Here is a 243,793-nt window from a genome sequence, read left to right on the forward strand (position 1 = left end):
CTTTCCTAAGTTCGTTCTCTACATTCACTTGCAAACCTGCCATGTGCATTTCCAATGTATCTCACTGTCTGTTGTCATGCCCAAAAAATTAAGTGAAGCTACTTCTTCCAGTCCTTTTTCATCTAAGCACATCCACATGTTATTCTTTTTGTTTATTTTTGAAGACCATGTACATAGTTTTTTTTTCAGATTAATAATTAACACATTTTCAGGGAGCCATTGTGCCGTACTACTGACTGATAATGTATTTTGCTCAAGTGCCACCAATGACCAACTTGTTGGAAACATCTCATCTGAGTGTAGTTTCAGCTATCTGAGACTGCAGACGTGTGTGCAAGTTGTGCTTGCATGAGTGTGTGTGTGCATGTGTGTATAATTGTGTGATTCTTTTTATTGTGCCTATCGCGACTCAACATCTCCACTATATGATGAGTAGCATCTTTCCTTATCTCGTATTGTTACATTGCATCCTGGATGTTCCATTGTCTGAGACAGCTAAATCAGTGGTACTATAGAGGACAGTCGTGACAAATGCAAGATGGTTCAGTTGACTCGGTATGCTGCCCACATGATAACTCCACAATATACTTTTAATTGCTAAAGTGCGCGTCATGTATGACGGCGGCCGAGTTTAGGTTCGTTCTGCGCATCTGACGTCACAAAACACCGTCAGCCAATGAACAGAGAACGACGTTGCCAGAGCTTGACTGCAGTGCAGAGCACGGACGAGTGTCTTCAGTTTTAGAAACCTTCAGTCATAAATAAAGTAATTGAACAAAAGGAATATTTTGACAGCAGACTTTCTTTTATAGAAAGTTTGGAAAAAGCATTCTTTATACAAGTTGCTTCATACTCTATTAATTAACTAAACCAAACAAGTAATAAGCCTCCTAATTCAGGCAATAGCAAGGAAAGGTGTTTGTATCATTCTCACCAACCGCTTTTTCACGATAAAGAACAGCGGTTATTGTTATTTCCTGTTGTACTTCGACGAAACGTGAGTAATTCATAGTCTTACCAACAGTGTTTGTCGAGATTTTGCGTGATATTTTTAAAGTCCTCTGGGAGAAGCATTGAATGACGAGCTGCGTTAGCGTAATGGTTAAAGTGTATGGCTACTAAGCGAAAGATTCTGAGTTTGATGCTTAATATTTTCTTTATTTAAAAACAATATCGAAGTGTCTTACTTCATGAATTTTATTCGTTTGAATGTAATTTTTTGAAATTTCTAGTGGCAACAAAAATGGACCATATGTAAAGTATACGCTATGGACTTTTACCTCTGCAAACTCTCCAAAATTTCGTGCGATGGTTTACTGCATCTAATGCTGCACAATAACTGCTTTGAATATCGAAACAAAATTAAGTCATTTGTGGGTAGAAAGGTATCAGTCAAGAAGATGTAAAATCAAATTTTTGGGCCAAATAGTTTTGATGAAATTGAATGTCAAAGCAGTCGGAACATCATCTGTCTGCACACGAGAGCAATGCAATGATGACAAAATCGCGGAATGCGGGGAGCACGTCTCTGTAGCAGCGAAAAGGTTAATGCGGCCGTGGTGGCTTTACTTCATAAACTGCGCACTCTCCCCTAAACGTAAGTTTGCGAACTATACTGTACTATGGCGCTGCTGCTCTTGACGTGTACAACTGGCAACACAGCAATCTCCCGTGTCTGGGTGGGCATGCACGAGCCGCCAAGATAAAAGAATTCAACTATAGTACACCAGGAATTTGACACAGTTTGCAGTGTCCAATTTTTTGCCTGTATTGCCTATTACACTAATACAGCATGATGATTGTTTTCTACAGAGAGAGACTGTTTTTGTTTTAGTATAGTTTTTATTTTTGACCATGTGCTTACTTCCCTAAATGTTTGCTCAATATAATAGATTAAGTCTTTACCAGTTTGACACCAGACTATTGCTGTTGAGTCATCTGCTTAGGGGATGACATCAAACTGATCCTTGCATGTCATATTAGTATAATACAAAAATACTGGTAGCCCTAATATGGAACTTTATGGAAGGCCATATTGTCTGTGTTTCCAGCCATAGATGAATTTCTCCTCATTGTTATTAAGAGGTACTCATTGCTGTCTATTTTCCATGTAATGTGACAGCCATCTAAGAGATTTTCCTTGAAAATCATAGCTTGTCACTTTTTGGAGAAGGGAGTCACAGTTTGCAGGATTGAAAGCTTTGGTAAGGACAGATAAGATGGCTGATACACAGTACTGATAGTGTAAAATAATACTGTGGGATGAATTGTAATTTTCTATCTGATCACATGCAGATCTTTATGGAAAAAAAAGTTGCTTATAATGAGATAGGTCTATAGTTCCCCATTTCCCCATTCCATCTCTTATTCCTATTTTATGAACAGCATGTTTTAATCAATCTGGAAAATGTTCATCAAAAGACTTATTGTATATGAAGGAGACTGGATGTGGAGTACCATGATTGACCATTTTAATTGTGGGAACCTCATCCCAACCCACTGATTTAAAATGTTTAGTGACATAACATCAGAGATAGAAACATGGGAAAATTTAAAGACTGAGCAATTTCTCTGCCATTGTAGGATATCTACTTGCTGGTGAATAGCCACTGATTTTATTGCGATTTATGTAAAGGTCAGTGAGGGATTTGAATACGGCACTGGATTCTTACTTATCATTAGTTTCATGGGGCATTTTCACTCCATTTCACTGCCAATATCACCACTTGTGAAGACGAAATAGGTTTTGGCTTGTTTTTAGTTTTTGTAATGAATCTATGATTTGCAGCACATCTTGTCAATTTAACTATTTTTTAAAACGTGATTACACATATAAAAAATTCCATGATTTGATTAGCATTTGCCTCCATATTCAGTTTCCTCATCTTAATTCATTTTGCAACCCATGATCTACTTTCATGAAAATCAGTCGATACTGGCACATAATGGAAGCATTTTACTACATCTGCACCCATACTCTGTAAACCACAATCAAGTACATGACAGAGGGTGCATCCCATTGTAGCAGTAACTAGGATTTCTTCCTGTTCATTTCATACAAGGAGTGCGAGGAGAATTATTGTTTGAATGCCTCTGTGCATGGAGTAAGTACGGTAATCTTGACCTCATGACCCCATGTGAGCGATACTAGTGCGTTGTAGTATATTCCTAGATCATCATTTAATGCCTGTTCTTGGATCTTTGTTAGAAGGCTTTCTCAGCATAGTTAAAATACTTACATGTTCAAGAGTCTGCCAGTTCAGCTTCTTCAGCATATCTGTGATGCTCTCCCACAGGTCAAACAAACTTGTGACCATTCATGCTGCCCTTCTCTGTATATGTCCAATATCCCCTGTCAGTCCCACCTGGTATGGGTCCCACACAGTTGGGCAATATTCTACGTAGAATGGGTTTGTGCAAGTGGTTTTTACCATATCTCGGGCGTAGACTGATTGCACTTTCCCAGTATTCTACCACTAAACTGAAAGTTGCCACCTGCTTTTCCCATAACTGAGCCTGTCTGACCATTTTGTTAGTCATATCTTTACAAAGGGTACAACCCAGGTACATGTATGAGTTGACCAATTCCAACTGTGACTCATTGATACTCTAGTCACAGGATAATTCACTTTTTCATCATGTGAATTGTACAGTTTTCTGTTTCTGAACATCAGAAGCAAGTTGCCAACGTTTGTACCACTTTGAAATCTTATCAAGATCTGGCTGAATATTTATGCAGCCTGTTCCAGAGAGTACTTTTTTTTTACCTGCATCATCTGCAACAAGTGTGAGGTTACTGTCAATATTGTCTGCAATGTGATTATTTCCAATGTGAACAGCAAGTGTCCCAATATGCTTCCCTGGGGTCATCTAAAGTTACTTCTATATGTAACAATGACTCTATCCGAGAAAACATGCTGTGTCCTCATTACCAAAACGCCCTCAATCCAGTCACAAATTTCACTTGGTACCCCACATGACTGCACTTCTGACAATTAGTGTAGGTGCAGAACTGAGTCAAATGCTTTTCAGAAATCAAGAAATACTGCATCCACCTGACCGCCTTGATCAAAAGCTTTCAGTATGTTATGTGAGAAAAGTGTGAACTGGGTTTCACTTGATTGATGTTTTTGGACTCAATGTCAAAAATATGTTATGGTACTTTCATGGGTTGCTTCTACTACCCTTGCTGTAGACGGCTGTGACATGTGCTTTTTTCCAAGAACTGGACACACTTCTTTTGTTCAACGGATATATTATAGATTATAGTTAGAAGTGGAGCTAAGTCAGCTGCAATCTTAGTATTAAATCTAATAGAGTTTCCATCATACACCAACTAGTGCCCTTAAATTGTGCGAGGAGTCCCTTAAAAGTATTTTGTTAGACAAAATTTCTTCCGGTGTAGTTGTCCTAAAGATTATGTGTCTTTTACTCTCCAGTGCCATGCATTCGAAGATTAGGTGTGACACAGATTCTTCACCCTCATCAATTTAGTCATGAGTTTTATCTCTTTCCTGTTCAGTCCCAGGATTACCGAGCTTCTTTTAAAACATGGCTTGGGCATTATTAAATTACCATGTTTTTATTTATGGACCTTGGTCCAATATCTGATGTGATGTTTCCTAAGCCAGTTCCGTTGATCTAATTTAATCATAGCCTTGGTGATTGGCAGGACAGATTCCTGTCCAATGAATGGAGTTGTTGCCCCCTTCCTAGCCAATATGTCAGCTTGTTCAATGCCACAGATCCCTCAGTGGTCAGCAACCCACACTAGGTTTACCCTATTGCTTCCCCCTATCTCCACCAGCGTCCTGTGGCATTCTGCAACAATCCCAGATCTTGTTGCAGGAGCTGCCAATGATTTCAGGACTGCCTGGCTGTCTGAATAGATGTAGATGCTACGGTCCTTGTAGCACCTACGCATATTCTCCTCCACACATGCCCTGATTGCAGTAATTTCAGCTTGGAATACAGGAGCCAGTTTTCCTAGAGAGATGATGCCCTCCAGTCTCGGCTGAACACCGTACACACCTGCCCCAATGCCTTGGTCCGTTTTTGACCCATCAGTGAAACAAACGATGTCCCCCATATGGTGTCAGACTCTTTTTTCCACAATTATTATATTGTAAGGCTTATCGAAGCAGATGGGAGTTATTATACAGTTGGCAGGCATTTCTCCACCCATTACCATATCTACCTCACTCACTATGATAGTGTCTGATTCTGGAGATCCAAATGAGACCCAGTGTTTGCCAGTTTAACCCTGTGTGCCCCAGCTGCTGCCTCCATCTTGACCTGAAGGTGTAGTGGAGGCATGTCCAACATGGCTTCCATTCCAGCAGTTGGTATTCTGCTGATTCTGCCCGTTATGGCTGAGCAGGCCAATCTCTGCACCTTAGCAAGCCCCTTAACTGCAACCCCCTGTTGTACCTTCTTCCACCACACTACAGCCCTGTAGGAAATCCTAGGTCTGACCACTGTGCTGTATACCCAGTGCATACCCCTTTGGCTTAGGCCCCAGCTTTTGCCACAAGCCCTTCTAGTACTCACTAGAATACTTTTTCTCTTGGAGCGAATACTGTTAATGTGAGGGGTCTATGTTAGCTTCTCATGTAAGGTTACCCCTACATATTTCACTATCCCCTTCACAGGTGGTGTTTCACTGAAGAGCTTTAGATTCCAACTGAGTGTTGAATATATCTCTTTATAAATATCACCTCAAAAGTCTTTTAAGGATTAACCCTCAGATCTTGTTTAATGCACAATTTTTGGCAATGCCCAAACTTTCTTGTGCCATATTTCTAACTGTGTCAGTAAATTTGCCAAGTATTACTATGACAAGGTCATCTGCATATCCTTGGCAGAAGCATTGGCTGGAATTTAATTCCACAATGAATTCGTTCACCACTATATTCCACAATGTTGTTGTTGTTGTTGTTGTCTTCAGTCCCTAGACTGGTTTGATGCAGCTCTCCATGCTACTCTATCCTGTGCAAGCTTCTTCATCTCCCAGTACTTACTGCAACCTACATCCTTCTGAATCTGCTTAGTGTATTCATTTCTTGGTCTCCCTCTACGATTTTTACCCTCCACGCTGCACTCTAATTCTAAATTTGTGATCCATTGATGCCTCAGAACATGTCCTATGAACCGGTCCCTTCTTCTTGTCAAGTTGTGCCACAAACTCCTCTTCTCCCCAATTCTATTCAATACCTCCTCATTAGTTATGTGATCTACCCATCTAATCTTCAGCATTCTTCTGTAGCACCACATTTCGAAAGCTTCTATTCTCTTCTTGTCTAAACTATTTATCGTCCACGTTTCCTCCATACAAATACTTTCAGAAACGACCTCCTGGCACTTAAATCTATACTCAATGTTAACAAATTTCTCTTCTTCAGAAACGCTTTCCTTGCCATTGCCAGTCTACATTTTATATCCTCTCTACTTCGACCATCATCAGTTATTTTGCTCCCCAAATAGCAAAATTCCTTTACTACTTTAAGTGTCACATTTCCTAATCTAATTCCCTCAGCATCACCCGACTTAATTTGACTACATTCCATTATCCTCGTTTTGCTTTTGTTGATGTTCATCTTATATCCTCCTTTCAAGACACTGTCCATTCCGTTCAGCTGCTCTTCCAAGTCTTTTGCTGTCTCTGACAGAATTACAATGTCATCGGTGAACCTCAACGGTTTTATGTCTTCCTCATGGACTTTAATACCTACTCCGAATTTTTCTTTTGTTTCCTTTACTGCTTGCTCAATACACAGATTGAATAACATCGAGGATAGGTTACAACCCTGTCTCACTCCCTTCCCAACCTCTGCTTCCCTTTCATGCCCCTCAACTCTTATAACTGCCATTTGGTTTCTGTACAAATTGTAAATAGCCTTTTGCTCCCTGTATTTTACCCCTGCCACCTTCAGAATTTGAAAGAGAGTATTCCAGTCAACATTGTCTAAAGCTTTCTCTAAGTGCACAAATACTATAAATGTAGGTTTGCCTTTCCTTAATCTATTTTCTAATGTAAGTCGTAGGGTCAGTATTGCCTCACGTGTTCCAACATTTCTTCGGAATCCAAACTGATCTTCGCCGAGGTCATCTTCTACCAGTTTTTCCATTCATCTGTAAAGAATTTGTGTTAGTATTTTGCAGCTGTGACTTATTAAACTGATAGTTCGGTAATTTTCACATCTGTGAACACCTGCTTTCTTTGGGATTGGAATTATTATATTCTTCTTGAAGCGTGAGGGAATTTCGCCTGTCTCATACATCTTGCTCACCAGATGGTAGAGTTTTGTCAGGACTGGCTCTCCCAAGGACGTCAGTAGTTCAAACAGAATGTTGTCTACTCCCGGGGCCTTGTTCCGACTCAGGTCTTTCAGTGCTCTGTCAAACTCTTCATGCAGTATTGTATCTCCTCATTTCATCTTCATCTACATCCTCTTCCATTTCCATAATATTGTCCTCAAGTACATCGCCCTTGTATACACCCTCTGTATACTCCTTCCACCTTTCTTCTTTCCCTTCTTTGCTTAGAACTGGGTTTCCATCTGAGCTCTTGATATTCACACAAGTGGCTGCCTTTTCTCCAAAGGTATCTTTAATTTTCCTGTAGGCAGTATATATCTGACCCCTAGTGAGATAAGCCTCTACATCCTTGCATTTGTCCTCTATCCATCCCTGCTTAGCCATTTTGCACTTCCTGTCGATCTCATTTTTGAGACGTTTGTATTCCCTTCTGCCTGCTTCATTTATTGCATTTTTATATTTTCCCCTGTCATCAATTAAATTCAATATTTCTTCTGTTACCCAAGGATTTCTACTAGCCCTCGTCTTTTTACCTACTTCATCTTCTGCTGTCTTCACTACTTCATCCCTCAGAGCTACCCATTCTTCTTCTACTGTATTTCTTTCCCCCATTCCTGTCAATTTTTCCCTTATGCTCTCCCTGAACCTCTGCACAACCTCTGGTTTAGTCAATTTATCCAGGTTCCATCTCCTTAAATTCGCACTTTTTTGCAGTTTCTTCGCTTTTAATCTACAGTTCATAACCAATATATTGTGGTCAGAGTCCACATCTGCTCCTGGAAATGTTTTACAATTTAAAACCTGGTTCCTAAATCTCTGTCTTACCAATATATAATCTATCTGATACCTTCTAGTATCTCCAGGATTCTTCCATGTATACAACCTTCTTTTATGATTCTTGAACCAAGTGTTAGCTATGATTAAGTTATGCTCTCCCTTTTCCTACTCTTGAATTCCAGTCACCTATGACTATTAAATTTTCATCTCCCTTCACTACCTGAATAATTTCTTTTATCTCATTGTACTTTTCATCAGTTTCTTCATCATCTGCAGAGCTAGTTGGCATATAAACTTGTACTACTGTATTAGGCATGGGCTTCATGTCTATCTTGGCATAATAATGCGTTCACTATGCTGTTGGTAGTAGCTTACCCGCACTCCTATTTTTTTTATTCATTATTAAACTTTCTCCTGCATTACCCCTATTTGATTTTGTATATATATCCCTGTATTCACCTGACCAAAAGTCTTGTTCCTCCTGCCACCGAACTTCACTAATTCCCACTATATCTAACTTCACCCTATCCATTTCCCTTTTTAAATTTTCTAACCTACCTGCCCGATTAAGGGATCTGACATTCGATGCTCCAATCCATAGAATGCCAGTTTTCTTTCTCCTAATAACGACGTCCTCTTGAGTAGTCCCCACCCGGAAATCCGAATGGGGGACTATTTTACCTCCAGAAATTTTACCCAAGAGGACGCCATCATCATTTAACCATACAGTAAAGCTGCATGCCCTCGGAAAAAATTACGGTTGTAGTTTCCCATTGCTTTCAGCCGTTCACAGTACCAGCACAGCAAGGCTGTTTTGGTTAGTGTTGCAAGGCCAGATCAGTCAATCATCCAGACTGTTGCCCCTGCAACTACTGAAACAGCTGCTGCCCCTCTTCAGGAACCACACGTTTGTCTGGCCTCTCAACAGATACCCCTCCGTTGTGGTTGCACCTACGGTACAGCCATCTGTATCGCTGTGGCACGCAATCCTCCCCACCAACGGCAAGGTCCATGGTTCATGATTCCACAATAGAGGGGACAAAACTCCTTCTCGGGGGCAACCTCTAGCGTTGTTAATTAGCATATTTTCATTCATCATGGTAGCCTCTACCTTCCTTCCACTAAGTATGGCCCTGGTCCACCTGCATATAGTAGCCCCAGGTCATGCACCTCTGCTGCCCTTACCATGGAATTGAAGGTTGTGGTTCTGAAGGCCCCCTTGATATCCAGGAAGATTTAGAGGGCTATTTCTTGGAATTGAAGTGCTTTCTCCACCTTCCCAATGAGTTGGTGGTGAGCTGTCTCACATTATTTACCTTGTTGATTTGCACACTGGTTTGAATGGAGAGGGGCCCTACTTAGCCTCCTTTCCCCAACACATACATGAACCAGTTTTTCCAATGTTTTGAGAATGAAGGAGGGCAGATTGATTGGTCTCATATCCTTAGCACTTGTATGACCAATTTTCTTTGGTTTTGGAATGAAGAGCACCTTCACTGCCCTCCAAGCACTGGGAATGATTCCTACTGCTAGGCTAACCCTGAATAGCCTGCATAGGACTCATATGAGCTTCTCTCTTGCCTGTTGCAGGAGAGCTGGAAAAAATCCATTTGGGTCAGGTGACTTGAACGGTTGGAATGTTCCCACCACCCATTGGATTTTATTAAAGTTCACACACTCCGTGGCAAATTCCCAGTCCTCTCTTCGAGTGCCTGAGAACCGTTGTCTTTCCAGGATCACATTCTGGACTGTGTTGTCTGGCAGAGCATATTAAGAAAAGTGAGTTTTGAGGAGCAGTTCCAGCATCTCATGTGTTGTCTTTGTATATTTCCCATCCTCCTTCCTCAATGTACCTCCTGGATTGGTTGGTACTCTAGTGAGAATCTTGTGAAGTCTGGCTTGTGCAGCCGTGCTCTCCACTTCCAGGATGCCTCCTTTGCTTGTCTGATTGCAAGATTGTAGTTGACAATGGCCTCATGATATATAGCCCATTTTCCTTTACTTCTCACAATATTAAACAGTATAAGTATCTGTTTTCTTTGCATTTCTAAGTTGTTATTCCACGAAGGCACACTCATATTTGTGCATTTCTTGGTGATTGTGAAGTTGTCCTGATATGAGGTCACTATGGCAGAGGTAACAGTATGTGCTACTTCCTCTGGTTCTACTGGATTCCTTATCAAGGTTTTAATTTCCGATAAGTCTAAATCAAGGTCCCTTCTATATGTATCCCAGTCTGTTTTCCTGTGATTCCTATAGGTCAATGTCTGTCTGATTCCCATTTCATCCTTGAGTTTAATGTATATGTGGTTCAATGAGGATGACTCCAGCAACACATGCCATTGTTTGACATAGCAGCCCATCATCATGGAAGTAAAGGTTTTGTTTCCTGAATGTGGGTTCATTGCCCCTATTCAGGACCTCTAAGTTGTTAGCTAAAAGGAGTTCAAGAAGGTACTCACCTCTACAGTTGGTGTCCTTGTTGCCCCACTAGGTTGTGGGCACTGGTGTCACATCCCACCAGTAGTTGGTCACCTTGCTGATGTCAAGTCTCTACCAGTCCCCTAACCTCCAAGAGAGGAGGAGATCTGTCTTTGTAAGGGAGGTATGATGAGGCCAAAACAATTTCCCTCACGATACCTTCCTCATACTGAAGCATTTTAATGGTCACTAAATCCCTAGAGCAAAATTCCATCATTGGCATGAAAGAAATTCCATTTCTTACATAGATGCTTGTTCTGGAGTTTCTTAGATTTCTAGCATAGACCAGCTTACCTCCAGTGCCACTGAGGCCCGATACACCACCTTACATAAATAGGGTTCTTGTATCAAGGGCCACGTCCACATCCTGCTACCCAGGCAGTGACTCAGGGCAGCAGACGTTCCTTTTACTGTGCTGCAGATTGATTTGCAGCACCTCCAGTCTCCATCTTGCTTCCATCTTTGAGGTCTTTGAGAAGCCTGACAGTGACCTGCGAAAACCCTAAAAACAATTTCAGGTCCTGCTCACGCATCACCTCCTCTACCAGTGTTCATCCTTCCAGTGCAGCCTTCTGGTTGACCAATCTTCTGTCGATACTTTTGTGTTCTGGGCCTCTGTTTTCCCAAATTATGTCTTAGGAGGGACTTCCTTAAGTATCTTTGGTTCCCATATTGGTATCTTTGCAGTCTTAAGAAGCTCCACTGCCATCTTAACCAGCAGCTTCGCATCTTCCCATGGGTACATCATGGGCACTTTGTCCTTAAGCCATTCGACTGTGTGCATCCCCTCACAGACAAAAATGGGGGCTCCACGATCTACACAGACCCTCCTGAAGTTGGGTCCTAGGCCAGCGTCCCCCCCAATCTTTTCAAAGAGGGCCATCTGTACCAATTCCTCCAGCTGTGAAGTGATGGCCACCAGTGGACAGCCTTCCTGTATAACTGCCAACCTAAAAAGCAAGAGTGCAGTACTATAGGTCTGTTTCCTTATTTCTTGCCTCGGTTTTTTCTGGACTCTCTTATCCAGGGAGGAGGGAGTCTTTGCTTCCTCCTTATCCACTGACTACCTGTCTTTGAAGTAGTAGGGGTTTTCTTATCACCTTCAACCTGAGACAGTTTTTTCCTGGGGGTCTTAGGTTCCTTTAATTCACTTCACTTGTCTTTAGGAAGCCATTCTTTCCTCTGTTCCCTGAGTAGTTTCCTCCTCTGAGCCCCAGACAAGCCTTTGATCTGGTCTAGCTTCTCGGTTACAGTTCCTATATCTGGCTCAGCTCTGGACCGTGATTCAGTAATGGGAATGCCTTTCATTGGTACTGACCCCGATGTTTGGATATCTGAGGTCTCAGTTTTCCCCTCAGTTTGTTTTTCTATATTGTCTTGGGAGAGCTAGTCCTGACAAAACTCTACCATCTGGTGAAATACCCTCAGACTTCAAGAAGAATATAATAATTCCAATCCCAAAGAAAGCAGGTGTTGACTGATTTCAAAATTACCAAACTATCAGTTTAATAAGTCACAGCTGCAATATACTAACTCGAATTCTTTACAGACGAATGGGAAAACTAGTAGAAGCCGACCTCGGGGAAGATCAGTTTGGATTCTGTAGAAATTTTGGAACATGTGAGGCAATACTGACATTTACGACTTATCTTAGAAGATAGATTAAGGAAGGGCAAACCAACGTTTCTAGCATTTGCAGACTTAGAGAAAGCTTTTGATAATGTTGACTGGAATACTGTCTTTCAAATTCTGAAGGGGGCAGGGGTAAAATACAGGGAGAGAAAGGCTATTTGCAATTTGTACAGAAACCAGATGGCAGTTATCAGAGTCAGGGGACATGAAAGGGAAGCAGTGGTTGGGAAGGGAGGGAGACAGGGTTGCAGCCTCTCCCCGATGTTATTCAATCTGTATATTGAGCAAGCAGTGAAGGAAACAAAAGAAAAATTCGGAGTAGGTATTAAAATCCATGAAGAAGAAATAAAAACATTCAGGTTCGCCGATGACATAGTAATTCTGTCAGAGACAGCAAAGGACTTGGAAGAGCAGTTGAACGGAATGTGATTGCTCTAAGCTTGTTGACACCAGTGCCTACCAATTTACATTGTATATTACAGCACTGAGGATGGTCACTAAGTGACTGAATTGCAGTTAATAAAACAAAAAAATACGACCAATGCTGTCTGTCCTTCTAAGTATATCCATTATCTGGTCGTGGTGCACAGGACACTCCATGGAGTCGCCAATCAGTGGAATGGACAGTGTCTTGAATGGAGGATATAAGATGAGCGTCAACAAAAGCAAAACGAGGATAATGGAATGTAGTCGAATTAAGTTGAGTGATGCTGCGGGAATTAGATTAGGAAATGAGACACATAAAGTAGTAAATGAGTTTTGCTATTTGGGGAGCAAAATAACTGATGATGGTCGAAGTAGAGAAGATATAAAATGTAGACTGGCAATGGCAAGGAAAGCGTTTCCGAAGAAGAGAAATTTGTTAACATCGAGTATAGAATTAAGTGTCAGGAAATCATTTCTGAAAGTATTTGTATGGAGTGTAGCCATGTATGGAAGTGAAACATGGACGATAACTAGTTTGGACAAGAAGAGAATAGAAGCTTTCGAAATGTGGTGCTACAGAAGATTGCTGAAGATCAGATGTGTAGATTACATAACTAATGAGGAAGTACTGAGAGAGAAGAGAAGTTTGTGGCACAACTTGACTAGAAGAAGGGATCGGTTGGTAGGACATGTTCTGAGACATCAATGGATCACCAATTTAGTATTGGAGGGCAGCGTGAAGGGTAAAAATCGTAGAGGAAGACCAAGAAATGCATACACTAAGGAGATTCAGAAGGATGTAGGCTGCAGTACTGGGAGATGAAGAAGCTTGCACAGTATAGAGTAGTATGGAGAGCTGCATCAAGCCAGTCTCAGGACTGAAGACCACAACAACAACAACATGTTTGTCACTTCTGTGCAACTACTTTCAAATGTAATTCCTCCACTTAGATGGCTAAAATTCTCTCTGATTTAATAGTCTTCTGATGACTGAACTAGTATGCAAGAGCTTCCATACCCAGCAGCTCTATATAAACTGGTAGTCAGTTTATAGCCTGTAAGTTTATTGAGGAAGTTTATATTTTTATTTTTAAGCCACTGTTTCTTTAGACATATCACCTTTACTGATAGTTTCATAGTTTCTAAATGAATCTGCATATCATAAAGCTTGCTAGTCATTACTTCAGACCTACCTTCAATGTTCAAATACATAATAAAATTACCACTCCATACACTGTCAGGTAAAGCATTTTTAAAACTACAAGCAGTTCCATTTGTCTAATGACCGCACACACATGGCTGAAGTTGATAGCTACTGACAACAAAAGCTGTGAATAACACCGTGGTTTCTTGAAATGTTGAGCAACAGGCTCTCATTAGTGATATCAAGGAATGCTGTTACTGCTAGCATATTAGTAACACAGATCTGCAAATGTATGAAGAAAACCTGAATTTTATGCCTGATGTACAAGAGGTGTTTCAGCATATGCAGGCTGCTGGTACGCACTAACTGGAAACAAATATTGCGAGGGGGGGGGGGGGGGGACTGGGCCTTTCCACTAAAAGTGTCTGCTTGTTGTATGTTTTTTTATTAGGAGTAAATTTCTTCTGTCAGGCAATGGTGCCTTCAAAATTTGTTTTTTGTTTAGAAGTCACAAGAGGATATTCTCGTGGAAGCATGTCTGCAAGTGCTTGAAATTAGCTTACAGAAGTACTAGTAAAGTTGCATAAATTTCTCTTCTAGTGTAAACATCTCAGTAAATCTCAGTAACATGATAGTGGACACATGCCTTAAGATGTGCTTTGCTGGAGTAGTTTCCCATGAAAGACAAACCTACTGCCACTGAACTTTTGTTCATCTGAAGCAATATAAGCAGGACAAGGTTAGTTTATTGTATGATTCTAATGAGAGTTACAACTTTTTTGTTTAATTGTAAATTTTGGTTTTGCCAACTAGCCTCTACTCCAGGAAGGAATAAATGGTTTAATTATTTTCAGTATCTAACAAATAACATAATTGATAACTATGCCTTAAGCAGGTGGATATTCTAACCTGCCATAATATAAAATTCAAATTAATGAAGAGATGGGTTTCATCTAAAAATACACTCCTGGAAATGGAAAAAAGAACACATTGACACTGGTGTGTCAGACCCACCATACTTGCTCCGGACACTGCGAGAGGGCTGTACAAGCAATGATCACACGCACGGCACAGCGGACGCACCAGGAATCGCGGTGTTGGCCGTCGAATGGCGCTAGCTGCGCAGCATTTGTGCACCGCCGCCATCAGTGTCAGCCAGTTTGCCGGGGCATACGGAGCTCCATCGCAGTCTTTAACACTGGTAGCATGCCGCGACAGCGTGGACGTGAACCGTATGTGCAGTTGACGGACTTTGAGCGAGGGCGTATAGTGGGCATGCGGGAGGCCGGGTGGACGTACCGCCGAATTGCTCAACACGTGGGGCGTGAGGTCTCCACAGTACATCGATGTTGTCGCCAGTGGTCGGCGGAAGGTGCACGTGCCCGTCGACCTGGGACCGGACCGCAGCGACGCACGGATGCACGCCAAGACCGTAGGATCCTACGCAGTGCCGTAGGGGACCGCACCGCCACTTCCCAGCAAATTAGGGACACTGTTGCTCCTGGGGTATCGGCGAGGACCATTCGCAACCGTCTCCATGAAGCTGGGCTACGGTCCCGCACACCGTTAGGCCGTCTTCCGCTCACGCCCCAACATCGTGCAGCCCGCCTCCAGTGGTGTCGCGACAGGCGTGAATGGAGGGACGAATGGAGACGTGTCGTCTTCAGCGATGAGAGTCGCTTCTGCCTTGGTGCCAATGATGGTCGTATGCGTGTTTGGCGCCGTGCAGGTGAGCGCCACAATCAGGACTGCATACGACTGAGGCACACAGGGCCAACACCTGGCATCATGGTGTGGGGAGCGATCTCCTACACTGGCCGTACACCACTGGTGATCGTCGAGGGGACACTGAATAGTGCACGGTACATCCAAACCGTCATCGAACCCATCGTTCTACCATTCCTAGGCCGGCAAAGGAACTTGCTGTTCCAACAGGACAATGCACGTCCGCATGTATCCCGTGCCACCCAACGTGCTCTAGAAGGTGTAAGTCAACTACCCTGGCCAGCAAGATCTCTGGATCTGTCCCCCATTGAGCATGTTTGGGACTGGATGAAGCGTCGTCTCACGCGGTCTGCACGTCCAGCACGAACGCTGGTCCAACTGAGGCGCCAGGTGGAAATGGCATGGCAAGCCGTTCCACAGGACTACATCCAGCATCTCTACGATCGTCTCCATGGGAGAATAGCAGCCTGCATTGCTGCGAAAGGTGGATATACACTGTACTAGTGCCGACATTGCGCATGCTCTGTTGCCTGTGTCTATGTGCCTGTGGTTCTGTCAGCGTCATCATGTGATGTATCTGACCCCAGGAATGTGTCAATAAAGTTTCCCCTTCCTGGGACAATGAATTCACGGTGTTCTTATTTCAATTTCCAGGAGTGTATATATTTCAAAATTACCAAAAAATAACTTCCACAATATAATTTGTGGTAATTTGATGGCAAGACCAACTTCTGGTAGGTATGTTTTACACCCCCCTCCCCACCCAAAAAAGTTAAATATTTACTTTCCTGTGCTTTAATATCTTTCTGCACTTTGTGTGATGATTCAATAGTATGCCAACTGTCCAACTTATCCAACTTGGGGAAAACACAATGTCAGTAAATGACAGTCTCACCTCTTATATGTAGCTTTCCTTCATTATACATCCTCCTTTCCATAATTCTTCCATCAATAAATACAATGTTTTGAAGATGTTCATCAGCTCCGAATTCTTAGATAATTACGAAAATCATCGCATCCCAGTTGCTTAAGTAGCAGAACGGGGGTGAATTCCTTTTGTTCTTGCATTAGGCGCTTCTTTATCTTGTGGCTGCAGCACCGTCCAGTGCACGAAGGGCTTAACTACGGCACTGCCAACACAAGTAGGGGCAGCTGTACCGTTACGCCGAATTTCGGCAACGGTGCGTGACGCACAGGACCGCACGGGGACAAAAGCAGGCGGACAGTGCGAGCCAGTCGACGCGACGCGACACGCGTCTCTCAGTTCTCCCGCCGCGCACCACGTGCGTCGAGTCAACGTGACTCCGCCGTAAATGCGTACGCTCGGTCGTAAACGCAGTCGCCGTTAAAGTGTCTTTCTCTCCTTCGCGGACGTTACGGCGCCTCCGGTCGCGCCAGGAGCAGAACATTCAGTGACGCGGCCTTTTGTCTCGCTCGGTCCACGCGGTCGAGTGTATACCCTCCGGGATCGGTGATCGAGCTGTGCCACCAGTGCAACACACCTGTACGGACGGACATTAGCGACGAATGGTATTTGTCATTTAGTGTAACGCTAGGAAGAATAAATGTGTTCTGTCCCGAAACTGCTTTAGTTGTTTTTTGTCACCAAGCCTGTCCCTTTTGAAGATGTTCATCAGCTCCGAATTCTTAGATAATTACGAAAATCATCGCATCCCAGTTGCTTAAGTAGCAGAACGGGGGTGAATTCCTTTTGTTCTTGCATTAGGCGCTTTTTTATCTTGCTGCAGCACGGTAGGCACGGTGATAAAGACGGTTCACTGCACGTGAGCGACTGTAAGCGGAGATACCACACGTTCCCGCTTCACTGGTGACCCCGACGTGATCTGAGGCTAAAAAAAAACACGTGGTGACGAACGTTCGTCGGTACGAGAGACGTGGAACCGCGAGTAGGCTTGCACGTATACACCCGCTCCGAACAGTGCTCCGTAGTAATTTTTTTTTAAGTTACTTTTTCTTGTATTGTTTTTGTGCGCGTATGTTTTGATTGCGGACTGCTTAGTGTTATTCTTTTTTCGAGTGTTTCCCTTGTCATGTTATTTTCACTGTGTACTTTCCTCTTGTACGAGGAGTCGAATCTGAACTAAGATGGCGACATTAGACGAGTTGCAAAGGACAGTTGAAGAACTGGTCGCACGCAACACGAGGCTAGAGAGTGAGCTACAAGCACGGACTACACGCGCGGACGCCGCGCAGCCACAGACAGCGCAGGATAATGTTGGGGCACAAATCCCCGCCACACCGACGCCTCCTACGAAACGCCGACGAGGGCTGGACGGGCACTGATCAGGCTGCCTCCCTTTCAGCCACGCGACCCCATAATGTGGTTCAGCCAAGTTGAGGCGGTGTTTATGAGCAACCACGTGACCTGGCGAAATTTGGGCACGTAGTGAGCCAGCTCGACCAGAACTATGCGGCCGAAGTGCGGGATCTAATCACCGCCCTGCCGACGCAGTCAAGCTACAAACGGCTCAAGGAAGAGCTGATCCGGCGGATTTCGTCGTCAGAGGAACAGCGAGTGCACCAACTGCTGCGGCAAGAGGAATGCGGCGATCGGAGGCCCTCACAGTTCCTGCGCCAATTGCGGAGCCTCGCGCTGTCTGATATGGTGCCCTTTTCACTGTTACGCACTATCTGGGTGCGCAGCCTCCCAGCTCAGGTGCAGGCAGTGATAGCTACACAGACGGAGATGCAGCTGGACGCCGTCGCTAATTAGGCCAACAGGGTGCACGACGCGCTGACAATGGCGCCTAGCACCGCGGCTGCAGCAGCTTATGACTCCGTCCCCCCACCTCCGTGGCGGCACGCGCCTCCCACACCCGCGTCGGATGGCGACCTGCACCAGCTAGTGCAAAACTTGACTGCACAGGTGGCAGCTCTCTCCACGCAAGTCGACTGGTTGGCGCGCTCACAGCAAGAGGGCAGCACGCGCCGCAGTGGCAGCAGACCGGGCGACATGCGGCGCGGTTCGCGCAGCCGGCAACGCAGCAACAGCCGCTCCAACGTCACCCCACAGACGTCAGAGCGTGCACAAAGCTGCTACTGCTGGTACCACGCCCGCGTCTGCAACGACGCAACCAAGTGCCGCGCTCCTTGCTTGCATCCAAACGCCAGCTGCGACCGAACCTAGGCGCACCCAACTGCAGTGTGATATTGAAGCATCTGTTTGTTGTGGAAATGGGGGCAGGCATGAGGTACCCCGTCGACACGTGTTCGGACCTCTCGATATTCCCCCGTTCTATGTTACGAGACCACAGGCAGGCCGAGGCACTCTGCCTTACAGTGGCGAACAATTCCGCTATTAAAACTTATGGCACACACAGCTGCAATATAGATCTAGGCCTACGTCGCACGTTCTCGTGAGCTTTTACTGTGGCCGATGTCAATGAGCTGATCCTGGGCGCAGAGTTTTTCGGCCACTACAGGCTGCTAGCCGACATCGCAAATGGCCAGCTCATCGTCGCGACAACGAATTTAAAGATAGCGGGACAGCGCCGGCAGGCTGCATACTACAGTGTTAAACCCGTGAAGTGACCTGGACCTTATGCTGACATCCTTGAATAATTCCCCGACCTCACCCGCCCAGCCGGTGCACCGAGAGACATCAAACATTTGATGGTGCACCACATAATAACCACACCCGCACCCCTCACATCATGTCACCCACGTCGACTCGCGCCTGACAGACTTGCAGCAGCAAAGGCAGAGTTCAAGGCCATGCTGCGGCAAGGCATTGTGCGACCATCAAGCACCCCATGGTCATCGGCGTTGCATTTAGTGCCCAAAAAAGACAATTCGTGGCGCCCGTGTGGAGACTATCGCGCCCTTAATTCGCGAACGGTGCCGGACCGATACCCAGTCCCACACCTTCAAGACTTCAGCTACACCTTGGTGGGCTGCGGGTGTTCAGCAAGATAGACAGCGCAAAGGCGTACACCCAGATTCCGGTGGCGCCCGAAGACATTGAAAAAAAAGCCATCGTAACGCCCTTTGGGCTTTTCGAAAGACTTTCAGTCTTTGGAAGGCTGCCCAGACTTGGCAGCAGTTCCTGGACGGCGTCTTGCGAGGCTTGCCATTTTGTTTCACGTACCTCGACGACATCCTGGTGTATTCCAAGTCATCCGAACTCCACCGCCGCCACTTAACGACCGTCTTTCAGTGCCTGAGTGAAGCCGACATCGTTATTAACCCCGCTAAATGCGAGTTTGGTGTGACAGAAATCGAGTTCCTCGGCCATTTAATTACACCCACCGGATCGACACCGCCGCCGGAGAAAGTGAAAGCAATACTGAACATGCCGCGTCCGCAGACGCACAAAGGATTAGGACGTTACCTCGGCATGTTGAACTTTTATCGTCGACACCTGCCCAATGCTGCAGCCATGCAAGAGCTGCTGACTAAGGCGTTACAAGGTCCCACCTCAAAAGGAAAGATCCTCGTGAATTGAACATACGCAATGAAGCAGAGCTTCACGAACTCAAAGAGGAATCTCGTGGAAGCGACGCTGCTCGTGCACCCGGTACATGATGCGGACTTAGCTGTAGTCGTGGACGCCAGCCAGGCCGCCATCGGCGCAGCATTACAACAGCGCATTGGTGGGAGTTGGCAGCCTCTCAGTTTTTTCTCTAAATAGCTTTCCGATTCGCAACGTGCTTGGAGCGCTTATGACCAACAGTTGCTTGCGGTGTACGCGGCGGTGAAATACTTCCGACCGTCCAGAGAAGCCCAACAATTCGTCATTTTCACCGACCACAAACCCATTACGCACGCGTTCGAGAACAACCACACTAAGTGTTCACTGCGCCAACTCCAGCAGTTAGAGTACGTGTCGCAATTCACGACAGACATCCGACACATTTCGGGGATAGACAATATCGTCGCCGATTGTTTGTTCCGAGCGTGTGCCGTTATTTCACCCCCTGTGATCTTTGAGGATGTGGCCCAAGTACAGGAGAGTGACGAAGAACTGCACCACTTCCGTCATGACACTTCCAGCAGCCTGCAACTGGAGGTGGTGCCTGTCCCCGGCTCCGCACGGAAGATTTGGTGTGATATCTCAACCGGCACGCACCGACCGTTCCTCCCGGAGAAATTCCGGTGCAGTGCCTTCGACCGTGTCCACGGACTGTCACACCCCGGCAGTAACACCACTCGACGCTCGTGGCTGCGCGTTTCGTCTGGCCCGGGCTTCGGAAGGACTGTCGCGAATGGGCGCGCACTTGCACCACATGTCAGCACACCAAAGTCGGGAGGCACACCCACGCACCCGTGGGCACCTTCCCGGATGCGACACGCCGATTTGCGCACGTGCACGTGGACCTCGTCGGCCCGCTTCCTCTCTCACAAGGCAAGTGGTACTTCCTAACTATGGTGGACCGCTTCACTCGCTGGCCGGAAGCAACGCCCGTCGCGGACATCACAGCTGAGACCGTCGCCACCGCATTCATCGACACCTGGGTGGCACGCTTCGGATGTCCCAGTCACGTGACAACTGGCCACAGCCGTCAGTTTGACTGCGCGCTGTTTACGCACGTCGCCAGACTGTGTGGCACCCGGTTACACAGGACAACCAGCTACCATCCGGCGTCGAATGGCATGGTCAAGCGGTTCCACAGTACTCTGAAAGCCGCTCTAACCTGCCACAACACCTCATGGCCAGAGGCGCTCCCACTGGTGCTGCTCAGCCGGCGAGTAACGCCGAAGGAGGAGATCGGCGCGTCACCTGCCGAACTCGTTTACTGGCAATCTCTGACAATCCCGGGCGATTTTGTCGGAGATGTAAGACTCCCACGCGAAGCCGTGGCACCCACTCTGGCGGAACATCTGCACACTCACACAGCCAGCCTCCGAGCACACGCACCGACGCTGCACGGCACCGGGAAGATACTCGTCCACGCCGACCTGCAGCACTGCACGCATGTCATGTTACGTACCGACGCAGTACGGCCACCTCTCCGACTGCCCTACAGTGGACCGCACCGCGTGATCGCCCGAGGAGACAAAACGCTGGTCATCGAGTGCAACGGGAAGCCGTCGACAGTGTCAGTCGACCGCGTCAAACAAGCCTACGTCTTGCCCGCTCCATCAGCCACGCATTTCTTTGACCCGGCAGAAGATCTCATCACGCACGACACTCCCTCTGCCAGCGGTCAGACGGAACCCGCACCCGGAGCCACCGGTGATGCACAGCTGCAGCCTGCTGTCATCGCGCCGCCACGTGCGGCTCCCACCACCACGCCCAGGCAGCTGGCACGGCCGCCCGTACCGCACCCACCACAGGCGCACTGGTCGCCCCCACCGCAGCCGCCAGCAGACTATGTCACGCGCGCCGGCCGCTGCGTCCGATTCAAACGGCCGTGCTGCGTCGCTAGGGCGCCACGACACCCAAACCAGCAATCACGTGCTTGAGCCGCCGAACGCTGTCAGAATCCGGCGCCCACGAGCCGCCGTCTGCTGTAGAGACCCGGCCTCCAGCTGCAAGTGCCTTCGGCCGGTAACTCCAGTCGAGCCCCGGACACCATCTCCTGCGTTCGCCACAGCTCGTGGACCCGTATTCGCGTCGCTTTGCCTCCGCCGCGTCAGGCGTTGAGGCCGGATCGGCATCCGCGCCAGTTTACCGCATTCGCTTCGCCGTCAAGCTCCGGACAGCGCGCTCCACACCGCCCGGCTTGTCCGTAGCAGCTCCCGGACCCGCGTTCGAGTTCCGACGGTACCGCACTCGCGCAAGTGCCTTCGAGACATCATTACCAATGACCTGCAACGCGCGCCTTCACGCGCATTGCTATGAACAGTTGCAGCCAGTGCCTGCTACCACTGTCACTAGCCGACAGCACGAGGACACGCCTGCCTCACGCTCGCCGGTCCGGCGCACTGACGTCACGGGCCGCCGCCCTTCCAACGCCGACCGACCCCCACCAACGCTGGTATCACGCAGCGTGCCAATTTTAAACACACGCGCACCACTGAACGATCGCCGCGTTTTCGAAGCTACGGAGCTCCACTCTCCAAGGGGGGATCTGTTTGGCGGCAGCACCGTCCAACGCACGAACGGCTGAACTACGGCACTGCCGACACAAGTAGGGGCAGCTGTGCCGTTACGCCGAATTTCGGCAACGGTGCGTGGCACGTCGGACCGCACGGGGACAAAAGCAGTGAGAGCTAGTCAACGCGATGCGACACGCGTCTCTCAGTTCTCCCGCTGCGGACCACGTGCATCGAGTCAACGTGACACCACCGTAAATGCGTATGTGCGGTCGTAAACGCAGTCACCGTTCCGCAGTGTGCACCGTACTGTTAAAGTGTCTTTTGCGACTTCGCGGGAGTTACGGTGCCCCCGGTCGCGCCAAGAGCAGAACATTCACTGACGCGGCCTTTTGTCTTGCTCGGTCCACGCGGTCGCGCCATGGCTCATCACTGGAGTGTATACCCTCCGGGGTCGGTGATCGAGCCTTGCCGCCAGTGCAACGCACCTGTATGGATGGACAATAGCGACGAATGTTATTTGTCATTTGTTGTAACGCTAGGAAGAATAAATGTGTCATGTCCCGAAACTGATTTAGTCGTTTTTGTCACCAATCCTCTCCCTTGAGCATAGTGCGTGGGCGCGGCAATATAGCCAGTTCACTGCACGTGAATGACTGTAACCAGAGATACCACACGTTCCCGCTTCAACCCTATACTTCAAGTAACGATTTGCCAGCAAATATACTACTTGATAGGTTTTTCAAAGTATTTGGCACACTTTAATGACTGAATTCCAGCAGAGAAATTCAAAATAGGCCTAACTGGTCGAGTCCTGAGAACTAAAGTCCCAAAAATACAAAATACGTGGCACACAGAACAGCTGACCGCACTGAAAAACCAAGTTATGTTGTTGCAAAATGTTTACTGTAGATTTAAGACTAATCAAGCTAAACTAGCCTATGTAACATGTAGGAATGAATATAAAAAAGCAATCATAGAAGCCAAAAAAGCACACAATCTCAAGAGTATTGAGAAACTCACCAACAAGTGCAAAGCTGCTTGGAAGCTAATAAATAGTGTTGCTAAAGATGAAAGAAATGTTACAATTAATATCTCTCCCCCAAAATTCAATGATTATCTTATTAAATCAGTTGAAGAAGTAGGAAGTAGTATTGCTAAACCCGAAATCAGCTCATCACAACTATCGTCAAAAAATAGACAGTATAGTGTACCCCTTAACTGCTGAAGGATATTTTCCTGATGAGCTTTAACTGTCTAGGGTAGTTCCAGTTTATAAAAAAGGGGGTAAAGGCTCTGCCTCAAGTTACTGGCCAAGTTCCATAGTCCCATCTTTTTCTAAGGTTCTGGAACGCACAATTTATAAACAATTATCTGATTACTTTGATAATATAGGAATTATTAGTGGATCTCAATATGGTTTCAGGAAAAATATGTCTACAATTGACGTGATAAATACTGTTGTAAAATACATCCATCAAGTACTTGAGGATAAAGACTTTGCTCAAGTCACTTTTTGTGACCTAAGCAAAGCCTTTGACTGTGTAGAACATACACTACTATTTGAAAAATTGGAGTTCTATGGTGTTAGAGGTATTAACCTTAAACTATTAAGGTCATTTTTACAGAACCATAAGCAAGCTGTCTGTGTTGGCAAAGAACGTCCGGTGTAGAAAAAGTTAAGGTAGGTGTCCCACAGGGATGTGTACGGGACCCTTTCCTGTTCCTAATAATGATTAATGACCTGCCGACATGTATTAAATCAAAAACTGTGCTATATGCAGATGACACAACTTTTCTGAACAGCAGTAATGACCTCAGTAGCCTTAAGACTTGTGTTACAGAGACAATTGCTCAAGTATCATACTGGTTTAAAGCAAATGGATTTCTGCTTGGTGAAAATAAAACTCGGAAGATAGTATTTAGTCTAAAAGGCATGCTACCATCTGATGCTCCTAGTTATATTAAGTTTTTAGGGGTATATTTGGATGACAAATTATCTTGGGATCAACAAGTCAAATATCTTAGTCGTAAGTTGCCTAGAGTAATCTATCTGTTAAGGCGACTAATGGATTATGACCCAAAAATTATGTTAGAATATCCTATCTCTCATTCTTCCAAAGCTTAATAACCTATGGTATCATTTTATGGGGAAATTCCAGTTGTGTGCGTGACATCATTCTACTGCAGAAGAAAGCTGTTAGGGTTATTACAGGCTCACCATATAAGGGACACTGTAATAATATATACATTGCTACAACACTAGGAAGAATAGATGTATTTATACTGCATTCCACAGACTCTCAAAATCATCGAAAAGTTATGAAGTAATGGGGCACAAATTATTTAATAAACTTCCACTCACTGTGCAAGATTTACCAGAGCGACCATTCAGACAAGCACTGTATGTTAGTTACCCACCCACTCTATGACATAAAGGATTCCATCAATTGTAATATTATACTGTAACAACAAACCGATTACTGTTTTGCAACAGACATTATATAGTATTATAAGTATGACTTTGTGGGATTTCACCAATAGTAATATTACACGGTAATAACAAACTTATTGTTCTTTTGCAACTGAATTATATTGTATTATATGTATGACTTTGTCAATTGTAATAGTATACAGTAATAACAAATCTATTGCTCTTTTTTTTCTTTATTGTATTTCAATTCCACATCGGGAAGTGCTGGCATCAGCAAATGTGCTGCTCTTCAGCCGAAAGACATAGAACATACAGTAGAAGACATTTAAAAATAACATAAAGGAGAAAACATGGTGTACATAGGTATAAAAAAGGGGGTAACGCTATGGAAGACAATAGACAAAAATGGACCACTGTAAAATGGAGATAAAAACCATAAAAAAAGTAGCACACACGAAAAACCACACACTGGGACAATTAAAAGAACACAAGGCAAAGAATGACTGGAGCATAAAAGTATCGACGGATGGCAGAGCAAATAACAATCACTGACAGTAGCACTAAGTACAAAGCAGGCACACAATTAAAAACACACCTCTCAACACACAGGCACTGACGTGGCACATTGATGACGATGATTAAAATGAAGGATATGCCAGGTGCAAGGAGATGAGGGAGAAGGGAAGAAGGGAGGGAGGGGAAGAGAGGGGGAGATGGGTGGGGGCCCACTGAAGAGGGCCAGGGAGGGAGGGAAGTGGGAGGGAAAGAGGCGAGGATGGGGTGCAGGGTCTCTGGGGGGGAAGGAAGAAAATCCGCTCTAGGAGAAGGAGAGGAGAGGAAAAAGGGGCCCTGGGGAGGGGGGGGGGACAAGGCCAGGTTGTATTTGGAAGGAAGGGTAAATGTCATGACATAGTTCATCATCCAGGAGGGGGAGGCGCTGGAAATTGCCCTAATGAAGGAGATGGAGGCTGTGGAGGGGTAGAGAGGGAGGGATACAGCAATAGAGGTGCAGCAATGGGCAGAGAGGAAGGAGGAAACCAGGGGATGGGGGGTGGGATCAAGCCTGTGGACAGTGTAAAGGATGCAGAGGTGTTGGAGGAAAATGAAGAGGTGAGGGAAGGAGATGAGTTCATACAGGAGCGGTGTGGGGGAAGGAAGGTAGACACAGAAGGCAAGGTGGAGTGCATGGGTGCGGAGATCCAGGCAACGCTGGCATAACAGAGCATAGGACAGATGAGGAATTTGTAGGTGTGGAGAATGGTGAAAGGATGCAATCCCCATGTCCAGCCAAATATGAGTTTCAGGAGGTGGAGGTGGGAATGAGCTTTCTGCTGGATGGTCAGGAGGTGAGGGGTCCAGGTGAGGTGATGGTTGAAGGTGAGGCCAAGGCATCTCAGGGTGGGGGTGAGCTGGATAGGACAACCATAAAGGGTGAGGTAGAAATCATGGAGACGGGAGGAGCAGGTGGTGTGGCCTATGATGATTGCCTGTGTTTTGGAGGGGTTGAGACGAAGGAACCACTGGCTACACCAAATGGTGAACTTTTCAAGGTGAGTGTGGAGGGTTCATTGGGACTGTTGAAGGGTAGGATGGAGAGTGAGGAAGGCGGAGTAATCAGTGTACTGGAGAAGGTGGACAGGTGGGGGTGGCTTGGGCATATCCGCAGGGGAGCGGCTATGGATGTTGAGGTCAGCAGCAATCACATATGTGGAAAAGGTGCAGTCAATGTGAGAGATGAAGGAAGAGGAGCAGTGGAGCAGACATAGATGGTGGCACAGGTAATGGTGAGGGAGGGTAAGAAGATGCTGAGGATAAGGTGTTCTGTGGGGTCATTGAGGAGAGGTTGTGACCAGACGGGAATATGCTTAAGGTGGCCAATTTCGACTCCATCCTGTGCACAAGGACCAGGAACGTCAGTGCGGTGGAGGATATAGGGAGAGGTGCGGACAGAATGGTAGGGCTGGAGAAAGGTTTCGTTCAAGACGAAGGTGTCGACTTGATGGTGGGAGAGGGTGCGCATGAGTAGGTATTTGTTGATGCCAAAGGAAGGAATGTTCTGGAAGAGGTTGCAGTACTCGTGCCGCAGCATGACGGAAAGAGAGGGGGGGGGGGGGAAGAGTGAGAACGGAAGAGGCTTAAACTAGGGTGTTGAGGCGGGTGAAGGTGGAGTGGGCTTGGGGTTGGTTGGTTGGTTGGGTTGATTGTGGGAGGAGACCAGACAGCGAGGTCATCGGTCTCATCGGATTAGGAAAGGATGGGGAAGGAAGTCGGCCGTGCCCTTTCAAAGGAACCATCCCAGCATTTGCCTGGAGTGGGCTTGGTTTTTGTAGTAAGTGGCAAGGGTGTTCGGTGGAAAACGGAGCGGGTAGCAAGGGGGATTTGTGGAAGGAGTGGGGGCGCTGAAAAGGGTGAATGTTTCTATTGCTCTTTTTCAACAGGGATTATGTTGTGTTACGAGGGCTATCCACAAAGTACATTACGTTTTGGAATTAAAAATAAATAAAATATTGGAATTTTTTTTTAATTATATACAGATGACAGCCACACTTAAATACTACTTTTCTACATAGTTGCCATTCAAATTAAGGCACTTGTCGTAGCGATGGACCATCTTGGAAATTCCTTCGTCGTAAAATTCGGCCGCCTGCGCCTTCAACCACGTGGTTACCTCTTCTTTTGGGACAGAAAAGGTGTGATTTTTGTGGATTTCCTGGAAAGAGGCACAACAATAAACTCTCGAAGGTATTGCCAAACTCTGCACAAACTCAGAAGAGCAATACAAAACAAGCGCAGGGGAAAGTTGGGCTCAAAGATCTTTCTGATTCATGACAACGCCCGGGCCCACACGGCAAATGCCACTCGTGAAGTTCTCGAATCTTTTAAGTGGGAGTTGTTTCCTCATCTGCCGTACAGTCCCGACCTGGCACCGAGTGACTTCCACTTATTCCCAGCAATGAAGAAGTGGTTGGCTGTGCAGCGTTTTGATGACGACGCACAGCTTCAAGAAGAGGTAACCACGTGGTTGAAGGCGCAGGCGGCCGAATTTTACGACGAAGGAATTTCCAAGCTCGTCCTTCGTTTCGATAAGTGCCTTAATGTAAATGGCAACTATGTTGAAAAGTAGTATTTAAGTGTGGCTTTCATCTGTATATAATAAAAAAAATTTCCAATACTTTATTTATTTTTAATTCTAAAACGTAATGTACTTTGTGGATAGCCCTCTTACAAGTATTACTTTGTAGGATTTTATCAATTGTAATATTACGCTGTAATAACAAACCTATTTTTCTATTGCAACATGAGTTATGTTGTGTTATATGTATGATTTTGTCTGTTGCCTTAATGGCCTAACGACAGTAAAATTATTCTATTCTATGAAGTTTGCGGCTCTTCCTGGCCCGGAAAAGTACTGACTAAACCACAGGACTAGGCATTATCCACCTCGAAATTTGTGAACATACACAACACTTCCTATATTAAACAAGAAACAGTACGACCAATGTAGCTGGAAACGTTATGCGACTCGCTTCCTACCAATTACGAATTTCAGACAGCGACAAGAGTCGAGGGTATCGGCAGGCGGTGAGTCGAGCTGACATCTGTTGGCGACGCCAAGCACCATTGGTGCTTTGTGTATCATTTATTTTATTACAGAATAAGGCGTGTGGAAGCAAAATGGTGTTAACAACAACATTTCCTTCGCTACCTCAATTACTTATTTATGCTTTGTTAAAAGAATAGCTGTAAGCATCCATATTTCTTGATATTTTATGAAGAGAGAACACACAGCGACAAGAGTCGAGGGTATCGCCAGGCGATGAGTCGAGCTGACATCTGTTGGCGACGCCAACCAACACTGGTGCTTTGGGTATTGTTGATTTTATTACACAACAAGATGTGTAGAAGCAAATTGCTGTTAACAACAATATTTCCTTTACTACCTCAGTTACTTAATTCTACTTCGTTAATACAATAGCTATAAGCGTCCATATTTCTTGATATTTTATGAAGAGAATATTTCATACCCAGTAATTCTTGTGGTATATGTACTGCTTATTTTGAGCACCAGCACTAATAGTAAACGTTTGTTTTAAATGGGTTTTAATAGACTGTAAAATTTTTGTAGGACGAGGATCATGTGATCCACGTCATTTATACAGGTAAACAGGATATTAGCGAGTGCATGTAGCATAATAATACTTTGTGATAATGGTCCTGTAAGTTACGAATTTATTGTCTTGTGTTTTAGAACTTAAGAATGAAGTTCCTTTATCAATGTACTAGCTATCCATTCTCCTACATACATGTAACGACCACATCCAATTCATTTCACGCAAAGCCGTAATTACGCCCACCACTCCATTTTGCCCCCTGACCCATGTATATTGTCCTATCCTCCTCAGTAATTCGCAACACGCATGTCCACATAGCTCTCAAACCAACCCTCAGACTTCGAATAGTTCTCTCGCATTGAAACTCACGGGATTGACTCATTGCTAATAGTCCAAACTGCTAATTGCTGTACTTCTAAACATACCATTCGCACAGATTGGCGGTTTGGTTTTGAAAACAGTCATGAGTTTACAGTATAGCATCCCAGTCATCATCTCCAGTTACCATAAATAAAAAAAGCTTTATCCTCTATGACTTCACCCATTTGGCAAATTGTACGTTGCTTTTAATCTTGGTGAACTACATTTCAAGCATACTTTCAAACTTACTACCTTAGGTTCATACCTCGATTTCCATGTTTTTTGTGCTCTCGGTTGCAAACAACAAAGTGGAAAGGAAGGTGCTTGGCATAAAATTATTTCACCGTTTCGTCTCACCGAATGAAACTCGCTGTCAGCCAATGAGCTAATGATGTAAAGTGGTGGTTAAATGAAATGAATTTCTATTTTCACTCCAACTGGTTTGGAGTCAGTCTTCTCTCGCTCCAGTTACGATTACAAGAAGGTAATTTTTATATTATTATTATTATTCACAGACATAGCAGTGCGTCCATTGCGTTTAGTAGTGAAGGCCCGGACGCAAAGAACAGCACAGGAGGTGTAATGGTGGGGACACTCTGCGTAGTGAAAAGGAGTGACGCGAGAGGGCAGCAGTTGCTAACAGTGGCGAGCACCATTCCCCCACGTAGTACGGACAGGTGCTGACAGAGGGCAAGCGCGAGGTGCAGAGCAGACTCATCTCCAAGTCCTGCGAGTTCCTGCTAGTCTGGTCCTCCACTGCACAGCACAACATCCCAACGTACCAGGAGAGAAAAGCAAGCGACTGGACAACGAATGAACGCAATGGTTCTTTGTTGTGTTCCCTCCACGACTGCAAGCATTTAACAGAAATCTGATAGGGATTTTATCCCGTTAATAAATGAAACATGTAAAGGTCTGGAACAACAAGGCGACATTTGAGGGTTGGATTCCCTCACTTCCTGATCGAGGACTCACGCTGCCTGGGCTACACTCAGGCTGTATCTTCGACATGGAAGAGCCCTAACCATGCCTGTTGTGTAGTCACCCGTCTGCACACATTCACTGCTGCCCGCCGTCGCCGCCCAGTGCTCGTCACCGCCCCCCGTTTTAGTTCCTTTTCTACTTCGGTGACTCGTGTCGCCCTTGGGCACTGCCTGCAATCATGGACACCCCAACTACCACCATCATCTACACCTCCCGTTCACCTGCCCCCACTGTAACATCATGGAGTGCTTCCTCTGGGATTCACCCGTCTCATCCACCACCCCTACTCACAGTCTCCTCCCCATCTATCTCCTCCTCATCACTGTATCCCCACCTGTATGTCACTCTTGCTCCTACCCCTGCTCCTGCACCTGCTGCTGCCCCTGCCCCTGCTCCCGCCCCCCCCCCTTCCGCTCCTGTCGCAGGCCGAGACGACTTTCTGTTGTGTCTAGACAAGACAGCCTAGACACAATGAGAGGAAGCCGAAAGGCATGCGCTACGCTCACGCAGATGGGCGTGAGGTCTGAAACAGGATACGTAATGAATGCTATAAAGAAAAGTACGTAGCTTCTGGAATACTTAACTTTAATCCATCCTTTTGGTACATCTGGAGCTTGTGGCGATACAAGTGAGACTCTTTAGATACATGCAATGTTACTAATGGCGCCTTGCTAGGTCGTAGCCATTGACTTAGCTGAAGGCTATTCTAACTATTGGCTCAGCAAAGGAGCGAGGCTTCGTCAGTATAGTCACTAGCTACGTCGTCCGTACAACTGGGGCAAGTGCTATCCTGTATCTCGAGACCTGCCTTGTGGTGGCGCTCGGTCTGCGATCCCTGACAGTGGCGACACGCGGGTCCGACATGTACTAATGGACCGCGGCCGATTTAAAGCTACCACCTAGCAAGTGTGGTGTCTGGCGGTGACACCACACTTTCCCCCCTCCCCCCTGCACACCCACACCCCTACAACTACGCATGCTTCCCTCGCCCGAGTCACTGCCCACCGCGCCACAGTCACCGCCACAGAGCACCCTACCCTCTCACCCGGTGCTACTGCCTCACAGGAGGGCCCTGCCTCACACCACCTCCCCATCCATCCAATACTTCATCCCTCCTCCCAGGCAACACCCGCAAAAAATCTTCCAAACTGCCCAGTGGCGACCTCTCCTCTACGCCCTTATCCAAAAAGCCACTGCCCACCCCACCTCCCTCTGACCCCACCGTGGATACCACCCCACCTCCCTCCTCTCTAGCCCCCTTCATGTATACCTTTGTCCTAGCCAACCCGGATCCAAAATTCCTGGATGCCTGGATGCCCTCACCCTTGAAATCCGGAAGTACATCCCCAGTGCACCCATCACCCAAATTATCCCTCGCAGAGACTCTGTTGTCATCAAGTCTCCCTCTCCCTCTTTCCACACTGATCTTCTCTGGCATCTTCCCTGCATCACCTTAGGGCCCCATGCATCCCTCACCCCATTCCTTACATCCTCCTCTCCTCGTCAGCCCCAACCCCCTCGTCGTCCACTGACCATCACCGCCGTCATCACAAAACTTGGCCCTGTGGTTATGGAGGCTGAGGTGTTGGCAGAACTGAATGCCTACCCCGCCCTCGAAGTCCGTTCGGCCCGCCGTATTTACAACTCCTCTGGCCCTACTTTCCTCATGTGTATATTTATAGAGTCTGCCTCCTCCATCGACCACCTCCTTACACAGGGCACCCTGATTTTCAACCGCCGCCACCCTGTTGACCTGTTCCGTTCCCCTCCTCAATCCTACTGCTGCCAGCGCTGTCTCCTGTACAACGACCACCTCACCCAAAACCGCAAGAACCCCCTTCACCTGCCCTGATTGTAAAGCCTCTCACTTCCTTAAACAGTATCCCAACCTCGCCTCCCCCCCTTCCTGCAACACCTGCAACAAACCTCACCCCACCTATTCCTCCAAATGCAAAGCCAAACCCCCTCCCACCAACCCTGAAATCACTGTCCCCGTTCGCCCCACCAACCCATCCATCCCCCCTAACAATTCCCTCTGCCCTCCCCCTATGGTAGAAGATATCATCTGGTTCCTCACCATCGTCCTGCAGAACATCCACCCCTTCCAGTGACTCCATACTCCAGCAGATTTCCCTTGCTGCCCACTCTCTTTTCCACTTAAACACCTATGCCACCTATTCCCACAACCAGGCCCACTTTACCTCCACCTGCCTCGACACCCTCGTTTAAGCCCCTCTCTCCCCTTCCCACTACCTCATCACTCGCTCCCTCCCTGCAAACAAATACCTCTTCATGAATACCCTCTCCCAGCACCAGGTTGACTCCTTCATCCTTAACGAAACCTTCCTCCAATCCCACCATGTTGTCCGCACCTCTCCCTATCTCCTTCACCATACTGACAATCCCCTTCCCCTAGCCAGAGGTGGGGTTGCTATAGGCCACCTCAAGCATCTCCTGTCCGGCCACAACCCTTCCTCAATGACCTGACCGAACACCTTCTCCTCAGCCTATTTTTTCCCTCCCTTGCCATCACCTGTGCCACTATCTATATCCGCCCCGCAGCTCCTCTCCCCTTTGACTTCATTTCCCATGTTGACCATACCTTATCCACCTATGTGATCGCCGCTGACCTCAACATTCACAGCCATGACCCTGCTACCCTTTGGCGGTGGCATCAGTTCCTTGCCACCCTCCATGGTGACCTTGTTCCTCTCCCACAGCACAGCCATCCTGAAAGCAACTCCACCCCCCCCATGTTATCCTCGCTTCCCCCAACCTCCTTGGTCGCATTGCCATTGATGTCCTCAATCCCGTTGGTAGTGACCATCTCCCTCTCCTTCTCACCATCTCTTCTACCCGTCCCTCCCCTGCAGCCACCCGCCCAGCTGCCCCCCCAAAGTCTGTCCATGACTGCTGCCGTGCCAATTGGGATGCCTACCAGGAATCCATTGCCTTACAGGTCGAAAGCCACCCCCTCACCTTTCACCACGCAGCTGACATCACCCATGCCTCTTCCTTCCTTCAGAAGACCATCACTGACGCTGTGGAGGCTCATGCCCTACCAAACTCATCCACTCTCACTGCCTTATGCTTCCTCCACAGGCCGTCCCTCTTCTGCGTGAATCCCGCAGGCTATACCACTCCTTCCTCCGCACCCGTGACTGGGATACACTCACCTGCCACTGGCAATTACAGCAACACATCCGGAACCTCCTTACAGCAAAGAAACGCCACGACTGGCGCCAGACATGCACATGCCTCAACTCCAACCTCCCTGTCAATTCCCCCAAGTACTGGTCAGCCTTCCACTGCCCTACTGGTAGCCATCCCACACTGCATTACCCCATCCTCCATGATGATTGACCCTTTCCTGACAACCTTAGTAAGGCTAACTATTTAGCTTCCCATCTATCTGAGGTCTTCTCCATTCCTGCATTCCTGACAATCCCCATTTTGATTACTCCCTCATCCCCACTGTCCTTGACCGCACTGACCTGTGTCCCCTCGCTCGCCTCTAGCTTCCAGTACTTGGATCGGTTACCCCCCTCAGACATCAACTCTCCCATCACCACACATGACATCACACTTGTCCTCAGCTACAAATGCAACACCACCCCTGGTAATAATGGCGTCACCTACCACCACCTCAACGAATCCCCCCTCCCATCCTTCTTGGCTGTCCTTGCTACCCTGTACAATGTCCTCCTCTCCACTGGCTTTTACCCCAACCTATGGAAGATATCCCATGTCCTGCTGTTCCCTAAGCCCAATAAATACCCTCTGATACCACTTCCTATCGTCACATCTGCCTCACCTCCATGTTCAGTAAGGTTTTCGAAACTATCCTCTCCCACCATATTCACCGCCACGTTAAACAGCATCACCTCCTTACCCTTCCCCAGTGTGGCTTCTGGTCTACCTTCTCAGCCAACGACCAGCTCCTTAACCTTACCAATCTTCTTTCCCTGCAACTTAACTCCCGTTGCTCTGCTGTCTTTGTTTCCCTTGACCTCCAGAATGCCTACTATCATGTCTGGCATCCCGGGCTCCTCTTCCAACTCCAGACCTACGGTCTCCCTATCAATTTCGTCCATCTCGTTGCTTCCTTCCTCTCCCGTCGTCCCTCCTATGTCACTATCCACAATTCTAACTCCTGTACCTTCTATCCCTCCGCCATCATAACCCAAGGCTCCATTCTTTCCCCTCTCCTCTATCTCCTGTACACTGCTGATATGCCCAAACCTCCCCACATGTTCATCTCCTCCAATTTGCTGATGACACCTCCTTCCTGGTCCTTTATCTTACCCTTCAATGGTCCCAATGTACTCTCTAAACCCACCTTGACCAATTCACAACTTGGTGCAACCAGCGATTCCTCCGTATCAACCCCTCCGAGAACCAGGCAGTCATCATAGGTCACATCACCTGCTCCTTCTGTCTCCATGATTTTTACCTCACCATTTATGGCCGTCGTATCCACCTCACTCCTACCTCAAATACCTTAACCTCACCCTTGACCGCCACCTCATCTGGACTCCCCATCTCCTTACCATCCAACATAAAGCTCACAACAGACTCTGCCTCATAAAACTCCTGTCCAGCTGGACATGGGGACTGCATTCTTCCACCGTCCTTTACACCTACAAATCCTTGATCTGCCCCATCCTCTGTTATGCCAGTGTCACTTGGATTTCTGCCCCTGCCAGCTTCTACAAAGCCCTCCAAATCCTAGAACGCCATGCACTCCTCCTCACCTTCCGTATCCACCTTCCGTATCTGCCTTCCATCCCTCATGCGCATCCTCTTCCCCCACCTTCTCCTTTTCTTGAATACATCTGCACCATGTATATTGTCTGCTGACTTGATCGCCCAAAACCCCCTCGTGTCCCACTTCCTCTCCACCCTCAGCCTGTTGCCGCACCTTTACCATTGTGTCCCACCGTCTCTCCATCTCCATCCACCTCCTTTCCCAATGCAACTTCCCACACCTAACCCCCTCAGATGATGAGCTTCACCCTAACATTTACCCCCTACCAACTCTAATCCCACCTTTGTCCTTCCTCCTCCTCCTCAGGGCTTCCTCTACACCCCCCACCCTTCCTCTGAGCAGTTTTCCCCCACCTACAGCACCTCCCAATCCCGTGCTCCCCTTCTGTGTCTTGCACACCATCCTGCCTTGTCTTCCCTCTTCATCTCCCGCCCTGCCCATCTCCAGCCTCTTGGTGTGCCCCCTGACCCCCTTTTCCTCATCCTCCCACCCCCGCCCCACCTCGCCTCTTTTTCCCTCCTCTCCGACCTCCAGTCCCTCGGCAGGTCCCTACCAGTTGATTTTATTCTTTGTGAGTGTGCCGAGCAGGATTAGCCAAGCAGTCTAAGGCACTGCAATCATGGACTGTGCGGCTGACCCTCATGGAGGTTTGAGTCCTCCCTCGGGTATGGGTGTGTGTTTGTCCTTAGGATAATTTAGATTAAGTAGTGTGTAAGCTTAGGGACTGATGACCTTAGCAGTTAAGTCCCATAAGATTTCACACACATTTGAACATTTTTTTTGTGAGTGTTCTGTCGTTCCAGTGGTCTTATTTTTTTTTTTTAAGCATCTCACGCTGTGTGATTTCTATACTGTGGACAACTTTTAACTTGTGTTTGACTATTGTGATTGTAAGTGCACAACAAATTGCCAGCTGTGTTCTTTTAACTTTATGTCGACTTTTTAACTGTCCCCCAGTGCATTGTTCCCTATTGGTGTATATTTTAACTCCCATCATGTCCATCTAATGTGTCTTTATGTCCACCTTTTATCCCCTTTCTTTGTAAGTGTTCCCCTTTCATGTTTCTCGTAAAACCGTTTGGCTGAAGAGCAGTGGACTGTGCTGCTGCTAGCCCTCCCCTGACTATGGGGCAGAAGGATGCAATTTCAATACAGAAAAAAAAAATGTTATATTTCACAGGCAGATGCGAGAAAAAGATAGTAAAGCAAACTCAACCCCCCCCCCCCCCCCCATACATCACTCTCTTCTCGGAATCGTAATACAAACGCTCCCAATCATGTTCTCCAGGAATGTGAAACTCTTACTGCGCGTAAGAAGCGCGCCACTGTAATAAGTGTTTTTTTTTTCTGTTTCCCTAGCATTTCATTTGATACAGTATGTTATGAATTATGGAAGTATTAACAGAAACTTCCTAATACTTTTGGTGCTAACGAACGAAGCTTTGTTTTTCACCAACAGTCGAATGCTCCAGTGGCCGCCACTGCGACACAGTTAGGTAAAATGTAGTAAAACTATTTTACACTAAACATATGCGGCGAAACACCGATACAAACAACGTCCGCCATTCTGTCACACTCTCCGTCAAGCAAAATTTCTCGGAAAACACTTCAAAAGCTATCTTTGACGAAAACGTCAAATGACTCAGTATACTGTCAAATGTTTGACATACATAGTAAAGATTGACAAATTACTTGATCACATTCGGAAGTCCCAAAAGTTGACACACAGCGTACGATCACTGTGGCCGCCAATAGTATGTGACTCGACTTCGGGTAGTGACGAACTAGAGACGGCGATAGGAGACCGGGTTAAGATGATCGCCATGTTTTCCCGGCAGCGTATAGAGCTGACATCTGTCGGCGACGCCGAGCAACAGGGCAGCACGCATCAGCTGTGTGGATCTCGCAAGAAGAAGTTCAGCAGGAAAATACCGAAAGTAAGAGATATATTCTTATCGATATCAATAATTTAATTTTAGTTGCTTATGATGATTGGATTCAGTTCCATTATCTGTTAACAGCTTGTGAAGAGAATAGTTCACACCCAGCAACGTACTTGCTAATGTGTTCCTTATATAGCGAAAACGAATTGAGGAAGGTCATGCATTCGAGGGTTGGATTCCCTCTCTTCTTCATCGAAGAGTTTCACTGCCTGGGCTACTCTCAGGGTGCGCCTTCGACGTGGAAGATCCTTGCCGTGTCGTCTGTTTGCCGCCGCCGCCGCCGCCGCTTGGTCGCCGCCTTCCGGTCCTTGCCGCCGCCGCCGCCTGCCGGGGCTCGTCGCCCGTCGCCCCCGCCGCCGCCGCCGCCGCCGCCGCCTGCCGGGGCTCGTCGCCCGTCGCCCCCGCCTGGTCGCCGCCTGCCGGGGCTCGCCGCCCCCGCCTGGTCGCCGCCTGCCGGTGCCCGCCGCCGCCGCCGCCGCCTGCCGGTGCCCGCCGCCGCCGCCTGCCGGTGCCCGCCGCCGCCGCCGCCGCCGGTGCCCGCCGCCTGCCGGTGCTCGCCGCCGCCGGTGCCCGCCGCCGCCGCCGCCGCCATCCGGTGCCGCCTGGTCGCCACCATCGCCGCCGTCCTGACCCTGGTCTACGGCCGTCTTCGTCTTCATCCGTCTTCGTCTTTGTCTGTCCCCGGTTTCTGTCCTCTCCTCTTCGTTCTGTTCGTTCTTGTTTCTCTCTCCCGTCATGTCCGCCCCCACCACCACTGTCACTACTACCACCACCGCCATTGTCTATACCTCCCCTTCCGCCGCCTCCACCACTATAACTTGGTGTGCCCAGTCCCACCTCCCTCCTTCCATTCCACCTCTCCTCACTGTCCCTTCACCCTCTATCTTTGTCGCCCCCTCTCCCGCTTCTTCCTCCCGCTCCTCTCGTTCTGATCCCTTCCCCCCACTCCCCCAGCCTGTCACTGCAGCTCCAGCTCGGGTGGTGGCCCGTCGGGCCACTGCCCACGCCCAGCTCTCCCCGTCACCTTCGCCATCACCGCCGCCTCTGCCGCCGTCATCGTCATCGTCGCCTTCACCGTCACCGTCACCATCTCCGGCGCCGACTCCGGCCCCGGGACCTGCCCCTCCCCGCCACATTCCCGTTGTTCCCATCCCCCACACCTCCTCCACCGCCGTCAAGCGCCCCGGTGGCACCCCTGCTTCCTCTGCTTCCAAAAAGGCTGCACCTCGTCCTCCTTCCCCCACCCTTGATGCCATGGAAGTCTCCCCGCCTGTCCCTGCCCCCTCATCCTCCTCCTCTCTCCCTTCCTCCTACCGCTACCTCCTCTCCCGTCCTGATCCCTCTCTCCTTGAAGCCCGGAACCTCACCCTCTTCCTTCGCCAGCATTGTCCTGGTGCCCCCATCTCCCTCCTCACTCCTCGCCGAGATTCTGTTCTCATCTCCTCCCCCAGCCCAACCCTCCATGCTGACATCCTCTCCCGTCTCCCCATCACCCGTTTTGGTCCCAACGCCTCCCTTACCCCTGCTCCTTCTCCATCTCCTACCCGCCAACCCCAACCCCCGCGTCGCCCGCCGACCCTCACCGCCGTGATCACGCGGCTCAGTCCGTCGATCACGGAGGACGAGGTGTTGGCGGAGCTCCAGGCCCATCCCACGCTGGAGGTGCGGGCGGTCCGCCGCATTTTCAACTCGGCCGGCCCCACCCGCCTTATGCGGGTTTTCTCTGAGGACGCCCCCTCCATTGACCGTCTCCTGAAGGAGGGTGCCCTCCTCTTCCACCAGCGGTACAAGGTCGACCCTTCCCGTTCCCCTCCTCAATCCCTGCGCTGCCAGAGGTGTCTGCGCTATAATGCGCACCCCACAGCTGAGTGCCGCGAGGCCCCCACCTGCCCGCATTGTCGGCAGGCGCACTTCCTCCGGCAGTGCCCTAACCTCCAATCCCCTCCCTCCTGTAATACCTGCAATCTCCCTCATCCCACCTACTCCCAAAAGTGTAAAGCCCGACCCCCTCCAACCACTCCTGAACTCACCGTACCTGTCCGTCCTCTGGACGCCCCCACCCCCCCTGGCAATTCCCTTCGTCCCCCACCCACCGCTGAGGACATCATCAGGTTCCTCACCATCGTCCTCCAGAATGTTCATCCCTTTCAGCGCCCTCACACCCTCCAGCAGATCTCCCTTGCTGCCCGTTCCATCTTCCAACTCAAGATGTACGCCACCTACTCCAACAACCAGGCCCATTTCACCTTCTCCCGTCTTGACACCCTCGTTTAAATCCCAGTCATGGCGCGACAGCAACGTATCCTTTTCAACAACATACGCTCCCTTCCTGCCAACAAAAACCTGTTCCTGCACACCCTTGCCACCCACCGCGTGGATGCCTTCCTCCTCAATGAAACCTTCCTGCAACCCCAACACACAGTCCACACTTCGCCCTACCTCCTCCACCGCTCCGATAATCCCCTCCCGATTGCGCGTGGCGGAGTTGCCATTGGTCACCACCGCCAGATCCCCGTTCGGCTCCAACCTCTCCTTCCCGACCCCACCGAACACCTGATCCTTAGTCTCTTCTTCCCCGGCCTTACCGTTACCTGCGCCACCATCTATGTCCGCCCCAACGCTCCTATTCCCTTCGACTTCCTCTCCCACGTCGATCGTACCTTTTCCTCCTACGTGATTGCCGCCGACCTCAACATCCATAGTCGTTCCGCTGCCCAGTTACGGCGATGGCATCGGTTCCTCTCCACCCTTCAAGGTGACCTCGTCCCCATCCCCCGGCATACCCGTCCTGAATCCAACTCCACTCCTGATGTTATCCTCTCCTCCCCCAACCTCCTTGGCCGCATCACGGTGGATGTCCTGGAGCCTATTGGTAGCGACCATCTCCCTGTCCTCCTCACCGTTTCAGACGGTCGTCGCCCTCGCCCCGACCCTCGTACTGACCCTCCCCCTAAGTATGTCCACGACTATTCCCGAGCTGACTGGAATGCCTACCGGGATACCCTTTCCACCCAGGTCGATAGCCACCCTCTCACCTACCACCACCCTGACGATGTCACCCATGCCGCCTCCTTTCTCCAGCGGACCTTGTCTGAGGCCGTGGAGGCCCACGTTCCTACTGTCGCCATCCAACCCCACCGTCCTCCCTTACCCCCACAGGCCGTTCTCCTCCTCCGTGAATCCCGTCGTCTCTACCGTGCCTTCCTCCGCACGCGTGACCCGGACACACTACGACGCCACCGGCAACTCCAGCGACACGTTCGTAATTTGCTCGCGGCTAAGAAACGCCGGGACTGGCGACAGACATGCACCCGTTTAAATGCAACCCTACCAATCAACTCGTCCAAGTTCTGGTCGGCCTTCCGTCGCCTTACCGGAACTAAACCCTCCCCCTATTATCCTCTTCTCCATGATGATCACCCTTTCCCTGACTCCCTTAGTAAGGCCAATCACTTTGCCTCCTACCTCTCCGATGTATTTTCCGTCCCCGATGATCCCCAGTTCGATTACTCCCTCTTCCCAGATGTCCGCGATCGAACTGACACCTCTTCCCCTCCCCTCGCTCCTGGCTTCCAGTACTTGGACAACATTACACACACGGAACTCAATGCCCTTATCACTACACAGGATCTCATTGATACACTCCGCACAAAACGCAACACCGCTCCTGGTCACGATCGTGCCACCTACCGTCACCTTCGTGAAGCTCCTGTCTCTTTCCTCTCCACCCTGGCCAGGCTCTACAATGTAGTCCTGTCCACCGGTTACTACCCCGACCTGTGGAAAACCTCCCGTATCCTCATGTTCCTAAAACCTGGCAAACCGCCGTCCGCCGTCTCCTCCTACCGTCCCATCAGCCTTACCTCGGTCTTCAGCAAGGTCCTAGAATCTATCCTCACCCGCCGCCTCCACCAGCATCTCCGCCAGCACCGCCTCCTTCCCGTCACCCAGTGTGGCTTTCGGCCATCCTTCTCTTCCGACGATCTTCTCCTTCACCTCACTCATCTCCTTTCCGAACAGCTTAATTCCCGTCGCTCCGCCATCTTCCTCTCACTTGACCTCGAACGCGCTTATGACCGCGTCTGGCATTCCGGTCTCCTCTTCAAGCTCCAAACCTTTGCCCCTCCCATTAACTACGTCCGTCTGATCGGTTCCTTTCTCTCCCGCCGTCCTTCCTATGTCACCATCCATAACACCGATTCCTACACCTTTTTCCCCTCCGCCGGTGTGCCCCAAGGCTCCGTCCTCTCCCCCCTTCTGTACCTTTTGTACACGGCGGACATGCCGCCGCCGTCGCCCCCCGTCCACCTCCTCCAGTTTGCCGATGACACCGCCTTCCTCGCCCTTGCCCCCACCCTGCAACGCTCCCAACGCCTTCTCCAATCCCATCTTGACCAGTTCACCGCTTGGTGCAACCAGTGGTTGCTCAAGGTCAATCCCTCCAAAACCCAGGCGATCATTGTAGGCAAAACCACCCCTTCCTTCCGCCTCCTTGATTTCTATCTCACCGTCTATGGCCGTCCTATCGCCCTCACTCCCACCCTTAAGTACCTTGGCGTCACCCTCGACCGTCGCCTCTCCTGGACTCCCCATCTCCAGACAATCCAAGCCAAGGCACGTTCCCGACTCCGTCTCCTCAAGCTCCTTTCCGGCCGCACGTGGGGTCTGGACCCCTCCACAATCCTCCACACCTATAAATCCCTCATCCGCCCTATCCTTTGTTACGCCCATCCAGCCTGGATCTCCGCCCCCCCTACCTTCTATAAATCCCTCCAAATCCTTGAACGCCATGCTCTCCGCCTTGCCTATCACATCCGTCTCCCCTCCCCCACGCGGATCCTGTATGATCTCATCCCCTTCCCCCACCTCCTCCTTTTCCTTGAAAGGATTCGTATCCTGTACACCTCACGTAAACTTGATCCTCCTCACCCGCTCGTTTCCCCACTCCTCTCCCACCCCCGCCCGCTGCCGCGCCTGTATTCGCACGTCCCACCCGGTCTCCATCTCTCCACCCTCCATGCCCTCTCCCAAGGTGGCTTCCGCCGGCTCCCTCTCCCTGATGATGTCCTCGTCCCCTCCATCTACCCCTCCTATCAACTTTGACCCTGCCCCACCCCCCACTTCCCGTGTCCTTTCCTTTCGGCACCCTCCCTCCCTTCTCTTCTCTTCCCTTCTTTTCCCATCTCCCTGTCCCCTCCCTTCCCCCTCTTCCCCCGGGCTTCCTCTCCCCCTTCCTCCCTCCCCCTATCTCCCCTGCCCGTGGCATCTCTGCTCTCCCCTCTCGCTCTCCCACTCCCCTCCCTCCTCCTCCTCTCTTGGCAGGTCCCCGGACTCGCACACGTATAGTGAACATTCGCGCGCCGGAGATCGTCGCCTTTTGTGCTTCGTGTGTGTGACGTCATATAGTGTTTTTGGTGTCCGCCGTCCCACTCCTACGTTCACTTGTGCCGTCGGACTCACCAGTGTTTTGTGCGCCGTGCCAACGTGTTTTCAGTGTTGTTATCGTCACCTGTGAACGACTCCGTGTTTTTTATGTCTCTGTGACCTCTCTCTTTTGCCCGTCACTTTGTTCATTGTCATTCACCATGTTTCATACTCTTGTAAAACGCTATGGCTGAAGAGCGGTGTAGTGTGCCGCTGCCAGCCTACCTGAATTGTACAGGTTTTAAAATAACAATAAAGTAAAAAAAAAAAAAAAAAAATGAGGAAGGTTATTCTTGTTACAACTATTGTGCATAGAGAAATTTTTGTAGGACGCAGACTATGTGATCTGCGTCATAGAAATGGTCAATGTGAAGCGCGTAACTGTAGTTTAGGAAACGTAACAGTTAAGTTTTGTAACCTTATAGGCCTTCACATTACATCATCTTGAGTGTATGTTGCATAAATATGGTCATAAAAACACAATGAGGTGGGAGAGCGTCGCTCATATTGCAGAAGGCATGAAACTTTCACTTAGGCGTCTTGGCAGTTACGTATTGCAGCAAATGCACTGCTTTCGTGTCGTGACTTAGACACTTTCCAATTGGCTGAGGACACTCTTTTGTATGTTCGACGTAACAGATTTTGGCAAACTCGTTTCCCTGTATTCTAGTGCCCAATTTTGATAGGTTTTGTGAGGGATAATTTGTATGTGCTCTAGTAGAGCATATCTTCAGATATAATTTATTGAGATTGCGTTCTGGGAATCGAGGTACTGAATTACCATTTATGAGTGTGTCACTCACTCTTTTCTTACTCGCAGTTAAATTTTACATTGTTTGTCACCCAGAGCAGGATGCAAAGTAACTGATGCATACAGATCAAAAAATTGCCATAACAGATTGGACCATATAGCACAATGGTCAAATATGGCAGTTTTTCATCAAATATTCACAAGTTAACGGGATGCACCTCATAATATGTACATTTGTTAGAACTGAAAAACATGTTAAAACATTTCAAGGTAACTGAAATGCAGAGTTCAGTATGTTTTCTTGAAGTATAAAATCCATACTGAAATTTAAAACAATACATACAGTGAAATGCGTTTGTGGTACTCATATCATGGCAGATCTGGCTCTACACGACTAACCGTTCTTGCCAAATAAGTTTGTATGAGGTACAGGCATATGGAGTTCCCTCAAGTACTCACTACAAGCAGATATATTTTCATTTTCTTAAAACTTCCCCAGGAAATCAGAGATGAAGTTAAGTTGCTGTTGAAATGCAATTTTTATCACAGTACCTGAACGCAAAAACAAAAGTATCAAATTATTTTGTGGATTTGCCTCAGAATTATTTATGATACACAAGTATTATTATGCCTATAGTGTAATAAACAAACATAGCACCTGTACAAAATTAAACACATAAACATATTCATACAAAAAACATATAATTATTCTCAAACACACATATAAATAACATACTCAAAAAAATTAAACTCACTGAATGAAGTGTTTTCTGTGTACAAAAAATTTGAGAAAAATGTTCTTGTAAGATTTTGTGGACTAAACAAAATACAGTCAAATACAAATTCAGTGCACATTGTCCAGAAGAGAACAACATCAATTGAAATTTTACTGTTTCATTTCTGAGTAGGTCTACTGTATCTATTCTGAGTTGTAGTTTAGAAATATCATTTTTGTGTCTGTAATTGGCTGAAGGCTTGCTTGCATCATTAAATTTAGTGTATGTGCAAAACAAAGTACATGCTACCATTTGCACATCATCACTGCCTACACCATATTATGTGCATTATCTGTAGTGTAAGCTACAATTTTATTGGTAATACCCCGAGTTTAAGTCGTATTTTGCAAGTCACAGGAAATGTTGTCAGCTGTATGCTTGTCATGGAATTCAAAACTAGATAACAAATATGAGTTGCAGTTTTCATCAATGAAGTGATCAGTCACAGTGATAATGCAGATGTAGGATGCAGCTTGCACTGCAGATCTTACTTGCACTGGTGTGTTGTCCAAAACCTGAGAGAGTAAACTGCTGGAGAGTATTTTACTACTGGGAGGTACATAGTTTTCGTTTAATAAATAAGTCATTTTTCTAAATTCTACACTCTCAACTACATTAAATGGAAGATTTCTTTAACAACAAGTCTTAAAATCTGTTCGTCTATTTTGGCTCGTTTGGATGAAGTCTTGGTGTAAATCCACTAATCTTTGTTTCTCTACCACACATACCCAGAACTGAATCTTGCACAGATTGTTCATCTTGACGCACAGGCACTGAAATAACAGATTCCTGAACAGTTGCTTTGGTAACTGAACTGGTTTTGAACGGGTGTCACTTAAATTAACTGTTTGATCCTTATGTCTCAAATGTCTGTCCAAGCAACTTTTAAACGACAACACTGCGGAGCACAAGATACATTTAATTTTCTCAGAATTCATCTTCATAAAATAATCCCACACTGGTCTTCGTAATGCCATAGCCAAAGACAGAAGAACCAACATTAACTGAAATGTAGGCGGGAGCAAACTGCAGAAAGAACGGGATCATTATAGAGAATAGGCACATTGACTATAGCATCAAAAATTGCGCCACTAATTCGAATAAATAACAAAATACAAGAGAAAAAATTTCTGTCCCCCAAAGCATTTCCAACCATTACTATAAATCCAACATGCTTCCCAGCCCTTCCCGTTCACCATTACACCGTCAATGATACATCAATCAGATGCTTGCAAGTATATGTACATTCATTTCATGTTCGAGGTGCATTCAAGTTTTAAGGCCTCCGATTTTTTTTTCTAATTAACTACTCACCCGAAATCGATGAAACTGGCGTTACTTCTCGACGTAATCGCCCTGCAGACGTACACATTTTTCACAACGCTGACGCCATGATTCCATGGCAGCGGCGAAGGCTTCTTTAGGACTCTGTTTTGACCACTGGAAAATCGCTGAGGCAATAGCAGCATGGCTGGTGAATGTGCGGCCACGGAGAGTGTCTTTCATTGTTGGAAAAAGCCAAAAGTCACTAGGAGCCAGGTCAGGTGAGTAGGGAGCATGAGGAATCACTTCAAAGTTGTTATCACCAAGAAACTGTTGCGTAATGTTAGCTCGATGTGCGGGTGCGTTGTCTCGGTGAAACAGCACACGCGCAGCCCTTCCCGGACGTTTTTGTTGCAGTGCAGGAAGGAATTTGTTCTTCAAAACATTTTCTTAGGATGCACCTGTTACCGTAGTGCCCTTTGGAACGCAATGGGTAAGGATTACGCCCTCGCTGTCCCAGAACATGGACACCATCATTTTTTCAGCACTGGCGGTTACCCGAAATTTTTTTGGTGGCGATGAATCTGTGTGCTTCCATTGAGCTGACTGGCGCTTTGTTTCTGGATTGAAAAATGGCATCCACGTCTGATCCATTGTCACAACCGACGAAAAGAAAGTCCCATTCGTGCTGTCGTTGCGCGTCAACATTGCTCGGCAACATGCCACACGGGCAGCCGTGTGGTCGTCCGTCAGCATTCGTGGCACCCACCTAGATAACACTTTTCGCATTTTCAGGTCGTCATGCAGGATTGTGTGCACAGATATGTCAACTCTGGAGGCGATCTGTTCAACAGTCATTCAGCAATCCCCCAAAACAATTCTCTCCACTTTCTCGATCATGTCGTCGGACCGGCTTGTGCGAGCCTGAGGTTGTTTCGCTTTGTTGTCACACGATGTTCTGCCTTCATTAAACTGTCGCACCCACGAACGCACTTTCGACACATCCATAACTCCATAACCACATGTCTCCTTCAACTGTCTATGAATTTCAGTTGGTTTCACACCACGCAAATTCAGAAATCGAATGATTGCACGCTGTTCAAGTAAGGAAAACGTCGCCATTTTAAGTATTTAAAACAGTTCTTATTCTCGCCGCTGGCAGTAAAATTCCATCTGCCGTACGGTGCTGCCATCTGTGGGACGTATTGACAATGAATGCGGCCTCATTTTAAAACAATGCGCATGTTTCTATCTCTTTCCAGTCCGGAGAAAAAAAATCGGAGGCCTTAGAACTTGAATGCACCTCGTTTATGTCTAAAAACTGCCACTGTACACCTGTTTTTATTCAGAATGTTGTAGGTTTATTTCCATTTTCTAATATGATTACTGTACATGAATAGACAAGCATACGGTATGAGAGATGTCTAATTTAACTGAATGTTTTTCACACATTTATTATACTCACCAAAAAATGTTTAGCATCACTCCGGCTCCCAGAACTCCTGAAGATAGACATGGACTGTGAATATTGTATACCAGACACAGTCCCTTTGAATGTTCAGAGATGTCACTAAACACGCCTAAAGATGTAAACAACCATGCATGAGCAGTGCCTATTAGACAGATGGCGCCCGACAACCAATCAGTTCCAGTCATTCCAACAGGAAGGAGGCACACGGCTCATGTTGTCTGTAGTTCAACCATGCCTAGATGGTCAATACCGCGGTTCTATCGCCTCCGCATTGTTACTTTGTGCCGGGAAGGGCTCTCAACTAGGGAAGTATCCAGGAGTCTCGGCGTGAACCAAAGCGATGTTATTCGGACATAGAGGAGATACAGAGAGACAGGAACTGTCTATGGCATGCCTCTCTCAGGTCGCCCATGCACTACTACTGCAGTGGATGACCGCTACCTACGGATTATGGCTCAGAGGAACCCTGATAGCAATGCCACCATGTTGAATAATGATTTTTGTGCAGCCACAGGACATCATGTTACGATTCAAACTGTGCACAATAGACTGCATGATGTACAACTTCACTCCCAATGTCCATGGCGAGGTCCATCTTCGCAACAACGACACAATGCAACCTGGCCAGGCCTAACGCCATAGACACATTGTCCAGCGAGTGTAGCAAGGTAGAGGTTATCCAATGTTTTGGGGTGGCATTATGTGGGGCCAACATATGTTGCTGGTGGTCACTGAAGCTGCCGAAATGGCCGTATGATATGTGAATGCCATCCTCTGTCCAATAGTGCAACCATATAGACAGCATATTTGGGAGGCATTCGTCTTCGTGGATGACAATTCACTCCCCCATAGAGCACATCTGGTGAATGACTTCCTTCAGGATAACGACATCGCTCGACTAGAGTGCCCAGAATGTTCTCCAGACATGAACCTTGTCCACCATGCTTGGGATAAATCAAAAAGGGTTGTTTACCCCTATACCGAATCGCCATTGAGGAGTGGTACAATCTGGACCAACAGTGCCTTGGTGAATTTGTGGGTAGTATGCCATGACGAATACAGGCATGCATCAACGCAAGAGGACATGCTAAGGGTGTTAGAGGTATTGCTCCCGCCTTTAGTTCTGTTCGTGTTGGTTCTTCTGTCTTTGGCTATGGCATTATGAAACCCCCTGTGGGATTATTTTATGAAGAGGAATCCTGAGAAAATTTAATGTAACTTGTGCTCGGCAATGTTGTCGTTTAAAAGTAGTTCAACTTCTTTCTTAAACAGACATTTGCGACATAAGTATCCAACATTTAATTTGAGTAAAACTCGTTCAAAACTAGTTTTTATGAATCTGGGCAGTGACGAAGCCATTTCAGTCGTAAGGTAGCTATAATTTAGTACCTTACAAGCACTTTGCCGTGATTTACAACCAGAGTTAGGTATCATTTGATAGGTTGTACATCATATATTTGACTATTTAAAGGAGACTGACATTGTCACGTACACCTTGTAAATAGTTGTCAACTCTTATTGCATGAAAGGTGACGGAGTGTCTTTATTATCAAAATGGCGTAATGAATGATTGCCTATACTAGTAGAGGTTGGAATGCCTGTGGAAATGAAACGGCAGGTGTAACTCGAGCCCTGCGTGGAAAAGCCCGCACAGGTGTGTTGGTGCTGCTTAGCACAGGAAGTAGCCAAGACGGACGGTCGGGGCACCTGAGTGCTGAAGCACAATACAGCGGCGGCTGGTTAGTGTTGTAGAGGGGCTGGAAAGGTAAGCGAATAATACTTCGGAAACTCTGAAAATCTGGGACGCAGCAGAGAGGAACGAGGAAGCGTTACCTCGGAAATCACACAGTCTGGGATATTTCCGAGGATTTTTATTCTGGGAAGCATACCATTGTATGTATTCCTAATTAACGGGAATAGGTATTTCCTCACAAACTTTCCACGCTGGACGACGAAAGACTAAAACATGGTTGGTCGGCGTTCGGAAGAATCTGTAGAGAGGGAGAATATTACGTGGTTTCGAGTATATGATTTGCTTTCTGCAGTTATGAGGGAGGGGAGCCGAGTTTTGCTGGGAAGCCAGTGGTGGAGAGAAAGTGGGTTTCCCGTTTTGAGCACCCATGTTTGACGGTCGCTGAGTATCAGCTTTGTTGGTACAGACGGACTTGCTGTCTTTGCTCTCATGAGATTTTATAATTAGGCAGTTAGGCACTGTACTGTTGCGAACTTATGCGATTCTGGACTTCGCTTCCGAGTAGGGAGTTGTCGTTGAGTACACACGTTCAGTGACTGAGAGCACTTCTTCTGTCTACACTCATGTAGAGACGTTATCTGAATTCCTCCCTTGTGGCTGGGAGTTCGCGTTTCTTGTCTGTAGAACACAGAAAGGAGAAGACAGTATTAGATTATACTAGTCAGAGGACCGCCTTCTGCCGTCCTAGTATTTGAAAGAGCTTTTATTTTGTGACTGGAGTTCTTCCATCGTCGCAGACATGTATGAGAACCATCACTCCGACATACCAGACGCAGTACATACGGTGATATTGCTAACTGCTTCAGCATATTAGGGCTATAAATCTAAACAGCTGTGATCACATAAGTTGTTTTTCCACTGAGGTTCCACACCACTGTAGATCATTTTTGAAAGTATTATCTTGGTACGTAGATGATGTCAGTCATCTCGCGTTATTTATATTAGATCACGTAGCCATAAAAAGGGACAGATTTGGGCAATTTGTTAGGAAATTCATTTGTATCTCTTATGTCCATTGGACATTGATATATAAAGATTTGTAATATATAAAGGGGTTTTAATTTACAATAAATGTATAAGAAGAAACAGCATTTATCATTTTGTAGTTACTACACTCATGCTCATAAATGAAGGATAATGCTGATACATGGTGAAACAATGCTCTGGTGGGTGGTTTGTGGGTTTAAATCACCTCGAGTTATGGCCATGCGGTGCATTTTACCTGCGCTCGTCGCACGGTGGCGCTGGCAGCAGTCCACATGCACAGAGGTGTGTTGGTGCATGTCACAGTATGATGGAGTGAGTAAGTGTGCAGACGTTTTCCGACGTGCTAATGGTGACTGTGTGTTGAAAATAGCTCAAAGAACACATACTGATGACGTTATGAGGGGTAGAATACTAGGGCGACTGGAGGCTGGTCAAACACGGCAGGTCGTAGCACGGGCCCTCTGTGTGCCACAAAGTGTGATCTCAAGATTATGGCAACGATTCCAGCAGACAGGAAACTTGTCCAGGCGCTACAGTACGGGACGTCCACAGTGTACAACACCACAAGAAGACCCACATCTCACCATCAGTGGCCGCAGACGGCCACGGAGTACTGCAGGTAGCCTCGCTCAGGACCTTACCGCAGCCACTGGAACAGTTGTCTCCAGACACACCGTCTACAGATGACTGAATAGACATGGTTTATTCACCCGGAGACCTGCGAACAGCAGAGCCCATAAAGCCTGGTGTCAACAACACAGTACATGGTCATTGAAACAGTGGTCCCAGGTTATGTTCACAGACAAGTCCAGGTATAGTCTGAACAGTGATTCTCGCCGGGTTTTCATCTGGCGTGAACCAGGAACCAAATACCAACCCCTTAATTCCTGCTTGTCTTTGACAGAGGAACTGTAACAGGTCAGGTGTATCAGGACGTCATTTTGCACCAGCATGTCCACCTTTTCAGGGGTGCAGTGGGTCCCACCGTCCTCCTGATGGATGATAACACTCGGCCCCACCGAGCTGCCATCGTGGAGGAGTACCTTGAAAGGGAAGATATCGGGCGAATGGAGTGTCCTGCCTGTACTCCAGACCTAAACCCCACCAAGTACGTCTGGGATGCTCTCGGTCGACGTATCGCTGCACGTCTTCAAACACCTACGACACTTCAGGAGCTCCGACAGGCACTGGTGTAAGAATGGGAGGCTATACCCCAGCAGCTGCTCGACCACCTGATCCAGAGTATGCCAACCCGTTGTGCGGCCTGTGTACGTGTGTATGGTGATCATATCCCATATTGATGTCGGGGTACGTGCACAGAAAACAGTGGCGTTTTGTAGCACATGCGTTTCAGGACATTTTTCTCAACTTATCACCAATACTGTGGACTTACAGATCTGTGTCGTGTGTGTTCCCTATGCGCCTATGCTATTAGCGTCAGTTTTTCGTTCTGCAATTATCCTTCATTTATGAGCATGAGTGTAGTTTCCTTAATTATTCATTTATGTTTATGTTTTAATTTATATGTTAAAGAGCAAAAAGGAGGAGATAACATCACCATTAACAGATCTGCTTCAGGGGGTAGTCAGACAGGGCCAAATCTTCATTTTCGCATTCAGTATTTTCTGTTGCGCACATTCATTTTACACCCGCCTGGAGTAGCATCTTGGATATGGCTTACTCTGCCAGGATCTTTCTTAGAGTTTTCTGATAGTAGTCATAAAGTGGCTTGAAACCACGGAAATTTTCAAAAAAATTTTTCCCATTTATAATGTTTAGGTGTTATTGATTGTGATCAGCCTGCGTATATAGTTTGCAGTGGTAAAGTCACGCAATAACATTAAAAATAATATTTGTGTTGAAACTTCCTGACAGATTAAATCTGTAAGCCGGACCGAGACTCGAACTCGGGACCTTTGCCTTTCGCGGGCAAGTGCTCTACCAACTGAGCTACCCAAGCACGACTCACGCCCCATCCTCACAGTTTTACTTCCGCCAGTTCTGCAAGGTTCGCAGGAGAGCTTCTGTAAAGTCTGGAAGGTAGGAGACGAGGTACTGGCGGAAGTAAAGCTGTGAGTATGGGGCGTGAGTCATGCTTGGGTAGCTCAGTTGGTAGAGCACTTGCCCGCGAAAGGCAAAGGTTCTGAGTTCGAGTCTCGGTCTGGCACACAGTTTTAATCTGCCAGGAAGATTCATATCAGCGCACCCTCCGCTGCAGAGTGGAAATCTCATTCTGGAATGTTTGTGTTTTTTATTGTATTTTTTTCAGAGGCGTTGCGCTTCAGCCGACTGGCTGCAATTTATTGATATTTCTGTTGTCAAATGGTTCAAATGGCTCTAAGCACTATGGGGCTTAACATCTGAGGTCATCAGTCCCCTAGACTTAGAACTACTTAAGCCTAACTAACCTAAGGACATCACACACATCCATGCCCGAGGCAGGATTCGAACCTGTGGCCGTAGCAGCAGCGCGGTTCCGGACTGAAGCGCCTAGAACCGCTCGGCCACAGCGGCCGTCGTTACTGTTGTCATTTGCCATTGTATTTTGTTTGTATTGTAACGATACTGCTCGTCCACGACGCTGCCATTAGTTTAGCTTGTTTGTTATAGATATTTTATGTTACATGCCAATTTCATAATAAATGTGGGTAGAGTAAATTGTGTGTACTTTAAAGAGTGAACCCTTATCAGGAATCACTCCATGATAACTAGGGCGAAAGCGCGCTTAGTGGCACAACAGATCACTAGTTGTAACAATATAGAAATGGCAGATACACGGGGCAATCAAGAAAGCCTATGGGATGAGTAAGCTTTGTTGGCAGCACAATGCACAGGTGAGGAGAGTACTGGTCCAAGGGAACTTTTTAAGGGTGATAGACACAGTTAAGTCTGTGGTGGGTAATCTGATAGCGAAGATGAGGAACAGATACACACTGAGGCTATCGTGAAGATATGTGTCCATAATGTAGGAAGTACTCAACGACGACTCCCTACCCGGAGACGAAGTCCAGAATCCTCTAAGTTTGCAATAGTACAGTGCCGATCTGTCTAACGTTGAACGCGGGACAATCGTGGTAGATCGCCGTCAGTGACATCGACACGAGGCAGTATATCAGGGGCATGCCTTAATGACTTTCTTGAATACTAAGAAATGGGAGGGAAAAGGGCAGAAAATCGCCTAAGAGTAGAGGAAGAGAAAGTCACAGTAGGAGAGAAGAGCTAGGTAACACAGATGTGCTGGACATCCTTGCATACCTAAAAGCAATGAGAAGTGAAATGGGGAATAAAATTCAAGTGAAATAAAAAAGGGGAATGATGAAGGACGCTCTGAAATGGGAAATAAAATTCATAACTTTAGTGCTGAAATGGGTACTAAAATTCAAAACGTTAGTGCCGAAATGGGAAGTAAAATTCAAAACGTTAGTGTCGAAATTCAGTCGATAAAACTTGAAACAAGGGAAGTGAAAAATAAGGTGGTGACGCTCCGAACAAAACTACACTACTGGCCATTAAAATTGCTACACCAAAAAGAAATGCAGATGATAAACGGGTATTCGTTGGACTAATATTTTATACTAGAACTGACATGTGATTACATTTTCACGCAATTTGGCTGCATAGATCCTAAGAAATCAGTACCCAGAACAACCACCTCTGGCCGTAATAACGGCCTTGATACGCTTGGGCATTGAGTCAAACAGAGTTCGGGTGGCGTGTACAGGTACAGCTGCCCATGCAGCTTCAACAAGATACCACATTCATCAAGAGTAGTGACTGGCGTATTGTGACGAGCCAGTTGCTCGGCCACCATTGACCAGACGTTTTCAATTGGTGAGAGATCTGGAGAATGTGCTGGTCAGGGCAGCAGTTGAACATTTTCTGTATCCCGAAAGGCCCGTACAGGACCTGCAACATGCGGTCGTGCATTATCCAGCTGAAATGTAGGGTTTCACAGGGATCGAATGAAGGGTAGAGCCACAGGCCGTAACACATCTGAAATGTAACGTCCACTGTTCAAAATGCCGTCAATGTGAACAAGAGGTGATCGAGACGTGTAACCAATGGCACCCCATACCATCACGCCGGGTGATACGCCAGTATGGCGATGACGGATACACGCTTCCAATTTGCGTTCACCGCGATATCGCCTAACACGGATGCGACCATCGTGATGCTGTAAACAGAACCTGGATTCATCCGAAGAAATGACGTTTTTCCATTCGTGCCCCCAGGTTCGTCGTCGAGTACACCATCGCAGGCGCTCCTGTCTGTGATGCAGCGTCAAGGGTAACCGCAGCCACAGTCTCCGAGCTGATAGTCCGTGCTGCTGCAAACGTCGTCGAACTGTTGGTGCAGATGGTTGTTGTCTTGCAAACGTCCCCATCTGTTGACTCAGGGATCGAGACGTGGCTGCACGATCCGTTACAGCCATGCGGATAAGATGCATCTCATCTCGACTGCTAGTGATACGAGGCCATCAGGATCCAGCACAGCATTCTGTATCAGCCTCCTGAACCCACCGATTCCATATTCTGCTAACAGTCATTGGATCTCGACCAACATGAGCAGCAATGTCGTGATACGATAAACCGCAATCGCGACAGGCTACAATCTGTCCTTTATCAAAGTTGGAAATGTGATGGTCTGCATTTCTCCTCATTACACAAGGCATCATGACAACTTTTCACCAGGCAACGCCAGTCAGCTGCTGTTTGTGTATGAGAAATCGGTTGGAAACTTTCCTCATGTCAGCACGTTGTAGGCGTCGCAACAGGCGCCAACCATGTGTGAATGCTCTGAAAAGCTAATCATTTGCATATCACATCATCTTCTTCCAGTCAGTTAAATTTCGCGTCTGTAGCACGTCATGTTTGTGGTGTAGCAATTTTAATTGCCAGTAGTGTATATAGTTAGCAATTAAGTTATTGCACTGAAGGGATATGTAGATTTATCAATATTTTCTGTGGAATTATCATGTTAAAAGAGGTACTATAGTGCATAAAAGGGCAGGATGTCGAGAGTGAGAAAACTAGGGTATGTTTCTATGTGTAGGCTAAAACTATATGCACAGCAGGCTGAGCATACAATTTGAATGGTGTCTGGCGTTTAAGATGTGCTATCTGTCCATGAAGGAATAAAGTAGAAATGAGAAACGAGTGCAACTGAAAATAAGAAATAAAAAAATAAAAAGTTTTAAAGATGTGTGAATAGGTAAATTTATTACCCAATTGATGAGGAACATGTTATGAGAGAATTTCTGCATTTTGAAAAGATTTTAGAACTACTGCATGAAATTACTGTCTATTTTCCATGTTTAGCAATGGGGCAACAAATGAGTGACTTGCTAGTAGAGGTTTGCGGAGACACGCAGGTGTGTCGTCCAAGTATGATTAGTCTCCATCCAGAGAAACGAGAGTTCACTAGGTGGCCTGCTCCACGTGGCTACATGAGAGCGCACCGTTATTTGTATGTGGAAGTGTTGTATTTATGCTGTTCAGAGAGACGGAAGGGGCTGGAAAGATAAACGGGTAATACTTCGGAAACTCTGAAAATCTTGGACGCAGCAGAGACGGACGAGGAAGCGTTACCTCGGAAATCACGGAGGCTGGGTTATTTCCAAGGATTTTCACTCTGAGAAGCATACCATTGTATGTATTCCTAATTAACGGGGATAGGTATTTCCTTGCAAACTTTCCGCGCTGGACGACAAAAGACTAAAATTGGTTGGTTGGCGTTTGGAAGAATTTGTAGAGACGGAGAATATTCCGTGGTTTCGAGAATATGATTCGCTTTCTGTAGTTACGAGGGAGGGGAGCCAAGCTTTGCTGGGAAGCCAGCGGTGGAGAGAAAGTGGCTCTTCCGTTTTGAGCTTTGTTGGTACAGACGGACTTACAGTCTTTGCTCTCAGGAGACTTTATAATTAGGCTGTTAGGCATTGTACTAATGCAAACTTACAGGATTCTGGACTTCGCCTCCGGGTAGGTAGTTGTCGCTGAGTACACACGTTCAATGATTGAGAGCACTTCTTCTGTCTATGCTCATGTAGAGACGTTATCTGAATTCCGCCCTTGTGGCTGGGAGTTCGCGTTTCTTGTCTGTAGAACACAGAAAGGAGAAGACAGTATTAGATCATACTAGTCAGTGGACCGCCTTCTGCCGTCCTAGTATTTGAAAGAGTTTTTATTTTGTGACTGGAGTTCTTCCATTGTCGCAGACGTGTACAAGAACCATCACTTTGACATACCAGACGCAGTACATACGGTGATTTTGCTAACTGCTTCGGCATATTAGGGCTATAAGGCTAAACAGCTGTGATCACGTAAATTTTATTGCCACTGAGGTTGCACACCATTGTAGATCATCTTTGAAAGTATTGTCTTGGTACACAGATGATGTCAGTCATCTCGCGTTATTTATATTAGATCGCGTAGCCATAAAAAGGAGCAGGTTTGGGTAATTTGTTAGGAAATTCATTTGTATCTCTCATGTCTATTGGACACTGATATACAAACATTTTTAATATATAAAGGGGTTTTAATCTACCACAAATGTATTAGAAAATACAGTATTTATCTTTTTGTAGTTACTAATTCCCTTAATCATTCATTTATGTTTGTGTTGTAATTTATATGTTGAAGAGCTTTAGATTTTGAAAACTATCGTTTATTTAAAGGAAAACCAGGTAAAATCTTAATGAAACAAATGCCATACCTGGGAACAGCATTTCTGGTACATCACTCAATTTTAGATTCAGTTACTAACTTCTACTCAAGTTCTGAGAGACTATCCATTCTTGAGATTAAATGTAAAAACAAAGGATACTCTATAATCAACTGTCATGCACCCATAAACCAGGACAACAAAAATAACCCGGAGAAAGTTGAAGAATTTTGGGAGATACTTGAAATGGAACTGGATAGATGCTCAAAGAAGAACATAAAAATGTTAGTAGGCGATTTTAACGCACAAATAGGAAGGGAGAAAAAATACCATGGAACAGTAGGCCTCTTCCCAGGTCACAAAAGAACTTCAAAAAATGGAGAAAGGCTTATAGAGGTATGTAGGCATTTCAACTTGAAAATAATGACAACACATTTCAAAAAGCTGAGCCGAAAAACTAAAACATGGAGATCACCAAATCCACTTCTCGGAGAATTCCAAATTGACCATGTGGCTATCTCACTTCATCGTCAAGAAGAAATTCAAAACACTAAAGTGCTGAAAAGCCTTGATGTTGATTCAGACCACTATTTGACTACGATTAAATTCAGACCACTCCCATTTCGAAAAGAGAAGAAAACCTTTTACAAAATTCCAAAATATAACACAGAAACTTTAAAAAATGAAGAAATTAAACAACGGTTTCAAAGAGCATTGCACAAAGATAGCGATGGCATATCCACAATAAATAAGGAAGCGGGATGGGAGGAGATCAAAAACGAAATAGTTGAAATAGCAAAAGAAAATTGTCTCGTGAAAAGAGTAAGAAGACATCCATGGTGGGACAATGAATGTGATGAGAACCTGGAGAAGAGACAGAAATTGTGGCAGAAATGGAACTCCACAAAAGATCCTCAAGATCTTGACAATTTTAAAATCCAGAGAAGAGACACAGCTAAGCTTTTCCGTAATAAAAAAAGAAGACAATTTCAGGATAACCTAGAACAGATTGAGGAAGACTTTAAAAGAAATAATTCTAGAGATTTCTGCAAAACTTTTAGAAAACAGCTAACCAAATACCAATCCCCAAATTTATGTTTTAAAGATGAAGAGAACAAGCTAGGTTTGACAAACAAGACTAATTGTGAAATATTAGCAAAATATTTCGAGAATCTACTAAATTGTGAACCACCCAAAGATAAAATGAGTTTTGAAAACCACCGAAATACTAATACCGAGTCAAAACCTCCAGACGCTGAAGAAATAAAACACATAATACACAGTCTAAAAAACAATAAAGCCCCAGGTGAAGACTCCATAGTACCAGAAATCCTAAAAATAATGGATACCAACCTCCCACAAGTTTTGGAACATATGTTTAAGAAGATCTGGGACGAAGAAAGAATTCCTGAAGACTGGCAGTGTGCCCTGATACACCCACTACACAAAAAGGGGGATAAGATGAATGTTAATAATTATAGAGGGATCTCGCTACTACCAGTAGGATACAAAATTTTGTCAAGGAAATTACTTCAAATCGTGGAGCCAGTTCTGGATAAAAAAATAGGTGAATATCAAGCAGGTTTTAGACAAGGTAGATCCTGTGTTGAACAAATATTTAACCTGAAAACACTAATTCGTTACAGAATCTCAAGAGGCCAGAGATTTGCAATAGTATTTGTAGATTTCAAAAAAGCATACGACTCGGTAGATAGAGAAACATTACTGAAAGTATTGGAAGAATTTGCGATCGATAAGAAAACAATTCAAATTATCAAACAGACACTAACAAACAGTAAGGCCAAAGTTAAATTTATGGGTGAAATTTCAAGGAAGTTCGAAATTAAAACAGGTGTTAGACAAGGTGATGGTTTATCCCCAATCCTCTTCAACTGCGTACTGGAAAAGATATTGAGAATATGGAAAGAAAAACTCAAAGGCACCAAGAATGACATCAGAATTGGAACAAAAAAAGAAAAAATAGAAGTGGACTGTTTAGCTTTTGCAGACGATCTGGCAATAGTTACAGAAAACGCAGAAATAGCTCAGAACTACCTGGAGAAACTACAAGAAGTTTCGGCCAGAGCTGGACTGCAGATTTCATTTGAAAAAACCGTGTATATGTCTAATCATAGAAATAACAAGAAAAATCTTATTACTAAATACGGCAATATTAAGAGAGTAGAAAAATTTAAGTATTTAGGTGAAATAATTCAAGTGAATGGTTTAGACAAGAGTGCAAACCAGGCGAGAGCAAGGAAAATGGAATTTGCTTTTCAAAAAACCAAAGACATATATAACAAAAAAAACATTTCGATTCAAGCTAAATTAAGACATTATAAAACTGTCATTAGACCAGAATGCCTGTATGCACCGGAGTGCCTAACTCTTAACAAAAAGGGGGAAATAGAAAACATGGAAAAGAAAGAAAGGAAAATTTTGAGAAAAATATTAGGACCGAGAAAGATTGGAGAAGAGTACAAGCTAAAGAGTAATAAGGAAATATACAAAACTATTGAGAAAGTGAGTGAGGCAATGCGTAAACGCAGACTAACGATTTATGGTCACCTGTCGAGGATGGATGGAAACAGACTAACAAGAAAAGTGTTTGAACATAGTAACAGGAACGAAAAAACCAACAATAAATGGATACAGATGGTGAAAAAGGATTTGGCCTATTTTAATGTCACCCGTGAGTCAATCAGGGACAGGGAAAAGTTTAGACAAATAGTGAACAGAATTAAGTGTTTTCCAGAAGAAACGAAACTAAAGAATAATAACAGGAAATGGTCGGAAGAGCGGAGGAGGAACCACTCGAAAATGATGAGGAAGTATTGGGAAGAGATAAAAAAAGATCAAAAAGCCGGGCAAGTGAATTGTTGAACGTGGTCCAAAGATGGCCGAAATCGAAAGAAGAAGAAGAAGAAGAAGAAGAAGAAGAGCAAGAAGGAGCAGATCTTAAGAACTGCTGCAGGGGGTAGACAGACAGAGCCAAATCTTCATTTTTGCTTTCAGTATTTTCCGTTCTACACATTCATTTTACACCTGCCAGGGGTAGCATCTTGCACAGTTACCACAGCAACTGTTCAGGAATCTGCCATTCCAGTGCTTGTGTGTCAAGATAAACAATCTGTGCAAGATCCAGGTTTGGGTAAGTGTGGTAGACAAACTAAGATTACTCGATTTGTATCAAGATTTCATCCAAACGAGCCAAAATAGACGAACAGATTTTACGATTTGTTGCTAAAGAATATCTTCCATTCAATGTAGTTGAGAGTGTGGAATTTAGAAAAATGACTCGTCTATTAACTGAAAACTATGTTCCTCCCAGTAGAAAATCACTCTCCAACAGTTTACACTCTCAGGTGTTCTTCAACACACTTGTGCAAGGAAGATCTGCAGGGCAAGCTGCATCCTACATCTGCATTATCTCTATGACTGATAACTTCATTGATGAAAACTACAATCTGAAGTCACATTTGTTATCTAGTTTTAAATTCCATGACAACATTTCCAGTGACTTACAAAATGCGACTTCAACTTGGGGTATTACCAATAAAATGGTAGTTTAAACTATGGATAATGCACCTCATATGGTGTAGGCAGTGATGATGTGCAAATGGTACATGTACTTTGTTTTGCACATACACTAAATTTAATTGTGCAAGCAAGGCTTGAACCAATTACTGACACAAGGACAAAAGTGAAGTCAATAGTGGAATTTTTTAAAAGAAGTCCTCAAGCACCTGGGAAGTTGCACAATATTCAGAAGTAAATGGGCTTCCATATTTTAACACCGAAACAAGATTGCCCTACGAGATGGAATTCCTTGCAATCATCAGTGTGGGTTCACAAACAAAACTGTCCAATGAAGACTGGTCAGTTATTGAAAAATCTTGTGAAATACTATCTCCTTTAGAGTAAGTGACAATAGAAATGTAAGCTTATCCTAATAAGCAAAAGTTTACAAAGTCATTTTCTGAGACTGAAAATCTCAGATTACTGCAATGAAGCCATTAATACAGTAACTGCTAAACTTGAGGATGGAATCTGTACCCGCCACAACCAAAAGTTTGCAGATGAATCAATTGCTTGTGAAGCAACATTATTGGGTCCTCGCTTCAGGTAGAAATATTTCCAAAAACTGGGCATTGATTAAAAGAAGCAAAAGAGGCCACAATTAACAAGTGGAGTGCAATACAATAGAAACCCACTCGGTGTTCTACAGACAATCCACCACTAGCCAAACCAGTTGTGGTGAGCACATTCAGTTCTAGCAGTGGCAGCATTTGGCAAGATTTTGACCAAGCTGTATGAGGCTTGATCCAAAGAGTAGACAATCCACGTGCTGCAAGTATAGTCGAGCTTTATAAATATATGAAGATGCCACTGATACACGGATCACAAGATTTATTACTGTGATGGAAAGAAAATCATGTGTTGTTTACTATGTTGTTTCAAATAATGAAATGACATCTTTGTATTATGGCCACCTCTGTTCCAAGTAAGCACATATTTTCAAAGCAGGTTAAACAATAACAGACAGTGAAAAAGTATCGAAAATGATATTTCTAAACTATAACTCAGAACAGATACAGTAGATCTACTCAGAAATGAAACAGTAAAATTTCTGTTGATATTGTTCTCTTCTGGACAATGTGCACTGAATTTGTATCTGAATGTATCTTGTTTACTCCACAAAATCTTACATGTAGCTACCTTACAAGAACATTTTTCTCAAATTTGTTGTCTCAGAAGACACTTACGTTTTTGCTCAGCATTCCATGAGTTTAATTTTTTTGAGTATGTTATTTATTTATGTGTTTGAGAATAATTATCTGATTTGTATATGTTTATGTGTTTAATTTTGTACATGTGCTATGTTTGGTTATTACGCTAGAGGAATCTTGATACTTGTGTATTATAAATGATTCTCAGGCAAATCAACAATATAATTTAATACTTTTGGTTTTGGTGTTCAGATACTGTTATAGAAATTGCATTTCAACAGCAACTTAACTTCATCGCGATTTCCAGTGGAATTTTATAGTAAAATGATAATATATTTGGTTCCTGTGAGTACTTGAGGGAACTCCTTATACCTGTACCTCATACAAACTTCTTTAGCAAGAACAGTAAGTGGTGTAGAGCCAGATATGTCATGATATAAGAACCACAAAGACATTACACTGTATGAATTGTTTTAGATTTTAGTCTGGATTTTATACTTCAATGAAACATACCAAACTCTGCATTTCAGTTACCTTGAAATGTTTAACATGTTTTCCAGTTCCTTTAAGTGTACATATTATGAGCTTTATCGAGGTGACTTGTGAATGTTAGATGAAAATCTGCCATACTTGACCATTGTATTATATGCTCCAGTCTGTTATGGTAATTTTTTGATCAGCCACTTTGCAGTCCTGCTCAGTGTGAGAAAAAATGGAAAATTTAACTGCGAGTAAGAAAAGTGAGAGTGGCACACTCATAAATGCGAATCATTGACAAGGAGTGCTATACTTCAAGGACCACAAGCGGATAGCTGAAGAAAGTTAAATGCTAGTGATTCAGCTTTTGACTTGTGAACTGACTCAAGGTTTCCCCGTAGGTCCATTACATGTCTTTAATATGTTCATTGTGCTGTGACTGTTTGGTCTACATACTCCAACAGACAACATACTTGTTTATCTTCTAACCAATGTCTAGAGTTGTATTGAATAAATCAGAATAGTTGTGAATAAAATGTAGATCACAATTAGAGCACTTGGAAGGTTCTACAGTGGTATGTTTAAAATTAATAAAATATAAGCTTCATAAAAAATATACAAGTTTGTCATCAATTGTATAAATAAAAATATTACTCAAACTGGTTTAGAGCCACAATTATTGTTCTAGTTCTTTTGAACTGACCTCCAAAAATTTCTCCACAATGAAGAAAACTGCTGTGTTCAAGTACTCCCTAAGTTTTCTGGTAATGCTTCCACATACTTCAAACTCTCAGTTAGACTGTTTAATAATAAGCATAATACCTTTGTGAAATCTTTATCAGCAAGTTTGTGTCTTGAAATAATGATCCTAGCAGTTACTTTTTTCCCCTTTGTTTAACATAAACACAGTTTATTTTTAAAAACATGATTTTTCTATATAGGTACACTCAGGAAACTGTTAGTATTCAGAATTCGTTGAGATGATTCCAGCCGGCCCTTGTGACCGAGTGGTTCTAGGCTTTTCAGTCTGGAACTGCGCGACTGCTACAGTCGCAGATTCGAATCCTGCCTGGGGCATGGATGTGTATAATGTCCTTAGGTTAGTTAGGTTTAAGTAGTTCTAAGCTCTAGGGGGCTGATGACCTCAGAGCCATTTGAAATTATTCCTGCAAGAAGTCTGGGTAATATATGTTACTGATTTCTTCTTATGCTTTTATAGCCCGTTTATATATTTGCTGCTCTGGTCCTTATTATTACGCAGTATAATAAATGTGACTGAATTAAGACCACTGGACTGATACCAAAATTTGGTAATTTCCAAGAATGATTGCCTATCGAAGTCGCAGGGTCCAAAGGATACATATCGAGCGTGTGATTGTGAATCGATTATGCGACTCTGTTGGCGGGCGTTATGTTTAATTATTTGCGATGGTCATTTTTATCCGTTTTCCGTCGTTCCCTTAGTTGCTCTAAGTTACATATCTCCGCTAATTAATGGCACAAAGGGAATTGTTCCTGTAGCGTACACATCACATGACGACAACACTGCCGACGAGTAAGGTAAGTCATCTCCTTTGTAATTACAAGTACTTTTGTAACGGTCTTCTTTCGTCTTTTCTGCAGTGACCACCGTAAACACCCATAACGCCCGCCATCATAGTAGCGTGATCGATTTACTGTCACACGCTCAATGTGTATCGTTTGGACCCGCGACTTCGATAGGCTATCATTCTTGGAAATTACCCACAATTTTTTCAGTTTAGTGCCACTTAATTCCAAATTTACAAGAATTGATAATTCCTAGCTGCTGGCAATAGGAAGAACTTCTTAAAGCAAATTATTAGCTATAATTCATGCTGGCAAAATGGTGCAAACAGATAAGTGTCCCTATTGTTGTTACCATCCAGTAGCTAAATAAATGATGGATGAAGTAGTGTATAACTTATGGGCATAATTTCTTAATTCAGTACCTCGATTCCCAGAATGCTACCTCAATAAATTATATCTCATGATATGCCTCTTCAAGATGACAATTCCTGTATCATGTATATGATAAAATGGATGATAATTGAATTGAATTGAATGGTCACTTACAAAACCTATCAAAATTAGGCTCTAGAATACAGGAAAACAAATTCGGCAAAATCTGTTATGTCAAAGATATAAACATCTGTCCGCAGACGATTGGAAAGTATGAAAGTCACATAACACGAAAGCAGCGCATTTGATGCAGGAAATACAAAACTGCCAAGACACCTGACAAAGTTTGGGTCTAGTGCAGCAGGGGATACAACCCGTCGGCTTTGAACAATGACGTCATTCCTTAGTCATAGATCGTAATGTCTTCACTTCGAGGCATAGATAATAAAGCAGTTCTGTGTTCTAATAAGCTTTTGCTGTTATGTTTCAATTTCGTTTTTTTACTGATTGCTTAATAAAGTAGGATCAGTTTATTCTATCTCGTGAGATTTTTTTTTAAAAAGCCAAAAAACACTTATTAGCTACTGAAGGGAGCTACAACACTAAGAAGAATCGCTTCTCGGTTTTTGACAAGATATTGCTTAATAAAGTAGGATCAGTTTATTCTATCTCATGAGATTTTTTTTAAAAAAGCCAAAAAACACTTATTAGGTACTGAAGGGAGCTGCTTAATAAAGTAGGATCAGTTTATTCTATCTCGTGAGATTTTTTTTTTTTTAAGTCAAAAAACACTTATTACGTACTGAAGGGAGCTAGAACATTAAGAACAATCGCTTCTCGGCTTTTGACAAGATATTGCTTAATAAAGTAGGATCAGTTTATTCTATCTCGTGAGATGTTTTTTTTTTTTTTTTAAGTCAAAAAACACTTATGCTTTTGACAAGATCAATGTTTATCTCTCTTGCATTCCTTTGTTTCTCAACATTCTCCTCAGCTCTTTCATCTCTGTAATACATGCTCTCTGGCGACTTGTGACGTCATTGTTCAAAGCCGACGGGTTGTATCCCCTGCTGCACTAGTCCCGTTCTGTCCCATTAGCAGCTTCCAAATTTCATTTCCAGTAATCATATCTGTAAAGGAGTATTGGGACTAGTGCAGCAGGGGATACAACCCGTCGGCTTTGAACAATGATGTCACAAGTTGCCAGAGAGCTTGTATTACAGAGATAAAAGAGCTGAGGAGAATGTTGAGAAACAAAGGAATGCGTGAGAGATAAACATCAATCTTGTCAAAAACATAAGTGTTTTTTGACTTAAAAAAAAAAAAAAAATCTCAGGAGATAGAATAAACTGATCCTACTTTATTAAGCAGCTCCCTTCAGTACCTAATAAGTGTTTTTTGGCTTTTTAAAAAAAAATCTCACGAGATAGAATAAACTGATCCTACTTTATTAAGCAATATCTTGTCAAAAACCGAGAAGCGATTCTTCGTAGTGTTGTAGCTGCCTTCAGTAGCTGATAAGTGTTTTTTGGCTTTTTAAAAAAAAAATCTCACGAGATGGAATAAACTGATCCTACTTTATTAAGCAATAGTGTTTTTTTGGCTTTTTTAAAAAAAAATCTCACGAGATAGAATAAACTGATCCTACTTTATTAAACAATCAGTAAAAAAACGAAATTGAAACATAACAGCAAAAGCTTATTAGAACACAGAACTGCTTTATTATCTATGCCTCGAAGTGAAGACATTACGATCTATGACTAAGGAATGACGTCATTGTTCAAAACCGACGGGTTGTATCCCCTGCTGCACTAGACCCGGAGTATTATACTAGTACACGGTTTCTGTGCTCTGATGTCATTAGAACCAGTTTGCGATGACATGTGATTCCCTTCAATCTGAGGTCTATATCTCGTCATGCAGACATTTTCGTGGAATCAGTATTTGTGTAGCGGTGTGAAAGGAAGGTTCTGTCGCAGTGCCCCTTAAACACAGGAGGTCAGTGAAGTAAAAGCGGTACTTTCGAGAAAGACTTAGTCTGCGTGGAAGATGTTACTGTAGAATGTAAATAAACTCTTGAAATTCGCATAACTAATCAGAACATTGTATTGAATTATACTTTATTAGGCCTCATATTATTTACAAGATGTGGTCAGATATGTGACAAGTCTGTTGAGAAGTATAGTGGGTATTTATGTTACTTCTCTGATAACATTAGTATCTGCCCTTTCAGTATTTAAATGTGTTTTTATTTGTATATCTTTATCTATGCTGCTGTTGGGCTACCAAATGCTATATCATTGTAAAATGAACCTTGGACACACAAACTTACAATTGTGCATTTTGTGCTTAACATGAAACAGTTCAGAATTAGCCTATTTATAGTAGGCCCTATTGAAAGTAAGGTTATTTTTTTGAAGCACCAAAAGTCTTCATACTTTCTATGCCAATTAAGAACTTCAAATTTTATGTAGCATCTCCCTGAACTCCATAACCTTTACATAGATTAACTGAACCTAATGGTAACAGATTTCTGCTTTCTCCCATGATGTAATGATGTGGCGTGTGATGTCATGTGTGCAAACTAGAAGACAACTGCGTCATAACTATATTTTTTGTGTTTATATTTGTGATTTAAACTGTGTTGACAGACCGATCATTAATGTAGCCCAATGTATAGATGTGTTTGGAAAGGTGACACTTTGCCTGAGTGGTGGCAAAATAGTATCAAAGACTTCATTCAGTCCCAGCACACAGCGTATTTTTTCTCACTGTGTAATGTTTCTCTCAACCTGACGATAGCTTTAGCTTTTTTCTTCCACCTACATGTTATAATTGTGGATTTTGCATTTTTATGTAATAAGTTTGGCTTTTTAGCTGCATGTTTTTTTAATGTACATGTAGGTGTAATACAACAATCTCATGGATATACATATGACCAGTGGTATGATATTACATTTTTTCTACTCCTTCCATTATGCTTAAAACTGATTTTTGCATCTGAAAAGTCCAATACCTCATGCTTTGCATCCTAAAAGTATAATACCATATTTTACCATGAGGTGAACAAAAGCAAAGTACTGATCTTTCAGTTAGTGTTCGTGGCAGCAGTTTTGAGGACTTTCATTGGGTAATGTGTTGTAACCAGCTTCAAGGTGTTTACCTTGTATGTGTAACAGTTGGTATATTTGTGTTAATTTCTGTTCAGATTAAGTCACCATAAAATATTAATGAAATTGAAATTAAGCTAGTTTCTGGCAGGCCTATGTGTTAAAAGTCTGTTATATCAAGCATATGTTATCATTCCTTTCTTTCTGCATCTTCAATCACCAGGTCACATAAGTTCAGTGTTTGAAAGATAGTATGAATTTGTGACAGATACGAAACTATGAAGTGCAGATTCCAGACATAGCTTCTGATCAGTGTATTTTTCAAAGGTTGTAAAGCTGCTAAGAGTAGATAAAAAGGAGCCCTCTAGTGAAACTGAAGAGGCAGCAGTGTTTTAAGAGTTGCAGGTTGCTTTCTAATTTACTCAATTATATTTAGAGGGCACAATTATATATAAAGATAGGGAGTATAGAAACAGTCTATTGTTAATACAGTATACATCATTTTTAACAGAGCGTACAACAACAGTTTCTCTGATTTCTGTGTCCTTAGTTGGTTCATTACACATCCCTGAAGACTGTCCTGGATGACATCTGTGGAACATAATGAGTGCATGTATTGTTATAATTTACAAAAAAATTTGTGAATGTGTATCTGTGAAAATCTTATTCAAGAAAAGCAGTTTCAATAATTCTCTTATGTAAAAAAAGATACAGATTCATTGTTTTTGAGTGTGTGTATCTTTTCATGGTCACTGAATGGAAACGGTAGTAGTGGCATTAGTAGAAATAATATTTTTATACCATGGATAGTTGGTTGTAGAAACTCTACACAGTATCTGCTGACACCTTGTGATCTCTTTTCTTTTGTGTGAAATGTGGATACTGTGTTGCTTAAGAAGCATTTATTATAAGTATTTTGTTGTATGAAATGAATGCTGTCATGGTCATACTGTGATTTTAATTCCATCGTCTTTTGGGACATTCTTTCTGCCAGGAAAACTTTTGTTTTTGAGACTGCTGGTTTTGGATACACATCCATATCAGATCTTAAGAGCTCTAGACAGGTTGGTCCTGCTGGAAGGAACAGTGACAGCCATTTAATTAGTTTAGTACATTCCTGAGTGTTCTGTATATCATTATTCTTTAAAATACTAACGGTAGCTTAAAAACCGAAACTTTTAATCTTTTCAACTAAATTAAAATGTGAGCAGGGCTGTCTCTCCTTCCAATTATTTGGAAATTGGGGTCATCAGTCTTCTCAAAATGTCAGTCATCTGTGTTCCTGTTAGTATTAAAAATGCCGTTAGTCCAAACACATGACAAAGTACAGAAGTGTTTCTCTACTTACTGTTTTCAGTTCTGTATGAGAATATTCCTAGTTTAACCACATTTGGCTGTTGAATCAGATTCTACTTAAAAAAAGTCTACAAGACCACCTTGCATTGCATTTGCAAGACTTGAGGCGTATTTCCTGGCAGGGTTAAGCATTCTGTAGCAACAGTCATCTACAAAACTATAGATAAGTGAATCACCTATAAAGACAGGCCTAGACTGAAGTGACAAGTCGTGGGATACCTCCTAATACTGTCAGACCTCATTTTTACGGAAATACGGAAGCGTCCGATCCCACCCGTCTGCTTTGACCCATGACGTCACAAATATGGCGGAAACAAAAACACACACACTTTCCACAAGAAGCCTAATGACACTAACGGGACAAGCACGGGAAATGGGGTGTTTTGGGTGGGGGGCAAACTAAATATAAACAAATTTAGACGCCTTGCGTAGCTACAACGTGTAAGTGAAGACAGCCATGCATGAATACCCACCCACCTCCCCAGGGGTCGTAACCCATGCAACCCATAGAAAATAAAGATGCTTCAGTAGCTGATTAGTGTTTTTTGTCTTTTAAAAAAAAAATCTCACGGGATAGAACGAACAGATCAGAAAGATAAATATAATAAACTAAAACAGAAATTCAAGGAAACAGATCATTAAAATAAGTAATAAGTGTTTTTAAATTTAAAAAAAAATCTCACGAGATAGTACGAACAGATCAGAAAAGTAAATAAAATAAGATAAAACAGAACTGGAGACAGCCACACTCAAACCAAACTCCGCGCCATCATGACGTCACACACGACAACACCCTTACGTCACGGGTCAAAGCCGACGCGTGGGATCGGACGCTTCTGTTGACCCATTTTTACTAATGTAGTGCAGAACCAGGCCTGGCATGGATGCAAGGCATTGGCAGAAATACTGAGCCACACGGCCTCTATAGCCATCCATAACTGCGAAAGTGTTGCCGGTGTAAGATTTTGTGCACAGGCCGACCTCTGAATTATGTCCCATAAATGTTTGATGAGATTCATCACGAGTGATCTGGATGGCCAAATCATTCAATCAAATAGTTCAGAATGTTCTTCAAACCTGTAGCAAACAACTGGGGTCCCAGTGACATGGTGCCTTGTCATCCATAAAAATTCATTCAGTTGAATTGCTTGAAATGGTCTCAAAGTAGCTGAACATAACCATTCCCAGTCAGTGATCAGTTCAGCTGGACCAGAGGGCCCAGCCCATTGCATGTAAAGACAGTGTTATGAAAACACCACCAGCTTGCACTTAGCCTTGTTGACAATCTTCATCAATGGCTTCATGGGGCCTGCGCTGTGCTCAAATCCGACCACCTGCTCTTACCAGCTGAAACTGGGACTTACCTGACCAGGCCACAATTTTCCAGTCGTCTAGGGCCCAACCGATATGGTCAAGAGCCCAGGAGAGGCACTGCAGGTGACACCGTGCTGTTGACATAGGCACTCACATCGGTCACTTGTTGCCATAGCCCACTAATTTCAGATTTCGATGCACTGTCCTAACGGGTATGTTGGTTGTACATCCCACATTGATTGATGCGGTTATTTCACACAGTGTTGCTTGTCTGTTAGCAGTGACAGCTCTACGAAAATACTGCTGCCGTCGGTTGTTAAGTAAAGACTGTCGGCCACTGTGTCGTCCGTGGTGAGAGGTAATGCCTGAAATTTGGTACTCTCGCCACATTCGTGACACTGTGGATCTCGGAATATTGAATTCCCTAACAATTTCTGAAATGGAATTTCCCATGCGTCTAGCTCCAGCAACCATTCTGTATTCAAAGTCTATTAATTCCTTTCATGGGGCCATAATCATGTCGGAAACCTTTTCATAAGAATCACCTGAGTACAAATATCACCTTTGCCAATGCCCTGCCATCTGTATACGTGCATATCACTGTCGCATTGCTCTTGTCACGTCAATGTATAAGGGCTGTCCCAGAAGTACCCAACAAACAAAAGACAGTTTTTATGTAATGCTGAAAACGTATCGTGTGTCTCTGCAATATGAAATGATGTTGCATAAATTTCAGTAAATGACAATTGTGTTGGCACTTTAAGGAGCCATTTACATTTTTTGAACCTTAATGATAAATTATTTTATTTGTTATGCTTACTCTAAATTCATGCTGTGATGACATTCTGGCTGTAGAAAAATATATTTAAATTCAGTTGCCAATTGTTCACAGTAGTGGACTGATCCCCACAACTATTGGTAAAAAACTGAAAGAACACATGTTCAACAATAAAAGAGACAGAGAGAGAGAGAGAGAGAGAGAGAGAGAGAGAGAGAGAGAGAGAGACCTTCCATCTCTGTCAGATGTACCACTAATTGATTAGTTACTCACACATTGTGTGTTTACTCAGTTCATCGGGAATGTATGTCACAAGAACTTATATCTGTTTCCTAAACTGTGAATGAATTTATAGGATATTATTTTTTTCTATTCTGTTTTTATGGTTTTTGTGGAGGTGTTGTTTTTCGATACTAGTTATTTTATCAACCTGCTGTTGATAATGCCTGTTGTTACATTCTTCTCTATATAAGTAATTCCATTATACTTTGTTTTTTGATGTATAACATTCTCCTCCATTACCTTTTACTAATGTTTAAAATGAAATGGTATTCAATAGTGTCATCCAAATGTTGTTAAAAGCATAATTTGGTTTAGAATTATGTTGTGCAATTGTTAATCCAACAACGCTACACGAAAATTTTTGAACTAAATTAGCATTACTTGACTTTGCTGCCATTCTCCACTGTAGGTTTGTCATCAGTTAGGCTTTGTTGTCAACTCTGATTTCACTTGCTTGCTAAAGGACTGTTTAGGTTCTACTTCTGTAACTTGTCAACAAGTTGAACAAAAGTCGCAGTTGTTTGTATCACATTTACTTAGTGTTTAATCAACAAACATGTCTCCCTTCTCTCCAAGAACTGGCAGACTTACATGCTAAGTGACCAACATTAACACTCAGCAAACAACAACTCGCATACAAAATGACTAGCGATGATGGTGTCCCATTGTAACTCATAGATGTTACATTTTTATGGTTTAAATTGAAAGATGTGCTTTATAGTTTGGTTATGTGTTATAACATTTACATTGCAGAAGTTCTTCAAATTACAATCCAATATTTATTTAAAAACTAATAACAGAAGATTTAATTCTTTTCAAGCACAAAAAATTTAATTCTTTTCAAATATTTCTCTCAAATTTAAAGTGAACACATCCTTTCACATTTTGAAGTATTTTCTTCTTCTTCTTCTTCTTCTTCTTCTTCTTATTATTATTATTATCATCATCGTTAATTCCCCATTAAGGAGAGCGTTAAAACACAATCAATATTCACAATGACAATACGGTACATAAATTGGTACATTTCAAATTCATGGCACTTTTTTCTGTCTCTTTCTTTTCTCTTCCCAAAAACCTTTCATAAAATCACTGTGTTTCTTCTTCCTCTCTTCTGTCCACTTCTTTCCTGGTTTCTTCTCTTTTGGTGTTTCTTCGAATTTCTGTTTGTTGATTTTTTTCTCTGTATTTTCCTCTGTTTGATATTTCTTCTGTGGAGATGTTTAGATTTTTGAGGTCTTCCATGGTTTCCTTTACCCAGTTAGTTTTCATCTTATTCATCACCACTATGTTAAAAATCTTCTTGGTCAGCCTATTTTCATTCATCCTATGAATGTGCCCATAGAATTTTGCCCTTCTTTTTCTGATATTGTCTGTAATTGTCTCTGCCTGTTTGTAAAATTCCTTTGTTGGTCTCTTTATCCAGATCCCCCGTCTCTGAACTGGCCCATAGATCTTTCTCAGAATTTTCCTCTCTTGCTTTTCCATTTCCTTGATTTTAGTTCTTCCTCTGATTACTGTTGTTTCTGAGGCATACAAGGCCTCAGGTAAGACTACTGTTTTGTAATGTCTTAATTTGGCATTGACAGAAATATTTTTTTTATTGTAATGGTTCCATGTAAGTCTGTATGCTTTTTGTAGTTTTGTAACCCTTTCTTCATTGGCTGTTGAAGTATTTTCTTATATTATATTTTAATATATTTGTTCCTAATTGAAATAATTTTCTTTAATTTATTCAGTCGATTTGTGAAGTATTTTTGTGTATCGGGTAATCTGCTCGTCAGAGTGTATCAGGTTCTCCAAGTGTCTGTAAGTATCAAATAATCAGATGGTTTGTGGTGTATTGTATGTTTGGGTTTGTGGTGAAAACAGGATCATTGACCAGTTCAATTACAGTTACTGCTTTCATAACAAATGGATAATGGCTAAAACTGGCCATGGTTTTTAAAATTAAGTTAGAAGTTTAATTGGGGCTGTTGTTTTATTCCAAAGAGAAATTAGAGCTCATTCGAAGGCTTACCAACTGCCTCCGCCTCGCACACCATTCAGTTACAGAAAAGGAGGAACTTGTAGCAATACCAAAAGTACACTTGAAGTTAGGTGGCTTGTGGAGCCTGGATGTGGATGCGGAACACTGGTGACAGCAAACATGGACAGTATTCAGTTTTTCCAACTGGTGTATGATGGGATTATAAAAAATTGTGTGCGATAGAACATGTGTCTTCGCCCATTGCTCCAATTACTCATTCCTGTTAACATTTTTTGTCAACAATGTCATTAAACTGTACCAGACAAATTTTAGGCCACTGTCTAAATTAGGTACGTAAATTTCATATTGAACCACAATATTCAAAATTGCATTTCTCATTGACGTTTATCACAGGAAACACCCCCGGAGCGATCCATTTTTTGGACGGCCATCTCCAGAAATCTCAAAAGGAAACATTGTCATAAATATCACAAAGGAAGTACCGTAGAGTCTTAATAAACTATGACCAGTATGTGCAAAGATGTATATGCAGTATCCAGTGACAGTGACGTTTTTACCTTGTTTTCAGATTCCAAAAGACCTGTTAGTAGCTGCAAGATTTACAGAGAGAATCAAGAAAGAACCAGAAGTACAAATTGGGATGGCTCTCGTTGTGAACTATGTAAGTATTCAATTTACACACATTATGTGAAAATGTTCAGTTATTGTGCTTGCATTAAAGTTAAGTGCATAGTATGAAGGCAACACACATTATTTCCAAGTGCACTCAATAGTTTATGTAAAATATTTATCTCCCAGGGCAACAAAATGAGGCGAAAAGTCTGTCTAGCAAATAAATGACAATCTATAATTTGCTGATCACGATATAGCAGAGATGCTGAGTCGCATACAGGCACGACAGAAAGGCTGTTGAAAAGTAAGCTTTCGGCCAACAAGGCCTTCATCGGAAGTAAACATTGGACATGTACACACATGGCCACAGTCTGGTTGTGAGGCCAGATACAATCTGTAATTTCCCATTCACTGTGCACCTAGTAGTTGCTATTGTAATATTCCTCTGTTCATGTGATACTCAGGAAACCAAATGACCAGTAAGTAGAAAGAACCAGATGCATGTTGCAGGATGGTATGCAAACATATGTATCTGCTTCTTTCTGCAACCAATGATAACTCACACTGATATTCAATTCTTGAGTCATCTGGTGAATAGTCTGAGACTACAGTTTTTCTCAGTTTACTTCACCATGACCAGCTGTATAAAGTGAAGTCCTACCCAAGGACCCGAGGGGGGACCCAAAAGTAATCGGAATCGTAATGCTGACATCGTGTAGTTGTAGTAGCAGGTTTCGCCGCCAGAGGGTTATAGTAGGATCTCTGCTGAGTCATTCTGCCACGCGGCGTCACCCAATAGTGAGAAGCGTGGTTTCTTTGGCAGTTCTTTCAGTGTGCGTACAGTGCAGACGCGGCATGAGGAAATGGCTAGTTCTTACGAACGACGTACGGCAGTGAAGTTTTGTTTCTTGCTCGGCAAGCGTGCAGCAGAAACTGTTGCGATAATTCAGACAGCCTACAAAGACCGTGCTCTTAGTAAAATGCAAGTGTACGAATGGTTTTCTCAGTTTAAAAAGGGAGAAATGGTGGTTGAAGATCAGCCCTGTTCCAGTCGACCCTTCAATTGCTTCAAGCAAAGACAATATCGACAAAATCTGTGATCTCATCAGTGAAGATCGGCGCAGGACAATCGACCGACTCGAGAACTTGTCCGGGTTGTCCTGGAGCTCAATTCAGCGCATCTAGACCATCGATTTGGGGATGCAAAGAGTGGCAGCAAAATTCGTGCCGAAGCTTCTTACCGGAGATCAAAGGGATCGTCGCGTTCGAGCCTGTCTCGAAATGTAGGACGCGTTCGAAGATGATCCACATTTTTTCAACAAAATCATTACAGGTGATGAGTCATGGTGCTATGGGTACAACCCAGAAAGCAAACAACAGTCATCACAATGGAAGTCACCTGGCTCACCTTGACCAAAACCAGCTCGACAAGTGAAATCGAATGTGAAAGCGATGTTGATCTGAATTTGTCCCTGAAAACCAGACAGTAAACCAACAATTCTATTTGGAGGTTATGAAACAGCTTCACAGAAGTTTGTTGCGAAAACATCCAGCTTTGTGGGATTCTGGCGTGTGGTTCCTGCATCACGACAACACACCCGCGCACACAGCTCTCAGTGTTCGCCAGTTTTTGGCCTCGACAAAGAGTACTACCTTGACCCATGCTTCCTATTCGCCAGATTTAGCACCCTCGAACTTCTTCCTATTCCCGAGGATGAAGAGAGACTTGCGGATGTGGAAGACGTAAAACGCAATGTCATGAAAGTGCTAGCAGGTATCAAAGAGGACGAATTTAAAAGGTGCTTCGAAAACTGGAATGAACGTTTGGACAATTGTATTAATGCTAATGGAGAGTACTTCGAAGGAGATTAAGGTTGTATTTGAAAACAATAAAGTATATGCTTTCTAGAAAAAAATTCCGGTTATTTTTGGGTCCCCTCTCATACATGATTGATAAGACGATTTGGAGCTTTATGGGCCATGAAACAAAATAAACTTGTTAAGACAAATGATGCTTATGTCACTGATAATGCCAAATCATTGTCCACTAAATTAGGTTTCTGGGAACAAAAGGAGAAAAGAAATGGGGTCATCAAAAACACATTTGTTAGTTTTACTTAGACAGATATTACATACACCACCAGCAGACATCAGTTTTGACAACTCTGCTACTAGAGATATCATTGAAACCAGTTTTACTTCCATAAGTGCTTCTTAACAGATACAAAAGTATGTGACCTTACAAACTCAGTTCTGATAAAATTAAATAAGGTTGATTTCTGTTTGTTCATTTTCTGTGACCTAGCCACAGGAATAAGACTAAATTTGTACTGGGGAAACATTAAATATGGTGTCCAGCTAATTTTGGTTCTTAGCCCTCTCCTCTTTTTGCCATACATAAATGGTTTATCCAGGCATTGCAGACCTCTTCGAAAACTGTTTGTCCTGATGACACAATTAGATTGATAAACGAGCCAAACACACTAATACCGTACCATGGCAGGAGAACAAGGCACCTGGTTTACATCTGGTAAACAGCAAATAGCTTAAAAGGCTCATGTTATACAGTTCGATATAAACAGACATTAATGACAGGTGTCTGAAGTAGTGATGAGGGGGTACAAACTAAATGAAACTCCATGTGTGGGATTCTTAGTCACCTATCCCCCAGGGGCCTCACAGTTCTGTTGTGAGCTCATACGAGGGACGCATGGGTTGCCGAGCTTTTGCAGCGCATTCTTTCTTCCTGGGCTGTATTTCCTTCCCTATGCCCCTCCCTGTACATCATCACTCCTTCCGTGCTGCCCCTCCTTCCTCTTTATTGTTGTTTTTTTATTTATTTATTTATTCATTTATTTATTTATTGTTCCGTGGGACCACATTTAGGAGAAGTCTCCATGGTCATGGAACAAGTCAATACATGAAATTATAACACGATTGTAGAAACAGATAAAATGAAAAATAAGAAACATATTCAGGCGACAAGTCGTTAGTTTAAATAAAGAAAATCAAGAATGTAACACTGGAATTTGCTTAATTTTTTAGCTCTTCCAGGAGCTCCTCGACAGAATAGAAGGAGTGAGCCATGAGGAAACTCTTCAGTTTGGACTTAAAAGTGTTTGGGCTACTGCTAAGATTTTTGAGTTCTTGTGGTAGCTTATTGAAAATGGATGCAGCAGAATACTGCACTCCTTTCTGCACAAGAGTCAAGGAAGTGCATTCCACATGCAGATTTGATTTCTGCCTAGTATTAACTGAGTGAAAGCTGCTAACTCTTGGGAATAAGCTAATATTGCTAACAACAAACAACATTAAAGAAAATACATACTGTGAGGGCAATGTCAAAATTCCCAGACTATTGAATAGGGGTCGACAAGATGTTTTCGAACTTACACCATACATAGCTCGAACAGCCCGTTTTTGAGCCAAAAATACCCTTTTTGAATCAGAAGAATTACCCCAAAAAATAATACCATATGACATAAGCGTATGAAAATATGCGAAGTATACTACTTTTCGTGTTGAAATGTCACTAATTTCAGATACTGTTCTAATGGTAAATAAAGCGGCATTTAGTTTCTGAACAAGATCCTGAACATGGGCTTTCCACAACAGCTTACTATCTATCCGTACGCCTAGGAACTTGAACTGTTCCGTCTCGCTTATAACATGCCCATTCTGTCTGATTAAAATGTCAGTTCTTGTTGAATTGTGGGTTAGAAACTGTAAAAACTGAGTCTTACTGTGATTTAGCATCAAATTATTTTCCACAAGCCACGAACTTATATCATGAACTACATTATTTGATAATGTTTCAATATTACACACAAGATCCTTCACTACCAAGGTAGTGTCATCAGCAAACAGAAATATTTTTGAATCACCTGTAACACTAGAAGGCATATCATTTACATAAATAAGAAACAGCAGTGGTCCCAGAACCGACCCTTGGGGAACGCCCCATTTAACAGTGCCCCATTGGGACTGAACATCATTACCACTCTCAATATTGCGGAGGATTACCTTCTGCTTTCTGTTCTTAAAGTAGGAGGCGAACCAATTGTAAGCTACTCGCCTTACTCCATAATGTTCCAACTTCTGCAGTAATATTTTGTGGTCAACACAGTCAAAAGCCTTCGTTAAATCAAAGAAAACACCTAACGTTCGCAACCTTTTATTTAATCCGTCCAAAACCTCACAGAGAAAAGAGACTATAGCATTTACAGTTGTTAAGCCATTTCTAAAACCAAACTGTACATTTGACAGCAAATTATGTGAATTTAAATGCTGCAGTAACCTTGTATATACAACCCTCTCGATAACTTTAGCAAACACCGATGGCATAGAAATAGGTCTATAATTGTCAACATTATCCCTGTCTCGCTTTTTATAAAGTGGCTTCACTACCGAGTACTTTAATCGGTCAGGAAACCGACCACTCCTAAAGGAAAAGTTACAGATATGGCTAAGTACTGAGCTAACATACGTGGAACAATACTTCAGTATTCTGCTAGATACCCCGTCATATCCATGAGAGTTCTTGGTCTTTAGTGATTTAATTATTAACTCAATCTCCCTCTTGTCAGTATCATGGAGGAGCATTTCAGGTAACAGTCTCGGAACACTTTTTTCTAAGAGCGCTATATGATTCCCTGTTGGGACTAGGTTTCTATTTAGTTCACTTGCTATATTCAGAAAGTGATTATTAAGTACTGTACATATATGCGCCTTATCAGTAACACGGACATCCCCACTACGCACTGATTCTATATTCTCGACCTGTCTCTGCAGACCAGCCACTTCCTTTACGACTGACCATATGGTTTTAATTTTATCCTGAGACTTAGCTATTCTATCTGCATACCACATACTTTTTGCCTTCCTAATAACTTTTTTAAGCACCTTACAATACTGTTTGTAATGGGCTGCTGTATTTAGATTTTGACTGTTTATAACGTTTTGATATAATTGCCACTTTGTTCTACAAGATATTCTTATCCCTTTAGTCAGCCACCCAGGCTGCCTGTTTGTGCTAGTACCCCGTTTTGAACGTTCTAACGGAAAGCAACTTTCAAAGAGCACGAGAAAAGTCTTGAGAAAAGCATTATATTTATCGTCTACTGTATCAGCACTATAAACATCTTGCCACTCTTGTTCCTTGATAAGGTTTACAAAAGTCTGTACAGCAACTGGATCAGGTTTCCTAAAAAGTTGGTAACTATATTTAACATGTGTTGCAGCACAAAAATCTTTTAGACTTAAAATTTGTGCATCATGATCTGAAAGGCCATTCACCTTTTTGCTAACAGAATGCCCTTCTAATAATGACGAATGAACAAAAATATTGTCTATGGTTGTTCTACTGTTCCCCTGCACTCTCGTTGGAAAGAATACGGTTTGCATAAGATTATATGAATTAAGGAGGTACCAGCATCCTTTTCCTTGCACAATCACTTATACAATTAATATTGAAGTCACCACATATAACAAACTTTTTGTATTTCCTATAAAGTGAACCAAGAACCTCCTCTAGCTTTAGCAAAAATGTTGTGAAATCGGAGTCTGAGGATCTATAAACCACAACAGTAAGAAGTTTAGCTCCACTAAATGTAACCACACCTGCACAACATTCAAACACCTTTTCAGTGCAGTACTTTGAAACATCAATTGACCCAAATGGGATACCGTTTTTCACATACATGGCTACTCCCCCACACCGCAAAGAGCTCCTAGAAAAGCTGCCAGCCAACCTGTATCCTGGTAAAGGAAGCCTCTGAATTATCTCCTTATTTAAGAAGTGTTCAGATATACCAATAATTTCAGAGTCAACATCTATAAGCAGTTCACTAACTTTATCTCTAATACCTTGTATATTTTGATGAAATATACTAATTCCCTCATTAATCGGATACCCAAGCTTTGTAGAAAGTGGTTTCTTTGTTAGAGAGACTTCCCTTAAGCAGGAATACTTATCAGCTGACTTCAATCTAAAAAAGGTACAGCTCTGACACCCACAACTACCGGAATTTTCCCATGAGTGATCCCACCACCCCCACCTATGCTGTCACCTATAAGTTTTGCCAACCTCCCCTTCCCATACCTGTTGAGGTGCAGGCCATGTCTAGTGAAACCCGTCCTACTGATAGACTCCACCGACACCACTGAAATGTGACTCATGCCTTCTGTCATCAGCGCACCCCCAAGTCTCATGTTATTACGCCTGACGGCTGTATTAAGATGAGGCCGATTGTGACGCTGAAACAGTTCCACGAAATGCACATTCGTGTTGCCAGTCTTAGTGGCTATCTTTACCAGGTCACCATCTATGTCATACTCCCCATCCATATCAATACTATTACCAGCCCCACCCACAATCACTACCTGATCCTCTTCAGTGAAATCCCTACATAACCCCCCTATGTTAAAAGTCACCTGAGCCAATCTTGCATTAGGCTTCACAATGCTGGTGACCTGGTACTCACTCCCCAAAACTTCCTGCAACTGCTGGCCTACACCTCTACCATGAGAACTACCTAACACCAGAACCTTCTTCTTTCTCTTAGACTTTGCAACTGTCCTAGCCACCGTAACTGCCGAGGTCTGCTGCATACTTCCTACATCTACAGCTACTAGAGATTCCTCTCCACTAGACTCTGACAGTTGGTCATATCTATTACAAACACCAATAGTAAAACTATCTGAAAATCTCCTTCTCCTAGCAGATCTCTTGCCAACAGCCAGCTCCCATTCCCCAACCCTCTTCTCCCTCCTCATCCTATCTAGCTCCACCTGTGCGTTTTTCAACTGCACCTGAAGGGCACAGATCTTACGCTCCTGCTCCTCTATCAACTTACTCTTGCTACATAACCTGCAGTTCCAGGAGAGGATCTCACCAGAATGCCCACTGGCTTCCCCACTGCATTCCCCCCAGCGAAAATACTTCGAACAAGTCTCACACCGCAATCCACTACTCACGAACCTACGGCAAAGCCCACACTTCTCACTCATGGTAAAATTTTACAATTATTGAAACAAGAAAACAACTTTATCTAAGTTCCGCTACTACAATAAGAAGATGTTAAAAACTGACTACAATTATCACAAACTTGCTCTACAAGGGAAATAACTACTATTATTGACAGTATTAATTAACAACAAATGAGAATATAACAAAATACTAACACAGAAAGAAAATCAAACGTCTAATGACAGTAACGAAACTGAAAGCAGTTCGCAAAAATTTCTTCTGAAGTTATTTCACCGGAAAACACCAAGAACACCGATTGAAGACTACTAAAGTTCCTAAATAAACTACTATACACAAACAATTAATTAGTACTTAGCTTTCGATGCACCGCTACAGCTGCAACTGGTCAGCGCGGAATGTAAACACGGGTAAGAGGTTAAGTTGCTCGATATGAAACACTCACAAATATCAGGCCACAACACAAGAAATGCAGAGGTGAATGAAGAAACCACTAATAAGTCACTTATATAGTAAATATTATCACAAAAACAGTTAAAATATATATCTGAAACCTAAAAATAGATGAAAACTTAGAGAGCGATCTCACACGCAGTCACGCACTTATGACGTCAAACCATACTTAAGTTGACCTAACTATTACCCTGGTTTCCTGTATTCCTTGCAGTTTTATTCCTTTCCATCCTTCCTTTCTGGTGTTTCTTGCACCCCTTTGGACTTTGACCTCCACTTCTAAATTTTCTTTCTGTAATGTTATTTCGAGAAGAATCCCTACCTAGTGTCCATGGCATGGATTCCCCTCCCCCTGTCCTTTTGCTCTGCCCCACTAGACCACCAGCATGTGTGGCCAGTCCATGTCATGGGCCCGTTATGTAGGCCTACGCATCTGGCTGACCCCCCTGACAGCACAGGGATGGCACTTCTGAGCTGTTGCCTCCCTGTGGGTTCCTAGGAGTGGTTGATTGTCATTCTGCAGCATTGGAACTTCTGGTGCTGTGGCTGGGTGGTGCTCATGGGAAGAGGCACTGATTGGAGTGCGTGGTATCGAGACAGATGCCAAGTTTGTGAAATGTATTAAGCTTCAAGAAACTGTCCATTCTTCTACGGTCGGGTCTTCGGTTGGTAATGGATCATTTAATGCTCAGGGTGTATACGCCTCGGGACAACCGGGAGATCCGGGAAAATCCCGGGAATTTTTTAGAATTCCAGGAATTTTTCATTGTTTTAGTTTTCAGTTAAATGTTTGTAATTTTGACTGGTAAGAACCGATACTCTAACAAAGTATATTACTGTATCCTGCTACTGCAGAATAATACTTCAACAATAAAACATAAATGACAGAAAAAAACAAAAATAACTTACATTGCAAAGGAAATGCGCCATATACAACGACGACACACAGTGCTCGTGCAAGCGTCTGCCAACAGCAAAATGTGTCAAAGGCTTTAGGAAGACTATGCAATGCTTCATAACAACAAATTGCCTACGATGAGCGTGAAGTCACAACTGTTTACATTAGATTCGTTTTAGAGTTAAGAGCGGGCTCGTGCTTGTGCGCATGCGCAGTTGAGTCATGTTTGAGTTGTAGAGTCTCCCGCTTCTGGCTACAGGAATGTGGCACTTTTAATGTGCACATTTTGGTGTGGTCCACGAAATTCCAATGCTCTTGGAGTACCCTCTGATGTCTTGTTTCTTTTATGACATAATTTATGATGTTTTAATATTGTACACATACGTACATACGGGCTTCCTACATCACGATAGCTGCGCAAGCGCGATGTCGCCTGTTTTCTGCGCTCTCTGGCAACTGCTGAAACGAACCTATTTCTAACAGGTCACGGGAAAATATTGCGAATGGTCGTTTGACAAGCGTTACTTTCAAAGTAAATATCCTTTTACGTAACTATGTGTGAGAATGTACCATGAATTTATTAAATCACAGAGCGTTTGACTCTCATTTAAAAATCAACTCTTTAATGACGAGCCGTTTAGAAGAATTTCAAACCCTGAAGCTCAGACACTTATTTCATCATTAAAAATTTTACTGGCACATTTGTGTGATGTATCTTAAGTGTAACATGTGCAAAAAAGAATATGCGAAAGCTTAGCTTCTCTTGCAGCTTGAGGCCAATATTATATGTGAAAGCTTTTCTTTTCTTGTAGCAACACTATGTATATTAATTTAAACTATTAACTTTCCCTGTTTGTGTGTTCGTGCTACTTAACAGTGATGTTGCTGTTGGCTGACTACATCACGTGTCCTACGCTCTGAATATTTGCCGCCATCAGCTGGCGAGATCACGTGACATGAGCTGTGACTGACTTACAAACGTGCATCGCAATCTCAATTTCAATGATTCAGAAAGTAACATGCGTTGTTTGGTGGAATTCCAATGTATACATTCGTAGCACCAATATACACAGCGTACATTTTGCTGCAAATCAAAGATATTTTCAAAACGTGTCTTTTTTCCCAGAGTTTCATTTTCTAAAGTGCTGGGAAATTCTACGCCCGTGTATAAAACCATAACCATTCAAAGGATTGATTAGGGAAAATATACTGTCACTTAACACGGAAAACGCGTGTTTTCACCAGGGAGAAAATGTATTTTTAACCAGGAAATCCGGGAATTTTTTTTCCTGAATGCTGCATCTTATGACTCTACAGCCTTCCCTTCTGTTGCTTCACCCTGGGAGGACGGCCAGGCTTACCGGCTTGGGGTGAAACGCTTTTCCCGCTACCTAGTCTGCACTAGCACGGATGGGGACACCTTCACCATCAAAGAGCCGTAGTAGTTGTGGAAAATATCAAAGAGAAGTGTGGTGAAGTGGAGTCCCTCAGTAAGGTGCAGTCAGTTTACTGTTGATCCCTTTGTGCTTGTGATCATCTTGGCAGTGTCCTGGTGTCCGTTCCCCTGACCAGTCTTTGAATGTGGTTCAGAGTGCCATTCTTCATAGGGAGCACATCCTTTAAGCTGATGAATTCTGGGGTGTTCATTTAATTTGACATGTACAGGAAGGTCGTAAAACAACTGTACCAATACTGGCTCACGTGAAGCCGTTTGTTCCTCCAGCTGTGCAGTGATTTTGGTGTTTGCATAGCGGGCACATGTTTTCCCGGTGTATGGCGAACCCTCCATGCGGTGAATGTGGACACCCACTCAATGAGCGGAACCCCCAGTGCACCGCCACCCGTGTGTGTTAATTGTCTCGACCATCACTCTCGATGCTCACCAGGTTTCCCATCTTTTAAGAAGTGAAAGAAAATGCAGGAGGGAAGTCTCTTGATGATTTATCTTACACTGAAGCTCGTCAAAAATATGACAGACTTCTCCCTGTGTTGATGACTTCTACCTTTGTTACATTCCTTCCTCCTCCCTCTTCCTTATCCCAGTCCAGCCCCCCTCTCATCTCCCCCTCCCTGCAGTTCCTGCAACCCCCCCCCCCCCCCCCTTAATGCCCTCCGTGTCCCGCCCCTCCTCTCTGGTTCTGGAGAAGTGCGCCCTTTCTTCGGCCCTCGTGAGACCACTCCCCCTCGTGTCTCTCAGGCTGGAGGCCTGCTACTACAAATCGGGCACTGGACACACAGCCTGTGCACCCCAAGGTCACCCTCCCTTTTTCGGTTTTCTTTCAGTAACCTGCTTTCCCTCCCTGTTCTGCTCTCCTTGATCTATAAAAGAGAGGAACAAGGAACTACCGTCGCCTCCCAAAGTTACACTCTCTTACTGTGTTTTACGGGTAAGAGAGTGTCGTTCTCCAGGAATCTCATTTTACTAATGCTCACTCACCAACGTTTCGTTGGTTGCCTGCTTTGTTGGAAACAGGTCAGCTCTTTGAGGGCTTCCACTGGTGTCTGCACATTGGCTTGTGCAGATATTGTCAGGGGAGGGATCCATATCCCTCATTGTACCTCATTGAAAGCTGTTGCCGTCCAGGCCCACTTGGACTATGTTACGATTTGCCATCTCTGTCTCCCCCCTTACAGGGCACCTACATCCACTGCCCTATCTGCCCTCCAGCAATTTCTCCCTCTCCTTCTCCTCCTCCTCCTCCTCAGTGTTCTTAATACCCGTCTCCTGTTGTGGGGCAGTGCTTTTTCACCTATTCGTGCCTCCTCATTGTCCAGTTCTTTGCAGAAAATGGTGTTTCCCCTACTCATTTCAGGGCACTTTCGTTGCTGTTGATCTTTCACTCACTTTCCCTCCGTTCTTTTTTCCTTACACTGGTCGCCACTCTATGACGTCTGTGATAGTGACTACATTTTATTTGCCGAGCAGCGGACTGCAGCAGATTTGCTGGCAGATCTGCAGTCTATTTTGTGCAATGCTCAAATGAATGTGGTTCGGGTTTTAAAGTTCTGTGAATTGTCCCACATTTTTAGCAAGATTTTGAGGAGATATTTTTAATGTGTCAATGGGGTGGCTGGCTCACCCAAATTTTTTCGTAAGTGGTCAGCCAGTCTCATTCCCCTGTTGCTGTTCTTTTAGCTCTTTTGTGGTTTGTTTTCCCTCTTTTACTTTCTTTATTAGCTATCTTGCCTCCTCACTGGTTTTAATGCATGTGAGAATGCCTGTGCGATGGTCATTGTGTGGTCGTTTCGTGTGCATGCGTTTACACATACACACACACACACACACACACACACACACACACACACACACACACACAAATTCCCGTTGATTCTCTTGTTCCTTTCCTTCCTCATGATGATCAGGTAACCCCGCTGGGCATTCCACCATGCTGATCAGCCTTAATATACCTCATAGGTCGGGTCGCCACCTTTTTTTTTTTTTTTTTTTTTTGTCAGGTTGTAATGATGGAGTCGCCCATGATCTGTCCAGCAAGATAATCAACATTGCCGTTTCCCACTTGACAGGCCTCATTTGCCGTTGGCCTGTTCCGAGGTGGAACTCGGCCATTGCCAACGCTATCGGCAATCGTCGTTGTGGCTTGCAACGTCTCGTGCGGCACCTGTCCTCTGCCGGTCTTACTATGTTTAAATGTCTTCGCACTGAAGCCCGTCCCTTAATCAAACAGAGCAAGTGGGTGTGTTGGGAACACTTTCTCTTCTCTAGGTTGTTCTGTCCCTTCATCGCTCGTGTGTGCTACACACCACACCCTCCAAGGTTGTCTGTGGCAGTCATAAATTCCAGACCTTGCCATTCCAGGTCGCCTGTGTACAGATCCATCAGTTTTCGTGGAACACCCTTGACCCATTTTGCAATGGCATCGATGTCGGCCTGGTATCCAGCTGCCTTCCGGACTGAAGCTTTCTACATTTGTTTTACCTCTTGTCAAGCAGAATCCTCCAGCGTACACTTTACTGAATGCGAGCTGCTTCTGGTTTCCTCTTCTTTCCACGATTCAGCTCCTGGCCCTGAATCCATCCATAACCAACTGCTTCAACACCTCAGCCCTTCGCAGTGCCAAAACCACCGCCAGGTGTAGAACCACATTTGGCTCCAAGGCATCTTCCCCTCTCAGTGGAGAGACATTGTTCTGGTTCCAGTCCATAAGCCCGACAAGGATCCGCTTGCCTCGATAGTGACCGACCAGTCAGCCCCTGGCCAGTGCTCCCTGTAATTTACTAGAACAGATGGCGGCTCATCGACTCACTCGTGACTTCGAATCTCAGGACCTTCTGTCTCGTTGTTGGTGTGGCTTTCAGTAGGGACGGTCTCCAATCGATCATCTGCTTCAATTGGAAACCACAGTTCGGCAGGCCTTTTCCCAGCCCCCATCATCTTGTCACAGTTTTTTTTTTTTTTAAAAAAATCCTAATAAGATCTATTACAAAGCTTGCTGCCATCATATCCACGAGTGGGGTCCTCTTTTGATTTTTATTCAGAAGCTCCCGTAACACATGTCATATTCAGAGTTTGGGTTGGCAACTTTTTCTATACAAAGGGAATAGAAAATAATAGTTGTCCTATCACATTTCCCTGGGGCAGTCCTGACGATACTCTTGTCTCTGATAACACTCGCCACCGAGGACAACATACTGGGTTCTATTACGTAAGAAGTCTTCCAGCCACTCACATATCTGGTAATATATTCCTATTCTCATACCTGTGTTAACAGACTGCACTGGGGCGCTGTGCCGAGTGCTTTTCGGAAATTAGGAATATTGAATCTACCTGTTAGCCTCTGTCCGCAGTTTGTAGGGTATCGTGTAGGGAAAAGGAAAACTGAGGTTTACACGAGCAATGCTTTCTAAATCGGTACTGATTTGGGGACAGAAGCTTTTCTGTATCGAGGAAATTTATTATATTCGAAGTTAGACTATTTTCAAGAATTGTGTAGCACACTAACATTAAGGCTGGGTCTGTAATTTTCTGGATCTGTTTTTTTACTTTTCATCTATACAGGAGTCAAATGCATTTCTTTTCTTGTCAGTGGTGACTTTGCACAGGTTGAGAGGCTTGTGATAAATGCAAATTAAGTAAGGGATAGGCACATACAAGACTGGGAGCATGTCTGTCTCTCTCTCTCTCTCTCTCTCTCTCTCTCTCTCTCTCTGTGTGTGTGTGTGTGTGTGTGTGTGTGTGTGTGTGTGTGTGTGTGTGTGTGTGTGTTTCATCTTGTTTTACCCCCTGTTCATTCTGCCACCCAGTGACCACCAGACTTCAAGCTGAGAGATGTTGCAAATATACCTCTATTTCACCCTTTTTTCAGGTTCTCGGAGACCCATCAGCTGTTTCAGAATGTGCCAACAAGATTAAGGAAGAGGCGAAAGGAAAGGGTGAACAGGATAGAGCAGAGGCTACTGTAAGTACTTTTGCTGTACCATGTACTATACTGCAAGGTAGGCCACTCGGTTTTATAAAAGTCGTGCTAAAATGATTCTTCGTTCCTCCACAGCAGTAAAGAAGAAAGAAAAAAAAAAGAAGGGCAAATAGTAAATGTCTGTTCTGTGCCACAGCTTCTAAAGTTGGTAAATTTCTTTTATGAAGATTCTCGTCAGTAAAAAGCATTTATTGCAATTCAGAATCCCTGCAGAGCCGAAAGAAAATGAAAAATATTGCGTGTTAACCACATGACCCACAGATTTTCTGAAAATTTGTTGGGAGGTTTGAAAGCTCCACAAGTAGCAGAGATGACAGCAGAGCTCGTTGTACATTGGCTTTAATTTTTTTCACGACAGTTGCCTCTCGAGTGTACTCTTGTAAATATACTGAGGTGATAAGTCATGGGACCTCCTTTGGCGCAGTGTAGTGCAACAGTTCGATGTGGCATGGACTCGATAAGCCATTGGAAGTCCCCTTCAGAAATATTGAACCGTGATTTTTTATGGCTATCCGTAATTGCGAAGGTGTTGCCACTTCAAGATATTGTGTGTGAACTGACGTCTCGATAATGTCCCATAAATGTTGGATGGTATTCGTGTCGGGCAATGCGGGTGGCCAATTGTTCACTCGAGTTGTCAAGAATGTTCTTCTGACCAGTCGTGAACAATTGTTGCCTGGTGACATGACATTGTTGTTTCGGAACATAAAGCCTGTGAATGGCTGCAACTGGTCTCCAAGTAGGCAACCATAACCGTGTCCAGTCAATGTTCAGTTCAGTTAGACCAGATGGTCCAGTCCATTCCATGTAAACTTAGCCCACACGATTATGGAGCCACCACCGAGTCTGTTGACAATGTGAGTCCATAGCTTCGTGGGCTCTGTGCACACTTGAATCTTACCGTCATCTCTTCCCAACTCAAATTGGAGCTCAACTGACCGAGCCACAACTTTACAATCATCTTAAGGTCCAACCGCTACTGTCACGAGCCCACGACAAGCGCTGCAGGTGATGCTGAGCTGTTAGCAAAGGCACTCACATTGCTCATCAGCTGTCATAGCTTGTTATTGTTGTGGTCTTCAGTCCACAGACTGGTTTGATGCAGCTCTCCATGCTACTCTGTCCTGTGCAAGCTGCTTCATCTCCCAATACGTACTGCAGCCTACATCCTTCTGAATCTGCTTAGTGTATTCATCTCTTGGCCTCCCTCTACGATTTTTACCCTCCACGCTGCCCTCCAATACTAAATTGGTGATCCCTTGATGCCTCTGAACATGTCCTACCAACCAGTCCTTTCTTCTAGTCAAGCTGTGCCATAAATTCCTCTTCTCCCCATTTCTGTTCAGTACCACCTCATTAGTTATATGATCCACCCATCTAATCTTCAGCATTCTTCTGTAGCACTACATTTCAAAAGCTTCTATTCTCTTCTTGTCTAAACTATTTATCGACCATGTTTCACTTCCATACATGGCTACACTCCACACAAATACTTTCAGAAATGACTTCCTGACACTTAAATCTATACTCAATGTTAACTTATTTCCCTTCTTCAGAAACGCTTTCCTTGCCATTGCCAGTATACATTTTATATCCTATCTACTTCAACCATCATCAGGTATTTTGCTCCTCAAATAGCAAAACCCGTTTACTACTTTAAGTGTCTCATTTCCTAATCTAATTCCCTCAGCATCACCCGACTTAATTCTACTACATTCCATTATCCTCATTTTGCTTTTGTTGATGTTCATCTTATATCCTCCTTTCAAGACACTGTCCATTCCGTTCAACTGCTCTTCCCAGTCCTTTGCTGTCTCTGACAGAATTACGATGTCATCGGCGAACCTCAAAGTTTTTATTACTTCTCCATGGATTTTAATTCCTACTCCAAATTTTTCTTTTGTTTCCTTTACTGCTTGCTCAATATACAGATCGAATAACATTGGGGATAGGCTACAACCCTGTCTCACTCCCTTCTCGACCTCTGCTTCCCTTTCATGCCCCTCAACTCTTATCTGCTTTCTGTACAAATTGTAAATAGCCTTTCGCTCCCTGTATTTTACCCCTGCCACCTTCAGAATTTGAAAGAGAATATTCCAGTCAACATTGTCAAAAGCTTTCTCTAAGTCTACAAATGCTAGAAATGTAGGTTTGCCTTTTCTTAATCTAGCTTCTAAGATAAGTCATAGGGTCATTATTGCCTCACGTGTTCCAACATTTCTACGGAATCCAAACTGATCTTCCCCGAGGTTGGCTTCTACCAGTTTTTCCATTCATCTGTAAAGAACTCATGTTAGTATTTTGCAATGCCTAATTTTGGCACACTGTCCTAAAGGACATGTTCGTGATACAATCCACATTGATTTCTGACGTTATGTCAAAGAGTGTTACTTGTCTGTTAGCATTGACAACTCTGTGCAAACACCACTGCTCTTGGTCATTAAATTAAGGCCGTCAACCATTGCATTGTCCACGGTGAGAGACAATGCCTGAAACTTGGTATTCTCAGCACACCCCTGATGCTGTGGAATCAGAATATTTAATTCTGTAACAATTTCTGAAATGGAATGGCCTGTGTGTCTGACTCCAACTATCATTCTGCATTCAAAGTCTGTTAATTCCCATTGTGAAGCCATAACCACATTGGAAACATTTTCACGTGAATTGTCTGAGTGCAAAAGACACTGCCGTTTTATATCTAGTGTTCGCGACACTACCACCATCTTTACGTATGCTTATCACTACCCCATGGCTTTCATCATCTCAGTGTATAAGGGCTTCCCAGAAGTACTTGACAAACAAAACACAAACATTTTGGGGTAAAAACATCTTATTTCTCTACATAGCCCATTTTCAGTGTGGTACCCTTTTTCCAAATGTGTTTAATATCTCAGGACCCCATTTATAGTGAGAATTGTCGAGCACTGCAAAATAACCTTCACCTGCAGGCTCCACCTCTTCAATTTTAGCAAATCTTTCACCACCACGTCATTCCATCAAGTCTGTAAACACAAAATAAACAGAAGAGGCTAAATGTTATGACTAGGTTGCATGAGAAAGTAATCAAAACTTAAACTCATTGTTTTTACCCATCAAGATAATGTATGTGTCAACTGGTGCAGTGTCATGACGAAAAGAAACTTTATTTTTTGCTAGATGTGGCCATTTTTGCTTCATTTCATCACTAAAATGCTGCAATAAGTTCACACATTACTCACAAGTGATTGCTTTTCCTTTTTTAAGATAATCAATTCAAATTATCCTATAGGAATCTAAAAAAAAATGACTGCATGACCTTGCCTGCTGACGGAACTGCTTGTCTTCTTTGGAGTTGATTCTCCATTTTCAGTCCACTGTTTTGACTCTTCCTCTGTACCAGATGCGAAGTGATGAACCCACATTCATAATAAATTATGAATAGACATAAAAATTTGGCTTTATTGCAGCAAAACATTGCCAAACACTCGACTGAGTTCGTGGTGATGCAGTTTTGTTCCATTGTGAGTAGACGTGGCACACAATTTGTGCACAGCTTTCTAATGTCGAAATTTTCAGTCAGTATGTGATGTACATACAGCACTTTTTGAAATGCATATGATGTTTGGTAGTTTGTGCAATTTCAGTCGTGGCTGTTCTACCCAATTTTTGGTGTGGTCACCTCATTTGGTCTACACCTACATCTACATCCATACTCCGCAAGCCAACAGACGGTGTGCGGCGGAGGGTACTTTGAGTACCTCTATCGATTCTCCCTTCTATTCCAGTCTCGTATTGTTTGTGGAAAGAAAGATTGTCGGTATGGCTCTGTGTGGGCTCTAATCTCTCTGATTTTACCCTCATGACCAATATACTGCTTGACTCCTCGGTGAAGGTATGGTCTCGAAACTTCAACAAAAGCCCGTACCGAGCTACTGAGCATCTCTCCTGTAAAGTCTTCCACTGGAGTTTATCTATCATCTCCGTAACGCTTTCGCGATTACCACTGCACTGTTCGTCTTGGCAACTTGTGTGGCCTTGTGTAAACTCTGCCACCAAATATTTTACTGTAGTAAATGAAGGAGCAGATGCCCCCAGTAGAAAATAGCTCAGCTTTAATATTAGTTAGACTAAGACCTTTCAAATGAAGGTAGTGTTATCACATAACAATGACAAGTTCATCCACTTTCCTAAATTTTCTGAGAGCATTCACTATTGAAGGCTGCCACACAAATATTGAACAACAGAGCATTGTTAAGCTTCAAACTTGAGCTTTATAGTGTTGGTAGTTTCCACTGTAGTCATTTGTTTAAAACAATGATCACTATCTATATGTCAGGTTGGGTACTTCTTGGATGGCCCTCGTATTAATCAAGCTGTAATAGCAGATAAACAACGGATAGCTAATACAATAGGGAAACTGGCTGCCTTTTGTCACTGTAGCGACTTTCCTGCTAATTTCTTGATGTTTATTTGTACTTATACTAATTTTGTGGAAACTCTAGCAGATTAATGGCAGTTAATAAAAACATGTTCATTTACTTTACTGGAGAATCATGTACCTCACACCACCTTTCTGAAGTGGCTGTAGAACACATTGTGTGAATGTGTGTCTGGGGCAATGTGACCTTTCGTGTTTGCTTTGATAGGCGTCATCACATATGGTAGATCCTGTTTGGGGATCTACACTTAACTTTACAGTACTCATTGGAAATTAATTTCAAGACAGTGACAGGTATTTTGGCATGAACGTCAGTGAACGTACCTGAAAGCCTGGTAGTGTACAGCGTCCCCCCTCCCCCCCCCCACCTACACCCCCCCCTTCCCCCCCCCCCCCCCAATCCAAATATGAAACTTTGTTAGTTTATTAAAGTATTGTATTCCCAATTTACTTCCTCAGTTGCTACTTCGATTCTGTTTATTTTACAGAAGTGATTACAAATTACTCCTATTTTGCAATTGAAATCTTTGTTTCCTGCAAAAAAAAAAAGTTTAAGGCATTTTCAGTGCACTGCAGAGAAAGTAAATGAAACTGTTATTTGCTGCACTATAAATATAATGTGTAGACTTCTGCAGTAGCACTTTTGGTGACTTTAATATCCACCTTATTTAAAAGTAAATGCTGCAGACTGTGCAGTTTTATGTCACAGAACAGTAATATATTCCCACTAATGCACAACTTAGCAAGGTGGGGTTGTACAGTTCAGTGAGTACTTGTATGACTGTGCCTAAACATGTAGGTTTAACATGTTTGATTAAAAACACTATTATGAAAAGGGTAGTTGCTACTCATCATATGGCGGTGATGCTGAGTCACTGCTAGCCACAATAAAAATACTGTCACATAGCTGCCAGGGACTGTGTGTGTGTGTGTGTGTGTGTGTGTGTAAGAGAGAGAGAGAGAGAGAGAGAGAGAGAGAGAGAGAGAGAGAGAGACATGGGCCTGACCTCTTATTTATGGCTGTCACCATGTCCTCATTTGTGATGGATGGTGATCCAGCAGCATGGTTCTCTCAAGCCCATTCACCTCCCATTTGGATATCTGCTCCGTGTTTATGCAATGGAACTGAAATGGATACTACCGTTGCGTCCCAAAGTTATAATCCCTTACTGTGTTTTAGTTGGTAGCTTGTGTCGTTCTGCAGGAATCTCATTTTACTAATGCTCCATCACAAACGCTTCATTGGCTCCGTGTTTTGTTGGAACCAGGTCAGCCCTTTGAAGGCTTCCAGTGGCGTCTGTACAGATATTGTCAGTACCTGTATCCACCCTCGTACCTCATTGGAAGCAGTTGCCGTCCGGGTCCACTTGGACTCTGCAGTCGAGGTTTGCTATCTCTATCTCCCTCTGGCAGGCCACCTACACCTGTTGCCCTAACTGCCCTACTTCAGCAATTTCCACTCCCTCCCTCCCATCCTTCTTCTTGGGGGATTTTAATGCTCATCGCCCTTTGTTGAACAGAGCTTCAGTGTTTGTTTTTTTTTCGAGTCGGGGCTTCTCGTGACCAATTTCTTGCAAAAAAAAAAAGATCAATGCCTTCTTAATCATGGTTCTTTACTCATTTTAGTGCTGCATACGACACTTTTTTTTTTTTTTTTTGCCACTAATCTTTCACTGACTTTCCTTCCCTTGTTTTATCCTTACACTGGTTGCCACATGATGACCTCTGTGGCAGTGGCTCGTTAATTTTATTTGTTTTATAAACCTAGTATCCAAGTCCCTTCCTCCTCCAGAAACAGCGGGCTGAAGCTTTCCACATATGTTTGGTGCCTTGTCAAGTGGAATACTACAATGCACACTATACTGAATGAATGGAAGCTTCTTCTGGTCCCCTCTTCTTCTCATGATTCAGCTCCTGGGCCTGATCCCATCCATAACTAATTGCTTCAACAGCGCCGAAATCTTCTCCAGGTGCTTACCTTATTTACTTGAATCTAAGCCGCACTTTTTTTCCAGTTTTTGTAATCCAAAAAACCGCCTGCAGGTTAGAATCGAGTGCAAAGTAAGTGAAAGTTCTGAAAAATGTTGGTAGGAGCCGCCACAACTAACTTCTGCCATCGAAAATATGTAGCTCTACACAGGCATGCTTTGCAGACACAAAGATATATACTGGCGCCAAAATCTCTGCGTCAATAAATAAATTTAAAAAAAAGGTAGAAGACGAGCTTTTTTTCTCCGCCCCCAAGTTTCGAACACTGCATTTTCATACATTATCCAACAAAGTAAATAGAAATTCCGTATTGTTCGTCTCCGAATGTAGCAGCCTTTCAAATATTCGCAGCAACAATAATAAATTTCTTTACATAAAAATACCAACAATCCACAAGGCTCTACGATCGTTGCACGAGTTGATACGCTGGGGCCCACTAAGATTTCACGTAGCGGCACCTATTGCTTCATGGAAGTTTGTGAAGTACTTGTTGGTGTTAGTGAACCATAATGAAGTGTTTTCATTATAGTGCCAAATTCAATTTGCGGAACAAAGTTCTAATAGTGCTGCAGGTCTGTGATACTGGATTGATGAGAGAAACGTCAGGCGATGGTGACTGCAGAGAGACAAATTATTTGGATGATCAAGTAGCAGAAAAGCATTTAGTGGGCCAATGTGTGGCCAATATCATACACTAGAACTGATTTTAAATGAATTTAAGGAACAGCATCAGAAATTCCTGCCTGTGAACGCCGAAATTTTAAAAATTTAGGTGCATGAAACTGCTAGAGAGCAAAAAATTGAAAATTTTAAGTCTAGCCGCAGTTGGATTGCAGTGGTAGCGCGCACAAAAGCAAGCCATGGCGCGAGCGGCGACAGGTCGTAAACACTCATTATCAGAATGCGACAAACAGTGCATGACACAGTACAATAATGCATTTTCAGCTTAGAGTGACGTAAACACCTATAACGAAGAGAACGGCACTTATCAGATCATAGCAAAATAAGCAATCAATTTGAACCAGACAAAGCACGTGAAAAAGTAAGGGTACCCATATAAATACGGACGGAACGCCTGACGCATAGCAATGGCTACCTGGTGAAGCTTAAATGCTGAGCTTACAACTCGAACCAAACTACTGTAGCTGTATCTTCATCCATTCATTCTAAATCGTGTCTCATGTTGCAATGGACCAACTTTGTTTCGATTTGGAGGTGCAGTCTAAAACTTTTCTCTCCCCTTGAATTTGGAGTCTCAAATTTCAGGTGCGGCTTAGATTCGGGAAAATTTTTTTCCTTGATTTCGAGTCTCATTTTTCAGGTGCGGCTTAGATTCGAGTGCGGCTTAGATTCGAGTAAATACGGTAACCGTATTTGGCTCCAAGGCATTTTCCCCTCTCAGTAAAGAGACACTGTTGTGGGTCCAGTCCATAAGCCTGGCAAGGATCTGGCGTCCCTTATTAATTTCCGGCCAATCAGTCTGACCAGTGACCCCTCCAAGTTACTAGAATGGATGGTGACCCATTTGCTCAGTTGGGTCCTCTAATCTCGTCACATTTTTATCTCGTTACTGGTGCGGCTTTCAGGAGGGACGATCTCTGATCGATCATCTGGATTAACTGAAAACTGCAGTTCAGCAGGCCTTCTTCCCAGTGCCATCCTCTTGTTGTGGTTTTCTTTGATCATAATGGCTACGACACAGCTCGGCGCCATCACATCCTCCTCAGGCTCCACGAGTAGGAGTATTTAAGGCCCCGTACTGATTTTGTATTCCCAAGTTCGTGTCTCACCAGTCATTCAGAATTCGGGTTTATGACTTTTCTAACAAAGGGAGTAGAAAATAATTGCCATGGGACACTACGTTCTTGTTACATGAAGTGCAAAAGTTTAAATTTTTGTACATCTAAACTAGGTACATGAATAAATATAATGTGGTGATTTGTGCTCCTTCAATCATTTGCATGTGAACCCCATTGTGTGTAGTCATATTGGAGATATGTTGTTTTTCTGTTATTTTCCCACCATTTTCACTGTTTGTTTGCACAGAACAATGTAATTTTATGGAATGACAGAGTTGCTGCCAGTCTCACAAAAGAATACCCCCAGTATGATTTACATTTTTTTGTAAATTTGCTCCCATTGACGTACTGGTAGATTTATTTTTATGTATGTACACTACATAGTTTTCATACAAACTACTTTTCCCACTTCATACCGCTCTTTCTTTGTCAAATTATTGTTGCAGTAGCCTGGGAGCTTATAGTTGAATAAAATTGGATGTTTTTTGACTTCCCACACAAAGCTAACGTCCACAACCTGTTTGTTCATCCTCAGATTAAATCGGTAGAGAACTGCGTTTGAGACCACGATGCAACTCAGTGCTTGGCCATGTGGACACAAGTTTTTGGCAATTCACGGGTAGCACATTTCAAATGATTTACTGTCTAATCACTCTGCAGTCACACCATCTGTAGAGCCCGATTTAGCTAAACGGGAAGTGATTCTAAAAGTAACCATTTACCATTTCGCATTGTCAACAGGTTTCATTTCAATTGCTCCGTTTGCGGAAGGCCTAAGGATGAGCATGAATTCCATGTGTATGCACAAGAGATGTAAACTTCTGTTTGTGGTGCCAAGTTATTGTGATACCAAAACATGAATCATTTTCATCAGGTTACCCTCCATTCAGAGGCTGTTGCACGCAGCGACCATTATTTTGATTTGTAAATAATAGATTTCAGGTATCAGTCGTCCTTTGGAATTTTTATTGGCAGATCTAGATTTCGGCATTGAATTCAATGAACTGTGGACAACAGGCGTTACATGCATTGACCAAAAATGATAATGGCTAGTTTCTAGCCAATAAAAATTCCAAAGGACGACTGATAGCTGAAATCTATTATTTACATATGGATCATTCTCTTTGAGTATTTACTACTTCGGTATGTGGTCCCTTTATGTATATCGACAGGGTGGTCAGAAATAGTCTAAAAAACATGTAGGGATGTTCCAGGAGAGGTTGTGCTGAGAAGTAATTGTTACGAAGGAAATTCAGTATGTTGCACCAGTTCCGAATTATTTAGCATTGCATGCACAAACTCGAGTGATCCGCCAGATGCAATTGGTGTCAGTTGTTCTCATAGCGTAGATGATAGTGTACGAGACTTCTCAGCCTGTGGCTCAGGTTCAATTCATGCTACTGTCCTATGTCCAGTTTTTGTATTGCTCTCCTGTTTGGTTGTAGGAAACCAAACAAAGAACTCGTTTGGCAACTTCATCTCTGGTGGGCTGCTTGAATTTGTGCACACAGTAGCCTGATTGACTCACTTCATTGCTAATTGACTTTGGAGTGGTGTAATGTATAATTTTTTTTCCTTAGGAATTAGTTCTCCGTAAATTATACCCTGCAGCACTCTTATAAGCTTTTCAGACTGTTCTGATAATGCTGTATAATGATGCAGTGGTGGCCTATCGCACCAAAATGTCCTTTATTAGTGAATATGAATCAAGGAATACTTTCATTAACGTATTTCAAGAAGTATTTCGGTAGATATTCATGGTATTTATCACTGAAATCGGAATATTTTCAGAGACCTCAAATGTAATAGGGTGTTGATGCTATTACAAATGTTGCTGAATTCACTGAACACACACAGTTCCTCAAATCTAGCTCCAACTTATTCTCTTGTGAGAGTTAAATTCATTTTTTGTCATTATTGAGTGCGTTTGTTGTTATATGCATAAACGTGATAAAGCTTTTTTCTTCCAGTATGATCTGATGATTTATGTTATTTGTTCTAGGTTGCTCCATTTGCTGAGGATTTTGTTCTTGAGCAGGATCCTCTCAACATTAAGAAAGAGGAGGTATGTGTGTGTCGTGTGGAGAGCCACAGATTATTTGATTTTTGTCAGTAATTTTCTCACCTGTCATGGAGTTCTTCATTTTGTGTATCTGTCGAGGTCTGGGGAACCAGACTGCACAAACTGGATGGTTATATTTAATTACTTTAATTATTTGTCAAGCATATAACTGAAGCACTAAATCTACATTTTTAACTAATTGGTCCCACTTGTACTCGGTGCTAAGTTGAAATTACGTAGTTCACAACATGGACAACTGAAAATTTTCACTAATTTATAATAGTTCAGGAATCATGAGTCCTCACTTGGAGCGAGTACTTACCTCTTCTTAGAAACAAAAGTGCAAAACTGTGCCAGTAGGAAAGTGGAATTTGCAAAAAAAAAAAAATTCCAATACTAACCTAATTACAAATTAACAGCTAATATGAGCTGTTTCAAATCTGAAAAGCTGGTGAATACTTCCAACTGATAATGTATTGTGAAACTAGAAAGGTAATGATTACTGTAACACAATTTCAGACAGATGACAATGCTTTGGGGGGGGGGGGGCGGGGGGGGGGGGGGGGGGGGGATGGTGTCACCAGTACATCAATTTGCAGTCACACAAACGACGATAAAAAGATTCAAAAGATTAGAGAGACTTATCCCCAGCAATATCAACACAATTTCCACAACACGCATTACCAACAGATGGAGGGGACAGGGCCACATTATGCCACAGTCCTTAAAAAAATTTAAAAAACAAAATTCATTAATTGTTATTGATTTAACAGTAACAACATTTTTTAAAGAGGTGCTCATGTGTTAGTAGGATCCAGAACATTTAACTTTCTTGTAGTATACTCATAGCAATGCATACCATGGCACTTTCAGCAATATGTACCACCAAGAGGGGGGGGGGGGGGGGGGGGGAGGGGAGGCAGGTTACTTTATGAACACCACAAAAAATATTTAAAAAAATATATTTTTCATTAATTTTTGTTGACTTTTACTCACAACATACTTTTTTAAAACAGATGTTGATGTGTAAGTAGAGTCCTGAACCTGAAAATATTGAATACTAGCAAACGCATCAATGCTTTGCAATTGCTAAATATGTATGTGAATTGGATATACATCCTAAGCTGTTTCCCCAACTCTCTCTGCACATCTCTGCCTCCCCTCCCCCTCTGGCCATCTCCTCCTCCCACCTTCATTTACATTTCCTCCCCCCCCCCCCCCCCCCCCCCCCCCCCCATCTGTCATCTTGAGCATAATTTATTGTAATTGCAAATGAAACTGCGATTGAAAATTGACATCCCTTAAAATGAATGGTAAAGAAGTTTCGATCATAGACTATGTGATCAAAAAGTATCCAGACACCTGGCTGAAAATGACTTATAAGTTTGTGGTACCCTCCATCAGTAATGCTGGAATTCAGTATGGTGTTGGCCCACCCTTAGTCTTGATGACAGCTTCCACTCTCGCATCCATACATTCAGTCAGGTGCTGGGTTTCTTGGGGAATGGCAGCCCATTCTTCACGAAGTGCTACACTGAGGAGAGGTATCGATGTCAGTCAGTGAGGCCTCGCATGAAGTCGGCATTCCAAAATATTCCAGAGATGTTCTATGGGATTCGGGTCAGGACTTTGTGCAGGCAGTCAAATTACAGCGATGTTATTGTTTTGTAACCTTTCTGCCAAAGGCCATGCATTATGAACAGGTGCTCGATGATTTTGAAAGATGCAGTCACCATCTCCAAATCACTCTTCAGCAGTGGGAAGCAAGAAGGCACGTAGGCCTGTGCTGTGATAGTGCCATGCAAAACAACAAGGGGTGTGCAAGCCCCCTCCATGTAAAATGTGACCACACCATAAAACCACCGCCTCTGTATTTTACTGTTTGCACTTCACATGCTGGCAGATGATTCACTGAGCGTTATCCATACATACACCCTGCTGTCAGATCACCACATTGTGTACCATGATTCGTCACTCCATACAACATTTTTCCAGTGTTCAGGTGCCCAATGTTAATGCTCCGTACACCAAGCAAGGCGTTGTTTGGCATTTACCGGTATGATGTGTGGTTTATGAGCAGCCACTCGACCTACTTGGCAGTGGGTAGCATCACAATGCACCTAACTTGAAAAGCGTATGTTTTTTGGGGGTGTCTGGATACTTTTGATCACATATGAGATGGAATCCAAAATTTTCAGGACTGGTGCTGCCATCAGGAAAGTAGGAGAAGTAGGTCTTTGCACCGCTAGATGGTGAGAGCTGCACATCTGATGAGTCAGTGTGCAGAGTGGCATTCAGCTGGGAGGATGTGTGTTGTGTCCAGAGCGATTTCCATAATACTCTGATGTGTGGCGATTTTAGGATGGGTCTGTGAACAGAACAGCGGACCTTCATCTCCAAGACCCAAAAAAACGAGACAGGTGAAGATCAAAGCGAAGAGCATGATCATTTTTTTCTTTGGTACCAAGGGAATTACACACAAAGAATTCGTCCCACCCAACCAAACAGTGAATTCCGCGTACTACTATGACCTTTTGCGATGGCTCCGTGGAAATGTGCGGTGACGACGGCCCGAACTTTGACGTCAAGGGAATTGGCTGCTGCATCACGACGACGCAACCTGTCACATGTCTTTGCTCACCAGGACCTTTTTGGCAAAAAACAACATGACGTTTGTACTCCACCCACCGTACTCGCCAGATTTGGCACCTTGTGACTTCGCGCTATCCCCAAAATTGAACTCAAGTTGAAAGGCCGTCAGTTCGACACTAGAGAGGATTCGAGTAGCGCTGCAAATGGGTATGATTACAAGGCTTCGGACGATTCAGATTCCGTAGTAGTATTTTAAGCATAGGTCAGTAAGCCAAAATACACTTTTTCTGTAAAACTGATGGCAAAGGTGGGAACAACTGTTGTGTATATGATTTTAGTTCGAAATTTATTTAAGGGGAAAGAATATACATGAAACAGTTTCTCATGGTTTACATGACTTGCAGTCATAGTTAAAACTGACTGCAAGAAAGAAAACGAACTGCAAGTTTTCACAGCACAGCTTTGTTTTTCTTGCAGTTGACTTTAAATGAAAAGCTGTACATTATAACTTAAAAAAAGTATTCAGTGTATGTCACTTCAATGTTTGTTAGTGTATCGTCTACAAATTTAAAGTAAATTGGTTAAGTACTCTTTGAAATATCTGGTAACAGTGTTTCCTCTCTGTGTATTACATATCTATTTATACAGGGTGTTACAAAAAAGTGCGGCCAAACTTTCAGGAAACATTCCTCACACACAAAGAAAGAAAATATGTTATGTGGACATGTGTGCGGAAACGCTTTCTTTCCATGTTAGAGCTCATTTTATTACTTCTCTTCGAATCACATTAATCATGGAATGGAAACACACAGCAACAGAACGTACCAGCGTGACTTCAAACACTTTGTTACAGGAAATGTTCAAAATGTCCTCTGTTAGCGAGGATACATCCATCCACCCTCCGTCGCACTGAATCCCTGATGCATCCGTGGAGAAAGGGGTATTGTATCACAGCCGTCCACAATACGAGCACGAAGAGTATCTACATTTGGTACCGGGGTTGCGTAGACAAGGGCTTTCAAATACCCCCATAAATGAAAGTCAAGATGGTTGAGGTCAGGAGAGCGTGGAGGCCACGGAATTGGTCCGCCTCTACCAATCCATTGGTCACCGAATCTGTTGTTGAGAAGCGTACGAACACTTCGACTGAAATGAAATGTGCAGGAGCTCCATCGTGCACGAACCACATGTTGTGTCGTACTTGTTCTAGCAGCGCAGGTAGAGTGTCCCGTATGAAATCATGATAACGTGCTCCATTGAGCGTAGGTGGAAGAACATATTGACGAAACTAAAATGAGCTCTAATGTGGAAATTAAGCGTTTCCGGACACATGTCCACATAACATCTTTCCTTTATTTGTGTGTGAGGAATGTTTCCTGAAAGTTTGGCCGCGCCTTTTTGTAACACCCTGTATATTATACACATTAAAAATATATTGCCTATGTCTGCCCAAATCTTCATTAGAGCATAGTGTCAAAATCTGAAGTAAATCGAAGACAGAATTTTTTGGAGCATTGTCGATGGAAAAAGCAGTACTTGATTAAACTATAATGAAATTATTTCAATAAAAGCTGTCTTGATTACATACAAATTATTTATTTCATTCGGTGAGACGTCTTCAGTCCTTGGTGACAGCTAGTGGCACGGAGCAGGCTGCTCTGGAGAGAAGTGAAGAACAATGTTTCAGGCCACTATCTCCTGCTGTCACCAAGGAGTGAAGTGATCCTCTAAGATTGGATGCTGAACGGAACAAATAATTTGTATGAGATCAAAACTGCTTTACTGGAATAATTTTCAATCTAAGAACTTTTGAGATTTATGGCAGAACACTTGCCTTTTGTTTATTACATATGTATTCCTACATTATATGTATTAAAAAAAATATAGCCTGTGTCTGCCCAAATGTTTATTAGCGTACTGAGTAAAAAATTTGAAATGAACTGGTCAAGAACTTTTTGAGACTTTGGTAACATCATTTCTTCTCTACATATTATGTATGCAGGGTGTTACAAAATGGTACGGCCAAACTTTCAGGAAACATTCCTCACACACAAATAAAGAAAAGATGTTATGTGGACATGTGTCCGGAAATGCTTAATTTCCATGTTAGAGCTCATTTTAGTTTCATCTGTATGTACTGTACTTCCTCGATTCACCGCCAGTTGGCCCAATTGAAGGAAGGTGTTGTTGACTTCGGTGCTTGTGTTGACATGCGACTCATTGCTTTACAGTACTAGCATCATTTCAGTCGAAGTGTTCATACGCTTCTCAACAACAGATTCGGTGACCGATGGATTGGTAGAGGCGGACCAATTCCATGGCCTCCCCGCTTTCCTGACCTCAACGTTCTTGACTTACTGTTATGGCGGAATTTGAAAGCTCTCGTAGAGACTCTTTGTGCTCGTATTGTGGACGGCTGTGATACAATACGCCATTCTCCAGGGCTGCATCAGGGATTCCATACGACGGAGGGTGGATGCGTGTATCCTCGCTAACGGAGGACATTTTTAACATTTCCTGTAACAAAGTGTTTGCAGTCACGCTCGTACTTTCTGTTGCTGTGTGTTTCCATTCCATGATTAATGTGATTTGAAGAGAAGTAATAAAATGAGCTCTAACATGGAAAGTAAGCATTTCCGCACACATGTCCACATAACATATTTTCTTTTTTTTGTGTGTGAGGAATGTTTCCTGAAAGTTTGCCCGTACCTTTTTGTAACACCCTGTATATTTCTATATTGTATATACTACAAAGATGTATGGTCTATGTCTGTCCGAATGTTCATTAGAATATCATGTAAAAATTTCAAATGTAGTGCTATGTAATTTTAGAGTATTTTGGTCACAATATTAGATGCCATGTTTTATATTACTGTGACCACCACCTATTGTCAGTTTGAGCATGCAATAGCCACTCATAGGCAGCAGGTGGCAGCACTAGCAGTGGAGGACATATAAAGCATGTCGGGGGATGCAGAAAACAGTGCAATCGTTGTTGTAATGTGGCAACCTAGCAATTTATCTGATGTCGAAAAGGGATGACGGTTGTCTTTCAGGCCAAGGGTGCAGGCATTTCCAAAACAGCTAAGAGTGTAAATTGTTTGCATCCGTCGGTGATGAAAGTACTCTGTGCGTGGCAAAATGGCGATATTGAAAACTGGCGCCGAGTAAACCCTGTTGCACCTTAAGCCATAGATGAGGGGTGAAGACAGCTGCGGAGATGCGTATGGGTGAATAAATGTGCAATTGTTGGCGAGCTGACAACTCAGATGAACTGAGGTTCCACCAACAGTGTCTTCTCAGTGACTGTTCATTGAACATGCCCCCCTGCAACAGGCACCTGGTTCTTGCACCCATGCTGACTGCTGTTCATTGGCAATGAAGGCTGGAATTTCCATGTCATTACTGAACTGGGCATCCACTGAGTAATGGCAGGTGGTCTTTCCAGATGAATAGCATTCTATGCTCCATCAGTCAGATGGCAGTTCATGCCTAAGGGGTGAAACATCTTAAAGGAAAATTACTTACTTACTCACTGGTCATACCGGACTCGAGAGTCCATTACCGCAGCAACGTATTTTCGCCATCTGTCCCTGTCTTGGGCTATGTCCTTCCATTCACCTTCAATACCTAGCCTCCTCAAATCGGCCTTCAAATTGTGCTCCCACCCACGCCTCGGTCTCCCCACAGGACGCTTTCCTTCTAGGTGCCCTACCAGTACTCTGCGCGCTGCCCTGCCCTCATCCATTCGAGCTACGTGACCCACCCATCACAGCCGACGTGATTTAGTAATACTGATTATGTCACGGCTCGAATAGAGTTCGTGAACCTCTTCGTTGTGCAGTTTTTGCCACTCTCCGCTAATGTCATCCCCTTTTGCTCCAAAAATTTTCCTCAAAATTTTGTTTTCAAATACTCGAAAGGGCTTTTCATTTTGCACAGTGAGAGACCAAGTCTCACACCCGTACAGCATAACTGGTAGGATAATAGTTTTGTATATTCTAATCTTTAAATTCCTAGACAATATCCATGATGAAAATAATCTATTTAGTGAGAAGTAGCACGCATTTCCCGCCCGTAATCTCTCCTTCAGTTTGGATTCAATCTCATTTCTCGAAGTGATGTCCACGCCTAGATACTTAAATGTGTTCACTTTTTCAAACTGCATGTCTCCAACTCTTAACATTTCCTGATCTACTGCTGCTGGCATTCTAGTAGTAACCAGGTATTTAGTTTTGTCTTCACTTATCCTTAGACCTACATCTTCACTAGACTCGATTAACGCATTCGCATTTGCTGTTACAGATTCTTTTCTATCGCTAATGATGTTTAGATCATCTGCATACCCTGCTATCTTAATATTTCCATTTAGCTCCACACCCTCTGAATTATCTGCTGCCATTCGCACAATATATTCTAGGAGTAAATTAAAAAGTAGCGGAGACAGGGCATCTCCCTGCTTAAATCTGTTCTTTATTACAAATTCTTCTGACACCAATTTCCCCACGCGTACTCTACCTTTTGTGTTTTTCAAACTCGCTTCTATAAGTCTAACATACTTCTTTGGTATTCCAAGTTCCAAAAGAATTCTGTACAATTTTGACTGCAATACTGAATCGTATGCTTTTGTAAAATCTATGAAAAGATTATGAACTGGTTTATTGTATTCCTATTTCTTTTCCAAAATTTGACGCAGGGTGAATATTTGGTCTATAGTTGATCTGTTCCTCCGAAAGCCGGCTTGGTAATCCCCCACAATTTCATCTGCATGTGGTGTAATCCTGCTTAGCAGAATATTTGAGAAATTTTTGGAACATACTGGTAATAGCAATATCCCTCTATAATTACTACAATCCATTTTGTCACCTTTCTTAAAAATTGGGATCAGAATCGACTCCTGCCACTCTTCAGGTATCATCTCTGACTTCCATACTTTAGTTGTCACTTTGTGAACTACTTCCACCAATTTCTGTCCCCCATTTTTAACTAATTCTGCAGTTATGCAATCTGATCCTGTTGCTTTATAGTTTTTCAATTTGTTGATTGCATCTCTTACTTCCTTTAACGTTGGCTCAGGTATCTGGGGTTCTGCTGTATGTATTTCGTACGCCTGCTCATTTCCTGCTTCCTGGTGTACATTTAATTGATGCTCAAAATACGTCCTCCATTTAGTTAATATAGCACTGGGGTCTGTCAGTATTCCCCCAGCATCCCCTGCAAAAATTGGTGGAAGGGTCCAGGCCAGACGAAGAAGCGTTATGGTCTGGAGAATGTTTTTGTGGCAATCCCTGGATGGTCTCATCATTCTCTGGAAGTCACAGTGGATCAACACAAGTATGCCTCTATCCTTGGGGACCGTGTTCATCTCTAGATGCAGTATGTTATCCCTCGGCTTGGTAACATCTATCAGTGGGACAATGTGATGTGTTACGCAGCTCACAGTGTACGTATGTGGTTTGAAGAGCACCAAGATGAGTTTACCATACTTCCCTGGCCAAAAAACTCCCTGGATTGAAACCCAATCAAAAATCTCTGTTCGCGTCATGGATCCGCAACTGAGAAATGTAGCAGAGGTGGCCACTGAGCAAGAGTCAGCTGGCTCCACATCCCTGTTGGTACCTTCCAGAACCTTATTGACTCTCTACTAGCATGTCTTGCAGCAGTCTGCTCCGCAAAAATGGTTATTCAGGCTTTTGGCCGGTAGTCACACTAATGCGATTTGGCAATGTGGTAGTATTACAGTAGATTAATAATTTTTACTTTTTGGATCATCTGACTGCAACTGAATGAAACACAATTTTCGTGCCATACGCGTTTCGCCTTTATTCTCTGCAGGGCATCTTCAGTGACAGGTCGTGTGGACGATTTCCTACATATTACGCTTGTGTTCCACTCTGGGTACCGTTCCTCTTCTTATAAATGCTTCTTGAGGTTTTTTTTTAAGCATCAAAACAAGCATTCAATTCCTAGTGCTGTGAAATGTGTTTCTCTCTGTAATTCATTGTCTGAATGAATGGGAGGGTAGAGTGTCGTTCACCATTTTACTGCCATCCCTTTGTGCTCAGTTGGTGCTTTTTAAGTACAAGGTGAACCCATTCAGAGACTTCACAAATCTGTTCATAATAACTGCACTACCCCCAGCAGATGGTCTTGTCCGCAACTTTCAGGACAACCAGTTTCTCGTCACAAGGGCAAAGAGGTGCCATTCTGTTGGGTTCCTTGTTGTGTAGGAAACAGACGTAGCAATTGAGTGGAGTTTTATCAGTTTATACAATTTATTCTTTCCTTACACAACTTCTTTCAGAGGTTTCCACCCCTCTGAGGTAATTTTTGAAATTTGATCACAAATTATGTAGCTTAATTTTTATTACAAAGTTCAAATATAATCTAGAAATTTTCAGCAGTCTCCCTGTAAGCCCTACTTTTTATATTCTGGTTCATGTAATGTTCATGGGTCAATTCCCATAAACAAGGTCCTTCATAGTACAGTTGTATAAGTTTTTTTCCATGCAGGCATTGGTCCATTCCTTCCTCATACTGTATGCAACTAAAACTTGTTGTCATTTGAAAACCAGATGAAAACTCATGGAATTTCTGAATGTGACTCGTCACAACTGCATGTGCTTACCCAACTACTGAAGAGGAGCCGTCGGTTCTGAGAACTGTAGCAGACAGGCTTGAAGATCATATCTCCATTAATGCAGAGGTGGGGACTGCAAGTGTTTGCAATTGATCGAGAATATCTGTGGCCCGTTGCTAAAGTCCACTAATTTGTGGGCAGCTTATGTCACAGGTCAGGAGGACAGTGGTAGGATGTGATAAGTAGAGTGGCTGGAAATTAGAGAGAACAAACTTGTGACAGTTAAACAAACTGTGTTGCTGTGGCATACTTCTCTCCAGTCACTCAGACAAAATAAAAATACCTGAAAATATTTGTATAGCACACTGCCACTTCAGCCACAATTCCCCCCAATGTCATAAAGAGCCTCTATAATATGACACCTGTGGCAACCGAATATACCATACTTTAAATGAATGTTATTTGAATGCTGATAAATGGCCATTAAATGGTTTTTGGCTGGAGACTCCCTATTTTAACTGATGATCGGAATAGTATAGCACGGGTTTTAAAGTTTTGTGAGGAATCAAAACTCCTTCCTCAGTTGATAAGGAGCATATTTTAACATTTAAGGGCCTGTCTTAACCCTTTAGTGGATGCACCATTTATCATAACATGAGCGGGCACGCGGCCCACTTTGTATGCAGAATCACAGTTTAATAAAACAGCGATAAGATAAACTTAAGTTGTAAGAGCCAAATCACTGCTTAATAAAACAATAATAAAAAAAACTTTCATTATGTCATTCTGTTGCCGCGTATGGGTGTTATCCCGCAGTAAAGAACTACTCAAAAGAATTAAACAGTACAGTTGTGTCAGATCCCTGCCAACCGCTTATTTGATTGCTAATTATCTCGTAGATAACTGCCACTTTGTGTGGGATTGTGCTGCTAGCTCAGAATCTGGGTCATTTTTTTGCATGGACATACATTTTTTTCCCTCCTGTACCCCACTAATTATTTTATATTACTGCTGCTCTCTTGGACATATGATAACACAACTTATCACTGTTAGCTGAAGCAATAATGAAGGAATAGGTACAGGCTCACAGTTGTAAAACAGGGGAATGGTACAAGTGAACGTCTCACTTTATACATATGTGTGCTCACTGGAGGTTCAATGCGTTTGGTGGTCAGTCAGCTGCCTGTCTCAGGTGGTGATTGTTAGTGCTTTTATTCAGTTGTTCTTTATGTCACTGCGCACGCCCATGAGGCCCCCCCCCCCCCTCCCCCAATAACACACACACACACACACACACACACACACACACACACACATTATTCTTTGTTCTAATATACTACACCTGAAAAATTTGAATTTGGTACAGATTTGAATTTTACTTCAAAATGTTAAAATGCAAAATTACCTAGTAAATGCAAATTCGAAGCAAATTATATCCATATGAACAGTTTTACCAGAGAAATTTGGAAATAACTTCATTTTCTGCATATAAATATCAAACTGTAACCAATTCTCTTTTACTGGTACTTCACATCATGTCATGAAGCTCACTTTGCAAAGATAATGTGTGTAAAAACATGTTTGCAAAATAAAAAGTGCATGATGCAACAACGTACCAGTGTACCGTATGCTCTAGTACTCAGTCAGTTGTGGAAGTTTAATGGTTTGTACAAAATACTCAGTCCATAATGCAATGTAGAGCTTTACAACAGAAAAATATGATATTGTCTGTTAGTTAAAGTTAAAATGTTGGTACTGTGCAGACAATTTGACATGGAAGTTTCAGGTGGCTGGTGTTTTGAAGTATGGTTGGGCCAATACTGGGAGAATCTGGGCCCGAACTACCTCATTTATGACACTGCCAGCTTCGGCAAGCAATTCTCCTATAGCTTTTATGGAACGCTTTATGTTGTGCATTGCTCATAGTTGTCTTATTTTGAAATGGGTTTAAAGACTAATAGTGTTCCACCACAGAGTTTGATTATGGCCATCACAACACCAGAAGCGACCGGCACAACTCCAGAAGGTATCAGTGATTCCTGTGACCGAATGTCAGTTTTGCTTTTCCAGAAACATGAAACACATGTGTAGGCTGGCTGTCAAAGTTTTTGCAAAACAAAAAAACAGCTTTTTTAACAGTCTGTTTCTGAGCATTATTTATTTTCAATGTATTGGAAATAACAGCCAGCCAGTTGCAAAATACAAATTTATTAAACCTTGACCATGGTTCCGACGGTTTTAAAACGATCATCTTCAGAAGATATATTACACAGAATCACATATTATCTGTACCCAGTGTGGGAGCCACTGGTGCTGTCATGTACACATGTGTCTCATCCACTTGATCACCGTTTAAGATGGATGATTTAGAAGTAGTAGCTCTCTACTGTGTCGTAAAACTTATTGTCAAATGTGTGGTATTTTAATAAGTTTAAAGACAAAACTCTGTAGTTGACAGTACTACTTTTATAGCATATATTTTAAATGGTGATTAAGTGAGGGAGGGTTGACAAGAGCAAGCTGCAAGAAGGGATAGCTATTGCAAAGAAGGTGGGCCATTAGCTCTCTTTTGAAGTTTGAAATGGTTTTAATTTCTCTAATCTTTTGAGGAAGATTGCTCCAAAGTCAGATTTCTGATACAGAATGTGATTTACAGAGCATAGCAGTGTTGTGTAGTAGTAGTAGTAGTAGTAGTAGTAGTAGTACAGAATTTTGCTTTGTTCAGAATGAGTATTTCTGCTGCATTTTTCAGATAGTGATGTAAGGGTTGAAGATAAATAGGAAGGAGTACAATGACTGAGATTGTGATATAGCTAACACAGGGTATGGTGTTCTCTTCACTTATCAGCATGTAGCACGATAATTGTTTATAGACAGGACTGTTGAAACAGCGTACATAACAAATGTATTGCACACTAGCATTCATCGCCAGTTAAAGCCGACGTTGAGCTCTCATAGGAAAGTCCTTGAAGACTAGGTTGATGGGGATTATAAGTGCCTCTACAAGTTTGTTTTTAAGCTCGACTGCTGTAGTGAATGAAATGATGCTGATACCTTCTTACAGACTGTAGTTGTGTGTTCAGTCCAGTCTAGGTGATGGTCCAGAATCATCCCCAAATTCTTTACAGAAGAAGAAAAGGAGATTTCTGTGCTTTAACAATTTGTCTTCAGACACATAGCATAATAAACTTTCAAAGGTTTGGGTCTAATCACTTACAAACAAACAAAATTTAGACCCAAATTTTGCGTAAATTACTGTGAACTTTGCCAAAAATGGGTACTGAATTTTCAGGTTCCTAGTAATGGAAATATTGTGAGGCTATCTAAATTCTGATGGAGCTGAACTTCTCTTGCTGACAGGTTTCTGTGATGTGAAAATTACGTTATAAACAGCAACATTTCCATTACACAACAACAGCCATGAGACAAACATATTTCAGTTTTCTGGGCATCATAAATGCCATTTTTTTTTAAAAACCAACTTATAGGTCTCCAGAAGAAGTGTGGCCAAAACATTCGTTTCTCCAGAACAGATGTTTACATAATGACTTGGTACGATACTCGGAAAACTTTTATGTCAACTGACTCTGGCCACAGAAGCTTATGCAATTATATTCCTCTGTCTACAGTACAAACACATTCTGGGAATGGTGGTTTTGTCAGTTTGAACAGACATATAGGATCTTCACACTGTGGTATCTTGAAATCAACCTGAAAGATAGTGTGAGAAGCTTACTCAGTTTGAGTACTGCAGTGTATGAAAATGACAGTTGTAAAATTAGTATTACAAGGATAAAAATAAATGTCGTGTAGCTAGGGCCTCCTGTCGGGTAGACGGTTCGCTAGGTGCAAGTCTTTAGATTTGATGCCACTTCAGCGACTTGTGCATCAATGAGGATGAAATGGTGCTGATTAGGACAACACAGCACCCAGTCCCTGAGTGGAGAAAATCTCCAACCCAGCAGGGAATCGAACCTGGGCCCTTAGGATTGACATTTTCGCACTGACCACTCAGCAGCTACCGGCGGCGGACATTACAAGGATAATCCAGAAAGTAACAACTGTTAGGCTTGAATAAATTCGAGAAACATAGTTCATAAACAGAAACTATGTCACTTACCTGTACAAAATGAAAGCTTACTTTATTTCTCTACACAGTCCCTTCCATTATTTAAGCATTTGCTGCATGTGACCATGAACTTTAGACTCCCCATGTTGCAGGTGACTGCACCCAGTCCACTAAGCCAGTTCTCTGCATTCTTCTGCACAATATCAATGTCGTCATTATTCCTACCCAGGAACTACTAGAGTTTGATGAAGTAGCGTCTTACACTATTTTGATCCCCACACAGTTCTTCAAATTATATGTGACTGTGTACAGGTGTCTGGGTCGTGTTTCGTCACACACATATTTTTTGTTTGTTGTTGAGTGGTTCACACCATATCTCATTTGTTACTGTGTCACTATAAACGTTCTTCAGTTGATGCTATATTTTTGCAGAATGCTCGGCAACAACAACAACAACCAGTAAACTAATGGCAGCTGAAGGCATCATGAAATCATAAAAAAAACCACTAATGAACTTCAAGTGTTACTCACACAGCACTGACAAGGGAACGTTAAGGCCTGGCCCTCTTAATCTTTTACAAATTTATAGGATTGGAACCTTGGCATCCGTACATCAGTTTCCTAAAGCAGTACAATAAAATTCTCAAAGAGACTTGAAAAAGTGTCGTTGTTATCAGCAGTAGCTGAATCAATAGTGTAAAAGTCTGGTAATTTTATAGTCACTAGTTCGAATCTCACTAATGTTGAGTAATTATTTTTACTTTTATTTCAGTTGCATATTTGCTAACAAATGAAAATGGGAATTAACTGGTGATGTATCTGGGTATAAATGTGTGGTGATTATTTGTCTTTGTCATGCAGGTCCTATAGCTGTTGCTGCAATCCGCATGTCTGTCGCCAGACATCTTTATATCAGCATTCTTCCTCATCCTCTTCCATTCCTCTTCTCTCCTTTATTTCTTGGATACCGTGTAGCAGCCTATTTCACAGTCTTCCTCACGTTTCTTTCAGGAGGTTGCCATTAACACTCTCAGCACCGTTACAATACTTGTTGATGTCTGCAGAATCCAGGCAATTATAGCTATGTTCAGAAATTTATGCTTTGGAAGTATGGAACATACAAATTCAAAATTAACACTATTTGAAGCCCATTTTGTCTTATTTAATATACAACTATGAATAAAATCCTGTCTGATATAACATGGACAAATTGTATTATTATATGTGACATTGTTTTTATAAAATTAAGAGTGTTATACATTCGTATAAGTAGAGTAAATGAGTTCATAAATACCTAATGATCAGTGATGAATTTTGTATTTACATACAATAGCACTTTTTACATTTATCCAGTATTTTCTTCTGCAATATTTTAAAACAGGTTTCCATACATAACACCATACAGCACTGTTTGCACTGATAACGTGTCGCCTTGCAGGATGCTTTCCCACTTCCTTTCTTTGATTTTGAAGAACAAACATAAAGTACTTGGGAGGCATATTTTTTGCTCGTGGGTGGAAATGTTGCAGGAAATGTGTCTTTGTCAGTCAGCTTACAGGTCCATTTTGGCAATTTGGAGCTGTTGGCAAGATTGGCAATGAAATAAGTTACTGTCACTTTCTTGATCTGAAATGAACAGCATAACCAAAATTTATTTGATACGCCTAGTAGGAGCACAAAAAAAAATTTCTGCCACCATTTTACAATGCTTTACCAGAACACATTGTACTGCAGTTGCCTTTAAAGACACTTGTGTCGTCCAAATCATTTTCACTATCTAGAGCATCAACAGTGTCTCCCAGATTCAGCAAATCGGAGATTTCTTCATTATATAAACCACAGCACACCATTTCTCTCACACAGAATACTAATAATGTACTCTAACTGCAAACAAAAACAGTGATTCATAACGAACAAAATACCACAAAAACAAGATGCAGATTCACATCATCTATCCATGCAACTAACAAATAACAGTGTAAACATCATATATCGATAGTCAGAGGTGCAAAAACAAGAAGCTGCACTTTTTAATCAATAAAATACCCTGGCTCGTAGAAAATACGGGCTTGGCACTTTTGGAAGGGAGTGCAACCCGTGGAATCTACGGACTTGGCTTGACTCTGAGAGCTAAAGAACTCACTTCAGCCATCTGTCTTATCCCATTCTTATAACATGACCTAACCATCCTACCTGACTTTCTTATATTCTGTTAGTAATACTATAATGGTCTACATCCTATCTCTAATTTCCTCACTTCTTCCATGGTTAAATCGGGAAATTCTGTGTGCTCCTCTCAAGTGTTCCATTTCTAAGTGTCCAAGTGTGTCTTTGTTTCTTTTTGTGTGTCTCCAACACTCCCTGTCATAAACTGTTATTGGTACCATGATGGCTGATGATTATGATGATTATGATGATTGGTTTGAGGGGCGCTCAACTGCATGGTCATCAGTGCCCGTACAAAGTCCCAATTTTTACACAGTCCACTTTTTTTACACAGTCTAGTCTACCCACTGTCATGGTTGATGTTGATGATGATGATGATGATGATGATGATGATGATGATGATGATGAAAAAAGGAAAAAGGATGAGAACACAAACACCCAGTCCCTGGGCAGAGAAAATCCCCAACCTGCCCTCCCTTGCTCAATCTGCTGTTGGATATATCTGTTGAATCTTCCATCATGTGATAGATTATTGCATACTGAATCCTAATTTTTTTATAAGTAAGTTTTTATTTTTTATTACTGGTAATATGACAGTAAAGTAGAATTTGATACAGAGGTGCAAAATATCTTATTGTGAAGTGAAAATATATATAACTCAATAATACTGTTCAGTCTCTAGAAACATAAGAAGCAGTTCATGTTCTATTTGATGATTCTCATTTTTGTTCCAGATTTTCATTTATTGTGAATCCAAGCATTTTCATGCATAATCAAAAATAAAAGATGTGATTTTTAATAAAAAATTATGATTTAGTGTATATTATTTCCCATTTTGTTTGTTAACAAATATAGATTTAAATAGAAGTAAAAAAAAGTGGCCACTAATGAGATTAAAACCAGATGCTATACGACTGCTAGAGTCTTACACTACAAACTCAGCTACTGCCAATTATGTTAATTAGTTGGAAATGTTATGTACTTAACCGTAATCAGACATGTTCTAATCTTCAAATAGGATTTTTCGAATCTCTGAGAATTGCGTTGTATTGCTTTAGGAATTTGATAAATTACCTCGAAGAACACTGTCTAGTAACACAGTCAGCGCAAGGTTAGAAAATATTGTTCTTTTCAGACATAATTAGCTCTTTATTCACACGAAGTAAAGAGTGCTATTAACAGAAGATCTCAAATTCATTCCATATTTCTAGATTTACAGAATGCTTTCTCTCACAAGACCTCGGGTCAATTTCCATGCCTGTGGAGTTTCATCTCAATTATTTGTCTGGGTTTGTGATTTCCTCTCAGGAAGGCCACAGTCCCTAGTAATTGATGGAAAGCCATCAAGTAAAACAAGTGATATGTGGTGTTCCTCAAGGAACTGTCAAAACCCATCTGCTGTTCCTAATCGATGATGATGATGATGATGATGATGATGATGATGTCCCACGCTTCTTGACAGAGTGTAGGGGAATGATGCGGGGGATGCGCACTGCCGTACTAGGCAAGTTCCTAATGGAGGTCGTTTGCCATTGCCTTCCTCCGACCATAATGGGGATGAATGATGATAATGAAGATGATACAACAACACCCAGTCATCTTGGGGCAGGTGAAAATCCCTGACCCCACCGGATTCGAACCTGGCTCAGGAAGTGAGAACGCTATCTTGAGACCATGAGTGTGGACTCCTAATTTATATAAATGATTTATGAGACAATATGAGTAGCCTATCATGAAAAGATGAAATCCAATTGCAAAACGGTTTAGACAAGTTATCTGCATGGTGCTAAAAGGGTCAACTGACTCTAAATAACAAAAAGCTTGAGGGCCTGCATGAGAACTAAAAGGAATCCTGTAAATTTCAGTTACACAATAATTCACACAAATGTAAAGGCTGTCAAGTCACTCAAATACCTATGGATTACAATTGCCAACAACTTAAATTAGAATTATCACCTCAGTTCATACAGGTGGCTGGCGGAGGTAATGAAGACTGCTGGCCTTGTCTGTGGGGAGCAATTTGCAGCATAGTTCCCAGAGTTGATCGGGGTCCTTTGGTTTGAAGCAGAGTGGAGAGTCTCAGCCAAAGGATTCATAAACTCTGTGACGGTCTTGGCTGCAGATTTATGGACCTGTATTATCGTGTGGGGATTTGTACGTCTCCCTTTGACAGGTCAGGGGTCCACTACACTAAGGAAGCAGCTAGTCGGATAGCAGAGTACTTGTGGAGTGCCCGAGGGATTTTTGACCAGGCGATAGTTTGAGGTGCTGTCCCAGTCGATTTGCAGCAAGGGAAGTCAAACAGCATTCAGAATAAAGACACTTCGACTGTCACAATTTTATCAGTAAACTGTCGAAGTATTGTTGATAAAGTTCTCGAATTTACTGCCCCCCAGGAAAGTTCTTGCTTTCAAATTATTTTTGGTACTGAGAGCTTGCTGAAACCCAAAGTGGAAAGCTCTGAGATATTTAGCGAGTTGTCGAATATATATCACGAAGACAGATTAGAGAAGGGGGGTGTTTATAGCATTGACCAAAATATTGTCTCTATTGAGGTCAAAGTTGAGTGACAATGAAGTTATCTGCTCATGTATAACAGGTGTAGGTGAAACAAAGTTAATTGTTGGATGTTTCTACTGGCCACTCGATTCTGCTGTAGCAGTTTTGGAGTCATTCAAAGAAAGTCTATTGTCAGTAGCTTGTAAATACTCAGATCATGCAATACTAGTTGGAGGCGAGGATAGACTGGGATGTCTATGGATTCATTGTGAGGAGCACAGAAAGAGAATCGTGCGAAATACTTTTGAACAAGTTTTCTGATAATTGTCTTGAGCAGCTAGCTTGGCAGTCCATACCCAATGGAAATATCTTGGACCTCGTAGCTACAAATAGACCAAACTGTATCGACAATGTCGGTATGGAAACGGGGATTAGCGATCGTGTCATAGAAACTTTATTACGAAAGTTAATTACTCAAGAAGGCTAGGAGAGTGTTTCTGCTAGATAGAGCAGATAAGCCGTTATTAAGATCTTTCTTAGACAGTCAATTGGCATTACTTAGTACCAGTAAGATGGGTGTAGAGGAATTATGTGCAAAGCTTAAGCAGATTTTAAATTATGGTCTGGAGAGTTACATGCTGAGTAAGTGGTTAAAGGATGGAAATGACCCACCACGGTTTAATAATGAAATTCGTAAGATGCTCAGGAAGCCGAAGCTGTTGCACTGTAGGTTCAAAAGGGGGTGCACGAATGATAAGTGAAGGTTAGTGGAGATTCATGTGTCTGTGAAAAGATCTATGCGCGAAGCATATAACAACTGCCACTGTCGCACCTTAGCAAGATATCTGGCAGCGAATGTGAGAAAATTCTGGTATGTAAAATCGCTATGCAGGTCCAAGGCTCCCACTCAGTCCCTTGTCGACCAGTCTGGTATGGCAGTTAATGATAGCAAAACGAAAGCCGAAGTTCAAAATTTCACATTCAGGAAATCGTTATTGCAGGAGAACAGTACAAACATACCGTCGTTTGACCATCAGACTCACTCCTGTATGGATGACGTAGAAATAACCATACCTGGTGTAGAGAACCAACGTAAAGATTTGAAAACAAATAAATCACCAGGTCTGGATGGAATCCAGTTCCATTTTACAAAGAGTACATCACAGCATTGGTCCCTTACCTAGCTTGCATTTATTGTGAATCACTCACCCAGCACAAAGTCCCAAACGACTGGAAAAAAGTGGAGGTGACTCCAGTTTATAAGGAAGTTAAAAAAATGGACCTGCAAAATTGCAGAATCAATATCCCTAACTTGGCGTTTGCTGCAGAATACTTGAATGCATTAGAAGTTTGAATATAATAGACTAAGCAGCCAATGTCCATGTGTCAGCATGGCTTTAGAAAGCATTGCTTGTGCGAAACTCAGCTTGCCCTTCTCTCACATGATATACTTGAGAACTATGGATGAAGCACAACAGGGAGATTCCATATTTCTAGATTTTTGGAAAGCATTTGACACAGTGCCCCGTTGCAGGCTGTTAGCGAAGGTATGAGCATATGGACAAAGTTCACAGATATGTGAGTGGCTCAAATACCTTTTATGTGATAAAACCCAGTACCTTTTCCTTGACAGCAAGTGTACATCAGAGACAAGGATATTGTCGGGGGTGCCCCAGGGAAGTGTGACAGGATCACTGTTGTTCTCTATATGCATAAATGATTTGGCAGACAGGGTGGGCAGCAGTCAGCAGTTGTTTGGTGATGAAACTGTGGTGTACGGTAAGGTGTTGAATGACTGTAGTAAGAGACAAGATGACTTGGACAAAATTTCCATTTGGTGTAATGAATGGCAGCTAACCCTAAATGTGGAAACATGTAAGTTGATGCAGATGAGTAAGAAGAACAAACCTGTGATGTTCAGATACAGTATTACTAGTGCCCAGCTCGACGTAGTCAAGTCGTTTAAATATCTAGGAATAACACTGCAAATTGATATGAGGTGGAACGATTATGTGAAAGCTGTGGTAGGGAAGGCAAATGGTCAACATCAATTTATTAGGAGAGTTTTAGGAAAGGGTTGTTCAGCTGTAAAGGAGACTGCGTATAGGACACTAATGCGACCTATTCTTGAGTACTGCTCAAGTGTTTGGGATCCAAGATATCGAAGCAATTCAGAGGAGGGCTGCTAGAGTTGTTACCGGTAGGTTTGAACAAAACTTAAGTGTTACGGAGAGGCTTCGGGAATTCAAATAGCAATCCCTGGAGGGAAGGCGGCATTCTTTTGGGGGAAACACTATTGAAAATATTTGGAGAATCGCCACTCCAAGCTGACTGCCGAACGATTCTGCTCCCGCCAACATACATTGTGCTTAAGGGCCACGAAGTTAAGATACGAGAAATTAGGGCTGATATGGAGGTGAACAGATGGTCGTTTTTCCCTCGCGTTTTTTGTGACGGGAACAGGAAGAGAACTGACAAGGAGTGGTACAGGGTGTACCCTCCGCCACACACCTTACGTTGGCTTGCCGAGTATGTGTGTAAATGGAGATAATGTTGTGGTGAAGGTAAACAGAGGACTGTTTTATTGACAGAACACTGAGAAGATGTAACAGGTCGACCAGTGAGGCTCCCTACACTACACTTGTCCATCCTCGTCTGGAACATTCCTGCATTGTCTGGAATCAGCACCAGGCAGGATTGAAAGAGGCTCTTCAAAAAGTTCAAAGAAGGGCAGCTCGTTTCATACTATTGCGAAATATGGGAGAGAGAGAGAGTCACGAATATGATATACGGGTTGTTTAAACAAAGGTGATTTTTGTTGCGGCGAGATATTTTCATGAAATTTCAGTTGCCAGCTTTTTGGGCTGAACGTGGAAATATTTTGTTGGTGCCAACCTGCATAGGACAAAATGATGATCATAAGAAAATAAGAGAAATAAAAGCTCTCACAGAAAGATTTAAGTGTTAATTTTCTCTTGAGCTGTTAGAGAGTGGAGCTGCGAGCAATAGTCTGAGGCTGGTTCGATTAACCCTCTGCCAGGCACTTAACCATTTGAGTCTCAACAACAAAAGTTCAATTTCAAAATTTTTCATAAGATTAACCTTTATTATCATAGTAAGCAACAAATACAAGAAGAAATTGACACAAAAAAATCAATATCAAAAGTGCATGCTGCCTCAGTGCTTTCATTTCAGAACCACTCATTAAAGCAGTGCTACTAATTCAACTTTAGGTATTCTTACTTTCAATGTCAATGATGTCCTCAAAATTATCACTATGAAAAAAAAGAGTTACAATCTCCAATTGCACCAAGTGACGTGGCACAGTGGTTAGCACACTGGACTCACATTTAGGACGACAATAGTTCAAACCCGCGTCCAGCCATCCTGATTTGGGTATTCCATGACTTCCCTAAATCACTTCATGCAAATGCTAGAATGATTCCTTGGAAAGTGCACAGTCAACTTCCCTCTCCATCCTTCTCTGATCCGATGGGACAGATGACCTCGCTGTTTGGTCTCTTCCCCCCCCCCCCCCCCCCCCCCCCCCCCAACCATCTTACACTTCTGTAGTACAATCCCCGTGCCATCTGTTGCTGAGAACACTTGTAGTGAGTGACAGCTACAATGCACTATGAAACTTCCTGGTAGATTAAAACTGTGTGCCCGATCGAGACTCGAACTTGGGACCTTTGCCTTTCGTGGGCAAGTGTTCTACCATTCTGGAAATATCCCCCAGGCTGTGGCTAAGCCATGTCTCCGCAATATCCTTTCTTTCAGGAGTGCTAGTTCTGCAAGGTTCGCAGGAGAGCTTCTGTAAAGTTTGGAAGGTAGGAGACAAGATACCAGCAGAAGTAAAGCTGTGAGTACCGGGCGTGAGTCGTGCTTCGGTAGCTCAGATGGTAGAGCACTTGCCCACGAAAGGCAAAGGTCCCGAGTTCGAGTCTCGGTCGGGCACACAGTTTCAATCTGCCAGGAAGTTTCATATCAGCGCACACTCCGCTGCAGAGTGAACATCTCACTCTACAATGCACTACATTCAAAGAAGTATCTCAGTGTATCACTAGATGTCTGTGTGTTGCAGAGCACATTTGGACCGTCAGTTTGGGAAACTATCTCAAATTGACTTGCAAAAACCACCTAAGCTACAGCACATGAGCATTGCTCAAAATATTCAGTTTTTTCTAGCTCTCTTTGTGCAAACTATTAGTCCTGGAAAAAAAATGAAATGGACTTTTTTTGTATGAAATTTAATGTAGTTTGGTTCTGTACTGGGTATGTTGGAAAGAAACATTCAAAAGTAACCTCCAAATGCACCCCAACAATTATGAACTGAAACTGTATTCTGAGTGCTATCCTTATTTCCTTCCACGTTCTTGTACTCTTGTACGCTAGTCCCCATTCCCCCTCCTGTTCAAGAAAAGATAGTGCTCTGCTCCAAGTGTTGCTTAGTCTGATGCTGATGCTGTAATTTTTTTTCAGGATTTGGAGGATACATCATTATCAAATTTGGAAGTTACAAACAGCACTAAACAAGAAGCAGAAGTAACATTTGATGGGGATGGAGCTGAGAATTGTGTAAGTACTCGTTCTGTAACATGATACGCACAGTAGAAAAACTAAGACTTGTTTCCTTCCATCTTGTTGTACACTTGTATACTAGCCTTCCCTTCCCACTCAAGAATATGCACAGAGGTGAGAAAAGTAATGGGATAGCGATATGCTGATATACGGACAGCGGTAGTACCACATACACGAGGTATAAAAGTGCAGTGCATTGGTGTAGCTGTTATTTTTACTCAGATGATTCGTGTGAAAGAGTTTCCGTCACGATTATGGCCTCATGATGGGAATTAAGACTTTCGAGGCAGAATGCTAGTTGAAGCTAGATGCATGGGACATTCCATTTCAGAAATCACTACGGAATTCAATCTTCTTAGATGCACAGCGTCAAAAGTGTGCCGAGAACAAATTTCAGGCATTACCTATCCCTATGGACAACACAGTGTCTGACGGCCTGTGCTTAACAAGCAAGGGCAGTAGGGTTTGCATAGAATGCTAACAGACAAGCAACACGGTGTGAAATAACCACAGCAGTCAATGTGGGACTTACGACGAACACACCTATTAGGATGATGTGGTGAAATTTGGCTTTTATGTGCTGTGGCAACAGACGAACGATGTGAATGCCTATGCTAACAACACGATGTCACCCGCAGTGCCTCTACCGTATTGGCTGGACCCTAGATGACTGGAAAATTGTGGCGTGGTCACACGAGTCTGGATTTCAGTTGGTAAGGGCTTACGGCAGGATTCAAGTGTGGCGCAGACCCTGCGAAGCCACAGACCCGAGTTGTCAACAAGGTACTGGGCAAGCTGGTGGTGGCTCCGTGATGATGTGGGCTGTGTTTATAATGAAATGGACTGCGTCCTCTGGAACTTCACCGGTCGTTTACTGGAAATGGTTATGGTTGTCTATTTGGACACCAGTTGCCAGCCATTCGTTGACTTCATGTTCTCTGACAACAATGGAATTTTTATGGATGACAGTGCGCCATATCAGTGAGCCACAATTGTACATGATTGGTCTGAAAAAAATGGTGGACAATTTGAGCAAATGAAATGGCCACCCAGATCACCTGACATGAATCCCATTGAACATTTATGGGACATACAAGGTGCATTCAAGTTCTAAGGCCTCCGATTTTTTTTCTAATTAACTACTCACCCGAAATCGATGTAACTGGCGTTACTTCTTGACGTAATCGCCCTGCAGACGTACACATTTTTCACAACGCTGACGCCACGATTCCATGGCAGCGGCAAAGGCTTCTTTAGGAGTCTGTTTTGACCACTGGAAAATCGCTGAGGCAATAGCGGCACGGCTGGTGAATGTGCGCCCACGGAGAGTGTCTTTCATTGTTGGAAAAAGCCAAAAGTCACTAGGAGCCAGGTCAGGTGAGTAGGGAGCATGAGGAATCACTTCAAAGTCGTTATCACGAAGAAACTGTTGCGTAACGTTAGCTCCGTGTGCACGTGCAGCCCTTCCCCCTTTGTTGCAGTGAAGGAATGAATTTGTTCTTCAAAACATTTTTGTAGGATGCACCTGTTACCGTAGTGCCCTTTGGAACGCAATGGGTAAGGATTACGCCCTCGCTGTCCCAGAACATGGACACCATCATTTCTTCAGCACTGGCGGTTACCCGAAATTTTTTTGGTGGCGTTGAATCTGTGTGCTTCCATTGAGCTGACTGGCGCTTTGTTTCTGGATTGAAAAATGGCATCCACGTCTCATCCATTGTCACAACCGACGAAAAGAAAGTCCCATTTGTGCTGTCGTTGCGCATCAACATTGCTTGGCAACGTGCCACACGGGCAGCCGTGTGGTCGTCCGTCAGCATTCGTGGCACCCACCTGGATGACACTTTTCGCATTTTCAGGTCGTCGTGCAGGATTGTGTGCACAGAACCCACAGAAATGCCAACTCTGGAGGCGATCTGTTCGACAGTCATTCGGCGATCCCCCAAAACAATTCTCTCCACTTTCTCGATCGTGTCGTCAGACCGGCTTGCGTGAGCCCAAGGTTGTTTCGGTTTGTTGTCACACGATGTTCTGCCTTCATTAAACTGTTGCACCCACGAACGCACTTTCGACACATTCATAACTCCGTCACCACATGTCTCCTTCAACTATCGATGAATTTCAATTGGTTTCACACCACACAAATTCAGAAAACGAATGATTGCACGCTGTTCAAGTAAGGAAAACGTCGCCATTTTAAGTATTTAAAACAGTTCTCATTCTCGCCGCTGGCGGTAAAATTCCATCTGCCGTACAGTGCTGCCATCTCTGGGACGTATTGACAATGAACGCGGCCTTATTTTAAAACAATGTGCATGTTTCTATCTCTTTCTAGTCTGGAGAAAAAAAATCGGAGGCCTTAGAACTTGAATGCACCTCGTAATCAAGATTAATTTTAATTTTAAAAACCAACAGCCTCAGTTGCAAAGTTTACCTAGATGTAGCTAGATTTCAGTTGGGAAAGCCCAACCTTCTTCAGAATAAAAGTAACTAGCGAATATCCATAGTGGACGTCGTCAAGCTAAACTACAAATCCATAAATTATCGTCAGACTGTAAAAACTTATCTGAAACTGCCTCGGCCCCACTTCGCAACTGTGATGCGGCAGCCATGTGTGTGAGTTCCAGTACAGCACCCGTGGCTGCCGCATCGCGGTCGTGAAGTTGGGCCGAGGCAGTTCCAGATAAGTTTTTACAGTCTGACGATAATTTATGGATTTGTAGTTTTAGCTTGACGACGTCCACTATGTACAACCGCTAGTTACTTTTATTCTGAAGAAGGTTGGGTTATCCCGACTGAAACCTAGGTAAATCTAGGTAAACTTTGCAACTGAGGCTGTTGGTTTTTAAAATTAAAATTAATATTTTTACAGTTACTGACAGGGCTGTGAAATGTTGAAAATATTTAACATAATCAAGAGGTCTGTTCATGCACAAAATCCTGCATTTGCAACACATTTGTAATTATGGATGGCTACAGAGCCAGCATAACTCATTGTTTCTGCAGGGGACTTCCAATGAGTTGTTTGGTACATACCATGTCGAATCGCTGCACTGCAATGGCAAAAGGTGGTCCAACATGATATTATTATGTATCCCAAGACTTGTCACTTCAGTGTATAAATAGTGCTCTGCTTCAACTCTTGCTCAGTCTGATGCTCTAATTTTTTGCAGAATTTGGAGGATACATCTACAATACTGGAACATACGAACGACATCAAACAAGAAGCAGAAATAACAATTGACGAGGATGAAGTTCAGGATTATGTAAGTACTTATTCTGTAGCATTATATTTGCAGTAGGAAAACTAAGACTGTATACCACTTATGGTATTCTGACCACTTGCTGTTCTTCTGTGAGGCAGAAGAAATTTAGTAACACAAAAGTTCTAAGAGAATGTATCGCTACATGAATACTCTGCAGTTCACACTTAAGTGCTTGGCAGATGGTTCATTGAGAGGTTTAAATTTTCCCACCTTTGCGTTGCAAATGTTTTGAGTGAAAATGCCCAGTCGATGCGCTGTTGTCTTCATGTCAATTCTACCAACATTGAGAGTTGTTTAGTTCTCGGGATTTTGTAAAATTCCTGGATTCATGTCTCATCGCTGTGCAGCCTATGAAAAGAATTGCGGAAAACTCCCAAATAAATTCCAAAGTACAGTGTGGTTTTAATACCAATATATTTCCAAGACTCAGGTGTCCGAGCCTGGTGAACTTTCCCAGTTACATCCCGTGTACCCAAAGTTGACATCAAACGACACAAAGTTCACAACAATCAACAAACGAGTGAGCCTACAATACATTTGCTCGCGACCCTAGCCAAAAAACGAGTGCCCCAAGGCGCCTGCGTGACCTCTATGAAAATTACAATTTTATGTAAAATCACAATTAAAAGTTAAACCGAATATGAGATATACATTGCTAAAAATTTGCAATCTCAGTGCTGAACAAGGTGAACCTATTTTCAACTTAGTTATGAGTTAATATAACATTTTCTGACCAATTATGTTACAGGTAACAATTACATTTCTAAATTTGTTTATGACAAATCAACTAGTGCCTGAATTTTAGTGCTAACACATACTGGAGATTCAATTAACATGCTTTATTTATATGTTCTATTTAATTTGCTGTAGTAATTTTATAATGATAGGTTTACTGGTACATCCTGACCATGTGCTCTATTTCTTTCGATTAGTTACAGTATTAATTTCACATTTCTATTATGTTTCTCACATAAGAACAATGTTAATCAGCAAAGCATCGTTTTCGAATTATATGTATACTGAAATAGTAGTTATTTTTGTATGTAATTTGGAAACAGATCAATTAGGACTGATGTTTATCTTTAATGCTCTCCGAGGGGTTCTGATAGGTATCAATGAGATACAGTAATATTTCAATACCCCCGAAGAGTTTTGCCTAGCCTGATAGACGAAACTCTTCTCACAGAAATATTAGTGTGACTGATTTGATACAGTACTAGTTGGACAAAATAACACTAACTGCGTATATCTTAAAAGGTACAAAATTGGATCATGAAACTTTACATACAGATAAATTTTCCAAATAGCTACAGACATATACATCAAGAAAACAAGAATTGGAAATATGAGATTACAAAGAAATTTCCAGACTTTTACAAAATCAATATTTACATCAAATTTTCTGAATGAATGTTTTTCTGAAACTATCACTTCTAGAGAGTCCATTAATTTTCCCTCCTTCAAACACTCAAACACAACTAAGCTAACAAATTACAAATTTGATTGAATTAATTACGTTGCACTTTTAAAGTGTCCATATGACATGTTCTAGAGTAATATTATCATATAAAAGACAGAAGAATAAAATTTATCCTAACAGTTTGCAATACCATAAAATATTTTACAAATCTTATCAGACATGAATAATCGAAATTATATTTGTATATTTATATTGTGACAGTATAGAAACTGTTCATTTATATCCAATCCGGGTTGTTGTCACAAGTATCTGAATATATTATGTATAGTCAATATTTCTTGGCTTTGTACATCAAATGAAATAACGTTTCAAAATGTTTACCACACATCCAGAAAGTCAGATCAAATTAACACCGAGAAATAGCTTCAAGGTTTTATAAATTGTGAGAAAATAATTAATACAAAAAAAAAAAAAATCCTGGAAGTGGCAAGATACACTTAAGCAACTGAAAATGTAATTGTGCTATAGTTAGCAACCTTGCAGTAAGGAGGTTCTGTAAAAAAAAAAAAAAAAAAAAAAACGCACCCAGAACCTTGTCACATGGCATCTTATATTTCATTTCGTCAAAATCCTCAGTCTGTCTATTAAAGTTGTCATTTCCTACCCCTCAATACCAAACTAGTCTCCAGATTGTGTCTTGTGAGATGCGACTAATGTAAAATAATAGTTTTTCAATGTGATTTGTGTGCTATGTGTTGTCATAGTTGTTCAAAATAACTCTCAAGCTTAATTTCACATCAGCATTTCCTTCAATCAAAATGTATAAGAGTTCTACTTCATGCGATTCAACTGATTCATTAGTTCCGTTATGTGTGACTGCAGAGTACCATAATCATCATAATTGTCTCAATCAAACGAATCATCAAAACCATTAATAAACGAGGGTTGAATACCACCGAACCACCTCAGCAGCAGCATTGCATATCATATAATCTACACCTATCATCATCGTCATCATCATCATCCAAATACCCCTACGAAAATGCAAGCCAAAACAAAGCATTTTCCACCAATAAACCGTAAACATCAATTCATGTGAATCAGAAACAGGAATGAGTCTGCAACCTCAAATCCTTAATACAGATGCAAATCACATCACTTACCTTATTTCAAGACAATCCTCAACAATTCATAGCAATTTCAACATCTCTCTCGTGTGTACATAACTGAGTGAAACATGTATATAGTATATCGTGGTGGTAATCCCTTCTTAAGGGCATAAAACACTTCAACTCTTTCATAAACCATCTAATGTGTTCTTATATATAGTAACACATTAATTCAGTTGTCAATTGTATAACGGTATAAGAAGCAAAACATAGTAATTCCTTCCTTGTGGATAACATATTTAAGATAAAAAACAGTGAAAAGATGTATATAGTTCTTCTTAACTGCACAAATGTACCATAAAATCTTTAAGTATGTATTAATAAGCTTAGTGTATCTTCACACAATTCACCTTTCATTTCTGGATAAGCTGATATAAATAGAGTATGGTCTGTTGTCTGTAAAGATGTGTAACTGTTCCTCACTAGAAAATAGATATTGGCTGTTCCTGGCAACCCAAGTTCAAATCATAGTCTTCACATATCAGTAATAGTCACAATCGGTAGGATGTAAATGTCAAATTATCAATACATCTGATGATGCAGATTACTCAATCAAAACAAAATGTATCTTATACTACAAATTAAATCACATGAAAATATCTTACATAACAAATACAAGCAAACATATGTATTGTTGGAAGTTTGTGTGTCAGAAAGGTATCGTAGAATGTGGCATCAGTGTTTTCGAGAAGAAAATGCCACATTAGCTGGGGCACCTTGCATAAGCCACACGCTTAGTACACAAAGATTGTGTACCCCCCTGAGGGATTGCAATTATTGCACATAAGGTTTCAACTGAGTGACATTTCTTAAACCAAATAGCTTTTTCTGATTTGGGATAGATAAGTCGGTAGGCGTTTGGATGTGGTTTCTCATAAACTTCAAATGGACCAATGTAAATATCGAAAAATTTCTTGATCTCTCTATTGATTGCCTTGGATTTCTCATAACTTTTGGTTAAGACTAAATCACCTACATTTTACTGTGTAAATTTTCCTTTTGAATCATGTTTAAGCTTTCTCTTGGCACAGTGTGTTTCAATATTTTTCTTTACTATTTCCATTCTCTCGTCCGGTGTTAACTCATTACAGACAGGGAAATTGATCAGTTCATACAAGATGTTTGGTGGGTGTTTGTTAAAATGGACTTCATAAGGTGTAAAGCCAGTTGTTGTACGTTGTAAGGTGTTAAAAACATCTTCAAAATCACATATGTAACTGGAGCAATTTGTATGATCTTTAGAGCAGTAAGTTCTACAAAGCCTGCCTATTTCATGCATATAGCACTCGGTTGGGTTACAAGATGGAGAATAAACAGAAATAAGGACGTGCTTAATGTCTCCATCTTTCATGAAATCTTTCCAAACATTAGATGTAAATTGGCTCCCATTGTCTGGAAGAATGGCTTTTGGTTTTCCAATCTGTGTGAAATAATCATTACAGAAACAGTTTAAAATTATCCTGCTTGTTGCCTTCTTTAGTGGATACAATTTTACTAGTTTAGTGCATAAGTCAACAACTACAAACAAATATGTATTGGCAATTGGCCAAACAAATCAATTCCTATGAGTTCCAGTTTGCCTAAATAACCTTGGTATTTCTGATTTGTGACATTTACTCTTTTGACACCAATCACATTTTTGTATAACCTGTCTTACTCTTCTAAACATACGAGGGTTGCCCAGTAAATAATGCCCCATATTTTTTTTCTCCAGAAGTATTTATTCCACAGCAATCAAATTTACATATGTGAAAGACTGATGTTTTGTCTACTTGCTTTATTTTTCCACATAATCTCCTTCAAGTTCGACGGCCTTTTTCCAGCGAGACACAAGAGCGTGTATTCCCTGCCGGTAAAAATCTTTACTCTGCCTACGGAGCCAGGTTGTCACTTCGTGAATCACTTCTTCGTCATCGGCAAAACGTCTTCCACGAATGAAATTCTTCATTGGCCCAAACAAGTGAAAGTCTGAAGGAGCCAAATCGGGGCTGTAGGGTGGATGGGGTAACACTATCCAACCCAGTTTCGCGATGTGTTCACAAGTCCTCAAACTTGTGTGAGGACGAGCGTTATCATGCTGAATCAAAACATCCTGTGGGTTAACATGACGCCCAAGGCGCCGGAAGCGCTGCTTAAGTTTGTCTAATGTTTTGACATAAGCCTCTGAATTAATGGTACTGCCTTTTGGCATCACATCAATGAGAATTACGCCCTCGCAATCCCAAAACACAGTCATCATGACTTTTCCGGCTGAAGGAACTGTTTTGAATTTTTTCTTCTGTGGAGAATAAGCATGACGCCATTCCATCGATTGTCTTTTTGTTTCGGGCTCAAAATGATGCACCCAAGTTTCATCACCTGTCACAATCCGTGACAAAAAGGCCTCCCCGTCAACGTGAAAGCGTCACAACAAATCGAAAGAAATGTCTTTTCTTTGGGATTTGTGATCGACAGTAAGACACCGAGGAACCCATCTTGCACACACTTTTGAGTATCCAAGCTGATTGATAATCACATCCACACTTCCTTTGCTTACTGACAACTCCAGTGCCAATTGTCGAGTCGTAATGCGTCGATCCCGTCGAATGAGAACATCAGCCCGCTGCAACATGTCAGGCGTGACAGCCGTGGGAGGCCTTCCCGACCGCGGCAAATCTCGGAGCTCCGCAGCACCGCCCTCTGATGCTTTCACCCTCTGTGCCCAGCGACCAACAGTACTCCTATCGACTGCAGATGTTCCATAGACGTTGCACAAGCGTTTATGAATATTGCCCACGGTTTCTTCCTCTGCTACGAGAAATTCAATCACTGCACGTTGTTTCTGACGGATGTCACTTGCAGACGCCATTTTAGAACATTCCTACACCACCGCTCTCTGTCGGAGGAAATTTAAACTTTGCGTACACACGCGGGAAACTTCAGATAACTCACACCTAAAGTGTCACATTTCTAATATTTTTTATTTCGGAGAAAAAAAATATGGGGCATTATTTACTGGGCAACCCTCGTATTATTAAAACAGACATTTTCCTTAAGTTTGTCAGTGCATTTCATGATTCCACAGTGTCCATAGCTGTCATGTGTGTACTTAATTAAAACGTCAACACTTTGTATAGGCCAACAAACCTTCCAGATGTCAGAGTCAGTGTTATGTCTCCTGAATAAAATACCTTTAAAGTTTTGATAATACATGCCAAACTTTTCATAACCCTTTTTGCCAATAAGGCTTTTCACAAGTTTCAAATCATCATCCTGGTTCTGGTATCTCCTAAGCTGACTGCAAATGTTAGTAATTTCCTTTTCACCCTTAATCCCTCTCATGAACATTATTTTAAACACTTTGTTATCCAATAGTTCTTCCTGACCACCCCCCACAGGTAATCTAGACAAAGCATCAGCAATTATATTCTGATCCCCTTTTATATACTGAATGCTATAATCAAATTGTTGCAAAAATATGGCACACCTGGTTAATCTACTATTGAAAAGTTTACAGTCTTGAATATAACATAGTTTTGTGATCTGTGAAAACTATGACTTTATGACTTGCTAGATAGTTCCTGTATTTAGTGAAACCCCATACAATGGCAAGTAATTCCTTCTCAGTCACTGTGTAATTACGTTCATGTTTCTGCAGACCTCGGCTGGCAAAGCTGATTGAAAGATGTTCTATTTTTCCATCAATTTCCTTCTGTTGAAGCAAATGTACACCCAATCTGTAATCTGAACTATCTGTCATTAGGCAAAATGGTAGTGAAAGGTCAGGTCTGTGGAGTAATTGACTGTTATTTAGTTGTTGTTTGATCTCATCGAATGCTGCTCGACATTGATCTGTCCATTCCCTTATGGTGTTCTTTTTTAATAGCTCTCTCAAACACTGTGCGTTTAAAGCTTGGGTGCTGACATACTTATGATAAAAATTACATAGACCATAAAATGACCTCAACTGTTTCTTGTTCTTTGGACATGGAAACTGGACAATTGCAGAAATTATATCACTGTCAGGTAGAATGCCTTATCTGTTAATTATATGGCCTAAAAACTTCAAGTCTGATACTCCAAATTTGCATTTACTTAACTTAAGGGTCATACCGCCTTGCCTGAACTTATTGGCTAATTTGTACAAAGTATCAAGGTGTTCCTCCCAAGTTTTGCTGGTTATTAATATATCATCCACGTAAATAATTAGTTTAGATAGTAGTCCACTTCCAATCACATGATCCAAAGCTTGAATAAACTCAGCTACAGACACATTCAGTCCGAATGGAACAACACAATAATGAAAACATTTACCATTATATAAAAAGGCTGTGTACTGCCTTGAATCCTGTGCTAATGTGATTTGATGAAAACCTGAGGTCAAATCCAGGCTAGAAAAATATTTTGTATCATTGAATTTGTGCAAGAGTTCCTCTATGGATTCAGGATGATCTGTTTCTTTTTCTAAAAACTAATTCAGGTGACGTGAATCCAATACCAGCCTAACACCACCATCCTTTTTTTAAGTACAGACCATCGGGCTGTTATATGGACTGTGACTTCTCTCTATTATTCTCCATTTTTGCATTTTCTGGAGTTCCCTCTCCACTTCTTTCCTTTTACAGATGGGTACCCCATAAGGCTTAATGAAAAAGGGTTTGTGTGGCTTTAACTTCAAATGACATTCATAATCTTTGACCCTACCAGGTTGATCACTAAACATTTTCCCAGAGAAAATTTTCTAATTCCTGCTTTTCAGACTCAGTCAAGTCATTTGCTTCTTTTACCTTTTCTGATATGGTTAGGTAGTAACTACCATCAACCAAATTGTGGTTATTGTGATCCCTATTTTCCTGTTCCTCCATGTAATGGCTACACTCTGGATAAATTATCTCCCTAATATGGTTACTACTGTTTGTACTTGAATTTAACTGGATCCCTACTTTTCCTTGAATACTGGCCTTTGGTTCAGTGAACAGTAATTCAGAATTTTGCCAATCAAAACTCACCTTTGCTTTTAACTATCCAGTCCATCCCTAAAATCATTTGCTCATTGAGGTCTGGAATAACTAAACAACCATGTTCAAAATTAATGTTGCCATCAGAAAATGTAATTAAAGCTTGTTTATTTATTAACTTAATAAACTTGCCAGTGGCACCTTTAAACCATACACCTGTGATGGGAAATTCGATGTAACTTTCAGTGTCTCTTATCCTGTTCCTCAACTTGGCTGAGATACTACTAATGGGACTGCCAGTGTCAAACAAACAAAGTCCTGACCAATTGTTAATGCTTATTTCTACGTAAGGGCTACCTAAGGTAATATTTGGGTCACTATTCACATTCTCTGCCAGCAAATCACTTTCTAATTCAGTTGTATCGATGTTGTTACATACTTCTTTACCACAGGTTTCAATGTCAGAATCGACATAAGATTGAGTGTCGTTATGACTGGAATTAAATACACATGAGATAGATACCTTACTTTACTAGACTTAAAATTGTCTTTCACGGATGGCGCTGATTTGATGACTTCACTTTCCTTATTATTTTCTAAACAAACTTCATTTTCACTGATAATAGATTCCAAAATCTTCTCACCTATCAACTTAGCTTGTTCCTTCTTATTATATTTCAATTCTTTTATCTTGGCGGCTCGCGCATGCCCGCCCAGATGCTGGAGATTGCTGCGTTGCCAGTTGCACATGACACACGCGCCAATAGAAGCAGCGCCATAGTATAGCATAGTTCGCAAGCTTATGTTTAGGGGGGGAGCGCGCAGTTCATGAAGTAAAGCCACCACGGCCGCATTAACCCCTTCGCTGCTACAAAGACGTGCTCCCTGCATTCCGCTCTGTGAGCGATTTTGTCACTGCACTGCTCGCCTGTGCAGACACATTGTGTTCCAACTGCTTTGACACTCTTTATCATTCGATTCCACAAAAACTATTTGCCTCAAAAATTAGATTTTTACCAATCTTCTTGACTGATACCTTCCCCCCATAAATGACTTAATTTTGTTTCGATGTTCAACGCAGTTATTATGCAGCATTAAATATAGTAAACCATTGCACGAAATTTTGAAGAGTTTGCAGAGGTAAAGTCCATAGAGTGTACTTTCCGTATGGTCGATTTTAGTTGCCACAATGTTGAGAATGAAATGTGGACAAGATACCTATATATTTCATTTAATTTAAGTACCACATAAGTGTTGTATGTAATATTGAGAAATATTCCACCTTTCGCGACTGTAACAAAAGTTTTACTTACGCTGGGCATGTTTGGCTTTATTTTAAAGCACTTCAATCAATCAAAAGGAAGTAGACAAAATACATTAAACAAAACTGTGGACTTACAAAAACATTAGGACTTGAATATACCGTCTGTCAGTGAAGTGCTCAGAGCTATGTCAAATATAATTTTGTGTGTGGCACACACAAACAGCATTTATTTGCTAAAACACTGATGAGCCAACAGAAACGTTGAATATTGTGCTACCGTAGCACAAAACTACGAAAGGTGACTTGGCAATGGAGGACACAAAATACAGTCCTCTTATGATGCTTCAAAAGAGAGAAACGCGTCTGGTCTAAATAAGTCGCTTATTACAGTTGCAGAAGAGGGATATGTTTCAATACCATTGGTAAAACTGCGACTGTGGAACAAAAACAAGAAATAGAACATGAATACCATTGTGTATGTGCCATACCTTTCACTGATGGAAGTGCTTTAAAATAAAGCCAAACGCGCCGTGTGTATATAAAACTTTTATTACAGTCGCGAAAGACGGAATATTTCTCAATATTACATACGACACCTATGTGGCACTTAAATTACATGAGATATTGTTATACAGTAAATATTATATGAAATTTAGGTATCTTGTCCACATTTCATTCTCAACATTGTGGCAACTAAAATCGACCATACGGAAAGTATATGCTATGGACTTTTGCCTCTGCAAACTCTTCAAAATTTCATGCAATGGTTTACTACATTTAATGCTGCACATCAAAACAAAATTAAGTCATTTATGGGGGGGAAGGTATCAGGCAAGAAGACGTGTAAAAATCAAATTTTTTGGCCAAATAGTTTCTGTGAAATCGAATGATAAGTGTGTCAAAGCAGTGGGAACACCATGTGTCTGCACAGGCGAGAAGTGCAGTGATGACAAAATCGCGCACAGCGCGGAATGCGGGGAGCACATGTCTGCAGGAGCGAAAAAGTTAATGAAGAGGCAAAGCACTAGAAATTTCATTCAAACGAATAAAATTTGTGAAGTAAGGCACTCCAATATTGTTTTTAAATAAAGAAAATATTAAGCACCACACAAGATTTGAACTCACAACCTTTCACTTGGCAGCCCAACACCTTAACCGTTCCGCTACCTCAGCTCATCGAACAGTGTAACTCCATAATGACTCTAACACTTCACGCAACTACTTATAAACACTGTTGGTATGACTATGAATTACTCACGCTTTGTCGAAGTACAATAGGAAATAAACAATTACCGCTGTTCTTTATTGCGAAAAAGCAGTTCCCGGAATTGAAACAAACACCTTTCCTTGCTATCGCCTGAATTAGGAGTCTTATTGCTTGTTTGGTTTAATTAATTAATAGAATATGAAGCAATTGGTATAAAGAATGCTTTTACCAAACTTTCTGTAAAAGAAAGTCTGCTATCAAGACATTGCTTTTGTTCTATTACTTTATTTATGACTGAAAGTTTCTAAAACTGAAGACACTCGTCCGTGCTCTGCACTGCTGTTGAGACCTGGCAACGTCGTTCTCTGTTCATTGGCTGACTGTGTTTTGTGATGTCAGATGTGCAGAACGAACCTAAACTCGGCCGCCAAGATATATGACGCGCACTTTAGTAGATTTACTTAAGATTTCTTTTATGCAAATTGGTACCAATACATTGTTTGCACTCTTAATATCTTCACATGAACCAATTTCGCATTCAGAGTTACTTTCAGCTGCAACACCATTATCAATAACTTCAACATAAATAATGGCATCTAATTCCTCTTGTGTACATATATCATCAAATACATCATCCTTAACATGACTATCTTTACCAAAATCATCATCAAAATAATCTGTGGGTGATGCCTCTGCATGCACATCTGCCTTAACTACTAAGTGTTCAACATCTGAAGTTACACTACTGAAATCGCTACCTGTTTCATTATCAGAGTCAGGTGTTATTTCCTCATTTTGGCTACCAATTTCTACTAATATAGATACCTCATTGTCCTTACCTTCATCAGAAAACAAGCTAGTGATACCATACATATCATACGTTCTGTCTACATCAGGTGTTAATGTGTCATCAATTAATGCTAAGTCATGTTCATTAAGTTCAAACTGTGGTCCTGCTTGAGTATGTGCATTATTCCATTCACTCAACATGTGATCCCAAAAGTTTTGCTTATAACTAGTATCATCTAAGTAATAGTCCCTATTTACATTACATTTATGATTGCTTTTACGTTTCTGTCTCTTTAATCCCCTATTTGCCTGGTTTGTGCCATAATTATTCACCTCAAATTGACAGGCTCTCAACGAGGAGGTTACCTGTTTCCCTGGTTGGAATTGCTGTTGTGAGGCTGGTAACTGTTTCTCTGTTCTTGATGGTTTTCTTGTCTGTTGTAACTTCTGTTTTGGTTACCACGCCAGTTATTATTTCTGTGTCCATTATATTGTTGTGACCTCCCATTGAGTCTTTCTGAGGTTTTGATTGTACTGTCTGTCGTCATTCTGCCATGCAAGGTCAATTTTGTCTACATAACATAAAAATTCGTCAACATTGTCATCTGGTCCATATACAAGTCCCCACTGAAAACGGTGTGGTAGGCGCCGTTTCAGTGCGTCAATCTGTATCAGTTTGTCCAAGGGTTTGCTCAAATGTGACAATGCCCCTAATTGTTTTTCACAAAATTCTTGCATGCTAATTGCAAGACCTGTGTGATATTTGCTACCGTTAAGAAATTCAGATTTTATTCTTGCCTGTTTGTTTTCCATGGTTTGAGGTTTCCGGGCGTTAAACAGCGTGGTCATCAGCGCCCGGTTTGTTTTCCGACCAAAACTTTGCCAAGAAGTGGCGTTCAAAATTGGCAAAAGATGTATTATTTGTATTAATGTTTTGGTTTGCCCATGTAAGGGCTTCACCATCCAAAAAACATTTCGCAAATTTAACTTTAGCAGAATCTGCCATGTTAGGTTGGAAACTGTCTTTGCACTGATGCACAAAGTCAACTGGATGCAATTTCGCATCACCTGGGTAACATTTTAAACTAACATTGTTACAACTATGCACAAACATCTGGTTTGAATGAAAATTGGACATTATATTATTTTGCAGTTTTGAAACTTCAGAGCTGACTGTTTGCAGTTCTATTGTTACACTTTCTACTTTCTCGTCAATATGAGATATCTTATCAGAAACAACTTCAGAATTTAATTTCAATCTTTCCTCTACCAATTCTTTTTCTGAAACAAACAGTTCCTGCAACATTTTTAACTCGTCTTTTCGGTTCACTAATTCATTTAAAAAGACTACTTCCGTGTTTTTGACACGTTCATTGACTAATTCAATGCTTTTGTTTGTTTCTTTAAATTCGGAGATTGTGAAAGCCTCCAAACAGTCAACTTTGGTTTCTACCCTTTCTATGTCACATGCAACAATTTGTACTTTGTTATTTGTTGCGTTGATTTCTTCTCTCAATGATTTCAAATTTTGGTCCAGCTTTTCTGTGACCTCTTTAATGTTGCTACCTAATTGGTTATTTCGAGTTACCAATTGTTCTAGTTTATTAATCAACAATTGAGATATATGATCGATTAAATTTGGTTGCTGATTTGCTCCCGAAAAACCATGTAAAGGCGAACAACTACTGCTCGCGGAATTTGCTTCACTGTTTAGGTGTACATTTGGAGTTGTAGCATGAAATTGACGGCCTGACCGTGTGGTCATGCCTATTCGATTTAACTGAGTTTCACTCATTTTGATCAAAGTGGCTAAACACTAGATAAAACACTTTCCTGCCTATCAAGTGAAATTGTCACGCGCACACAATGAAACATAAACAGAAAATTGTAGGACACTGTCTGCGACTGAAAAACAATTAAAAGGGGTACTAATCTGATACATAAGATTATGGTTCCTGCCTCTTGTACATGGAATTCTTGAGTCGTCCTCTGCACAGTCTTCCACTTGATCCCAGCTCCTCCACCATGTTGAGATGTTTAAATTTTCCCACCTCCGTGTTGCAAATGTTTTGAGTGAAAATGCCCAGTCGATGCGCTGTTGTCTTCACGTCAATTCTACCAACATTGAGAGTTGTTTAGTTCTCGTGGTTTAGTAAAATTCCTGGATTCATGTCTCGTCGCTGTGCAGCCTATGAAAAGATTTGCGGAAAACTCCCAAATAAATTCCAAAGTACAGTGCAGTTTTAATACCAATATACACTCCTGGAAATGGAAAAAAGAACACATTGACACCGGTGTGTCAGACCCACCATACTTGCTCCGGACACTGCGAGAGGGCTGTACAAGCAATGATCACACGCACGGCACAGCGGACACACCAGGAACCGCGGTGTTGGCCGTCAAATGGCGCTAGCTGCGCAGCATTTGTGCACCGCTGCCGTCAGTGTCAGCCAGTTTTCCGTGGCATACGGAGCTCCATCGCAGTCTTTAACACTGGTAGCATGCCGCGACAGCGTGGACGTGAACCGTATGTGCAGTTGACGGACTTTGAGCGAGGCCGTATAGTGGGCATGCGGGAGGCCGGGTGGACGTACCGCCGAATTGCTCAACACGTGGGGCGTGAGGTCTCCACAGTACATCGATGTTGTCGCCAGTGGTCGGCGGAAGGTGCACGTGCCCGTCGACCTGGGACCGGACCGCAGCGACGCACGGATGCACGCCAAGACCGTAGGATCCTACGCAGTGCCGTAGGGGACCGCACCGCCACTTCCCAGCAAATTAGGGACACTGTTGCTCCTGGGGTATCGGCGAGGACCATTCGCAACCGTCTCCATGAAGCTGGGCTACGGTCCCGCACACCGTTAGGCCGTCTTCCGCTCACGCCCGAACATCGTGCAGCCCGCCTCCAGTGGTGTCGCGACAGGCGTGAATGGAGGGACGAATGGAGACGTGTCGTCTTCAGCAATGAGAGTCGCTTCTGCCTTGGTGCCAATGATGGTCGTATGCGTGTTTGGCACCGTGCAGGTGAGCGCCACAATCAGGACTGCATACGACCGAGGCACACAGGGCCAACACCCGGCATCATGGTGTGGGGAGCGATCTCCTACACTGGCCGTACACCACTGGTGATCGTCGAGGGGACACTGAATAGTGCACGGTACATCCAAACCGTCATCGAACCCATCATTCTACCATTCCTAGACCGGCAAGGGAACTTCCTGTTCCAACAGGACAATGCACGTCCACATGTATCCCGTGCCACCCAACGTGCTCTAGAAGGTGTAAGTCAACTACCCTGGCCAGCAAGATCTTCGGATCTGTCCCCCATTGAGCATGTTTGGGACTGGATGAAGCGTCATCTCACGTGGTCTGCACGTCCAGCACGAACGCTGGTCCAACTGAGGCGCCAGGTGGAAATGGCATGGCAAGCCGTTCCACAGGACTACATCCAGCATCTCTACAATCGTCTCCATGGGAGAATAGCAGCCTGCATTGCTGCGAAAGGTGGATATACACTGTACTAGTGCCGACATTGTGCATGCTCTGTTGTCTGTGTCTATGTGCCTGTGGTTCTGTCAGTGTGATCATGTGATGTATCTGACCCCAGGAATGTGTCAATAAAGTTTCCCCTTCCTGGGACAATGAATTCACGGTGTTCTTATTTCAATTTCCAGGAGTGTATATACAATGAATTTTGTTTTTTGATGAATGGGAAACTCAAAAAGGTTAGCCCACCCCCACGCCACCTCCCCCACCCATACCTTTCAATAAGTGTTCAACATGCTCCCCTTGAGATGCACGGCATATGTCAATGCGGTATTCAGATTGTTCCCACACTGCAGCGAGGATGTCTCGAGTTACAGCTTCCACAGCTGCTGTTATGCGATGTCTCAGTTCGTGCATTGTTCTTCGTAATGGAGGCACATAGTCTTTTACAAATACCCACAAGAAATAATCACATACAGTCAGGTCTGGTGATCTTAGAGGCCAGTAACATAAGTCTGAATCATTTGGCCCAATGTGACTGATCCATTGTTCAGTAATCATTTGATTTTAAAATTCTCACTCTTGCCAATGTGGTGGTACCCCATCCTGTTGTTAAATGAAGTCATTTGAATCAGTCTCCAACTGTGGCAAAAGAAAGTTCCCAAGCATATCAATATATGTGCTTCCTGTGACAGTGTTCTCTGCAAAGAAAAATGGACCATACACCTTTTCCCGTGAAACTGCACAAAACACATAAAATTTTGGAGTGTCCGTCTCATGTTGTAAAACTTCATGTGGTTGTTCTGTACCCCATATTCTCACCTTATGATGGTTCACTATTCCATTTAAATGGAATGTTGGCTTGTCACTAAAAACTTAAGCATGGAAGAGAACCATCTTGCCAAGTACAAAATTACAGAACTCCACACGTTGTTGTTTCTTACCTTCACAAAGAGCTTATAGTAGCTGAATTTTGTATGGTTTCATGTGTAAACTTTGATGCAACACATGCCAGATGGTCAGTGGTGCCATGTTGACTTGTCGAGCTGCACGGCAAACGGATTGTTGCAGACTCCTTGTGAAACTATGGCGGATGCGTTCGATGTCTGTGTCAGGCACTCAGGGTCGGCCCGGCAATTTGCCTTTACACAAACAACCTATTGTGTAATGCTCTGTGCTGTAGGAGGATCCACACCATAGCTAGTACAAAAATCCTGCTGAACAGTTAGTAGTGACCCACGCTGCGCTAAACATAAAACGCTTTCTGTTGTCCTGTTGCCGTATTTACTTGAACTGAAGTGGGCGCACACTGCTACTACGTAGTGGGAACCATGTAAAACTCAAGAGTTTGCTCTTTCCTACAGTACATTGTTCATGCACATATTGCAAATAACATAATAGTTATGATTTTTTTTTAAATCGGATGATTATTTTTGGTTCACCCTGTAGATAGCTTCACCTTTAATCTTAGTGTGAAAATGGACAACTGAGGATAAATGCATTTACTTTGCTCACAAACAGTTAACTTTCTTGAAGAGTATTGCTAGTAGTGAACATACCGCCATACTCGCACAGTACGAGGTGTAAGACGATGAGGTTTTGTTTGCAGTGAGATATAAATCATTACAACATGCAGGTAATTAAAATATAAGCGCTGTGCTGTTTATGAGTGTAAACTAATGTTGGTGTCTGAAGCAGAGTTAACTGCATCGTATGTAAGATGTTAAAGTTTCAAAAACTTAAACCGTAAGGATCCTACCTGGACAGTACAAAGATAAAAAAAATTGTTTCTAATAAAAGTAAAAATTTGTGGCCACATTAACTAGGAAGTATCTTTTCAAACGTTATGTGTGTGGACAGCTATTGCAAATGTAAGTGCATGCAAACTCCCCCCCCCCCCCCCCCCCCCCAAAAAAAAAAAAAAAAAAACGCAATAATTCTGTTTCTAATCGGTGTGGTGAAATTTTGTATTTGTGGTTTGGTTTTCCTATAAAAGAAGTGGCAATTGGCTTTACCAGTAAGTTAAAATATTTTTGCGGGCTGAATTCAGACCAGCAACCTGCGGATATCAATTATTCAATAGTCCATCACTTTACCAACCGAGCTACCAAATGATGTGCAAGGAAGTGGATGTAACAATAATTTTTGCTAAGAATTTAGTGTCATTGAATGACGCTATCCTTCATTATAACAGTGGGAAAATGTATCTCGGAGGAAAATAATGTCAGATTCAGAGTGCAAGGCAGTTTTAATTAAGTAAGGAAATGTGGGCATCGACGTGGTGGCATTTTGCCAGTATAGTGCAGCCACATTTTTTTGCACCTTCTTATTCTTTGGAGCAGTCAAAAACACTTTTTGGAGCAGTCAAAAACACTTTTTGAAGAGATTTTATGGATGTGTGGACATATTTGTACAGTGTGGTACTACATACCGTTTGTAATCTAATTTTTCAAAATGTAAATTACAGAACAAGGCATCACTGAGAGTTAGCTTTGTGACGGTAGGGGCAGTGAGCTAGCCAGTGACATCACAGGCATCACATGACTTGAATGGAGCGTTTTAGTTGCTTTCACACTATTTGAATTTCATTTCCATTTTTGTAAAAGAATACTGAAATTCAAGAGGGGAAAAAAGCATGGTGTGAACATGAAGTGACGCAATAAACCATTTAAGACAATTTCCAGAAATAAGGCAAATACCCAGTTGCTTGCATGTTACAAGGCTGATCGTGACAATTTTTTGTCGAACACAGACATAGGCGATGAAATATAGGTTCATTACTTCAGATCGGAAACAAATCGGCCACCCGTGGACTGGTACCACAGCATGTCTTCTACGAAGAAAATGTTGGTGCAGCCTCAACTGGTGAAGTCCTGGTGACGGTCCTCTGCGTTGCCGCAAAAAAGCAACCAAACGTCTCCATTTCAGTGAGAACACGAGACCTAACACAATCTGCGCACCCATGAGGAACTCGCAAAACTTTCTTTGACTGATTTTCTTCATCCACCCTACAGGCTGGATCTTGCACCTTCAGACTTCCACCTGTTTGAGGCAACGGAGGTTGCACTTCGCAGGAAGCAGTTCGTGGATGATGGGGAGGTTTGGGAGCTTATTGATGTGATAAGTCATTGGCTTCAACGTGGACCAGTAGACTGGTAACGTACAGGCATACAGGCCCTTCCAGTTGGGTCATGTAAGGTCATCGCATTGAATGGACATTATGTTGAAAAATAGGATTTTGTAGCCAAACGAGTGGGAAATAGTATGGTGTATTGGAATCCTGAATAAAACCAACCTATTATCAGAAAAAAAAGTGTGTTCTATTACTTATTGAACACCCCTCATATATGTTCCCCCTGAACTTTAGTTTCCATTATGTAGTTTCATCTTCCAATTTCTTTCAGGTTCTTGAAGACCTGCTACCAGTTTCGGAATGGACTAACAACATTAAAAACGAGCCAGAATTAACAATCGACAAGGATGAAATGAAGAATAATGTAAGTACTCATTCCGTAGCATCTCTTGCACAGTAAGGATCTGAGACTTTATTCTACGTATTATATTCTGACTGTGAACTTCCCCCATGTAAGACTGTGGCTAATGTTAGTGACACAAAAATTCCAAGATAATTAAGTTCACTACATCGGCTAGTAGTCCTGATCCTGCCAGTTATCTTCAAAGACATTAAAGAAAGAAATATTGTTATTCTCCATTGTAGTATATAGTTCCTAATGACTCTCAGGAGAAACACATAGTCAGCAAACTGAGCCACCATCTGAGTCATCAGTTTGAAGACTAACTTTATGCAGCTCTCCATATCTGTCTATCCCATCCTGGTCTTTTCATACAGGGTTATTACAAATGATTGAAGCGATTTCACAGCTCTACAATAACTTTATTATTTGAGATATTTTCACCATGCTTTGCACACACACATACAAAAACACACACAGTTTTTTTAGGCATTCACAAATGTTCGATATGTGCCCCTTTAGTGATTTGGCAGACATCAAGCCGATAATCGAGTTCCTCCCACACTCGGCGCAGCATGTCCCCATCGATGAGTTCGAAAGCATCGTTGATGCGAGCTCGCAATTCTGGCATGTTTCTTGGTAGAGGAGGTTTAAACACTGAATCTTTCACATAAACCCACAGAAAGAAATCCCATGGGGTTAAGTCGGGAGAGCGTGGAGGCCATGACATGAATTGCTGATCGTGATCTCCACCACGACCGATCCATCGGTTTTCCAATCTCCTGTTTAAGAAATGCCGAACATCATGATGGAAGTGTGGTGGAGCACCATCCTGTTGAAAGATGAAGTCGGCGCTGTTGGTCTTCAGTTGTGGCATGAGCCAATTTTCCAACATGTCCAGATACACGTCTCCTGTAACGTTTTTTTCGCAGAAGAAAAAGGGGCCGTAAACTTTAAACCGTGAGATTGCACAAAACACGTTAACTTTTGGTGCATTGCGAATTTGCTGCACGAATGCGTGAGGATTCTCTACCCCCTAGATTCGCACATTGTCTCTGTTCACTTCACCATTAAGAAAAAATGTTGCTTCATCACTGAAAACAAGTTTCGCACCTAACGCATCCTCTTCCACGAGCTGTTGCAACCACGCCGAAAATTCAAAGCATTTGACTTTGTCATCGGGTGTCAGGGCTTGTAGCAATTGTAAACGGTAAGGCTTCTGCTTTAGCCTTTTCCGTAAGATTTTCCAAACCGTCGGCTGTGGTACGTTTAGCTCCCTGCTTGCTTTATTCGTCGACTTCCGCGGGCTACGCGTGAAACTTGCCCGCACGCGTTCAACCGTTTCTTCGCTCACTGCAGGCCGACCCGTTGATTTCCCCTGACAGAGGCATCCAGAAGCTTTAGACTGCGCATACCATCACCGAATGGAGTTAGCAGTTGGTGGATCTTTGTTGAACTTCTTCCTGAAGTGTCGTTGCACTGTTATGACTGACTGATGTGAGTGCATTTCAAGCACGATATACGCTTTCTCGGCTCCTGTCGCCATTTTGTCTCACTGCGCTCTCGAGCGCTCTGGCGGCAGAAACCTGAAGTGCAGCTTCAGCCGAACAAAACTTTGAGTTTTTCTACGTATATGTAGTGTGTCGTGACCATATGTCAATGAATGGAGCTACAGTGAATTTATGAAATCGCTTCAATCATTTGTAATAACCCTGTATTTGCGTAAATCCTGCATCCTATATTCATTAGAACCTGTTTGCTGTAATCAAGATTTGTTGTTTGTTTACAATTTTCCCCCCACACTTTTCTCCATTACCAAATCAATGATACCTTCATGCATAACGGTGTTTTGTATCAACCTATCCCTCTTTTTAGTCAAATCGTGTCAGACAGATGTTTCTGCCAGAGTGGGATTCAGTGCATATTCACTAATTACTGTGTGCACCCATATGCCCTAGCCTCGGCATTATGGTAGAGATGTTGAGTCGCAGATAGGCACAACAAAAAGACTGCCGAAAAGGCCTTCATCATAATTAGAGCACACACACACACACACACACACACACACACACACACACACACACACACACACACACACACAAAACCTCCACTTCAACAGTTGCCATCCATTCCATTCTGAGAAATCCCTTCCATAAAGCCTAGCAAACCGTGGCCTTCACATCTGTAGTAGCGATAAGTCCCTCCTAAAATACACTGAAGGTCTCACTGAGGCCTTCACAGATCAGAATTACCCTCGCAACCTTGTACAGAAACAGATCTCCAGTGCCGTATGTCTCGAGTCACCCACTACCTTCTAAAGTCCCACCATCTGGCGACAGAGGCGCATTCCGCTTGGGGCTCGATACCACCGAGGACTGGAGCAACCGAGTCACATACTCCGGCAAAGTTTCAACTACCTCTCATCGTGTCCTGATATGAGAAATGTCCTATCCACTATCCATCCCACCCCTCCCACTGTGGTATTCCACTTCCCACCGAACCTGCACAATATCCTCCTCTGTTCCTTCATAACCCATACTCCAAACCCATTACCTCATGGCTCATATCCCTGTAATAGACCAAGCGAGGTGGCGCGGTGGTAGCACTCTGGACTCGCATTCGGGAGGGCAACGGTTCAATCCCACATCCAGCCATCCTGATTTAGGTTTTCCGTGATTTCGCTAAATCGCTCCAGGCAAATGCTGGGATGGTTCCTTTGAAAGGGCACGGCTGCCTTCCTTCCCTATGTTTCCCTAATCCGATGAGACCGATGACCTTGTTGTTTGGTCTCTTCCCCCAAACAACACAAGCCAACCCAACCCTGTAATAGACCTAGATGCAAGATCTCTCTCATACATCCTACCACTACAACAACAACCACCACCACCACCACCATCACCACCACCACCATCTACTCCAGTCCACTCACAAGCATCACTTATCTCATCAAAGGCAGAAACCAGACCTGAACTACAAGCTAAGCTGCAAACACTGTGCTGTATTGTTCTTGCACATTATAGCTGTCAAGCTGTCTGTCCACAAGAATGGCCGCCGACAGCCAGTGGCCGAGAAACTGGAACATCCAGTTGTTGAGAAGCTACCCAACACAGCATTCTTCATTTCAATGCCTGCTTCACAGCCTATGCCATCCAGATCCTTTCTACCAACACCAGCTTTTCTGAATTCCACATGTGGGAACTCTCCCTGCAATACATCCTACATTCCCACAACTATCCTGGCCTCAACCTTAGTCATTGGCCTTCATCCACCCATCCCCTTCAGAGTTCCCACTCCAGCACTACACAGCTTTCTATTTCAATTCCAACTATGCACCCCAGTTGCTCGCAGTTTGGTCTCAGCACCAAGATACAGTGGTTTTTATTGTGTGTGTGTGTGTGTGTGTGTGTGTGTGTGTTTTTTGTATAATTCTGAAGAAGGCCATACTTGTTTGACAGTCTTTTTGTTGTGTCTGTCTGCGACTCAGCATCTCCACTATATGGTGAGTAGTGATCTATCCCTTTCATAAAATTATAATCATCCCATACCGGACTTTCAATTATTTAACATTTGGCATTCTTACATAACACAACAATTCAGAAGCTCTATTCTCATGTTATTTGTACTGATTATCATCCTTAAATAATTTCCATATGAGGTTATGCTGAAAAAAAAAAAAAAATACTTTCATAAAGGACTATCCAACATTTAATTTTCTCATGTAAGCTTAACTTAAAATTTCCAGTCTGCATTTCATATCCAATACATTCCTCCTGTCATCAGTTAGTGTACGGGACAAATACCAAATCTCAGCCTCTTCCCTGTTCACACGTGCTAATATACTTTTTCCGACATCTTCACACTTAATTTGGCTGCACTCACAAGGGACCCCTTGAATACGAGGTAATAAGTTCCATCTTTAGTAAAGCTCATTTGATTTTTGTTAACAGTTATGACAGGAAGAATATTAGCTGCTAATGACTCACAATGTGCATCAGGAGGGCAACAGAAAACGAGTGTCCGCAAGGTGCAGTGACCAACCTTCTGTGGGATGTAAAAGGTCTGTTCAAAAAATTCCAGATGCTTACCTCTTACTTATTGTGCTTGGTCTCCTTCAAAATTCTCTCCTCAACTGATACACCGCTTCCAAAACCGTTTCCACTTCCGGAAGGAGCCTTGTTACGCCTCTCGCTGGTTGCACGAAGCGCCATCTATGGATTTTCTTTTATCTCGTCTATCGTTACAAATCTTTGTCCTTTCAACAGGATTTTCAACTTTGGAAATAAAAAAGTCTGTAGGGGCCAGCTCTGGAGGGTCCGGAACATGAGGCAGCACAGTGACTTGGTTTTTTCTGCAACAGTCGCACACCAATGGTGATGAATGTGCAGGTGTGTTATGATGCAAGAGCCATGAATTATGTTGTCACATTTCCGGCAATTTACTTCTCACATTTTCTCACAGGTGTTGCAACATGTTCCAATAGTACCATCGATTAACAGTTTGTCGCTCTGGCCCAAATTCATGATGAACTAATCCTTAAAAGTAAAAAAAACTTATCAGCATGGTTTTGACGTTTGATTCGACTCGACGAGCTTTTTTTAGTCTTGGAGAACCTGTCCCGACCCATGAAGAATATTGAACCTTTGTCTCAACATCCTAACCATAAACCCATGCCTCATCGCCAGTTATGATTCTCTTAAGGAACATCTCATTCTCATTTGTGAGTTCTAAAAATGCTCCACAGATTGTGAGGCGATGGTCCTTCAGGTCTCAACTCATGAGCTGTAGGATGAACTTAGAGGGGGGAGGGGGGGGGGGGGCAACACGATGCATTCAAAGACTCTGTCAGGATTTCATGACATAATCCAACTAAAATGTTACATTCTTCTGCAATCTCTTTGACAGTCAGTCTTAGAATGGCACTCGCAACTTCATTGATGTTCCTGACATGAGCTTCATCGGTAGACATCGAAGGGCACCCTAAACGAAAGTCATGTTTAATTTCTGTCAAGCCACTTTTAAACCATGTGAACCATTAATAAAGGTTTTCTGGAGTTTCACACAAAATTTAATGCAGGCGTGTTGCTCCTTTAACTCTTCCATCTCGAAATTCACAAACTGTACAGCGCAACATTCTACTCGATACAGCACTGAAAAGTAACTACGAGACATACATAAATGAAACTTCTGGTAGTTGCACATTAAACACAGTCATATGCAGGGATGCCAACTGCATTTCACTCCAACACACCATTGGTGCGAAATTACGAATGTTCTGGAGTTTTTTAAACAGATCTTCTATGTGTTACATTTCACGAAATGGTCATCATTGTCATTAGAGAAATGTCTAAAACAAACCATTAACTTGCACCATGAACACTGAATAAAAAACAGGGCACTATAGTGATCACAAAGGTTTGCACCGTCAAAATCGAAGGCGAACTGCCCATGAGTTATGAACCATGCAGGACTTTCAGTTATGTATCCACTCTTAAGGAATGAAAGTAGAATCTTATTGGTGTAATGGTGTGATGAGAACTGATGGAATGCAACCAAATGGCAAACTTAAGGAGCTGCTGCAGATAGTGTGATAATGTTTCATACGTGCCTATGAAACAAACATCGCGGTCTAGAGCGCTGCAGTCATGTACTGTGCGGCTGGTCCCGGCGGAGGTTCGAGTCCTCCCTTGGGCATGGGCGTGTGTGTTTGTCCTTAGGATAATTTAGGTTAAGTAGTGTGTAAGCTTAGGGACTGATGACCTTAGCAGTTAAGTCCCATAATATTTCACACACATTTGAACATTTTGAAACAAACATCCAGAGGCTAAATTTGTCCAGTGGCTCCAAGTGATATGAATTATATAGTCACACACTTTTCAGGAGGGACAGTTTGCTCTAAAGGAATATGATTTTTATACGCAGACCAGGAATCGAGCTATTGGCCAATAGCAGTGCTCATACCATAGCTGTAGTTCTATTATGCCCATTTTTGGACTTTTGCTTGCAGTGAGATAAATATTCCCTATTGCCCTTGCAAGAAGAATCGTAGGGCGTAGAGCACCTCCAGCTTCTTGCAGCCCAACAAATAACTTTCCAGCCAATTTACCATCCAGATTAACAGTCAGCATAATTGTATGTGAATGCATGGAATCATTGATGTTAACTATCTTGATACAATTCCCTTGGTGCCATTAATTTCCAGGGTTCCATTCGTATGCATTCTGTCTTCAAATCCCAGTTTGTTGTAGCTGAAAACAAATTCCATCCTGAATGCTGAGATAAATTTCTCTATCTCATCTACAAATTTTCAGGCCGATTGTTCAGTCTGTTGTGTAACCTCAAGTTGACGCTTTGTTTGAAATTTCATTACCTTACGTCTTCCAATTCTGTAGCACTGTTGGAATTTATGCAACCATCCACTGCTTCCCTCAAATCACTGTTATCTGTGTTGTGCACAACATAGTAGGTCACTATTGTGCTCATTCTGTAAATTGTATTGAGCATTCTTGAAACACGCAAACACCAGTTTTTGTAACAAGTGCGTCCTGCACTCCCTTGAATATCTGCAGTTTTTCTTACGCACTACACAATCGTATTGTGCAGAATTATTCTGCGGCGTGGTAAAAAATACGATTATGAACAAATTGTTTTTTTATAACGCTACGAATGGTCTTCCATGTACGTACTTACGTTTAGTACCTGCTCCATAGACAGTGATTGTCCTTTATTACATTTCACTGGAGACAGGATTTGTGGCTTTGCGTCTGAGAAGGATAATGAATTATATGGCTCGATACCTGTTCCAGTATCGCATACACTTGTTAAGCACATATTGTCGTCATTGTATTCGTTGTGTACATTGTCCACACAGTCGAGCATATACAACACTGCACATTCCACTGACTCATCTTGTAAAAATGCTAATATTCCGTCTGCAATTTCTTTCTCACTCTGCGAAATTCCTTGGGTCTGTTTCTGACAACATTTCAACTTCAGCAACTGTGGTTGTAGATTTAATGCAATGTGTACTTTGTTTATTGTTGCCAGTGCTCTGCTTTGTGTTAACACCACTAGCACTGTTGCACTGTTTTGCGTTACTCGTTGACTTAGCAGTTCAACTGTGCTCCATAACCTCATGGCGTGCTCACCATTGGATACGTCTAGTCCCGCCCCCTGTTGCCATTAGCAGCCAATATTATGGTTGCATGACTGTTAATATGCAGGCCTTTAAATGCTGTGAACATCATTGACCTATTGCGTCCTTGCACACGAGTGGTTCTTTATCAGTTACCCTTGTTTTACTTTAGTTGATGTCCATCTGGTAATCTTTTTTTCAAAACACTATCCATTACTTCTCTCTGAACTTCAGATCCTCTTCTGTTGTTTAATTGGATCCGTTAACTTTTTTGAAGGATCTTGGTCGACCATCATCTTCAGAATGGACTTATAACATTAAAGACGAGACAGAAGCAGCACTTGAAGTGGATCGTGTTGAGGATAATGTAAGTGTTCATTTCTTAGTGTCACATATGAAGTGAATGCAGGTTTATTCATTATTTTGGGATATTAAACTTATGTCAGCATATACATTGGTGATTCAAAAGCCTTGGCCCATAGGACAAAGTCATAATTAGTGGAGATAGCAACAATACAAAGAGAGGAATGCATGCTACAGATCTACTTTAGTTGTAGAAACAAAATGTTACATCATCAGTCACTGATGGCCTCAGAGTTAACAGCACAATGATACTGCCATCCCCGGTGAGATGTGTGCCCATACCTCTAATGCTAAAGGTGTTGAAAGGGACCACCATCCTGCACATGACACATCTGAACATGGCAACAGACACTGTTGGACACGTGGCAGTATCGCTGCTGTTGGCATTTCTGTACAGGCTACTGTGATATTTTCCTCTAGGTCAGTTAATGTTCTTAGAATGTTGGTATACGATGTAGGCTTGAGGTGCTCCCAAAGAGAAAGTCCAGAAGTGTCAGATCTGGCGACCGAGGTGGCTGTTCCACTGGACTCCCATCTACCAATCCAATGCCCAGGAAGAACCTCGTGCAGGAATCAGCTGATGCTTTTGACTAGTGTTGAGGTGCACCATCCTGCTGGAAAAAAACCTACCCCTCTATTAGAGAGGCGGAGCATCCAAATTGCATAGTAATGTTCTCTCAAGATAATGCCTGTAATGTGCAGCATTGAATGTGCTGTTAAGTATGGCACCAATGAGGACTTTGCACCCACACCATGCATTTAATCCTCACACAGTATCAGGTGTGGAGAAACTTATTATGTGTGTGGTGTCTTTTTTGACCTCAAAGGGATTCTAGCAACTATATGGCAATAAAATGTAAAATTTTTTTGCAAGATAGCAATGACTTATTGTGAGCTCATGCACATTGTTGAAATTACAACTCCGTTGTTGCGTGCTATAATTTAACACTTAGGCGCCGACGCCCGGAAAAATACGGGCGTGCGCGACCTGCCCGAAAGTCCGGCGCCCGTAATTTTACAGGCACGTGTTCTCGTTCTTCCCCTCCTTTCCTCTGTGTGTTCTTACGGCTCCCACTTGTCTGGGAGGTGCTGCACGGACTGTAGTTCGAGTATTGGTCACTAGATAGTGCGGGCATGCTGTGGAAGGGTGTGTTTCCCTTTTTATTTGTCGGCTTTTGTGAGCAGCGATTCTTTCCCGCACGGTCTCAGTAGCGTCGACATGGCGAAGCGTGGCTTGACGGACGAAGAAATTGCTCGCGACTTATATCGTGATTTAGAAGAAATTGACGTTGATTTGTCAGAGGAAGATATTGTAGATGACTCTGATGATGTGGACTATATTCCAGTAGTAGTTTCTGGCAGTTCAGGTAAAGAATTCTGACAACAAAACATCTATAATTTTTGTTCAGATTTTCACTGAAAAAACTCTCAGTACATAATTATGATTTTATTTGCAAATACTACTCTTCTGATAGACTCAGAAGAGGAGAGCAGGTGTCCAAGCACTTCAGCAGCAAGTAATCCCGTCGATATTGTGCATGAAGAACGAGTGAGACTAACGGCGAGGGGGGAAGCCGAGACGTGTGCGCCGCACCGATTCTGAGGAAGGTTGGACGACTACTGATCGTGCACCAGATATCGATCTATTCTCAGGACAATTTGAAATATACAGTGTTGTCAATTTAGACCAGAACAGTGCACCTCTAGAATTTTTTTCATATTTCCTGACAGACAGTACGATGAAACATATAAAGGAACAAACTAACCTGTATGCTCAACAATGCATCAGGAAATTATGAAGCACAAATTCCCTTTCACCCACCTGCTCATTATCAAAGTGGAAAGGAGTTACACTTATGGAAATAAGGAAGTTTCTGGCAAAGTGTGGCGAAAAGACACAAGCTACCAGTGTAGTGAATGTAAAGTAGCATTGTGCAAAATGCCGCGCTTCAAATTTTGCCACACAAAGAGCAAAATTGCATCCTAAAATAGTTACAGGAGGTTATTGTAGATAAGACATACTGTATCCATCATAATTACAATTTTTGTGTAAAAAAAAAAAAAAAAAAAAAAAAAGAAGAAAAAGAAAAATCCTGCTAGAAAATAAAGGAATATACCTTTGACCAATTTTTCCTTTTTTCAAAAACAATGTTATAATAAAAACGCTTGTCAAAAGTATGTATTAATTCAAGAGAAAGGTATTATATATGGTTTTAAACAAGAAAGTCTAGGTTTTTCAATAAGAGTAATTTTATTGCTATAACTGAAACCTTGCATGAGTTGTAGTAGTTTAAAATACGTTAAAATCAGCGTCTTTATGGTAGACACCTGCACGCAATGGCTCAGGACCCAAAGTGTTAAGTTGTGTGCAAGTTCTAATAATGTGCTAGCTATGTTTGCAATATGAAAGTGTAGATATTTTATTTTTGTTTTTATGTACACAATTACTCTGCAGTTCACAATTAAGTGCCTGGCAGAGGGTTCATTGACTCACCTTCAGGCTATTTCTGCACTGTTCCACTCTCTAACACCACATGGAAAAAATGAATGCTTAAATCTTTTTGTGAGCGCTCTGATTTCACTTATTTTATTATAATGGTCATTTCTCCTTACGTAGGTGGCTGTCAACAAAATATTTTTGCACTCTGAGGAGGAGATAGGTGATTGAAACTTCATAACAATGTAAAACGACTTTGTTTTAATGATTGCCACCCCAATTCATGTTTCAAATCAGTGGTGCTCTCTCCCCTATTTCACAATAGTATAAGGGCCAATCAAATGAAAGCGGTCACTAGTGCAAAGTAACGGTAATGATTTTATTAACTCAAAAATGTAGTTATACACACTACACTCACTCAAAAAGAGTCACCAAAACTGTTGGCACATTTATCTCATTGAGACACTAGCCGATTGATTTCTTCCTTGAAGAAGCTAGTAGGCTGCTGTCGGATCCAGGCCTGGACCCAATCACACACTTCATCATCCGTTGCGAATCAATGTCCGCAAGTAGGTTGTTTCAAGAGGTCCAAACACATGAGTCACACTGTGAAAGGTCAGGACTTTACGGTGGATGTTCCAGCGCTTCCCACCAAAACTGCTGCAATGTCGTCTCCACTGCATCGGCTGTGTGTGGACAGGCATTATCATGCAGGAGGATAACGTCACTGGACAACATGCCTCGGCTTTTCGACTTCATAGCTCGTCTAAGATTCTGTAAAGTGGCTTGAAAACGCTGGGCATGGATGGTGGTTTCCCGTTCCATGAACTCGACAAGCAGTGGGCCTGTGTGGTCAAAAAAGCACATCATGACCTTAACAGAACTGGTGTCCATGGCCTTTGATTTCTTTGGAGGTGGTGAAGTCACATGTTTCCACTGCTTGATCTGACACCTGCTTTCCGGTTCAAAATGGTGACACCATGTTTCATCACCTGTGACAATACACAACAGAAAACCGTCTTTCTCCTCATGATAATGTTGCAGATGACTCAAAGACAGCTCCATTCGAGTATTGCGCTGTTTGGTGGTCCGTTGGTGAGGAACCCACTGTGCACAGATTTTTCAAAAGTTCAAGTGTTGACACGTTATGGTGTGGGCGGTGCCCACGCTGCAACTATTTCCGGTGTGATAACACGAAGAGCCTGTCCAGGACGAGCATCGTCTTCCAGTGACTCGTGCCTCTCAGGGAATCATTTGCGCCATTCCACAACACTTGAACGACTCAGACTGTACTCACTGTGCACAGCCTTCATCTGTCGATACCTTTCACAGCCTCCAACTCCCTCCGCCACCAAAAATCGAATCGCTCCTCATTGTCCCTGCTTACTCACCTGTATGTTCGATAGTGGACGATAACTGGCGTGGCCACCTTCTCTTCGGGGTGAAACCACACTGGCACTAGGCAACATCAAACAGTGCGTGTGTGTTAGTCTCTCTACCAATAGATTGCGCCAACATACCGGCAGTTACGTGGTGGCTCATTATGAGTGAGGCAAAGGTAGACGCCCCGACCAGGTTTCATTTGAATGAAAATCATATAAAACAAGCTTTAACTTCTTTGAACTTTTTTATTGTCCTCCGTCTATTATATCTGATGCATATCCTACACAGCACAGCAATATTCCATAAGAGGATGCGCAAGTGCAGTAGAGGATATAAAAGTGCAGTGCAGACAGTCTCTTTAGTAGACCTGTTGCATTTTCTCTGTGTTCTGCCCGTAGATCACAGTATTGGTTTTGCTTTACCCACAACATTATCTTAGTGATCATTCCAACTTAAAGGCATTCGTTATTGTAATCCCTAAGTATTTAGTTGAATTTACAGATGTTAGATTTGCATGATTTATCGTGTAATCGAAATTTATCAGATTCCTTTTGGTGCTCACGTGGATGTCTTCACACTTCTCAATATTTAGAGTCAACTGGCACTTTTCGCAATGTACAGAGATCATGTCTAAATCATTTTACAATTTGTTTTGGTCATCTGATGACTTTGTAAGATGGTAAATGATAGCATCATATGCAGAAAATCTAAGAGGGCTACTCAGATTGTCTCCTAATTCGTTTGTGTAGATCGGGAACAGCAGAGGGCCCATAACGCTTCCTTCGGGAACACCAGATATTGCTTCTGTTTTATTTGATGACTTTCTGTCAGTTACTACTAATATGATGTGTATTTTCACATACAAGGAATTGTGTTAGAAATGTACGTCTACTCTCTCTACATCTCATATGATGAACACTCATTACACAACGCTCTTATTCTGGCATGTTCTTTACAGATAGACTTGACACTCATGACTTTGATTCACTTTCCTGTTTTCTGACCTTGGGCAGGAATCGCACCTTATTTGTTTCAGATTTGGAACATCTGCATCCTGATTATCATGTTGCTTGCCCTTTAGAAGATCTTTGAAGCCTGAGGAAATTATTGCTGAATGAAAGTGTTGTGTTCTGCATTTGGGGCACAAAATGTGTGAGGTTTGAGCAGTTCTTTTCCCAGTTCTGAGAGGAATTCTCTTCTTGCATATCATCTAAAAATTTATAGTACAAGACAGAAGTATTTGAGACATGCTGAATCAACTATATCAAAAAACACAGCAAGTGCCCACCTTCTTGTTCCATGTTTCACTGAGCAATGTGTAGACATTGTATCACCCATATCAACTTCTGGCTTTGTCGAATTGTGCAACATTATTATTTCAGGTTTTTTGTGTTCATGCTCACTTACATGAAATGAAATGTTTGTGGAGTAGACAACAAAATAGATGAACACATAAGAAGATAAAACGGTATTCTGTGTACCTTAAAGTGGCCGATAAGGGAGACCTTTGTCTTGATGGCAACATTTCTTTTGGTATCTCTTGTCCTTTGGTCCGAAGAGTTCCTGTAAGTGTCAGTTTCTTAGCAAGAGGTTCCTGAAGTTAAAATCTTCTGGGTTATTAGGCCGCCTCATGTTTCTTCTAAAATGTTCGACGTTTCGACCCCTCTGCTGGGATCTTCCTCAGGATCTTTTGGTGTCCACTACTGCTAGAACACTGTCAGAGACGAGTGTCGCATCCACTTATAAAATTCATATGGCTACCATTGGTGGGCACGTGAAGACAGAGTGTTGAGTACTGCTTGCTTCTGGGCTGGATGGTGGTGCGAAGTGGCATCTAAATACCTGTTAGTGGTAGTCATCTTTCTGTACACTCTGTGACCTAGAGTGTTATCACATCTTCTGTATACCAACACATCAGCGACGACAACAACTTGGAATCAGAGTTGAATTTTTTAAAGGGGACATTGTAGGCAAATGGATATGATAGTTATTCAATCGACAGGGCTTTTAAGCGGAATATTTATACCATTAATAAGAATGACGAGGAACCGCCTTCTCACTCTTGTCAGGTTACTGTTCGTTTCTGGGGTCACTTACCGCATAAGCAGAATTTTAAAGAAAAATGGTATTCAGACATCTTTCTTTAGTCAAAACAAAATAAAAGACTTTTTCCAACGGAAAATGGATGCACCTGATTACCTTCACAATGCAGGCGTCTATCAAGTGTCATGAGGCTGCGGCAAAGTGTATATAGACGAAACGGGAAGAACTGTTAAAGAACGCATTAAGGAACACGAACGGCACATGCAGCTAAAACAAAGTGCAAAATCGGCAGTAGCAGAATATCACTAGAACTGTGGCTCTGACATCAATTTTAATAACGTACACATACTGGCTAAAGAAACCAACATTTATAGAAGAAAGGTCCGAGAAGCGGTAGAAATTTCTAAGAACGCATCTAATTTCAATAGAGGGGACGGCTATAGGCTTCCGGCATCGTGGCTCCCTGCCATCAAGGAAGTAAATACGCGGCTGCGGTGTGTGAGCGGCATAAACAACGCGCTGCGACTCACCTCGGCGGACAATAATATTTTGGGTAAACATTCCCCCCTCTCTTGCTCTGTCCGTTTGGAATCTAGCCACTGATGACGACCAACCAATAGCTGTAGCAGGCATTTCAACCAATAACCTATCTCCACCATAAGTGTGGAATAGTGCCTTTCTATCCAATGACGACGACCGCCAATGGTATCCACAGGAGATGAGCTACCAACGCCCCTTCTCCTGCATTAGCCTATGACTATGGCCCACAAATGGTAGCCATTTGAATTTTAACCAATACTACCACTTCTCCAGTACGAACGACAGAAAATTCCCCCTTTGTAAGTGGACGCGACACTCGTCTCTGACAGTGTTCTAACAGTAGTGGACACCAAAAGATCCTGAGGAAGATCCCAGCAGAGGGGTCGAAACGTCGAACATTTTAGAAGAAACATGACGCGGCCTAATAACCCAGAAGATTTTAACTTCAGTGACAACGGCCACGAAAGCCTGCAGACTTACATAAGAGGTTCCTGTTCCAAATCAAAACGTATGAAAAGATTTAGTGATAATGTTTGTAGCACTTACCCTCAGTTGATCAACTAAATCATTTACCTCTCATTTCCTTTGATTTATTTTCCTTCCTTCAGCAGATTTCCCCATATCTAGTTGTGAATTTATGAGATAACTGGTCTCTCAGTCTACAGTAGCCCACACTTTTATCCCATACGTTCCAAGTTTTGAAGAAATGTACACACAGAGTGGACACTGTCCCCTGAAAGTACACAGGTGCTCATCAGCTGTAATATAAGTCTACATCTACATCTGCATGACTACTCTGCAATTCACATTTAAGTGCTTCGCAGAGGGTTCGTCAAACCACAATCATACTATCTCTCTACCATTCCACTCCCGAACAGCGCGCGGGAAAAACGAACACCTAAACCTTTCTGTTCGAGCTCTGATTTCTCTTATTTTATTTTGATGATCATTCCTACCTATGTAGGTTGGGCTCAACAAAATATTTTTGCATTCGGAAGAGAAAGTTGGTGACTGAAATTTCGTAAATAGATCTCGCCGCGACGAAAAACGTCTTTGCTTTAATGACTTCCATCCCAACTCGCGTATCATATCTGCCACACTCTCTCCCCTATTACGTGATAATACAAAACGAGCTGCCCTTTTTTTGCACCCTTTCGATGTCCTCCGTCAATCCCACCTGGTAAGGATCCCACACCGCGCAGTATGTCCTCCGTCAGTCCCACCTGGTAAGGATCCCACACCGCGCAGCAATATTCTAACAGAGGACGAACGAGTGTAGTGTAAGCTGTCTCTTTAGTGGACTTGTTGCATCTTCTAAGTGTCCTGCCAATGAAACGCAACCTTTGGCTCGCCTTCCCCACAATATTATCTATGTGGTCTTTCCAACTGAAGTTGTTCGTAATTTTAACACCCAGGTACTTAGTTGAATTGACAGCCTTGAGAATTGTACTATTTATCGAGTAATCGAATTCCAACGGATTTCTCTTGGAACTCGTGTGGATCACCTCACACTTTTCGTTATTTAACGTCAACTGCCACCTGCCACCCCATACAGCAATCTTTTCTAAATCGCTTTGCAACTGATACTGGTCTTTGGATGACCTTACTAGATGGTAAATTACAGCATACAGTCCTAGGGATATAAGGCAAAATGTGTGTGTCAATGAACATTTCAGACACAGCCCATATGGGTTCAACTTTTGATCCAGAAGCATCATTTCTTTCTTCTCTTCTAAGTTCATCATCGAACGGAGGCTCGTGTAAATATCAAGAAATCTTGAAAATCATTGTGGCTCGAAAAATGGGCAAACTGCACTAATCTGACCAAAATTCACTCAAAGATTTTCCCATGTGCCTTATGTAGACCAGCTATTGTTAGAAGACCAAAGAATTCCTGTAGTTCTGTAGAGTCAAGCTCAATCCGGTGCTGATGATGTGGGTGCAGAATTTTACTATCTTCTGGTTGATTATTGGTATACGTTGCTATTACACTCAGCATCTGATTGGTGATAAAAAAGTCTGCCTGTAATTGCTGTCTGAGGTGACATGGAATATGTGCAGTTTCACATATTACATTCCTGGAAGCTTTCTTGCACACATTGGGTGATACTGTGTTGGACATTTCTGGGTACATGAGTAGGCCCACAAGTTTCCTGAATACTATTATCATCTTCTTCACATCTGCATCGGCATTGGTCTCATCCCCATTTCCAGAAATTGATTCATTATCACTGTCAGTCTTGTGCATATCTGCTAAAATATGCTCAAACCCGTAGCTCCTTTCAGAGCGTATATCATCCATTGTGTATAAAATATAATACCACCTCTTACTTCAAAGAAATGCAATTCCTAACTGTGAATTTGTTCCAACGATGCATGTGTATGTATTTCTTACAAATTGGTTGCGACAATAGAAATGTTGGTTGGGAAGGTGCATTATTCCAAGTTTTTATTTTCATAAGGAAGTTGAAATATAAGATTGAAAATCACATGTTGTATACATTAGGTATTTTCTGACACCCATTCCAAAATTTTTAAATTATTGTACTACAAACAATGATGTAACGATAAATATTTTGCCCGGACATAATAAAACCTCCATAAAAAGCATAGCTAGAGGATGAAAAGCCTACATCAGTAAGTATCAGGGCACTGCAGTTTGTGGCCAGGAATTCGCTGGCGTCAGCATCAGTACCTTATCTGTGGTGTCATTTAACAATTGAGACAGCTGTGCATGTCATATTTCACTGACACCAGCATCAGCACTCACTTACCTCCAAGGCCATCGCTCCCCCTCCCTTACTCTGTGCTCCAACAATTAGCGTAAAGTGCCCTGCAAGCTAGTGCTGTAGTTTGCAAAATACTTTCATATCTCCAAACCCGTACAGTGCTTTGGTATCTTCTGGGAATCTAGGCATTGAGCACCTGCTCCCAGCACCCCATCACCCGTCGATATTCTGACAGTGTCACACAAGTATCGTTGCCCCAAACACCATGATGACGTAGAGGCAATATAGTGCTCAACAGTACCTCTTATACAGTATAACCCTGCTTTTACGTTCCCAGAATTGACGTTTTCCTGCCGTTTACAACATTTTTTATAAGTCCCTTCAAATTTCCTATGCCCACAATGTTATATTGCATCAACATATTTACAATTTTCCCGCAATTTACACATTACGAAAAAATGTTTGTGGAGAGAAAATTATGCTGGCATAATGTTGGCCATTTAGTAGTGTTTACAAATGTCATGTGTTTAAGTTTCTTGTCATCAGGGCACTTTACTCAGCGGATTTGAACCGGCAAACGTGTAAAAGATGGAACAATTTGAGCCATATCTCCTGCTGCTGCCAAGCTCTGCTTGGTGTGGTGGCTGATGGCTGATGGTAGTAACTAGGTTCATTCGAATGAAGGTGTCGTGACCAATCACAGCCATTTCCAAACTGTCTCTACTGCGCAAATGCAGTTTCGTGATCATTGTGACCATCGTGGCCCCTTTGTCGAACCATATTTAGCGTGTTTCGGCGTATGGCCACTTGGAGCGCTAGTTGATACCATAATTCACTTTTCGTTGCTCAAATATTTTTAGTTTAGACTCTGTGCTGGTTATGAATTTTATTCGTGTGGAGCAAAACATGTTTCAAGAATATTTTCTCGTTGTCAAGTGCAGTATTTACCTATGTATTTTTTGTGATGTTACACACAAAATGTGTGTGTGTGTGTGTGTGTGTGTGTGTGTGTGTGTGTATACATAACTGATGAGGCACAGTACCTGATAACCTCAAAAAGACAACTACTGTGCAAGAGACACAGAATAACATGTATTCAAACACCATACAAAATACTAATTTACGTATTTGTACATGACAATTAGTTAAAATTCTCGAAACATGTCGTGCTAAGCATGAAAAAATACGTAACTAGTGCAGTATTTTATTATTTAAATAATGAATGATGGCTGCAGGCTTTCAAAAACATCAATTATGGCATATGAAATTTTGAAGTCCCTTGAAAAGTGTAAAAGCGGGGTTTCACTGTATTTATCAACTGTCTGAGGCCTCTGCCCTGTAGGGAGTAGCAGAATATGAGACTTCATCAGTACAGAAAAATGATAGTGAAACGTAATCTGCGAAAAAGAAGAAAAAAAGGTCACAACATGGACAAAAGTGTGTGTTTAGTGATTGTGATGGAAGGTCATTGTATAGGATTATAATGAAGAATAGGAGGCTCACAGATGGAAATGTCACTGCAAAACTGAAAGCCACACTTGCGAAACCTGTCAGGACAAAAAATAAATAAATAAAAATAAAATAACAGTGCATGACACAGCACAGTAATGCATTTTCAGCTTAGAGTGACGTAAACACCTATAACAAAGAGAACGGCACTTATCAGATTAAAGAAAAATAAGCAATCAATCCAAACCAGACGAAGCACATGAAAAAGGAAGGGTACCCATATAAATATGGACGGAGCGCCCGACGCATAGCAATGGCTACCTGGCAAAGCTTAACTGCTAAGCTTACCACGCGAACCAAACAACTGTAGCTGTATCGTTATTCATTCGCCCTAAATTGTGTCTCATATTACAATGGGCCAACTTTGTTTCGATTTGGAGGTGCGGCCTAAAACTTTACTCTCCCCTTGAATTTCGAGTCTCAAATTTCAGGTGCGGCTTAGATTCGGGAAAATTTTTTTTTCCTTGATTTCCAGTCTCATTTTTCAGGTGCGGCTTAGATTCGAGTGCTGCTTACATTCGAGTAAATACGGTATGTATAGTTCCTAGAATGACCACAGTCCAAGTTTTCAGCTAAAATTGCAACAAAAGTGCTGAGCCAATTCATGCAATCTTGTTTGCTGACAGCACAGTTTGATGAAAGTGTGTAACAAGTTTGTGAAGAACATCAAGGATGGTGCTAGGATTTTGATGTTGGCGATTGTGTAATGCAAGGTGGACAGGTCATAAGGCCCTACCGTACTGGCATATCTGGTTGTTCTCAGCAAGTGACAGTACTCAGTGGTGTGCCTATCCACTTGATTGTGTGCCACTGGACAACTATGTTTCTAGTGGAGCATCAATACTCGTGGGGCATTTCATTGAACTTTACAATTACTCCCCCCCTCCTCCTCCCACCGCCACCCCAGAGGATGGAGTACCACTATATAGAGATGAATGTACAATGCCCTGGAGGATGTATGTGGTGTTAACAGCTGTCAGGGCTGAAGGTGGCAACATTATTCTCCTTGGTTTTCGCACTTTTAAATTTGCATTCTGTTTCCATAACATGAACATATGCCTTACATTTGAGTAATTCTCATGATCTGGGTTGGAGATGGTATTCTTTGTTTTATGTGCCTTGAATTCTTCAGTCATGGGCTGCCTGCTATAACTAAACTGAATGAGCAAGATTACATTATTGTTTATACACAATGCATCTGTTCTCAAATCCTGAACTGTAGATGTGTCATGGGCAGTGCTGTTCAGCTACATTATGGGAGAGAATCACTTTTTATTAGTGTTCACAATAGTCTGTCCTGTGAGAAAGAATATAAATTATTCTGTGCAACATAATTTTGATTTCTTAACCCAACATGTTCATGACTGTAAAGTTTCTAGCACAAGTTTCATGTACTTGGGGGACATGGTGACATGTAAGAGACTGATGCTGTAGGTGCCTACACTGTTGAGAGTAATAACCTGGAACTGCTAAGTAATTTCTGCTGACAGAGACTAAATTTTTATTACTTTTTCTGTATATTGTCGATAACCAGTGTTGTTGAATAATCAAATTTCTGTGATAGTTTATTATTGTGTGTCTCATAACTTCTTGAATTTATATGGTACAACCATTACTTGTTACAGGACATGGTCTCAACAGAATATGCATCAAATACTACATGGTAAGTTTCACTGTTTATCTATTTATTTATGCTTTTATTGTTTTGTACGAGGTTCTATGTTCTATGTACTGACTTGGCAGAAAATCCTAACAAATTTTGGTCTTATGTCAAAGCGGTAGGTGGTTCAGAACAAAATGTCCAGACACTCTGTGACCAAAATAGTACTGAAACAGAGGATGACAGACTAAAGGCTGAAATACTAAATATCTTTTTCCAAAGCTGTTTCACAGAGGAAGACTGCACTGTAGTTCCTTCTCTAGATTGTCGCACAGATGACAAAATGGTAGATATCGAAATAGACGACAGAGGGATAGAGAAACAATTAAAATCGCTCAAAAGAGGAAAGGCCACTGGACCTGATGGGATACCAGTTCTATTTTACACAGAGTACGCGAAGGAACTTGCCCCCCTTCTTGCAGCTGTGTACCGTAGGTCTCTAGAAGAGCGTAGCATTCCAAAGGATTGGAAAAGGGCACAGGTCATCCCCGTTTTCAAGAAGAGACGTCGAACAGATGTGCAGAACTATAAATCTATATCTCTAACGTCGATCAGTTGTAGCATTTTGGAACACGCATTATGTTCGAGTATAATGACTTTTCTGGAAACTAGAAATCTACTCTGTAGGAATCAGCACAGGTTTCGAAAAAGACTGTCGTGTGAAACCCAGCTCGCGCTATTCGTCCATGAGACTCAGAGGGCCATAGACACGGGTTCCCAGGTAGATGCCGTGTTTCTTGACTTCCGCAAGGCGTTCGATACAGTTCCCCACAGTCATTTAATGAACAAAGTAAGAGCATATGGACTATCAGACCAATTGTGTGATTGGATTGAAGAGTTCCTAGATAACAGAACACAGCATGTCATTCTCAATGGAGAGAAGTCTTCCGAAGTAAGAGTGATTTCAGGTGTGCCGCAGGGGAGTGTCGTAGGACCGTTGCTATTCACAATATGCATAAATAACCTTGTGGATGACATCGGAAGTTCACTGAGGCTTTTTGCTGATGATGCTGTGTTATATCGAGAGGTTGTAACAATGGAAAATTGTACTGAAATGCAGGAGGATCTGCAGCGAATTGACACATTGTGCAGGGAATGTCAATTGAATCTCAACGTAGACAAGTGTAATGTGCTGCGAATACATAGAAAGAAAGATCCCATATCATTTAGCTACAATACAGAAGGTCAGCAACTGGAAGCAGTTACTTTCATAAATTATCTGGAAGTAGGCATTAGGAATGATTTAAAATGGGATGATCATATAAAGTTGATCGTCGGTAAAGCAGATGCCAGACTGTGATTCATTGGAAGAATACTAAGAAAATGCAGTCCGAAAACAAAGGAAGTAGGTTACAGTACGCTTGTTTGCCCACTGCTCGAATACTGCTCAGCAATGTGGGATTCGTACCAGATAGGGTTGATAGAAGAGATAAAGAAGATCCAACGGAGAGCAGCGTGCTTCGTTACAGGATCATTTAGTAATCGCGAAAGCATTACGGGGATGATAGATAAACCCAGTGGAAGGCTCTGCAGGAGAGATGTTCAGTAGCTCGGTACGGGCTTTTGTTGAAGTTTCGAGAACATACCTTCACCGAGGAGTCAAGCAGTATATTGCTCCCTCCTACGTACATCTCGCGAAGAGACCGTGAGGATAAAATCAGAGAGATTAGAGCCCACACAGAGGCATACTGACAATCCTTCTTTCCACGAACAATACGAGACTGGAATAGAAGGGAGAACTGATAGAGGTACTCAAGGTACCCTCCACGACACACCATCAGGTGGCTTGCGGAGTATGGATGTCGATGTAGATGTAGATGTTGATGTTAAGGATCTCGGGCCATCTCTTAAAAGTACCAAGGCATCCTCTTTGGAGGATTTGTTTACAGTAACATTCCATTATACAATGCCAAGATACTCTGCAACCTGCTAATCACAGAAGATGATGGTTGATGGATTGAACATGAGATAGACGGCACTCGTGCCCCTTCGTGTGTGTTCTTCTGCCATAGAAAATCTTCCCATACACCTCCATGCGATACGTGTCACAGACTCTCCTAATTCTTTGTGCGACTGTTTTATCGGAAGATAATTTAAATCACAAATTTCTTCCACGTGATTGGTTTCACAATCAGCAAATCATTTTAGACGAGAGAGTAAGCCAGTGGTAAGCCAATGGAAAACAAATGTCCCCCCCCCCCCCCCTCCCCGCCAAGTATCATGTCTCCACATGCAGAAAATACTACAACTTATTCAATCTTCATGGGCTTTTTGAGAGACTGTAACCATCCGATGTAACTGAATGTATTACAACAAAGAGCTACTGTACCATGTGCTATGTACATCTATGAACAATTATTTTTAAATCAGATGCACCACTTCAGTAATATGCTGCTGAGTACATGGTAAGTACACCAAGTGTCAGTATATAAGAATAGACACTAACAATAATATGTACAGGATAAATTGTTACTCACCACATAGAGGAGTTGAGTTGCAGGTAGGCAATCTGAAAAAGACTGCTAAAATATTAAGCTTTTAGACGAAGTCCTTTTGAAGTAGAAGACTCACACAGGCACAGCTCATACACACTCTGGGTGCTGGAGCCTGCCTGTGGTTGATGTGAGCAGCAAGCTGCTGGGGGTGGATAATGAGGATAAGGAGATTGTATGGGGCTAGAGGTATTCTTTCTATGCACCTGTAATCCTCAGTGTTGCCCCTGGTTCAGACTCATTGCTGACATTTCATGATCTGGATCAAGGATGAGGACACCCTATCCACATTCCCCCCAGAACCTCAACCCCTTCTTCCCCATTCGCTTCACCTGGTCCTCCTCAACCCAACAAACCACCTTCTTCTATGTTGACCTTTTAACATTACTCGAACAGCAGTTCTGGCTAAAATACTTCTCACTACGAGAGATTCATCGTAATATGAGAGTGATGTAGTTTTTGCAGTGAATACTTAGCTTGGAACTGTTGAATATACTCCACCAATAAAGTCCATTAGGGGATGTATATTGCAGATTTGCATGGATTTCAGACATGAAGCAAACTTAGGATGTTAAAAGAATATTTTCCAACATACTGATGAATCCTTTGAACATCAAATGTATTTTCCATAAGCATTAAAAAATATATTCACACAGCAACTGTTAAAGACTTAGGTAATTACATTGACCAAACTACGACTGACGTAAAGTGCTTTGCCCCGTTCAGTATATACCCATTCTTAACAATATATATGTTCTTTGGACTATTGTCTAGAACAATTACATTTACTGATTTATAACGAAAAGTTAATGATTTACAACAAACTGTTAGTAGAAGTTTAACAACAATAAATGATAATTAATTCTGATTACATTTCTAAATATTCTCTCTCTCTCTCTCTCTCTCTCTCTCTCTCTCTCTCTCTCTCTCTCTCCTCTTCTTCTTCTTCTTTTTTCTTTTTTTTAAGTTACAATAACAGTACCTATCTTAAAATCATTAATTATGTCTTGATTTCACATTGGATTTTATTCCTGACATTAACTGAGACACAGTACAAAGTGCCAAAACAGAATTTCAGGGTAAAGTTCTGTTTGATAATTTCGTAGTATTAAATTGACTGAAAGTCAATTGTATTTACATCAGAATGTTCAAGAATCATTTATGAAAAATTTGATTACAAGTGATCTGATTGGTTTCTCATTATTGACATGATACATAAAGTGCACAAGCCACATTAAATGACAGATGACTGATAAATGTTCCGAAAGTCTCTTTTAAGAAGTTGAAATTTATGAATTTTACTAATTAATTATTTGTTTAATAAAAACATTGGTATTTTTCCAAACACTTCTATTGGTATGTAGTAATGCAATCACGAGAATGAAATAATAAATTTTGCTGAAATGTATGATAGGATGTTAATTCACATCATCAGGTTTTCTAACTAATTGTAACTTTCTTTTAGTTACAGTTAAATGACCTGAAATAATGTTAATGATGTTGATTCAGTATATAAGTGCACCATACAGTTTAATTTGCTGATAGAAACTAAGAAAAACCATGCTTTCTAACTTTTGTCCATTACCTATTTAGACTGGATAGTATACAATCTGCTAAACTTTTAGTGTTATCATAGCATTTATTAACCACCCTATAACTAGTCCTATTACAAGCTCAACCCCAAAAATGACCACATCAATACCTCCATCCATATCAAACCTGCCAGCCACCAGCAATACCTCCACTTCGACAGCAGCTACCTGTTCCATACAAAGAAGTGGCTTCTGTACAGCCTAGCCACATCCTGTGGCCATCGCACCTGGACTCTCTTGAAATACACCGATGGTCTTACTGTGAGCCCTTCACAGGCCGTCATTATCCTCCCAACATTGCACGGAAACAGATTTCGTGTTCCGTATCTCTCCAGTCACTTGCCACCTCCTGAAGTACCACTGTCTGGGTATGAAGGAGCATTCCCCTCATGACTCAGTCCTACCCAGGACTGGAGAAACTGAATTGCATTCTCCGCCAGGTTTTCAACTACCTCTCGCCGTGCCCTGAAATCAGGAATGTCCTATACACTATCCTTCCCACAGTGGTGTTCCACTACCGCTGAACATACACTATATCCGTGTCTACATCTACATCTACATTTATACTCCGCAAGCCACCCAACGGTGTGTGGCGGAGGGCACTTTGCGTGCCACTGTCATTACCTCCCTTTTCTGTTCCAGTCGCGTATGGTTCGCGGGAAGAACGACTGTCTGAAAGCCTCCGTGCGCGCTCGAATCTCTCTAATTTTACATTCGTGATCTCCTCGGGAGGTAAAAGTAGGGGGAAGCAATATATTCGATACCTCATCCAGAAACGCACCCTCTTGAAACTTGGCGAGCAAGCTACACCGCGATGCAGAGCGCCTCTCTTGCAGAGTCTGCCACTCGAGTTTTCTAAACATCTCCGTAATGCTATCATGCTTACCAAATAACCCTGTGACGAAACGCGCCGCTCTTCTTTGGATCTTCTCTATCTCCTCCGTCAACCCGATCTGGTACGGATCCCACACTGATGAGCAGTACTTTAGTATAGGTCGAACGAGTGTTTTGTAAGCCACCTCCTTTGTTGATGGACTACATTTTCTAAGGACTCTCCCAATGAATCTCAACCTGGTACCCGCCTTACCGACAATTAATTGTATGTGATCATTCCCCTTCAAATCGTTCCGCACGCATACTCCCAGATATTTTACAGAAGTAACTGCTACCAGTGTTTGTTCCGCTATCATATAATCATACAATAAAGGATCCTTCTTTCTATGTATTCGCAATACATTACATTTGTCTATGTTAAGGGTCAGTTGCCACTCCCTGCACCAAGTGCCTATCCGCTGCAGATCTTCCTGCATTTCGCTACAATTTTCTAATGCTGCAACTTCTCTATATACTACAGCATCATCTGCGAAAAGCCGCATGGAACTTCCGACACTATCTACTAGGTGATTTATATATATATATATATATGGCTTCATCCTTCATTAGCCATTGTCCTTCACCCTCCTGTCCCCTTCCATGTTCACATTCTAGCACTACAGAGCCCTCTATTCCACCAACGCACCCACACTCTTCTTACTTCTTTCCTTTTCTGTTCCTCTGCCCACCCTCCATCTAACTTCAGAACTGCATCTGGGTGCTCTACATCTCCCCACCTTGTCTCTGAAAGCACCCTCAAGCAGCACTATGCCGTACCACACCCATACACTGCTATTGCTTCCCTCACTCCCCACCCCTGTCTCCTTGCCTCCGCCCCCCCTCCCCCCCCCCCCCAAATTTAGGCACTTTAGCTCACAGTGTGGCCTTGGCAGCCAGAGACTGTGGTCGCATGGTCGCGCGCACGTATGTGTGTGTGTGTGTGTGTGTGTGTGTGTGTGTGTGTGTGTGTGTGTGATTTGGATGAAGGCCCTACTTGCCTAGCAGTCATCTTGTCATGCTTATCTGTGAGTAAACATCTTGGTTATATAGTGAGTGACCATCTATCCTTCTCATAATATTGTCATTACTCCATCCTAGATTTTCCATTGTTTAAAAGACAAATAGACAGACAGGTGTGGTGCCTATGCCATATGCTGTGCACGTGGTGTGCAAACTATGTGGACTGGCAGCAATCCAGAGGCCAATAACAGTGAACATAATTAGTCAAGTGACTTTAGAAGCAGAAGTTGAAAAAACAGTGTCTTCAGTGATATGGGTGTGACAAAGGCACAATTGAAAAGTACCAGTTCTCTTGTGGCATTCAGAGCAAGTGACAGTGAACAATTAGATGAAGTTGTGTTTGATGATGTGTGTTCTATAGTTGTCAACATTATTAATGTATATACATAAATATGTTTTGTTAAGTTACCATTACATTTACTTAATTCATGCTTTCAACCAATTCTCCATAAACCTCAGGTACTGTTTGAGATATGGCTTTCTTCAAAATGCAAAATAAATATGTTGCAAAAATATTACAAACAATGCTGAAAATTGTTTGCAATAAACACGTGTTGCAAACTTGAGTGTGCACATCACTTTACACCTCTCCCAATCCCCATTTCATATGTTTGCTAAGGAACAATCAGCGCTATCAAGGTCTGTCTGGTGTAGAGTTCCTTCATCAGTTTCCTGCCCTTCCAGTCTACACCAACATCCCATAAGCTCATCAGGAGCATATTCCACTTTACTATGTCAAAAGCTTTTTCTCAGTTGACTATACTAATATACTTATACTAGTTCCATCATTCTTTGTCCAATCATCCCCAGTATCCAGTAGCAGCTTGTTTCATCCATTCCTGAATCCAGATCGATAACCCCTCATCTTTTCCTCAGTTTTTCTTTCTTTCTTTTTTTCTTTTTTAAATTCTGTGAACATGCGGTCATACAGGGCTTTTGTAATGTGGCGTTTAAAACTGCTGTATAATCTTTGCACTCTTTGGTGTTGTATTTGTATGGTAAGTACAGCAGAAAAGTTTTAACTAGGTCTTTAGCCCAAATGCCCTTGTTGTATATCGCATAGATAAGGTTGATCAGTCTGGATATTGTGGTATCACCCAAGAGCTCCAGCTGGTATTTTATCATAGCCCATTGCTTTCCTCTGTCTGAGATCTTTAATGGCCTTCTCACATCTCAATATCTTTGCTCCACAGTCCATTTCAATTCATGCTCCAATTTCACATGCATATGGTCACCTCGTGTGCCATATAAATCTTAGACATATGCTTTCAATGCCTGTTGATTCTGTTCTATGCATACTGTTGTATTTCAATTTTTTTTTAGTTTTTTTTAATATGTCATTTGCTGACTAGTTTTGTTACTTTGTTAGATATGTTGCTAATTCTGTACATTAACTTGTAATGTATCACCATTTTCCAGTTCTTAGTTTTCCTTGCACCGATTTTTCATCCATTCTTCTCAAACCTGATCATTTGATATTTATTTTATTATTGGGCTTTCTATACTGTTTCTTTCCTTCAGTAGTATGTTCACACTTTAATTTCTTTATTTTAACTAACATAGTTGATGTAATCCATTCTTTAGTATTCTTCCCCATCTTTTTAGCAAAAAGAACACAGCATGTTGTTATCAATGGAGAGACGTCTACAGACGTTAAAGTAACCTCTGGCGTGCCACAGGGGAGTGTTATGGGACCATTGCTTTTCACAATATATATAAATGACATAGTAGATAGTGTTGGGAGTTTCGTGCAGCTTTTCGCGGATGATGCTATAGTATACAGAGAAGTTGCAGCATTAGAAAATTGTAGCGAAATGCAGGAAGATCTGCAGCGGGTAGGCACTTGGTGCAGGGAGTGGCAACTGACCCTTAACATAGACAAATGTAATGTATTGCGAATACATAGAAAGAAGGATCCTTTATTGTATGATTATATGATAGCAGAACAAACACTGGTAGCAGTTACTTCTGTAAAATATCTGGGAGTATGCGTGCGGAACGATTTGAAGTGTAATGATCATATAAAATTAATTGTCGGTAAGGCGGGTACCAGGTTGAGATTCATTGGGAGAGTCCTTAGAAAATGTAGTCCATCAACAAAGGAGGTGGCTTACAAAACACTCGTTCGACCTATACTAAAGTACTGCTCATCAGTGTGGGATCCGTACCAGATCGGGTTGACGGAGGAGATAGAGAAGATCCAAAGAAGAGCGGCGCGTTTCGTCACAGGGTTATTTGGTAAGCATGATAGCATTACGGAGATGTTTAGAAAACTCGAGTGGCAGACTCTGCAAGAGAGGCGCTCTGCATCGCGGTGTAGCTTGCTCGCCAAGTTTCAAGAGGGTGCGTTTCTGGATGAGGTATCGAATATATTGCTTCCCCCTACTTATACCTCCCGAGGAGATCACGAATGTAAAATTAGAGAGATTCGAGCGCGCACGGAGGCTTTCAGACAGTCGTTCTTCCCGCGAACCATACGCGACTGGAACAGAAAAGGGAGGTAATGACAGTGGCACGTAAAGTGCGCTCCGCCACACACCGTTGGGTGGCTTGCGGAGTATAAATGTAGATGTAGATGTACATCTCCATTATCTTCTAAGACTTTCAGAACTGCATTGTTTACTGTATTCCATTCTTCTGGTACATCAGTATTTTCTGCTGAATTTTCTTTTTGTGAGTAACCCTTATATGTGCTTTCATTCTTTGAGTCACTAACATAAAAGTGGTGTGTGTTCGGAGGATGAAGGGAAGGGGAGGGGGGCGGGGGTTTGGCAGAGCAACAGACACTCTTTTCCATGTCCCTTGCTCTGTATGTTCCTTATTTGCATATGGTTTCCTCTTTGTTGCCTTTATTGAACAGTTTTTGTTCCTTTCTCTTTGCAGGTAATGATTTAGTGCAAGTCGTTACATAATTGAAACATATTTGAAACAAGGCTATGAGGCATTCTATTACTATGTCGGGATTTTTGGTTTCCACTACCACATTGTTCGAGTTTACCTTACCAATATTATTTACAGCTGCACTTTCATGTTTTTGTTGTTAATAAGTCAGTCATGTACTGTGGAGATAAACTGACTCAAAATGAGACAGATTTGGAGAAAAAAGCTGATCCAGTAATATCGTCTGCTAAATGACTTGAGCTCAAACAAGCCACTTGTAATCGAGGAGGTATGTTCAGAGTTACTGAAATCTGTGGAAAATGTAGGTAGTAGAAAGTTAAGTAAGTTAGTGGCAGAAAACTATCAAGTGGGTGACTTACTATCAGATTTGTAAAAACCATTATCATGTTAAGCAAAATGTAGACATGAGACAGCATTATTAAACATTGGTCTAACAAGTTATGCTTGTAAATTGCTGAACAAAATAATTTGCAAAAGAATAGATCAAGGTCAGTTTGGCTTCAGGAAAGGAAAATATATCAGAGAATCAATTCTGTCATTGCATTTAGTAATAGAAGGCAGACTGGAGAGGCATCAGGATACCTATGCAGCATTTGTGGACTCAGAATCTGTAATTGTGCCTCCAATGTGAAATAAGATGCTCACATTATATAGAAGTTTTACAGATAAATAATCTACTAATCTATCTAATATTAAAGACTGAAGCTTAAGAAAGGCAAGTTGGTGTCAAGAATCTAATACAGGATTGCAAGTTATCACAATTGTTGTGTATCTTCTGCATGAAAAACGCAGCACTTACATTCCATCTCAGAGCAAAAACGTCATATGTTTCCTCCCCAGTATCCACAATGTTTGTGATCCTTGTGGTAGCACTTAAGTCTTCATTTTTAAATATATTATATGCATTTTGTGCCATTTAAGGGAATGGGATAGATAATAGAAATATTAATCCTTAACTCTGTATTGTAATATATACAGTGTGGCCCATTGATAGTGACCAGGCCAAATATCTCACGAAATAAGCATCAAACGAAAAAACTACAAAGAACTAAACTCATCCAGCTTGAAGGGGGAAACGAGATGGTGCTATGGTTGGCCCGCTAGATGGTGCTGCCATAGGTCAAACGGATATCAACTGCGTTTTTTAATGTAGGAACCCCCATTTTTTTATTACATATGCTAAGTACGTGGTATCACGTAACATTCCACCAGTGCTGATGGTATTTGCTTCGTGATACATTACCTGTATTAAAATGGACTGTTTACCAATTGTGGAAAAGGTCGATATCGTGTTGATGTATGGCTATTGTGATCAAAATGCCCAACGGGCGTGTGCTATGTATGCTATTCAGTATTCTGGACGACATCATCCAAGTATGCGGACCGTTCGCCAGATAGTTAAGTTATTTAAGGAAACAGGAAGTGTTCAGCCACATGTGAAACGTCAACCACAACCTGCAAGAAATGATGATGCCCAAGTAGGTGTTTCAGCTGCTGTCGCAGCTAATCCGCACAGCAGTAGCTGACAAATTGCGCGAGAATCGGGGATGTCAAAAACGTTGGTGTTGAGAATGCTGCATCAACATCGATTGCACCCGCACCATATTTCTACGCACCAGGAACTGCAAGGGGACGACTTTGAATGTCGTGTTCAGTTCTGCCACTGGGCTCAGGAGAAATTACGGGACGATGGCAGATTTTTTGCACGCATTTTATTTAGCGACGAAGCGTCATTCACCAACAGAGGTAACATAAACTGGCATAATATGCACTATTGGGCAACGGAAAATCCACAGTGGCTGCGACAAGTGGAACATCAGTGACCGTGGCTGGTTAATGTATGGTGTGGCATTGTGGGAGGAAGGATAATTGGCCCGCATTTTATCAATGGCAATCTAAATGGTGCAATGTATGCTGATGTCTTTTGTAATGTTCTACCGATGTTATTACAAGATGTTTCACTGCATGACAGAATGGCGATGTACTTCCAACATTATGGATGTCCGGCACATAGCTTGCGTGCAGTTGAAGCGGTATTGAATAGCATATTTCATGACAGGTGGATTGGTCGTCAAAGCATCATACCGTGGCCCGCATGTTCAGCGTATCTGACGTCCCCGGATTTCTCTCTGTGGGGAAAGCTGAAGGATATTTCCTATCGTGATTGACCAACAACGCCTGACAACATGCATCAGCACATTGTCAATGCATGTGCGAACATTACGGAAGGCGAACTACTCGCTGTTGAGAGGAATGTCGTTACACATATTGCCAAATGCATTGAGGTTGACGGAAATCATTTTGAGCATTAATGTGGTATTTACAGGTAATCACGTTGTAACAGCATGCGTTCTCAGAAATTGTAAGTTCACAAAGGTACATGTATCACATCGGAACAACCAAAATAAAATGTTCAAACATACCTACGTTCTGTATTTTAATTTAAAATACCTACCTGTTACCAACTGTTCGTCTAAAATTGTGAGCCGCCATGTTTGTGACTATTACAGCGCCATCTATCACAAAGCGAAGAAAGTGGTCAAACTAAAATATTCATATTTCTTTACGTACTACACGAATATGTAATAAAATATGGGAGTTCCTATTTAAAAAAAAAAACGCAGTTGATATCCGTTTGACCTATGGCAGTGCCATCTAGCGGGCCAACCATATCGCCATCTGGTTTCTCCCTTCAAGCTAGACAAGTTTCGTTCTTCATAGTTTTTTTATTTGACGCTTATTTTGTGAGGTATTTGACCTGGTGACGATCAATGGACCACCGTGTGTTTGTTTAAAAAAAAGTCTTGTTTCCTATGTGCATTTCTTGTACACTTGACGCGTTCCACATCATAACAGCTACTGTACCATGCGATTGATCAATGGAACATGCAATCAACTAACTAACTAGTTGCTGATTATGTATCTAAGTTGCTCCACAGCTGCATACAACTTCCTCCTCTCATACACCCACGAGACCAAATTTGTTCTCTACCTTGAGACTCACATTCGTAATCTACACTGAGGTGACAAAAGTCATGGTATACCTTCTAATATCGTATCAGACCTCCTTTTTCCCAGGACAGAGCATCAACTCGACGTAGCATAGACTCAACAGGTCATTGGAAGTCCCCTGTACGAATATTGAGCCATCTTAAACTGCGAAAATGTTGCCGATGTAACATTTCGTGCACAAACTGACAGTTCCGTTATGTTCCATAAAAGTTTGTTGGGATTCATGTAAGGTGATCTGCATGGCCAAATAATTTGGCTAAATTGTTTGGAATGGTCTTCAAATCAGCTGCAAACAGTTGTGGCACAATGATATGGCACATTGTCATCTGTAAAAATTCTGTCATTGTTTGAGAACATGAGTTCCATGAATGGCTGAAAATGATCTGCAAGTAGCTGAACATAGACATTTCCAGTTAATGATCAGTTCAGCTGGACCAGAGGACCCAGTCCAGTCTATGAAAACACAGCCCACACCATTCTGGAGTCACCACCAACTTGCACAGTGCTTTGTTGACCTCTTAGGTCCATGGCTCTATGGGGTCTGCACCACACTCGAACCGTACCATCATCTGACCAGGCCACGGTTCTCCAGTCATCTAGGGTCCCACGATACGATCACGAGCCCAGGAGAGGCACTACAGGTGACATTGTGATGTTAGCAAAGGCTCTCGCGTCAATCGTCTGCTGCCATAGCTTGTTAAATTATTGTTGTAATGATATATGAAGATAGCATCTGTTCCCCAAAGAACAGTTACCGTTGATGACCGTGCAGCTTTCGCTAGACTGAAATGATAATTAAATGGACACCCTAGCTGCAAAGAGGTGTTGATATACTTCATTTGGGACATGTTGAAAATGTGTGTCCCGACCTGGACTCGAACCCGGGATCTCCTGCTTACATGGCAGACACTCTATCCATCTGAGCCACCGAGGGCACAGAGGATAGTGCGCCGGCAGGGATTTATCCCTTGCACGCTCCCCTCGAGACCCACATTCCCAACATGTCCACACCACTACATTCATAGTGTGCCTAATAGACATTTGCCCATCATGAGGTAATGAGTATGATGGGCAAACATCTATTAGGCACACTATGAATGTAGTGGTGTGGACATGATGGGAATGTGGGTCTCGAGGGGAGCGTGCAAGGGATAAGTTCCTGCAGGCGCACTATCCTCTGTGCCCTCGGTGGCTCGGATGGATAGAGCATCTGCCATGTCAGCAGGAGATCCCGGGTTCGAGTCCCGGTCAGGGCACACATTTTCAACATGTCCCCAATGAAGTATATCAACACCTCTTTGCAGCTAGGGTGTCCATTTAATTATCATTTCACTTTTGTAATGGATACATTCGACATATGTCCCACATTGATTTCTGCGGCTATTTATCGCAATGTTGCTTGTTTGTTAGCACTGACAACTCTATGCAAACACCACTGCTCTGGGTCATTAAGTGAAGGCAGTCGGCCACAGCATTGTCTGTGGTGAGAGGTAATGCCTAAAATTTGGTATTTTCGGCACACTCTTGACGCTGTGAATCTCGTAATATTGAATTCTGTAAATATTTCCGAAATGGAATGTCCCATGCTTCTAGCTCCAACTACCATTCTGCATTCAGAGTCTGATAATTCCTGTCGTTCAGCCATAATCACATTGGAAACCTTTTCAGATGAATCACGTGAACACAAATAACAGCTCCGCCAACGGACTGCCCTTTTATTCCTTGTGTACGTGTTACTTCTGCCAGCTCTATATGTGCATATCACTATTCCTTGACTTTTGTCGCCCCAGTGTATTAAGGTTTCACTGTGTACTGTAGAGCAGATGATAACTACAGCAAATTTTTCCCTTGGGGTAATGTCCACTTGCTTAGTAGCACTTTCTTGCTACAGGAAAACGTGACTAACAACAGGCTTGACGTCTAATGATAACATTCACTACAGAAAGCTTTTTCTATGCTTAAGGCAATGTGCTGCAGCTGTCTGATTGTATGTCAGATGTTTTGGGTTTTCAAGCTGCTTCTTCCATTCTATTTCTCCTCCCACTCTGCGTCTTATGGGTGGCGGTGTGTGTTGCCAGCCGAGGGTAGATCGATACGATATTGCAATGCCTGTGTTATTCTGATTACAATGCAGCATTCCTTTGGACATGAACACATGTTCAAAGGAACAGGCACTGCAGTGACTACAGCTGTTATGAAATACATTAAATGAATGTTGCGTCAGATAATGTTGCACAATATTTCGACGAGACAGCTGCTCATCATCTTCAGGTGCTTACTGATGTGTTGCTGCAATGGCTCGCCAATATATACACTGACTCACTAGAAAAGCACAGACACCAGGGTTAAGGCGATAACGTCATTGTAGACAAAGCATAGAGCACGGTGACATCCAGTGCCCCCTGCCGTACAACGGGCCACGGACTTCTCATTCGTGATGCAGGAAATGTGCAGCTGCAAGTAGCAGCTCAGCACTCGTACGGGCAGAGTGTTGGCGCCCAGTTTAAATGTGTGGACTTCGATTCTCCGACTATGTTGACTCGGATTCATTCAACTGTGACTGATGATACCTTAGTACTGCCAGTGCTGGTTCCCATGCCTTGCTGAGTTGAAATCCCATGTCTCTATTCATCAGGTTGTTGCTTATACGAATATCGACTGCTTCTTTAATTATGGGATCCCCGTACTTGGAAGCAGATGAAGGTTCTTTGTCTCTCCGTAGTTCATGATGTATCCCATGTCAAGACAGTGTTCAGCCACAGCAGACTTTTCTGGCTGACCCAGTCTGGTGTGACGTCAATGTCCAGCACATTTAGTCTTAACAGTGCGATACATGTGACCAATGTATGATTTCCCACACTGTCATGGGATTTTAAATATCCTCGTCTCCTTAGACCTAGGTCGTCTTTAACCCAGCATAGTTTGCAATCGCGCTGGAGGGCGGAAGACACATTTTGTTTGATGATTTTGAACAGCTTGCCAATCTCAAAGGAAACACCACCAACTTAGGGTAGAAAAACCATCCTCTTGGAGTTCTCTGTTTCTTATTGCTGTCCTTGAGATTCAGTGCATGCAAGTTTAAATGCACGATGGGTCTGGTTATCAGAGTACCCATTTTGTACAAATACAGAGTCAAGGTGGCTAAGCTCTGCTGATAGGTTCCCTGCATCTGAGGTAACTCTAACCCCATGAATGAGAGTCTGCAAATGCCACTGCATTGAGATGGGTGATGGCAGCTCACAGCTCGTAGATATAGGTCAGTGAGAGTCAGTTTGCGAAACCCACTGTGAACCGAGGAACCATCTTCTTTCCTGCAGACCAAGACGTCAAGGTCTCCATTTTCCTCCACTTCCATGGTGAAGCAAATGCTAGGATAGAGGGAGATAAGGTGTTCCAGAAATGCAGGAAGCTTTGCTGCTCCATGTGGCCCAACTACAAAAGTGTCGTCCACATATCTCCAGAAACATTTAGCTTTCAACACCGCTGACTGAAGTGCTTTTTCCTCAAAGTCTTCCTTAAGAAGGCTAGCTACTATGGGAGGCAAAGGGCTACCCATGCCAACACTGTCAGTCTGCTCAAAATATTGTTCATTAAATAAAAAGTACGTCGAGATAAGCACGTTTGAATAGATGTAAGACGTCGTCCTACAACTTATTTCCTATAAGTTGTAATGAATCCACCAAGGGTACTCATGTGAACAAAGAGACCACATAGAAACTCATTAAAGTCTCAGTTCGTTCGAGGTGCAAAGTCTTCACTCATTGTATACAATCTTCTGAGTTTTAAATGTGATGTTTGCATTTTCTTACCAGTGGGCTTAGAAGAGAAGCCAGATGTTTTGCCAGGTTTTTATTTATTTATTTATTTATTTATTGTTCCATGGGACCACATTTAGGAGAAGTCTCCATGGTCATGGAACGAGTCAATACATGAAATTATAACACGATTGTAGAAACAGATGAAATGAAATATAAGAAACATATTCAGGCGACAAGTCGTTAGTTTAAATAAAGAAAATCAAGAATGTAACACTGGAATTTGCTTAATTTTTTAGCTCTTCCAGGAGCTCCTCGACAGAATAGAAGGAGTGAGCCATGAGGAAACTCTTCAGTTTAGACTTAAAAGTGTTTGGGCTACTGCTAAGATTTTTGAGTTCTTGTGGTAGCTTATTGAAAATGGATGCAGCAGAATACTGCACTCCTTTCTGCACAAGAGTCAAGGAAGTGCATTCCACATGCAGATTTGATTTCTGCCTAGTATTAACTGAGTGAAAGCTGCTAACTCTTGGGAATAAGCTAATATTGCTAACAACAAACGACATTAAAGAAAATACATACTGTGAGGGCAATGTCAAAATTCCCAGACTATTGAATAGGGGTCGACAAGAGGTTTTCGAACTTACACCATACATAGCTCGAACAGCCCGTTTTTGAGCCAAAAATACCCTTTTTGAATCAGAAGAATTACCCCAAAAAATAATACCATATGACATAAGCGTATGAAAATATGCGAAGTATACTACTTTTCGTGTTGAAATGTCACTTATTTCAGATACTGTTCTAATGGTAAATAAAGCGGCATTTAGTTTCTGAACAAGATCCTGAACATGGGCTTTCCACAACAGCTTACTATTTATCCGTACGCCTAGGAACTTGAACTGTTCCGTCTCGCTTATAACATGCCCATTCTGTCTGATTAAAATGTCAGTTCGTGTTGAATTGTGGGTTAGAAACTGTAAAAACTGAGTCTTACTGTGATTTAGCATCAGATTATTTTCCACAAGCCACGAACTTATATCATGAACTACATTATTTGATAATGTTTCAATATTACACACAAGATCCTTCACTACCAAGGTGGTGTCATCAGCAAACAGAAATATTTTTGAATCACCTGTAATACTAGAAGGCATATCATTTACATAAATAAGAAACAGCAGTGGCCCCAGCACCGACCCTTGGGGAACGCCCCATTTAACAGTGCCCCATTGGGACTGAACATCATTACCACTCTCAATATTGCGGAGGATTACCTTTTGCTTTCTGTTCTTAAAGTAGGAGGCGAACCAATTGTAAGCTACTCCCCTTACTCCATAATGTTCCAACTTCTGCAGTAATATTTTGTGGTCAACACAGTCAAAAGCCTTCGTTAAATCAAAGAAAACACCTAACGTTCGCAACCTTTTATTTAATCCATCCAAAACCTCACAGAGAAAAGAGACTATAGCATTTTCAGTTGTTAAGCCATTTCTAAAACCAAACTGTACATTTGACAGCAAATTATGTGAATTTAAATGCTGCAGTAACCTTGTATATACAACCCTCTCGATAACTTTAGCAAACACTGATGGCATAGAAATAGGTCTATAATTGTCAACATTATCCCTGTCTCCCTTTTTATAAAGTGGCTTCACTACCGAGTACTTTAATCGGTCAGGAAACCGACCACTCCTAAAGGTAAAGTTACAGATATGGCTAAGTACTGAGCTAACATACGTGGAACAATACTTCAGTATTCTGCTAGATACCCCGTCATATCCATGAGAGTTCTTGGTCTTTAGTGATTTAATTATTAACTCAATCTCCCTCTTGTCAGTATCATGGAGGAGCATTTCAGGTAACAGTCTAGGAACACTTTTCTCTAAGAGCGCTATATGATTCCCTGTTGGGACTAGGTTTCTGTTTAGTTCACCTGCTATATTCAGAAAGTGATTATTAAATACTGTACATATATGTGACTTATCAGTAACACGGACATCCCCACTACGCACTGATTCTATATTCTCGACCTGTCTCTGCAGACCAGCCACTTCCTTTACGACTGACCATATGGTTTTAATTTTATCCTGAGACTTAGCTATTCTATCTGCATACCACATACTTTTTGCCTTCCTAATAACTTTTTTAAGTACCTTACAATACTGTTTGTAATGGGCTGCTGCATTTAGATTTTGACTGTTTCTAACGTTTTGATATAATTGCCACTTTGTTCTACAAGATATTCTTATCCCTTTAGTCAGCCACCCAGGCTGCCTGTTTGTGCTAGTACCCTGTTTTGAACGTTCTAACGGAAAGCAACTTTCAAAGAGCATGAGAAAAGTCTTGAGGAAAGCATTATATTTATCGTCTACTGTATCAGCACTATAAACATCTTGCCACTCTTGTTCCTTGATAAGGTTTACAAAAGTCTGTACAGCAACTGGATCAGCTTTCCTAAAAAGTTGGTAACTATATTTAACATGTGTTGCAGCACAAAAATCTTTTAGGTCTATAATTGTCAACATTATCCCTGTCTCCCTTCCAGGTAATATGTTGGGGCTCCTATATTGCTCACGATGGGGCGACCCCCCTGCGGGGGTCCGGGGGTTAGAATAGGCCCGAGGTATTCCTGCCTGTCATAAGAGGTGACTGAAAGGAGTCCCTCCACCTCAAGGGGGTAGTTTGCGCCTGCGTCCGGAGACGGACAGTTCCATGACTTACATTTGTGGTCATTTTGGTTTTTTGCTTATTCTGGTTTCTTCGTTCCTTTGTTTGGTTCCTTTCTTTGTCCTTTTCCCTCTCTCACTGTCTTCCTTTCTTTTTACCTTGCCTTCTCCTCCTTGCCCTCTCCTCCTTGCCCTCTCCTCCTTGCCCTCTCCTCCTTGCCCTCTCCTCCTTGCCCTCTCCTCCTTGCCCTCTCCTCCTTGCCCTCTCCTCCTTGCCCTCTCCTCCTTGCCCTCTTGTCCACCCTATGGTCTGCACCTCGGCATTTGAGACAGTCTGTCCTTTCTCTCCCTCTCTCCCTTTTTTTCCCCTCTTCTTCTTTCCTCCCTGTGTGTGCCTGAAGGCCGACCCATGCGTTCGCACGCATAGCCAGTGACGGGGTAATGCGTAATTCCCCGCCCTGGGTAGACAAGTAAGGCACACACGTACCCCCTGGTAAAGGCCAGGCCCAGGGAGGGGTGGTTGCCTGAGCTGACACCTTCCGACCATGCCGATTGGTCCCTCCGTCCGTTTCTCGAGAGGTGTGACCTGAGGTGTAAACATTCACCTAAGGCGGGAGCGCCCTCTGAAAGGGTCCCCACAAGGAAGGAGCGCACCATCCGAGGCACTGGCAATCATGGGGGATTCCTCCGCAATGGATTTCTCTTCTTCTTCTCTCTCGACTTCTGCCCAAAAACGGAAACTTGACCAGACACCAGTGACAAAAGTACTACCGCCTGCCCCAAAGTTCCTCGTAGTTCCTAGATCTGAGGATGGAAAGGAACGGAAAGGATTTTTCATCTGTCAACCATTTCGTTATTCAGAAGGGTGTAGATGCCATAGCCGGATCTGTCAAGTCTTGTACCAGGATGCGTAACAGTACCTTGTTGTTAGAAACTGAGAGCGCCTTTCAGGCACAAAAACTGCTTCGGGCCACACTCCTGTACACGTTCCCTGTCCGGGTGGAGGCTCACCGCACTTTGAATTCGTCGCATGGTGTGGTATATACTAAATTACTCGACGGATTGACTGACGAGGAGATTCAGTCTTTCCTCACTGAGCAGGGCGTGACGGCTGTCCATACGGTCATGAAGAACGTCAACAATGACCTTGTACCAACCCGGACACTTTTCTTGACCTTTGATAGTGTTCAGCTGCTGTCGTGCATCAAAGCAGGCTACGAGGTTATTTCTGTTCGCCCCTATGTCCCGACACCTACACGCTGCTACCAGTGTCAGCATTTTAATCACACCCGCCAGTCTTGTTCTAATGCGGCTAAATGCGTCACTTGTGGAGGGATGCCCATGAGGGTGACTGTCCACCTCCGTCTCCTCGTTGCGTGAACTGTCAGGGTGACCATGGAGCGTCCTCCCGCGACTGTCCCATCTACAGGGATGAATGCTGTATACAGGAAATTTGGGTCAAAGAGAAAGTGTCCACCTCAGCTGCTCGCAAGCTATTTCCTAGTAGGAAGCCCACACTGCTCCCAGCGGGAAAATACAGTACTGTCCTCGCCTCTCCTCGGACTACCAAGGAGGTGTCGACGCAGACATGCGATCTGACCTTTAGCAGTACGGTCGCCCATTCGGCCAGTGCTGAGATCGCCCGGTCAGCGTCTCCTCTTCCTCCCGTCACCCATAAGACACAAGCACCTTCATCAGCTTCTGCCAAGACTAAGACCCAGAAGTCAGATGCACGGGCCTTCAAGAAGGAACCGTCCCGTGAAGACTTCCTACGTACCTCGAACTCCCAGCCGTCGACCAGTACTGCGACTAAACGACCTTCCAAGGAGGCTCATAGGAAGCAATGTTCTCCTTCTCCGCCACGGCGCGTTTCTTCTCCTGCACCACCCAGCAGTTGCCGCCCCAGGCCGTCATCTGTTTTGCCTGGCCGCTCTGCTGGTAGCCGAACATCTGGCCGTTCGCCAGCGGAGGAAGCTCCCCCTCCTGGCTATCTTAACAAGATGGCCGACGAAGCTATTGAACAAATGGGCAATGACTCTCCGCCTATTGATAGCGGCGGCAGTGCTCGCTCGAAGCCAGGCCCTCAGCGGCCTTCAAGGTGATCCCTTCTTCCTTCTCCTTTTTCTTTTTCTTCTCACGATGGCACTTCTTCATTGGAATATTCGTGGCATTCGCTCCAACTGAGAGGACTTAAAGTTGCTGCTACGCTTGCACTGTCCACTTGTCGTAGCTCTCCAGGAAATGAAGCTACGCCCGTGCGATCAAATTAACTTGGCACACTATGCCTCTGTGCGTTTTGACCTACCCCCTGTGGCAGGTATCTCGGCTCATGGAGAGGTTATGTTGCTGGTCTGGGATGATATATACTATGATCCCATCACATTGCACACCGACCTGCAGGCAGTTGCCGTCCGAATTACTCTCCCCACTTTTCCATTTTCCATTTGTACCGTTTACACTCCATCATTGCCTGCCTTTACTAGGGCAGACATGATGCAAATTACTGCTCAGGTACCTGCACCGTTTTTGTTAACTGGAGGCTTCAATGCCCACCATCCCCTTTGGGGCTCTCCAGCATCCTGCCCGAGGGGCTCCCTGTTAGCAGACCTTTTCAACCAGCTCAATCTTGTCTGCCTCAATACTGGTGCCCTTACTTTTCTTTCGGACTCAACTCACACCTATTCCCATTTAGACCTCTCTATACGTACTACCCAACTTGCATGCCGGTTTCAGTGGTACGCACTTTCTGATACGTATTTGAGCGACCACTTCCCTTGTGTTATCCATCTCCTGCATCATACCCCCTCTCCGTGCTCAACTAGTTGGAACATCTCCAAACCAGACTGGAGGCTCTTCTCTTCCAGGGCGACCTTTCAGTATCAAACCTTCGCAACCTGCGATAGTCAGGTCGCACACCTCACAGAAGTCATTCTCACTGCTGCTGAATATTCCATCCCTCACACTACTTCTTCTCCACGTCTCGTACCAGTCCCCTGGTGGACCGCAGCATGTAGAGACGCTTTACGTGCTCGTCGACGTGCTTTACACACCATTAAACGCCACCCTACAGTGGCGAATTGTATCAATTATAAACGATTACGTGCGCAGTGTCGTTGTGTTATTAAAGAAAGCCAGCTGGGCTGCTTTCACAAACTCCTTCAACAGTTTTACTCCTTCTTCTGTTTCCTGGGGTAGCCTGTGCCGGCTATCTGGCATTAAGGTGCATTCACCAGTTTCTGGCTTGACGGTCGCAAATGACGTCCTTGTGGCCCCTGAGGATGTCTCCAATGCCTTCGGCCGATTTTTCGCAGAGGTTTTGAGCTCTGCTCATTACCACCCTGCCTTCCTCCCCCGCAAACAGGCAGAGGAGGCTAGGCCACCTAACTTCCACTCCTCGAATCGTGAAAGTTATAATGCCCCATTCGCCATGTGGGAACTCGAATATGCACTTGCCCGGTCACGGTCCTCTGATCTGGGGCCTGATTCTATTCATATTCAGATGCTGAAGAACCTTCCTCCTGCGAAAAAGGTTTTCTTCTTCGTACTTATAATCGCATCTGGATTGAGTGAGGGTCATGTTCCCACATGCTGGCGCGAATCTACTGTTGTCCCGATTCCTAAGTCGGGGAAGGACAAGTGCTTGCCTTCCAGTTATCGACCCATTTCCCTTAGCAGCTGTGTCTTTAAGGTGATGGATCGAATGGTTAACTCTCGTTTGGTTTGGCTGCTCGAATCTCGATGCCTACTTACCAATGTACAATGTGGATTTCGTAGGCGCCGCTCTGCTGTTGACCATCTGGTTACCTTGTCGACCTTCTTGCGGAAGCGCCAGACCGTGGCTGTGTTCTTTGATTTGGAGAAGGGTTACGACACCTGTTGGAGGGCGGGCATTCTCTGCACCATGCATACATGGGGCCTTCGCAGTCGCCTCCCTCTTTTTATTCGTGCCTTTTTAATGGATCGACAGTTCAGGGTACGTGTGGGTTCTGTCCTGTCTGACACCTTTTGCCAGGAGAATGGGGTGCCCCAGGGCTCAGTTTTGAGCGTCGCTCTCTTCACCATAGCGATCAATCCAATAATGGATTGCCTCCCAGCTGATGTATCAGGCTCACTTTTCGTGGACGATTTTACCATCTATTGCAGCACGCAGCGTACGTTTCCTGGAGCGCTGTCTTCAGCATTGTCTTGACCATCTTTACTCCTGGAGTGTCGCCAATGGCTTCTGTTTTTCTACCGAGAAGATGGTCTGTATTAACTTCTGGCCCTACAAAGAGTTTCTCCCACCGACTTTACATCTCGGTCCCGTTGCTCTCCCATTCGTGGAGACAACAAAGTTTTTAGGTCTTACATTTGACAGGAAACTTAGCTGGTCTCCACATGTGTCATATTTGGATGCCCGTTGCACCCGTTCTCTAAATGTCCTCTGTGTTCTCAGTGGTACGTCGTGGGGAGCAGATCGAACTGTCCTACTTCGCCTGTATCGGTCGATCATCCGCTCAAAGCTGGATTTTGGGAGCTTTGTATACTCCTCTACACGGCCGCCCATCTTACGCTGCCTCAACTCTATACAGCATCGGGGGTTACGTCTTGCGATCGGAGCGTTCTATACTAGTCCCGTCGAGAGTCTTCATGCTGAAGCTGGTGAATTGCCACTCACCTACCGGTGCGATACACTGCTTTGTCAGTATGCCTGTCGGCTACTGTCAATGCCCGACCACCCGTCTTATCGTTCCTTTTTTGACGATTGTCTCGACCGTCAATACGGGTTGTATGTATCTGCCCTGCTACCCCCTGGAGTTCGCTTTTGTCGCCTCCTTCAGCACCTTGATTTTTCACTCCCTGCAACCTTTCGAGTGGGAGAGAGCCAAATGCCACCTTGGCTCCAGGCTCAGGTTCGTGTTCACCTTGACCTCAGCTCGCTCCCAGAGGAGGTTACCCCAGCTTCAGTATACCACTCCCGGTTTGTTGAACTTTGTTCGAAGTTCATTAATACAATCTTCATATATACAGATGGCTCTAAGACCAATGACGGTGTCGGGTGTTCTTTTATTGTCGGGGCACAAATACTGGCTCCATGGCCATTGTTCGCTCTTCACAGCTGAGCTATTTGCCCTCTACCAGGCTGTTCTTTACATCCGCCGCCACCGACATTCTGCTTGTGTCATCTGCTCTGATTCCATGAGCGCCATCGAGAGCCTCAGTGATCCGTATCCGGTTCACCCTTTCGTGCACCGGATCCAACTCTCTCTTCAGCAGCTGGTGGACGACGGTTCTATGGTTACCTTTATGTGGGTTCCTGGCCATGTCGGTATCCCTAAGAATGAAACTGCATATGCCGCACCCAAAGCTGCGGTCCTCCAGCCTCGGACAGCTTCTTGTTGTGTGCCTTCATCTGATTTTAGCAGGGTCATTTGTCAGCACATTTTATCGCTGTGGCATGCCGATTGGGCTACACTTACTGAAAACAAGCTTCGGGCCTCGAAACCTCTCCCCACGGCTCGGACGACCTCTTCGCGCCCTTCTCGGCGGGAGGAGGTCGTTTTGGCCCGGTTACGAATTGGACACTGCTGGTTCAGCCATCGCTATCTGCTGACGGCTGTGCTGGCGCCATTCTGCCCGTGTGGGCAATTGCTGACAGTATGCCACATTTTAACGTCCTGTCCGAATTTTAATACACTGCGCATTGATCTTGGCCTGCCATGTACTCTGGATGCCATTTTAGTGGAAGACCCAGGAGCAGCTGCTCGCGTTCTTCGTTTCATCCACTTGACAAACCTGTCTCAGGACACTTGATTATGCTGTTTTCTTTTAATCCCTTGCCTGTTAATGCACCTTTTATAGTGTAGTCCTTTTTAGTTGCTGTTTTAACATTGTGCCTCGCAGTGCATTCATGACTTAGTCTGGGCGCTAATGACCACTGTAGTTGGGCGCCCAAAAAAAAAAAAAAAAAAAAAAAAAAAAAAAAAAAAAAAAAAAAAAAAAAAAAAAAAATGGGGCGAAGAGGAACCCCTTCATTATGGATCTTAGGCAGCTCATAAAGTCGTGGTGGAACTGGCGCTTGTACTCTTAACCTCTTTTGAAGATGTTCAGGAAACTGGCTGAGTTTGAGGAGTGCGGACATCTTCCATTGTACTGCGTCAGTTGGATCCTTCTGGAGACTGCGATATGCTGAGTCCTGCCCTTTCTGGCAAAGGTTTAGGTTCCGGAAGCAGGAACTCACTTCCAAATGGTGTGTTACTGGAACTAATTTCTTTCAATACTTTCCCATCACTGTTGCAGCCACACTCCCAAATGTTAACTGATAAACAAAATTCAACTGTACCTGAAACAGCAAACAAAACAGTGGATTGTAATTATAGAATGTTGCTCAAAATTTAACTGGAGCTTTGACTCTGATGTGCTTTCCATCAAAGCTACCAATACAGTTTAGTAGATTCCTAGTTCCCAGTTAGGAATCAGCTTTTTTCTTCCAGGTGTATTAAACTGGTGATGGTAAATATTCAGGCTGCAGGTGTTCCCATTTTTCCTTTGATATTTCACCCACAATTCTTTGACTAGTAGTTTGTCCTCACAAAAAATAAAAGGAAAGCGAGATACTTATTCAGCTCTGTAAACACTTGAAAGGCACCATGTTTGTTCATATCAGTTTGACATTAAAGATATACCCAACATCTTTTAGACTTTTGTTGATTAACGTAAATTGACTTAATCCAGAACATCTTCACTGTCCAAAGAAGACATAACATTGTATTACTAATGCCTGATCACTTATATTATTGTCAAGTCACATGACTACCATTCCATTGCCATGTATCTGACGTGCCACACATCCTGTCTTTTGTCATGCCATGCTGGTATGTGCCTTGAAAGAAAAGTGAGGAACGTAATCCTAGTATACCTCCATGGCCTATGTATGCTAATATTCTATCAGAAAAGTGAAAGAATTCTCTTATTTAGGAAGCAAGTTTACTTGGAATGGCTGATGTGAGAAAGGCACCGGAAATAGGCTTGACACAGGCAAAAAAAGCTGTTTTCAGTGAAAGAGCTCTTTTGATATCAGATATTGATTTGCAAGTGAGGAAATAGTTGCAAAACGTGTACATGTTGACTTCTAAACTATATGGAAGTGACATTGGAGCAGGAGAAACTGACTGCCTTTAAAATGTGGTGCTGTCAGAAAATTTTTAAATATTAAATGGACTAACGTGCGCGTCATATATCTTGGCGGCCGAGTTTAGGTTCGTTCTGCGCATCTGACGTCACAAAACACAGTCAGCCAATGAACAGAAAACGACGTTGCCAGATCTCGACTGCAGTGCAGAGCACAGACGAGTGTCTTCAGTTTTAGAAACGTTCAGGCATAAATAAAGTAATAGAACAAAAGCAATGTCTTGATAGCAGACTTTCTTCTATAGAAAGTTTGGAAAAAGCATTCTTTATACCAATTGCTTCATATTCTATTAATTGATTAAACCAAACAGGCAATAAGACTCCTAATTCAGGCGATAGCAAGGAAAGGTGTTTGTTTCAATCTCACGAACTGCTTTTTCACAAAAAAGAACAGCGGTAATTGTTTATTTCCTACTGTACTTCGACGAAGCGTGAGTAATTCATAGTCATACCAACAGTGTTTATAAGTAGTTGCGTGAAGTGTTAGAGTCATTATGGAGTTACACTGATAGATGAGATGAGGTAGCGGAACGGTTAAGGTGTTGGGCTGCCAAGTGAAAGGTTATGGGTTCAAACCTTGTATGGTGCTTAATATTTTCTTTATTTAAAAACAATATTGGAGTGCCTTACTTCACGAATTTTATTTGTTTGAATGAAATTTTGTAGTGCTTTGCCTCTTCATTAACTTTTTCGCTGCTGCAGACACGTGCTTCCCGCATTCCGCGCTGTGCGCGATTTTGTCATCACTGCACTTCTCGCCTGTGCAGACACATGGTGTTCCCACTGCTTTGACACACTTATCATTCGATTTCACAAAAACTATTTGGCCAAAAAATTTGATTTTTACACCTCGTCTTGACTGATACCTTCCCCCCATAAATGACTTAATTTTGTTTTGATGTGCAGCATTAAATGTAGTAAACCATTGCACGAAATTTTGAAGAGTTTGCAGAGGTAAAAGTCCATAGCGTATACTTTCCGTATGGTCGATTTTAGTTGCCACAATGTTGAGAATGAAATGTGGACAAGATTCCTAAATTTCATATAATATTTACTGTATAACAATATCTCATTTAATTTAAGTACCACATAGGTGTCGTATGTAATATTGAGAAATATTCCGTCTTTCGCGACTGTAATAAAAGTTTTATTTACACAGGGCGCGTTTGGCTTTGTTTTAAAGCACTTCCATCGGTGAAAGGTATGGCACATACACAATGGTATTCATGTTCTATTTCTTGTTTTTGTTCCACAGTCGCAGTTTTACCAATGGTATTGAAACATATCCCTCTTCTGCAACTGTAATAAGCGACTTATTTAGACCAGACGCGTTTCTCTCTTTTGAAGCATCATAAGAGGACTGTATTTTGTGTCCTCCATTGCCAAGTCACCTTTCGTAGTTTTGTGCTACGGTAGCACAATATTCAACGTTTGTGTTGGCTCATCAGTGTTTTAGCAAATAAATGCTGTTTGTGTGTGCCACACACAAAATTATATTTGACATAGCTCTGAGCACTTCACTGACAGACGGTATATTCAAGTCCTAATGTTTTTGTAAGTCCACAGATTTGTTTAATGTATTTTGTCTACTTCCTTTTGATTGATTGAAGTGTTTTAAAATAAAGCCAAACGTGCCCAGTGTAAGTAAAACTTTTGTTACAGTCGTGAAAGGTGGAATATTTCTCAATATTACATACAACACTTATGTGGTACTTAAATTAAATGAAATATATAGGTATCTTGTCCACATTTCATTCTCAACATTGTGGCAACTAAAATCGACCATACGGAAAGTATACTCTATGGACTTTACCTCTGCAAACTCTTCAAAATTTCGTGCAATGGTTTACTATATTTAATGCTGCATAATAACTGCGTTGAACAACGAAACAAAATTAAGTCATTTATGGGGGGAAGGTATCAGTCAAGAAGATTGGTAAAAATCTAATTTTTGAGGCAAATAGTTTTTGTGGAATCAAATGATAAGTGTGTCAAAGCAGTCGGAACACAATGTGTCTGCACAGGCGAGCAGCGCAGTGACAAAATCGCCCACAGCGCGGAATGCAGGGAGGACGTCTTTGTAGCAGCGAAAGGGTTAATGCGGCCGTGGTGGCTTTACTTCATGAACTGCGCGTTCCCCCCCTAAACGTAAGCTTGCGAACTACACTATACTGTGGGGCTGCTTCTCTTGGCCCGTGCGTCGTGCGCAGCTGGCAATGCAGCAATCTCCCGCGTCTAGGCGGGCATGCGCGGGCGCCAAGATAAAAGAATTGAACTATAATAAAGTATGATCTGCAGGAAAAGGAAAAGAATACATGAAGAAAGAAAGATGTCTGTGCAAGGCTCCTAGTAGAAGGAACAGGTCAGTGGAACATGTGCATCCCCCCCCCCCCCCCAAAAAAAAAAAAAAAATATATATATATATATATGATGGTTGCAACAGTTGCATGAGAATGCAGAGATTAGCAGCAGATGTAAAAAGGTAGAGAACAGCTCATAGAATGGTTGGACCAACCTTTGAGGAGAAATTTAGTAGATGAAGTCTCTAGAAGTGAGAGATTGACCCTTTGAGACTGTCTGCATCCCTGTAGAATGTCAAAAATTGACAGGCAAAGACCATGGAAGTGTAGTAGAAATAAGTGTCCTTGTTGCTTTAGGCATGGTGCCCACAGAGATGATGTCACAAGTGATGTGATGAGTGGCATGTCAGATACGTGGTAACGGTGTGGCATGCACTTAATTTGACAGTAATAAAAGTGATTCGGCATTAGTAATGTGTCAACTTTTCTTCTTTAGACGATGAATGTGTTCTGGCATTAGTCAACTTGTTGTTGTTGTTGTTGTTGTTGTTGTTGTTGTTGTGCTGGTGGTCTTCAGTCCAGAGATTGGTTTGATGCAGCTCTCCATGCTACTCTCTCCTGTGCAAGCTTATTCATCTCCCAGTACCTACTACAATCTACATTCTTCTGAATCTGTGTAGTGTATTCATCTCTTGATCTCCCTCCACGATTTTTACCCTCCATGCTGTCCTCCAATACTAAATTGGTGATCCCTTGATGCCTCAGAATATGCCCTACCAACCGATCCCTTCTTCTAGTCAAGTTATGCAACAAATTTCTCTTCTCTCCAATTCTATTCAATACCTCCACGTTAGTTATATGATCTACCCATCTAATCTTCAGCATTCTTCTGTAGCACCACATTTCAAAAGCTTCTATTCTCTTCTTGTCTAAACTATTTATCGTCCACTCTTCACTTCCGTACATGGCTACACTCCATACAAATACTTTCAGAAACGACTTCCTGACACATAAATCTCTACTCAATGTTAACAAATTTCTCTTCTTCTGAAACGTTTTCCTTCCCATTGCCAATTTTATATCCTCTCTACTTCGACTTTCATCAGTTATTTTGCTCCCCAAATAGCAAAACTCATTTACTACTTTAAGCATCTCATTTCCTAATCTAATTCCCTCAGCATCACCCGACTTAATTCGATTACATTCCATTATCCTCGTTTTGCTTTTGTTGATGTTCATCTTATACCCTCCTTTCAAGACACTGTCCATTCTGTTCAGCTGCTCTTCCAGGTCCTTTGCTGTCTCTGGCAGAATTACAATGTCATCGGTGAACCTCAAAGTTTTTATTTGTTCTCCGTGGATTTTAATACCTACTCCGAACTTTTCTTTTGTTTCCTTTATTGCTTGCTCAATATACAGATTGAATAACACTGGGGATATGCTACAACCCTGTCTCACTCCCTTCCCAACCACTGCTTCCCTTTCATGTCCCTCGACTCTTATAACTGCCATCTGGTTTCTGTACAAATTGTAAATAGCCTTTCGCTCTCCGTATTTTACCCCTGACACCTTTAGAATTTGAAAGAGAGTATTCCAATCAACATTGTCAAAAGCTTTCTCTAAGTCTACAAATGCTAGAAACGTAGGTTTGCCTTTCCTTAATCTATTTTCTAAGATAAGTCGTAGATTCAGTATTGCCTCACGTGTTTCAACATTTCTACAGAATCCAAACTGATCTTCCCCGAGGTCGGCTTCTACCAGTTTCTTCATTCCTCTGTAAAGAATTCACTTTAGTATTTTGCAGCCGTGGCTTATTAAACTGATAGTTCGGTAATTTTCACATCTGTGAACACCTGCTTTCTTTGAGATTGGAATTATTATATTCTTCTTGAAGTCTGTGGGTATTTCGCCTGTCTCGTATGTCTTGCTCACTAGATGGTAGAGTTTTGTTAGGCCTGGCTCTCCTAAGGCTGTAAGTAGTTCTAATGGAATGTTGTCTACTCCTGAGGCCTTGTTTCGACTTAGGTCTTTCAGTCCTTTGTCAAACTCTTCACACAGTATCATATCTCCTATTTCATCTTCATCTACATTCTCTTCCATTTCTATAATATTGTCCTCAAGAACGTTGCCCTTGTATAGACCCTCTATATACCCCTTCCACCTTTCTGCTTTCCCTTCTTTGTTTAGAACTGGGTTTCCATCTGAGCTCTTGATATTCATACAAGTGGTTCTCTTTAATTTTCCTATAGGCAGTATCTGTCTTACCCCTAGTGATATGCACCTCTACATCCTTACATTTGTCCTCTAGCCATCCCTGCTTAGCGATTTTGCACTTCCTGTCAATCTCATTTTTGAGACGTTTGTATTCCTTTTTGCCTACTTCATATACTGCATTTTTGTATTTTCTGCTTTCATCAGTTAAATTCAATATCTCTTCTGTTACCAAAGGATTTCTATTAGCTCTCATCTTTTTATTTACTTGATCCTCTGCTGCCTTCACTATTTCATCTCTCAAAGCTACCCATTCTTCTTCTACTGTATTTCTTTCCCCCATTCTTGTCAATTGTTCCCTAACAGTTTCCCTGAAGCTCTCTACAACCTCTGGTTCTTTCAGTTTATCTAGGTCCCATATCCTCAAACTCCCACCTTTTTGCACTTTCTTCAGTTTTAATCTATAGTTCATAACCAATAGATTGTGGTCAGGGCCATATCTGCCCCTGGACATGTCTTACAATTTAAAACCTGGTTCCTGAATCTGTGTCTTACCATTATATAGTCTATCTGAGATCTTCCAGTATCTCCAGGCTTCTTCCATGTATACACACTCCATTCATGATTCTTGAACCAAGTGTTAGCAATGATTAAGTCATGCTCTATGCAAAATTCTACCAGGTGGCTTCCTCTTTCATTCCTTACTCCCATTCCGTATTCACCTACTACGCTTCCTTCTCTTCCTATTTCTACTATCGAGTTCCAGTCACCCATGACTATTAAATTTTCATCTCCCTTTACTATCTGAATAATTTCTTTTATCTCCTCATACATTTCATCAACCTCTTCATCATCTGCGGAGCTAATTGGCATATAAACTTGTACTACTGTGGTAGATGTGGGCATGGTATATATCTTGGCCACAGTAATGCATTCGCTATGCTGTTTGTAGTAGCTTACCCGCATTCCTATTTTCCTATCCATTATTAAACCTACACATGCATTTACCCATATTTGATTTTGTATTTATAATCCTGTTTTTACCTGACCAGAAGTCTTGTTCCTCCAGCCACCGAACTTCACTAATTCCCACTATATCTAACTTTAACCTGTCCATTTCCCTTTTTAAATTTTCTAACCTACCTGCCCGGTTAAGGGACCTGACATTCCATGCTCCAATCCGTAGAATGCCAGTTTTCTTTCTCCTGATAACAATGTCCTCTTGAGTAGTCCCAGCCCGGAGATCCAAATCGGGGACTAATGTACCTTCGGAATATTTTACCCAAGAGGACGCCATCATCATTTAATCATACAGTAAAGCTGCATGCCCTCGGGAAAAATTACGGCCGTAGTTTCCCCTTGCTTTCAGCCGTTTGCAGTACCAGCACAGCAAGGCCGTTTTGGTTAGTGTTAAAAGGCCAGATCAGTCAGTCATCCAGACTGTTGCCCCTGCAACTACTGAAAAGGCTGGTGCCCCTCTTCAGGAACAACAAATTTGTCTGGCTTTTCAACAGATACCCCTCCATTGTGGTTGCACCTACAGTACGGCTATCTGTATTGCTGAGGCACGCAAGCCTCCCCACCAACGGCAAGGTCCATTTATATTTTTTTAAGGACACACTACCATTCGAGGAGTTGTGGCTTAAATGTCATACACAAATGGGGAAATCTGCAGTCCGAATAGTTACCAACACCTGCTCAATAAACCTGGAAGAAAGCAGCTGACTATTATTGGGAACTATGGATTCTACCAAACTTTGTTGGTACCTTTGATGGAAAGCACATCAGAATTCAAGTGCCTGCTAAAACTGGATCTGCATTTCATAATTACAATTCATAGTCTTGTTAGCTGTTTCAGATGCAAATGGATTATTTTTTTCAATTATGATGTGGGTGTATGGCCACAACAGTGATGGGAGAGTATTGAAAGGAAGTTGTTTTGGTAAAGCGCCGTTTTGAGATGCACTCTTGCTTCTGGAACTTTGTTGGAAGAAGACAGCTAATTTCCTTATTTTGCTGCAGATGAAGCTGTTCCTTTCACAGAACATACACCGCCACCATATCTTTGAAAGGTACATATTTAATTCAGATTACACTGACTAATAGTGGTTTGAGAAAAACTAATGAGACAAAGAAATAAATTTATTGGCTCTACTTTCAGCAATATAGAGTAGGTGAAGTATTCTATTTTAATGGATTAAGAGAAAGTGATACATCTAGTTACTTGTTGAAAGTTCATTTGACTTTTTTTTTTTTTTTTTTTTTAATGACAGTTACATTCTAAGAGTTCTATAGTGATGGAAGAATAAATGGTTGTTAGTTGGGTATGAAGAGAATTATGTGGTGGCTCTTTGAGATCTTTGTCTTTTGGCTTGCATCTCGTGAGCGAGTTCCAGAGCCTCTCTGAGTACTTACTCCAACCTACATCCTTCTGAATTTGCTTACTGTGTTCATCTCTTGGTCTCCCTTTACGATTTTTACCCTCCACGCTTCCCTCCAATACTAAATATGTGATCCTTTGATTACTCAGAACATGTCCTACTAACCGATCCCTTCTGCTAGTCGAGCTGTGCCACAAATTCCTCTTCTCCCCAGTTCTATTCAGTACCTCTTCATTAGTTACATGATGTACCCATCTAATATTCAGCGCCGACCAGTGTGGCTGTGCGGTTCTAGGCGCTTCAGTCTGGAACCGTGTGACCGCTGCGATCGCTGGTTCGAATCCTGCCTCAGGCATGGATGTGTGTGGTGTCCTTAGGTTAGTTAGGTTTAAGTAGTTCTAAGTTCTAGGGGACTGATGACCACAGATGTTACGTCCCATAGTGCTCAGAGCCATTTGAACCATTAATATTCTGCATTCTTCTGTAGCACCATATTTCGAAACCTTTTATTCTCTTCTTGTCTAAACTATTTATCGTCCATGTTTCACTTCCATATATGGCTACACTTTCAGAAAAGACTACCTGACACCTACATCTATACTTGATGTTTACAAATTTCTCTTCTTCAGAAACGCTTTCCTTGCCATTGCATTGTTTGTGGACTCATATTTTAATTTACATGTAGGGTTTTTTTTTTTTTTTTTTTTTTTTTTTTTTTCTAAGAATTTCCTTTGGTTCTATTTAGTCTTGATTATCGTAACCATGTGGACAAGTATTATTATTCATTCAAAAGTTTTGCAGGTGCACCTGAAGGTGAACATACAACCTGAAACTAGGTAGTGCTTTCCTTTTTAGAAGTAAATAGTTTTTATAATTGTTATGGATTTTATCATTGATGTACATGGTTTAGCTTCCAATGAATGTAATACTTCCCATATGGTTCCAGCCACATGCGTGAATTGCTCACATCATCATCCTGAATGCAGTGCAGACTGTTCAATCTTCGTAGAGGAAAAAATATATAAAAATCCAGGTCATAATGTATCCCATGCTCTGAGGGGATAAGGATATTTATAAGGCAATCCAGCTGCCTACTTTCATAAACGCATTCACCTCAGCTTTGAAGCAGATTTTGTCAAAGACCAGTGACCGAGCTAGACGGTTAGCACACTGGATTTGCATTCAGGAGGAAGATGATTCAAAGCCTTGTACAGTCATCCACACAGGTTCTGTGATTTCCCTGAATTGCTTAAGGGGGGTAGTACGTCAGATGGGCCGACTTGGAGCAGGAGAGCCACCACAGGACATTTTAATTTGCACTGTCTATACTTTTACAAATAAATTTATAAAACTTTGTCAGCATGACCAGGAAGGATTCAGAATTCACACACATAGCAGTGGAAGTTTGAGAACATAACGAAGTAATTTTTTTTACATGTGTAATTTCATCATTTTTTTCACTTACTAATGGCAGCATTTGTTGCTATAGGTACACTTTTCTTCTTAAGTAAGAGAGATTCTTCTATGAATTTTGCACAGCATACAAACCATACTTAAAGGTGCATGAAACTCTAGGATTTTCCAAATCTATTAAAAACTGTGGTAAAAATTGAGGTAATTAACTATAAAATTTGTGTTTTTCCTAAACATGAAGTTTAAAATATAACAGGTCAATCGTTTTTTCATAAATTAAATAAATTCTAGAGTTTCATACACCTGTAAGTATGGTATGTATGCTGTGCAAAATTCATCGAAGAATCTCTGTAACTTATGAAGAAAAGTGTACCTATAGCAACAAATGCAGCCATTAGTAAGTGAAAAAATAATGAAATTTCGCACATAAAAAAGAAAATTATTTTGTTATGTTTTCGAACTTCCGCTGCGATGAGTGTGAATCCTGAATCCTTCCTGGTGATGCTGACAAAGTTTTATGAACTTATTTGTAAAAGTATAGACACTGGAAATTAAAATGTCGTGTGATGCCTCTCCTGCTCCAAGTCGGCCCGTTTGATGTCCTACCCCCCTTAAGGCAAATGGTTTCTCTGAAAAGTGCACGGTCAATTTCATTGTCCATCTTTTTGCCCTCATAAGTTTCTGCTTCATCTCTAATGAACTTATTGTAGACAGGACCTTATAAACTCTTCAATCTTCCTTCCCTCCCACCCCCACCCCCAGATCTGTGTTAATCCCAGTGATAATTGATGAAAGAACAACAAACTGCACATGCGAAAGTAGCTGCACACCTGTATCACGAACTAAACCATGTAAACATACAACAGAAACAATAGTTATGCATGAAGTGGTGTTGAGAACTACTGTGTGTTCTCGTGGCAGTTTGAAAAGAAGAAACACAAAAATAGGTCAGGTGAAACAGTCTTAAGATGTCTGCCGAGGGGTCAGCAGTGGCACAGTAGAGCAGCTACAAGGCAGTCAGCAGGGTGTCTGGAAAGTAACTGTGTTGAAAGAGATGAACAAATTCTACATTTACAAGGCTAATTTATTGAAATTGAAATCATACATACATCTCGATATATAAAAGGCAATGTCCTGATTGACTCACTCACTCACTCACTCACTCACTCACTCACTCACTGACTTATTGCCCAGACCAAACTATTAAGGATAGAATCTTGAAATTTGCAGAGGGTGTTTATCTTATACTGTAATCATTGTTTAATAAAGGATTTTTCAAAATTCCACTGCCAAGGGGGTGAAATAGGGTGATGAAAGGCTTTTTGAAAATATGTAGCTATTAAGTGAATTTTGTGGCTACACCTAAGAAAGTTGGCATTTAATTTCTTTTCAGAAATGAATACGTGTTTTAAGCATTAATGGAAATTTTACCCCTATGGTGGTGAAATAGTGGGTGAAAATTATTTTGAAAGTAAATCATTATTAAAGAACTACTGAAAGATTTTTGAAGCTAAATCTATGAAAATTGGTGTTTGACTACAGAGTTAAAAATGAAAAAATTTTTTGCAAATTCAACCCCTAATGGGGCGAAATAGAGGACGAAATGTTTTACAAAAAATTTCACTAGGAAAGTGTTTTTAAAGTTGTAGCTATTAAAGTTCTAATTTGGCTTCTCGGTGAGAAAAAGAAAAATAAGAAATTCAGCCACTGACATGGTGAAATAGGGGATGAAAGCTTTTATGGAAATATTTCATTATGCAAGCACTTTTGAAGCTAAATAATTTGAAAATTTGTATATGGCTTCTCCGTTAGAAAGAAGGAAAAATGCATTTCACTCTTTTTGTAAATTCCGCCCCTAAGGGGTGAAAGAAGGCCACCACCCAGCCCAAATTACTAAGGATAGGGCATGAAATTTGGAGACAAGTTGATCTTATACTGTAAGCATTGTTTAAAAAGCGATTGTAGAAAATTCCACTCATAAGGGGGAGAAATAGGGGATGAAAAGTTTTATGAAATTATTTAGTTATGAAACTGTTTTCAAAGCAAAATTTATAAAAATTAGTATTTCACTTATCGGTTAAATATAAAGAAATATGTGTTAGGTGATGACAATTTTTATGGAAATATCACCACAAGAATGCAAAAGGTATGATTAACAGAAACCTTGGAATCCAGCCACTAGAATGTCTTTTTTGTCAGAATTAATTTCGGAAAATACAGTGTTTTTATGGCCTTAATTAGCTTGAAAAGTTTAAGAGGTATAGCACTTTGTGAACAACATAAAAAGCTGAATTGAAGAAGAAGAAGAAGAAGAAAAAATCCATAAGCTAGTTCTTATATAAGAAAGTGGATGCGCACCTTAAAATTCAGTGTAGGTGCCTGTGACATCGACTAATCATCTCTGACACCCACGTATATAATCCACAGTCTTCTGGAGCAAGTAACGTGGGATATTGCTGATAACATCTGGAATCCATGTTTCAGATTTTTCCAATGAGTGAGGTTTCATCAGGTACACCTCACATTTTACCGAGACACATAAAAAGGAGTCACATGATGTAATTCCTGACTTCTTGTCTGCCACTTGTGAGGTCCACATCTTCCCAGCCAATTTCCTGGAAACTTATCAGCCTAGTACACATTTGTAAAGTGAGGTTGTGCATCATCTTGCATAAAAGTAGTGTCTTCGATGTTATCCTGTGCAGATGATGTGGGCCAAACACAGTTTTTGACCATATGCAGGTAGCGTTCCTGTTGTGTTTCACAGGATAAGTGTTCTGCCCGATAATTACAGTTGCGTCATTTGATAAAACCTCCTTCATTGAGTATGGCTTTGTTGCTGCAGAGGATGTTAATAAGCAATTGAAGGCCAATCTTTGCATCGACACACCGTACTCCATCTGCGATCGCAGACTTAGTGTCACCTGTCAGACGTGATAATGCTTCCACGTTTGATAATTCAGTTCTTTAATCGAGATCTGATGTACCACGTACCTCCTGAGTCGTCCTTGACGTGCTGCCCAGCTTGTCGATTTCAAATACCTGCGTGGGAATATTTCCCACAGAGTCGCCACTTTATCGCCAGATCAAGACGTGGATGAATGGCCAGTTTTTCTCGTATCTTTGTCCGAGCCAGTAGTCATTACTTTTCTGTAACAGTTCTTTACTGTGTCTGGACAAATTGTGGAATTCCCTCAATTCACAACACACCACCATCTCTGCAGGAGGACGACGGATTTCCACACTTCATAAAATGCAGCAGTCTGTGTTCACTATTGAACAGTGAAGTGGTCAGCCATCTTTTCAGTTGCTGTGTGCAGATCATCTCAGGGCAACGGTCTGTACTGTAGAAAAGAGGGGGGGAGGACACTAATCAGAGGGGGATGGAACAAATGCCAAGCATGGAGCACAAGTGTGGCCCGGCATCCAAGTGTGTGCAGCTGTATTGGTGCCAGTATGGCAATATGACTTTGGAGCCAGCTGAGATGTGCCCAGGAATTCAAACCTTACTTAATTACCTATATGTACACACCGTTTCCATTGTGATTCCACCTATCCCAAAACTTCGACAGCTACAGTAGAACTCACTTTTTATATTCCCACATTTTACATTTTCCCGCTTTTTACATTCATTTTTGTGGGTCCCAACAGAAGTTGTACTCTCTCGATACAATGCTTTCCCATCATTAACGATTCTTCATTATAACATTTCCCACATTTTAAATTTTCTTTGATGTTATTATGACCTTTAACATTGATTTTTCGTACATATTTATACTAGAAGTTCATCGTGTTCCTATTCAAAGTCAGCCTTGGAACAAAGTAGGAAACATTGTAGATGCAAAGTTATTAATCATTTAGCATAACGTTAGTGCGGTAAGCAAGAGTTTCGTTGTAAGCGTGTTGGGTCACGGGACACCTGTATTAGAGTATGCCAAGACACTGCCTTATCATGATCTGATAATAGTGACTGTAGTAGCAACCTTCCTTCTGCTCACTGAATTGTATTACAGCAGCTTTAATTTAATTTCACAGCTATTTATACAAATAAACTCCACTTTTTATGATGGCTGTCCCTATGATAGGCCTTCATGAATCGTCGTTACTTCCACATGAATTACCTAATCCGTACTAGACACGCAGTGGTACGACCTGATGTCATATGTAAACATTCGTCTTCAAGTTGCCCCTTACTCATGCCTGTTGTTCTCTATTCACAAAGACGGCCAACTTTAGTGTTTTAATCAATATTGTGTTAATATCTTTTTAATTTGCTTTCATGAAAGACTATTGCTTCTGTGTTGTATTTACCATTGGATGTGATCGGAACATTTTGAGGCAGTACATTGGTAGTACGTCAGGTGGTGGTGATACGTTTTATACTTTGCACAGGCCTGCTGTGGAGAGACAAGTAGAGCTAATTGCTATTAAAAAGAAACAAAAACAATTATTTCAGTTTTTTTTAAATAGGCAAACTTTAAATTACTTCAATTTCGTATTTTGAATGGTATAAAGAGAATGACAGTAAGAGTAATTTATTCATTCTCACTTATTGTACTTCCTGTGCTCTCCTGTATTTTACACTTTCCTACATTTTATACTGAAATGTGTAAAATGTGCTTTTACTGTATTTTATAATACCTAGTTACTCTAGAAACAAAAATAGACAAAATAATTTAACTGTATAGATACAAAATTTACTTACCAAGTGGTAGCAGAGCACACACATAGAAGACGGTTGTAATTGGCAAGCTTTCAGAGCCAGTGGCTCCTACAAGCAGAAGGGTTGAAGGGGAAGGAAGAGGGGTGAAGGAAAAGGACTGGAGAGATCTGGGAAAAGGGGTAGATTTCGGGAAAGTCAGCCAGAACCCCGGGCCAGGGGAGACTTACTCCACAGGATGAGAAGGAAAGACTGATTGTTGGGGATTGCATCGGATGAGATTTGAAAACCTGAGAGCTTAAAGATGGGAGACGAGGTAATATGCAGGCAGAGATTACTGCTTGAACATCAAGCACGAGTTAATAAGAGTGAAACGCTAAGTGCATTGTACGTAACATAGGTGGGGGTGGGGTGGTGAAATATAGACAGGTAAGACAATGAAAGATGTTGAAAACTGAAATGGAGTGAAGCAAAGAGTAGTTACTATGAAGAAATTTTGAGATACAAGAAATTAATGTAAATTAAGGCCAGGTGGATGGTGAGAACCAAAGACATGTTGTAGTGCTAGTTCTCACCTGCAGAGTTCTGAGAAACTGGTGTGTGGAGGAAGAATCCAGATGGCGCATGTGATGAAACAGGCACTGAGGTCATGATCGTCGTGGAGAGCATGCTCTGCAACAGGGTATTGTGTGTTGCCAGTGTATACCCTCTGATAATGTGGTGGTAGTTAGGCTGAACAGTATTTACATAATATGTATTGCCAATTGCAGGGTTGGCATAGGTGATGGTAGGAGAGCGGATAGGGCAGTACTTACAGCAGGGACATTCACAGGTGTAGGATCCATAGGATTGGGAGATGGTTGTAGAAGGAGCATAGTGTCTGACAAGAATATTGTGGAGATTGGGAGGGCAACAGAAAGCTATTCTAGGTGTGGTGGGCAAAATTTCCGATGGAATGGGATCTCATTTCAGGGCACGATTTGAGGAAGTCGTGGCCTTGTCGAAGTAGCTGATTAATACATTCAAGATCAGGATAATTGCGAGTGACCAGTGGTGTGTTTCAAAGTTGTTTTTTGGAGGGATCAGCAGTACCAGGATTGGATGTGATGGCCCAGGAAATATGCTTCATAACTAGGCTGCTGGGGTAATCGTGTGCAGTGCAGTTAAGGCTGAGGTGAGAATGGTGGTGTATTGTTGTAAAGAGTCTGCAAGGCAAAGGTCCCGAGTTCAAGTCTCGGTCCGGCACACAGTTTTAATCTGCCAGGAAGTTTCATATCAGCGCACACTCCGCTGCAGAGTGAAAATCTCATTCTGGAAACATCCCCCAGGCTGTGGCTAAGCCATGTCTCCGCAATATCCTTTCTTTGAGGAGTGCTAGTTCTGCAAGGTTCGCAGGAGAGCTTCTGTAAAGTTTGGAAGGTAGGAGACGAGGTACTGGCAGAAGTAAAGCTGTGAGTACCGAGCGTGAGTCGTGCTTGGGTAGCTCAGTTGGTAGAGCACTTGCCAGCGAAAGGCAAAGGTCCTGAGTTCGAGTCTCGGTCCGGCACAGAGCTTTAATCTGCCAGGAAGGTTCGTAAGTACTGTTGTTTGTTGGTATGTTAAACGTGGATGGAAGTGTGTAGCTGACCTTCGGTGAGGACGAGATCGACATAAGGGAAAGTGGCAGGGGATTTGGAATAGGACCTTGTGAAATTTAGTTGGTAGAAGGTATTCAGACATGTCAGGAATCTTTATGTTCGTCTTTTCCCTTTTTGTGTTTCTCTAGCCTTGTCTTTTTCAGCTGGAGATTTTGCTGTATTCCAGAGTGGCCGGCTCATCCCTTTTTATTTTTGGGATCAATCAGCTGAGGCCATTTGCTATATTATTATAATACCTTTCACCATTTTTTTCGCCGGCCGGCATGGCCAAGCGGTTCTAGGCGCGTCAGTTTGGAACCGCGAGACCCCTACGGTCGCAGGTTCGAATCCTGCCTCGGGCATGGACGTGTGTGATGTCATTAGGTTAGTTAGGTTTAAATAGTTCTGAGTTTTCGGGGACTGATGACCTCAGATGTTAAGTCCCATAGTGCTCAGAGCCATTTGAACCATTTGAACCATTTTTTTCCTTTAAGTGCACGCTTTCCCCTTTTGGTTTTCCTCTTTTGTTTTCTCTTTCACTGTGGTTTCCTGTTATTTTATGCCTTTTTACTTTCCCTGACTCCTTTTGAGAATGGTTTTAACCCAGTACCTGTTTGCGTGAGGAAAAATGGCAAGATGACCCTGTGTTTGGTCCCTTCACTCTCCAAACCAACCAACTAAACATAAGTAAGGGTTTGTACAGCTATTGTTTTGTAGAACTGCGGCTGGGTATCTTTCCCGGCTTTACTCTACAAACTTATAACAATGGTTCCACATGTGGAAATAAATTTATTTAATTTTTGGTTGATGTTATGGTTATAAATATAAGTGATGTTGCATCTAGATATTTAGAATGTTTCAATTGCTCCAAGATTTTATTATTGGAGAATATTTTAAATGTTACTGGTCATCTGCCCTGAAATGCCATCACTTTCGTTTTATCTACCGACAATGTTAGGTTGTAATCGGAGGGTATCTGCAGCACCTTACAGACTTTGATCAGGTCATCTCCATTCTCTGTAGTCATAGTTAGGTCATCTGCATGTAAAATTACATTTAGTCTAGTGTCACGATCTAAAAGTACTGTTTTTACACTGCAGAAAGTTACAGTAAAGAGATGAGAGTTCAGTAGGGAAACCTACATCTACATCGACATGGATACTATGCAAATGACACATAAGTGAGTGGCAGAGGGTTCCTTGAACCACCTTCACAATAATTCTTTATTTTTTCAGTGCTGTACAACGTGCAAGCTCTGATTTCCCTTATATTATTATGATGATCATATTTCCCTATGTAGGTTGGCATCAACAAAATATTTTCGCATTCGGAGGGGAAAGTTGGTGATTGAAACTTCCTGATAAGATTCCGCCACAGCAAGAAATGCCTTTGTTTTAATGGCATCCACCCAAAATCCTGTATCATTTCACTTGTACTCTGTCAGTCCTATCTGGTAATGATTCCACACCGTGTACCAGTATTCTAAAAGAGAATGACATTTGTAGTGTAGGCAGTCTTTTTGGTATAACTGTTACATTTTCTAAGTGTCCTGCCAATAAAATGTAGTCTTTGGTTAGCCTTTCCCACAACATTTTCTGTGTGTTCCTTCCAGTGCTCTTTTTATAAAAAAAAGTTTGAGGGTACTCCGACATTGGATATAATGCAGCAAAAATTAGTTATAACTGAAGTATGGGATACCACCTGTCTGCTTTTAGCCATGACATCATCATCATCATCATCATCATCATCATGGTAGCGGGACTGTAGAGACATCTATCAGTAGCTCGGCATTTGAGTGTACGCATACCTGTTTAGCACTGCCGTCGCCCACTATTAGTGGGCGAGGGCAGTACATGCTTGTCCAACTGGCTGCCAGCGATTCAGTTGTCGAGAACGGTTGCCGCAGATTTGAAATGCTTGAAACAGTCAATGACATCACTTTTCCCACCAAAAACTGCAATGGTATCGTTCGTATTGCAATTACCAACACGAAAAAATAAAATAAAAAATTTACGTCCATGAAATAAATCTTTGGCACTCTTCAAAGTCCTCAGTATGGTAAAAAAATTATTTTGTCGAAGAAAAAGTTTAGGGGTACACATCCCCCAGCGTTCCCCCAGAAAAACAGCACTGGTTCCTTCCAATTTAAGTTGTTCATAATTGTAATTCTTGGATGTCTCGCTTTTTTTGGATTTTGAGAAAGCTTTCCATATGTGAATAGAAAAAATGCTGTGGAGTATCATGGCTGAACAAGATTATCCACGTCACCTCATATATGTTGTTAATTCAGTCATTATCAACTTAAAATTAATATTTTGGCTTATTTTATAACTAACATAAGCACTGTCATGTAATACAATTTCATAATGTTAAACCATTTCATTGGATTACACATCAACAGAATGTATCTTTTTGACTCTTTCCACATACCAGTGAACCCTCTCAGTAGCATCTATGGGTTAAAACAAATGTAAATAAATCATTTCAAGCAATGGAAAATCCAATGGAATGTACAATATTATTATGGTGGTTTCAGTTGGCTGAGACAGCAGTTGTGTGTGTGTGGGCGCGCTCGTATATTGACGAACCCAATGGCCGAAAGCTTTAATTGTCAAAGTCTTTTTCTTGTGCCTATCTACGACTCAGCATCTCTGCAATGTAAATAAATAATTTAGATTATCTAGAAGCTTTGCCATTTTAAAATCATTTATTATTGCTCCAGTTCATTTTTGCACATCTAGAAATAAAAACACCTTTCAACAGTGTTATTAACAGAATCTATTCCAAACAGACCTCTACTCTCACAGGATAAAGATAACTGGTATGCTGTGGAAGGTATAAATGTAATCTGGAAATATTGAGCAAGCAGCAGTAAATAAAGAGCAATCACTTATTATAACTTAAAATACAGCAGCCTTTTTTCTCAAATTAGTGGAATTGATCGTTTTTATTATATTATCCTACATAAGCACCAATAAATTGTTAATACAGAGCACAGTGTGCAATTGCATTAGCCCCTTCCCTTTGTTAATGTATATCATTAGAGACTCCTTTCTCTCATAGTACATAGGAATATTATGAATGAGTGAATTAATTAATTCTGGGATGTTTCCTACAAATGTAAGTCTGAAAAAGACACTAGATAAAGGAGAAGAATCTCATCATCCATTGCTACATATAGTTTTATACTCGGTGTTCTGCGTGTGCCAGGCTCGAACTGAAAAGATTCGAAGTGCAGTCCCCAGTCATTTCTAAGATTTTCTGTCACTGAACTATTCCATCATTTTGGGCAGTCATTTGCTAACGTGGAAAATTCCAACCCTCAACATGATGTGGAGTTCACACTGAAATTTCGGTCTTCCTACAGCTGGCTGTAGTTCATTTCAGAGCTAGGGAGAAAATGAATGCCTACCACATGTGATGTGATCCTTTCTCAGGAACCACTCCAGTATTCAAACCAACCTTTCGGTTGAGGTGAGCTGTAATTTTTATTTAGTCCTTGAGTAATGGCTTTTGTCTGTGGTTTCAAATATAAATATACAATGTTGGCACCCAATGTACAACCTAGTGTTTGAATTTTACTACAGTTAACATCTCCAGTTTTCTTGCCACGACTATTATAGCTTTTTGCGGTATATTTACAGTTCAGTGAAGTTAATAAATCTTTTTTTAATGGAAACTTGCATATTGTTTCAAAATATTTTGTGAGTGATGTTAACAATGTATAGCTCATTTTTTGTATGTGCTACATGTTTAATTTTGATTGTGTTTCTTTTGATGCTTCAGGTCCAGCCAGATTATGGAAAAATTCCCCAGCACTTCACGAGGAAATGTTCTTCAAAAACTGATACACGGTAAGCCGGAGACGGACCCGGAGACCTCGACACCCACTCTCAGTTGCGGCATTCGACCCCAACAGATTATCTCAAAAAAGGACAGTGCCATAAATACAGATAAGAACAGATCACCACAAGGTGAACGGTGTGTATTCACCTGCAGTTCGTGTCGGCAGAAGTTTTCATCGAAATACCAGCTCATAAAGCATGTATTCATCCACATTGATGGTGCAGAGCCACCTTCACATGTTTGTAGATGTTGTGGTCACGTGTATAGAACTTGTGTCAGCCTGAGAAGACATTTGAGGGTACAGGAGAATGAATTAAGGCATTCTGCAGGGAAACCTTACAAATGTTATGACTGTGGCAAATCATTTGTTAAACCTAGTTATTTCAAGGCCCACGAACAATTACACTGTAGAGTCAAGTCACGCAAATGTCACATATGTGGCAAATCATTTTCAACTGCTAATTATCTGAAATATCATATTACTGAGCATTCTGGAGTGAAGCCATACAAATGTGAGATCTGTAGCAAATCCTTCTGCACAGCTGGACGCCTAAAGTGCCACAAATTTGTTCATTCTGGGATGAGGCCACATAAATGTGATGTTTGTGGCAGATTGTTTACTAGGGCTCAGCACCTGAAGGGCCATACCCTAATCCATTCTGGAGTGAAGCCACACAAGTGTAATGTTTGTGGCAAGTTCTTTCGTTCAGCTACACAGCTGAAGACCCACGAAGCAGTACACTGTGTTGTAAAGCCACACAAATGTGAGCTTTGTGGCAAGTCATTTAGTACTGCTACCAATCTAAAGATCCACGCAGTGAATCATTCTGAAGTAACACCGCACAAATGTGATATATGTTCTAAATTCTTTGCTAGAGCTCAATATTTGAGGCGACACAAGTATTTGCATTGTGAGCTGAAACCGTACCAATGTGACGTGTGTTCTAAATGCTATGCTACTGCCGAATGTCTCAAGACACATAAAGAGGTGCACGGCGCAAAGCGACACAAATGTGTTGTGTGTAGTAAATACTTTCGTACAGCTACCCAGTTGAAGATCCACAGAGCAGTTCATTCTGATGTGTGAGTAAAGCCTCACAAATGTGATGTTTGTGGCAAATCGTTTCTTACTGCCACATATCTGAAGTATCACACACAAGCCCATTCTGGGGTTAAGCCATACAGATGTGGTGTATGTAGCAAATCCTTTCGTACGAGTTCCAATCTGAGGCACCCTGCAGCTGTACACTTTGATATTAAGCCGTACAAATGTGAGGTTTGTGGCAAATCGTTTGCTAGAGCTGATGGCGTGAAGAGCCACGCACTAATCCATTCGGATGTGAAAGCGCACAAGTGTGACGTATGTAATAAAACCTTTCATACGATTTCCTGCCTGAAGCGACACACAGTAGTACATTCTCCTATTAAGCCACACAAATGTGAGGTTTGTGGCAGATTGTTTGCTAGGGCCTCCGATATGAGGGGCCACGCACTAATCCATGCTGAAGTGAAGCTACACAAGTGTGACGTGTGTAGCAAATCCTTTGGTAGGCGCATTCATCTCAAGCAACATTTATTGGTGCATTGTGAGGTGAGGCCACACAAATGTGATTTGTGTCACAAAGCTTTCCGTACACCTGCCTGTCTGAAGAGACATTCATTGAGACACACTGATATTAAGGAACACAAATGTGGTGTGTGTCATAAGTCCTTCGTTAAAGCTGCTTACCTCAAGAAGCATAAACTCACACATCCTGAGCTGAAACTATTCAAATGATGTATTTGTGGCAAATTGTAGACTTGGAGGCTGACTGTGTAAAGGGCCACGCACACTGGAATTGGCCACGCAAATGAGTCGTTGACGGAAAGTCCTTTTATTGAAACTAGTACCCTCGGGACACTTCTTTGAAGCATAGAGGGAAGCGATAATACAGGTGAGATGTTTGACGTCATATCCCACTGCCCTCTTCCATCACGAGATTCGACCAAAATGTCAGCTTTCTAATTGAGCTGTATTTGCGATGTTCTGAAGAAGCTCAAAATTTAGCGTGGACTTTGGTGCCAGACATTTTTAACAGTTTCTGCAATCAAACTGCCTCAAAATTTGGAAGGAAATCCAGAGAGATGCTGCTTACGTGTAAAGTACACCATGACAAGACACGATCAATACCTTCGTAGTGTGGTAGCTACATTAATGTTACCGAGGATAGTGCCACTAAAGCAGAGTTACAGGGGTTGGACAGAAGGTATGGAAACAGCACAATACAAAAGAATGTACTAGCCAAGCCTGCAAGTTGCACTATTGTATTCGACTGCAAACAATGTTCTCAATATGTTGCAAGTGTCAGTCGTGGGCAAAACAATGTCTGTAGTAGTGATTGCATTACATTGCAGCTAAGTGAATTTGCACATGGGAAAATTGTTGGTGTCCGCATGGTGGTTGTTTTCCTAACCAAAGTAGCCAAAGTGTTCGGTATTTCAAGAGGCGCTGTATGAAAGATTTATGCTGCATATCAAGAAAGCTGATAATTGTCAATCTGCTAAATCAGGAGGAGGGCGAACGTGTACGAGGGGCGTTTGAAAAGTCCGTGCAAAAATAAAAACTACTTACGTGTTTGGGGTAAACCTTTTTTATTTTTTGACGTAGTCTCCTTTTAGACTTACACACTTCGTCAAATGCTGTTCTAATTTGTTGATCCCTTCCGAATAATAGGAATTGTCCAAGTCTGCAAAATAGCTATTAGTTGCTGCAATCACCTCCACGTTTGAATAAAATCTTCGTCCCACCAGCCATTTCTTCAAATTGGGGAACAAATAGAAGTTCAAGGGAGCCAAGTGTGGAGAATAGATGGGATGTCAAACGTGTTGGAATCCTATTTCCATTAATTTTGCGACCACAACTGCTGAGGTGTGTGCTGGTGCATTGTCGTGATGGAAGATGACTTACTTGTGGTCCAGTTGCCGGTGTTTTTCTTGCAGCTTGATTTTCAAAGGGGCCAGTAACGATGAATAATATGGACCTGTAATAGTTTTACCCTTTTCCAGAGAGTCAATGAGGATTATCCCTTGTGAATCCAAACAGACAGTCGCCATAACCTTTCTGGCAGAAGGACTGGTCTTCACCTTTTTTAGTGCAGATTTTCCCTTGGTAACCCATTGTTTAGATTGTTGTTTGGTCTCAGGAGTATAGTAATGTATCCAGGTTTCATCCACAATGACGAAAAGATGCTTTAAGTCCTGCATATCCTTCCTGAACAGCTGCAAACCATCCTTGCAACACTTTACACGATTCGGTTTTTGGTCAAGCGTGAGCAATCGCGGAACCCATCTTGCAGATAGCTTTCTCATGCCGTAATGTTTATGCAAAATAATATGTACTCGTTCATTCGAGATGCCCACAGCACTACCAATCTCACGCACCTTAACTCTTCTGTCATCCATCGCCATATCGTGGATTTTATCATTGATTTCTGGAGTTGTAACCTCCACAGGGCATCCAGAACGTTCAGCATCACTTGTGCCCATATGGCCACTCCGAAAATTTTGAAACCACTTGTAAATTGTTCTAATCGAAGGTGGAGAGTCACCGTAATGTTCATCGAGCTTCTCTTTAGTCTCCTGAGGCGTTTTGCCTTTCATGAAGTAATGTTTAATCCCACACGAAATTCTTTTTCATCCGTTTTTTGACAATCACTTGACTTCCTTGATTCACACCAATGCCAAACACAAAGAAAGAGACCAATATGACTGAAACTTGGTGTGTGTTCTTTCCAAAGATGCTACTAACTAAACATGACCTCGATACGCGCCGGTGGTGCCACCTCTCGGACATTTTTGTTCCGTGGGACCAAATTAAGGAGAAGTCTCCATGGTCATGGAACAAGTCAATACATGAAATTATAACACGATATTAGAAACAGATAAAATGAAATATAAAAAAAACATATTCAGGTGACAAGTCGTAAGTTTAAATAAAGAAAATCAACAATGTAACACTGGAATTTGCTTAATTTTTTAGCTCTTCCAGGAGCTCCTCGACAGAAGAGAAGGAGTGAGCCATGAGGAAACTCTTCAGTTTAGACTTAAAAGAGTTTGGGCTTCTGCTAAGATTTTTGAGTTCTTGTGGTAGCTTATTGAAAATGGATGCAGCAGAATACTGCACTCCTTTCTGCACAAGAGTCAAGGAAGTGCATTCCACATGCAGATTTGATTTCTGCCTGGTATTAACTGAGTGAAAGATGCTAACTCTTGGGAATAAGCTAATATTGCTAACAACAAACGACATTAAAGAAAATATATACTGTGAGGGCAATGTCAAAATTCCCAAACTATTGAATAGGGGTCGACAAGAGGTTTTCGAACTTACAGCACACATAGCTCGAACAGCCCGTTTTTGAGCCAAAAATACCCTTTTTGAATCAGAAGAATTACCCCAAAAAATAATACCATATGACATAAGCGTATGAAAATATGCGAAGCAGACTTCTTTTCATGTTGAAATGTCACTTATTTCAGATACTGTTCTAATGGTAAATAAAGCGGCATTTAGTTTCTGAACAAGATCCTGAACATGGGCTTTCCACAACAGCTTACTATCTATCCGTACGCCTAGGAACTTGAACTGTTCCGTCTCGCTTATAACATGCCCATTCTGTCTGATCAAAATATCTGCTCTTGTTGAATTGTGAGTTAGAAACTGTAAAAACTGAGTCTTACTGTGATTTAGCATCAAATTATTTTCCACAAGCCATGTTCTTATTTCATGAACTACATTATTTGATACTGTTTCAATATTACACACAAGATCCTTCACTACCAAGCTGGTGTCATCAGCAAACAGAAATATTTTAGAATCACCTGTAATACTAGAAGGCATATCATTTATATAAATAACAAACAGCAGTGGCCCCACCACCGACCCTTGGGGAACACCCCACTTAACAGTGCCCCATAGGGACTTAACATCACCACCACTCTCAATATTGCAGAGAATTACCTTCTGCTTTCTGTTCTTAAAGTAAGAGGCGAACCAATTGTAAGCTACTCCCCTTACTCCATAATGGCCCAACTTCAGCAGTAATATTTTGTGGTCAGCACAGTCAAAAGCCTTCGTTAAATCAAAGAAAACACCTAGTGTTCGCTACCTTTTATTTAATCCATCCAAAACCTCACAGAGAAAAGAGAATATTGCATTTTCAGTTGTTAAACCATTTCTAAAACCAAACTGAACATTTGACAGGAAATTATGTTAATTTAAATGCTCCAGTAACCTTGTATATACAACCTTCTCGATAACTTTAGCAAACACCGATGGCATAGAAATAGGTCTAAAATTGTCAACATTATCAATGTCTCCCTTTTTATAAAGTGGCTTCACTACCGAGTACTTTAATCGGTCAGGAAAGTGACCACTCCTAAAGGAAAAGTTACAGATATGGCTAAGTACTGGGCTAACATACATAGAACAATACTTCAGTATTCTGCTAGATACCCCGTCATATCCATGAGAGTTCTTGGTCTTTAGTGATTTAATTATTAACTCAATCTCCCTCTTGTCAGTATCATGGAGGAGCATTTCAGGTAACAGTCTCGGAACACTTTTTTCTACGAGCGCTATATGATTCCCTGTTGGGACTAGGTCTGTATTTAGTTCTCCTGCTATATTCAGAAAGTGATTATTAAATACTGTTCACATATGTGACTTATCAGTAACACAGACATTCCCACTACGCACCGATTCTATATCCTCGACCTGTCTCTGCAGACCAGCCACTTCCTTTATGACTGACCATGTGGTTTTAATTTTATCCTGAGACTTCGCTATTCTATCTGCATACCACATACTTTTTGCCTTCCTAATAACTTTTTTAAGCACCTTACAATACAGTTTGTAATTGGCTGCTGCATTTAGATTTTGACTGTTTCTAACGTTTTGATATAATTGCCACTTTGTTCTACAAGATATTCTTATCCCTCTAGTCAGCCACCCAGGCTGCCTGTTTGTGCTAGTACCCTGTTTTGAACGTTCTAACGGAAAGCAACTTTCAAAGAGCACAAGAAAAATCTAGAGAAAAGCATTATGTTTATCGTCTACTGTATCAGCGCTATAAACATCTTGCCACTCTTGTTCCTTGATAAGGTTTACAAAGGTCTCTACAGCATCTGGATCAGCTTTCCTAAACAGCTGATGACTATATTTAACACGTCCTGTGGCACAAAAATCTTTTAGAGTTAAAATTTGTGCCTCATGATCTGAAAGGCCATTCACCTTTTTGCTAACAGAATGCCCTTCTAGTAATGAGGAATGAACAAAAATGTTGTCTTTGCATGAACTTTTCAAACGCCCCTCGTGTGTCAAGTGTACGTAACAGAAATTCACCAAAGAGGACTGTGACGAAAATTAGGAGACAGCTAGCTCCAAAAGGCACCGCGGAACTGAATGTTGCACTGGTGAACACCGTCAGTGACAAAACAGTGTAAAGGGAGCTCTCAAAACAGGGAACTGCAGGGCAAGCTGGAATTCAAAAACCTCCCATTAGTGATGCAAATGTCCATAACAGGAAAAAACGTGGTGCCGGAGCCATAAAACTTGGGATATGCATCAAAGGAAGGGAGTAATTTGCTTTGGTGAGTCTTTCACACTGTTTCCAATTTCTGTTCCAGTTTAAATCCCGAAGAGCAAAATGTGTTTGGGGTTTGCTAATAATTGAGCAGCTATATTGTAGTATTCGATGGGCCTCACAAGTGATCTGCGAGGTCGCGTGACTGCCGAGGTTTATTTTACCATTTTGGCTAATCAGGTGCATCTCGTGGTATAGTATTTGTTTCCTAATTGCGATGTTGTGTTGAGATGACAGGGCCCCTCTTCGCACAGCTTGCATCGTCCAGGACTAGTTTTGTGAGCACGAGGATGAATTGTCGCATATATACTCGCCACCACAGCGACTGGATCCCGATATTGCGTATCCTTTGTGGTCTGCTTTGGAAAGAATGGTGTGTGATCACTGTCTGCCTCTACCGTCAGTACCTAAACTTACCTCTGTTTTACAGGGCGATTGGTATAAGATAATCTGGAAAATCATACAGGACCTCGATTTATTCGTTCAGATATGACTGGAATATGTTTTGAATGCCCACAGTTTTCCTACAGCTTATTAGGCATGGAAATGTGTGTCGTGTTTGTGGTGTTTCCATATTTCTATCCACCTCATGTATGTAAAAGACAAGTGAAACCCCAGCTACAGTATGTGATCAGAAGTCTACGGACACCTGGCTGAAAATGACTTAAAAAGTTTGTGGAACTCTCCATCGGTAATGCTGGAATTCAGTATGGTGTTGGCCCACCCTTAGCCTTGATGACAGCTTCCTCTCTCGCAGGAAGGTTTCCTGGGGAATGGCAGCCTATTCTTCACGAAGTGCTGCATTGTGGAGAGGTATTAATGTCAACGTTCCAAAACATCCCTAAGGTATTTGTAGGATTCTGGTCATGACTCTATGCAGGCCAGTCCATTACAGGGATGTTATTGTCATGTAACCACTCAGCCACAGGCCGTGCATTATGAACAGGTTGCTCGATCGTGTTGAAAGATGCAGTCGCCATCCCCCGAATTGCTCTTCAACAGTGGGAAGCGAGAAGGTGCTTAAAACATCAATGTAGGCCTGTGCTGTGATGGTACCACGCAAAACAATGAGGGGTGCAAGCCCCTACCACGAAAAACACGACCACCCCGTAACACCACCGCTTCCGAATTTTACTGTTGGCACTACACACAATGGCAGATGACATTCACCGGGCGTTCTCCATACCCACACCCTGCCATCGGGTCGTCACATTGTGTATCGTGATTCATTACTCCACACAATGTTTTTTCCACTGTTCAATTGTCCAATGTTTACACTTCTTACACCGAGTGTGGCATCGTTTAGCTTTTACCCGGTGTAATGCGTGGCTTACGAGCAGCCACTTGACCAAGAAATCCAAGTTTTCTCACCTCCCTCATAACTGTCATAGTACTTGCAATGGATCCTGATGCAGTTTGGAATTCCTTCGTGATGGTCTAGATAGATGTCTGCCTATTACCCATTATTACCCTCTTTAACGGTCAACGGTCTCTGTCAGTAAACCGATGACGTTGGCCTGAATGCTTTTGTGCTGTACATGTCGCTTCACGTTTCCAATTCACTGTCACATCGGAAATGGTGAACCTAGGGATGTCAAGGGCTGCAAAAATATTGGGTACAGATGTATGACACAAGTGACACCCAATAACCTGACCAGGTTCAAAGTCCATGAGTTCCGGAGCGCCCCATTCTGCTCTCTCACGATGTCAAATGACTACTGAGGTCTCTGATATGGGGTACCTAGCAGTAGGTGACAGCACAATACACCTAATACGAAAAACGTATGTTTTTGGGGGTGTGCAGATACTTTTGATCACACAGTGTATAAATGACAGACATAAGGTGCTGCGTTACAACATGATTAGGAGCCAGACTACAATCATGGCTGCCACTGCAGATTTTCTTAGAATGATGATAATCACAGATTTTTTAAATTCCTTCACCAAAAAAGATAAAGTAAATTTTTCAGAATTTGAATCAAGAACAGCTGCCAACATGAGTAACTTAGCAGTTAGATATCTTCGGTATAGCAAAGCAGCTGAAATTGCTTAACCAAAGCAAGTCTTCTGGTCCAGATAGTACATCAGTTAGCTACCTTTAAGACTATGCTGAAATATTAGCTGCATTCTTGACAAAAATTCTTACACCCACTTGGTCAATGAAAGATCTGTACCTCAAGACTGGAAAATTGCACAAGTCACACCAGTACTCAAGAAAGGAAACTGAAGTAATCTGCTAAGCTGCAGGCCCACATCACTGACACTGATTTACAGTATTATTTTATAACTGTTGTCAAAAGTTATGAATTACCTCGAAGAAAATGATCTGTTCACACACAGCTAGCAGGGTCTAGGAAATATCGTTTCTGTGGAACACAACTAGCTCTTTATTCATGTGAAATAATGAGTGTCATTGACGGGGGATCTCAAATTAATTGTATATCTGTAGATTTTCAGAGAGCTTTTCACACCATTTCTCACAATCAACTTCAAACCAAATTGTGTTTCTATGGAGTATTGTCTCAGTGTGCAACTACATTTGTGATTTCATGTCAAAAAAGTCGCAATTAATAGTAAATGATGAAAAATAATAGAGTAAAACCTGACATTCTTCACTGAAGTGTTACAGGTGCTCTGCTGCTCCCAATCTACACAAATGATTTAGTAGACAATCTGAGCAACGCTCCTAGATTGTTTGCAGATGATGCTATCGTTTACCATCTAGTAAAATCAGAAGGTTACAACTTATTGCAAAGTGATTTAGACAAGATACCTGCGTGGAGCAAAAAGTGGCAGTTGACTCTAAGTAATGAAAAATGTGAGGTTATCCACTTGCAGACAAAAAGGAGTATGCTAAATTTTGGTTACACAATAAATCACGCAAATCTAAACACTGTCTGTTCAACTAAATACATAGGAATTACTGCTATGAAAAACATAAGCTGGAAGATCAATTACATAGATAACATTGTGGGAAGGTGAACCAAAGAGTGTCTTTTATTGGCAGAACACTTAAGAGTGTGCAACAGGTGTGCTAAAGAGAGTGCCTGCACTATGCTTATCTTTCCTCTTCTGGAGTCTTGCTGGTTGATACAGGATGCTTACCAGATAGCACTGACAGTCCAAAGGAGAGCTGCTCATTTTGTGTTATCGTGAAATAAGGGAGGAGGGAAGTGTCACGGGTATGATACTCAAGTTGGGGTGACAGTCATTGAATGGAAGGCAATTCTTATTGTGGAGAGATCTTTTCAAAGAATTTCAATCACCATTTTTCTCTTCTAAATGCAAAATATTTTTTTGATGCCCACCAGCACAGGGAGAAATGGTCATAGTGATAAAATAAGAGGAATCAAAGCTCACACGGGAATATTTATTTATTCGTTTTACCTACATTTTTCCTGAGTGTGGAACAGTAAAGAAATAGTCTGAAGGTGGTGCGATGAACCCTCCACCAAGCATTTAAATGTAAATCACAGATTAGTCGTGTAGACGTACTTCCGATGTGTATTTATACACTCCTGGAAATGGAAAAAAGAACACATTGACACCGGTGTGTCAGACCCACCATACTTGCTCCGGACACTGCGAGAGGGCTGTACAAGCAATGATCACACGCACGGCACAGCGGACACACCAGGAACCGCGGTGTTGGCCGTCGAATGGCGCTAGCTGCGCAGTATTTGTGCACCGCCGCCGTCAGTGTCAGCCAGTTTGCCGTGGCATACGGAGCTCCATCGCAGTCTTTAACACTGGTAGCATGCCGCGACAGCGTGGACGTGAACCGTATGTGCAGTTGACGGACTTTGAGCGAGGGCGTATAGTGGGCATGCGGGAGGCCGGGTGGACATACCGCCGAATTGCTCAACACGTGGGGCGTGAGATCTCCACAGTACATCGATGTTGTCGCCAGTGGTCGGCGGAAGGTGCACGTGCCCATCGACCTGGGACCGGACCGCAGCGACGCACGGATGCACGCCAAGACCGTAGGATCCTCCGCAGTGCCGTAGGGGACCGCACCGCCACTTCCCAGCAAATTAGGGACACTGTTGCTCCTGGGGTATCGGCGAGGACCATTCGCAACCGTCTCCACGAAGCTGGGCTACGGTCCCGCACACCGTTAGGCCATCTTCCGCTTACGCCCCAACATCATGCAGCCCGCCTCCAGTGGTGTCGCGACAGGCGCGAATGGAGGGACGAATGGAGACGTGTCGTCTTCAGCGATGAGAGTCGCTTCTGCCTTGGTGCCAATGATGGTCGTATGCGTGTTTGGCGCCGTGCAGGTGAGCGCCACAATCAGGACTGCATACGACCGAGGCACACAGGGCCAACACCCGGCATCATGGTGTGGGGAGCGATCTCCTACACTGGCCGTACACCACTGGTGATCGTCGAGGGGACACTGAATAGTGCACGGTACATCCAAACCGTCATCGAACCCATCGTTCTACCATTCCTAGACCGGCAAGGAAACTTGCTGTTCCAACAGGACAATGCACGTCCGCATGTATCCCGTGCCACCCAACGTGCTCTAGAAGGTGTAAGTCAACTACCCTGGCCAGCAAGATCTCCGGATCTGTCCCCCATTGAGCATGCTTGGGACTGGATGAAGCGTCGTCTCACGCGGTCTGCACGTCCAGCACAAACGCTGGTCCAACTGAGGCGCCAGGTGGAAATGGCATGGCAAGCCGTTCCACAGGACTACATCCAGCATCTCTACGATCGTCTCCATGGGAGAATAGCAGCCTGCATTGCTGCGAAAGGTGGATATACACTGTACTAGTGCCGACATTGTGCATGCTCTGTTGCCTGTGTCTATGTGCCTGTGGTTCTGTCAGTGTGATCATGTGATGTATCTGACCCCAGGAATGTGTCAATAAAGTTTCCCCTTCCTGGGACAATGAATCACGGTGTTCTTATTTCAATTTCCAGGAGTGTATTATCTGAGAAACAAAATAGTCCATTGTCACACATGTAATTCTCTCTCGCTCACTACATGCAAGTTTATGTCTTCGTGGACTGCTGAAAGAGCTGATATTTTTGTGTTATCATATAAAACTACATTTTATTTTTATGGTATCATATAAAACTACATTTTATTTTTATGGTTATAAAATATGAAACAAAAAACTAACCAATTTTTTAAAAACTGACTGATGTACAAAGATGTTCTTTGAAATAAACAAATTCCTCCAGCTGTCCATGAAGTTATTCATGACATTCCGTAATGTTTCCCATGGACATGTTCCATTTCCTCTTGGACTACTTCTTTCCTTGCGTGTCTTGTTCATAATGCATTAATCTGATATATTTTACACTTGTTGCAAACACATGAAAAAAAACTTTTGCGTTGTTAGATCTGCAGAATGTGTGTGCCATGGAATGCCTCCATTTTAACAGCTCACTTGAACTGCTTGTGCTTAATGTATTGGCAGTTGCTTTCTGCTGTTGAAAAGGTTTTGTTTCTTACGTACTGCGGAAGATGTGTAGTAAAAGTTTTAGCCTGGGTACCTCAGTCACCATATTGCTATCTCTTACATGCAAAATGATTTTGGGTTTACACACTATTTTTGTTCTTCCAGGCTTCTATGGTGTTTTTTGATGAAGTCTGTTCAAAGTTTTCAACTCACATTAACCACATATGCAAACAGCATTGACTGATAGTGACAAATGTTAAAATGATACTGGAAAACACAATGCATTCTACCGTATCTTCCTTCGCCGTCGGCATTGTCGTGGTTACCGTGAGACACCGTTATACCAAGAGGAAAGGCGCGTCGATCTTAGAGCATGAGATATGATGACCTTAAGCCATTGACAACACACAACGGTCACGGTAGCACCTGATTCCAGAATAGCTGCAGTAGTTAGGATCTATGAACTATCCCCTGTTGACCAGGTCCCCAAAACTTAACTCGTAACGAGATCCCTTCAAAGCAAATTGTCATAACAATCATCTATAAAGGCTTCGTACAACGAGAATAAATGTTACGGTTTATGGAATAATAACAGATACGACCAAACTGTCTTGTCTCTTCTGCTTTATTTAACAAAGCTTCGTTCACAGTTTCATTTCGCATTCACCACTCATTCACCGAAACCCTTTGATGAACAGTTTTGGTTGCTTAACACCAACAGTCAATGATAATGATACAGCTTTTCGCCTTTTTATAAATTGAAGCCCGCTCTCCGTGATATAATTTAAAAAAAACCGGTCTCAATACCGCGTCCCTCGTGAGATGCGAATAGACTTATCCCAGAATTGACCGCCCTGTAGGTGTAGTCAATTTAATGACCACACTTCGCTGTCCGCTATTTCGCGTAACTGAATATCCATTTGTTAGTCTGATTATACACTGTAGCTATTTAAAATTCGCCCCTATATTTTTCACTACGCACAATTAGCACTTCGTTACTTGTTTTCTTTTTTTCTTTCTAAGAGTAAACGGAAAAAAAAGACGCCGTATCATCGGCTTAGTGGATATAAAGCAAAACACCTTAATATGCCCAATTTTACCTCTTCTTATATGATCGGCTACCTTACTCATTAATTTATTACATATTATTTCCAATAACGCTAAACAGGTATCGCCGTTATATTTTAATTGTATTCAAAAGCATGTTACTACTATTATGACCGACCAAATCGTAACAAATCGCGCGGTGTGCGTTTTTAACGATAACTTTACGCTATTCAAGTTCCGTTACAGCTGTCTTGACTCGTAATGTTACATGGCCCCCCAGACTGTGATGTCTTGAAGAGGGTTCCAGACAGAACGGGCTTATTATTTATTTATTTTTTTTTTTTTTTTTTTTTTTTTTTTTTTTAGTGTGTGTGTGTGTGTGTGTGTGTGTGTGTGTGTGTGTGTGTGTACTGTGACAGGAGAGGGTATTTGTTTTGGCGAATACACTCACTCTCAGATTCACTCAACAAGTCAGTACATACATTCTACAATATTTAAGTTGAGTTAATGGGCCTAGACAAAATGCCCTTAACAAATTTCCACATTTGTTTATAGGTTGTCTTAGAAACACTTCGCACTAATCACTTCATATTCACACCACATTTTTTTTCTTGGATGAAGCCCTCAGTTCTTCAACCGACTGTGCAAGGCAGGGATCACAGCCGGGTTCGACGATTGGCATCCTAGGCCAAAACCCTTATTAGGCCACTTGTTTAACCAGAGAGGATTTGGTCCTTTTCTTTTCCTCTTAATTCCACTTTTAAATCATCCATCCTCGCTGTTCGGTGAGAGGATGAATCGTATTTCAGCGTCGTCATTGTTGCTGATACCAAGAAGGTATCTCATGGAAATCGTCGGTACATTCTTTAATTTTCTTTGTAAGTTAGTATAAGTACATATTTATCCATTGGTGCTTTTATTTAGTCCACTGAGTGCAGTCTTGGTATCATTCAGTGTTTCTTGAATCTATATTTTGCTCATTATTGATAATACTTCTTCAGGTTCATGTGAGGGAACAAGCCTTTAATTACATCAGTATCACAATCTGCCAGGAGGTAGCTCCCTTCATGAGGTATTTTCATTATTTTATATGGACCTGTATATAAATATTGCCATTTCTTATTCAGTCTTTTCCTAGTTGATGCTTTTGGGTGATTTCTCAATAAAATTTCTTCCCCTACATCATATATGACTACTTTCTTCACATTTTTATCAAAACAGGTTTTTCTCAATTGTGCTTGATGCTTCAGGTTTTCGTAGACTTTCTTCACCATATCTTCTTTCTTGGTAATCTTTTGTTCTATTGCAGGTAATTTCTTCATCCATTCTGGCACAATACTTTCACCAAATACTATTTGGTTAGGTGAATAACCTGTCGATAAGTGTGGTAAGTCATTATACACTTTCTCAAATTCATAAATCCAATCGATCCATTTATAATGTTGTTTTGGTATGTACGTCCGTAAAAATTGGTTCAATTCTTGGAAGATTCTTTCAACCGGATTTCCACAAGGGTAAAATCTTGAGATGTAAATGTGCTGGATTCCTTGTTCTTTCACAGTGTCTCTCCATACTTTGCTTGTATAATAAGCAGCGTTGTCTGTCAAGACCATTATAGGTTTGCCAAGCTCAGTTATATAGTTGTTGATAAATTTGCATAACATGGGTCGAACGTGGAGATTTTTCAAAGGATATAATTTCACATATTTTGAAAAGAGATCATAGAAAGCCAATACATATCTGAACCGTCCACGTGTCACGGGACATGGCCCACAGACATCACATGACACCAACATTAAAGGTTGTTGTGGGATGATAGGATGTAATTCTATCTTCCGACAATAGTTTATGGGTTTCGCCTTCTGACAGTTTTTGCACTTCTTAATAATATTTGTAGCTATATGTCCCAAATTTGGATGATAGCAGTATTGTGCTATTTTGGCTGTACATTTAGCGGAACCAAAATGACCCCAATTCAAGTGAGTGTACCATACTAGTGATTCTAAATATTTATTTGGAACACAAACTTTCCAAACATCATCTTCATCCTTCCTCCGATACAATATTCCGGATTTTAATTGATACTGTTCTTGAGAGTGACTTAGCGTTTTGCTTTCAACAGCATGCCTAATGGCTTTCCACAACTTATCATCTTCTTGCAGTTGTGGAAGACTTCGAGATAGCTGTGAAATCTGCCTCTCACAATATTGCCTTGATAAATTCATGACTTTAAAGTCAATAGTCCGTTCTTCACACTCGTCGTCATTCTTTCTTTTCGGTAGTCTTGAAAGAGCATCGGCTATGATGTTGTCTTTCCCTCTGATGTATTTGAGCGTAATATCACATTCTTGCAGTAGCAAGGCCCACCGGGTTAAACGTGAATGGAACATCCTTCCTGTTAAAATAAAAGATAAAGCTTTGTGGTTGCAGAATACAATGATCTTCTTTCCATATACAAAATAGCGAAACTTTCTAAGTGACCAGACCACAGCCATTACTTCCAATTCAGTAGTACAATATGCACATTCACAGCTAGAGAGTGTTCTGCTGACAAACCCAATTATCTTGATGGTACTGATATCTTCTGGACTGTCCATCTGGAAAAGAGTGGCACCCAATCCTGTTTCAGAAGCATCCGCAGCAATATAAAAATCTTGATCAAGTCTCGGATGATGTAACAGTGGAGCATTAGTCAAAGCATTGCGGATGTTATCAAAAGCTTGCGTGCATTCGGAATTCCACTCCCACATGACATTTTTTCTTAACAGCCGTAACAAACAGTCTTGGCTTCCTAACTGATTGGGTAAAAATCGTCGAAAAAATGAAACTAAGCCGATAAATTACTTTAATTCCATTCTATTCTTTGGATAAGCACATCTGTTAATCGCATCCATCTTTTTAGGATTTGGTTTTATCCCTTTAGGAGTGATTATATGTCCAAGAAATTTCAATTGGTTATGAGCAAACTTGGATTTTCTCAAATTTACAGTAACTCCGTATTCCAAAAATTTCGCAAAAACTCTTCTTAATAAGTCCAAATGTTCCTCCCAAGTTTCAGAAGCAATTAGCAAATCATCCACATATAAAGTAACTTCATTCAAAAGGTCTCTGCCCAGTACGGTATCTAATGCCGATATGAAAACACCACCGCTTATTTTCAACCCAAATGGCATGACAGTAAACAGGTAACTTCGGCCCAGAAAAACGAATGCAGTATATTTTCTAGATTCTTTCGATATTCTAGTTTGCCAATATGAACTACGCATATCCAAAGAGGTTAAGAAGTGGGCACCATAAAACTTTAGTACTAACTCTTCTAGGTTCTCCGGTCGCGTTTGTACAGGTATAATGATCTTATTGATCTCTCTGGCATCCAACACCAATCTGATGTCACCATTGGGTTTAATTACCACCACAAGAGGGTTACAATATTCAGAATCTGAGGGCTCAATAATACCCCATTCTAACATTTTATTGATTTCCTTTCTGACTACTTCTTTCTTTGTCCATGGGATAGAATAGGAAGTGCGACAAAAGGGTTTATGTGCATACGTCTTTATATGGTATTCAAAGTCTTTTATTATACCCGGACATTTACTAAAAATTGACTGATATGCTTCCAACAAGTAGTACAGTTCATCCCTTTGGATAACAGATAAATATTCTGATTCTAACACCTTTTGCTGCAATGACATTTTATCCATCATTTCTTCAGAACATTCAATAAGGCATATATCATACACATTTTCATCATCAATACTGACATATTTTACCATTAGAGTCATACACAAATGATTTGGAATTACTCGGCCCTTTCTCAGGGTGGTTGTCAAAACATTACCATTGGAATTAAATATACATTCATCTTTCTCTAAATTAATGATTGCACCGGTCTCACATAAAAAATCCAAACCCCAGATACATGGTACTGTCATTTTAGGAACAACCAGGAATGTACTTTCTATTTGAGCCCCCTGTATTGTAACGTCAACACGTACCTATTTCACAACTTTTTGCATTTTTGCGCTGAACGCGCCAGACACGGTACATCCTGTGATAGGAAAAGTGGGCATTTTTACCCCTCGGCTTATCTGTTTTAAACAGTCCAACGTCATGATACTAATAGTTGCTCCAGTATCAATTAATATTTCAACATCAACATTATTTATATTTGTTGGAATTATTGCCTGTAAAATTTGTCCACATTTATTAGAAACTTCAGGTTTTTCTTCAATTAACTCATTCCTTATATCCTGATCATTATTGTACCTTAATACTCTCACTTCAAATTGATGCCTGCCTTCCTTCTCCTTTCCAGTCATCCTAGGAAGGCATTTGGTGACTGGTATTAGTTTAATCTATCTTGTTGAGTCATCGGTGGGGGTTCATGAACTTCCACAATCCGTACAGTATGATCCGAGTTATGGTATTCACCCCGTCGCACATTGGAGGCTCCTTCGCCCACTGGTATAACTCCTTGTGCTGGATGAGGACTCGAGGCATTTGTTCCATCCTACCGATGAACATTATGCTTCGAATTATCTTCCCGAGGTCGAATGCAATTGGGTTCATCACTTGGGTACCTGTTACTCTTATTAATATCACTACTATGCACATTTGCGTCACCATATCGAGGTTTACCTCTAGCACAGTAAGTATCTCTTCTATATTTATTATAATCATTGTTTTTATTGCAACCATAGGATGAAAATTGTCCACGCTCCTGTGATGCGGGTTTGACCTGGTTTTCGGTATTATTATTATTATCATATGTTAAATTATTATTATAATTATTCGTATTACTAGGAGTGTAAGTCGACATTTGATTACTACTCATTTGTCTTGCGTCTTCCATAATCATATCTATAGAGTCAATCACCGACAAGAATTGTTCTACATCGTGGTCAGGAACATTTATTAACTTTTCACGTATATTTATGGGCAACCTTCCCTTCAAACTTCTGATAACTTCTGATCACTTCCTTGTGAGAAATTGGATCACTCCAATAACGTGTCTTATTTATGTACTTTTCAAAATATTGCCTTAAAGTACTCCTTTTACTGTTAAAATACTCAGGTTGGTAAACCTCTTTTCTTAATTTCTCTTGTTTACTCGACGACCAGTATTTAGCCAAAAAAAGTTGTTCAAACTCAACGCAAGTATGGCAACTTTCACTTACTTCGGCGGCCCATAATGCGGCTTCTCCGGTAATTTTGGATACTATAAATTGAAGTCAGTCGTGTTCTGACCAGCTACGCGGAAATATTCTTTTGAAAGTATTGATTAAGATTTTCGGATGCAGGTTGTTCTTTTCGTTCTTTTCAGTGGAGAATGTTGGGAATTGTCTACTTTTAAAAATGCTGTTCTCCACCTTTAAAGAAGACAAATATCCTCGCTGACCAAAAGAATCATCATCTTTACCAACCGAATCATCAACTTCCCAATGCAAATTTTCACCACAATTGTACTTCGTTTTATCACATGTTCGGTTGTTTTTCGACCTATTCTCCGAACGTTCGTCCTCTGTCAACAAATTTTGTGATGACTTTCGTTCTAACTCCGCCAATTTATGATTGGTTTCCTTTTGCCATTTAGGTAATTCATCAACTATTTTCTCTTTTATTTTCTGAATTTCGCTAGTGAAGAGCTTAATTAATTCATCATTTCTACTTAGGTGCTCATTGATATTTTCCTTTGGCTGGGATCCAATAGTAGTCTTAATCTTGTCTACAATTTCATTTCCTTTTATTTCTATCCATTCAGTTAGATCTTCGTCAAGTCTTTTAGTTTGATCTACTAAATACTTGTCAATCCCTTTACGAGCATCAGGCTCAAACTCGACTATTTGTTTCGAAAGCTCTTCCATCTGTGCGCTAGCATTGAAACAGCTGCTTTCACACTTAACCATCCTATTGGACAGGCCATCATAACTCTTCGAAACTACCTCATATTTCTTTTCTACGTCATGAAGTTTCCCCATTAAATTATTATATTGCCTTTCTAAGGCGTTAGAAAACTCTACATCTAGTTCTCCAAATTTCGCATTTAATTGAGTCTCCCAGTCCGCCTTTAATTCTTTCTTAGTATTTTCCAGTTTATAATCAAAGGTCCCCCCCAATGAACCATGGACCTTGCCGTTGGTGGGGAGGCTTGTGTGCCTCAGCGATACAGATAGCCGTACCGTAGGTGCAACCACAACGGAGGGGTATCTGTTGAGAGGCCAGACAAACGTGTGGTTCCTGAAGAGGGGCAGCAGCCTTTTCAGTAGTTGCAAGGGCAACAGTCTGGATGATTGACTGATCTGGCCTTGTAACAATAACCAAAACGGCCTTGCTGTGCTGGTACTGCGAACGGCTGAAAGCAAGGGGAAACTACAGCCGTAATTTTTCCCGAGGGCATGCAGCTTTACTGGCATGGAGAGCTGCATCAAACCAGTCTCAGGACTGAAGACCACAACAACAACAACAACAATCAAAGGTGTTCAGTTTGCTTTCCAAAGAATCCATTTTAACTTCTAATGAACCAAATTTGGCCTCAAATTTTTCATTTAACTTTTTATTGTCCTCTTTTAATTGCTTATTATCTTTTTCTATTGAACCAAGTCTTCCATTCATTACACCCATTTGAGTATTTATTGATACCAGCAGATCAAACATTTTTTGATTAATATTTCCATTTTGAGGATCAACTTGCTGATCTACTTCCGAAACCTCAAGATCTTTATGTTCTCCCACGCTGCTTACCTTACTTATCATTGTATTTGAATCTCCTACCGGCTCTAAATCAATAACTGTATTATTATCTGTACATGTCTCCTGTCCCACATTGAGCTCATGGGATGCATCATCCCTATCCTCTTCACTTTCCTCTCTCTCTCTCTCTCTCTCTCTCTCTCTCTCTCTCTCTCTCTCTCTACTCATTACTCTACTCAACTGCACATTATCATGTGTTCTTTTCGTTCGTTTTGACATGATTATTCACTACCAAGACATACACTTATTTTCACTATGTATTTATATATATTTATCTACCGAAATCACAAGTCTCAACTTCCCTTTTTTTTATAATTATACAGTTATTTTAATCATACCTGGTAGTATCGCTCACTTTTAGCGATTATTGAAGAATACCTCTTTCATTGGACAGACTCACTGGCTGCTACAATATTTTCCAACTCTAGGGTTCGTGAATCCGGATGACACTCGACTCGATGCAGCAATCCTCCTCGATCGAGCCGCACGTTGTGGCGCCACTTCTACCGTATCTTCCTTCGCCGTCGGCGTTGTCGTGGTTACCGTGAGACACCGTTATACCAAGAGGAAAGGCGCGTCGATCTTAGAGCATGAGATATGATGACCTTAAGCCATTGAAAACACACAACGGTTACGGTAGCACCTGATTCCAGAATAGCTGCAGTAGTTAGGATCTATGAACTATCCCCTGTTGACCAGGTCCTCAAAACTTAACTCGTAACGAGATCCCTTCAAAGCAAATTGTCATAACGATCGTCTATAAAGGCTTCGTACAACGAGAATAAATGTTACGGTTTATGGAATAATAACAGATACGACCAAACTGTCTTGTCTCTTCTGCTTTATTTAACATAACTTTGTTCACAGTTTCATTTCGCATTCACCACTCATTCACCGAAACCCTTTGATGAACAGTTTTGGTTGCTTAACACCAACAGTCAATGATAATGATACAGCTTTTCTCCTTTTTATAAATTGAAGCCCGCTCTCCGTGATTCAATACCGCGTCCCTCGTGAGATGCGAATAGACTTATCCCGGAATTGACCGCCCTGTAGGTGTACTCAATTTAATGACCACACTTCGCTGTCCGCTATTTCGCGTAACTGAATGTCCATTTGTTAGTCTGATTATACACTGTAGCTATTTAAAATTCGCCCCTATATTTTTCACTACGCACAATTAGCACTTCGTTACTTGTTTTCTTTTTTTCTTTCTAAGAGTAAACGGAAAAAAAAGACGCCGTATCATCGGCTTAGTGGATATAAAGCAAAACACCTTAATATGCCCAATTTTACCTCTTCTTATAGGATCGGCTACCTTACTCATTAATTTATTACATATTATTTCCAATAACGCTAAACAGGTATCGCCGTTATATTTTAATTGTATTCAAAAGCATGTTACTACTATTATGACCGACCAAATCGTAACAAATCGTGCCGCGTGCGTTTTTAACGATAACTTTACACTATTCAAGTTCCGTTACAGCTGTCTTGACTCGTAATGTTACAGCATGTTCTGTTAAAAAAAATCGTACATGATAAAACACATCAACAGCATCTACATGGCAATGTGCAATGTGCTATTCCATTGTCCCCACATCGTAGTTGTTGAACGTGGTATCAGTGGCACCTCCCACTATTACTGCAGTTTCAAATTCTGGCCTACCTTGCTGTAAAATGAAATGTCGTGTGACGAGGGCCCCCGTCGGATAGACCTGATCGCCTGGTGCAAGTCTTTTGAGGTGATGCCACTTCGGCGACTTGCGCATCGATGAGGATGGAATCGTGATGATGAAGACGACACAAACACCCAGTCCCTGAGTGGAGAAAGCCTCCAACCCAGCCGGGAATCGAATCCAGGCCCTCCGGTATGACAAGCTGGTGCTCTGTCCTCTCAGCTACAGTGGCGGACTACCTTGTTGTAATACTATTGCAGTCTTTTGAAATAGCATGAGAAATTTATAGAAGTAAGCTTTCTGATAATACTGATCTACGTCCGTCAGCGATAACAGAATCACAAAAAGAGCCCTGTGTATTAGTGCTCTATTTTTTTTTTTATTTAATGCAAGATAATTGATAAACAAACATACAAAATATCAGTGTTTTTAGTTTACTAAACCAAACTAAGCTAATGTCATGTCCCGTAGATAATTTTCACGATTATTTTATAGAAATGATGTGGAACAAAGTAAGGTTACAAGATATATACAGGGTGGTCCAATGATTGGGACCGGGCCAAATATCTCACAAAATAAGTGTCCAACAAAAAAACATCAAAGAACAAAACTTGTCTAGCTTGAACGGGGAAACCTGTGGTTGGCCCACTAGATGGAGCTGCCATAGGTCAAATGGTTATCAACTGCATTTTCTTAAAATAGGAACCCCCATTTTTTGTTACATATTCGTGTAGTACATAAAGAAATATGAATGTTTTAGTTGGACCACTTTTTTCGCTTTGCGATAGATGGCGCTGTAATGGTCCAAAATATACGGCTCACAATTTTAGATGAACAGTTGGTACCAGGTAGGTTTTTTAAATTAAAATACAGAACGTAGGTATGTTTGAACATTTTATTTGGTTGTTCCAATGTGATACATGTACCTTTGTGAACTGATCATTTCTGAGAACGCATGCTGTTACAGTGTGATTACCTGTAAATACTACATGAATGCAATAAATGCTCAAAATGATGTCCATCAACCTCAGTGCATTAGGCAATACGTGTAACGACATTCCTCTCAACAGCGAGTAGTTCGCCTTCCGTAATGTTCGCACATGCATTGACAATGCGCTGACGCATGTTGTCAGGCATTGTTGGTGGATCACGATAGCAAATATCCTTCAACTTTCCTCACAAAAAGAAATCCGGGGACGTCAGATCCGGTGAACGTGCGGGCCACGGTATGGTGCTTCGACGACCAATCCACCTGTCATGAAATAGGCTATTCAATACCGCTTCAACCGCACGCGAGCTATGTGCCGGACATCCATCATGTTGGATGTACATCGCCATTCTGCCATGCAGTGAAACATCTTGTAGTAACATCGGTAGAACATTACATAGGAAATCAGAATACATTGCATCATTTAGATTGCCATCGATAAAGTGGCGGCCAATTATCCTTCCTCCCATAATGCCGCACCATATATTAACCCGCCAAGGTCGCTGATGTTCCACTTGTCGCAGCGAACTTGGATTTTCCGTTGCCCAATAGTGCATATTATGTCGGTTTACGCTACCGCTGTCGGTGAATTACGCTTCGTCGCTAATTAGAACGCGTGCAAAAAATCTGTCATCGTCCCGTAATTTCTCTTGTGCCCAGTGGCAGAACTATACAGTGCGTTCAAAGTCGTCGCCATGCAATTCCTGGTGCACAGAAATATGGTGCGGGTGCAATCGATGTTGATGTAGCATTCTCAACACCGACATTTTTGAGATTCCCGATTGTCACGCAATTTGTCAGCTACTGATGTGCGGATTAGCTGTGACAGCAGCTAAAACACCTACTTGGGCATCAGAAATTGTTGCAGGTCGTGGTTGACGTTTCACATGTGGCTGAACACTTCCTGTTTCCTTAAATAACGTAACTATCTGGCGAACGGTCCGGAAACTTGGATGATGTCATCCAGGATACCGAGCAGCATACATAGCACACACCCATTGGGCATTTTGATCACAATAGCCATACATCAACATGATATTGACTTTTTCCGCAATTGATAAACGGTCCATTTTAACTCGGTTAATGTATCACGAAGCAAATACCATCCACACTGGCGTAATGTTCCTTGATACCACGTACTTATACGTTTGTGACTATTACAGTGCCATCTATCACAAAGTGAAAAAAGTGGTCCAACTAAAACATTCATATTTCTTTATGTACTACATGAATATATAATAAAAAATGGGGGTTCCTATTAAAAAAAAAAACACAGTTGATATCCATTTGACCTATGGCAGCCCCATCTAGCTGGCCAGCCATAGCGCCATCCGTTTCCCCCTTCAAACTAGATGAGTTTCGTTCTTTGTAGTTTTTTTGTTTGATGCTTATTTTGTGAGATATTTGGCCTGGTCACTATCAATGGACCACCCTGTACACACAGATTAATAGTGCTAATGTTACTATTACTGAAACTTTTAGTTCTACATATGCAACTAAATTTAGAGGTACAATTTATTTTTTATTTTTTTTTAAAGAATTATTTAGTGAAAGGTATTGACTGTATCCAAATAATGACTATGAATATTCAGTTTAGAGTAAGATGATTGTACTAAGGCTGCAGTGTATCATGATGTCAAAACAGTTAAAGCTTCATGAAACTTTTGTAATTTTCTAACAAGGCAGCATTGAACTGTGACCCTACTGTTGTTATAGAACCTTTGCATGTGAAGGAATCTATTGTATTGTTTGAGCTGTTGGCAATGGCTGTAAAATGTAATGGATATTGTGCAATCGATGACTTATTTGTGAAGCTGTGTACAAAATACTGCAAATAGTATTAGTGCGTTGTTCATCCTCAAGTCAAAATGTGTAACGTTATGTTGTGGAGTGATTTATAATATGTAACAATTCAAAGCTTTGTGTGTTAATTGCTTTTCAGGATGACAAACATCAACCATTTTTGCACAAAACTTGCTAAATTAATCATTAACATTTTGGTAAAGATGGGAATTAAACTTACAATGTACATTTTTGAAGTGTCTCACAGGCATTGAACTCGTGTTTTGTACAGAGGCATAACCGTTGCACTCAATGCCAGTAATGTGCATTTCAACTGTCCAATGTAACTGATTTGTAATAGCACGTCAGTTTGCAGGTAACCTGTGCACTCGGCAGGATAGTGTCCCATGAATACAAGAGAAATATATTCTGACCCTATAGCATTTATGAGAGAGTGATACAGTGAACTATAAGTGGACATTTTGTATTTGTGTTTGTATTGTACACAATTAGAATTGACACAAGCAAGGTGGTAGAAGTTTTACAGCAGATTGAATTACTGTCTTCATTAAGGGAATTACATGAAGAAGAAAGAGGCATTGCAAAACTATCTTAGATTTGATCAAGAAACTTGAAGGTGCCACTATTGTTGCATTCCTGGAGAATGAAGAACTGGTGCAAATGCCTTCCAATGACATTACTGAAGTCAAACCAATTTGTGAGCCTTTTACTGACGAGGCAGCTAATGACTACGTTCCTTTCGATTATGTCAAGAAGGTAATTGAAATGTCTGTCTCATTATCAGAGGCAGAGAACAAAATGTGATAAACTTTAGCTCTTGTTAGAGTACGTTTGATCTACATTTCAAGACGCAAGGGTTAATTCCGTGGCTGCACATGATGTTGATATAAGGCTGTGGTCATGCACAATTGCTAGAGGGCTTGGACTGGTGGATTTTAAAGCTGGATCTATCTGGGTGTGGAATTGTAAGGCAGTTCACAAGATTGTGTGTCACAGAGTTATGCAGTTTCTAACTTACAAGCATGCTTATGCACAAGAAGAGAGAGAGAATTCTGCAGTTGCATATGGTATTGAATTCGTGGACACTGTAGTTCCTGATTATTCAGCAGCTGTAATTCTAAATTGCGACCAGTCTCAATTTAATTGTGATATTCACAGAGACCACACAGTGTTTTGCATGTGTGAATGAGACACTGTGGTCAGGGTGTATATCACATTCGTATAAAATTCAGCCAATTACTTCCACTGGAGGTAGACTTCTTTCTCCACGTCTCACTGGCTTCCGTGCACCAAGTCGTACATTTGGTCCCCTGGTGTAAAAGAAAATGAACCAACCCTGAACATATACATAACGGATTCAAAATTGGGCGAAGCAAACAAGCGTATTATTGACTAATGGTGGGGTAACTGTTTCTCTCCCAGAGCTGGAACAAAATGTTGTCTATTTCTGGATTCATTTCCACTCCGACAGGATGTACTCATAATTCTGGATACACACACATAGGTAGCAAACCATTCCACTTGGTGCTGTATCCCTTGTTCAACCTTTGGATGTATGCATTTTTCGTCACTGGGAAAAGTTTTTAATTATTGTTATGAACAAGTTTTACTCGACAACATTGATATTGAACTCTGCAGTTGTAAAGCCATCATCAGCCTTCATGCACTTATCCATAATCAGGTCAGTGTGCCCATATTCAACAACATGATCAAACCTGCTGGGAAGAAAGCTGAATGTGATGCTTTTTATACTCCCGGCAATGTAAACTGGAATATGGAAAGTTCAAGTTGCTCAACACTCAATTGCACAACTGCATGCTTTATCCTATGCACGTGTTGTCATTTACATTTGTGTTTAACAGATGTCTACACCAAAACCCACAGATGTTTAATAATAGATTCATACAGCTAAACAGAATAAATAAATAATAATTATTATGTTATTGCCTGTGTTTCCTGTCCTAATAATTACTACACCCCCATCTATAAGGCTCAATGTAATTACCACTGCCGTGCGGGATTAGCTGAGCGGTCTAAGGTGCTGCAGTCATGGACTGTGCGGCTGGTCCCGGCGGAGGTTGGAGTCCTCCCTCGGGCAGGGGTGTGTGTGTTTGTCCTTAGGGTAATTTAGGTTAAGTAGTGTGTAAGCTTAGGGACTGATGACTTTAGCAGTTAAGTCCCATAAGATTTACATCTACATTTATACTCCGCAAGCCACCCAACGGTGTGTGGCGGAGGGCACTTTACGTGCCACTGTCATTACCTCCCTTTCCTGTTCCAGTCGCGTATGGTTCGCGGGAAAAACGACTGTTTGAAAGCCTCCGTGCGCGCTCTAATCTCTCTAATTTTACATTCGTGATCTCCTCGGGAGGTATAAGTAGGGGGAAGCAATATATTCGATACCTCATCCAGAAACGCACCCTCTCGAAACCTGGTCAGCAAGCTACACCGCGATGCAGAGCGCCTCTCTTGCAGAGTCTGCCACTTAAGTTTGTTAAACATCTCCGTAACGCTATCACGGTTACCAAATAACCCTGTGACGAAACGCGCTGCTCTTCTTTGGATCTTCTCTATCTCCTCCGTCAACCCGATCTGGTACGGATCCCACACTGATGAGCAATACTCAAGTATAGGCCAAACGAGCGTTTTGTAAGCCCTCCTTTGTTGATGGACTACATTTTCTGAGGACTCTCCCAATGAATCTCAACCTGGTACCCACCTTACCAACAATTAATTTTATATGATCATTCCACTTCAAATCGTTCCGCACGCATACTCCCAGATATTTTACAGATGTAACTGCTACCAGTGTTTGTTCCGCTATCATATAATCATACAATAAAGGATCCTTCTTTCTATGTATTCGCAATACATTACATTTGTCTATGTTAAGGGTCAGTTGCCACACCATGCACCCACCAAGTGCCTATCCGCTGCAGATCTTCCTGCATTTCGCTACAATTTTCTAATGCTGCAACTTCTCTGTATATTACAGCATCATCCGCGAAAAGCCGCATGGAACTTCCGACACTATCTACTAGGTCATTTATATATATTGTGAAAAGCAATGGTCCCATAACACTCCCCTGTGGCACGCCAGAGGTTACTTTAACGTCACATTTGAACATTTGAATTACCACTGTTGTTGTTTTTGTTGTATTCTTCAGTCCAAAGACTGCTTTGGTGTAGCTATCCAAGCTACCCTATTCTGTTGGAAGCCTCTTCATTTCTGAATAATACTGCAACCTACATTCTTCTGAATCTGCTATTGTATTCATCTCTTGGTCTCCTCCTAAAATTTTCATAACAACCCCCCCTCCGCCCCCCCCCCCCCCCCCCCGCCCCTCCCCACTTCTCTCCGGTACTAAATTAGTGATCCTTTGATGTCTCAGAATGTGTCCTATGAACTGATCCCTTATTTTAGTCAAGCTGTGCCACATATTTATGAATTCTGTTCAGTACCTCCTCATTAGTTACTTGATCAACCTTCTCATTTTCTACATTCTTCTGTAGCTTTTTCTCTAAGCTGTTTATTGTCCATATTTCATTTCCATACATGGCTAAACTCCAGATTCGATGTTAACGTATTTCTCTTCTTTAGTAACGCTTTTCTTGCAATTGCCAGTCTACGTTTTACATCCTCTCCACTTTGGGCATCATTAGTTGTGTTGCTTCTCAAACAGCAAACATCATCTACTACTTCAAGTGTCTTGTTTCCTACTCTAATTCCCTCAGTATCACATGTTTTAATTTGGCTACATTTCATTATCTTTTGATGATGATCGTCTTGCATCCTCCTTTCAAGACACTGTCCATTTTGTTGAACTGCCCTTGCAAGTCTTTTGATGTCTCTGACAAAATCACAATATCGTCAGCAAACTTCAAAGTCTTATTTCTTCTTCATGAACTTTTATTTTTACTCTAATTTTTTCTTTGGTTTCCTTTAATGCTTGCTCAATCTACAGATTGAATAACATTGGGGGGATAGACCTCATCGCTGTCTCACTGCTTTCCCAACCACTGCTTCCCATTTGTCTCTCTTGACTCTTATAACTGCTATCTGATGTCTATTCAAATTGTAAATAGCTTTTCACTGCCTGTATTTTACCCCTGATACCTTCAGACTTTCAAAGAGATAGGTTGTAGGTCAATATTACCTCATGTGTTCGTACATTTTACCAAAATCTAAACTTACCTTCCCCAAGGTTGGCATCTACTTGTTTTCTCATTCTTCTGTAAAGAATTTGTGTAACTATTTTGAAACCATGACTTATTAAACTGATAGCTCGGTTATTTTCACACCTGTCAGTGGCTGCTGCTTTTTTTGAAACTGGTATTATTACATTGTTTTTGAAGTCTTAAGAATATTTTGCCTGTCTCTTACATCTGCCATACTAGGTGGAAGAGTTTTTTCTCAGCGGGCTCTCACAGGGCCATCAGTAGTTCAGACATAATGTCTTCAACTCCAGGTGCCATAACTTCTGCGATGGGCAGCTAAAATTGATGCAGTAAGTATTGCTTACACCTGACGTTTCCATCTAATTTTATTTCAACATCGGTGCAACACTTTGGGAATGCACCTTGTCACTCATTAAATGTTTGCCTGTTTTATTAAGAACATTTTTAGGAATAAAAGTAAATAGCATACTTTGTGAATCTTATTAGTGTACAACTCTGGTTTTCTGGAACTGTTGCATCACAAGTCAGAATTAAGTAATTGTGCAGCCAAACTCATGTTCGTGACTTTGAAATAACATAACATCAGCAGACAAAACTTAGTTAAAAGAGCCCACTGGTCAAATTGGAGCACTGCATAGAGTGACCATCGACTGCTGATGTAGTAAGCCATGGCACTTGAGCGATTTGTATGTGATGGTGTTGGGTTCTCTTTTAATTATTTTATTTTTATTTAGTATAACTTTTTGTCATTGCATAATCAGACCAGATGCCATTCTAGTGGTGTGACTTGGTAATATCATCTTCCATTGGATGAAGGCATTGTGTATGTTTTGTGTTAAGTAAAATCCAGTTATGATTACAATGTATACAAGCCAAGTGAGAGAACATAATATTTTGAGATTATCTTTAAAAACATCTTTTAAAAACATTGAATGATATATTTTTATAATTTTAAAAACTATACTGTTAAAAAATAGGTTTTTCATTTAGGTTTGTGATGTTCACCTGCTTTATTTCTTCATTGATAGTCTTCGGTTTTGACTAATCATTACATTATGAAAAAAAAGTCACTGTCACATAAAAACTTAATTACTACTCAAATCAAAATTAAGAGGATGGAAGTTGTACCAAATCATTGCCCTACTTCTCCACTCAGCTCCGAACACTACCCTCATTCAACCAGAAAATTAAATCTTCACAAAATGTTACCAAATAGTTGACCTGTCAGATTAGTCACATCACTCTAGCACCACAGTTATCAATCAGAAAAATTACTGTCCTTCATTTCAGTATTACCACTTTAATCTCATAATTCTGCAGAACACAGACAGAAGTTTTCAGATAACTTATAGATCCAATGATGCAGCATTATATGACTTGTACCTATATATCTCTATCTCTTAAGCTCTCATTCCCAGCTGCAGTGTCATGAATTGCACAATATACACAGCACCCAAATGTCGCCTGTTTCAAATATTGATCCTCAATATAGTTACACCACATTTGTTTGTATGCAGTTATCTTTTTCATTACTCAATCGTGTCTGCCAGCTCCATTATTTTACTTACCTTTTGTACCTCATTAGCTAGTGGAGTGCATTCTCAAAAAATATCCCTACTGCAGAGACATGCTCCCTAACCATTACGACCCTAACTTTATTCATTATTTTATTATTTCATTATTGCTTCATTATGTAATAAATAAACGCCTGTTCTGCTAATCCAATGCAAAATTGATTTTACTGAAAAACACTCCACAGTAACAGATCCTTATGCTAAGGCAAACTTAACTCTCATTACTGCTGAGGCAAAATTATCACTTAGAAAAACTGTTATTTCACTGTATTCCATCAAATTGCTTGAGATTCTAGCCTGAAGGACGATATACATACGAATCTTGCGTATTCTTTTCACACACATTACTCCAGGCAACTATGTTTAAGGTTGTATTTCCTTAACGTTAGAAGAGGCTGTGGTATGATACACTTCTATAGGTAGATAGTTATCTCCATATACTGATTGTTCTGAACACAAGCACTTCTATTATACCACACTTAATATTAAGACCTGGTATTCAAGTTGGTTTTTTACTGCATATTGCCTCTGCTGGTGCACCATATTATACTAATTTCACACATGAGTTGATTACTTCATGTGTTAATAGTTTTCAGATAATCTGCACCTTCTCCTCCACTTACCTCCACCTTACCTCTTTGTTTGCCAGAAATTCTTTAACCATAACACCAATTTACTTTCAGGTATACACTCGCACACACACACATATCCATCCACACATACACAGACACAAGCAGACATTTTGTGTGTGTGAGTGTATACCTGTCCTTTTTTCCCCCTAAGGTAAGTCTTTCCGCTCCCGGGATTGGAATGACTCCTTACCCTCTCCCTTAAAACCCACATCCTTTCGTCTTTCCCTCTCCTTCCCTCTTTCTTGATGAAGCAACCGTTTGTTGCGAAAGCTTGAATTTTGTGTGTATGTTTGTGTTTGTTTGTGTGTCTATCGACCTGCCAGCACTTTCGTTTGGTAAGTCACATCATCTTTGTTTGGGATGCTATAGTTCAGTACTTATTTTCTGGCTATCAAGACAAATCTAATGAAGTGTAACAGTAAGGTCTTTGAAGGTCAACAAGGTGGCACGATTGTCCATTTACAGAAGGTGTTTGAAGTGATCATCATTGGTATCAATGCAGTGCTGCAATCTTCTTATCATGGACTGAGTGGTACCTTATCACTTTAGCAATTATCAAAGCACATGCTCTGACAGTTCTCTCTCATATATCGTGCAGATAGTAAATATTTGCCGAATACAGTGTATCCATCTAATGTGCCATTGACATGTGAACACCATTCGACAGTTTTGCAATACAACAAAACATTCGCTTGATTTGACGATACTAGTCTTACTGTTCCTATTAGTGTTGTATTGCGAAACCGTCGAGTGGTGTTTACATGTCAATGGCAATTTTGAATATACATCTGTATTTACTTTTAGCAGTTTTTCATCTACCACTACTGCACACTGCGTTTCTAAATCATTTTTGATCTGATCAATTTGGTTTTCAAGTTTAACGCTATTTTCAGTACAAAATTTCCTGGCTGCTGTGACTTCATCTTCACACTGTTTCTCGGAAGCCTCCACCCTCCTACTATAGTCATCACAAAGCTTCTTTCTCTCTTCTAAACATTTAGCACTCATTAATGTTAATTTCTCATTAGTGTTATGCACTACTTTTTTTATCTTTTCATCACAATCTTTAACTACCACCTCAACCTTCTTATTTAATTCTGAAAGATTAGAGCTGACTACCTTAGTTTTCTTTTTAATTTCTTTCTTCAGTTCATCCTTTAAGCTACTAATGTCTTCTTTTGTACACATACTACTCATAATTTGCCTTAACATTGCTCCCAATTTTCCATCTGCCATAAACTGTTGCCCTTGCTGACTCTCACTACTAGATTCCTCCCCCTGAACTTTAACGATTTCATCCACTTTAGTACTGTAGATGACGCTTTTATAATTTCATCTACAATAGGACTTTTGTCTCCATAATTCAAGTTACATTCATGTCTGATTTATAACCACTATCATCTACGGAATCGGTCCCCATGAAGTCTTTCTATTCATTTAAAAACTTAACCTCTACAGCTTTGTTATTAATCACACCCCTCCCCTGTTGTCCATTCTCACCATCACACTGTCTTGTTCGTTAAGGCCACTCATTACGTATCACTTAATATAAAATAGATTTTGCTATTACCTTATTTTTAATCTCTCGTCTCCAGCTGCTGCTGCTTCGGTTGTCAGCTCGATTCGTCCTCTGCACGGTAGCTGCAAGTTGTAATTTTTTCAGTGATGTGTGTTGTTTATCCCAGTTGGCTGCGTCTACCTGCATGCTGATTGGCTGCTCCTGTACTCAGTGGAGGCTTCCATAGAACCCACTCACTGATTGGCTGCTGTTATACTATGGCCACAAAACCCTTGCATTGATTGGCTGTTGCACCTTCTTCGTTAAAAATCACTGTACTGTAAACTGTACTTGAATTCACTGTTCAAAATTCGCAAGTCGTTGTTTATTGTGCCCAAATACAATAGTCCTCATCCAAAAGGGCACTAGATGTGACATTCACCTGCTTTATTCCTTCGTTGATAGTCCTTAGTGTTGACGTACTGCATTGTTATACTGGCTGAAAAATTTAAGTTGAACACTGACTACTGAAAATGATGTAGCCGACAGCTGCACAGTTGTGTTTCACAGTTCTTTACTTTCAGTTCACAACCCCGAATATTACACAGTTATATGGCCAGTTAACTATTGGCTAACTTTTGATAAGCCTCATTAATAGTTTGCAGGCAAGTGTCAGCATACTGCTACAACAGTTTTCCATTGAACACCTATGAGCAGTAAAAAACTAACCACACAGTTCTTGCGGAATAATGCAGTACGTGTGACACTATTGAACAAGCACTGTCATTGTTTTAACACATGGCCTATTTATGTTAATTACACTGTTCAGTTGATGCATTACTGTAATTGATAGACTTCCTGTCTGAAAATCGGAAGTGGACTTACTGTCTAGGGACCAAAAATCAGGCCTTTACATATCCTCACAATAATAGGCACTGAAACTGTACAGAAATTACAATTAAAACATAACTCATTCAATTAACTGAACACACCAAAAAATTGGTTCCTTGTAACAGTTTCTTCAATCACAAAGGTTAGGACAAATTATTTGTTTAAATAACGAAATGAACAGATATAGGTATGCAGACAATGCTTTTGACAAACCAGGTAATTATTTTAGCATTAAGGGCTGGCTTTGCTAACATCTTTTAAAATAGAGCCAAATAAATACGTCAAGAATCCGAGCAGTTCTTCCAAATGTTTATAATTATTACAGAATTTATATTTGTTTATAAGTCAACAATAGAATTTAAGTCACAAAGCAATTACTGATTTCACCCTATAAACAAAAGATATTAAGTAGGAATAGTCAAAATAAATTAGGAAAATGATTACATACACAAAACTAAGCACAAAATTAGATCTGGTGCTATATTCTTTAAGGCTGAGGCCAACCTTTCTTTTTTATGAAAATGCAGATTATACTCGTGTATGTTAATGTTAATTATTAAAAAATGAATTCAAGGAGGTAGATGGCAAAACAAGAGAGGAAGTAAAAAGATCCCAGCTTGCTTCGTCACATGTTCTCTATGTACACCTAACAGTAGTACCAGTCATGAAGCTAGATGTTATTATATCTAAGACTACATTCATATCTAAGGGTACAGTTATCTGTGTCATGATTAAAATTAACACACAATACATCTAATTTATTGACTACAGCCAAGTGGAGGCAACTTACACTTATTGTAGTGTCTTTTGTGATTTTATCATAAAAAATAGAATTATGTTTTGGCAAGTTTTTAATTACATGATGTCACCTCATATCTAGGTGATTTTGAGTACAAACCATACATCGATTAGAAAAGACAATCATCTTAATTTACATTGTATACACAATTTTTTTCAATAATAAAATTACACAAGACACTACAGTAAGCGTAAACTGCCTCCGTTTGGTTGTCAGTAAATAAATTAGATGTTGTTATGTGTTAATCTTAATCATGACATAGGTAATTGTACCCTTAGATATCAGTGTTGTACTAAGCAAGGTGGTGCCGTGTTTAGCTCACTGGACTCGGATTCGGGAGGACGACGGTTCAAACCCGCATCCAGCAATCGTGATTTAGATTTTCCGTGATTTCCCTAAATCACTTCAGTCAAATGCGAGGATGGTTGCTCTGAAGGGGCACAGTCTCCTTCCTTCCCCATCCGTCCCTAACTGATGGGGCTGTTGACCTCACTGTCTGGTCCTCTCCTCCAAATCAACCAATGTTATCTTGAATATAATAAAGTTTAGCTTCATGCCTGGTACTATTGGGTGTACATAAAGAACTTAAACCAAATGTCTTCTGGTTTTTAACTGTATAATATTTTTAAATTGTGAAAAATTATACATTTTAAAAATATATTATTTAAAAAAAGTTTCTTAAAGATAATCTCAAAATTGTTATGTTTTCTGACTTGGCTTATATATAAATGTTGTAAATAAAAATTGGATTTTATTTAACATAAAACAATTACAGGGAATGCTTGTGTCCCATAGAAGTCACATCGTCACAGTGCCATCTGGTGGGCTTGTATAACATTCGGAGAGCTTACGCCAATTCTGTCAGTTGTCAGCTGTTGATGTAAGTGAGCACTCGTAGCAGCGCATCGAGTGAGGTGGTGCAGTGGTTAGCACACTAGGCTCACATTGGGAGGACAGTGATTCAAACCTGCGTCCGGCCATCCTGATTTAAGTTTTCCGCGATTTCCCTAAATGGCTTCAGGCAAATGCAGGGATGGCTCCTTTGAAAGGGCAAAACCGATTTCCTTCCTCATCCTTCCCTAATCCGAGCTTTTGCTTCATCTCTAATGACCTTGCTGTCAATGGGACACTAATCTTCTCCTTTGTAGTGGCGCATTTGTACACAGTTTCCTTTATGTCTGCCGTGTTGATTTCTAGTGAATTCCATCACACACACACACACACACACACACACACACACACACACACACACATTGTAATGTCACATACAGTACTGACGAAAAACATGGTGCATTTTCATTAAGCATAAGGTATATTGTTGTTCCATATAAACTAACTAAACCCCATCTGAACATGCCTCAGAAGACCCAGTGATACCAACCAACCACCATGTCTTCCTCAGACAATACGCACCACTGGATTTAGATGTGGAGGGGCACGAGGTTGGCACACCACTCTCCCAACTGTTGTCAGTTTTCATGACCAGAGCCATTCTTCTCATTTAAATAGCTCCTCTGTAGACCTCTCTAGGGCTGAGTGCACCCCACTTGTCAACAGCACTTGACAGACCCGAACGGTCAACCATCCAAGTGATGGTGAAACCTGACAGCACTTAACTCCGGTGATCTGACGGGAAACGGTGTTACCACTGCGGTATAGCCGTTGGCTGTTCCATACATTGTGGTAAACAGAAAACTTGTGTATAATGTTACATCATGCTAGTTAATAGCTTATCTTGTCAATTTCAGCTGTATCCTATTGCAGATACGAAGATGGCAACATAGTCTTGCCGAAACTGGTTATCTAAATCTAGTAAATGCTTTACCAGCGATCTTGGTATTTGAATGTTTCTTCAGAGTGATCGCCCCCACATTGGTAGTGTCAAGAATATATCTTTTGATTATGTTAGCTGATGTACCATCTATGTTGTCTTTGCACTGACAAGGGAACCTCCCCATGGCACCCCCCTCAGATTTAGTTATAAGTTGGCACAGTGGATAGGCCTTGTAAAACTAAACACAGATCAATCGAGAAAACAGGAAGAAGTTGTGTGGAAATATGAAAAAATATGCAAAATATACAAACTGAGTAGTCCATGCGCAAGATAGGTAACAACAAGTATAGAGCAAGCTCAAGAGTGCTGTGGTCCTGTGGTTAGCGTCAGCAGCTGCGGACAGAGAGGTCCTGGGTTCAAGCCTTCCCTCCGGTGAAAAATTTAACTTTTTTTTCAGTTTATGTGACAAACGCTTATGTTTTCATCACTTTTTTGGGAGTGATTATCACATCCACAAGAAAACCTAAATCGGCCAAGGTAGAAGAATCTTTTTACCCATTCGCCAAGTGTACAAGTTAGATGGGTCGACAACATATTCCTGTCATGTGACGCACATGCCGTCACCAGTGTCGTATAGAATATATCAGACGTGTTTTCCTGTGGAGGAATCGGTTGATCTATGACCTTGCGATCAAATGTTTTCGGTTCCCATTGGAGAGGCACGTCCTTTCGTCTAGTAATCGCACAGTTTTGCGGTGCGGTCGCAAAACACAGACACTAAACTTATTACAGTGAACAGAGATGTCAATGAACGAACGGACAGATCATAACTTTGCAAAAATAAAGAAAGTAAACTTTTCACCCGAGGGAAGAATTGAACCGAGGACCTCTCATTCCGCAGCTGCTCACTCTAACCACGGGACCACGGCGCTCCTGAGTTCACACCCCCCTTGATGTTGTATATCTTGCACATGGACTGCTCAGTTTGTATATTTTGCTTATTTTCTCATAGTTCCACACAACTTCTTCCTGTTTTCTCTATTGATCTGTGTTCAGTTTTTCGAGGGCTATCCACTATGCCATCATATAACTAAATCTGAGGGGGGTGCGATGGGGAGGTTCCCTTGTGAGAAGGGATCAGGTGCTAGCCTAGTTGTGACAGACCTGGTGTCAGCAGGTTTTCACCTTTATGTATGTTTTATACTTTTCAGTGTATGTGTAATGTGTGTGTGCATTAGTTACACCATTGGTTTACTTACTGTGCGTTTTGTACGTTTCAGCTGTGTTACGGGATGTTTTCATGTTTTTTTCACTTTTTCAGTAATGTTTTATTTTCAAAATTTCCTGTTCTTGTTATGTCTGTGATTTACTTCTTGTGAATGTTCCATTCCCAGAGAAGACAATGCACTTGAGATTCCTCTTCCAGTCATGTAACGAACAAGGTAACTTAGCCTGTCTGAATTCACTGTACTGGCATTCGGGAGGAGTGAGGTCTATTCACCATCGGGCCATCCCGACTTGGGTTTTCCGTGCTTTCATCAAGTGAATGAGAGTGGTGCCTTCGAATAAGACATGGCCAACTTCCCGTCCTGGCCTCACCTAATCCTATCCTACGTTGTGAATGTTTTACAAATCTATTTATTATTTCTGTAATGTGCTGTCCTGTTCTGTTGTGCTTAATGGTCTGTGATTGAAGACATAAATCAGCAATAAACCATAAATTAAATAAACAAAAACATTACAAACATGTTATTTCATGCATCACAGAAATACTTAGAAGGACCTCTTACCAGTGGAGATTTAATATAAATTGGTGGTTCGTTCTTTATCTCACTGGTCAGTGTACTCTTATTTTGTAAATGCTTTGCCTTTACAAATGTCTGCTTGTGTATGTGTATGTTCGAATGGATATATCTGTGTGTGCGAGTGTATATCTGTCCTTTTTTCCCCCTAAGGTAAGTCTTTCCGCTCCCGGGATTGGAATGACTCCTTACCTTCTCCCTTAAAACCCACATCCTTTCGTCTTTCCATCTCCTTCCCTCTTTCCTGACAAAGCAACCGTCGGTTGCCAAAGCTAGAATTTTGTGTGATGTTTGTGTTTGTGTGTCTATCGACCTGCCAGCACTTTCGTTTGGTAAGTCACATCATCTTTGTTTTTAGATATATTTGCAAATGTACGTATATTCTGTGCACCTGTGATAATACTGTGTCCTCTGACAACAATATTTCAAACTGCTGCCCTCTTATTATTGCAGTTTGACACCAGCCGGCCTCTCTGATCTTATTTTTTGTACATAACGAAATGAAAAATAGATCTAAATCCAATCAGCCTGAATATTATGTATATGACTTCTCCTTTGTCTCCCCCTCCCCTCCCTCTCCCCCTCCCTCTCCCCTCCCCCTCCCTGTCCCCTCCCCCTCCCTCTCCCTGTCCCCTCCCCCTCCCTCTCCCTGTCCCCTCCCCCTCCCTCTCCCTGTCCCCTCCCCCTCCCTCTCCCTGTCTCCTCCCCCTCCCTCTCCCATCCCCCTACCCTCCCTCTCCCCTGCCCCTAACCTCCCACTCTCCCTCTCCCTTTTTTATACAGATTGTGTGTATTTGAATAAATCTGAGTTTACTGTAAGAATGTAATAATGTTTCAGAATGTTCTTTATGAAAGTATTCCTTTATTATGAATAGCTATCCAGCAATGTCCTAATAAACTTTTTGCATTTAAAACTTCAAACATGGATGTTCAAACTTTACTGTTTTCTTTCCTTTTGATTATCTTTAGATTGAACAACATCGTAGTGAGCAAGCAGTTGCTTTTCATTTATATTTTGTGTTATATATTTGACTGAAAATGATAATTATGTAAAATAAAATTTTGTTTAACTTTTAATTGAACTGTTCGTATCAGTCAGAAGTAATTATTATTACTGCCTCTTCATGCAGTCATGGATTAGAATTCTGGGAAACTTAAGTATTTCATTCCTATGGAAGCCTACAGCCTTTGCCAGTGGAAAATAATAAAACATAAATAACTTTTACTCAAAGGAGCCACTTGAATCTACTAAATAAAATGTACTCTGAAACTTCAGGCACAGTCTTTCTATCGCTATCTGTACCAAGCATACAACTAGACATATTACCCAGCTCAGAAGCTAGAGGAAACGTTGTGTTTTTAATATACTTTACTGCAGACTGCTGTATAAGAGAGGCTCTCACCATCTACACATCTTCCTTAGTCATAAGACGCTATATTGTGACCGTAGATCTAGGCTGACTCTCACATACTCAGTATATGAAAATGAACAATACTTCGACATCATTAAAACAATCTATTTCACTGGTACATAATTAAAACTCGGTGCAATTGGCCAGGTATCTTCATCATATACATGCATCATCTCGGTCCAGCTGTTTCTCTGACATGGGTCCTAGATGGCCAGTAATATTGCACAGTATTATTGGGCACTGTTATTGACATTCTCCGTAGACTGCTTGATAAGGTTGTGCAACAATACTGTGGTTCGGAATGTTGGACGATAAAGACACTGCTGCTGTGATAACTTCTCTAGTTTGTCACAAGCAGAAAAAAATAGGTGAATGAAAAATTGGACCTAGCATCGAAGAACACTCATAAAAACTTGAGATAATTTACGCTGAATGGAAAAAAATAGGTTATCATATTTTTTATGGTTTGGTACCCAATATTTGACACATTACTGGAAATGGCTTTCTCCAAACATTGGCATCCACATACATAGGCAAGGCACTTGCCTGCAATCCCCCCCCCCCCCCCCCCCCCCCAATTTCCAACCAACGCATTGCCCTCCCCTGGGAAAATTTCTGCCGATGCCCACATCCCCATCATCAAAACACTAAATAATATACAATGAGAGATGCCACCTTATTTGAGACATAGTTACAGAAACATGTTGTGCAATAATACATGCAGTAAAGGATTATATTAGGGTATGTATACACACAGATAAATATCTGTATATAGTTTTATTGATAGCTTTGCATTAATTCAATTTTTTAAGGAAACCTTCCTTCATGGCCACACCCTATATCTTCTGAGCAACAAATCATATGACTCACCATTCTTAACACCTCTGTCTTTGTACTCATCTGCCCTAACATTCCACAATGTCGGCAACGGC

General features: G+C 42.0%; 1 protein-coding gene across 1 annotated transcript; it reads left to right on the forward strand.

The window, feature by feature from the left end:
• The first annotated feature begins 36,973 nt into the window (after window positions 1-36,973).
• On the forward strand, window positions 36,974-241,921 carry LOC126426520 (uncharacterized). Its single transcript, XM_050088425.1, has 11 exons — window positions 36,974-37,096; window positions 72,710-72,802; window positions 86,414-86,506; window positions 96,732-96,794; window positions 119,180-119,275; window positions 122,452-122,544; window positions 140,221-140,313; window positions 147,699-147,788; window positions 160,051-160,088; window positions 203,937-204,004; window positions 241,042-241,921. Exons 1-11 carry the CDS (start codon window positions 36,974-36,976, stop codon window positions 241,191-241,193), a joined length of 1,002 nt encoding a protein of 333 aa, XP_049944382.1. The 3' UTR covers window positions 241,194-241,921.
• Window positions 241,922-243,793: the final 1,872 nt, after the last annotated feature.

Source organism: Schistocerca serialis, chromosome 11 (assembly GCF_023864345.2).
Source record: "Schistocerca serialis cubense isolate TAMUIC-IGC-003099 chromosome 11, iqSchSeri2.2, whole genome shotgun sequence".
NCBI classification, from domain to species: domain Eukaryota; kingdom Metazoa; phylum Arthropoda; class Insecta; order Orthoptera; family Acrididae; genus Schistocerca; species Schistocerca serialis.

What these genes read in the sequence shown, in the direction of transcription:
- LOC126426520 (XM_050088425.1), top strand. Translation starts at nt 36,974, where the DNA reads ATGATCGCCATGTTTTCCCGGCAGCGTATAGAGCTGACATCTGTCGGC. An exon ending in AGGATAGAGCAGAGGCTACT is followed by an intron (nt 86,507 to 96,731) that starts GTAAGTACTTTT and finishes TATTTGTTCTAG; the next exon opens with GTTGCTCCATTTGCTGAGGA. An exon ending in AGGATGAAATGAAGAATAAT is followed by an intron (nt 140,314 to 147,698) that starts GTAAGTACTCAT and finishes ACTTTTTTGAAG; the next exon opens with GATCTTGGTCGACCATCATC.